Raw genomic sequence first — 238,868 nt, 5'->3', positions numbered from 1 at the left:
CGGTACTATAGTTCCGGCTTTTTTACCGTAAATTCCTACGCGTATGTATTCATGGGTAATAAAGGTAAAACTGTTTGAATTTTTCATTCTAGTAAAATTAATGAGTGAAAGACAGGTTGACAAGTCGACAGGTTGACAACTTTGAAAATGTTATCGTTGAAATAAGTGGTTGACAGGTTGACAAGTCGACAGGTTGACAATTTTAAAAATGTTATCGTTGAAATAAGTGGTTGACAGGTTGACAAGTCGACAGGTTGACAGATTGACAAGTAGACAAGTCGACAGGTTGATAAGTAGACAAGTCGACAGGTTGACAATGTTAAAAATGTTATCGTTCAAATAATTGGTTGACAGGTTGACAAGTCGACAGATTGACAATGTTAAAAATGTAAAAACAAATTATAGTTAACAGGTTGACAGGTCGACAAGTCGACAGGTTGACAGGTCGACAGGTTAATAAGACGTTGACCAATTGATAATAGCGTTATGTATAACTGGTAGGCAAATTGACAAGTTGACAATGTACCTATACACTTGTCGACCTGTTATCCGGTCGATCTTAACACTTATAAACTTGTCGTTTGTCAACCTTTTCATTGTCAAGCTGTAGACCTGTCGATTTTAACACTTGTCGACCTTTTCATTGTCAACCTGTCGACCTGTCGACCTGTTAATATGTCAAAATTAAATATATATATATACATGTAAACCGATTTACTTACTTCTAATTTAAACCAATTTACTCCTATTTTCTTCCGATGGAACTACAGTACCGTACATCCTACTTGACCCCAACGTACAACAAACGTATTATAAGTGAATAAGTAACAGGGTATTAACCGAGCACTGGAACGGTTGCAATGGCGCTTATAGGGTCATTTCATCTGTAAGAACACATTGTTACCACCAGAGACATGAACACAATTGAAAAACGATTTAATTCAAAGTGCAACATATACTCCGCGCATTAAAAACGAATAAGTAACAGATGTGCATATAGAGAAAAACTATGTGCATATAAAGTAAACTATGTGCATATAGAGAACAAGTATGTCCGTATAGAGAAAAAGTATGTGCATATATAGTAAAACTATGTGCATATATAGAAAAACTATGTGCATATATAGTAAAACTATGTGCATATAAAGTAAACTATGTGCATATAAAGTAAACTATGTGCATATAGAGAAAAAGTATGTGCATATATAGAAAAACTATGTGCATATATTGAAAAGTATAAGCGTATCTAAAAACAAGTACACATAAGGCAGCTACGGCGTTCCATATAGAAGCCTAAGAAACAAACTGAAATATATTACTGACATAATTGAAGATTTCGATATAGTATTTTTTACCGAATCACATTGAGATGTTAAAGTTACAGATTTCGAAATATCATTATTTGGTTTTGAGACACCAGTTCGAAAAGACCGGAATGCTAACGGCGGAGGCATAATTATGTATTATAAAAGTTCAATTAATATAGTTCGTCGTGTTGATTTAGAACATGATGAAGTTGAAAGTATGTAGTTCGAATTAAAGACAAAACTTCGATCAATACTGATCAATATCAATTATAGATCAGAGCGACAGTCTTCAGTTTGTTTCTGGCAATATGTTGATATGATGTTGAAAAGGGCCTTAGATGAAAATAATAGTATAATTTGTTTGGGTGATCTGAACAAAAACTTCATGTCAGATATATCGTCAAATATAAAAGATATTGTTTTCATTAACGGCCTCATTGACATTTTAGAAAAGCCAACGCACTTTGATACACGTACAGGTAACACTTCGTTGCTTGATCCTATTTAGTGACAGATTCGATACCTGTTGTCGATAAAGACACGGTACCTATTGATAGAGGGATCAGTGATCACGATGGAACATATGTCACAACTAACTTGCGTCGTGAAATGCGCAAGCGCGACAGATTTCGTAAATTATTTCTACGTTTGAAATCATCTTTCGCTGAACTTAAGTTAAAACAACAGCGAAACAAAGTAAATAACATGAAAAAACAGGCTAAAAAACACTTTTATGCCAGTTTAAATGAAAATTTAGATAAAATCAAACAAAGCGAATCCGAAACAGTATTGGAAGATTATTAATATGCACATTAAAAGTGACAGGCCTGTTCATGACGTACCACCTTTGAAGGACCCGAATCAAAATTATAATTTGGCATATGAGAGCTCTGAAAAGTCGGAAATTTTGAATAAATATTTCTGATCTATAGCTAATTTGGAAAATCCAGATAAGGATTTACCAGCCTTTAACGATCGTTGTGCTGATTTTCTGTCATCGATTGTAGTTAGTGAACAAGACGTGCACGATATGATTTCCACACTTGAAATTGATAAAGCGGTGGGGCCTGATATTATCAGCAACAGAATGTTACTTGCTGTCAGAAATCAAATTTCAAAACCATTATGTGTATTGTTCAATAGGTCATTACGGGATAAAATATTCCCAAACCAGTGGAAAATTGCACATGTTATTTCATTAATATTTAAAAGTGGTGATAAATCTTTGCCTTCAAACTATAGACCTGTCTCTTTATTATCTTGTGTGAGCAAATTTCTGGAAAAAATAGTTTTTAAAAATATTTTTAATCATTTGCATTCACATAATCTATAATACAAGTTTCAATCCGGATTCATTCCTGGTTAATCTACTGCCCATCAATTGATTGAGTTGTATAATCATATTATAAAGTCACTAAACAACTTACTAGTATATCTTTTGTGGACATAAGTATAAAGGCTTCTGATACAGTTTGGATCAAAGGTCTTTTATATAAGCTCGTAAAATATGGCATTAAAGGTGATTTATTATGTTGGTTGAAAAGTTATTTATCGGGACGGTCACAAAGAGTGGTTATGAAAGATTCACTATCCACATTGGGCTGTTTAAAAGCTGGTGTGCCCCAGGGGTCGGTACTTGGTCCATTATTATTTTTGATTTACATAAATTACATTGCAGATGATCTAAGTGGGTTCAGTAGACTTTTTGCTGATGACACATCTATTGGCCATACTGCACCCGATGTTACAAGTCTCAACACTTTAATAAATATTGATTTAGATAATTTGCAAAATTGGTCTGAAAAGTGGATGCTAAAATTTAATCCTATCCTAATAAAACAGAATGATATCATGATTTTTAATACTAGGAATATGCAGAACGCCCTTACTTTTGATTTTGGTGGAGTCTCAATAGCTTCTGTAGATACACATAAACATTTAGGTATTATTTTAGTAGTGATTGTAAATGGAATAAACATGTTGATAAACTGACAGAGAAGACGTCAAAACAAGTAAATGTACTGAGGAAACTAAAATTTAGACAAAAAACGAAATATCTTGAAAAGATTTATATGATTTTTATTCGTCCTATTTTGGAATATTCATCTGAAGTTTGGAACAACTGTGAGCAAATTAATTCCGAAAGGTTAGAAAAGATTCAGATTGAAGCTGCACGTATAGTTACCGGTTTATCATGTTATGCTAGTATCAACTCTATTTTACAGAGAGACGGGATGGGAGAAATTAAGTGTCAGAAGGGAAGTTAAAAAACTGACCATGTTTTATAAAATTGTAAATAACCAAACACCGGAGTATTGGTTCCTCCGTATGTATCAGATACTTACAATTATAACCTGCGAAATAGAAATAATATTAATATACCATTGAATCGTCTATCAGTTTATCAACCAGTCTTTTTTTCCCTCTTCTATTACATTGTGGAATTAATTAGATTTCCATATTCGTCAAATTCTTACTTTTTCGTCTTTCAAGCTACAATTGCAACTAATGTGTTTTCATAATGTAAAACCTCCTAGGTACTATTTTTATGGAGATAGACTGCTATCTATATTACATGCAAGGCTACGCAACAAGTGCAGTGCACTTAGCGCAGATTTAAACAAGGTCAATTTAGTGTATGATGCATATTGTGCATGTGGTTACACAAGTGAAAGTGTTTAACACTATTTATTATATTGTAATAACTTTGCATCGCAAAGAATTCGGTTTAGTTTTCTGTAATTAGTTAATACTTCAGTTTCATTATGTATATCTGTTTTATATTCATTTGATAAAATTTACTGTTTGCAATAGCTTTAATTGTTCTAAATAATAAGCATGTTCTTATCCCAAGCATAAAAACATAGCCGTATTCATTTAAGTGCGAGGTTTGGCATGCCACAAAACCAGGTTCAACCCACCACTTTTATTCCCCTTTAAAAGTGTCCTGTACCAAGTCAGGAAGATGGTCATTGTTATATTATTGTTTGTTTCTCTGTGTGTTGCATTTTAAAGTTGAGTCGTTTGTGTTTCCTCTTATTTTTGAGATATTGAGATAAGACGTGGCACGGTACTTGTCTATCCCAAATTCATGTATTTGGTTTTCATGTTATATTTGTTATTCTCGTGGTGTTTTGTCTGATGCTTGTTCCGTTTCTGTGTGTGTTGCGTTTCGGTGTTGTGTCGTTGTTCCCCTCTTCTATTTAATGCGTTTCGCTCGGTTTTGGTTTGTTACCCCGATTTTGTTTTTGTCCATGGATTTATGAGTGTGTACTGTTGCCTTTATTTGACACAACCTTTTTCAATTTTTGATCTTCAGTGCTGTACAACTTTAAACTTTTTTTAACTTTCGATCTTTTATATCTGGGCGTCTTGTGTCGTCTAGTCTTGTGTGGACGAGGCGCGTTTTCGTATTGAATTTTAAACCTGATGCTTTTTGTTATCTATTAATCATGTGTTTCTTTGTCTAATATGTTCTCCTATTTTTTTGTATTGTAGTCCTGTTATATCATGTTGTCATTTCAATGTTATATTTAACATTGCCATTAAAGTGCGAGGTTTGGCATGCCACAAAACCAGGTTCAACCACCATTTTTTCCTTTAAAAATGTCCTGTACCAAAGTCAGGAAGATGGCCATTGTTATATTATTGTTCGTTTCTGTGTGTGTTACATTTTAACGTTGCGTCGTTTGTTTTCTCTTATTTTTGAGTGTAAATTCACATTGCGATAAGACGTGTCACGGTACTTGTCTATTCCAAATTCATGTATTTGGCTTTGATGTTATATTTGTTATTCTCGTTGGATTTTGTCTGATGCTTGGTCCGTTTCTGTGTGTGTTACATTTCAGTGTTGTGTCGTTGTTCTCCTCTTATATTTAATGCGTTTTAGTTTGTTACCCAAATTTTGTTTTTTGTCCATGGATTTATGAGTTTTGAACAGCGGTATACTACTGTTGCCATTATTTATGCTTACTGAACTGACCGACCCACTTAGACATTCCTGTTACAATTGATTTGTTATTGTTTGGTAATGACAACTTGGATACAAAAGATAATTTTGTAATATTTTCCGCAGTACATAGATACTTATATAAAAGAAACTCAACGTTTCTCACTCTAATAACAACCTTGCTGGTTATTGTTTTATTTACTAGTCTACAGTACAGACGATGCATTGTTCGAATTATCGATTTTTTGTTCATAACGGTTAACATAATGTTTCGCCTAAATGGATTTCAATTATTGAAGTTAATACAAAAACGATACTTACATTAAATCTATGTTCTTGTCATCCCTTTATCAGTAATTTTAACGTCAGAATTTGATGTCCGTATCACAATTATATATCTTCACAATATTTCACGTACCTTTTACAACTTATACAGGTAAATATTATAGAAAGTCATTGAAAACAAACTGGCTGCTAGCGAGTGGCTGCTAGCTTGAGCCTGGTTTTACACACACTAGTAACAGTAGTCCGAGATTACTCTGACGTCCGACGGCTGTTTTGCCAGACAAGCTGGGGCCGTGGGACGTCAGAGCTCGTCCCATATCAAAAATTGGATATTTGAATATAGAAAAATAAAGGTTGGCAGGTAGGTGAAACTTACAAAAATAAATAGAGATAAATGAAATATGAAGAGATTGATGCCCGATTTATAAAATTCTAAAGCCCCCAGTCGGCTCCAGAAGCGACAAAGCAGATATCCATTGAGCCGTTTCTATTATTATTTTTGTGCATAAATATTATAATAGCAATAGTTGTGATTAATTTAAATATTTTTCCTGCCTTCATGCTTATTAGAAAATTATATATTTATGTAATGTGCTGTATAAATATAATGTATATTCATGAATATTATGGAGAAGACGTAACCAAGTTGAAAAACTTGTGTCTAATCCATTTGTTTTTGAACAATAAAATATCACTGTGTCTAAACCACACCGGCAAAATTTGTTCGGACTCGATGGTATCTAACCTCCGGCACAATGACGGAACATTAATAGACAGAAGAAAGCTAGGTTTCTCCTTATTTTCCTATTTTCTTTATGATATCGAAGAACATATATACATATACAACTATTTTCTATTATGACATGCAATATTTTCTACAACCGTTCTATATTAACGGAGAAATAAGTAAAAATGCACGCCAAAATGACGAATTGAGTGAACATTGCCTCGAAATTGTTTAATATATCGTTAAGTTGTTCACATTGTACGGAAAGAAAGCTACGGGAAGATAGATACTGACACTGAGATTGCAAAACTTGTTTTAATGAACATCTCAATACTTGTATTTTTTAGTATGGAACGAAAGAAATGGGTCATGTCAAAATGGAAGTGGCCGGTTTCGTCAATGGTTACCACCCGGTTTGGTCATAGATTTCACAATGCATAACCCGGTTTGGTCAAATAAAAAAAAACATAATCGCATTGCATTATTATATAATTGATCATTTAACTTCAGTGTTAAAAAAGGAGTTTTGTGACAGAATAGATGGAAATGAAGGTTATAACGCAAATTGAGGTTATGCGTTTTCTATATGAATTATGGAAAATATGTTTAAACTAGATATTAGAGTTAAACTTTACGGTCTTAAAAAATCGAAACACACAAATATGTGATATTCACGTACAATAGGATGGACACCTTTATAAGTAATCTAATCATTCTATGTATGTAATCTTTTCTATGATCGTTAAAAATAAATCTTGGTCACACCTTACCGGATAGCTCGAACGGACGCCTAACGGATTTTTTCAATCCGTTTATGTCCGTTAGACGTCCGTCCATATCCGTTATATGTCCGTTAAGCATCCGTTTTATCCGTTGACGTCCGTTCTGTCCGGTGGAAAATTTTGAGCATGTTCAAAACCAAACTCCGGACAGTGATCGTTTCCGTTCCGGAACTATTTTCCTTTACTCCATCATTAGTGTAGAGTAGTATTCGGGCCCGTATGCGGATCGGAACTGGAACTGCCGGGTAGTTTGGTGCTAAACTTTGAACGGACGTCCAACGGATAAAATGTCCGTTGAACGTCCGTTAGGCATCCGTTAGACGTCCGTTTTGTACGGTACTCGTCCGTTTTGTATCCGTTACGTGTCCGTTATGCATCCGTTGGAGATCCGGTAGACCAATTCACCAACGAACGTCTACCGGACGCCTAACGGATAAAACGGATGTGAAACGGACATTAACGGAAGGATAACGGATAATACGGATGCCTACCGGATGTAAAACGGACAAATGCCAATTGAAATTTCTCATGGTTTATTGCCTTTAATTTTCAGATTATTTTGTTCATCCGTTTTATCCGTTACGCTTCCGTTAGGTGTCTGTTTTATCCGGTACACGTCCGTTGGATGTACGTTCGACGTCCGTTTCTATCCGGTACGAATCCGTTTCACGTACGTTCAATGTCCGTTGTGTGTCCGTTAGGCATTCGTTACATGTCCGTTAGTACACCAACGGACTCCCAACGGATAAAGATTTTGTCAACGGATAACTTTTTTTTATCCGTTAGGCTTCCGTTAGAGCTATCCGGTAAGGTGTGACCGAGGCTTAAGGATAATCGTTGATGATAAGACAAATTTATATATGCATGCATAATCGACATCGAAAATGAATGTTTATAGGAAGAAAAGGATTACAACTAACATGCATCAAAGGTTTATGATAAACATTCTCATTGATATTTTTAAACAAGCGACACTACGTGATTCGAATTCATAGCGTTTTGAACTATTTGTATAAAGCTGCATATGTCAAAAGTTGGAATGTTTGACTGTAACATATACAAGTATGAAACACAGATCTAACGATTTTTTACCCTATTTCCCATATGTGCATTGCCCTTGCTCTTGACCTCATTCTATATTATTTTTCCATCGGCCACAGACCTTCATCATCAATTGAATTGCGTCCATTTAAGCATTTGTGACATGTCAGTGCGTACACTTGAATATGAATAATATGTCTTATTTTATTGAAAAAAAAACCGCCAGTGAAGTTGTTTGCTATGTCCGATCCGATTCGTGAAATTTGAAATTTTCAGTAGTTGCACATCTTTTTTTTAAAGTCAAGAACGGTTTAATTTTGTTTGGAATTCTTGATTGTTTTGAGCTCACTTGACCTAACAGGAATTTTTTTTTTTTCATCACTTGGCAGAGGTCGACCGTCGTTCATTATTTTTCAATACATTGTTTTACATTACTAGGCTACATTTAACAAACCTTATTTAAAATCATATGCCTTTTTTAATTATAATTAGGTTATCTAGTTTTTTAAAGTTCACTGTGACCCGCTTGTCAACCAAGATGGCCTTCATGGATAAGAAATAGACAAAGGGTGCATGCAAGTGCATGATGTCAATTATTTAAAAACATCCGTAGACATAGACAATTCGAAAGGTCCAGATAATTATCTTCAAAATGTTGAGCTCTACCATTTGTCCATTTTAATTTACTATAAAATTATCACATAACTTCTTAAAAGAGTTATTGCATTGCCCTTAAATGACGAATTTGAAGTTCTTTTTATCAATTTCTATCTATTATTTTCAAACATATATATAAAAGTCATATAGCAAAAATGACCTAGGAAGTCAAGAAGATATACATTTATTACAAATAAATCGACTTGGCCGATATCCTAATAAAACTAATTGACCTTTAATTGAGAGGGTTTTTTTCCATTTCATTGCGTTTTTGCACGCCCGTCACAATTTTGACAGGACGTATTATTGTATACATCCGTCCGTCCGTCTGTACTTCCTTCCTTCCATCCGTCCGTTCCTCCATCTATCAGTCATTCTGCCCGTCCCTCTATCTATCGTCTATCCTTCTGTCCAGCGTAAACCTGTCGCACCGTAACTTGAGAACAGCTTTTCTAGTTTTATGAAACTTAACAAAGTTATTTCTTGAAATGGTCAAACGATCTGTAAACCTCTTCGTGAAAATCAAATTAAATCTTTTTGAGTAACAGAACTTTGTAAGAAAAACAGGAGTGTGTTTTTTTAACATGTTGCGCCATATCTCAAAACGATTTATTATTATTGCATCAAACTTTACACACTTCTTAATAATATAAATCTTAACTTCTGCATACTTTTTGGTGATGTTTTATTTTTTTTTATTAATCGTTATTTAAGGGGTTTTTTGTTAAAAAAAAAAAAGGGGGGGTCACAATTTGCGATGCATCTCAAAACCTATATAAAAAATATCATAATGTTAGTGTTAAAAAAATAATTAGATATCAGTGTTTGCTATTGAGTATTTCTATTCAAATTAAAATTAGTTTGAAGATCAATGAAATAACGGGTACGCCTTTCTTGAGGAAAATGTCGAAAATCAACTTGTCCAAAATTTGATTTAAAGAGTTATTTTGAATGCCTCTATGATAGACCTGTTTGTAAACAAAAAGTGCAATCTTAAATACCCTTTAAAATGATATTATTTTCATGATTTGTGTACTGTTTCGTAGGGGACTTTTGTCCCCTACGAAACTTCTTCTATACACACAAAATTTTGCAAATTCAAATGTTTCCTATAGACATTCCAGTTTGTTTACTTTATATACTAGAAAAATCTATTTTGTTTCTGAATTAGAGAACCACTTTTTATCGATAAAGATTAGACAGTACTTCAAATATGAAGGTACAGCTCATGTTACGTAGTGGACATTTTGATGCGTTTCGTAGGTGACAAAACCGTTTCGTAGTGGACCAAAAGTTTCGTAGTTGACATCAACCCTATTATATGTTTATAAAAACATGATAAAAATTACACGAAACTAACCCCTGTTATTTGTTTTGCACGAATATAATTGAAAAAAGATTAAAAATAGACTGCATGGTAGTGGTAGTGTCCACTACGAAACGTTTTTCTCCCATACTTGTTTCGTAGGGGACCGTTTCGTAAGGGACGTATTCGTATGTTTTATTTTTTCCCCACAATCCCTATATTGCAATAGTAACCAGACTGATTGTATTCATCAAAGCATTTATCAAGCTGTACACTGATATTTTTTTCATAATTTTAAACTAGATACTGAAATAGATTCGAGCCGTTTCGTAGTGGACATTTACAAAAATACGGTATCACTCTGGTCCATTTAATGTGCTCAATTTTTCTTACCAACAATTTAATTGCCGTTCTAAAAGCATCACTTCCTTTGTAAGACCCTAATGTTTATATCTCCTGCAAACAAAAATTACACTGATTTTATAAAACTGTTTATTAGCAAATTTTAATGACTTCGTTTCGTAGTGGACATTTTGTTAGGGACAATTACAAATCTCATGTTAAAAGTTGTTTATTAAAATATGTTGGCTCTAAACATACTTTTGAAATGTTAAAGAACTTAAATTAAGTAAAAATAATATTTATTTCTATACTTTTTAACGATATTTTGGAGTGTGAATGTTGAACAGGCGGTCTAGGGACATGCCGTTTTGGTTGTTTTGGACCATTCAGGAATCAATATCTCATCAATCCCTCTCAAAATAAACTGTTTCTTTGCTTAAAAATGTTAAATCTAATTCAATGTACTGACTGCACAAAAAATTACTTGCAAAGATCAAACACATTTTTTTTAAAGTGGCTAGGACAAGAAAGTACGTTTTTATTGAAAATCGCCCTTATAATAAATATACATTTAAATTCTTTCGAAAGCCAATGTTCAGATCCTTGTTAAATTTGTTTTTCACAATTTGTTGGTTTAAAAAAAAATATAAAAAAACGGGTGATATATATAGACGAAACCGGGTTATTGTGTAGAAACAACAATGACGAAACCGTTGTATTTTAATTTGACATGACCCATTTCTTTCGTTCCATATACATGAATACAAGTATTGAGATGCTCATAATGACTAGTTTTGCAATCTCCGTGTCAATATCTATCTTCCCGTAGCTTTCTTTCCGTACAATTTGAACAATTTAACGATATATTAAACAATTTCGAGGCAAGGTTCACTCAATTCGTCATTTTTGACATGCATTTTTACTTATTTCTTCGTTAATATAGAACCGTTATAGAAAATATTGCATATCACAATAGAAAATAGTTGTATATGTATATATATTCTTCGATATCATAAAAAATGAAGAAATTAAGGAGAAACCTAGCTTTCTTCTGTCTATTAATGTTCCGTCATTGTGCCGGATGTTAGATACCATCGAGTCCGAACAAATTTTGCCGGTGTGGTTTAGACTAAGTGACTATGTTTAAACTAAACACACGGAAGAAAGGGAACATGACATATGATTTTTTTCTAGATCCATACGCTGAATCGAATATTTAAGGTGCTCTTTTACTTGTCAACAAGTCACAAAAAGACATGTCTACATCCAGTAATTTCCTAGGCTACGTCTTTTATGTTACATTTAAATGTCGCGTGCTGAACGGATTAGCAGTTAATGTAAATCGTTATGTTTAAATTGAAACGGGATCTTAGTCACGAGTCCGACACTTCAGGCAAACAATTCAGAATGACACCAATAGAAAATATAGTTAACCTCCATCATCTCCATATATAGTACTGCAACTGACATCGAAAAAGACGCTTAGTTAACGAGTTTAATGGTCCGATATAACAGTTACACAAGGCTGCAAATTGTTTTAAATGCTAGAATAATATCTATATTTTAATTTCCGTCTCATCGTAAAAAGTATCTATGGTCACATTTTTGTATTTTATCCCTCTAATGGGGGTAGTCCTCAGTTTACGGTTTTGGTAAGTTGCCTTAATATAATATTTTTTGGTTATATTTCCCGCTGTTTTCGTAAATATTTTCGATGCATATATCATCAACGATCATCGCTATGATGAAGACATAAATATAATACAATCCCAAGAAAAACTTTCTTACTTAAAGCAGGAACATATATATTAAATGAGGGTGGTAAAGGGTTATTTTCGTGCAACATTTTCGGCCTTTTTATTTCACGTGTTAACGTGTTTTGACATTTTATTTCTCGTTTTCTCGTGTTCGGTTCGACGTGCGTGCCTCGTGTTCTACTTTATTTATTTTCCGTGTTTCGTGTCGGTACTCTTAATTTCTCGTGCCTGTCCCGCATTTGATTAAAAAGTGAACCGGGACTAAATTCAAAGTCAGTCCGGAGATTGTTTTAAATTATGTGTCCCCAGAATAAATTGCTATCAAATTAACTATTATGAATAATATTTTTCTTTCAAATCAGACAGTTGCAACTAGCGGACGCTAAAATGTGACTGCTAGGTCATCATGTCCATTATATAATGACTAGATGGTCTCCAAGAACGGCTGATTAATAAACTATTTTACTGTTTCCATCAATATTTACTATTGTATTTCTCGTGCTTCGTTTTTTCCGATTTTTATTTTCTGTGCAACGTTTTTGCGATTTTAATTTCACGTGTTTTTTTTTTGTTTGTTAATAAAATTTTGATTTTTTATAAAAGTTAACCAAGTCCTTCGGATAAGAGGTTTTTCCGGATAATGACTATAGTTGATTTTGTGTGAAAATACATTATGTCAATGTTTGACCTCAGAATATGCATGCCAATAGTCGGGGAAAAGGAAATACTGAAGTTTCGCAGAGATTTTGTGCGTGACAAGGTGATGCTACAACCAACTTCTCTTGATATTCTGCTTTCCTTGGGCGAATCATGCATATGTTCAGAACCAAAAAAATGGACTGCCACTGGAAAATGATGGTATATTGGATTGGGACAGAAATTTTGCATTGCAACAGGCCACCTCAAAGAGTGGATACAAAAGTTCTTAACGTGCAAAGATCGTGGCACACTCTTTAATCGAGGCATCGGATTTAACGTCCTCATTCTGACCGAGGGTGACTGCGAACTTGATACATCCCGCTCAGCCAAACTGCGTTTTACTACTGGTCGGGAGAAGACCAAGCAACCATATTTCGTTTCCCCAGTCACTCTTTGGGAACTTTAAATTAGAAACCACATATGTGATTAAATTGATCCACATGTATTCTCACAACCTGACACTTTTATACGATCTCGCGCTCAGTTTATTCCTTGTAGTCCTCTAAACGTGTTGATAGTCTTTTAAGTTGTGCTAATTAATGTGAAGTTGACACCTGTGCAATTATGTAAAACAGTTACTGAAAAAGAAGAATTAGAAATTGCTGTCAGATTGTTAATGATGATCTGTTCTTACGCGCGTCTGGCGTACTAAATTATAATCCTGGTACTTTTTGATAACTATTTATACCACTGTGTCAATGCCACTGCTGGTGGACTTTTCGTCCCCGAGGGTATCATCAGCCTAGTTGTCAGCACTCCGGTGTTGACATGAATATCAATAATGTGGTCATTTTTATAAATTTCCTTTTGAATTTTTCGAAAAACTGAGGATTTTCTTATCCCAGGCATAAATTACATTAGCCGTATTTGGCACAACTTTTTGGTATTTTGGATCCTCAATGCTTTTCAACATCGTACTTGGTTGGCTTTATAAATATTTTGATATGAGCGTCACTGATGAGTCTTATGTAGACGAAACGCGCATCTGGCGTACTAAATTATTATCCTGGTGCTTTTGAATACTACTTCCACAAGAAAAGGTCTTTCTCATGTAGCACATCCTCGAAATATACCGATCACTTTTACCCAAGATTGTCACTGATGCTTACCAAACTGCCAAATTCCAGAACTAACTAGATATTGTGACACCTTACAATTCAGACACAGTGGGCCCAAGAGATATGAAATATAGAGTTTAGCTCTTAACTCAATATAGAAGATGCCATATCTGCTGCAGGAAAATTCAAGTATATGTTAAGACTTTCAGAATTACACCAAGGTGTATCTGAAAATATCAAGGATACATTAAAAGAAAAGAAGAACAATTACTTCACCCTGCCGCCAGTGCACTTATGAGCTATGTTATGGCAAGCCGTTCTCGTCAAAACTATGTTTAAACCATTTTTCGAGAAATTTACGGTGTGAGCCAAGGCTCCGTGTTGAAGGCCGTACTTTAACCTATAATGGTTTAATTTTTAAATTGTTATTTGGATGGAGAGTTGTCTCATTGGCACTCACACCACATCTTCCTATATCTATTGGGCTTATATCTCTGAATTTAGCTTTTTCAGTTACATTAGACAACGCGTTTTGGGGTTGCTTCCCCTGATATTTTAATTTAAAGGGAAATTAGGATTTTTAACTTTTAAATTGATTGAAGTTTTATTTTAAAGCCGTTAAAACGAGCAAGCTTATATCGACGTCACACATCAGCGTATAGTTCCGACGTAAACCGGGCGTGGTAAAAAATCATGTTCACTGGCAATACACTTAGTTTGGATGCTTTCAACTTGTCAATCATATCTGTAGCGTGTGCACAACGAGCTTTAAGCGTATATTGGGCATACGAGAAGCACAACGAGCTTTAAGCGTGTATTGGGCGTACGAGAAGTGTACCTAAGCGTTTTTCGGGCGTTAAAAAAATGTATGGTTGCGTATGCCTGGTGTTTGTCTAACGTAGATGGAATGCACGCTACGAAGGAAAAGAGTTCTTTAACGTATTTGAGACGCGTCCCGGTTGTATATTAAACGTTCTATTATGGGGTGTTTGTTACAAACACACCCGCATACGTTTTAGTTAAAGTCGAACGATCTCGAAGCGTATATATACAACGTGCCTTAAACGTGTCTCAAACATATCTGTAGCGTTTTCAGCGTGCTTGTGGCGTATGTATTACGTGCGTGTAGCGTACAGGTAAACGCTAGACAAACGCTTGAGCTAGATGAAAATTTTAAGCATTATATTAGATATACAAAATAGCTGTATTTTGTACTAAATATATGATAAAAACATATATAATACAAGTCTTTATTTGTTTACATAAGCACTACATTTATGCGAAAGACAAGTTTTTAATAAAAAAAAAACAGTGACTATTGGTATAAGGACATCATTCGTAAATATAGCTCAACATGCAGACTTCTTATACGTTTAGGTATTTCACATCTTTTTATAGCCCAAAATGCAGTATTTACCGCAGAAACTAACAAAACCTTTAAATAGACTGAAAAATTATTACACCAGGGTTTTCGATATCACAAACTAGTCAAAACTTTTACTAAATTTTATCATCGGTATAAAGACATCATTCGTAAATATAGCTCAACATGCAGACTTTTTATACGTTCAGGTATTTCACATCCAATTTTTTATGGAAATATTCTTTATAAAGCACAAAGGTGTCAGTATTCACCTCAGAAACTTACAAAACCTTTAAATAGACTGATTAAGAAGGGATATAGTTACGATACTGTTGTCAGGTCATTAAAGATTGCATATTTTGGCGTTAATATTGATTCACTAAATAGGGTCTTTGCATCGGAACTAAACACATTTATTCAAAAACCAGTTGTTGGCATGACACGGGTTATGTTCTTCTCATATATGTTATGATGGTATGATACGATATTCATATGATGAAATCATAATCTTTCAATCAGTTTAATTAAAGTTTGGAGCTGGCATGTCAGTTAACTACTAGTAGTCTGTTGTTATTTATGTATAATTGTCATTTTGTTTATTTTCTTTGGTCACATCTTCTGACATCAGACTCGGACTTCTCTTGAATTGAATTTTAAATGTACGTATTGTTATGCGTTTACTTTTCTACATTGGTTAGAGGTATAGGGGGAGGGCTGAGATCTCATAAACATGTTTAACCCCGCCGCATTTTTGCGCATGTCCCAAGTCAGGAGCCTCTGGTCTTTGTTAGTCTTGTATTATTTAAATTTAGTTTCTTGTGTACAATTTGGAAATTAGTATGGCGTTCATTATCACTGAACTAGTATATATTTGTTTAGGGGCCAGCTGAAGGACACCTCCGGGTGCGGGAATTTCTCGTTACATTGAAAACCTGTTGGTGACCTTCAGCTGTTGTTTTTTCTATGGTCGGGTTGTTGTCTCTTTGATACATTCCATTCTCAATTTTATTCAGTAAACATTTGACGGGAATTTTTTTTTATAGAAATGCAAAAATAAATATTTTAAATCATACATGAAAATAAAGATTGATTCTTAAATTTTCACATTATGATAGAAAAAGAATAAAAATATAATATCCATAGGCTTAGGAAGACAAAGATTATCCGAAAAAATGTTTACCTTGCGTTGTCCCAAGTAACAGACTCGAAACGTAAAACTCGAACAATCATCGCGAAATGTTCACCCAACTCTTCGAAATTTTGCACGAACATTCTATGACGTGATATATTTCATTCTAATGCAACAACGTATGTAACGTTCATTTTGATTGGAAAATGTCACTTATTTACATGGCATCAATTGACAATTGATGCTATGGGACTTACGCGCAAGCGCAGACGGCATATAAAAGATTTTAAATCCACATGTTTTAACGTTGTTTCCTGACAGTTTCATTAGAATGGAGATAACAATATTGAATTTAAGCTCCGACGGCATCAATTGGGGATTTGATGGTCGCAAATACACGTTTACTGTCTCCGCTAACGCGTCGCCAGTAAACTTAATTTGCGACCATCAAATCCCCAATTGATGCCGTCGGAGCTTAAAATACAATACAGTTATCTCCTAAGTATTGGTTAATATTGCTGTCTCCCTTTAAAATTTCCATACATATTTTGAAAAGAATATGATGTACGGAAATGTCCCATAGGAAATTTAATTTGGAAACTTAAAACATTTCAGTTCAAAAATAAAATTTTGACAGATAATTTATTGAATTGTAAGCGCGATCGTTTTGTACTAACTGTTAGCTCCCGAAATTCGAATTGAAAAATAAATTGAGCTACATAATAAATTCAAAACAATAGATGTGCAATGTCTTGCGGAAATGTCCGAGTTCAACTTTCCTGCTTTCACAAAACTTTTACGCTAAAAAAACGGAGATTTGATTTCGTGAAGATTATTTTTCGGCCTTGATAACTATACCAATACACAGTACTTTTAAAGTTGAAGTTGGTACACCAAATAACATTAAGATTACAGGGTTATCTATAAAAAATACGGATTAATGAAAATGTCTTGCAAGTTTATCCGTTATCATAATTCAATGACGTCGCTACAAGCGTAATATGCTAGGGACGGCATGCAATGCGTGTTCCTTCCTACACTAAATATTAATGTCCTGCTATCAACAAAACGAAATGATGCACACATTACAAAAATACATATCTATAAGACAATCAAAAAGAAAGAAAACTTCATTATCATAAGTATAAGCTATTGTATGTCACTGCTTGAATAAAATCATTCTCGGGTTGAATATATTTGCAGCAATACTCCTCCAAAAACACACAATTACTAGCAGTAAAATTGAATGTCCTATGTTAGTTATAAAATCATTTTGGATTGGATTCTCACGGCATTTACACTTGTGTGTTATAATTTGCATTTACCCAAAAGGGATAGCAGGAAGAATTAGATAAAGCGCGTTTCCAATTTAACATCTTGTTACACAAAATGGTAGCAATATCTGACGTTGCGTCTGTCACAGTTAAAACATATTATTCTATTTCATTTTTCACTTTTCAACTTTAATACTGAAATATATATAAAAAAAAAAAGAATATGTGGTATGATTGCCAATGAGACAACTGTCCACAATAGACCAAAATGACACAGCCATTAACAACTATAGGTCACCGTTCGGCCTTCAACAATGAGCAAAGCCCATACCGCATAGTTAGCTATAAAAGGCCGCGATAAGACAATGTAAAACAATTCAAACGAGAAAACAAACGGCCTTATTTATATATATATATTAAAAAAAAAATTAACGAAAAACAAATATGTAACACATAAACAAACGAAAACCACTGAATTACAGGCTCCTGGCTTGGGTCAGGCACATACCTAAATAATGTGGCGGGGTTAAACATGTCAGCGGGATCCCCCCTAACCTGGGACACTACTTTAACAGCACAACATAAGAACCAACTATAAAAATCAGTTGAAAAAGGCTTAACTCATCAGATGGACAAAAATACAATTTAACGAGGCCAGGTACTTCTACATCCCGACACAAAAAGACACATTGAACAGATCTGAGAGTACTCGCAGTTAAGTGGCAGCTAGTCCAAAGCCACTGACAACTAATAAAAATATCATAATAAACTATTTCATTATTCATTATTCATCACTTATCGCTGAATCGTGAATAATGACTTTTCATTATTCATTATTGAATTTGAATAATGAAAAATGAATAATGGACATACTTGAGCGCTGTAGTTGTTTGGATTATACGGGAGGAAACAGCATTATGTGATCAGAAGTTAATTATAAAATTGAAAAAAGGCTTTTAGAACATCAATAGATACAATAGGACCACCGTGCGTGTTTTCCTGCTAAAATTCAAGAAATTCAAGATCTAAATTTCTTGTAGATACTTTCAGAAAATCTCCCCTATAAAAAATGCCAATCTAAAAACATTAAAAATTAAACAAATAAAATCTACACTTGTAAAAAAATTATCAGTTCAATTCTTATAAAATTGTTCATACAAATGAAAATTCACATTAGTTATCTGCATTTCTGCATCAAATTTTGCGACAATGATTAATATTTGACCTCAGGGTTTCTTGTTATTCACAATCCAAGCCGAATGCGAAAGACACTACATTTATATATCGATGGAAAGAACAAAACGTGCACATGAAGAAAGATTTGGTCGTAAAAATCCAGAGTGGTCACATTTTTGTTAAATTGAGGTCAAATTTTAGACCTAAAAATCTCAAAATTATAACAACAATGACAAAAAAGGAGAAATTTTCTGATATTTATTCAATAGAGTGCTACAAAACGATTCAAGCATAAGCATATGCTATAAACGATGTTAAAACAGATTATTTAACTGTCACTGGAGTACAATTTATAACCCTGGGGCTAATTATAAATATTGTAGACAAGACAAGACAAGACAAATACTTTATTAAAGTCTCACCACTTGTTACATATAAAATATACAGCTTTTTAAAACACAAATTAACAACAAGAGCCACTCTATAAAGAGTTATGAGACACTATAAACCATTTTTTTTTTTAAATTATAATACAAATACAACTCAAGTCAACTATCACGAATATAAAATAAATTTTCGCTTTATTAAAATTTCATAGCAGATTTTGGCAGTATAAAATACCATATTTTCATTTGTAAAAAGAAATATAAATTTCTCATTATCAGACATATGTAAAAAATTCTCATCAACAATACTAGCGAGGTTAAAAATAACAGTACGAATCTCTGAATATACAGGACAGTTTAACAAAACATGTTTTTCATCTTCAACGTCATCAGTACAGTTAAAACATAATCTATTTTCAATATCAATATTCTCATAACGACCAGTTTCAATTCTGATGGGTGCTACACCGCATCTAAATTTTGCTAAAGCACTCCTGTATCTACCTGGTATATTAAAAATTAAATAATTTTCTACGCCATATACATTTTAAACATTCTATATGTACGTAATTTATTTTTATCATCTGACATAATCTTGTCATACCATTCTCCCTTAAATTTTTCAAAACATACATTTTCAATATTCTTAACTAAATCCTTGTTCAAAATAGCACCATTGCACAAATATTCCATATCAAGTTCTTTAAACTTATTTTTTACTCTAAAATGCCAATTTTTTACTTTTTTACATGTGTTACCCCATATAAACACTTTTTTATTTACTCTATCATAACACTAGTCCACTGTTTGATTTTACATGGCATCCAGCCCATGTCACCATACAAAGACATATTAGGCGTGTATTTTTCTACACCCATGAAAAAACGCATGGCTCTATTTTTAATACTATTTATACATGAAAAATCACGTGTTCCCCATATAGAGACACCATAATCTATTACAGACCATACAAGTGTATCAAATAATTTTGTAAATGTACAATATTGAAATCCACAATTAGCTTTACATTTGGATATTAATAGACCCAACGATCTCCTGGCGGCTTTAGCCACTGCTTTTGCCATATTATCATAGCTTAAATGCTCAGTAAACAATAAACCTAAATATGAGTATTGGGAAACAATATCTACATTGATACCATTAAACAAAAATGAAAAATTTGATCTAGATACAGACTGTGTTCTAAAATGTACTATTTTATATTTTTCTAAGTTAACAGTTAGGTCATTAGTACATACAACACCATATATTCAAAACATCTAATATTTTTTGTAAATCACTCTCATTCTCAGTGATAAAAACAAGATCATCTGCATATTACAACATGCTAACTTTATCATTTTCAATGTCTATACCTATGTTCAATTTCTTGACCTCATCAACAAGATCATTAATATACATATTAAATAATAAAGGCGAAAGGATACACCCTTGTTTTAGACCACAATTTACGTCAAACCAATCGGTTAAGTTACCATTTACTTTAACACAAGCCTGTACATTGTTATAAAGAGAATAAAGTGACATTTAACATTTTTGAACTAATACCAAGTTTTTTTAATTTACAAAATAATAAATTTCTATTTATCCAATCGTAAGCTTTTTTGAAGTCAATGAATGCCACATATGTTGATTGTTTACGAAGTTTTCTAGTTTCTATAATAGTAGCCAATGTACTTAAATGGTCAACAGTACTACGTCCTTTTCTAAAACCATTTTGCTCGTCACATAAGAAGTCAATATCATCAAGCTTATATATTAATCGAGAGTTCAATACTCCACAATACAATTTGTAGGAAACTGGTGCCAAAGTTATACCACGGTACGACAAGGGATCTCTCGGATCTGAAGTTGAGCTTTTTGGAATAGGCGTTATAATCCCTGTTGACCACATTGCTGGAACTTTACCAGAGTCAAAACAAATATTGAATACTCTAGTTAGTGCATTTAACATAGTTTGGTTCTTATACAATTCAACTGGTATTTCGTCATATCCTGGTGATTTACCATTTTTGGAACTTTTTAAAACATTAAATACTTCTTCAACAGATATTTCACAATCTAACATATCATCATATATAACATCTACATCATTTTCACATATATTTACATCACTATCATCATTTCTATTAAACATATTAGAGAAATCACACTTCCATTTATTTAAAACTTCATCTTTATCACTAGAAATTTGACCATTATCTAATTTTACTTCCATAGGAATATAATTTTGGCGCTCACTACCTACACCAATTTTTCCAATTTTTCGCCAAAACTCTTTTGGGTTTTCTCACGAATTACTCAATTCTTCCTGCATGGAGTACCAATATTGGCGTTTTGCCTTTTGAACCGCTTTATCAAATAGCTTCCTTTTATTCACAAATACTTGTCGAAAAAACTTTTTCTGATTTTGAATTTTACACTTAATCCATATTTTTTCCTATGCACAAACGTCGTTCCATATACAGTTAACTCCTCACTCCACCAAGGTTTCTTACATCTCCTTCTTTTGTTATTTACGCCGTCGGATAAGACAATCACTTTAGATGATAATTTTGTAGACATTTCCGTTTTTTAAATAACATTCACAAATGCATCATACATATTGTTAATCTTGTGTTGCGTTACATTTGAAAATTCCAAATTTTTAATAATAATATTAATATCATTCAGAGCAGATTCCGAACTGAGCCAGTCTTCTGGTATATTTTTGATGTCATATTTGGTTTTAGTTTTACGATTGTTTTTTGGTTGCGCAGCACTTTTATTACTTTGACTAAATTTCAACGTTATTTCCCTAGTCAGTAGAGAATGATCTGGAATAATTTTCTGAAGATCAAATTTACCATTAGCACATATTTGCTCTATAATTAACCTAGTTCTTGTAACTTAAAATTTGTTGAAAATATCCAGCATTTCGTACGGTACTACGCAGTAATCCACAACGCTCAGACCGCGGGTAGATACATAGTTGTAGTCATTTAATAGGGTATTTCTTCCATTTAACAGCTAATATCTGTAAGAAATTCACAAAAGACCTTCCCATAACTGTTACACTGAAAGTCCACAACATGTCTGTCAGGAAGATTATCAATACCAGTGATTGAATCAACAAAGTCCGAACATCGGCTATTCCAGTCACCACACATATAAAAGGGGTTTCCTTGAGGAACAGTGTATACTTTAGTCATTAAGTTGTCAAAGAATTCATGAACGTTAACTGCACGTGTGGAATTTTCGGGAGGAAGATAAACAACACAGACATAAAGAACGTTATTGGCATTGGTTTTGTTCTCAAGTTTAATCCATAAAATTCCCTCAGTGTCATTATCTGCAATTGTAACATCAAATTCATTGCATATGCTATTTCGTATTAAAATTCCAACACCACCCGATCCGGATTTTGCTCGGACATGCATATGTTTACGATTAAGACCAAACCACTGATAACCTTCAACGCTAATAACGTTATCCCCAGTAAGATGCGTCTCCGCTAGTCCAAGTATATCCAAATTATAATGTTTTACACATGAGATTAACAACATATATTTATCGCTATTTACATCAGACTTCCAACCATTAATATTCCAAAATCCGCAGTTTACCTATTTATGCCCATCACGGCTATTCTGATTATGACCTCCGTTCTGACCTCTGTAATTTCCTCGTCCCCGACCGTTCAAATTCCTTTCCTTCTTAATTAGACATAAGATAATTGAAATAAAAACAAAGTATGTTTGTTATTGATTAGAAGACTTTGATCATCTCATTAGTAATTGTAAGAATGTTGTTAAGATTTGTTAACTTCTTCAATCAAATTATATACAAAATATATTTATAGTGTCAAAGGGATGCATGTATCTATTTCTAAAAAGAATTGCTATGCATTGCCATTGGTTCATTGTTAAAAGGATTTTGTGTTCTTTTTTTTATTTAATTTATATACATGTATATCATAAAATTTAAGAAATCAACTGTTTATCTATTCTAAGTTTTAATTTCAACTCTGATTGAAAATGATGTTTTCAGGAAATTTAATACAAATATAAGCTTACTACTTTACTAAAAATAATATGTACTACAGAACTTAAAGAAAGACAGACACATTTCTTATTTAAGATCTATTTTATCATTTCAAATCTATTTTCTTATTTAAATATTAAAGCTCTTGAATTATTGACAAGCATATACAACCATTTGTTTCAAAAGCTAGATATAAAGTAAATTTAGGTAAGGGATCTGGTTACTCATAATGCAGCTTGAGACAATAGATAGAAATAAGGCAGTTGCTTAACTCTCGAGTATAGTTGATGCATAATATTTTATCTGTACTACAAAGTGATAACATACATATTTTCCCCTGAAATAGGTTTTCTTTCATCAAACTATTTTACTAAAGTAATCGAAATGTAATCGAAACTAATCGATGATTACATCACAATTACTGTCGATTACTTGAAAAAATGTAATCAATTACAATCGATTACGATTACAATTACCCCATTCCTGTTCCGGACCATTATAGTTTTAAAAAATGAATTCTGGTTGCAGTACTAATAATTTATTATCATACACCTGTTTAATCTAGTTTCGATCTCGATCTTAATATGAATGTTTTTTTCTTTTGATTTCAACAGGAAATTAAGCAAATAGAATGTTTATCAAGTATTAGTCGGGTTCGGCTGGCTAACAATTATTGTTACTTTGTGGTCCCGTTTCTCTTTTTGTTGTATTTTTTTGTGCAAAAAGATAGCCAACCTCGTTGATGTTTTTATTTTTTTTTTTACATGTTCCCTTGATATCCTCCAATAATTCCATTACATCCAATCTCATAAAGAACGATCGAAGTCAAAATCTAGATTTTGTCCATCGGTATTAGTTTGTTACCCGGATTTGTTTTTTCTCAATCGATCTATGAATTTCGAACAGCATTATACTACTGGTGCCTTTATTCTCACATACCAAGCCATGAAAAGATGAAAAGAGTCATACGATCATAAGGAATATATTAGTATGAAATCAGAAAAATAGAAAACTGTTACGTAGGAAAAAAAAATATAAGTCAGCACTTAACATCTATATCTAGATACAATTCTGTTTAATTTGTAAAATAGCCATTTTCTACTTTTGAAAATGCCTGTACCAAGTTAGGAATACGACAGCTAGTTTCCATTCGTTTGATGTGTTTTATCATTTAATAATGCCATTTGATTATGGACTTTCCGTTTTGAATTTTCCTTGGAATTCAGTATTGTTGAGATTTTACTTTTTTCACATTGTAAAATTAAGATGTTAGTTTTTCACATAATTCGCCTGATTTCCAATATATTAGTGTATATACAAATGAATCATATCATCAGTAACTGCATAAAGTAATTTTATTCTAAAAAAAAATCAAAAAATCGTAACTTCATAAATTATCAAATATACAGTGTGTTGAAATTCAAAACAGCACTACAAATACGGGGACATACTAGTTGTAAGATATAGCCACCTTGCAAAGACGTTTCAGGAACATCACCGTTGTGGTTCTTTCTGTTTGTATTGGAAGAGGTTTTTATGATTTTTTTCAAGATGATTGTGATTTGTGATTTCAGAACTCTTGATGCTTGAAAACAATCAAACTGTTGCGAGTTGATAAATATCGTACCAAACGTGATACATGGTATGCATCGTACCTGATTAGTTCTAAATCACCTTATGGAAAGACCATTGGAGTTATAACATTGCGTTGTCTAGTTTCTGTCTCCGAATACTGTGATTCGATCATTATTCGTTGGATACCAATTTTCATGGTTTCGTGGGTAAAGGTGAACACAAATTCAAATTTTCAACGAAAACCATATTTTCAATAGGCTTTATATGCAGACATTGGCAAGACCACAAAATCATACATCCTCGAATACGTTTTAGTTTTTAGAAATCCACGAAAATTGATACCCACGTAAATAAACGAATCAACAGTAAGTAATGGAATAAGGAGACGTCTTTAATAAAGTCAGTCTCTCCTTCGTATACATATGTATATAAATATGTCTAGCGTGTCAAGCATAGGGCAAGGCGAAATGGTGCCACGATACTCAGTAGTATGAGTTCGAATCCCGGCGAAGAAAGAACAAAAAAATTTGTGAAAGCAAATTTACAGATGTAACATTGTTGGGTTGATGTTTAAACGAATTACATATATTTGTCTCATCATTTGCAGAATTATGTGTACTATATCATGTGAAGACATGGCTTTCAATAGATTTTTTTTAAAGATAAAAGATTTTGTCGTCTAAATGTAACTTATAGCAAAACAGTCAACGGATGCATGAAACCAAATAAACATTTATAACAGGCTAATCTTTTTAATACCCTTATAAAAGAAAGTGTGACCATTCGGGTGCTAACAATTTCATTACATGGAAAATTATGCTGAGAGCACAAAAAGGTTATTGTTGTTAAACGACCAAAATTATGTCTCTGTATCCTTTTAGTTTAGGTTCGTAGCTATAATAAAATACACATCCCATTTGAAGTTTTTTTCCATTAATATAGCAACATATTTTCTGTCACTACTTTTTTCACACGATCAGGAATAGCAATTTTTAATCATTATGTCTAACCTAATAGAAAATTTTTGTTAAAATCTATGATTCATTTTGTTTAATAAAGATCACTTTTTTATTTCACTGTCAGGAAAATACATAAGGTGTCAATAAGCAAATGCTACGATATTTTGTATCATTTTAATTGTCATGTGTACTATTGTTTTTCTGTTTGTCTTTTTCATTTTTAGCCATGGCGTTATAATTTTGTTTTAGATTTATGAGTTTGACTGTCCCTTTGGTATCTTTCGTCCCTCTTTTAATGCACAGTAGGTACGTGCATATTTAACGTATATTTTCGATATTCTTCAAATTAATTGCCAAATATCTATCAACCCACTGTTCTTATTAAAGAACTAAAACGTTTGATATGATAATTTTGTGACACATTGTCTTCTTCGGATGTATGTTGAGATAAAGATCTTATCCACAGGGCTTGAAATACATATGTTATCGTGTGTGTCAAAACTCTTAAATAAATATGTCATTAAAAAGATTGACAGGAAAATCAGCTTTAATCTTTATGACAGTGAACTCATTGATTTTCATTATTCAGCAAATTTTAAATCAGTAAATTGATGAAAGACGATAACATGTGTGAATTCCAAAATTAAGAGGCCCTGTTGAACACATTTCGTAATTTCTTTATAAAAACATTTATACAAGTAACCTTGAACAGATTGGGTGATAACACAGTTAAATCTTATATCTGAACTGCTTAATCTACGTATAATGCACAATCTTCTACTTTTGGTTATACTGCTGTTGTTATATGATGTGTGGAAGGAGGTTTAGAATAATGGTAAAGAAGAGAACGACTGCTTGAAACAAACCATAAGAATGAAGTATTGTCAATAATGATAATAATAATAATAATAATAATAATAATAATAATAATAAAAAAAAAAATAATAATAATAATAATAATAATAATAATAATAATAATAATAATAATAATAATAATGATAATTAAAAACCAATTGTTCAGAGAACAATTGAAGGTCTTTCCACTAGTAAAGATCTATTTTGATATTGATATAGGAAAAATCAGTTAATAATGTTAGTTCTTATGGCTTTATGATGTATTTATATGAATTTAAAGCGAAGGTCAAAATCTAGAACGTCCTATTAACCTATGACCTTGACCTTAATTTCAAGGTCACAAACCAAGGAACTCAAATCAAAATACTATAGGTCTTATATATAGTTGGTTAATGAGTTATATCACCATACGGATATTTTTTAATACAAGAGGGGAGAAAACTCCTTTTACGTTCAACGTACCCTTGCAATCAAAATTTACGTGTAACGACATGTCGCAACAAACAATTTAGATAAAATAACTTGTCGTTATCTTAAACAGTTTCTGGAAATAAGAAATAATAAGCCAAATTCAAAAAAATTAGAATATATGACCTTGACCTTTGACCTTGACCTAATTTTCATTTTTTTGGACCAAGGACTTCAAATCAAAAGATCCTAGGTCTCTAGCACTTATGGTTTACAAGATAGAAATGCAAATCACTTATATCAAATGCATAAGGGGAAATAACTCTCATATGGAGCGTTCATATTGCTTCGGTCAAAATGGGACAAATCATGCGAAGGATATAACGAGCAATTTTGTAAAATAAATTTGTCATAATATTTAACGGTTGCGAAGGAGTTGCGCTAACAAGGAAAACAGTGTTTGGGGAGATAACTCCTACAAAAAAAAGTATTCGTTTACGCAGGGTAAATTTCAAAAGCGCATAAACTGTTCGATATCATATACCAAATATCTAATATCATATTGCGAAACAAATATTTATCGCAAGAACAAAATTAGGCAGAAGAAAAAAAAATAATCAGAAGAAAAACAATAGGTCTTTCCACAGAAAAGTGGAAAGACCTAATAATAATAATAATAATAATAATAATAATATAGGGTTATTGCATGAATATTGGGGAATATTGTCCCGAGTAGAATTTTATATTGCACAAGCTTGCGAGTATATTCCCCAATATTCATCAATAACCCTTTTATTGTATAGCAATATAATATTTGAAAGTAAAAATTGGTCTAACTAAGATTTTGTCGTTGATGACGTCTTGAATTTGGAAGATTTATTGCACTAGTGCAATATTATAATTTAATGCACACTAACTTTTGGTTACTTTCTGTTAGAAATATCATACTGCTATACAATAATAATAATAATAATAATAATAATAATAATAATAATAATAGTAATAATAATAATAATAATAATAATAATAAAAATAATAATAACAATAATAATAATAATAATCATAATAATAATAATAATAATAAGAATAATAATAAAAATTAAAAAATAAAAGTTTTATCAAAAATACCGAACTCAAAGAAAAATTCAAAAAGATAAATCAATTAAAAACTGGAAAAAAATCAAGCGTAATACTTTATCAACCTGCAAAACTAATTGAAAACAACTGACTTAGTGCAGAAATTTTCAAACAAAAATGGTAGTTTAAACAGAGGTGCATGCTAGAAAGTGTTTATGTATCAGATATATTGACAAAATTAAAGCATAAACATACATAAATCAACAGTAGTATACCGCTGTTCAATAGTAAAAAATCAATTTAACATATACCAATCGGGGCCACAAACCAAAACTAAGCGAAACACATCAACTATAAAAAAAACACAAAATGACAGATATACTTTACTACTACAAAAACAAAACCTCCAACATAAATAGAAACAAATTATGTGATAACAACTGCCTTGGTAAACTCTGGTCGAGAATGGGCAGTTTTTTTGTTTTTATAAAATATTTTTTGGGGCAATAATAGTCCAAACTAGGTAAACATTCATCACAGACATAAATCACAACTGTCTATAACATTCATAAAAACAAATATACCTAAGAAAAACTGTTTTTGTAGTTTATAGTACATACAGTATATAGTTTATAGATCAAGAACAACAACACTCTAAACCTGTAGCGTCCGGATTGCATCTCTGGACCAACCCGCACTAGAATTACTTGGTTCAAAAAGCTTGTTTGGTCGATGCAAAAATACTGAGTCAAGCTACAGCCATACCACAAACTTCAACAGAAAAGATTGATTAAATTCAAATAAAAGAGAAAACTGAAAACTTATAATTTATAAAGGAGACCATTAGGAATAGATAAAATTGGCTTTATTATTAGAGAATACTGAAATGAATCATTGCTGATTTAGATCTTCTCATTATTGAATTTCGAAATTGCAGACAGTATGAAAGTAGACATTGAAAACCAAGCAATACCACTGTACAGAAACAACAATTCACAATATTCAAACCATTCCACTTTCAAAATTTCGAGATATAGCAGGCACATTTATTCTAAAAACAGTTGTTGGCATGACACGGGTTATGTTCTTCTCATATATGTTATGATGGTATGATACTAAACCCCTTACGGGAAGGATTGTAACTGATGTTCATATGATGAAATCATAATCTTTCAGTCAGTTTAATTGAAGTCTGGAGCTGGCATGTCAGTTAACTGCTAGTAGTCTGTTGTTATTTATGTATTATTGTCATTTTGTTTATTTTCTTTGGTTACATCTTCTGACATCAGACTCGGACTTCTCTTGAACTGAATTTTAATGTGCGTATTGTTATGCTTTTACTTTTCTACACTGGTTAGAGGTATAGGGGGAGGGTTGAGATCTCACAAACATGTTTAACCCCGCCGCATTTTTGCGCCTGTCCCAAGTCAGGAGCCTCTGGCCTTTGTTAGTCTTGTATTATTTAAATTTTAGTTTCTTGTGTACAATTTGGAAATTAGTATGGCGTTCATTATCACTGAACTAGTATATATTTGTTTAGGGGCCAGCTGAAGGACGCCTCCGGGTGCGGGAATTTCTCGCTACATTGAAGACCTGTTGGTGACCTTCTGCTGTTGTGTTTTTTTATTTTGGTCGGGTTGTTGTCTCTTTGACACATTCCCCATTTCCATTCTCAATTTTATTTTTTACAGAGTTTGTCTTTAGTGCCGTGTGGAGGCAGTAGAGTGCCTCCCCGTGCTTCAGGTTTATGCTCTTATAATATACTAGATTATGGAGTGTGTGTCCGAGCGAGAACTTCTCTAGTTCATTACTTTAGGATTTCAATATTCAGCCCCATTCTACTTATTGGTCAGCCATCAGTCATACCCTGATATACACTATCTTTTTCGGGTAATTAATACTGATAGCGTTCGACATTTTCAGCCGAACAAATTTATCACTTTTACTTAACTTAATTATTGTATGCTGGTTCATATTCTGGACGCCAATCTTTGCTCCTTTATGATGTAATTCACTAACAAAACTATTATGAAACTAAGAAACGGAAAAATACTAAATACTAAACTTGTTCAAAGGGTATCTACACGTCTCAATTTTCAAAATCGGTTATCTAAAAATACTACCATCGCTAACATTTTTAACAATAAAAATCGTGGTTACCCTTCTATCGATAAGTGTCATGCCAAAAAATGACTTACATGTCCCCGTCTTTCCACCAACAATACGGTAAGGTCCACGTTTAATGGTCGCACATTTTCTTTAAATTTTGAAACTGATATTACTTGAAAAACAAACAGTATTTGTTTAATTTTTAAATTGTTATTTGGATGGAGAGTTGTCTCATTGGCACTCACACCACATCTTCCTATATCTAGTATTATTTATTTACTCACATGAAACAAACCGGGATGTGGTATTCAGTACGTAGGAGAAACTGGAAGATATTTAGCAAAACGCACTCAAGAACATCTGTATCGTTTTAAAAGACCTAATAAATTCAAAAGTATCATTTACCAACACCTTAAGAAGCACAACCATCCTTTTAAATATTTAGCAGTTCAACCTTTAGAAGTAGTAAATAAGCAGCCTGGTGAATCGCATTCAAAGTTTGTACGATCACGGAAAATAATTGAATTAAATTGGATTAAAAAATTACAGACAGTTTACCCTCTCGGTCTAAATGATAATATCATGGGAATTGGTAATATATCTAGAACCAATTCCGTTAACATTTTGGATATTGTTTCTAAAACTGTTCGTAAAAACCGTTCTCACGGTTGTAGAACAAATCGCAATCAAAGAAAATTTCGGGCCAATCATACCAATATTTCGGACCTTATTTCTATTTCAAAAAACAACGGCAGACATTATCTGTTAACAAAACTCTGTTCGTTACCGGTTAATAAGTTAAATAAAATTTTGGAGGATTGCAACACAATTTCATATAGCAGTCCTAAGTATGAAATTGTTCAAATTATTATGGCATATTGTTATTCTAAATTATTTCCCAAAATTGATCGCCCTGAAGATCATAAAAAACATTTTATTAAAATTAAGTATGTCAACAAAGGCTTTGATTTTGTAAATATTGCCGGTATATTTAACGACCATTCTGTTAAAGAACAAATTCCTGGATATTTTGACAATACTGAGCTACCTCTTATTTGTTATATTTACAAGAAATCTACCCGGAAATTTGTGTTTGATTATAGTCAATTGTGTAAAGATGTTAATATCAGTGAAAATACACCTACTTCATGTAATTGCAGTAATTCCGAATATATTTATGGACCCATTTCCCATGTTATAACAGGAGATCTTAACATCGTTCAAGACCGAGAGTTAAAATCATTTCTCAGTAAAGGACCTAAATATCGTCCCCCGTCAATTATTAATTGGAATGAGTGTCGTAATATCATCCACGACTCACTCCTTACTTACTGTATGAAATGGATAAAACGGGAAAAAGCTGACAAAAAATCTTTGGACTCTTTTTTTAATTCAGTAATGAAGATAGTTGATATACGTATTCAACATTTTAAAGAACATTTTACTATTAACAATAACCACAATAAACCTATTTCTCGTATCAAACATAAACTAAAAGAACTAGCCAAGGAATTTGTTTTTGTCCCGGCCGATAAAGCTGCTAATAATATTATTATTGTTTGACGTAAATTTTACATCGAGGTTCTGAAAAAGGAAATCACCAATTCACCAACATTCCAACTGACTCCATTTTCAGAAAACGAAATCTGTAACAAACATAAACTTTTAGCCACCGCTTTACAAGCAGAGCCAAATACAATGAAAGTTCCAACTATGTATTGGCTTCCGAAGCTACACAAAACCCCTTACAAATATAGATTTATTTCGTCTTCAAGCCATTGTTCAACTACTAAATTGTCTATTATTCTTACCAGCACACTTGGTACAATTAAAAACCTTATAATAAATTGTTCAAATAAGGCCTTCGAAAATAGTGGAATAAATTACTTTTGGAGTGTCAAGAACTCGTTGGAAGTACTTGATAAATTGCATGCTTATATTGGTGATTTTGAATCTGTTCAAAGTTTTGATTTTTCTACCCTGTATACCACATTGCCTCACATTCTCATTAAGAAAAAATTCACACATCTAATTAAATGGGCATTCAAAAAATCAGAATGTGAATATATATGTTCAAACTCTTTTAGGTCATTTTTTAGTAGCAATAAACAAAAAAACTATGTTAATTGGACATGCTTTGATACTATATATGCCCTTGAATTTTTACTAGATAACATTTTTGTTCGCTTTGGGGATTCCGTATATCGTCAGATTATCGGAATTCCAATGGGGACTAACTGTGCACCACTTATTGCGGACCTCTTTTTGTATTGTTACGAGTTACAATTTATGACAAAAATAAGCAAAGACCCATCAAAACAACATCTGATAAACAAATTTAATAATACTTTTAGATATTTGGATGATATTTTGGCTCTCAATAATGACGACTTCAGTATGTATATTAATGAAATTTATCCTGGTGAACTCACTTTAAATAAAGCTAATACTAACAATGACCACTGCCCTTTCCTCGATCTTGATATCTATATCACTAACGGAAAGCTGAATACTAAAATTTATGATAAAAGGGATGATTTTTCATTTCCTATCGTTAATTATCCGTTTTTAGATGGTGACGTTCCCTTGTCACCATCTTACGGTGTTTATATATCTCAACTTGTACGATTCGCTCGTTTATGTAACAATGTTTTAGATTTTAACGAGAGAAATTTATGTATTACTGAAAAATTATTACACCAGGGTTTTCGATATCACAAACTAGTCAAAACATTTACTAAATTTTATCATCGGTATAAAGACATCATTCGTAAATATAGCTCAACATGCAGACTTTTTATACGTTCAGGTATTTCACATCCAATTTTTTATGGAAATATTCTTTATAAAGCACAAAGGTGTCAGTATTCACCTCATAAACTTACAAAACCTTTGAATAGACTTATTAAGAAGGGATATAATTACGATACTGTTGTCAAGTCATTAAAGATTGCATATTTTGGCGTTAATATTGAGTCACTGATAAGGTCTTTGCGTCGGAACTAAACACATTTATTCTAAAAACAGTTGTTGGCATGACACGGGTTATGTTCTTCTCATATATGTTATGATGGTATGATACTAAACCCCTTACGGGAAGGATTGTGCCTGATGTTCATATGATGAAATCATAATCTTTCAGTCAGTTTAATTGAAGTCTGGAGCTGGCATGTCAGTTAACTGCTAGTAGTCTGTTGTTATTTATGTATTATTGTCATTTTGTTTATTTTCTTTGGTTACATCTTCTGACATCAGACTCGGACTTCTCTTGAACTGAATTTTAATGTGCGTATTGTTATGCTTTTACTTTTCTACACTGGTTAGAGGTATAGGGGGAGGGTTGAGATCTCACAAACATGTTTAACCCCGCCGCATTTTTGCGCCTGTCCCAAGTCAGGAGCCTCTGGCCTTTGTTAGTCTTGTATTATTTAAATTTTAGTTTCTTGTGTACAATTTGAAAATTAGTATGGCGTTCATTATCACTGAACTAGTATATATTTGTTTAGGGGCCAGCTGAAGGACGCCTCCGGGTGCGGGAATTTCTCGCTACATTGAAGACATGTTGGTGACCTTCTGCTGTTGTGTTTTTTTATTTTGGTCGGGTTGTTGTCTCTTTGACACATTCCCCATTTCCATTCTCAATTTTATAATGAGTTAATGAAATTACACTTAATGAATTAGGCTCGTTCGAATCGTTAAAATTGATAATTCTTCATCATGAGATTTTATCTCAGGTTGGTCTGTAAACTGTTGTTGACATTTATTTGTTATGATTTATTATTTAGTGTATGTATTCGTCTCTTTACTGTTGCATGATCTTAATGCTAAACTCTAAAACATCAAAACAATAGTTTTTCTATTGCACTTTTATGTAACCATAGAATAATTTGAAAACCGGCTTTTTTTCAAAAGTGAGAATTTTGATTAAATTTTTGGATATTTCACAGTAATATCTTACCATAGCTTTGTTTAAACTTGTTTATTTACTTTTGCCCTTATTTTTTTGTTATCCCTAATAACTTTATTAACTATGTATATGCATTCAGGTATCGCATCTAATATTTATTCGTTCATAGTGTATTTATCTACGTTTTCTGATTGGGTTAATCGTTTCTAATTGATAGTTTAACGTGTGTGTTTCTATGTTGTGATGTTATACTATTGGCTCAGTAAAAGGGAGAAGGTTTGGTACCACTAAAACTTTTAATCCCGCTGCAAATGTTTGCACCTGTCCTAAGTCAGGAATCTAATTTAAAGTTATTGTCGCTTGTTCATGTTATTTATACATGTTTCTCGGGTTTTTTTTATAAATAGATTACCGTTGGTTTTACCGTTTGAATGGTTTAACACTTGTAATTTGGGGCCCTTTATAGCTTGTCGTTCGGTGTGAGCCAAGTCTACGTGTTGAAGGCACTAAATTGTTACTTGGATGGAGAGTTGTCTCATTGGCACTCATACCACATCTTCCTATACCTATATAGTTTGAATACAAATCAAAATCATATGTCATTGTTTTGAGTACCATGTCATCTATTTATTAATCCAAATATGTTATATTGAGGTTGATAAGAAGCTATCACTTCCTATAAACAAAACAAAATATACAAACTATAAAATTTTCACTGTTCAATAAATCATTCAATCAACCAATTGTCGATAACAGTGTATGCTATTAAACTTAGCTAGCATATATTTCAAAAAGCTTCTTCTCTTCTTCTATTGTGATTCAGGTATATGTTTTACTCTCAATATTATCACGTAGATATCTGCATGTTGACAATTTTGAGCAAACAGATGCCGAACTTGTTTCTTTCATGCAGTCTTTTTCTTAGAGAGAATAATGTTACTTTTGATATTTTCTTTAAAAATACTATAACAATGTTTTTACTGTTTGACTCTGATTCATCACCCTCAGGCATTGATGACCAAAGTCATGTACCATTTCGGAGTTTTGATCTTACGTCGATTCTTTTGTTTCAACATAAGATCAAACTATGATAATTAGTTGGAAAAGTCTTAGCTCATAAAATGGATACAAATAGAAATACATATAACAAAATCAAAGTGGACGTGAACTGGTACTTATTCATTTTTAATACAAAAATACCTTTAGTACAGATCTAAGAGTACCCGCAATTACTGACAGCTAGTTGAAAACAAGAAAACTGATGAAAATTGTATTCCAGTCAAGAATACGACAGTTGCTTAACATTTATAAAATCTGTTAGAGCTTTCGAATTTGCCATTTTATAAAGGATTTTCGGTTTGAATTTCAGTAAGAATTGTCAGTAAAGTTCCTCTAACTTCTTCGTCTGCAGTGCCGTGTCCAGGAGAGGGAGTTTTGGAGGTTGGAACCGACCTTTTTTGGATGATCTATCATTGATGTATGTGAATGGCGACATATGGTTGAAATCTCCTCTTAATTCTAGGTTGTGAACCCCCTTTTAAAAAAGTCTGGATCCGGCTTATGTTTTTTAGATGTTATCGGCAGTGTTTCTCTCTTTTGCCACTTTGGAATTCAACTCTGACATTGCAAAACATATGAAATACATACGGAATATATGAAATGGGATACATCTAAAAAAAATCTATATTATATGAAACCCAGATGCTATCCCCCCACTCCGAAATGCTGTCAGAAAACTACTGTTGTGAATAAATAATTACAAACAGATTGGAACCATAAATTCTAATGCAATTTGGTTGTAACAATTTTTTTCATTGGCTAAAAGTTGCCGTCAAATCCACAGTTGACCTGGCGTAACTAAGGAGGGACCCGCCATTTTGAATTGATGAATCAACAAATGTTCGAGTACTACTATATACTCGAAAATAAAACAACTCCTACCTCGAATTCGCAGTTTTAATGTAATTTTATCTGAATTTGAAGCGTACAGGTAACGTAATAACGTCCAGTTTGTAAGTTTTCATTTGTATGACGTCACGTTTAGCCATGACGTCTTTGTGTCAAAATCTTTCATGAAGTTTCGCGGATTTTTTTTTATTTGATATATTTAGACATTTTTTCAAGTTTTATTGTATTTTTTCTTATTGTAATGCATTAGAATCGGAATAACAGTACTGTAGTTGAAGAGTTGCCACCGTCAATTTTGATTTGACGGTCGCAAATCTCCGTTTTACTGTCTCCGCTACGCGTCGCCAGTAAAACTGCATTTGCGACCGTCAAATCTACAATTGACGGTGGCAACTCTTCAACTACAGTACTGTTATTCCTTAAGTAAAATGATGTTAATGAATGGAAAATCAAGCATACGTTTTAAACAGAAATCAACATTTTTATATCTGCAACTACTTGGTTGCAGCAAAACTGTTGATATCAAAAATAATATGTAATGAAAACATTCGAATATTTTCCAAATATTAAACCGTTTTGATATTTTTTTTTTATTAATCATGTCTGAACTAGTGTGTTAAAATATTCATCTGTCTGTATTTGTTAAAAGATAACAACAACAAAGCATTTCATCTAAAAAAAATAGTTACTAGTACATTCGAGAAAAGTCATGATAAATTAAATGCAAAATACCAAATTAAGTTTCGTCCCAAAATTATCAACGACTTTTCATCACCACAAATACAATTACGGACATTTTTTTTGTTTTACTTTGAAAAGGCACATAAAATATGATTTTGAACCAACAATCATTTGCTCTATCTCCAAAAAAGTTAACTGATATTGTACCAAGTCAATATCATGACATTTTTTTATAAATAATCCGTTGATATTTTTGTTGACGTTTGTTTTTGTTTCAGTTCAGTGTGTTTGTAGTGCCGTTGATTTGCTCTGATAGTTGATGTGTTTCCCTCGCTTTAAGAAGGAACCAGGATTTGGTTTTTTTTAATCGATTTATGACTTTTGAAAAGCCGTATACTACTGTTGCCTTTATTAATCTTCATATTAAGATACAATCTTCCTACTTTGCTCCATGTTAAACAACATTTATTTTATAACAAAGAACATGGAAGTAAAAATGCATTATTAATTACATGTACTTATAATGAAAATAGTTAGTAAATTTATGTTTCGTATGCAAATAATAAAACAATAACGTGTTCCTTAATCTTTTATTTTTTATAGTTGATAAAGGTTGGATATTGAAAGGCTACCTGTCCAAAATATGACGAAGATGCAGTGACTTCAAACCTGAAAACAGAGTTTTTGAATTACTAGTATAGTATAAGAGAATACCGAACACCAAACATTTTCCGATTTTAAGCTGTGGCAGATATTTATCCAATAAAACAATCTTTTCGCATATCTTATTTCTATTTGTAAATTTATAGTATTATCGTGTTTAAACGTTGGTTCATTTTCATAAATGATTTTGTTATGAATAAGAACTTTTTACGGTGAGGGGGGTGTGTCTTTGATTTTGTTATGAACAAGATTTTTTTACGGTTAAGGGGATATGTCTTTGATAATGATGAGCTAAATCCCTGTAGAATTAATGAATTATGTCAATTTTTATCTGTCTCCGAACAACAGTTAAGCCTTTCTTTAAATATGAAACCAACACGTTGAATAATTTGATTCGTCTGATGCTCTTTTCTGGATTTATCTTCATTAAGAACGCTCAAAGCCGAATATTTGAAAGACAAGAATGTAAAGGTACCGAAACAATTAAAGTAATGATAATAAAGTTATGCTTCAATAGTTATCAAAGGTACCAGGATTATAATTTTAATACGCCAGACGCGCGTTTCGTCTACATAAAATTCATGAGTGACGTTCAGATCAAAATAGTTATAAAATCAAACTAGTACAAAGTTGAAGAGCATTCAGGACCAAAATTTCCAAACAGACTAAGGTAATCTATTCCTACACAGCTACTTTTGCAAAGGTACTATTTCTGTACTTAAAATCTGTAGTACTGGAAATTTACTTTCAATATTTAGTACAGTTTCTTTACTTTAGAATTATTGTACTTGTATTTTCCAGTACTTGATTTGTACTTAAAATATTGGTACAAAAATAATACCGACAATAATCACAGTATATAGATATAGGAAGATGTGGTGTGATATACCATGTTTGAACATCATAACTTTGTGAAACCTTCAAAATTTGAATTGAAAATGTAACCCTGCAATCATAAATCTGTAGTACTTAAATTTCAAGTACAAAGCAAGTACTGTAAAATTCAGGTACCTAAATATTACAAAAATTTTAAAGTAACAAAATAGTACTGAAGATTAAAAGAAGATTTCCAGTACTACAGATTTTTGTACAGAAATAGTACCTATGCAAAAGTAGCTGTGTATGTCATTGCTATATCATTGCAACATGTATTAGTATATTTAACGAATGCGTCAATCAATGACAGTCTCTATTCCTGAACTATAATACATACCTGCTACTGCACTTTGGAATCCAGCATTATAGTCACACGCCACTTCGTTATTTATGTAATTGTTTCTATCATCTCTGTATTGGTCATTTTGTCCAGGACCACCAACCAAGGCACCAAATAATGTGTGAGGATTCGGGGCATCTGCTTGCTTGTTTAGGTCAGAACATGGCCCGGGAATCATTGGACATGAGCTTCAGGATACATAAACAATCAATTGTTTTAATATATATCAATGTTCTTACATCTGGCATATTTGTATAGAAATATCCATTCTTCAAATTGTATAATTCAACAATACAAGTATTTCTAGAATGAATGTGTCCTTTCTTGCATCGACTAATTAAACGTATGTACAATGGCTTACTAAAACAAATTATGTGTGTTCTGTAAGGGAAAATTGACGAATGACGAGAAACTTTGTATTTCTTTCTATTAAAAAAAAAGCAAGTAAATATAATCTACATACATTGACTATTTCTTTTTCTTCAAAAGAGGGACGAAAGATTCCAGAGGAACAGGTTGATAAAAATCTTTTTTCTATAATCAAGAACGAACACAAAGTAAAAACAAAAACAAATCAACAGTATGTGTGCCTACCTTCCTCTGTGATGAGGCCTTGATGGAGGGTTAACACCAAAGCCAACTACAAAACTTCTTCCTGTGTCTCCGAGAGCGTATCCGATCTGACTTTTAGCCCATTTCCGGTATTCCGTAGGATGCATACCAACTTCAGCAGCAAGTAACGCCATAAATGCCATATTTGCTGTTAAAATCATGAGATTAACAGTAAAATATTTATACATCAATATGTTCCTTCGCAGAACTTTGTTATATGATATTTAGTCTATAGTAGTAAACTAATTAGATCTGTAGTCCTTTTAAAAGAGATGTTTCATTCTTTAAACATTGTACGAGTCGTTAGATAAGTTAGAAAACGAATGCGCATTTTGTCAAACATATATGCCAACTATTGCACTCTTTTGTACATCAAATGAAAAAAAAATACAACATATTTTAAGAGATGGTGAATTAAAAGATAACAAGGGGGTCTTTATTTATTTTCCTCGTAAATATGCAGAGCACATAACAAACCTACATGCATATCTAAGGGATCCCCACTGTAGTCTGAAAGCCAGTCCTTTTGGAGTGTAAGGTAATGCATCACCACCGGTACCACCCGGCATCCAGTTCTTGAATGTCTGCTCTAGGTCCTGTTTGTAGATGTCTTTCTTTGTTATGTTATACAGTAAAATCTGAAATATCAAGAAAAATTTTCGTTAAAAACTGCGTGAATCGAATTGTATTGATAAAAAGCTACAAAAGGACTTAAGGAACAGGTTTGTAAACCGACACCACAATAATGGTTACTTGTATAAAACTTTATCAGCTACTAGAAGTGCTGATTATTGCATATCTTTGTACGTGTAAGTGTTACTTTCCAAAATTAAGCAGATATAAAATCATAGAAATATAAACTTACAAATTTATACTCTGCAGATTTAACAACTCATACTCATGCTCAAAATATTAATCTATTTTTATATGTACTTAAAAAACGAATGTTCATTTACACCTTTTGAAATACATTCACGGATAGTAAAGTTTCCAATTCGGTGTATTCTAAATCGTATAAACAGTACTTATGTACTCTCCTAGCACATCAGAAGATTCAAAGCATAGCAAAGTAATTTCATAAATTATTAAGATTTAAATGAAAACGGGAAACGTGTCATAAAGACAACAACCCGCTCAAAGAGCAGAAAAACAACCCAATGCCACCAATGGGTCTTCAATACATCGAGTACACCCCGCATTCGCGTTAGCTGGCCCCTAAAAAATAATGTATACAGGTTCACCAAAAAAGGACGCCACAATTAACAACAACACATAGAAAATTAAAAAGAAAACACACAAGACAGGCCAGCAGTTCCTGTATGTTTCTGATTGAGTTACTTTGGACAAATAAGATATTCTCCACATCATACCATATTTCCAGTATTTTTATCATCCCACGATTGTCCCCAAGCCGCTCCTGTCTGGTAATTCTTCTCTGCATCGTCCAGGTATTGTGAATCATTGGTTGCCCTGTATAACCAGGCTCCTCCCCATGATAGTTCATCTTCATACATAACAGATCTAAAACGTATAATATTTCAATACAAATGTTAGTTTCTCTTATTAACTATATTCTGTAAGCATATAAAAAAGAAGATGTGGTATGATTGCCAATGAGACAACTATCCACAAAAGACCAAATTGACACAGACATTAACAACTATAGGTCACCGTACGGCCTTCAACAATGAGCAAAGCCCATACCGCATAGTCAGCTATAAAAGGCCCCGATAAGACAATGTAAAACAATTCAAACGAGAAAACAAACGGCCTTATTTATGTAAAAAAATGAACTTACTATGAACTCTATTGAATTAAGTTAGCTTGTTGTGTTTTTTTGTTAATCTACTATGCAAGGACAAAAGGCATGTACGAGGTACATGTTACTGCTGATTTTGGCTATACATTTTTAAAAGTAACGCATTACAAAGTTCGTGTGTCAGGCGTGTTTTTCTGGATTTTACTTCATTCAGAACTCTAGATCGTCGTAGGGTATGCATTATTGTATTAGCTATACAATAGTTTAAGCTTTACACTGGCTTTATCAAAAATTATATCCAATGGAAGAATACTAGTAAACAAAATTTTCCTTAAAGCAAAGAATGAATTACTTAAGTAGAAAAGATACAACAATGTACAGCAAACGTACATGTAATAAGCGGCTGTCTCGGGAACACTGGTACTGTAAACACGTTTTTGGTGGGGTTCGTGTTTCTTATTCTTTAGTTTTCTATGTTGTGTCATGTGTACTATTGTTTGTCTTTTGTCTTTTTCATTTTTAGCCATGGCGTTGTCAGTTTATTTTCGATTTATGTCCATTTGGTATCTTTTGTCCCTCTTTTATAGGTCTTTGCAAAATCGTATAACTGTGAGTGTAAACGTACCTGTAATAAGCGGCTGCCTCTGGAACACTGGTACTGTAAACACCTTTATAGGTCTTTGCAAACTCGTATAACTGTTTGGCATGAGTCAATAGCTTAGCTGAAAATGCTGGGTCTACAATGAAGTCAATGCAAAAAGTAAAATCACAAAAATTCTGAACTCAAAAGAAAATTCAAAACGGAAAGTCACTAATCAAAAACAAAATCAAATGATAGAACACATCAAACAAATGGACAACAACTGTCATATTCCTGACTTGATACAGGCATTTTTAAATGAGGTAAATAGTGGATTGCATCTGGTTTTATAGCGCTTAACTTCTCACATATATGACAGTATCAAATTCCATTATATTGACAACAATGCGTGAACATAAAGTCACAAATAGGTATAATTTTAATGAGTCTCATAAACAAGCATCTACCATATTACGTGAAATATTATCGAACTAATCATTTGAATTTATTAATTGTAAGCATGATCGATAGTATAGGATACTGAAAATGTAAGAATTAGGAGAAAAAAACATTTGTATTTAGATATAGTTCTACAATGGGGTACGGTTTAGGAAAACTAACATCTGCTTCACATATAATTGAGTCAAAATGAGGCAAATTTTGTGCAACTATAGGTCAGCGTACGGCGTAAAAAATGAACAATATATGTACCGAATAGTCAGCTATAATAGGAGCCAAACTGACAAACGAAGTGGGAATCAATTACAACGACAAACTGAACGTTCTGCCACTGACTACAGTGGTCGATTTTATATTCTTGATTTTCTGATTTTTCCCTAACACTTAGACTTTTTACCGGATTTGTAATCACATAAGCAACACGACGGGTGCCGCATGTGGAGCAGGATCTGTTTACCCTTCCGGAGCACCTGAGATCACCCCTAGTTTTTGGTGGGGTTCGTGTTGTTTATTCTTTAGTTTTCTATGTTGTGTCATGTGTACTATTGTTTTTTTTGTTTGTCTTTTTCATTTTTAGCCATGGCGTTGTCAGTTTGTTTTAGATTACGAGTTTGACTGTCCCTTTGGTATCTTTCGTCCCTCTTTTCAAACATTTTTTTTAAAATGAAGTATTTTTAAGTATCTTCTGTGTAACACATAGAACAAAGCTGTGCAAACAACTATTTGTGGAAGAAACATGTCTGAAAGAGGGACGAAAGATACCAAAGGGACAGTCAAACTCGTAAATCTAAAACAAACTGACAACGCCATGACTAAAAATGAAAAAGACAAACAAAAAAAACAATAGTACACATGACACAACATAGAAAACTAAAGAAACCGCAAAGTGGACAGGGATTAATATAAGTTGCAAAACTTGTTTCCCAATCCACTATAAATAAATATGTTTAAACTAAAACTAAAGAATAAACAACACGAACCCCACCAAAAACTAGGGGTGATCTCAGGAACATATACTAGTATGACATATATTGATATATATCTTATCTGATTTTATATACCCTTTTCTTTAAACACCATAGATCCCACAGCCATTGCAGCGGCATACTCAGCAGCTACGTCACTTCCGGGATTAGTGGCAGTTATTTTGAATGCTGGTCTATCCATTTTCATGTCTTCCGGTCTTCCCCAAAATGCATGATCTTTTCCACCATCACCTACCTAGGTATTTCATTAATAGCTGAATTCATGAGTTGATAATACCATAAATAACACGGAAAGAATATTTCAATTGAGAAAAAATATTAGAAGCAAAAATGTGTCCACAGTACACGGATGCCCTACTCGCACTTTCGTTTTTTATGTTCAATGGACCGTCAAATTGGGATCAAAACTCATTAATTTCAGAACGATCGTAGGGAACATGTGCTCTAAGTTTCAAATTGATTGGACTTCAACTTCATCAAAAACTACCTTAACCAAAAACTTTCACCTGAAGCGGCGGACGACCGGACGAACGGACGATCAAAAGAACTGAAAAAACAGACGCACAGACCAGAAAACATAATGCCTCCTATTATCGTAGGTATGATATAAAAATGGTAAAGAGCAGATATCTATAAAATGATACAAAATATCAGAAGTGGAATACAATATTACCTGTACATACAATTCGTCTTTCCCCGTGTGACATTTGAGCATCCATTCTAATGGCCACCTTATACAGTCGTACATCTCCCCTAACTCCTCACTAGCGAAATAGGCGTCCTTGAACTCCAGTAGTCCCCATGCAAGTATTGTGACAGTAGCAGACATTGGGAACCCAAATTTTACATTGTCTCCAGCTGTAATACAATGAATAAAACACATATATATCATATAGTCTGAGGGGTTCCTGAAAAGTTCAACCAAATACCTGGAATTAACGCAAAACAATTTTAAAGTACTGTTCAGTGGTGACATGTTGAGTTTATTGTTTAAGACGGATTCGAAGACAGCAAGAGACATTAATCAGAAATCTGAGATGAACATTGCCAATACCAAAAAGAAAAAAGTCTACAATATTGAAACAGTATTTACAAAATTTGTATAATTATGAACGTAAAATAACAAACAAGTACCCTTCTAAAATCAATAGAGATTCGTATTTATCAAACCATTAGTATACATACCATCGTACCAACCACCAGTTAAATCTTCGCCATTTTGTCCTTTATCAAGCACAGCAGAATCATTGCGCCATGGTATAGGATTATCTGCCGGAAGTTTACCAGATCTTTGTGCCGCGTAAAATAATATGGACTTTTCGAGGACTTCATCATAATTGTACTTTGTACCGTCACCTTGAGAGAAAAACAGTTGGTTCTTATATCTGAACAACATGTGACTTAAAATGATAAATACTCTGTTGTGTCTCTTGTTTTTAGTTTAAGCTAAACTCGTGTTTTGAAGAATGCTGTATCATTTAAAAAAACAATATCTTTAGATCAGTTTTGAAGCATTAAATTTCATTCTTGATGACAGTTATTTTTATTTCTAAATATGTCTCTTGAGGTCAATGCCAAGCGGTATTGGATTTGCAAAGAAGTATTATGATTTGAAAAGTACCGTACATACTATTCGGTAATGGCGGAACAGTGAATGTATCCACTCCTAGATTTTTCAGGACTGCTGTTCCGGTTGGTTTTGTTCCACTATATTCCAACTGGACGGTTATATCCAGCGTGTCTCCTATCTTCTTCACACCCGTATGTCTTCGATTAACCAGTATATGAACAGTGTTATCAGTCGAATGTTCAATCTCGTCACCCATCCATTGCTGCAATAGTATGATATATTTTTTTTTCAAAATGAAAATAAATGATATACTAGTAATGGAGATCTTTTGTTCTGTGTTTGCAAAGGAATATTTACTATAATATTAAAAACCTTGGTGTTTAAAATGAATGCAATTCAAACTTCATTAGTTGGGTTTGCATTAATAAATAGACAATAGACAGTTTTCCTGTACCATGTCAGGAAATTGTCAATTGTTATCTTAAAGCTCGTTTCTGTGTGTATTGCATTGTGGTTCGTTTATTCTGTTTTTGGATTCGAGCGTCACTGATGAGTCTTTTGTAGACGAAACGCAAGTCTTGCGTATATACGAAATTTAACCCTGGTATCTATGATGAGTTTATTAAGGGTTTCTGTTGTTTCCTTGTTTCCTCTTATATTTGATATGTTTCCCTCAGTTTTAAATTGTAACCCGGATTTGTTTTTCTCAGTCGATTTATGACTTCCGAACAGCGATATACTACTGTGTCCTTTCAGTTGCCTTTATTTTTCCTATTTTAATACACTTGTATGGGTTTTTTTTATGATGAATGAGACAAATAAACAAAATTAGAGGTATCATTATGTCATTGAGTAATTAAAATATTTACAGTTATCTTTATAATTGGACTGGAGAACGTTATGACGCATTCCCATCCATTTAGTTCCTCTGTTATTTGAAACCGGAAATGACCTTGCATCCTGCCACCCCAGTCATTTACACTAGTCATGGTTGTTGTCATGTCTGCATGTGTCAAAACCGGAAGTACCAGCAATAGTAGCAACATGGCGGTCATGTTCCTACAGACAGAAATATAGGCATTGAAATAGAAAATGATGTTTTTTGTTGTGTTGACAAATTTTCAAATTGTTAATATAGGCGAAACCTATGTTAGTTAATTTTTCTATATCTTATTGTTAAAAAAATGACGAATGCATTAGGGATAAGACACAATTTTTCAACTTGATTAGTAACGTCTTCACCAAAACCTATGTCGCGAGCTACCAAATAGTTTGTTTAAGTCTAATGATTGACTACCTAGCTATGATGAGACAATTGATATTTGATGAGCTTCACCAAATGGTTCAGTTTGCATGTGTGTATGTGCACAGTTACAACGTTACAGTTAAGACTGTAAGATAAATCACAAATCAATTTATACCTTGAAGTTCTTGGATTGAGACCTTGATATATTGCATACGAAATGTTGATTATAGGATGTCTTTGATTATTTGTTTCATAAGTTTTCTGTCTTAATCTCCTTTTATCCATATGATAACAAACGTCTTAAGTACTTTTGGTAAATAATTGTTAGTAAAAACAATAGTATATTTAATTCCCGATGGTTTTATTCTCTATTTAACAATATCACTGAGATTTGATTTTATGCAAATTCGATCAAAGAGTTGAAGACAAGCTAGAGTAAAATGGACCGACACATTTGAAAAACCGATATTGATTCGAACAGCGGAATACTACTGTTGTCTTTATTTATAGACTTGAATTGTTCTTAAAAGCACTGTCAGGACTAAAATGACATAATATAGGTTGATATAAATGTGTTTACAAAGATAAAGAAATGTTGTACGATTGCAAATGAGAGAACTATCAAACAAAGTTCAAATGAATTGGTTGCCAACCGTACAACTTTTAACAATGACAAAACCCCATATCGTATAGTAAGCTATAAAAGGTTGGCTTACCTGATGACAAACAGCCTACAAATGTCTTATCTATAGACCTCCATGTAGACAAATTCAGTGACTATATTTATATAATAATAACTTATAATAGCTTAGTTATTGACCTCTCATTGATAATTAAGTATGTCGGACACGTTGACTAAGAATAGGCGTTACCAATCAAACTTAGCACCGATTTTGTCATACTGTGGTAATAATGCTTAAACAATATAAAAATAAGGAGATGTAAGAAAAGTCCACCATTAGTTTGCCATTATGCATTTATGTATCGTAGGTGGTCGAGTGGTCTAGGGCGCTGGAAATGATGTTGACGAATTTGCCACGATGTTTCAGAAGCAAGGGTTCAATTCTCTCTGAAAGAGGAACACAAATTGTAATACTTTATTATTTAGAAACTGCTGTTTAATAATTTTTAAGATGTTTTTATATGAGCGTAAGTGATGAGTCTTATGTAGACGATACGCGCGTCTGGCGTACTAAATTATAATCCTAGTACTTTTGATAACTATTTCCACCACCCATTTGGATAATCTATAAAGCATTCCAAATCCCACAAGTGATTAAAAGCCTTGTAAGATCTACAAAAACAGACATGAAGTTTTAATTTATTCTTGCGAACAATTATTTTAAAATAGAATTAAATTAAAATTTTAAGGATAGACACACGATATGTCGTTCTACAATTACCTCTTTGCCATATTCCCCATTTCCATTCTAAATTTTATATGTTATAACTTTTACGCTTTACGTTGCAAATGAAGACTCGTTCGTGTTGTTATAGGTTTGAATCTAAAAGAATGTTTTGAAAATCTAAATCACTCAACACTTTTTATACATAGAAAGTCGATTGAAAAATAAAAGTCTCCTGTTAAGAACATAACTGAAAACCAAATACAAACTAGAATGGCCTGGTTGACAAACGATTTGAATTCACAATATTGCGTGATATGAGCACACGCACTATTATTGTTGTATCAAGCAGATGTTCAAATTATCTAAATAATCAGGTTAAATTCAGTGTATTTTCGTTATGAAAGTACATACACATAGGATTTATATTTTTACAATCTTTATGTTAAGATTTGTATTGTAATATATTCCATCTTATAGACTTATAAACTTTTATAAATCAAAGTTCTAATGTTACAGTACTGTTTTCTCGGTTGAACTCAAGATCTGATACACCGTCAGACAGACACACTTCTCTAAGACGAAATGAAGAAGTTTAAAAAGTAAAATAACAAAAATATTTACTGTAAGGAATATTCAAAACGGAACATCCGCAGTCAAATGTCAAAATCAAAAGCTCAATAACATGAAACGAATAGACATCAACTGTCATATTCCTGTCTTGGCACAGGCATTTTCCCATGACTAAACCGGGTCCCACAGCCAGCTAGACCTCTCATTTGTATGATCTTGTATGACAGTCGCTCAAAATTATATTATATTGACAACGATTTCTAAAAATATCAAACAGCAATTTCTATAGAAATATGCTATTTGGACTGCTTGAATTAAGCTAGTATAATCAGAGCAAGCAAAATAGCCCTTGTCTACATACAAAATGGGAGGATGAAGGACAAAATCATGTTAACTTGTTGAGCTTATCTTTACAATATAAATAAAAAATATTCGGTAAAAAGTAAAATAATAAAAATACCGAACTCTATGGAAAATTCTAAACAGAAAGTCCCTAAGCAAATGGAAAAATCAAATGTTAAACACACCAACTGAATTGATAACAAATGTTATATTCTTGAATTGGTACAGGCATTTTCTTAAGTATAGAATGGTGAATTAAACCTGGTTTTATAGCTGGCTCAACGCCTCACTTGTATGACAGTCGCATAAAATTTCAAGATATTGACCATAATGTGCGAACAAAACACACAGAAATAATAGGTAAAAATGTCGAAAAAGTGAATACAGCAGACTACACTGTTATAATCTTAATTATCAATAATATAAAGAAAAGAAATATTCGTTTGACCAAATAGGTCACATTTTCGAAATTTTCTGTCCAGGTAGAACATTTCATTGACCGTTACAGACGATTCAAATTTCCATTTTCAACCTCCAATTTAAGAATTGAATTAGCCTTCCTTCAGTGTATTTATATCAATAATGTGGTAATTTTCATAATTTCCTGTTTACAAAACTTCTAAATTTTCGAAAAAACTAAGGATTTTCTTATCCCAGGCATAGATTACCTTAGCACTTGTACTTGTTTGGCTTTATAAATATTTTGATATGAGCGTCACTGATGAGTCTTATGTAAACAAAACGCACCTCTGGCTTACTAAATTATAATCCTGGTACCTTTGATAACTATCATAAATCCTAAATAAATACGTCATTAGAAAGTATCGACAGAAGAAGAGAAAAAAACAGTTTAATCATTATGACACGAGAACAAATTCCTTTTCCTTAATCAAGAGATTATGTAGACAAAACGCAGGTCTGGCGTAATAAATTATAATCCTGGTACCTTTGGTAACTATTTACTGATTTAGACTTTTTACCTTTATTTCTGACATTTTTACCTATTGTGTCTGTTTGTTTTGTTCACGCATCATAATCAATATTATTAAATTTGATGCAACTGTTTTAAAAGTGAGAGCTTTAATATAAATATCCCTATTAAACCAGGTTCAATACACCATTTTCTACATCTGAAAATGCCTGTATAAAGTCAGGAATATGACAGTTGTTGTCTATTAGCGATTGATGTGTTCAGTCATTTGATTTTGCCATGTGATTAAGGACTATTACTAGTAGTCTGTTGTTATTTATGTATTATTGTCATATTATTGTCATTTTATTTATTTTCTTTGGTTACATCTTTTGACATCTGACTCGGACTACTCTTGAACTGAATTTTAATGTGCTTATTGTTATTCTTTTACTTTTCTACATTGGCTAGAGGTATAGGGGGAGGGTTGAGATCTCATGAACATGTTTAACCCCGCCGCAATTTTGCGCCTGTCCCAAGTCAGGAGCTTCTGGCCTTTGTTAGTCTTGTATGATTTTAAATTTTAGTTTCTTGTGTATAATTCGGAGTTTAGTATGACGTTCATTATCACTGTACTATTATGCATATTTTTAGGGGCCATCTGAAGGACACCTACGGGTGCGGGAATTCTCGCTACATTGAAGACCCATTGGTTGCCTTTGGCTGTTATCTACTCTATGGTCGGGTGGTTGTCGATTTGACAAATTCACCATTTCCTTTCACAATTTTATGAGAACCTTGCAAGGTACTCGCATACAAAATATTAAAAAAGTTAACTTTTTTTCATGTTGTCACTGAACCATAAACATAGGACAGTAGAAATAGAAACTTCTTAACATAAGGCATCTATATACAAAGTAAGAATCATCCAGGTCTTCCAACTTTTAAAATATAAAATTTCTATTGCACCCTGATTTGTAGGTTCAATTTTCGAAAACAAAACCGCTATATCTATTACAGTTACAAGATAAAAGGCAAAAAAGGATGAAAGTAGTAGGTCCAGTAAGGGCTGATTCTGGCCTCAAATTTCAGGTTCATCTGACGAAAGATTTTGGACACTTTTTAAACACTAAAGTGTCTATTTTAGTTGATCCAATTAGTTAATGTGAAAGATTCTAACTGATTTACTCATTAAAAACACTTCGATTCAAGTTTAAATATGAAAAATCTATCAAATATGCCAATAAATGTCACTTTTTAGATACTTTTTGTCAAATATGAAAGTGGCTGCATCCCTGTTTATCCTCAACATTTTTAAATGTTAGGTATTATCATTGAATACAACTTACATTTCAATAATAAGAATGAGCACCAATGCGGCCTTTTTCATTTAAAAGGAAACCGTCAAAAATTTAACTAAAATGCTACAATTGCGTGGATTTCAGTAGTTTTGCATGACTTCATGATGCAAGTACCTGATATATGTGCATTGTCAAAAACAGCCAATATTTATGTAGCAGAAGCATTCTTCTTTCCAATAAATAACTAAAAACTTACATTTTAACAATTTTGTAAAATTGCTATATTTTGGGCCAAAAAGGGGTCTTACTGGACCTACTCCTTTTTCATAAATGGTAATAACTCAATCAAAATCTGTCCGTTAATAGTGCACCTTTTTCTATAAAAAGGAGGAAAGATTTGGGTGTAAAAAAGAGACACATACAAAAAGTTACACTATTTTATTCGAAATTTAAAGAATTAAAATTTCTTCTTGAAATTAAGAAGGTTAGCAAAATTTTAAAGTTCAAATTCAAATTATTCAAAACCAATTTATGTTAATACAATATGCATGACATACAAAATACAAAATGTAATAATACAAATTTAATAGCTGAAATTTCAAATTTACCACAACAGAGAGCTCAAAAATACGATTTCAAAACAAGATAAACTTAACAATATTGTGAGTACAAGAATTACTCATATGAAATGCTTTGATTCTAACAAATATAAGTACAGTGCAACCTGACTTTTATAACTATGAACAAGTACAGTATAACCTCTCTGTTGTAACTATGAACAGGTACAGTACAACCTGACTTTTATAACCATAAACAGGTACAGTACAACCTGACTTTTATAATGATGAACAGGTACTGTACAACTGACTTTTATAACTATGAACAGGTACAGTACAACCTGACTTTTATAACTATGAACAGGTACAGTACAACCTGACTTTTATAACTATGAACAAGTACAGTACAACCTTACTTTTATAACTATGAACAAGTACAGTACAACCTTACTTTTATAACTATGAACAAGTACAGTACAACCTTACTTTTATAACTATGAACAAGTACAGTACAGCCTGACTTTTATAACTATGAACAGGTACAGTACAACCTGACTTTTATAACTATGAACAAGTACAGTACAACCTTACTTTTATAACTATGAACAAGTACAATACAACCTGACTTTTATAACTTTCAACAAGTACAGTACAAACTGACTTTTATAACTTTCAACAAGTACAGTACAAACTGACTTTTAAAACTATGAACAAATTTAAACAGATGAAACATATTTTAAGAAGAATAAATGCACATATTTCAAAATCACTGCAATAAAAATTCATTAAAACATTTATAAATAGCACTAAAATATAACTAAGGCATATAAAACTGGAATGTTCTATGAACTATCACAAGTCAGAGTAATCCCCCTTGTCTATGCATCCTGGTTATGTACACTTCCTGTTGAGAGCTTCCTTGATCCACCAGAAATAGATCCACCTAAAATATATAACAAGGTAGTATCAATAACAGTAATAAAAAGTACCAATAACAACAATAAAAGGTATCAATAACAACTATACAAAATATCTTTTACAACTATAATAAGTTTGATTTGACCTCAGTATAGAGAATCAAAGGAGCTATACACTTTATTCTTATCTGACCTCTCAACTCTAACATGACAAGGATAAATTATTTCCAGCAATGAGTTTGTATTCTGGCATTTATAGAATAGCTTATAGAAGAATTCAAATATAGAAAGATATTCAAGGAGCAACTAAACAACACATTATTCTTGTATTCTCAATTTGAATATCTTTCCTTATTTGAAACTTTTTATTAGTTAACCTTTTATTGCATTCATTTAAAGTTCATAGAAATTAGATACTGTTTTGCAAAGGAGAAAGCAAACTTGTTTTCCTTATGGTGTGATATCTACCATATCTCTTTAGGAGATCATCATTCTTTTTTTGGCGTATAATTCAAATCTTTTCATACTTTACAGCTTTTCTATAAAAGTATGCAAAGCAACTATTTGGTCAATTTGCTTGCTATGTTTATTTGGGTGTTTGTCTATTTCAGTCTGTCTACAATTTACTGGAATTCTATTGGACAATAAACATTAACTTGTAAATCAATTTGTATTGTCCAATCAAATACCAGTATATATTATACAGACTAAAACTACCCCTTCCTATTGTTTGCAAACATTCAAGCAAACATAGCAAGCAAGTAGATCAAAGTTTTGTTTTGCAAGCTTTTACAGAAAAGCTGTAATATATTCTCGTTGACTGTCTGTGTATGTTTATACGTCCTTGCTCAGAAATGTGCTAATGTTCTCTTATTTTGATATCATTATTTCCATTTAATGTAGTTGATCCCATGTATATTGTATATCCTTTTGATTTTGTATTTTCCTTAATCTTGTAGTTGCAATTGGTGAATGTGCATCTTCAATTAAAACACAGTCACTGCTACTCCCTGATAAGTAAACTTTAAGTTATGAACTTCTATACAAAGTATTCATAGAATACAAAGAAAAGTATCTTCTACAAATAGGAAGAATACCATCATCCCACATAAAAAATAACGAAATCCCTGCATACTGAATACATGTAGAAAAAACAGCTTTACTCAACAAGTAATGTAAATGCATTGCATATTAAAGAAATCTTTCTGTAATAAAGGGGCCTGCTTATAGATTACAATCAAGTTGATATTTTAATTTGATTTATGTGCTCTGATTAATTTGTTGCAAGTACATGTAGTAAATATTATTAGTTTTTTAACATATATTTATAGATAACATAATGTGAAGTTAAAACAAAGAAGGTTTGGAATGCCGTAATCACATATTTAATACCATACAGATATGAAAATGAAGAAATATATTGTTATGTTTAGTATAATGTGATGTTATTTCTGACAAAAATATCTTACAGGCTGCTATTTGCTTTAAATCAATTAATACTGTGTTTCTGATATACATTATAACATACATGTGTTATGTATTGCTCTGTAAAAGGTGAGACATTAATAAAATATTGTATTGTACAAGTGAACACAAAAATAGTAATCAGTCAGAAAAAATTAAAACGAACTTCAAAATTATAAACCCAAAACTAAAAGTGAACTTTAAACTGTTACACTGAGCACCATTCTATTCAGTTTTGCCTTAAAATAACTGAAAAAAGTTTAAGTTGTAATTTTTAATGCTGACAAATTTTAGTTCAATGCTGGTAAATGCAAAAGATGATAGTTTGCCAGAGGATGAGTTAAAAGGGGTTATGAAACCAAACAGGTTTCACAATAAAATCAGTAAATTTACCATTTTATTATCTAAAGTAACCCATGATGCAATGTTACCCATGATGCATTATCTTACTATTTTTTTATAGAATTTTGAAGAGGAAAAAAAGGTCTCTAAACAAAATGATGCTCAATATTAATAGATATTACCTAAGAAGTGATAGGATTAAATCACCAGATACATAAACCTACAACAATACACTTACCAACATTATGGTCCTGACAAATAAATACACTAGTTAGGCAATAACAAAAACTTATCAAAATTAGGGTCTGACAAATGAATACACCAGTTAGGCAAAAAACAAAAACTTATCAAAATCAGGGTCTGACAAATAAATACACCAGTTTGGCAAAAAACAAAAACTTATCAAAATTAGGTTCTGATAAATAAATACACCAGTTAGGCAAAAAACCAAAAACTTATTACAATAAGGGTCTGACAAATAAATACACTAGTTAGGCAAAAAACTTATTACAATAAGGACCTGACAAATAAATACACCAGGTAGGCAATAACAAAAACTTATTAAAATTACGATCCTGAAAAATAAATTCCATAGATAGGCAATTACAAAAACTTATTAAAGTTTGGGCCTCACAAAATGAATAGACCAGTACAACTGTCAATGTATATTTGTCTAACATAAGTTCCCCTGGAAAATTTGTTATAGATAGGAAATAACCTTTTATCTGTACTGTAATATTAATCAAGTTGCTCCTCCTGACCTTTTTTTAACTTAAAACTCCTGTCCTGCCTTTTTTTTTTACAAATTTCATCCTACCCCCAATTAAAAAAGAAATTAATAATAATTTTGTAAATTTTATGTAAAGTTGCATCCTTCTATGAGAAAAAAAGACGGCAGTTCGATTGTAAATTGACACTTGCTTGAATTTTAACTCAAACTAAAGTATAGTGAGAAATCAAAAATAAATTAAAGCAAGAAAAAAAATATTCATAGGATAAAAGTATATATACAGTAAAAGCTTTATAAAACAAACCCATATGGTATGACAATTTTCTATGTGCTAAACTAGAGTTCAGAAACTAACAAAGATTAGATTGCCCATTATATTGATCACTGAATGATCTATATTCATCAGTTTAACAAAGTTTACAAAGAAAAGGGTCTATTTCAGACAGGTTTCCAGATTTTAAAGGGGTCTGATTGTGACTTGTTCCCAGTTTTTCACAGGGTGTGATATAGATCTGTTTCCAATATACAAAGGGTAAGAATGAAGACTGGTTTGAAGGTTTCAAATGGCAGATTGTGACTGGTTTCCAGTTAACAAAGGATCTGATTCGAAAGGTTTCTCTGTAGTTAAGTAATTTCATGATCCTTACCTGACTTTCCAGCTGAACTTGGTCTTGGTCCAGATTCGGAGTATTGTGGCTGTGGGGGTAGACTACCAACTGACCCTCTACTGGTGGGCCTCCTTGAACTATCTGGTGTCCTGAGCTGTGGTGTTCCTGGATTAGATGGTGTGCCTTCCCTCCCATGTGGAGTTCTAAGAATCCTAGGCTTAGATCCAAAGGCTTGTTTGTATTCTGGGTGTCTAAAGGGAGATAAATCAATGTAAAAAACTGGAAAATTAATAAATAACATTTACTAAAGTGAAAGAACAGATTAAGAGGTAAAAAATTTAGGAGAACCTTTGTGATGTCCAGTAATGGCAGAGAAATAGTGATAATGTGTATTCATATATGAATCGAAAATTGACAGATGATTACAATTACAAAAAGTAAGAACGCACATCAACCCTTCATAGTACGGTTTTCATCCTTCATAGATTTTTTTTTGAATTACCAGAGGAATTAAAAGCGATATTCATAAACTCAAAGAAAAGGACAAAATAGATGACTTTCCAATTTTGATTTTATGAATTAACTGCCCCATTGACCATACAGGAAAAACATGTCATAGGATATTGTGACATGAAATATTAGCTTTTAGAAATAAAAGTTTTCAGCACCAGCTGAAAGATCTTGTACATAAGACTGATTTAAAAATTCAGTGTGGAGGATCTTTACACTCAAATTTTAACATTTGACAATGTGATGATTTCTCACAGATTATTCACTAAATATGCTGGCTGACACTAAGTTCCATTGATATAATAGAAATTGCCTTTTCAAAATCTAAAGGACTATGGGTAATCTCATTCAGTCATTGGTTGAATTTCTATTATTTATCACTTTTTTAACCAATCACAATGTTTGGTGTATGCTTTTGGAAATATTACTCAGAACGCATTAAATTCTAAAATGATAAATTGCAATGAACTTACTCTGCAATGCTTGGTGCTTTCAAAGAACTTTTACTTCCTGTTGACCTTTGACTGCTCTTACTAGAAGGTCTGCCATCTTCTGTTCCTACAAATGTTCGAACGTTTATCAGTTATATACATTAGGCGACTCTACTGCAATACTCAAGGCTAAAATATATGTAAATTCAAGAGCTATATAAGGGACCAAAAACTTGCAAAACTCTGACATTCATCAACATACTGTAGATTTTTTATTTTTTTGGGGGTATCAATTTTCGTGGCTTGCTGAAAACTTGCATATTGGTGGATATTTGATTTTGTAGTTTTGCAAATCTCTGTATACTAAGCCTTATAGTGTTGAAAATATGTTCTTTGGTTTTCTGTATGTTTTACACTAGCATTGCCATAGAATAAATAACTCTTGAATAGGAAAATAATGACAGATTAGCTGGTATTCTTTAATAAATAACAATCCTGAAAAGTGCTAAAAAACTAAATCAAGTATCAATGTGGCAATTATGAAGTAGAAAATGATTATAACAAGTCAAAACCTCTTTGTTTGGTAGTCGAAGGGACTGGACCAAAGTTATGCAATACAAAATAGCTGTGCTTTGATACCTAATATCATATCAAATTAAACCTAGTACCTAATTCAGTATTTACTATGAATATGCTTTAATTATACTTCTTGGTAGAAAATCAGAAATTTAAGTAAATCTTACTAGCTGTGTCTCTTTGACTATCTTGCGTATTGGGTCGACTCCCACTTCTTGTTGGTGGTCTCATAACACTGCTCTGAGATGGAGGTCGACTGGTCACCACAGGGGTCATTGGCCTAAATAGTATATATTAACAATAACAAATGGAACCCAATAAGAGATAAAATAGTTATTAAAAAGAACAAGAAACAGATGTCAAATTTGGTAAGTTGCATTCCGCTTTGAAACAAACCCACATTTAGAGAAAATAAAGCAGCAAACTGTTACCTGAATTTAATTATATTATCTGAAAAGCCATGACTGTAAAATTTAGCTAATAATGATGGCTACTAACAAAATGGCAAAAACAGAAGTCTTTGAACAAATGTATGAAAGTTGTTATTTGTAAGGATGAAAATCATTGTCTTTCAGCTATGATCTTATCAGCTTTAAATCTTGTAAATACACTGACTGAAAGGCAATAGTAAACATGATGTTTAAATAATGATTTTTTTCATGTATGCTTCATTTTCAAGTCATATAAATCATTTCTGTACACACCCAAAATAGTCATCGTAAAACATTTAATTGTTCCTCCTAAATTGCACTGATCTTTAGCTTTATTTTATTTTTTCAGTTGCTCTTACTCATTCCCAGAATATCCTACAGCAGAGTAGGTACCCTTGTCAAAAATCATATACTCTGGAGTCCAAATTTAGTTATAAGTCTATTAAAAACCGTTTCACAGATGATATTGGACATGTTCCTTACATCAATCCTTTCCCATACATGAATGTGACCTACGGAATTAGACTATTCACCGGATTTGTTATAACATGAGCAACATGATGGGTGACACATGTGAAGCAGGATCTGCTTACCCTTCCGGAGCACCTAAGATCACCCCTAGTTTTTGGTGGGGCTTGTGTTGCTTATTCTGTAGTTTTCTATGTTGTGTCATGTGTACTTTTGTCTGTCTGTTGTTTTATTTTTTTATTTTTAGCCATTACATTGTTAGTTTATTTTCAACTTATGAGTTTGACCGTCCCTCTGGTATCTTTCGTCCTTCCTCTACTGATAGACCTATTTATTGCAAAATATACAAAGTTTACAAAATTGCAGATTAAGTTAGATGTCAATATAATATACATACTGTGTTGCTGATGGCTGATTCTCCGCTCTTCTTTGACTAGGTGTGACAGGTCTTTGTAATAACTCATTAGCCATAACTAAATCTATATGCTACAATAAAATGCAAATAGTCAAATAAGTGAAACAAAAAGAATATTTTCACAATCTTTATACATAAAATAGATTTCTTAAGGATACTGTATTAGCTGTATAGAATTAATGGACTTCAAAAATATACTGACATACAGGAAGTCACAATTAAAAAAATATTGAATAATAATGCTAATTCTTTTGAAAGGATTCAAACTATCAAAATAAAAGCACATAATTTAAATTAACTTTTTGAATATGAATTCAATATCAAGTAAAAACAAAAATTAATTTCCAACAAACTAACCTTTCATTACCCTAAAACCGCAACACTAGAATAAAGCCTACTTGATGAAGGAAATTTTTACAACCATAAACTACTAGTCTTACCTTTTTCTTGTGTCTGATTGGTCCTGTTTTTGTTGCTAGATATTCTGTGGTCAGTAGTTTTTCTCCAGACATTTCATTATCTTCAGGTTTAAATGATTCATCTTTGTCTATGTCCAGTTCCATGGCATCTTGATCTTCCTGTAAATGAATATATTTATGCATTTAGATTCAAGCTATAAATATATTTGCAAGATATCTCTCCTTATTTTTGTTCTGTCATTTACTATATTTCATTTATAACACAGCATTTTAAGCAGAAATATGGAGAAAAAAAAATATATTCAAAACAGCTGTTAATATTTCTTTTACAGACAAACGTCTGCTTGTCCAGTTTGGTGGTGCCATCATTTCTGATTATTCTGTCACTTTTAATAAAACAACAGTAACATTCAGTGAGCTTAGTTTTTTTTTATGTGAACTAATAAACAGCCAGTTGACAACAACTTCAACATACATAAAATAAAACAAAAGTGTTTTTGGTTTTTTTTTTAAATCAAAACAATTTGACACTTTTGCCGCGATGTCACCATTGTAAATTGTCACTTATTTTAATGTTGCCATGTTTTATTTCAAATAACCTTTTATAAATCATAAACTCTTTCACTTCTTTTTTTTCTAAAGGCATTCAAATCTGTACTGCACATAATAATCACTAAAATAGATAAGCCGAGGTATATGATCTGAAAATAAAACTGCTGATGAACTTTGACCTTACCTCTTCTTCTTCCTCTTCCTCGTCATCAGAATCGTACTCATCTACAGTCTCTATTGAGTTCAGCTGCTTGATTATAAATTCTATCTGTCTATTCATATCAGGCTGGTCCTCTTTAATAAAACAGCGAAGAATTTCTTCCATACCCATGGCCTTAGCTTCATCTCTGATGGACGGGACAGCTAAAATGCTGTATAAGGCACCATTCACATAGGGACGGATTTCTTGATTTTCATGCCCTAGTAAATCACTTAGGACTTTCAAAGTCTGGTCAGCGTTTTGGACGCAGCGCTTTTTCCCTGATGTTCTGAGACAGAGATTCATTAACAAAGCAACAGAGTATTCCAGCGTGTAGTCGGATAAAGAATCGTTGTCTTCTAGAACCTTGACTAGCCATTCTATTAATCCAGCTTCTATCATGGCTGTCTGTAAGTTTCTCCTGTAATGTCAAAATAATTAAATCATGTTGAACAATGTATATTGTAAGATCCTTGATAACAAAACATTCAATGTAATTCTTTTTTTAATTCTAATAACTATACATTTAGAAATTTTTGTGTCGATTTGTGGCAAGATTTTCAATTTAAAAAAAACATTGCATACAAGGTATGTAAAAAGAGTTTAAAATCAGATACAAATTTTGAATTAAAAGATAGAATAGTATTGCTAGATAATATAATAAGACTTTCTCCTACCTTAAAGAGAGTTTCTGTAAAGCTCCAAGTACCATTTCTCTTGTTACTGATTCCTTTTCTTCACCTCGTAAATTATCTAACAAAGTTTTGAATAAATCTTGGTTCTGTGCAAGATAGGTTCTACCTAAATCATTGAAAACAAAAATACAAGTTAAAGCCATACAATTCCTCAAAACATACCAACAGGCGATTAATATTAATAAAATATACAAGTTTGAACCATAATCTTCTTTAAAATATAATGGCTGGTTAATAATATTCAAGACTTTTCAGTGCAAAGAATTGCACCATGGACAATTTAGGTCAAATGGAGATCAATGAGTTTACAGAATAGAAGTTCCCTCATATGTATATAAACACTTTGTGAATATATAATAGCTATGACAATAGACAACTTTCCAGTTAGATGTATTTCCATTAAAAACTTTGGTTCAAGTGACCTTCATCTGTGGATTTAGGGGCATCGTCACCTCCATTCCAAGTGGTTGGAAAACTATGATGCTCTATTGCACGAATTAATCAGCAAATTAAATTCTTATAATTGACAAACAAAAATTTTGTTATTATGTTATTGTGATTAAATACCAAAAGAACAAACATTATTTCTATTTTTTCCTAAACATAAGCGATCATTAAGACGCTTGATGAATGTTAATAGCAGGGATGCAGACGACACCCTTTATCTGGTAAATGATGTCATAAATGATGTCATAATTGATGACTTTTCCCCTTGAAGGACATAACTTAAAAATAGTCTATTGTTGTTTATGATTAATATTACACCACATTACCTGCACAAAGGGAAGCAAAAGCATTAAATAATCTGGCAGCTCCTTCTTTTACTAGTTCATCACTAGAGGTCAATAAGGCAAGCACTGCATCCTATAAACATAACATTCATTCAATTATTATTGAAGTTGTACAGAAAGCAAAAAAATATCAATAAGGTAACTTATTTTAAATTACATAGAAATTTTTCATCATTCAACCAAAATTAGTACCCACTAATAAATCAAAATCCCAGTATTATGGGAAGCTTCATGGGTGCAAAATGAATTGAACAAAGGTTCTTCACTTTTTTCATCTACAATTTCTTATGGGAATTTTAAAGAAATTATTTGAAGTGGTTTAAGATTAGATACCATTAATGACGTAAATTGGTAATCATTTATAAAGAATTGTAAATCTACAAAATGCCTCAAAGCCTAGCATATGTTGTGGATGAGATTGCATTATTCTTTGCTCATTACATCATGTACTCAAAAAAATCTAGACACATTACTAGTCTATACCTATGGTGTTTGATGTATGTTTTTTTTCATTAGTTGTTATGTTCTTTGAAATAGCTGTCAGTAACTGAAAGTTCTCTCAGATCTGTACTTACTTTTGTTTTTGATATGTAAGTACACGTTCATATCCTCGTCCACTTTGTGTTTTTGTTAAATGCATTTCTATTTGTATCCATCTGATGAGTTAAGTCTTTTTCAACTGATTTTTTTAGTTTGTTCTTATGATATACTGTTACACCACTGTCCAAGGTTAGGAACATGTTTAAACCGTATGGTCAGCTATAAAAGGCTCTGACATATGGCAGGGTTATACATGTCAGTGCCTTTTATAGCTGACCATAAGGTATTGGTTTTCTCATTGTTGAAGGCTATACTGTTGCTTATAATTGCTAATATCCACTTCATATGGACTTGAGTGGATAGTTGTCACTTGACAATCATACCACATCTATTCCCTATTATTAACCTGTATCTCCTTCCAGGTGTTTTGGGTTGAAGTGTTACAATTTCCCCCTACCCTGTGTATCAAAAAAACAGAACTGCCTAGCAGTTACAATACCCTCCCCCCTTAATACCTTCCCTGTCACACAACAGAATAGCAAATACCAACCCTGTGTGTCCCAGCCACAGAACAGCCAAGCAGATCATTATCTCTGTAAGTAGTCATAGAAGAGTCTCTCTGTTGTGGATTAGACTGAGTTAATCTCTACAAACAGGAATACAGATAATAAAAATGCATTCAGAAAAAATATCATTACTAAATTGCTGTTTCTGGTTACTCGAAAGTTTTAACTAAACATATCTAGCTGCGCTTATTTTCTATGCCACTTGACAGGCTATGCAGATAACCTGATTTTTTAACAGTAGATGAACAGAAAATTGTGTAGGAAAAATTTATACAATTAACTGAATTATGTTATTAAAACCAGTATGCGATTACATGAAGTTGTTTGTACTAGAATAATGAAAGAATGCAGCTTCAAGAATTGAGTCATTTGAATGGTTCTGTATATTTATATCTTCTTTTTTTTAATGTCACAATCATTTACAATTTTCTTTTAATCTAACAGACATTTTTACTTGTTAATGAACTAAGACATTTAGAATCAAGCTTCAGGAGGGATAGCAAAAGTGAAAACCACCCATTATATTTCCCAGAGTTTCTATAAATGTAATGTAAATGTAACCATACCCATCTGATAGCCTGTAGAAGTAAAACCTTCCTTCTCACTTCAGCATTGGCCATTTCATATTTAATTTTTTCATAATCTAAAGCAGTATATGTCTCAGGCTCTTGTAAATTACTCCTAAAACAAAATGTCTTGTTTTACATTACACATTTATCTCCCTTGCATAAGAGTAAATGAAAATTAATTCACCCTAAATATTTGGCATCTAAATGTTAACTGCTAAATTTGAATGTTTACTGCAAAATAAACTAAGTCCATGAAGAGGTTAAATGCAAAATGAACAATATTTTTTCTTAATTTTATTTTGAATACTGTCCTTTGGATCATATAAATGCTTCTTGCCAAGTTTCATGAAATTACATGAGGGTTTGTCTAAAAAAAAAAACACAGACTTAACCTAAATGTTGATGTTGCTGAAATAATATTGAATTGCTAGGTCTTGTCTTCACATCGTTTTAATAACTCTTAACAAAATGTTCCACATTCAACATAATGAAAAATCCCAAGAGACCTAACTGGTCTAATGGAGACTGAAGCCGTATATCTAATATCTATTTCAAATCAAAAAAGGCGTTAAAATAATGAAGAATATTGTGCAAAATCTCTTTCCGCAAAAGGAAGTGTCATGTGTATGGAGTAAAAGTACATCAGTTTTGTAGCAAGATTCTTATACCAAAGAGAGAATAATTCAAATATAGAAGACTAATTATATAATTTATTTTATTGTAAAAATATGTGCTTTTATTTACGTAAATGCAACCTTGAAAGGTCAATTTGGATTAATGAAATAAGTGTAAAAATTTGTGGAGGAAACAGAGACAATGGATTTCATCATTTGTCAATGGACATAAATCTTCATCTTACATAGGTCAATATAATATATTTTTTAGACAAATACTTGTGTCAATGTATTTCACAATGTATGTTTAACTTCAATATTTGAATTGCATCTAAACATTAGTCATTTTTTTTTTTTTAATTCAACGACCATTTCTTCAATAAAAATAACATCAATAATATATTTTTAAAGGTGTTTGTTTTTAATAACATAACAAAATTATTTTTTTTATTTGAGATAAATTTCAACCTAAAATAATTACTAAAATTAAAATTATTAATGAAAGAAAATTTATATTTATATAAGTTAAATTTCATCAAATAATCAGTTTTCTTCAAATCTAAAAATTTAATTGAATCTGATAAAATTATAACTGACTAAATAACATCCATTGCCTCTTAATGAAATCTTGGTTACTAAATATTACTCATGCAGAACTTACAAAGCGCCAATTGATATGCGCAAGATTTGACTAACTGACATAGAATTCCTGTAAAAATTAAGTCATTTGGATGTTTTTTAAGTTGTTTTTTACTAACATATATATGTGAACAAAAGTATTACTGTTAAAGCTTCTAAATTGTTATTGTGAGTTGCAGATAACAGGGTTCTCTATATACTGAAACGGGAAAATATTCATAGAAACATACTTTAACCCCGCCGCAATTTTGCGCCTGTCCCAAGTCAGGAGCCTCTGGCCTTTGTTAGTCTTGTATGATTTTAAATTTTAGTTTCTTGTGTATAATTCGGAGTTAAGTATGACGTCCATTATCACTGTACTATTATGCATATTTTTAGGTGCCAGCTGAAGGACACCTACGGGTGTGGGAATTCTGTCTACATTGAAGACCCATTGGTTGCCTTTGGCTGTTATCTGCTCTATGGTCGGGTGGTTGTCGCTTTGACATATTCACCATTTCCTTTCTCAATTTTATTTAATGTAAAAAAAATGTGCATGAAGTTTACAAGGGGAATGACCCATTATCCATTTTCTCCATGTAAAATTTGTATGCATGCTTTTGAAATCATTTTCTCTATCTTTATCTGTGTTACTGCTTTTCAACTTTTCATAAATATACATCAACATGTATTTTAAGCTGAACATACATTTTTATGAAGCTTTAGGACCCAGTTGATGATAGTCCAATCTAATTGATCCTTTGCAATAACTGAGACTATAACTGTGTAAGAGAAATGAAGGTGTTAATAATGTTATCACATTAAAACTTACATGGTTGGAGCCATTGACTGGCGAAGCATTTGACTAGCTGTACCAGGTCGTGTGAAATCCACAGAATTCTGCATATGTCCACTAAATAGTCGAGAACAAATCTCTTGGAGATAATCAGGAGATATCTGCAATGAAATTAGATGTATTTTTTGCATTTTAAAAATTAAGAATTGGAATTTACTATCTTTTTCTTTATATAATCTACAAAGAAATCTTTAAAAGTAATATTTTATTCATCTTTATATGACAAAAGGCACCAAAATTTAGTGTAATAAAATATCTCTCTATATTTAATGAAAAGATATACTGTGGATTCATTTATTTTCGTGGGTACCAATTTTCGTGGTTTGAGAAAAACTAGCATATTCATGGATATTTAATTTCATGGTTTGGCAAAGTCTACATTCATTCCTTTACAAAATTTGTATTTCGTTGAACATTTGAATTCATGGTTCTCTTGTACCCACGAAATCCATGAAAATTGGTATCCAACAAATATTAATGAATCCAAAGTATTAAGAACATATGTCCTAAGATCACATACCCCTTGAACTATCATTTGCCATTTTCTGTGTATATGATGATATTGAAGTGAAAACAGTTATTTGGTATATAATTTTAAAAGTTCACATCATAACGACATGAGTAATAAGTTTTAATTTGATGTGAACATAACTTCATGATGAACAACCCCTTAACAAATACTAGATACAGGATGGATGAACTGAATCTTAAAATATAAAAAAGAAGATGTGGTATGATTTCCAATGAGACAACTATCCACAAAAGACCAAAATTACACAAACATTTACAATTATAGATCACAGTACGGCCTTCAACAATGAGCAAAGCCCATACCGCATATAGTCAGCTATAAAAGGCCCTGATAAGACAATGCAAAGCAATTCAAACGAGAAAACTAACGGCCTTATTTATGTAAAAAAATGTTTTGCCTTACTGGTTTTCCTTGGACTGTTGATTCAAGAGCTTCCACCAGATCTGCTGTTATCCCTATCAAATTGTGGTAGTCAGCCTGTGAACATATAGAAATATCAGCAAATCTATTAAATTCATCTAATTGATAATTGCAACAGCTAGATAAGACAAATAAAAAAATATATTTTAAAAATAATTATATCAGTTCTAGTTCAAGAAATGCAATATTATCATTAAAGCATGCATATGACTGGATGAAAGTTACATTTGATCAATAAAACTGAAATTTTAAGTGTTATATCCTTCACTTGATTTCATTTGTCAATGCTTTTCACACACCCTAATCATATATTTAATCAAAATTATATACATATAAAAAAATATTCTAACTACAATAACTCCTTCATCTGGTCTATAGCATGCAGAAACATTGTTCACTTGAAATTCTAAGAATAATGCTTTCCATAAAACATAATTGAATTCTGCATTCCTATCATCAGATATAAGAAGATGTGGTGTGAGTGCCAATGAGACAACTCTCCATCCAAGTAACAATTTAAAAAGTAAACCATTATAGGTTAAAGTACGGCCTTCAACACGGAGCCTTGGCTCACACCGAACAACAAGCTATAAAGGGCCCCAAAATTACTAGTGTAAAACCATTCAAACGGGAAAACCAACGGTCTAATCTATATAAACAAAATGAGAAACGAGAAACATGTATATATAACATAAACAAACGACAGCTACTGTACATCAGATTCCTGACTTAGGACAGGTACAAACATTTGTAGCGGATTTAAACGTTATCAGCTCATTTCCAAATCCTGCTTATTTTGGTTATTTGTTTTACCTTCCCACTTTCCCCACTTTTTTGCCTCTATCCTATATGACAGCCACTTACCCACATTTATACCCCTACACCCCACACCTTAACTTTTTGATCTATAGTTTTCCAACCACTCGCTCAAAATTGGAATGGAAGTGACTAAGCACATAAATGCACGAATGATGTTCACTAAAACCAGACTTTTTGACGGAAATGCATCGAACTCAAAAGTTGTCTATTCATTCATAATTTGTATATACTTAAAACATTTAGAGACATGCATGTACATTAAAGATTGTCATTAAGTGTAGGAGCATGTCCACTCACTCTCACTGCCGGGGCAGATCCAGCCATATTCAAAAGGGGGAGGGTCAAACCATATGTCAAATGTATTGATCATCTGACCCCAAGAACATCCTCTGGATCTGACACTGCAGTGATGTCAAATAATTAGGTCTGATGCATGACAACTGTCTTATTTATGTGTATCTCCCTTTAATCAGATGTATATACACTTTGTGATAAAAATCTGGTTTAATTTAAATTCATATTAGATGGCAATAATTGAATTGAACATTTATCTCAAGAATGATTAAGCTTGGTTTCTGAAATGTGTAAAAATTATGTGAAATTCACATTGGCCATGTTATACAATTTCATTACATCATTTCCGAATTAAGGCATATATCATGCATATAGCAATGTAAGAAAATAAAAACTAAAGCTAATCTTAATAAGGCAATAGCAACATTTTGTTTTCTTGCAGTTTCAAAGAAATAATTAAAATGATCTAAATACTATATTAATAGAAATGCCCATCTAAAATTAACATAATAGGTTATTTCATCTAGAAACTTGAAAAGAAAATTTAAACTCTACGAAAGTATAATTGAAATATAATGCACAAATTAAATGAAATAGATAAACTGAATTAGGGAAAATTTAATGATTGTTTATTGTTGTCAAAGAAATAACCTGTTTTCACTTTCGTAAAAAAAACCAATAAATTATTTGGTATGTTTTTTCTTATTGTTGAAAAACCTTAAGTGGCCAAACCTTCTATATATATGAACCTCAGTTTATATAGGACGGACATGACTGACAACATAATCAACCAGTATTGTATCTATATTTAGTTACAATACACACAAATACAGACAGCTTTTTCCACACTTATCTGACATGCTGCTATACCATAATTTTCGGTCGTCTTATAGATGTTTACCTTCATCTCCTTTTCTTTACATTAATTTTTTGGAAAATAATACAAAAACTACAATAGGCCAAACAAAACATTAAACACAACAGATTGAAAAGACAACTTACCAGTGAGAACACTGAAAATATAGGCAAGAAAGACAAATTATCTTACACTTATTTCCAAGGAGATTTCTGACTTCTTTTTTTACTAAAAATATCCCAACCTGAGGTAAACACAAAAATTGTCAACATGTGTTTTCATTTCTTTAGATTTGTTTTAGAAGGGGTATAAAAAGGACTGTTTTCTGGGTGTAAGTATTGGCCCTATTATTTTTTTCTTCTAAAATGTGAAAGTTTTAACCTTGGTGTGACCTTAGTTACCATGATATTTTACATGCATTATTTCTCATGCACTGTCATATGTATGAACTAAATTTTTAGGTTAAGAAGGAATACCAGTTTGATGAGGATGTTCTAATATGGTGGGGGACCTTTATCAGGACTCCAGGATCCAGTGTTTTCAAACTCTTGATTTTGTGATTGATCTGTTCTTCAAATTGGGGACCTTAATATTTCATGTTTTTAAGTCAGAGATTTCAGGATTAGGACCCCTCCGACCCCCTCCAATATGAGATTGTTAAAGTCCAAAATCTGCATGCAAAATAAATACATGTACTGAACAATGTCCATGCATGTTAGACCAGTGAGGAGTGAGTGCTAGAGGTACCTGTACACGGTTGTGTCGTTTAATGTAGGACATTGTCTTCCTTTCTGAGTCGACTAACTGCTGCTGTAATCGGGATATCTGTTGAAATTGCTCTATTGAAAAATGTTAAAAACATAACATAACATAAAATCATAAGAAATTTTATAAAGATAAAAGCTTGAAAAGGAATTCTTCAAAAACTTAAAATATTACCACATTAAATTAACAGATCAGATTAATCCATCTTCTTCCTTCTACCTTGAAAACCAAAAGAATTGTTTCCCTTTCTTTTTTTGGGAGTAATACAATTTATTTCTTCACATTTGATCTGACATTGAACAGTTATTATACTGTTTAATCACAAACATAAGTCCATATTATTTCAAATATCAAGCAGAATTATTAGAAATCTCAAAATATTGCTAGAAAAATTCATAAACATTGAATTTGTTCAGAAATTAAAGGGTATCTAGTAAGGACTGTTCCAGGATAAAAAGGTTCTCCAAGGGGTATATGAGGTTTTTGCAAACAGATTTGATTGGTGGCTAAGACCAGAACATATTTACCCTACCTAACCCTACATTTTTTTGTATTCTGAAACAACACATTATTCTTTAATATCCCTTGTTAGATTTATCTGTTCATTCTAAAGATATCAATTTAGATAACACACAATTTCAGTAAAAAAAATTGACAACAAAGATATCTCACCATTTTCATCGCCAACTTTATTTCCTCTCTGATTGAATGTTAAGGAAATTTTTCTGCATTACTACAAAGTAGAATGTATAGTAGAAGCCCTTCTATGTCTAAAACATAATGCTATTATCTTTTCTAAGATAAACTGTAAAAGGATACATAAAGATCAAACAGTTTAGGTTGTGGTGTTGACTTCAGCGTTAATGTCAGGAACTTTTCGAGTCTCAACTCTAAATCCTTTACCCATGTGTCCTGCAAAAGATGTCAAAATATTAGCTTATAATACATGGAATGCTGCATAACCTCCAGTGGCTAATAAGTACCGATTATCAATTTATCAGGTTGTCTGCATGTTGATATTGTAAAAGATGAGCTGCAAGTCACAATATGATTTTTTTTGTCAAGTGAGTGCAGCGAACGAGATCAAAAAGGCCTTCATATTGTATCGAGCAGCTGATGTAAAATATCTATATGCAGATAACCTAATAATCAATTTATCAGGCTGTATTTGTGTTTTTTGGAAGTGTTTACTTACTTCCACCAGCAACCAGAAGATGATTTGATAACGAGCTGAGCAGAATGATATAGACAGTGGGACGCCTGATAAAGTGCATATTGAGACAGTTTATATGATAACATGATTGTATGATATGAATATAAACCCTTCTAGACCAACACACAGAGCTGAATTTTTAATGTGCTAGCTATAGTTTACAAGGTAACTCTTCACAGGTAGACATGTCAGTTTACATTGACAGATTAATATGAAGACAATCTGACGAGTCTTTGCTCTTACTCCTAAATGCATAGAAGCAGAAAATATAAATTTTTAAGTTTTTCATTTGAATATTGAACCCATGATAGAATATCAGAACCCATCTGCTTGTGGCTGTAATTACATGTACCACTAATAAATGATAACCACTTACAAACAGGGTCCTGTTTTTGTGTTTTCTGCTTGTGTATATCTGCTCATGAATTACGTTAAAGTTGTATGATTAATTGATTTACTTTGTTCATGATTTGACATCTGGATTTCATTTTTGTTCTTATGTTTTTCAAAGCTATTACTTTTACAAAGGAGTCCAATATACATGTACATCTATTTTTTAATCATCCTTTTTCATTTCCCTGAGGACTTAAAACTCAGCCTTGCCTTGGTGAAAAGAATGTTTATACGTACAGTGAACAATTCTTTGTAAGATGGATGACCTTTGGCATTGGGTACAAATGGTAAAGCATAGTATGGTAAGAATTCTGTGGTCTGACTCAGTGTAGCACCTCGAGTTTCTAAGTACTTCTTAAAATCTCCCATCGCTCTGTCAGCATCTCTCTACAAAGAAATATCAAAATGGTTATAAGCAGCAAATTGAAGATGAAATCCATTTCTTTTTATATTGTTATAGAAACCATAATAATAGAAAAGTTTATTTTGATTTTTTGATAAATTAGAGTACTTGTATATACATGTAATTACTATACACTTTATAAATTTAAATATGACATACATCAAATGAAGATAAAATTACATATATAGTCTGTTCAACTGGGGACAGGGGACTCTTGAAATATTTATTTCTATTATGTATGTTTTTTTTTTTTTTTCATTTTGTTATGTTGTGTCACATACTTTAAATATAAAGTTTTATGACAATAAACTTTTAAAAGATTTAATTTGAATTGAATTGGTATTACTAAGGATTCATTATTGTTCATGGGATACCATTTTTGGTGAATTTAGTTGGTAAAGGTTAACAATGAATTTAAATGTGTGATGAAAATACAAAATTGATATGAAGACTTTTTTTAATATCCTGGAAGCTTCTAATTTTCTTTGATCCATGAAAAGAAATGTATCCACAGTATCATAAAACTGCTGATATCAAAAATATTTGACCACCATTTTAATTCTGGTCCAGATAATATATATTCCTGTACAACAACAATGTAATAACATGGTTCCATACAATAAACATCTTTTGAGTTCAATGCATTTCCATAAAAAAAAAATGGTTTTAGTAAACATCATTCATGCGTTTAGGGGCATCGTCACTTCCATTAATGTTCCCATGTTAAGCGAGTTGTTGGAAAACTATAATGCTATATTGCATGAATTATTCAGCAAATTTAATTCTCTTAATTGATAATCAGCACTGCTGTCATTATGGAATTATGATAAATCACCTACAGAATAAACATTATTTTCAGTTTATCCTGCATAATGACGATCACTAAGACGCTTGATGAAAATTAATAGTGTAGGGATACAGGCGATCCCCTCTATCTGGTAATGACATCATAAAGCCATGCAGAATTGACAATTTTTTTCGGGTGACCGAAAACTCCAAAATGGTCTATTAATCTTACCTGACCTCTGGCAAACTTTATCGGATACACAGCAAAATATATATTGACATAAAATTCTAGTTTCTTGGCTACTGGGTCCTGGTCTTTGACAGACGCTGCCAAATTCTCACTCCATAACTTCAGAAATCTGTCTCTTTTTCCTTTATGGAAATTTTGCATCAATTCATTCTGAAAACAAAAATTCATACAAAACATGAAAATACAAATTCAAAGATGACAGTTGAAACACTTCTTAAATAATCTTTGAGTATGTTGGTTTTTTTTAGTTGTTATCATAGCAACTATTAACTATTCCTGAATAATGAAAAACTATATGCTTCAATTTGATAAAGGATCCAAAATTTGGAGTTGAGTTTCATTATGTTTCTCATTACATTTTGTTTACATTTAGCATTTTATGACAAAGTTGTAAGAGACCATAATACTTCCAGTTGCCTTGAATGACAAAGTTGTAAGAGACCATAATACTTCCAGTTACCTTGAATGACGAAGTTGTAAGAGACCATAATACTTCCAGTTGCCTTGAATGACAGTGTATCCATACACCACGACAATTATTTACTGCATCACCTACATGTAGTGAGTTCAGTACTTAGTTATTTCTATTAACATGATAACCAATTAAATAATTGCCAGTAATTTTTTATCTGAATCTGAATACAATCTCTTTTTTCTTACTATTACCATGACAACCTAATACCTGAATAGCCAGCAATTTCTGGTTTGATTTTGACTTTATACTTTGTGTAGTGATAGGTTTCTGCTTTGTTTCGCATTCTTTCTGGAAAGATACCAACGTCTTGTCAAATGTCACAAACTCCAGGTACTGAAAAATAACAAAATATTGTCAATCCATGGTCAACAAAGTGTATGATGAACAATAATGGAAAATAAGGTTTACACATCAAACATATAACATCTAGATAGAATAAACAAGAATGTGTCCATAGTACATGGATGCCCCACTCGCACTATCATTTTCTATGTTCAGTGGACTGTGAAATTGGGGTCAAAACTTTAATTTGGCATTAAAATTAGAATAATAATAATATAGGGAACATGTGTACTAAGTTTCAAGTTGATTGGACTTCAACTTCCTCAAAAATTACCTTGACCAAAAACTTTAACCTGAAGCGAATGGACGCACAGACGGACGAACAGGGGGACAGACCAGAAAACATAATGCCCCTCTACTATCGTAGGTGGGGCATAAAGACCAAATGATGATTCCGCCCCCCCTAATTATACTGATCAAACTTTTCTTTTTTGATAACTCTCTCTTTAAAATTCTGTGCCTGTCATGTCCAGATCTAATCTGACAGTTATTAAACTTTTGAGAATTTTTTTTTTTTTAATTCTGCCTTCATTTATCATGTTCATATATATAATATTAAAAAACATCAAATTTTTGTGTTTTGTGGTTATATGTTATGTGTATAAGTTTCATAACATTCAGTTGAGGCAAACCAATTTTGGGACCTACAGAGGTATGTATGTACAGAGGGACAAGGGTAAACTTAATGTCCCCTCCACTACAGCAAAGGCATAAAAATAAATGATTTTAAAAGATGTAACAAAAAATATTTGTCTATTTATAAATGACTAACCTCTTGTACAATGGCATTGAGTTCTCCCTCAAATGACACCACAGACAAAGATCCAGACATGTCTTCTTTCTACCTAATAATTATATACTACTAACCTCTTGTACAATAGCATTGAGTTCTCCCTCAAATGATACCACAGACAAAGATCCAGACATATCTTCTTTCTACCTAATAATTATATACTACTAACCTCTTGTACAATGGCATGGAGTTCTCCCTCAAATGACACCACAGACAAAGATCCGGACAAATCTTCTTTCTACCTAACAATTATATACTACTAACCTCTTGTACAATGGCATTGAGTTCTCCCTCAAATGACACCACAGACAAAGATCCAGACATGACATCTTTCTACCTAATAATTATATACTACTAACCTCTTGTACAATGGCATTGAGTTCTCCCTCAAATGACACCACAGACAAAGATCCAGACATGTCTTCTTTCTATCTAACAATTATATACTACTAACCTCTTGTACAATGGCATTGAGTTCTCCCTCAAATGATACCACAGACAAAGATCCAGACATGACTTCTTTCTACCTAATAATTATATACTACTAACCTCTTGTACAATGGCATTGAGTTCTCCCTCAAATTACACCACAGACAAAGTTCCAGACATGTCTTCTTTCTATCTAACAATTATATACTACTAACCTCTTGTACAATGGCATTGAGTTCTCCCTCAAATGATACCCCCGACAAAGATCCAGACATGTCTCCTTTCTACCTAATAATTATATACTACTAACCTCTTGTACAATGGCGTTGAGTTCTCCCTCAAATGACACAACAGACAAAGATCCAGACATGTCTTCTTTCGACCTAATAATTATATAATTTGCATTTGAATTTATCAGACAAGGAAGAGATGGAGGATTATTCCCTGCATGCATGTGTATACAGTTATTATTCTAAGTACACTGATCAATGTCATCATTGGTCTGTCTCTGATCTGTGGTTAGTTTAAATATTGGCCAATACATGTACATTGTATGTGGTTGTGCTAAAAAAAATCAAGCTGATACTGTATTACATATTATTTTACTTTCAAACTTAATGCTTCATTGTCATTTAAATAACTATATATATAGAAATATGAAGATGTGGTATGTGTTTGTATTGTGTTTAATCCTCAATGTTCAGAACTGTTATAATATGTTTGTGTAAATAAGTTTGTATATAAATTGCATGCATCCTACAAATATAATTATACATGTATAAAGTATATGAATATTTACTTCTTCAAGTAAATAAAAATTACTTGTACAAGTACAATATAGTACCCCTGATTGATTAAATGAATTTGTTTTTACTTTCTTTAACATCTTGTAATTGCAATTTATATTTCTTGCTTCTAAAATGATAAAATTAAATTACTTAAGTATTCTATATCATAATAAGTTTAAAACTAAGTAATACATGCAATTAATAACAAATAAAGAACAGTTCAAAAACACATCTTATAAACATTGTAATCTTCTATAGTCAGAGTTTGATATATATGTACACCAGGCTAACTCGCAGTTGCGTGCACATCGATTCTGCATGCAAAAAAAAAAATGGTAAAATAAAAATTTATAAATTGAATCTTAAAGGATACACCTACATGTGTATTGTCACTTTTTTAATAATAAAATATCATTAAATAACAGCATTTGGTTTCAAAATAAAAGTTTAATTGGAGATAATGACAAAATCGAACAGTAACTTGTATCTTTTACAAGATTTTTTTAATTTGTTATACTCAGTCTAAGACATGTAGTTTCCAGATGGACATTTTACAGTGCACGGTTCATCAGTTTGGAGTAAGATATACCAATCGGCATCAGAACCCTTCGATATCGTTGAAAATATGCCGATGCCATGTGGTCGACAGACTACCGAAACCAATTACCCTGCAAACATGGCAAAACAGTATTGGAAAGTCTCATTATTTTTTTACGTTCATACCATCAGTCAGGGGACTTACTGAAATAAGTGATTTTTAAATCACTTATTTGAGTAGCAAATTCGAGGTTTTATCACAAATTGGGATTTTGTAGTTTTTTTCTAAATTTTAAACACATAGGTTTAGATAATATCTTTTAATTAGTAAAATTTAAAAAATATGAACTTTTTGCTTCTTTTAAGTATCAAGGTTCATGCCTTTGATGCTATCATTTAGCTGAAAATTCCATTTTAGTTGAACAAATGCTATAATAATGGCTTGACATAATGAGCTGATACTTTCTTAAAAGATTTTTCACAGCAGTGGGAGTATTTTTCCTGTGAAGTTCAAGGTTTCATCTTTCAGATTATGTAATAAAATTCTACTGTTCGCGATAAAAATTTCACTGTTCGGGGGTGTTGAAATTAGTGTGGGTTGATACTTAAAGAAGTGATTTTTGGGAAGGAAATTGAGGTCTGATACGAAAACAAGTGATTTTTATGTCATTATCCTAGATTCAGTACAAGGTCATCACCTGAAATGACCTGGTCATCCTAGACAACACAGATGTTGGTTCTGATATATACCAACTGATAAGTTTAGAAACATAATTAGTCCCTGGATCATTAGTATTCTATATTTAAAGCTACATTAAAATTAAATCACGTCTTCTAGTGATTTATTTGTACTACTTAAACCGGTGATTTTAAAAGAAAGACAACTCTAACTTCCAACCTTTATTGAAATAATGTTACTTGAATCAGTGATTTAGAAAATCACTTGTTTAAGTAAGTCCCCTGACTGACCATACATGTATGATAAGGGAACTGGAGCGTGGAGTCACATCAAGTGTCTCTAGTATTATCAGAAAATCGCTTCTGTGCGCTGTATCTGCTTCATCATGTTGTAGGCAATATAACAAATAAACAAGTCTCAACATTGTCTGAGACATATACAAAATCCCTAACAACAGAACCAAAATCAGAAACGTTACGGTATTTCCGTTTCAAATGTTTTAACAAATATTTAAGTTACAAAAAAATAATTCATACAGACTTAGTCCCCATTTACAGGTAATGCCTGCGTCATCTTATTCTGAAGCATAAAATGCTTTTAAATTTTATACACGCATTTCATTATTTCAAATTATTTTGTCAAAAGGTTGTGGTGAATATTTTCACAGGAGTTTGAAATCCTATCAGTAAGGGGGTAAAAATATACCAAAGTCGACTATCACAGTAGAGCTTCTCTTGCATTCCTGTCGATTCTCTCTTCGAGAGAAGCTCTACTGTGATAGTCGACTTTGGTATATTTTTACCCCCTTACTGATAGGATTTCAAACTCCTGTGATATTTTAAAAGTCAAAAGATGTAGATGTAAACGAAGATGCATGAACATATTTCCATTTACCTTGATTATGTTTTTAAGTTATCTTTTATTCCATTTATGTCTATATTCTGGGAATCAGAATATGCTATTATTTGTTCATTGTCTTTATTTTTCTGTGATTTCTATGGTATGCGATGTAAACAGTCTATGTCAAACAAACGCTTGCTCTTGGTTCAATAAACGCTTAATTTCATTCGGAAGCATGAAACTCGCCCCACGATCCAATCGACCCACTATTTCACAAAGTCGTCCCATTTTTCAAAAACTCGCCAAACTGTTTCAAAACTTGTCCCAGGCCACTTTAAACATATCTTCAATGTTGTCTGCTCTATGGTCAGGTTGTTGTCTCTTTGACACATTTCCCATTTTCATTCTCAATTTTATATGTTGATTTATGATAGAATTTATTTTAAAATTGTATAATATAGTGTTTCAGAGACATTAAGATTACATTTCAGTTATCTTTTCATAAAGCTGATTGATTATCTGCACCAGAGATCGACATAAAAATTTTATTATTTGTCAATGTCTGCACTATTGTATTTCACCTGATTCAGCTTTATTTTTTCACAACTATAGGTCATATATGGGGGGTGGGGGTGGGGGCTAGGATGAAAAATTTTGTCCTGCATTTTTTTTAGCTGTAATCTCTGTCCTGCCTTTTTATTTTTCACTCTGTTCGGTCCTGCCCTCTTTTTTTCTTTAGTTTATCCTGACTTTTTTTACCTATCGCGTTAAATTGTCGTCCTGACTTCTTTGTTTGCAAGTGTCTCATCCTGCCTTTTTATTTTACTAAAAACTCCTGTCCTGCCTATTTTTTCAAATTTCATCCTAGCCCCCCCCTAAAAATCAAATGGTAGCTCCCTAAGGCAAATACTACTGCTTCTGTAAGTCTTGCCAGTTGGGTCTTGCAGTTGTCACGGTGAAAGATTGTTTTCTGCGCTATGGCACCTCAAAACATGGAATAGGTCAACAATGACGGAATACAGATTGTGTGGTCTTGCTATGTTACACATACACAGAAGTGACAATGTTGGCAATATTGAAGGTATAGAATTCCGAAGTGCTCAAGAGATGGGATTCATCCGGTCACAGAAAAATCGCCTTGGTATTTGATAAAACTTAACCAAATAAAACTTTCAGTATAAACAAACAGTATTACTTTATATTAATTTGAATTTTATGATCAAAATTATGAGTAATAAATTACATGTGAATTTTCAGTTTAAGGTTTGTAAATTGTGTCTGTAAGGTGAAGTTAAAATAGCTCGTTTGTTAAGTTCGTAAATGAATTGTTTCACTAAAACTTAGTAAAAATGGCTTGTGAAGTCATAAAGCAGTATAGAGCGTAAACAAATCTTACTTTACACATAATCTTACTCTGAATTATAAAATTGAGAATGAAAATACGGAATGTGTCAAAGAGACAACAACCCGACCATAGAGCAGACAACTGTACTCAATATTTTAAGGCGCTTAATTATTGAAATGTAACAAAATTCTAACAAGTGGTGGATTCTGGAGAGGTACATTGCATACAGGGAAAAAAACCGGGAAAACATTTTTTTTTGTTTAAAAAGGGTCAAAAAATTTATCTCCACTGAATCATCATGCATTTACTCAATCTCTTCTGAATCATCATGCGCTCACTCAATCATCACGAACTCGCTCAATCTCCTCTATATCATCAAAAACTCGCTCAATCTCACTTAAATCATCATGCACTCACTCGATCTCTTCTAAATCATCAAACAATCACTTAATTTCCTCTAAACAACAATTATTCGCTCAATCTCCTCTAAATCACCAAACACTCTCTCAATCTCCTTTGAATCGTCATGCACTCGCCCAGTCTCCTCTGAACTCACTAGATCTCCTCTAAATTATCATGAACTCGCTCAATCTCATTTAATTCATCCAGCACTCGCTCAATTTCCTCTATACAACAATTATTCGCTCAATCTACTCTAAATCACCAAAAAACTCTCTCAATCTCCTTTGAATCGTCATGCACTCGCCCAGTCTCCTCTGAATCATCATTCACTCACTCAATAATAATAATATCTTTATTTAAAGAAAGTAACTCTTTTGGATTAAACCAATTTTCAATAAGGCTCTCTAAATATAATGTTAACAGTATGCATAAAACATAATTTATCTACTATTACACACATGTAAACAATAGACGTATATAAAGTAATATAACAACAACAACAGCAACACCTATGGTATACATTGTGGCTTAACTAATAAATCTAACACTTTTAAAAATAAAATGACTTGTAAGAGTTTTTGAATTATTGAGTTATTGAGCAAACTGGATCTAGACAGTGGCATGTCCTCTGCCTGACTGATCATCAGACAGAGAACAGGTCAATGTCTGGTTCCAGTTTGCAATTAACCTACACTACCATGGTAAGTACCTCCGTGGGATAGTGCATATACACGATTCTCACAGGACCACTGGCTGGGGCAACTGATCAAAACTTAAGTCGTATATTTCAAAAGCAAATAAGTAACATCTGTTAAAAAACAACAAATGAGCGACACACTATAGGTTCTTGTAAAACTCACAACAAAAGGAAAAAAAAACCCCACAAACATAAAGTAGATTCTTTTTTTTTAACACAACATTAGGAACATATAGGGAGCAATTTCCAGTAGGAAAGCCGTCCTTAAAAACCCCACAGAAGAAGAGGTTTTGAATGCAGATCTCCCGTGAATCATCATGCACTCACTCAATCTCCTCTAAATCATCAAGCACTCGCTAAATCTCCTCTAAATCAACAATCACTCGCTCAATCTCCTCTAAATCATCATGCACTCACTCAATCTCCTTTGAACCATCATGCACTCACTCACTCAGTCTCCTCTGAATCATCATGCACTCACTCAGTCTCCTCTGAATCACCATGCAATCATTCAATATCCTCTGAATCCACATGTTCTCACTCAATCTCCTCTGAATCATCATGCACTCACTCAATCTTCTCTGAATCCACATGTTCTCACTCAATCTCCTCTGAATCATCATGCACTCACTCAATTTCCTTTAATTCATCATGAACTCACTCCATCTCCTTGATCATGCACTCAATCAATCTCATCTAAATCACCATGTACTTGCGCAATTTCCTTTGAATCAACATGAATTCACTCAATCTTCTCTGAATCATCATGCCTCACTAAATCGCCACTGAATCATCAAACAACCACTCAATATCCCTAGACTCATCATGTACTCACTCAATTTCTTTCATCATCGCTCACTCAATCACATCTGAATCACCATGCACTTACGCAATTTCCTTTGAATCATCATGCACTCGACCAATCTTCTCTTTAAATCATCAAGCACTCACTCAATCTCCACTGAATCATCATGCACTCACCCAATCTCCTTTGAATAATCAGGCACTCGATTAATCTCCACTAAATAGTTACAATCACTCAATCTTCACTGACTCATCATGCACTCGATCAATCTCTTCTGAATCATCATGCGCTCACTCAATACCTCTGAATCACCAAGCACTCACTCAATCTTCTCTGAATCATATCACTCAACTTCTTCTGAATCATCATGCACTCATTCAATCTCATCTGAATCAGCATGTACTCACTCAATCTCCTCTGAATCACCATGCACTCACTTAATCTCCTTTGAATCATCATGCACTTACTCAATATCCTCTAAATCATCATGCACTCACTCAATCTCCTCTGAACCATCATGCACTCACTCAATTACCTTTGAATCATCATGTACTCACTCAATCTCATTTGATCATCATGCACTCACTCAATCTCCTTGATCATGCACTCACTCAATCTCATCTGAATCACCATGTACTTGCGCAATTTCCTTTGAATCACCATGCACTCACTCAATCTCATCTGAATCAACATGCACTCACTCTATCTCCTTTGAATAATCAGGCACTCGATTAATCTCCACTAAATAGTTACAATCACTCGATCTCAACTGACTCATCATGCACTCGATCAATTTCTTCTGAATCACCAAGCTCTTGTTCAATCACCTCTGAATCATCCATGCGCTCACTCAATTTCCTCTGACTCATCATGCACTCACTCAATCTCCTCTGAACCATCATGCGCTTACTCAATCTCCTCTGAATCACCGCCAAGCATTCACTCAATCTCCTCTGAATCATCTCACTCAACTTCTTCTTAATCATTATGCGCTCATTCAATATCCTAGCTCTGAATCATCATGCACTCACTCAATATCCTCTGAATCATCATGCACTCATTCAATCTCATCTGAATCATCATGCACTCACTCAATCTCCTCTGAACCATCATGCACTCATTCAATATCCTCTGAAACATCATGCACGCACTCATTATATTCTGAACCATCATGCACTCACTCAATATCCTCTGAATCATCATGCACTCACTCAATATCCTCTGACTATTATGCACTCACCCAATATCCTCTGAATCATCAAGCACTCACTAAATATCCTCTGAATCATCATGCACTCACTCAATATCCTCTGACTATTATGCACTCACCCAATATCCTCTGAATCATCATGCACGCACTCAGTATACTCTGAACCATCATGTACTCACTAAATATCCTCTGAATCATCATGTACTCACTAAATATCCTCTGAATCATCATGCACTCACTTAATCTCCTCTGAACCATCATGCACTCATTCAATATCCTCTGAAACATCATGCACTCACTAAATATCCTCTGACCATCATGCACTCACTCAATATCTTCTGAATCATCATGCACACACTCAATATCCTCTGAACCATCATGTACTTACTCAATCTCCCCTGAATCATCATGCACTCACTCAATCTCCTCTGAATCATCATGCACTCACTCAATCTCCTCTGAATCATCATGCACTCACTCAATCTCCTCTGAACCATTATGCACTTATTCAATATCCTCTGAAACATCATGGACTCACTAAATATCCTCTGAATCATCATGCACTCACTCATTATCCTCTGACCATCATGCACTCACTCAATATCTTCTGAATCATCATGCACACACTCAATATCCTCTGAACCATCATGTACTTACTCAATCTCCCCTGAATCATCATGCACTCACTCAATCTCCTCTGAATCATCATGCACTCACTCAATCTCCTCTGAATCATCATGCACTCACTCAATCTCCTCTGAACCATTATGCACTTATTCAATATCCTCTGAAACATCATGGAGTCACTAAATATCCTCCGAATCATCATGCACTCACTCATTATCCTCTGAATCATCATGTACTTACTCAATATCCTCTGAATCATCATGTACTCACTCATTATCCTCTGAATCATTATGTACTCACTCAATATCCTCTGAATCATCATGCAATCACTCAATATCCTCTAAATCATCATGCCCTCACTTAATCTTCTCTGAACCACCATGCCCTCACTCAATCTTCTCTGAATCATCATGCAATCACTCAATATACTCTGAATCATCATGCACTCACTCAATCTCCTCTGAATCATCATGCACTCACTCAATCTTCTCTGAATCATCATGCACTCACCCAATCTCCTCTGAATCATTTTGAAAAAAATATGCCTACGAGAATTTATCTACATGTTGTGGTTTTTATAAGATGTATTATACCCCATGCTTTATTTGGTCCAGAATGAAGACACTTATGCATATGTCGAATACATGTATTTAACATACTATTGTGGTAAAGAGTTGTTTAACTGTGTTTTGAGTTTTTATTACAATGTCATGTTGATTAATATTAATATTAAGGTCAGGTTGCTGGATTATTTGAGCTGTTAATCATGTTAACTGACATAGAAAGAAGTTGTTTTATTCTAGTTGGATCAGCCCAGAACCTGTCTACCTTACTGGAACATCTGAGACCAGCCTGTTTTTGATGAGTTCATATTGTGTTTTCTTTTAATCTTTAGTTGTCTATGTAGTGTTTTTGTGACCATTGTTTGTCTTTTTATCTCTTTATTCCTTTACCATGGTACTGCTTCTCTTCAACTTCCTAATTTTGATATCCTTTATGTATCTGCCACCTCTTATTTTTTTACAAGATCAGAGCAGTCACTATTAAACTTAATTATATGATCAACTTCTTGTTTATTGTCGTCTCAGAGCAGTGTTACACTTTTAATAATAGGATCAAAAGTTTAATGACCGGTGGCTGATTAATGTCTAGTGTCAAATTAAGCACAAATTCAGGAAGAGAATACTGTATAGCGGGATATTTTCGTGGGGTGCAAATTTTCACTTATTTTCGCGGTTAGAACAAAATCGCCAAAATAAATTCCGCCAAATTAAAGGTGTACTAACAAAGGTATGAATTATCCGCCAAAATATTTCGTATACCTTGTTCAATGAAAATCGCGAAATTTTACACCCGCGAAAATAACCCGCTATACGGTATGTTGATGTTATATGATTATTAACCCTGCTTTGTACAACACTACCACACTAATCCAGATTTTTAACGTCCTAGTTCACTAGGCAAGAGTCCCCAGAAGACAAGTAACCTAAATGGACACATTTTTCTGTCTCCAAAGGGCCCAATCTTTGGTCTTACTCCTTAATGTCACATGCTTAGTGGAGATACATCAAATACCCTTTTAAAGTCTTTTGGCATGAAATAATGAAATGAAAGGATGGAGTTTCAAATTGTGTCTTATACGGCTACATCCTGGTGATTTGAAACTATATTTCAGTGTATGTAGAGGTGCTATATATGTCTTGTACGTACATCCTGGCTATTTGGAACTATATTTCAGTGTATGTAGAGGTGCTATATATGTCTTCTACGTACATCCTGGCTATTTGGAACTATATTTCAGTGTATGTAGAGGTGCTATATATGTCTTGTACGTACATCCTGGCTATTTGGAACTATATTTCAGTGTATGTAGAGGTGCTATATATGTCTTGTACGTACATCCTGGCTATTTGGAACTATATTTCAGTGTATGTAGAGGTGCTATATATGTCTTCTACGTACATCCTGGCTATTTGGAACTATATTTCAGTGTATGTAGAGGTGCTATATATGTCTTCTACGTACATCCTGGCTATTTGGAACTATATTTCAGTGTATGTAGAGGTGCTATATATGTCTTCTACGTACATCCTGGCTATTTGGAACTATATTTCAGTGTATGTAGAGGTGCTGTATATGTCTTCTACGTACATCCTGGCTATTTGGAACTATATTTCAGTGTATGTAGAGGTGCTATATATGTCTTCTACGTACATCCTGGCTATTTGGAACTATATTTCAGTGTATTTAGAGATTTTGTGTCCAATACTGCTACATCCTGGTGATTTGGAGTTATATTTCAGTGTATGTAGAGGTGCTATATATGTCTTGTACGTACATCCTGGCTATTTGGAACTATATTTCAGTGTATTTAGAGATTTTGTGTCTTATCTTGCTACATCCTGGTGATTTGGAGTTATATTTCAGTGTATGCAACAAATGGAAGTTTTTAACGAACTTGACTGGCTATACAGCCCTTGCACAGTTGGTCAGTGTATGTAGAGAAGTTTGTGTCTTATATTGCTAAAGCCTGGTGATTTAGAACTATATTTCAGTGTATGAAGGGACGTTTGTGTCTTACACGTCTACCTCCTGGTGATGCCATAGGAAAGAGTTGAAAATAAAACACCAATCTCTCCAAAAACTACAGACTGACAATTATTTTCTTTTATTCTTTTAATGTTTATCATTTAGAAATAAACTGTTTCTAGATTTCAAATGAACATTTTTTATAACAAAATGCACATGTAGCAGAGATGGAACTACTGAAATCAAGTTATTAAAGATCAATTTATTTATTTGTTTTCCAATCAAAGGATTAAGCTTAATCGGGCTCATTGCTCACTGTGGATAGGTAAAATTTTAAAATAAACACTATTTGTAACATTTACTACCATTTTTTTAAATCCACTATATGTGCTTTGATATTTCCCCCTTTTCTTTTTTAGAGAATTAAAATGCAAATAGATCTACTTGTAGATCTTAAAGTAAGAGAATCTTTTTAAGTAATTTGCATAAAAATAATTTTAAAGCGATACACATATTTCACCAAAAAAATGTGACTCAAAATTATTTTTTAATAGATTTTGTAATCATAATGAAGAATAAACACAATCTTGATCTTTTATTTGTTTCAGTGCAAACTAGAAATACACTGGTTCCATTCAAGATGGTGTTCTGTGGGAATGGGTCATCTTGTTTAAAGAATTTGTATGAATTACAATCAACAATTATATATATTACATAGAAAATAAGATTGCAATTGGATTTCATTCATCATTGAAATAAACTTACATCTAATGAAAATATACAACATATAAACACTTAGTCTATAAATAAACTAATACTGTCAATGCAAATGGAATTCTTCAATATGTACACATGTCATGTGACTTTGATAATGTTTTGCCGTTAAATGCATTTGAATCTAACAGTTAGTTCTGATCCTCAATGATATAGATGCCAGTGATCATGGAACACATCCTTGTGGAGGACTGACACCACTTTGTTTGCACATGCCATTTAATTGCACCTTGTCATATTTATATAATGCCTTGTTATGAAAATTACAACACTTAAGTATATCACTGCATTAATATATATTCCATTTAATAAACTTTCCAACCTTTTCCTTCCATTATCAAAGTGGATAAATATTAGCTATATCTTTCACTTTGTTCCAAAAGTTTGGAGTTGTCATTCTTCATAAACCAATCATTATTCTAACATTAACATATTTTGTGATTCATAAAGCTGCAAAGTTTCACCTTATATCAATGCAATAAAAACTATCATTTGAATTAATGTCTGTTTTGCCTAATAAAGATGAAACTTGCCTCCTTCATTTTGAGAGAGAAACATATTTTTTTTATTAAACATCCATTTTGTTTTGTTATTCTCTCTAATCCACTTAATCACACATGGAACAAACTTTAATTTTTTGAGGCAAACTGGTTCCTCTCCACAGTTTTAAAGTCACTATCTTTTATCTCAATGTGGTGGCAGGGGACCATATCTCTCTCTTTCTAATTGAATCTGTCTTTGAATGGCCTCATGCTGAGCAGCTTGTGCTGATAACTGAAAGGAAATAAGTATCCTTTATTAGACAATCATACATGAGTCATGCATATCAATTCATTATTTTCAAAAAGTTAAGGTGTTTCGAGTTTTAATATTCAGTAGTATTTACTATTAATTTTTGCTGCTACCACTCTCCCTTTTTTCAATTGCCCTTTAGTATTCCTTCTTCTATTTCTTTTTTGTATCCCCTTTTCTATTTCCTTTTGGTATCCCATTTTCTATTGCTTTTAGGTATCCCCTTTTCTATTTCTTTTTGGTATCCCCTTTTTTTATTTTCTTTTATTGTATACCCTTCTCTATTTCTTTTAGGTATCCCCTTTTCTATTTCCTTTTGGTATCCCCTTTTCTATTTCTTTTTGGTACCCCCTTTTCTATTTCTTTTTGGTATCCCCTTTTCTATTTTCTTTTGGTATCCCCTTTTCTATTTACTTTTGGTATCCCCTTTTCTATTTTCTTATAGTATCTCCTTTTCTATTTTATTTTAGTATCCCTTTTTCTATTTTTTTTTGGTAACGTTTCTCAGCTGCAATATTTTTTATTATGTGTCCCTTTAAAATGTTTTGTGTGATCTTTGGGGTATTATGACCTTTAGTTGCATCCTTCATAATCATGCAGCCTCTATTGTCATAGCTTGGTGCCATAAAGGGTAATGACTGAATGTAAGTGTTATTGGAGACAGAAAACTTATTTATTTAAAAATAATAAAACAACAATGTTCCAATGTTCCCACATTTCACATATTTTATTTATCGAAGATATATTGGCAATAACTGATAAAAGCAGCACCCTTTTTTTGTTTTATAAAACTTTTTATAAATATATTAAGAGATATGAAGGCTTTAGAGTAAATGCAAAGAGATTTCGGTTATAACATTTTCAAGGGGAATATCTTGCTTAAAATATTTGATCAGCACTGATTTTCAATCTTGTGCAAGATATTGCTGATATAAATCTATGAAATATGTTTTATTAAAATCAGGGAAGAATTGTACATATCAAGAGCGCTAACAAGACTGGAGACTGACATTATTTTTATCCCCCCATAAAGCATTGCACAGAGGACAAATAATGTGAAGATGTGGTATGATTGCCAATGAGACAAATCTCCACCAGAGACCAAATGATAAAGAAGTTAGCAACTAAAGGTCACTGTACGGCCTTAACCCATACCGCATAGCTGTTTGATGCTGACTTTAAATACCAGTCGGACAAGGATGACTAATAAAAATGAAAAGAATAATGTTTAGAAAGTCAATTATAATGTATGAAAAAATAAAACAAAAGTTTGGCTTTGTTGCTAATAATTGACTTTCAATTTAGCGTGCATTTATCCTAAATATAAAAAAAAAATAAGAGTATTAGTACACATGTACAATATAGATAAAGTATCAAGAAAATTAAGAAAAGATATTTTTTTTCCCCTTGTGCAGTTTGTTTTCTTCAAAACCATGTTCATGTAATATCAAAGGGAAATAATCAAATATTTAAAATCCAAAAAAACATATGATTTCAAGATAAAGATAGATAAATGATTAAAATTCTGTGTCCTTTAATTTATAAATATTATTATTAAGGCAGCCACCATATGGACAACAGTAGCATAAATTAATTGTTAATTCAACTTGAACAAAGTAAACTCAGTGGTAGAAGTGCAATTGTCAGGAAAGTATCCAGAACTAAGTCGAACAGGGGGGAATCCAGTCATTTGAAGAAAAAAAAAAAGGGGGGGGGTTGGTGTTCCAACTGTATGTCTGCATTCAAATGTTTTGATCGTCCAAAAAAAAGGGCGTTCCAACCCCCAGAACCCTCCCCCTGGATCAGCCACAGTCAAATCAATTGTGAGAATAGAGCTTGTCCAGAAGGTATCCAGAACGTAGTCAAATTCTGATTGAGAATGGAGCTTGTCAGGAAGGTATCCATTACTAAGTCAAATCCTGATTGAGATTGGACCTTGTCAGGAGGTATATTGTCCCAAGTCAGTGTGAGAATTGAACCAAAAGACAGACAGGCTAATAGATAGACAGATAACAATTCAATCACTTTTTATGGAATAGAGACATAAAATATAAGATAAAACAAGATTTAAAATTCTCATTTCATTTACAAAACTCAAAAGGAAAAATAACTCCTTTGAAATAAAACTATAAAATGTGAGAATACTAAAGGGAAATAACTCCATTGAAATAAAACTATAAAATATGAGAATACTAACCTGATGAGCAAATGCCGGGTCATATGCCCTTCTGTAGAGATCACTTTGTAACATTTCTTGTTCCCTGTTTGAAAGGAGTCCAGCATGTGGAGGAAGACCGTGTACCAGTGGGGAGGGCAGTGACACAGGTGTATTGGATCCTGGTAAACCACCTCCTAGTGGGTCAGCTCCTAATAAATATAACAATAAGATATCAGTATATACAACAGTAGGTAAACTAATAATAAATATAACAGTAAGGTATCAGTATATATTACAGACATGGGGCAATATACTAGAACAACAATAAAATGTATGTGTAATAATGTAAATTCAGGAATCATTGCATGCATTTATAATGGAAAAATAAGTAATCTCCAAAATGCAAGTTATTGTTGTGATACTCAAGAAGTCCCATTTTTCGTATAGATAAAAAACCCAATAATTTCTGAATTTACTGTAACTATACCAAGGGGAGACACAATAAAAGTCATTTGTTTAGAATTTGAAAGTGTCTTACTGATAAATACATTTTTTTTAATTTTGAAGACATTATGCAATGTTTTGAATTCTATGTTGTTTCTTGATTTTGATCAGTCTACTTGTCTCATGCCATCTCCTGTTTTAATGTCTGTTGTATAGAAATATCATTCATATCATGCTTTCTTTCAAATTAACATTTTTTAAAACTTCATTTACCAAATAAACAGTACCAATTTTACTGTACCAGATGCACATTTCAACAATTAATGTCTCTTCAATGAAGGTTTAGTCAAGATATTTGAAAATCCAAAATCTAATACAAACATGTAATAATATGATCAGATTTTAATCTCTCCTCAACTGTTCTAAGGAGAAATGTTCACAATAAATGAATAATGTTATATGAAAACAATTTAAGAGAACTACATACTGTGGATTCATATCTATTTGTGGGGGATTAGTTTTTTATGGATTTCGAAGGCATAGGTAAAAGTGAATCAAAATTTTACGTCTTCATCAAAATAGCAATTTTATAAGCTGTTGATCTTTTGAAAGCTGTTAATGCTGGTGTTAATTTATACAGGCTGGTAAGCATAAACTTTCAAAATCATAAAATCCAAGTATAAACAATCATAATTTTTCCTTAATCCATGAAAATAAATAAATTAATCCACAGTATATATCATATCATCTCTATGACAATTTGTATGGAACAGTTGAGATGCATATAAGTAAAATAAATGTATAGTTTAAATTGATGATGACAGTATACTGTAACCTCAATATTTTATCTAAACAAAAGAAACAATTAATTTAATGGCATAAAACTGTTTTACACAAAATGTCTAAAAATAGTTCAGGATTTTTTTTTCTAAAAATAGTTACAGTATACTGTCATGTGATCTGCCTCACTAATGTGGGTCACAAATCAATGTACAGTTTTAATGCCAACAAGCAAATAATGTACAACAATTATATAGTACAGCCAAACTACAACAAAATTAAGACTTGTCTCAGTTAATACAATCAATATTTTTAGTTTTGTCACTAATATTTAGCTGTTTGAAATTTCAAAGCAGAACAAAAAAAAAAAAAAAAAAAAAAAAAAATGATTTCCTGATAAACTTTGTAAGCACAAGCAAAATGAACAGAAAATCAAGCTGTTTATTATAAAGAGTCAAAATCTAAACTGAAAAATTTAATGATTCAATATTCATTTTATATATACAGAAAATTTTCTAAAAAAAAATTCAGTATTTCTAAATATGTATGTCACTTTTCATGAAAACAAAAATCTGAGACAGCCATTAAAAAAAGAAGAAAAAAAGAAAAAAGAAGCAAACATTGAGAAAATTTTTACTCCCAGAGGACTTACGGGAAAATTGATAGACCAAATGCGAGGCTGGATCTAGCAAGCTTCGTTCATGCTTTGTTTGAAGTATACATTCATTTGTAACCCTTTGTAGGTAGATTTGTTCATTAGTGAGGCGTTGTGAGTATATTTGGTATATCATTCGCCCGGTCATTTGGTCATTTTGTAGAATATCTGGAAGAACACAAATTGGTAGTAATTAGAGAAAACAACGATAAAACATTTGATTCCTTACCTGGGGGGAGGGGCATCATATGATGGGGAAACAGTGGGTGGTGGAGTGGCGGTGGCGGCTGTTGATCTTGCCCATGTAGATGTAGGTGGGTGTGGTTGTGTGCATGATTGTGGGTGTGTCCTGCAGCAGCCAGTCTTTGCGCCATCCCGTATTGGTGAGCTGCCATGGGATCGACCATGGCAAGCCTCTCTGCTTGCATTCTCTCTATGGACAATCTTTCTAAGGTATTTGCGTATGCCATCTCTGCTGTTTGGAGTGGGGGTAACCCTATAGGGACAAGACAATGTTTAACAATTTCAAATCCCAACACTTTTACTTTTAGCCATTTTATTTGAAATGCATGCTGGCAAAAAACAAAACAAAATCTGTAAGTTTCTGGTACTTTCAGATTGATCTTGAATTTAAACGTCTGCGAAACACTGGTATAAGCATATTATTGAACATGTTATGTTATTGTATTATATCAGTGCATCAAATAAATAAATGATTTCTCAGCTTCTCCCTGTACCTATGTGCTTCTTAATATCCCCCTGCCCCTCCAACTTTCTGTAAGGCATATCAGCATAAAAATCATAAATATATTTATACACAAAAGGCAAAATCTGGCATATCACAAGATTTACATAGTATGAGGTGTTTTTCTTCTTCATATAGTATGAGGTTTCAATTGACACATAGTATGAGCTTTTGTCAAGACCTGCATAGAGATATTTGTTATTCAATGTAAAGTTTTTTTTGTGCTCTGAATTCAATTAAGTAAAGGCAAACCGTAATAAGAATTAATACTTAAGCCACGCTCCAACAGTCAAACTTTATTTTTTACTACAAAGTAAGCAATTATACTTATATCAATTTTACGGTCTGTAATATATTTTATAAATTTCTTTATTTTGATAACTTTAGCTTTTATACATAATTTTGGTAAAATTCTACCGACTCTAATCTTAATACACTTTGGTGATTGAGATACTACTCAACAAGTGAAATCAAAATTGTTGTTTCTTCAATTTTTAGATTTATAATTTTTTTTTTTCAACCATGTACTCTGTCTTACCTAATCTCTCCAGCCTTTCTCTTTCTCTCTGCATCAGATCACTAGCTAGACTGGTGGGAGGGTACACTCCAGGGAGGTGATGGCCACCAGGCTGGCCCGGTGGCATCAACTGTCCTGATGGAGGGTAACCACCGTATCGTCTCTGAATTTCTAGCCAGTGTGGATCCATTGGGTTAGCACCAGGTGGAAGCAACCTTTCTAAACCTATAAATATAAAAACACTTGTCTAAAACTGAAATCTTTTCATCCCTACATACTGTATAGTGACTAAAAGTCACATGTATGACTCTTCAGTGACAATTACTGAACTCATCAATGACATGATAGAGTGGGCCTTCATTCCTGTATTCCTTTCATTTTAAAACCAGATGCTCCGCAGGGCGTAGCTTTATACGACCGCAGAGGTTGAACCCTGAACGGTTGGGGCAAGTATGGACACAACATTCAAGCTGGATTCCGCTCTAAATTTGGATTGTGATTAAATAGTTGACACAGCATAGGTTTCTGACACAGAATGAATGTGTTCAAATGAACTTAAAATTTTTGTTTTCTCTTAGAGCAATTCACTATGCTGTTGAATATTAATCCTCTCAAAAAAATGTTTGAAGAAATTTTCTTTTTATTTATGAAATTTCAAATGAGAAAAAAACCCAATTTTTTAATCACATCCCCCTTTCCCTTATTCCAAAACTAATTTCAATTAAAATATTCTAATGGAGTTTGCAACAATTACTACTCATTTAAATACATCATAAAATATTAAGATGTAAAAAAACTGCATGTTATCACTGAATGGTAAAGATTATTTAAATTTATCAGTTGGTAGTAAAAAGTGAATATACATTGTATATTGTATATAACAAAGATTTAAGTTGATTCTGGACAAAGAAAGATAACTCCAATTAAAAAAAAATTCTTGCAGATATTTCTTGCTTACTATACTGGACAAAGAAAGATAACTCTTAATTTAAAAAAATTTGTAATTTCACAATATTGTGAAATTAGATATTTCTTGCCATTGCACAATACTGTGCAATTGAAAAGACTTGCTATTGCACAATACTTAATATAATAATTTTAGATCCTGTTTGGACCAACTTGAAAACTGGGCCCATAATCAAAAATCTAAGTACATGTTTGGATTCAGCATATCAAAGAGGCCCAAGAATTTAATTTTTGTTAAAATCACTTAGTTTAATTTTGGACCCTTTGAACTTTAATTTAGACCAATTTTAAAACTGGACCAAAAATTAAGAATCTACATACACAGTTAGATTTGGCATATCAAAGAACCCCAATTATTCAATTTTTGATGAAATCAAACAATGTTTAATTTTGGACCTCGATTTGGGCCAACTTGAAAACTGGGCCAATAATCAAAAATCTAAATACATTTTTAGATTCAGCATATCAAAGAACTCCAAGGTTTCAATTTTTGTTAAAATCAAACTAAGTTTAATTTTGGACCCTTTGGACCTTAATGTAGACCAATTTGAAAACGGGACCAAAAATTAAGAATCTACATACACAGTTAGATTCGGCATATTAAAGAACCCCAATTATTCAATTTTGATGAAATCAAACAAAGTTTAATTTTGGACCCTTTGGGCCCCTTTTTCCTTAACTGTTGGGACCAAAACTCCCAAAATCAATACCAACCTTCCTTTTATAGTCATAAACCTTGTGTTTAAATTTCATAGATTTCTATTTACTTATACTAACGCTATGGTTCAAAAACCAAGAAAAATGCTTATTTGGGTCCCTTTTTGGCCCCTAATTCCTAACTGACCGAAACTCCCAAAATCAATACCAACCTTCCTTTTGTGGTCATAAACATTGTGTTTAAATTTCATTGATTTCTATTTACTTTAACTAAAGTTATTGTGCGAAAACCAAGAATAATGCTTATTTGGGCCCTTTTTTGGCCCCTAATTCCTAAACTGTTAAAACCAAAACTCCCAAAATCAATCCAAACCTTTCTTTTGTGGTCATAAACCTTGTGTCAAAATTTCATAGATTTCTATTAACTTAAACTAAAGTTATAGTGCGAAAACCAAGAAAATGCTTATTTGGGCCCTTTTTGGCCCCTAATTCCTAAAATGTTGGGACCAAAACTCCCAAAATCAATACCAGCCTTCCTTTTATGGTCATAAACCTTGTGGTAAAATTTCATAGATTTCTATTCACTTTTACTAAAGTTAGAGTGCGAAAACTAAAAGTATTCGGACGACGACGACGACGACGACGCCAACGTGATAGCAATATACGACGAAATTTTTTTTAAAATTTGCGGTCATATTAAAAATAATTTAATTCTATTCTTTACATTTATTGTCCATTTTTTTATGATTTCTCCATTCTTTAGCACCCTATATTTTCTATTCTGTATTCTTTTTTTGCCTGGTTTTCTCTATTCTTTATTTTTTTTACCTTTTTTATGTAGTATTGTTGCAATCAGACCCTCATAATTGTGAGCCACAACTGATTGACATTAGTATGAATATGGTAAATTGTCAATGTATTGTAAAATTGTTATTAGCCTAACATAACATAAACAAACACTTGGCAAAAAAAAGAAGATATGGCTTAAATGAAGATGATACCTAATGGGATGATAACATATATTTTCAAAAATCATGATTGTAATAAAGCAAAAAAGTGTCTATCTGGTATTACTGTTCCTATTGAATTGTTTACCTGGAGGTTTCATTTCTATTTCTTTTAACTTCTCCCTCATCTCCATTTCTCTGATTTCTCTTTCTCTTATCTCACGCTCTCTGGCGTCTCGTTCACGCTTGTCTCTTTCAAGCTCTAATTCTAGCCTGCAATACAAAAAATATTAAATCATTTCTATAATACTTCTTGTGTAATTATACATTTTTGCATGTGTAAAGATTTTGTGTATGTTCACACTTTTTGTGTAGTTTGTATGTGTAGATGTTTTCCAATCAGATGAATAAATATTGAATTTTAATATTTTTCTGATGTCACAATTTCATATCAGTCAGCAATATCGGAAACATTAGGCTTCCAGCATCATGGAATTACCAAAATCATAAATTTCTTTTTTTACCATACTTGGTGGCAAATTTATCTAATATTACTGAGCTAAGACTTACCTTTCCCTGGAGCCTGGAGGATACATCCTGTAAGCTAACAATGGGTCCATACTTGGTGGCATATGTCCATAGGGATGTGATCTAGAGGGATCTCCCATTGTGTGAGGCTTGGCATATTCCCCAAGTTGTCGTAATGCTGGTGTGTCATGGTATGATCTTGGCCGTTCATAATGAGATGAAGGAACGTTACTGACAATTTGTGCGTCTGCTGTAGGGTTAGGAGGTGGGGTGTCAGGCTTCTTCTACAAATAAAACATTTCAAACCTTTAATTTTTAATTTGAGTTTATTGTGTATATTTTGTAGTTTCCTATACCATGTATAACATCTATTATCACTAAAACTGAAGGTTTCTCAAATAATATGTTATTTAACCTATTGTTTTGTTAATAAATAAATTCTTAAGTTTTCCTGTTAAATTTGTTGCACATTATTCACGTTGGGGCCTTATATAGCCAACTATATGGATTGGTATTTTCATTGTTGAAGACTGTACCATGGCCTATTACTGCCATAACTGACTTCATTTGAACTCTGGTGTTTTTTTTGTTCCAAGATCAATCATACTTCATAACATCCTTATTTTTATACTAAAATCAGTATCTTGAATTTTTTTTACTGGTCTTCCTTTTTTAGACAATTAACCCTTATTTCATTGTTATTGTCAAAAAGCACAAATACATATATAAAACATTACCAAAGCGTGTTTGAGTACTGTCTGAGAAAAACAGATACAAATCACACGTACAGCTAAAAATACCTTTTCCTCGACCTTAATTGGTGTTTGGACAGGTGGAGCTGGTGTTGACGGAGCCTGGCGTTTCTGTGCTAACTTAGAATCCGCTGGTGCTTTAAATATGAAATCACAGCGGGAACAGGAATTGTTATCTCCCCTGGCAAGTATTCGTAACAATCTGTAAATAGTTAAAAAGATGAAACGTAAATAAATAAAAACTCAGGAACCTGTAATTCATTGGTTGTTGTTTGTTTATGTGTTAAATATTTGTTTTTCGTTAATTTTTTTTACATAAATAAGGCAGTTAGTTTTCTCGTTTGAATTGCTTTACATTGTCATTTCAGGGCCTTTCATAGGGAACTATGCAGTATTGTTTTTGCTCATTGTTCAAGGCCATACAGTGACCTATAGTTATTAATTTCTGTGTCATTTTGGTCTCTTGTTGAGAGTTGTCACATTGGCAATCATACAACATCTTCTTTTTTATATTTAGGAACGATACAAATTGCCGTTGCAAAGGCAAAATTCAAAACTTAAATAAAGTTCATTTGATTTACATTGTTGTGTACTAATATAGAGAGTTGATTCTTAACAGAGACAATACAGTATTTATATTTTTTAGGATGATGTATGTTAATGTCCAGTGGCAAATATAATTAACAAAATATGAAGATTTTCTGCTCCTTACAAAACTGACATGAGTAAAATTGTCTTTGATTTTGCATCTGAACATTAAGCCTATGCGCAGTTATATCTAGATCACTGAGGCAATTATATTTTCTTATCCTAGAGTTTTAATGCAGAAGACATTTGCATACACACATTCATGTTACAAGTAGTAATATTTATGAAGTATCTTTTTTCAGAATTAGAATGAAATATAAGACTTTCAGGACTTCTCCTGACTCTTTATTTACTATCAATATGAGGAAAAATAAATTCAAACAGCCTAGAATCAGTCTTACCAAGTCCTACTTGGCTATTTCTAATTTACTATATTTGTGCTGCAACTTTACTTTTATGGATCTTTTTTAATTGGTAAAGTCCCCTTTTTCACATCTCTTTACAACTTACCATCTATTCAGTACTTACATTGCACCTTTAATTAAGTGGATCTCAGTATTACATTTTATTACTAGAACCATATATAATTTCCCATTTTTTTCAGGGTGCCACATGTGGGGCAGGATCTGCTTACTTTTCCAGAGCACGGGAGATGACCCAGTTTTTGGTGGGGTTTGTGTTACTAAGTCTTTAGTTTTCTATGTTGTGTCATGTGTACTGTTATCTGTCTGTTTGACTTTTCATTTTTAGCCATGACGTGGTCAGTTTATTTTCTATTTTCAATCTATGAGATTGACTGTCTCTCTGGTATCTTTTGCCCCTCTTTTACCCCATATCTATATAAGAAGTACTTACATTGCAGCTTTACTTCTGTGGACCTCCACATTACATTTTGTTGGTTCCGGTCCAGGAGTTAATGTTCCTTCCCTGTCTGAATCTGTTTCTTCTTCCATCACTTCAACTACTGGTTCCGATTGTTCTATTTTCCCTTGCTCACCACTATCAACCCTTTCTGTTTTAACTATGATTGGTGGATCACATGGTTTGATTACATCACACACATTTGTAGGAGTTTCTACAGGTTTGACCAAATCTGGTTCAGTTTTTATAAAGTCTTTAGCACTATCCATCAGCACTGGATGGGGCGCACAATGCCCAGAATCTTTGAATTCCTTTTTCACGTCCTGTTTCGGTGAAACAGGAGGGGAATGTGGTTCTTGTTTAATGTTTTGAATGAGATCTACAGATAACGACATCTGATGTTGTGGCACTAAAGGCAGTGACAATGGCCTGCTTGTTCTTGGAACTTCTGACGATTGGTCAGTACTAGAGTTCACAGGTCGTAATGGTGGTGGAACTTGATCAAGCTTTGACGACGGCAACACTTGATCTGTCAACGGTTTAGATGACGAAGGTGACACAGTTGATGATATTTTATCATGAAATGGAGAAAATGGTCCTTCTGAATGTTTTGATAACAGTTTCTGTTGATTTGGTGAATATGGCCTTTCGGAAGTCCTTTGCACAATAGGTTTAGGAAGTGATGGATGTGATTGCTCTGTATTCCTAATAGGAAAGTTTTTGTAAAAATTTGGTGAATACGGTCTTGATGATGACTTTTGTTGATATGGTGACACAGATCGTTCTTGTAGTTTTTGGATTTTTAACTGATCACTTGTTGACGCTAGTGGCACAGAATTATGGCCACTGCTCAGTGACTGTAATGATGACAATGGTGGAATTTCTGGTAATCTTGACGTAGCCTTAGAAATGGGCAAGTTTTTGTCTGTAAAAGCTGATTGTTCTTGAGGTAATGATGTAATCGGTCGTCTTGCAAATGGATCTGGTGCCCTCTGGTCTGTTTGTTTGTTGATTGAAGCTGCCAATGAGGTGGGAACCAGTGGCGGGGGTACCTGCGATATTGGAGGTGGTATTGGAGAATTATTGGTTATATTTTCCACATTTTTGATAGTCTGTGATGTTGAGGATGGAATTAAAGATGGTGGAGGACAGTGAGGAGGAAGGTGCTGGATTACAGGAGGTGTGCTGGAATGAAGAGGTTCAAGAGGGGAAGTAACTCTCAAAGGTGGTGATAAGAAATGAGATTTAGGAGGTGTAGGTGATTTAGCTGGGGTTTCCGGCTTCACATCTACATCAGAAACAGGTGGTAACGGTTTACTGACGTCAGTGTCTACAGAATGAGGAGTGCTGGGAGGAGACGAAGAACTGAGATCATCCTGCAAAGAACAAAGAGATCATGCAGACACAGTCATAGTTATGTACATATACTAATACAGTATAGTGGGTTATTTTCACGGCGTGTAAATTTTTGTTTATTTTCATGGATAGAACAAAATTGCCAAAAATTCCACAATTTTAAAGTGCACGTGTAAAGAGATTGCTAAAAGTTTTGTATTCGCCAAAGTAATAACTGCCAAAATATTTCTTAAACCTTATTCAATGAAAATCGTGAAATTTTACACCCACGAAAATAACCCTGCTATAAGGTACTGTGAAGAACTTTTATAAATGGATATAAACTCTCATGGTTTATTGTAAGTTATAGTAATTTTACTTACAAACAATAATATAATAAGTTCTTCCCATTGTGGCTATTTTTTCGTAAAGAGTGAATGTTCAATCACAGCGCCATGCTTGTTTAAAACAAATAAATTCAAAAAATGTACAAAATTTCAATTGCTTGCATTTGTAACTTTATTTCCTGAATGATTGTGCTGCAGTTTGTTTTTTGAAAAAGTTGATACATATTTCTGTTTTGATGAAGAGAAGTGTATTGTGTTTAAAGATACAAAAATTGCCTACAAAAGAAGAAGATTGTGGAACTCACAACAAGTACTTAAATTTATAGGTTTTGTTTTACACTGAAATCCATGAAAATTAGTCTGAACAAGTTAAATAAAAGTTCTTTCACAGCAGATAACAAGAGTAAGTACTGTATAGCATTATTTAAAATCATTCTTGGTGGAGACCTTTTGTAGCCAATGCTGATGACTTTTGATGATTCACTCTGGGTTATCTCAAAAGTTTTAAATTTTTTAATGTGCACTTTAGGTCAAATAGGATGTGTAGACAAAATATCTAGAAAATCTACATACAAGTGTGCTGGGCAAGTGTTTTGATTTTTTGGTCCTTACAGAGAATTAGTGTTAAATATCTTGGTCATAAATAGTGGTATTACTTTACACCAATAACAATCACTCAGTTGATCTGTGATTCACACCAGCAGGAATGTTTCTATAAATTCACATTGTGTAAACAGTAGATTCATAAATATTTGTGGATTCAGAATTTCAGTTCCAGATAGCTGAAGTTATGCAAGGTCAAGTCAAAGGCATTTTAATCCAACTCTTAACCTTATTTTGAACATGTTAAATTATATTTTTATCATTGAATAAAAAAAATTAATAAAGTAAATAGATTTCACATTTAAGGAAGTATTAGAAAATAAACCTTTTCTCTATGAAAAGAAAGTTCAGAGCCAGGTGAGCTAAAAATGTGTGTACCTTATAACCCAACAAAATTTTCAGTTTTCCATAAAAGTTTCAACAGTGAATAGAAATTTTATCTTTACCAACTATGCTGAATTTGCCACAGATATGATATCTTTGTTGATGTGTCTTGGGCATTCCAAATCACTTCTTATTTCAAACTTTCAATTTTTGTACATAAATTAGGTGATTAGTTTTCTTGTTTGAATTGTTTTTCATTGTCATTTTGAGGCCTTTATAGCTGATTATGTGGTATGGGCTTTGTTGAAGGCTGTACAGTGACCTATAGTTGTTAATTTCTGTGTCATTTTGGTCCCTTGTGGAGAGTTGTCTCATTGGCAATCATACCACATCTTCTTTTTTTTATATTTACCTGATTATTTTCTATATCTCCGTCATTCCCATTCTCCTCTTCATCGTTCCCTGATAAACTACTGCTATCTGATTCAGAGTCGGATTGTTCCTGTTTAAAAATGTATAAAAAAATAGATTAAACTTAAAAGCATTGGCAAATGTATTGTTTTAAAATTATCAAATTTAAAAAAAAAAAAGGACTTTCAACTTATCAAATTCTATATTTATATCAAAAAATATTTTCTTCATAAATTCTGGCATGGTGCTTGTATAACATGTATATGAATTTGGAAAATTCTGCTATTAGAAGTTAGTCTTACTGCTTGTTTTTTCTTCTTTTTGGATATTTTATCCTCTGTATCAGAGTTTAGCTGCCTCTTCTTCCCTTTAATGGGACTATCTGTATCTTTCTATATAAAATAAAATAAACAATTGATGGTCTAAGTTAACACTGTTTTAATAACTTTTCAAACAAGGTGCTTCTCGGCTACAACCTCATAATATGCTCAACCAAGAACTGCACAATAATTTACGTATAAGCATAGTGCATGAGTTCATTTTCAGTTTTGTTTGTGCAATAGTTGAATATTTTTTAATATTTTAATTCTTGAATTATTTATTTTTATTACATTAACCATGGACAATTAAATCGAAATAACAAAGAGAATGAAAGAAATTATTGATTGTTGATGCGACACAGAAATTATCAGATTTAATTCTTATGTGAAATTATTGTTTTTTATTTCACTGGGAAAACACAATGATTTCTTACAACCAATGCAATATAAAGTGGGATTTGTTTGTTTTTTTAAACTAAAGAGTTGTCTATCTTGTTCATTGATTAACATACCTTATTTAATTTAGAGTCGGTACTACTATTGCTAGTTGTACTATTTTCACTCGGTGATTTAGGTTCAGAATTTTTGTGAAACAGAGAATTATCTACAATATCTGGACTACTGTTACTATTGTTTCTATCTTTCTTTTTCTTCTTTGCCTGAAATCAGATAATGAAAATAAATAACAGAACTGACTTTAGTTTAACCTCTCAATATTACAGCTACAATGTCAAACAAAATTTAATATTTGCTGCTTCTAAACCAAACATGCAGACCTTTAGGCTGTTATATTAGTCAGGTTGTTGTCTCCTTGACACACTCCCCAATTCCATTCTCATTTTTTTCTCTGACCAGAAAACATAATGCCCATAAATGGGGCATAAAAATCAACAGTTGTATGTACTGTAGCTAGTATGGGTAATCTATTTTTCATTTCAGTTTCATTTCCTTTACTTCAATTCCTGTTTAATATATGAAAAGAATCTTAAAATTTCGTTACACTTACAGAATCACGTGTTTGTCGTGTTCGCATGTCTTGCTTGCCACTCAAAGAATCTTCTTCTTTGACTGGCTTGAACAAAAAGGAAGGATTTTCTTTTGGACTGTCTAGGGGGCGCTCCTCCCCATATCGTTTGAAGTGCAGACGACACTCTGTGCATCGTAAACCTTTATCTTTTCCGGCATGGTGCCAGTCTTTGGAAACTGAAAGAAAGAGATGAAATTATGTTCTCACATAATTATGTTTGATTATTTCAGGTTTGCTGTTAACAATTAAAATGTTGATGATTTTTTTAGTCGGAATGAAGAATGGTAACTACAGAGTCCAATTCTGGTTTTATTCATGTCATTTCTTTAAGTTTTTAATGTGTTAAAGAACATTATAAAACAGATATACTGGTGATGTTTGTGGTTAATAAATTCTTTAAAGAGCCATTTGGTCAGACCTTAAACACACATTCATTATTTATCTTGGTCTTATAACCATGTCAGTTGGGTGCACCTTAAACACACATTCATTATATATCTTGGCCTTATAACCATGTCAGTTGGGTGCACCTTAAACACACATTCATTATATATCTTGGACTGATAACCAGGTCAGTTCATTTTAAATTTCATCAACATTTATTGTATACAAAATCTAATGCAGATCCCTGTTAAGAAGTAGGTTGATTCGGGTGAATTTACATTACCAGCATTATACTTGAGTTTATAATTATAATAAGTTTGTTTATACATCTTCAAAACTAAACCAATCAGTTACAAGAAAATTCCCGCAATGCAATTTTGTTTTAGAGGTGTACCAGTAAATATACACATCAAACACATATGTTCCAATTTTTTGCAGGCCTTTATTTTGACAAGAGCTTGTAAGATTGTACATTTTGTCAATTGTTAAACAAACTTTATGTATCTTTTTCTAATGTTAATGTTTTTTTTGATATAATCGTACAACTTTTCCTCTATTTCAACAAGATTAGCAACAAGGGAAATAACCTTTCCTACACTTGAAAAATTTGACATGTGATAATTAAACTTATTCTCATATCAGTTTATTTTACATACATAAAAGGGGGAGATAACTTAATCTAATAACAGCTTATTAACATACATAAAATGGGAGATAACTATACCTGTTGTTAAACAATGACGACATGAGTATCCAGATTCTCTGCTGCCTCCACTGTCGTCAGAGTCCTGGTCAGAACATTCACTGGCAGAACTAGCATCCACTACAATAGAAAATGTGGTCAGTGTCAACACATGTATTTCAAATTATCAAAATATCTGACAAAAAATAATGTGCTGCTAACATGTTGTAAAGTGTTTTAGCTTTCAAGCCTTGGTCAATTTAACTAAAACCTAAAAATTTCAGTCCAAATGAACAAAGATATATTTGACCTGAACTATATATCAGGCAAAAAGTCCTATTCACTAGACAATGTGATTGTTTTTACCTCGACTGTAAAAGAAACTTGGCTGTACTTTGACCTGTAATGGGTTACTTTTTACACATTGTCACAATTTTTGACTTAAGATATAGAGTTGTCTCATTGGCACTCAAACTACATCTTCTTATTTCTATTCATAGTTCTTTTTTTTTTACAAAAACAAGGAATTGAGCTGAAAGGGTGAATGATTGAGACCCTTATCTTTCTACAATATAAATTTATTAAATAAAAAAATATGAGTTCCCTAGATGGTCATTAAAGTTGTTGGATTGCTGTCTCACTTAATTTTTCAATATATCTCTTCTTATTTTAATATACTATTTAAATAATCTAAGGCAAGTACATTTTAAGTACCACTCATGATTTCTATCCTTGGCTTTTCTTTTTAGGATACTGTGGATTCATTTATTTTCCTGGATTAATGACAAGTTGTATTTTATGGATATATGATTTCGTGGTTTTGCTAAAGGATGCATATATATACATTCCTGTAGACAATTCTTAATTCATTGAATAGTTCTCAAAGGAACCAGGTTTATAAATTAATACGACATACACACGTTTCATCTACAGAAGACTCATCAGTGACTCTCAGATCAAAATAGTTATACAGCCAAACAAGTACAAAGTTGAAGAGCATTGAGGACCTAAAATTCCTATAAGTTGTGCTAGATACAGCTAAGGTAATATATTCCTGGGATAAGAAAACTGTACCCATGAAAACCATGAAAATTAGTATCCAACAAATACTACAAATACTAATGACTGCACAGTAAGTTTGCTCTCAAGTCTGTAGACTAACACAAGTTCACATGTATTGACACACATGACAAGAGAATCAATACATATCTCACGTCTTATCTAAACGTACTTAACAAGTTTATATGTTATTTTTTAACCTGATTAAACATATGACAACATATTCTTTTAGATCCCACACAATATTGAATATACAGTTTGTCGAAAGTTTATAATGTACAAAGACTTATAATTGGTCCATATGTTTGTTCAGGCCAAACACTCGTTCTTCATTTGGTTTCGATTTAAAGCCGATTAAATTGATATGGCAGGTTCATTCAAACATCAACAAATACATAAAGTCGATTTAAAATCTGTCTTTTAATAAGTATGAATTATGTAAAAGTTTAATTAAAACTTCAGCAAGCTATTGCAAGTAAGATCTTATCTCTCTGATGAACTACTTGACAATTCACAATCAAAATGGTGGAGGCTTATAAATCCCTTTTGTACGAGAAATGTAAATATAGGAAAATTTTAAAGAACTCAAAACAAGTTTTGCCATATCAGTTTATTTTGTTCCCAGGAAAGGCAAAATATTTCAGGCTAAAATTTTCAACAAAAGAGTACCTATTGTACTTACATTGTAGCTCTTACATTTTTTCTTTTGGTCACAAAGTTTGCAAATATCATGTTTTGACATGGGTGGAAAATGTACTCAAGTAACATTTTGAATACCACATTTACATCAATTGTACTAAGAAAACATTATTCACTACATTTTCTAATGTCTCCTTCTGATATTATGATGGTATCTTCTTTAAGAAAGTATGTTCGAGCTGAGTTTTCAATTGCTGTTACACAAATTATTTTACAGAGCTTTTGTTAAAGTAACAGTTTTTATCGACATAAATCAAATCTATCTATATATATCTTATTTGTATTTCCAATCAGAAGGAACATCATCAGGAAAGGGGATTTGCCAAGTGACTTACAGAATTCACTAGATGCTGGTCTTTGAGATCATGGGAGGGGGAGGGGGGTTTGGCAAGAGGCTTACAGAATTCACTAGATGCTGGTCTTTGAGATCGTGGGAGGGGGATTTGGCAAATGACTTACAGAATTCACTAGATGCTGGTCTTTGAGATCATGGGAGGGGGAGGGGGGTTTGGCAAGAGGCTTACAGAATTCACTAGATGCTGGTCTTTGAGATCGTGGGAGGGGGATTTGGCAATTGACTTACAGAATTCACTAGATGCTGGTCTTTGAGATCGTGGGAGGGGCAAGTGACTTACAGAATTCACTAGATGCTGGTCTTTGAGATCGTGGGAGGGGGATTTGGCGAATGACTTACAGAATTCACTAGATGCTGGTCTTTGAGATCGTGGGAAGGGTTTGGTGAATGACTTACAGAATTCACTAGATGCTGGTCTTTGTGATCGTGGGAGGGGGATTTGGCGAATGACTTACAGAATTCACTAGATGCTGGTCTTTGTGATCGTGGGAGGGGGATTTGGCGAATGACTTACAGAATTCACTAGATGCTGGTCTTTGAGATCGTGGGAGGGGCAAGTGACTTACAGAATTCACTAGATGCTGGTCTTTGAGATCGTGGGAGGGGCAAGTGACTTACAGAATTCACTAGATGCTGGTCTTTGAGATCGTGGGAGGGGGATTTGGTAAATGACTTACAGAATTCACTAGATGCTGGTCTTTGAGATCGTGGGAGGGGGATTTGGTAAATGACTTACAGAATTCACTAGATGCTGGTCTTTGAGATCGTGGGAGGGGCAAGTGACTTACAGAATTCACTAGATGCTGGTCTTTGAGATCGTGGGAGGGGGATTTGGTAAATGACTTACAGAATTCACTAGATGCTGGTCTTTGAGATCGTGGGAGGGGGATTTGGTAAATGACTTACAGAATTCACTAGATGCTGGTCTTTGAGATCGTGTGTTTCTTTTAAAAGCTGGTCTCTTGTGTCGTCTGACAGGCCTGTTTGTTGCAGCACTTGGCGTCTTTTTCCAGAAATAATAATACTCTACTAATTCACCCTAAAATTAAAAAATATACAATATATACAACACCTGATAATTTAATATTGGATGTAACGCGTCTTCTGATTGGCTGACGTAATTTTGTTATGAGACCATAGACATAATTAAGTCAACTGACCGTGACGTCATCAACGTTTTTTCATGGTTTTCTACAGTTCAAAATGGAATTTAGAATTAAATTATAAGAAATAACTGTAATATTTTTTCTGTCTATTTTTCTGAAATAACATAAAAAATGTGGTCAACACTGTTAAAAAACCCGCTATGTGCGTTATCCAGTGTGAACCAAATTTTTTATGTTATTTCTTCATAGACAGAAAAAATATTACAGTCATTCTTTAAATAATACAAGGATATATTCCAAAACCATTTGATACCTACTTTTCCTGATAAATAATCTGAGACCCTCTTGGATTTCTGAATTCACCATATTTTAAAATACGTAATTACTTAACCGTAAACGTTATAAAAAATATCTATTGGGAACAAAAACCTTGCTAAAAAACAGTTTTTTCAATGACAGACTCAAAGGAATCGGATAAAATTCCTTTCACCTTTATCTCTTCTAGAAAATGGTACCATGGGACCATTACTTGGTTCATATTCTTATCAACACATAATTTCATGTCTTTTCCATGACTGATCAAACTTGACAGCAATGTCATTCATAGTTTTGTGCATAACATATAATAGTTCTTGGTTAGTGAGTATGTAAATATTACAATCCAAGAGATAAATAATGCAGCAACATATTTTATTAATAGATAGAGTTATTGAATTTCAATGATTTGTCAATGGTTTTCCTTTTTTTTCAATCAGAATTTGAAAATGCATTTAAGACGACTTTATGTCCTAATTGATTGAAAAATATATAACCTTTTGGCATAAAATTGTTCAAAAATATTTTGCCTCCTTTCGCCAGCATTTTATGCGGTGTTTTTTTTGGAGGGGGCAATATTCATATGTCCCTCCCTATGAAAATCCTGGATTTATCCCAGTCTTTGTAAAAATCAGAAATTCACAGAGACGGCAAAACAACACCTAGCTGGGAGGATTTTGAGACAATGATATATAAACCCCAAAAATTAATCTGCTTTGAAACATTGTTTCTGAAATTTTCAATAAACTATCATCAACAAAACCTTTTAAGGACAAGGAATACTTTTATAAATACCACACACAGATTATATTATATACAGGCAATGTTTCATTAATACAAGTTGCTTTGAAACATTGTTTCTGAAATTTTCAATAAACTATCATCAACAAAACCTTTTAAGGACAAGGAATACTTTTATAAATACCACACACAGATTATATTATATACAGGCAATGTTTCATTAATACAAGGTCAAAAGTCAAACCACAAATATTTAAAAAATCAACTGTTATTGTTTTATGTAGCATGACATTTCCACCACATAAACACTGTAATATGACCTTTATAATGTGATTGTCAAAGGTCAATTAAGTACCACTGAATTAATATCATGGCTAATGGACTGTTATACTTAGTACACTTGGCAATTATACAGTGATAAAACTGTAACCCTCAGAGACAGAATGGTTGACCTTAGAAAGTCTTGTCTATTATATAAGGCACCATTTGGTAATTATTGAATGTCCAATGAATTCAATCAGGTTTAGCAAAGAGGATACTTTATGTAGAGTTTTAAAGAAAACTTGTTTACATGTTGTAGTAGTGCTGACTTATTTAAGAGGTGATGTTTCAGTGAAAAAGTAAACCAAACCAACAACTGAAGTTCTGCACACTGGAAATTCACAATTTAATGCCATGTTTTTATTATTGCGAAAAATTTGACAGGGTTATAATCGCAATAATTAAACTCGCATTATGAAATTTTTTATATGAATCAAACAGTTTTTTTTTCTGAATATCGCAAAAATCAAAATCTGAATTTACACAGTATCAGAAAGAGCATTTTATATATAGAATGGTGCCTGATGTCCAATCTATATGAATGAAGTGTACAAATCTCGGTGAAGACATAAAAAAAACTTTATCATCATAATAAAGATATAATAAACTATATATAGAAACTTTATTATAGTCACAATTTATATAATGCATCAGATATATTTCAAGTAAAATATTCAAATATTTAAATGATGAAAACTGGTATTCATCTTCAAGCCTTATTTTGTGATTTCCTGAAATAAAAAAATTTCTATTCATGTCTTCAGAATTCCCCCTTCTTTGTAATAAATACCAACATGCCAAGACTCTCACCTTCAGCAGTCAGCAGACATTGAGAAAGGTGCAGAGCTTATCAACAATAATTACCAATAATGTTAATCAGCCAGTGTAATGACCCCAAGCTGTCAAGCTCTATTAGATATCAGTCAACCATACATTGTTACTTATAGCATGGCAAGCCCTTTAACTATTTGTGTTTATATCACTGGCATCCATATTGTTTGTGTACATCAATACACATTGTTTACCAATTCAATTACAAAGCATTTATGTTGTTTACAACTAGATCTCATTAAAGTCATGCTATCTTAGTCACGGCTTTTCATGTTTTTAAAAACAATCCCACAAAGATAAGTTTTCTTCTTTCCTTTCTTCCTGCACATTGATTTAACATAATAACATTTAATAGGTATTCATCGACAAGGGGAATAACACCAAATAAACGTCCAGCCGACCGATTACTAGAGGTGAAAATGTCAATACAAATATTAAATGAGTCAACTTACACTATATTATGACAGTTCTCTACAAAAAATCTCAAATTAGCATACAACACTAAAGAATACATTCCATGTGAAGTGACTTCTGCTAAAACCAATATGGCCGCTTGTTCTTAGCCTCACAATCATACTAGCATAACATCCATACAGGCAGTTAAAGGGAAGGCTGAACAATTCATCAGATATTTCCCAGTATAAGAAGTGAAATATAAATGTACGCAGGGCAGGTAGCTTGTTTTCTCGCTGTTGGCAAGATAAAATACAATTAAAGAAGGTAAATGACAACCGCTGAGTTCATTTGATTAAAAACCCTGTAAAACTTTTAACTTTTTGAGTATATAATCGTATCTATGTTGATGTTAATAATACAGGTTAATATGCTTGGATATTATCCACTGAAAAATAAGTCATGCATTGTTACCCTGAACTATACAAGGAAATATTTGGAGGATAAAACGGATGTTGACTCTTACAACTTACTTTATTAAAGTGACAAGTTTTATATAAATCCGATTAGGATTATAAGCTGCTACTTACATTTGTAGGCATGAAAATTTATAATTTGTTTTCTCAAATATGAAAATAAGAAATTTAAAATTTATCACATTTAGTGTTTATATATACTGATGTAAATCAAAATGTAAATAGAAAATTGGAAATCTATCTTTTTAAAGTAATACTTAAATTTTTCATTTCTACGCTTCTTGTAAAGAGTCCAGTGATAATCAAATATTCTAATATACGAGAAAGAGAGTGAAGAGGAGTAATGTTGTAGTTTCAGTTAAAGCTAAAAATAACATACCGGCAATTCATTATAATTGATACTCATGGATTCAGGGGTGGATCCAGCCATTTGAAAAAGGGGGGGTTCCCAACCCAGAGTAAAGGGGGGTTTCAACTATATGCTCCCATTCAAATGCATTGATTGGACAAAAAAAGGGGGTTTCATCCCCCGAACCCCATCTCTGGATCTGCCAATGTGGATTTCATGAAAAGTCTTAAAAATTTATTCCACTATTGACAAAAACTTTTTTGATACTTTAAAAGAGTCAAATGATAAGACCGTAAAAATTTACATACCCTCAAATAGCAGATTTGGTCATTATTTAAAAGAATGAGTGCGAAAAATAAGCAATGCTAAATTTTATTACATTTGATGACCATGAGGGCATTCAGGAGTATTATTGCCACACAGATTTCTACTCATGAAAAATATAACAAGCTATAAGAAGGACCTGAAGTCAGAGCACTATGATTTTCTATGTTCAGTGCCAGCTAGTGGACTGTGGAATTATGAAATTGAATGCCTACTCAAATCATCAGGCCAAATTCTGTAGTACAATTTTTCATGTTAAGTGGACCATGAAATTTGGGTCAAAAATCCCATTTGGCATTAAAATTAGAGAGATCATATCATAGGGAAGATGTGTACTAAGTTTCAAGTTGATTGGACTTCCATCTTCATCAAAAACTACATTGTGCAAAAACTGTTATTACCTGAAGCAGGACAAAAGAAAGAACAGTTAGGCAGACAAATGAATGAAAACATTTGGATACGACTATTGACAAACTTCATAACTTCCTATCTTGGAAGAAACAACAAAAAAGTGGCAGGGAGAAATGTTTTTTTTTTTTTTTTTTTTAAGTCTATGAAAGATCTGCATAGATGTAAATAGCATATAACAGGCTTTTATTTGAACTTGGAATTATTTTTAATTATGGAATTTGCTTGATTTCTTATTATTGATTTTTTTAATAAATTCCATGTTTATTCTGTACTGAAATGTTCTGTGCTGCGCACAACACTTTCTATTACAAAGAAAATAGTATATTTTCAATAGAATGCACTGTGCCGCGCACAACACTATCTTACCAAAATACATTGTATGGAAAGTGTTATTAACCACTCAAAAGATTATAATACCAAATAAACATGAAATTTATCAAAAATTTTAAACACAAGAAATCAAGCAAATTCCATAATTAAAAATAATTCCAAGTTCAAATAATAGCCTGTTATATATACTTATACAACTTTACATTCATTCCATGTGTTGATCAACTAAATAATTTTTTAATGCTTAGTATATTATATTCCTTTGACTTAATGATTTCAATTTTCCCAACTGATTAAGTCTGTGCTGATGGTTTGTTTATCTCAGTTCTTCCTTGGTCAAAAATTCAAATATGATGAAACATATTCTTGCTTTTAATGCTCTATTGTAAGGTCACAAAAAACGTGACTATGCCTGCAATGACATCACATATAAAGAAGACATCTTTTTGCACATCATTGAAAAGGAAAGGAAAGATCAAGTAAGCCTTCATTCCGTCTTGAAATCAGAGATTCATCACCACCAAATCATGTTATTTCTGCACTATTATAATAAAGTTAAAATTTCAATATTCAACGACGATTTTTTTTTTGCGGTCTTATAAAAATCTAAGAAAGCCTCATGTTTGATATCACACTGGATGCAGGGTATAATCTATATTTAATCTTTGTTTGTCATTAATCTTTTGGTATCTACACCCTTTTACAAGTGAGGCAAGCAAACTGGAGGTTACAAGAGAAAACACAATTGTTTATCTTTTAAAGTAAAAATAATATCAATCCTGTATCATCCAACCATAGTCTCACATAATTCTATTCAGAGTACCCTCTAATAAATGTAAACAAATAATAACACATACTACTGAAACCTGTATATTTCTATAACTTTTTTCCATCAATTCTAAATGGAGTTCTTTCCCTTAGAACACATTATATTGGCCTTATTTAAAAATGTTTACACTTTCCAGAAATAAAGCAATGTGGAATCTATACTTTTTAATCAGGAGATGAATCAAGAGTAAATCAAGAGTCCCACACTATTTAACTCAGATTATCTTCGAGTAACAAAATGTATACATATAATGCAAAAGTAGGAGATTTTGTTTAAGTTATAAATAACTCTTCTAAGTATTTAAAAAAATTAAATGATAGAAATTACAGAAAAATGTTCCTCATTGGTAGTCAATGTATTTAGACTTAACCCCTAGTTAATATATCCCAAACTCTGTCTGACGGACAAAATGTCAGACATAAAATCATACAGAACTATAAAGATTTTTTGGTTGAATGTATAGCAGGAAAGTTCAAATTTCTCTTTCGGTCAGGCACAGGCTGCAGCAGTACTAGTAATAAAAATGTTAAAATTCTATAAAATTCTGAAGGAATAACATTTTCACACACAAATTCTAAAGGTGGTAAATTAAAACATTAAAAAGCTTGAATCTCTTTTAAACTGGATACATTTAACTTTTAGAATGGGTGCAAACCGTTCTCCACTCTCAGACAGCAAATGATATTTACTAATGTATGTATACAGTGCACATCAAAGCATGTATTTTCAATTTGCATGTTCTGTACTTGGTGAATGTCTTCATCTTTGTACCTCATAAAAATCGTAACCGATTATGTAACGAACAGAATCACTGGTATGTTTTGTTTAATTATATACCTCTGATTATTGGTTGTAAATGTTTATCGATGTACCAAAACTATAAGACACTGCATTACTCGGTAATGGCAACTAATTATAATTACATCTTTACTAATTGCATTGAAAAAAGTTCATCTGAAAAACGGTTTTGCTAGAAAAATTAGTATTATCTCTTTTACTGTTAAATAGTAACAATAACATATTCTTATGCAAAGGAATTTGATGTTTAGTAGTTTGTTTATGTTGTTCATAAGTGCTTCTTGTTTCTCGTGTTTTAAAGATTGAAGACTGTTGGTTTTCCCTTTTGAATGGTTTTACACTAGTTTTTTTGGGGAGTTCTTAATATCTCTTACTGTTTGGTGTGAGCCCGCTTACTGTTTGGTGTGAGCCAAGGCTCTGTGTTGAAGACCAGACCTTGACCTATATTGGTCTACTTTTATAAATTGTTACTTGAATGGAGAGTTGTCTCATTGGCACTCATACCACATCTTCCTATATCTATTGTCATAGTGTCTGATAATTTCCTGAAACTCAAGCAGAACCATCAGGTAGCAGAAATTATGACTAAATATATAGTATTTTGTAAATTCCTTCATCCCTTCAAGAAATTTACATAATAAGAGACCTCAAAATGGTCAAATCCAAATTTAAATTGAGACATAAACTTTTAGAAGTGTTCCTCTAGAAAAAAGTCTACAGAAAAATGAACAATACTTATTTTCAATTATAGAATAAATCTTTTAATAATGTAAATATCTGTCAATATAGAAATGTGTATATATTGTTTTTATCATTGTAAAAAAATTGACTAGAATAAGTATGACATTTATAAGAATTAACAATTTCACATTTCAAATCCCAGACACATGTCCTGATACTGTCGTAATTATTATCTCACATTTATCTGTTTGTTATTCAAAAATTGCATTTATAAAGACACAATTATTTGTGATTTAACAGTAGCATGCACCGTTAAACACAACTTTGACTTATTTTGACATGAGCAGACCAGATAATATGCATTTATCTTTTCAGCGAAAATCAATATGACAAAATTTCCATTTGGATCAAGACGTAAAAGATTTATCACAGATCTAAACAAACATTCTCAAGACCCTAACAAAACTAACATGACACGTAGGAAAATCAATTTTCTCCATTGTTCAACAACTTTGATCCTCATGTTTGTACAATATTGGCTAACTTATTACAAGTGGTAAACTCATTTATTTGCAGATGAACATCATTTCACTTTATGAGCCTCTTTTTGGTCATAAGTGTTAGTAACTCTTTCACCGTGTTGTTAATGCTGTGATCGTAATTGCTCCAGCAAATTGTTAGAATACAGGAATCAATTCCATTAAACACAATAATCATGAATATGTCTTAAGGGTATTTAATGCTGTACAGGAACCCAGTTAATCATGAATTTGTCTTAAGGTTATGTAAAGCTGTACAGGGACCCAGTTATTTAACGCTAGTTTTCAATATTAATCTTTATCAGTGGATTTTTTTCCCCAATAAGGCAATTTGGTAGCAGACAGAACTATTTATCTTGTACTTCAAACTAAATAAAATAGTTAAACCTGTATCCAGAATCAAAAGTTTCAAGGGTCACCTAATTATCAAACCTCTTTTCTATCAATAAGTAAGTGGTATTTGGCAAAATATTTCAGAATTTTGGGTCCCCAATCTCTGTAACTTTGTTCTTTATTCAGTCCTTTTGAAGTTTATATCAAAACCTCACAGATGAGTCTTTTGTAGACGAAACACACATCTGGCTTAAAAAAAATACTCTGGTATCATAAATTCGTTGTAAAAAAGAAGTAAAATTTAAGTCAAGGCTAAATTGAAAGTTAAATTGTCATAGCAGAGACCAAAGAGTGTATTTTTGTGGAAAAAACAGACTGGCTAAATGTTATTACTAAAGGCTCTGATTACAAACCAAAATAAAGTTATTATAAAGATTGCATTTCTGATAAGTTTTCCTATTTTGTCATCAAAGCTTAGATCAATGGAGGGTAATTCCTGCCATAATTTCATGCTTCATTGTTGCCAAAGCCTATTTCATCTGTAGTAATATACAACTAATGCCAAAGTCTATTTCATTACTATGTAATAAACAAATAACTGCATGTGATGTAAGCCATCTATAAAATAAAATTGATCTTTCATTCAGCTGCAGATGTGGTGATAGAAAACAGTGAAACCTTCTGACATCAACGATTTCAGACAAAAGATTATGTTAAAACTTGGAGTATATAGTTTCAAGATTATAAGCACCATAAGTTAAATGGGAGTGAAAATCATTGTATAAGTGCTACCTAGAACTTAGAAGAAAAGTGAAATTAGGGGATTTTGATTTCCCAAATCTCTATTTTTTCAACTTCTGTTTCCTAAATCAATTTTATCCATTCCCCTCCCCCTCTATATCCCACATCCAACAATTTTATTACTCTTATATTCAACATCCCAAAAAGCATGTCCCTCCCTCTCCTCTTTCCCAAAACATGATTAATTTTAGACAGTATACATGTACTGGTTAAAGTACAGTTTCCTCTAGACAGATTTCACTGTAATATAAAACAAATGTTCTGAAGATATAACGGAAGAAATAACCACTTGATCTTGCTTGATACTCTGTGTAATTTCTGAATGATTTAACATATTAGAAAGACCTAAAGGATAAATTTATTTCTCCAATGAACAAACAACCTATTGTTATTAGTTTTTCATTAAATATCTTGTAAGATAAGTTTCTTTAACAACGCATTTCACACATGAGTAAATCCAATATACACGTTTATACCGCAACAACCTGTGCCACACATTAAAATGTATTAAATATATTTAGTTGTATTAAATCACTTTTTTACAGTTACTGACCGGACACCTACATTTCTTTTGTTCATAAAATAATTACATGGATCTTAAAAGTGAGTCAAATCCAGTCACCATCAATAAGATCACTGTTTACTGTATGAAATCAAAAATTTTTTACTCTTCAGATTGTTTAACAAAATTGCAAGATTAATTTTTGCAAGATCAAGAAATGTTGCATTTAAAATGATGCTTTCAAACCTTTTTTCAATTACTTGTTTTGGCAAATACCTGTGAGCATTAATGTACCCAAAAAATACAGTATTTTATTTCAATCACAATAAGCAATCCCTTCAGATTTCAATATTATTTTGAAATAAATTTTGGACAAATTTCCTAAACGTTTGATTATTTTAAAAGCGGTAGCTAGTAAGGGCTGTATTGTCAAAAAGGAAAACATCAGGAGACTTTCTACTGTGGATTAATTATTATTCATTGGATACCAATTTTCGTGGTTTTTGTGGGTACAGGTGAACCACAATTTCAAATGTTCAACGAACTACACTTGTTATAGGCTTTATATGCAGAGATTGGCAAAACCACGAAATCAATTACCAGTTTTTCACAATCCACGAAAATTGATACCCACGAAAATAAATGAATCCACATGTAGTATATACGAAATATCCTATTATCTAAAACTTTACAGCAAGAAAATGACCAGGACTTTTAAACAGGGTAACACTTTTGGTATCAAAGAAAAAACTGTATGATACCTCAATTACCTTTGAAACTCTTGTCAAGCACAGTTAATGTTTTCTTTCTGCATGAGTAAATTACATGATAGTTGACTGCACATCAAATGATGCAAAAAGGAAGTTAGCACCATGTGGACAGAATAAACCTTTATAGCATGTATATAATATGCATTTAATGTGCATTATATGTATTTGTGCACCCAACAAAAAAGGACATTAAGATTTCTATCAAAAAATACTCCAGACTCATGTTCATTATGATCGTGATGGATTCAAAGGTCAGACAGTGAACATATAGAGGAGCAGAGAGGGGGTTTTCTTTTTCAGTCTTAACCAAAGAGGTAATAGTGCATATATAGAGAAGAAGAGAGAGGGGGGCCTTTTCCCGTCTTAACCACAGAAGTTACAGTAAACATATAGAGGGACAGAGAGGGGGTGCTTCTTCAGATGTTACACAAATTAGGACTTTTAAAGATGATGAAATTTTTTGTTCATTTACACTTTTAAAGTCACATTTCCTTTCAAATAATTGAATAGTATCAGTTTAAATTAATGGAAGAATTTTGTGAAAATATTCTGATTATGTTAATGACAGAGAGATAGTCGACTACAAAACATGGATCCTTCACTTCCAAAACATTTCACCTTTATCTCTTCTTATTCTTACACCTGTCAGTGGCAGATCCTGGATTGGAGCCCCCCCCCCTTTTTTTTAGGACGATCAATGCATTTGAATTGAGACATGTTGTTGGACCCCCCTTTTATCCTAGGTTGGTAACCCCCCTTTTTTAAATGGCTGGATCAGCTCCTTCTAGTGCTGTTTGTCTGTCTTCCCTTCTCGTCTTTTTCAAGCATATTTAACATGATTATCACATAGAAAGTCCAGTAGTTCAGTCTGGCTAGAAGGTCCTTCATTTCTTTCATATAACTTTAAATGAACAGACTAACTGGGCAAACAAAATTACTGGCCAGCATTGAATGTACATTAATGCTGGCCTTTAATAAAAATTCACTAAAAATATTTATATACAAAATAATTATTGGTTTCACAGGTCCATTCAATAAGATATTATCAGTCCCTTTTAGCTTCCCCACGACTTTTTGAAAGTTTTAAAGGGTATAATTGATGACTTTATAAAAAGCAAATCAATATTTCACTTTACAATAAACATTTTAAGTCCCATATATATTTATAATGTATGTCTTTTTAAAAGCCTTTAAAACCCAAAGTCATTGTATTGAAATATTTGCTTTTATGAACAGGGAACAAACAGCTCACAGTTAAGTGAGAACGTACCTTTAATTCCTAAATAAAACTTAAACTGTATAACAAGCCGATACAAATATTTGTAAGCGTTTCAGTTAAATAGTCAACAAAATATTGTTTAGAAAATGATTGAGTTGAAAAATATGGTTATAATAAATTAATTTCTGTAAAAACATTTATATCTGTTGACCAGAGATGAAAGAGTTCATTTTTCATTTTCAGGCCAAACATAATAAATATTTTGGTTATTTTGATAAAGTGGGTTTTTTTTAAGGGTAAATTTGATTACTCAGTTTCACCAAGAATCTTATTTCAGAAGTAAATATCATGCAGAAATTCATACCATTTGAAACAATTTTCAATTTTGACTTTAAAAAACTTCTTAAACTCTGACATAATAGGGACATCTACCTAGTTTTTAATGTTCCTGTTTATATAATATAAAGGGGGTCTCATTGGGGGGTTCTGATCTGGGATCCCGCTTACTGTTTTGACAGATTCCCGAATACCACTTACACTATGTACGTAAGCAATTTTTGAAATTTCCAGTATCCCGCTAGACTCCATTTCCTGTTTTCACGCAACAATAATTTGACTTTCACATGTCACATTTCACTTACATAAAATCTGCAATCCCACGTCACGCTTAAACCCCAATGAGTCCCACTATAAAGAGATCACCTTTCCAAAATTGTGGAAAGGTACAAATATTCAGGAATAACAGCAAGAGATCAAATTAAAGAACATCTGTAAGAGGTCTGATAAACGAACAACAGAGAGAGGTCAAATTCAGGAAAATCTGTTGCAATAAAAAAAAATCTTTAAACCTGATCTGTACAAAAAAATGATGCAGGAAAATTCATAGAAGAAAACTGAATTATTCATGGCCTTTCACAGTGAATTTTTGTCAATATAATTCCGTGTTATTCATGCTGTTACCACACAAAACATGTCGTGAATCAATGTAACCACTACACTTCTATTAGCTACAATATCATCTCTATAACAACAATGTGGATAGGCAGAAACATCCATTGGGAGGATATTTAATCTTCATAGGTTTTTCTCCCATCCATTGGGATGATATTTAATCTTGATAGGTTATTTCCAATGTTTCCATATGATTGCACGAAAAAATTATACAAATTTTTTAAAGGTTATATCTTGTTTCTGAAAAAGGTAATCTGAAATAATCAGTAAATCTTGTTTCTGCATAATTTCTGGGAATTAGTCAGCAAATCTTGTTTCTGAAAAGGGACTTTGACATGATCATCAAATGCTTGTCTCTGAAAAAGGGCCGACTCTGAAATGAAATATTCATGATTTATAAAATCGTTACTTTCAGCATCCACTTACCGTTTCTTTATGTGGAAGTAACTCTTTTCTAATCTTGAAGAAGTTTTTACCATACTGTCGAAGACCTTTCACAAATCGTTTCTGAAGGAGAAAAAATGTAATATTTGAGCTGCATGTGACAATGGCCGATGAAAAATCATTCAATTTAGCAGTAGTTTTCATTACAATTAAGAACTTTATTAACAAATATATTTCTTAAATTTGGATTATCTCCCTTGTCATCGAAGTAATTTATGCAAAATAAGACAGGTTTCCATTATGATACTTGCACATTTTTTTAAGTTCTGTCAAACATCAAACTGCCATTCACAGATAAAATTAATGAAATTGCTGACTCCTCTTAATTGCATACTGTATAATTACATAACTCAGTTAATAACATAATTTTCTTATACACAAAAAATTTCCTTTTCATGTCGTTAATTCTGGTACCTTAAAATACATACAGTGCACTTTAGTGTTTTTTAGCATTCTTTTTATTTCAGATACATTTACCTTGGATATTTAGTCCCTAAGCTGACAATGCTAATCAATTGATATCAACCCTTGGACTCTAGGCTTAGACTAATATTAGTTAGATATAGGAAGATGTGGTATGAGTGCCAATGAGTTGTTTATTACAGAAAGCATTATGGATTTTACCATGTACTGCTTTAACAGTCTCTGTAAGACACCTATCTACCGTAATCCAATCAAGAAACCAATTTGAGAAATTTGTAAATTTTCCCAGCGCTTTCAACATTTACACATTGCAATCAAAAGCCTTTATGCTACAATTCATTACTCATTAATTTCATAGCATTGCTTACACAGAAGTAAAGGAAAATGGCTGCCTACTAAACCAGTTGTTTCTCCTGGTAAATTAATAATATATCATTTCAAATGCTTATTAGTTTAAAATGTTACAAACAAGCTGACAAATCTATCAACATCTGTCATGATAATTCAGTAGCAATATTTTGTATTTAATTGCATTTCTATGTAGCCATTGGCAAAGTCTGAATGCATCCAGGCAAATAAGATGAACAAAGAGATACAGGGTAGAATGTCAATTAGACAGCAGCAAACCAACAACTTGAGCAAACACACAAACAAATGTTCAGTATAATATTGAAAAAATCTTTTTTTTTGCCACCTCATGTTTGAAGTAAAACTTGGCCTTCCCCTTTTTAATTCACAAATGTCTTTTCAGGCATTTACTCAAAGAAATATTTTTTTCATTCAACAGTACTGTGGATTCATTGGAATTATTTTCGTTGATACCAATTTTTGTGGATTGATGAAAACTAGCATTTTCGCTGGTATCTAATTTCGTGGTTTTTGGCAAAGTTTGCATACACTAATTACTTTTAGAAAAATTGTAATTCTTTGAACATTTCTCCTGTACCCACAAAATCAAAGAAAATTGGCATCCCGGAACGAATAATAATGAACCCACAGTTATTATCATGTAAAGTACACATATTTTGTCTCTTGGCCCACTTTGCTATGCATAGCTATGCCTACAGCAAATCAAATTACCCATCATTCTTTAGATTCTGAAACGGCCAATTATACACTAACGTTTGATCAAATAACTCAAGTATATAATTTTCTTCATTTGGCCTAATCTTAACACTGACACATCTGCAGCCTTTGAGTCTAATTAAATATTCATAACAAATATAGTGACATGCTTAGCATGTTATATACTACATCAAAGATATTAATGGTTTTACAATTCATTTGGCAAATAACAAACCATGTATTATTCAACAGTCATCTACAATAACTTCTAATATTAAGTTTATATTTATCCTGAATCATTACCCAATATATTTAATATTGAAATGGTTATGAGTGGAGTCGATTATCTAATGTGAGATTTGGGAATCCAGCATGGTGACAATTGTAAAACACATTTATAATCATAAATGCCATATTTGAGCTGTTTTCCTTTTGTATTGTATATATTGTAAACACAAATCACTGTAATGTTTCATCTTTCCTTTTTTGTTTCAGGGGTGGGGGGTGGGGTGGGGGTTGTAAGAGGGTTTTTACACAATACAGTCTTTTTTTTCTTCGAATTCTTTGCCTTTAAAATACTGTGGATTCATTATTTATATTCCTTGGATACCAATATTCATGGGTTTCGTGGTTACAGGTGAAAGATTCATACTAAAGCTTTATTTTTTGGGTAAAAAACATGAGATTTAAAGGGGGAGTAAAGATCCTTTAACCACCCCTGGATGCACCATTGATCTTGAATTTTTCGTAAGCTTCAGAGTGTTTTTATGATGATAAATAGCACAAAAGATTGCTTTTGATGTGAAGTGATTTTGTGTCATGATTGGATACTCCATCTCATAAATTTTACATTAAGAAAACTGTTGACTCATTTCAATCCAGTTAAACTATTGTGAATAACGAAACCATGAAAGTGAATAAGTTTAACATTTGTACTTTAATATTGGAAATTGTTCTTGAAATTGTATAATTGAGTTGAAAAAATACAAAAAAAATCTTTTTCAAAAAAGTTAAAGAGAAAAAATAAAATTACATGTTCTGTATCCAGCTTAGCATGTAACATGTAGAGCTTCAGTGTATTCAATTATTTTAGAATTATGCAACAGGATGGCAAATCATACTGCGCTTTTTAACCTCCAGAAATCATTTAACGATTCAGTGCAATGAATGCATATCAAAAATGTGTTTTTAACAATAAATTCAATGGTTGAATATGAGAAATTGAACAGCAAATTTATTTATTTCCTTATAAGATTACTGCATAATAACAAAGTCAACGCTTGTAAAAATCAATTTATAAAAATGTTAGAAAAAAGTTATATGTAATCCAAATTTGATTGCAACTTTAAACACAAAGGATTCTCATGCCTCATTTCATTTGTGATTCCACCTATTATAAAATTGTGTGATGAAAACAAACAAATAGGTTTAAATAAATTTACTCTGCATTTTCAAGATTATGTTCTGTAGAACATAAAATTAACGGCAATTGAAATTACAAAATATTTGCATAATTTTAAGTTAGTTAGGAAGACAAATATGAAAAGAACAAACTATAAATTCATCATTCTTAAATTTGAAACAAATCTCTTTTTTTTTTAATAAATTTCAATGCATATGTGTTTCAATTACCAATATCCCTTAATTTGTTATACCAAACATTAAAAGTCTAAAATGAAGACAAAAAGGATATATCTTCACCCGTTCATTTTCAAGTATGTGTGACTTAAATTTCAAAAGTTAAATTTAATTCTAAACACAAAGCCTTAACTATGTATATGTTTGAATAATAACAGCATTTGTTTGACCAAATATTGTACGTCTGAGAAAAAGACTTCACAAAGTCTGCCTAACAACACAAGCAAAGGGGTAAATATTTTTACAATTAAGTTACATTATCAAATTGAAAACTGGCAAACTGAGAAGAAAAATATGTAAATTTGTGTCTACTGCCCTGCTGGAAGATATATTAGTAGCAATAAGTAGATTTTAAGAAGTTAACAGGGTGTCAATGTAGCAATAAATTAATCATTTGTCTGTGTTGTTTGACTAAACCACATATACATTGAAAAGTATTGATATCATTTAAAGGACAATATTAATGAATAGATTTCTTGACCTGATAAATACCTATTGTCTGAGCACAAAAAATGAAGGCAATATGTGTACATTTTATTTCTCAATTAGCCTTTAGGGGAGGAGGGTTAGGATCCCACTAACATGTTTAACCCCGCCACATTCTCTATGTGTGCAGAGCTCCAGATAAGAATTCACAAATTTGGGTTTTTACCCACCATTTTCTTATATAATAGGGTGATAAAGTTTTTTAATTGCATTATCAATTCCAATTCACCCCTCAGGTTAATATCAAATTGGGTTTTTCACCACCAAGCTCCTTAATGAATTGGGTTTTTCATCGACACATATTGAATATTTAGGCAATATCTGACCCCAATTTTTTTTTTATTCAATTTACAGAAATTCGGGTTTAGTTGTCTTTAATTAGAACTTTTGGTTTCTGATGCTTTATCATTTCATAATTGATTTGGCCTTTAACTTTTCCCAACTGATTTCGTTTTTGATGAAAACCCGTGTTTATTAGCAATGTTCTCGATATGGAACGCACACACGCACGTGCGTTCGATGGACACTTCCTTAAAGCACTGGCTGAGTCTTGTTATCATCATTACTTTCCGTCAGCTTTTCAATAGAAGCCAATAACATGCTTCTATTCAATATTTTTACTGGACATTCACTTTCGTTTTAATTCAATGTATGTTATGGTAAATCCTGAGCAATGCGAAAAAAAAATATGACGACATGACGCACGCTAATTGGATAAACGCCGAGAAGATCGAAATGTTCACAAAAACACGTGCACCTATTGAGCAACGGAAAACTCAAACAGGGACCCATTTCAGCTACTTGATGCAGGGATCTATTTTTAGAACGACAGGAAATTTCCAGTTATGAAAATTAAAAAAAAGGTTTACGCGACGACTGTAAACCAGATAAGGGTTAATAATGCAAACGGTAGCCGAATAAAGGGTTAAGAACTCATGTTTTTGGCAGATAATTGGGTTTTCCATTGAATTTATTGGGTAATTGAACCCTGCAATGGGCAATTGCATTGGGTTTTTTATTATTTGTATTGCGTGATCACGCAAATACGCAGCTTATCTGGAGCTCTGTGTGTGTGTCTGTCTCAAGTCAGGAGACAGGGTTCTCACATATCATTAGTTGCATTATTCTCAATAATAATAACCTTGCAATAATTTACAGTAATTAGTAGAATATGTTGGTGTTCATAGTTCCCTCCCCTTCCTCCACCTCAGCTAAAGTGTTTTATTTTATTTATCATCTGTTTCCACATTTATTTATTTTTGTAAGTGCCAAAACACAATAGTGACTGGTATTTATTTTGAACCTGATCATTATCGGAACAGAAATCACAACGTAATCAGTATATAAGTATGATGGATGAGTGACTAAATAGCTTTTCCAGAAACCCCGTTAACAGCTTTTTCAATAACACCAATCTATTACATCAAATAAACTGCCAATCGTTACACCGGATGATGAGTGATTGGACGGTAATTGCTTATAACCAGTAAAAAGAAACAGATATGGTTCTGTCGATATGCTACTGTGAAGGTGCTTCTAACAACCAATATCCTACCAGGATAAGACACTGGAGATATGTCCACACAACTCAATGTCTCTGTAATAATTGTATCAGAGCAAAATACCAAGTATTGATTTTTTTTCACTAAATCGGAAAATAACAATTGCGTTATTACCACTGAATTTTGCCGAGAGATGATCCAAAGAGCTGCAATTTCAGTCAATGTTTGGAATCACTATATCAAAGCTGTAGTGATGTATGAAAATGAATGTGATTTTCATCAAGGAAGACAATGACTATATATTTGATAGTTTTGCCGAGCTATCTATAATCAATATGCTATTTGAGGCTTGAACGAGGATAACAGTCAAGATGGAGGCTTGAACGAGGATAACAGTCAAGATGGAGAGATATTAGATGTAAATAAACACAGCCAATCAATAGCTCAGAACTTAGGCAGATATTTTATACAATTACATCCTTTCACAGATATTTGGACTTGATATATCAAGATCTATATCTACTGAGGATGAAGTATGAGGTCATTATTAAGCAATGCATGCATTTTTGAAAATGATCAATATGGATTAAAAATTAAAAAAGTATTAATCCATTTGGGCCAATAAAACATTTCCGGATGTGATTAATGGGTATTGAAAGCTAACAAAGTTTGGAGCCATGAAATAATAGAAAACAATAAAATAATCAGTTTTCAATGCAGTCAATAATCAACTTAAATTTTTGTAATATTACAATGTATATATTTATATATCTATTTCAGCCAATTCAAAAATTGTGTTTTTGTCATAAGACCTGTTATAATTATTATGTATCTATTTCAGCCAATATGAAAAATGTGTTTGACAAAGGACATGCTATACTAGTATCTGTGGAACCCAATACAATAATTGTGTATTTGACTGAAGATTCCAAATGTAATATATCTTTTTGAGCCAATATGAAAAATGTGTATGGCAAAGGCTATGTACACGATATATTGAGTATCTTATTCAGCCAATATGATAATCAAGTATACATTGTGAGAGGACCTGATATATCTAATATCAATTTCATTCGACATGATAAATCATAGGCAGATCCAGGTGGAGGGGGGGCCCTGGCCCTCCCTTTCGTGGGAAAAATTTGATTTATTATATAGGGAATCACTGAAGCATGACTGGAGCGGCCCCCCTTAGGTCAGTCAGCACCCCTCCCTTATGAAAAGTTCTGGATCTGCCACTGTAAATGTGTAGAAAAAGATATCATGTATAATAATCTTTTAAAAATCCTTATAAATAGATGTTACAACCTTATAATACAAATTACTTTTGTATGCCTGGACATGATATATATGTGTACTGACAGAAGAAGTTAATGAATGCCAATAAATAGAGAATTATACATGGTGAAATCTGTACGGAAAGATGTTCATCAACCAGGGTAACCAATACAAAGACAATTATACATGGTGCCATCTGTATCAAGAGCTGTTCATCAACCAGGGTAACCAATACAAAGACAATTATACATGGTGCCATCTGTATCAAGAGCTGTTCATCAACCAGGGTAACCAATACAAAGACAATTATACATGGTGCCATCTGTATCAAGAGCTGTTCATCAACCAGGGTAACCAATACAAAGACAATTATACATGGTGCCATCTGTATCAAGAGCTGTTCATCAACCAGGGTAACCAATACAAAGACAATTATACATGGTGCCATCTGTATCAAGAGCTGTTCATCAACCAGGGTAACCAATACAAAGACAATTATACATGGTGCCATCTGTATCAAGAGCTGTTCATCAACCAGGGTAACCAATACAAAGACAATTATACATGGTGCCATCTGTATCAAGAGCTGTTCATCAACCAGGGTAACCAATACAAAGACAATTATACATGGTGCCATCTGTATCAAGAGCTGTTCATCAACCAGGGTAACCAATACAAAGACAATTATACATGGTGCCATCTGTATCAAGAGCTGTTCATCAACCAGGGTAACCAATACAAAGACAATTATACATGGTGCCATCTGTATCAAGAGCTGTTCATCAACCAGGGTAACCAATACAAAGACAATTATACATGGTGCCATCTGTATCAAGAGCTGTTCATCAACCAGGGTAACCAATACAAAGACAATTATACATGGTGCCATCTGTATCAAGAGCTGTTCATCAACCAGGGTAACCAATACAAAGACAATTATACATGGTGCCATCTGTATCAAGAGCTGTTCATCAACCAGGGTAACCAATACAAAGACAATTATACATGGTGCCATCTGTATCAAGAGCTGTTCATCAACCAGGGTAACCAATACAAAGACAATTATACATGGTGCCATCTGTATCAAGAGCTGTTCATCAACCAGGGTAACCAATACAAAGACAATTATACATGGTGCCATCTGTATCAAGAGCTGTTCATCAACCAGGGTAACCAATACAAAGACAATTATACATGGTGCCATCTGTATCAAGAGCTGTTCATCAACCAGGGTAACCAATACAAAGACAATTATACATGGTGCCATCTGTATCAAGAGCTGTTCATCAACCAGGGTAACCAATACAAAGACAATTATACATGGTGCCATCTGTATCAAGAGCTGTTCATCAACCAGGGTAACCAATACAAAGACAATTATACATGGTGCCATCTGTATCAAGAGCTGTTCATCAACCAGGGTAACCAATACAAAGACAATTATACATGGTGCCATCTGTATCAAGAGCTGTTCATCAACCAGGGTAACCAATACAAGCCAAATGCTCCTTTCAATGTTTTCACAAAAAAAATCTTACCGAGTCTTCATCCGTCCACTTCTTTTCAATGCTACGAAGGGCTGGAGATTTGACCAAGGCTTGTAGAGCTTTCCCAGTGTCATAGCTGTGATTATGTAGCTGTAAATATCAATTAATTGGTAAATAACATTGCAGCTTTAAATATAGCTCCATAAAAATGTTGTATTGCAAATATCAATGAAAAGGCAACCCAATAATACGAGCAAACAAAAGATATAAAATTGACAATGGAAATGGGGAACACTTCAGCAATCTCAACTTGCTGTCATTACTTCCTTTATTAGAGGTTCCTACCAGGAAATACTCTTCTGGGAATTACTCTTCTGGGAATTACTTTTCCGGGAATTTACTATGCACAATGCTGTACCAAGTCAAGGATATGACAGTTGTTTTCCATTCTTTTTATTGGTTGATTTTGTCACTTCTTAACCCCCTTTATGAATTTACCTTGGAATTCAGTGTTTTTGTGATACTTTTTTACCCTTTTAATTGTTTAAAACAAAGTTAGCTTTGTTAAGGACTGTTTTCATTGCTTTCTTTTTGTTTCATTCATTTTAAATTAAAGAATTCTTAAAATCACAGGAATACAAATATGAATGTTGTCCTAGTAAACACACATATATTTCTACAACTTACTGTAGATTCATCTATTTTTCATGGGTATTAATTTTCGTGGTTTGAGGAAAACTTGCATTTTCGTGGATATTTGATTTTGTGGTTTTAGCAAAATCTACATACGTTCATTTAAAACCAGATGCTCCGCAGGGCGTAGCTTTATACGACCGCAGAGGTTGAACCCTGAACGGTTGGGGCAAGTATGGACACAACATTCAAGCTGGATTCAGCTCTAAATTTGGATTGTGATTAAATAGTTGACACAGCATAGGTTTCTGACACAGAATGAATGTATTCAAATGAACTTAAAATTTTTGTTTTCTCTTAGAGCAATTCACTATGCTGTTGAATATTAATCCTCTCAAAAAAATGTTTGAAGAAATTTTCTTTTTATTTATGAAATTTCAAATGAGAAAAATTGAACCCAATTTTTTAATCACATCCCCCTTTCCCTTATTCCAAAACTAATTTCAATTAAAATATTCTAATGGAGTTTGCAACAATTACTACTCATTTAAATACATCATAAAATATTAAGATGTAAAAAAACTGCTTGTTATCACTGAATGGTAAAGATTATTTAAATTTATCAGTTGGTAGTAAAAAGTGAATATACATTGTATATTGTATATAACAAAGATTTAAGTTTATTCTGGACAAAGAAAGATAACTCCAATTAAAAAAAATTCTTGCTGATATTTCTTGCTTACTATACTGGACAAAGAAAGATAACTCTTAATTGAAAAAAAAATTGCTATTTCACAATATTGTGAAATTAGATATTTCTTGCCATTGCACAATACTGTGCAATTGAAAAGACTTGCTATTGCACAATACTTAATATAATAATTTTAGATCCTGATTTAGACCAACTTGAAAACTGGGCCCATAATCAAAAATCTAAGTACATGTTTAGATTCAGCATATCAAAGAGGCCCAAGAATTTAATTTTTGTTAAAATCAAACTTAGTTTAATTTTGGACCCTTTGCACTTTAATTTAGACCAATTTTAAAACTGGACCAAAAATTAAGAATCTACATACACAGTTAGATTTGGCATATCAAAGAACCCCAATTATTCAATTTTTGGTGAAATCAAACAATGTTTAATTTTGGACCTCGATTTGGGCCAACTTGAAAACTGGGCCAATAATCAAAAATCTAAGTACATTTTTGGATTCAGCATATCAAAGAACCCAACCGATTAATTTTTGTTAAAATCAAACTAAGTTTAATTTTGGACCCTTTGGACCTTAATGTAGACCAATTTGAAAACGGGACCAAAAACTAAGAATCTACATACACAGTTAGATTCGTCATATTAAAGAACCCCAATTATTCAATTTTGATGAAATCAAACAAAGTTTAATTTTGGACCCTTTGGGCCCCTTTTTCCTTAACTGTTGGGACTAAAACTCCCAAAATCAATACCAACCTTCTTTTTATAGTCATAAACCTTGTGTTTAAATTTCATAGATTTCTATTTACTTATACTAACGCTATGGTGCGAAAACCAAGAAAAATGCTTATTTGGGTCCCTTTTTGGCCCCTATTTCCTAAACTGTTGGGACCAAAACTCCCAAAATCAATACCAACCTTCCTTTTTCAAAATTTGCGGTCATATAAAAATTGTGAACATTTAAATTTGTGGTTTCCATGTATCCACGAAAATTGGTATCCAACAAATATTTATGAATTCACAGTATTATGGATAATATCCTTGAAGCTGGATAGATTAACACTTACTGTATCCATGGCATTAATGGTGGTCTCGTCCATAGAGGCTGCCTGGCAACCATCATCTGTAGATCCCCCGTCACACATCCCTGTGAACGCTGCCACACTTCTGTAATTATAATTAACAACTGTTAACATGGATAAAGGGAGATGTGGTATGGGCAGCAATGGTTATAAATAACAACTGTTAATAAGGTAACAAAATTAACAACAGTTTAAAAGGTAACAACATTAACAACTATTAATAAGGTAAATTGACAACTATTAACATGGATTTAAGAAAAAGAGGTATGAGTGGTAATGATTATAACTAACAACTGTTATCTCAATCATTATCTAACTATTACATACTACAGTTAACTCACTGCATTTGGGAATTACAATATTTCTATAAGCTTACCTTGCAGCTCTTAGATACATCATTAAGTCCCCATCCACAACAAGCATAGGCCTCCATTTGGGGACCTCCCAAGTCTCCATTTTTTCCGGCATCTGTGATGGTGGCACATTCTGCTGACAGACGGGTAAACGAGCCTGAAATAAAATATGATAGTTTACTTTTTTGTTCAAATATCAAGCAGCAACAACAAGCACAATATGTATATTTAATATTGCTTATGTTTTTGACTCCCCCATCCCCTCCAAACCTTGTTAAGAAAAATATCACCTGAAGTGGCAGTAACAGTTTTAGAATTTATGCACATGCAGATAAATCAATTAAAATTTGTGCCATTTATGTCATATAAAATGCTGTGACTTTTTAATTTTACACAATAAAATCTGAAAAATATATATGATAAGTAGTTTCCAAAGGTAATTGGGACCTCAATGATATTTGGGCCAAGTATATGTTCAAGCATTTCTAGTCCAGTATATGTTGAGTACGTTCTGAGGGTATTTGGGACCTCAATGATCTTTGGGTAAATTATATGTTCAAGCATTACTAGTCCAGTCAGTGTTGTAGCAGTCTTTTACATTATGAGTCCTACATCTACACTGGTCATTTGGTCCAGTATTTGATAAACTTTCACTGGACCAAACCATTTATTACAGGACATTGTCACATGTCTAACAGACCTTGGGAATGACTTATCACGATGCAATCTCTGGCTGAAATAAAACCTTCTAATAACTCCCTCCTCAATCATATAAGTGTTAAAAGATTGTGACACTTTTAATATCTTCGCAGACATTAGCCAAAGATTTTCTTGTTGTATAACTATACAACTCTTTTTTCCCTTTGCCTAGGGATTAACATCTGATATTAAATTCACTTCTGTTTGTGCCAGGGGATATAAAACATCTGATTTACAGTTGTATTTCATTTACTATCGTGTTACCATATAAAGACAAACACATATCAAGTATGTATAAAAAGAAATAGGCTTGTGAGACAGAAACCCAACAGATTTTGTTAATGAAACTTTTTTTTTCAAATGTAACTTTATTTTAAAAACTGATCATAAAATTTGAAGATGTAAAGTTTTCTTCTAACAAAACAACTTGCCTAATTATTCATTGAATAAATCACTCTAGATGACATCTATGTATTTGTTTATATATATGGAAGCAAAAATCTCTCAAAAAATATATAAAAAATTATAGTATAGTCATAGGGATCTTTTCAATGTTCATTCCAGAAGACATTCAGTACAAGGCCTAAGGGCCACAGGATTTCCCTTGTTTACAACCCTTTTAACTTTCTTTTCTTTCTGGCCTTTAAACTTAAATGCACATAAAGTCTAGAGATAGGGAGATTTTAACCCAAAACATCTGTTGACCTTTTATACACAGTTTCTGTGTTGATAGCCTTCACTAAAATGCATAAAATGTGAACAATTTATTTCACTAACTACATCAAAAATGTCATGAGGTAGCAAAATTTGATTTTAATAGAAATTGTGGTATTTAACACAGTTTAACAACAATCATAATTTTAAATAAAAATATTTCAGCCTATACCAGACAGTTTTGCAGTAAATACCGATAATTCCACAGGTAAGACTATTTTACCTGTACGAGGGCTGACTTCAAAGTAAACCAGGGTGTACAATAACTCAATCGTGAAGTTAAGGTGATCATGGGTCACCACAACAAGACAATATCCCTAAACGCAGACAATGATAGTGTCAAACTATATGCTGATCAGATAACCCAGGGGTGTCAGCAAGTTTGATACACAGTCAATCGTAATACCTTTATTTAATTTACTTAGTATAGTGTAATTAAATAGGTATATTTAATCACTTAGTTATTGATTAGTTTTAAATACATATTAGTTAATACTGTATATCAAACCATTTTAATTGACTACAATGGTGTAACAAAAGTATTAAGTTCAAGATTAGTTAGACAATGTTACTGCATTTCAAACCATTTTAATTGACAGCGTTGGTGTAACTAAAGTATTAAGTTCAAGATTAGTTATAGACAATGTTAAAATAAAAGTATCAAGTTCAAACTTAGTTAGAAAATGTTATCTACAAAATGTGCAAAATAGATATGGCCATGCATCGTTGTAATCTCTTGTTCTCGTTTTGTAGGGGGGAAGTAACTTTTAATATGAAACTCTTTTTTTTTGTAATTTCTGAGAGTTATTCTTTATAAAGATCAAAATATACAGTATTGAATATTCATAAATGGAAATAGATAATTCTCATTTGAAGGTCAATTATCGAAATACTCCATTTCTGAATAATTGACGGAACATAGATAGAAAGTAAATATATCTCAGTTAATATTGATAAAGCCCTGAACAATGAAAGTTTAATAAATAAACAAAGGCCGTTGGTTTTCCCGTTTGAATGATTTTATACTAGTAATTTTTGCCCCTTAATAGCTTGAAGTTTGGTGTGAGCCAAGGCTCCCTGTTGAAGGCCGTACCTTGACCTATAATGGTCTTTTATAAATTGTTAATTGGATGGAGAGTTGTCTCATTGGCACTCATACCACATATTCCTATAACTAAATAATATTTAACAGTTACTAAAACATCACCAACAAGGACAAATTTATGTAAATTTTAACAGATTTCTCTTATCGGCTTAAATATACATTGTGTCTTTAAAACCTGTTAAATTGAAATTTGTTTTCTGCAGTGAAATCATTGTTGATATTGCACTGGATAATATATTTGTATAATTTAATACGGAATAGCTAGACAACTATGTTATGTTGACAGTTCATATCTCGGAAGGTCTATGGACTCGATCAATAAGCCGGTAGCCAAAGAAATGTAGAAATCTATAAAACCTAATACAAAGATCCTACTATAACATGTCGTCTCTCTTAACGTCAATTTCACTGTAAAAATTTCCCAATTCATCGCAGACAAAGACAATCTGTTTATTAAAAGTCTATAAATTGATCAATATAAACCTTTAAATGGATTACAGCGATCATACCATAAAGATTTAAAGCCACCACAAAAAGACGGCATTTTATTTCCATTGTAGCGATTTAAACAGCTCATGACTTCTGATTCAAGTTTTTACACTTGAGAGGGTTAGGTATTATAAATATTTTATATTCGTTTTATACAATGTCAATAGAATGAACACAGAGCGATAAATTGTTTATTTATGACAAAATCAACATAAGCCCAGAAGTAAATTTTGTAAAGTGTGAATAAAACCTTAACAACACTTGCCAAAATATTTTACCCTTTTTACATTCAATTTAAAGATCTGAAATTCCGATTGATATTTTAACTTATTACAAATAAGGTGGTTTTAATTGATTACATACGCAAATAACAAATTCATGGACTGTGAAAATGAAATATAATCTCATTTTCTAATTCAACGTAGGCAATATTTCATCACTAGAATATCACATAAAATTATTTTTCTCACAAAATACATTTAAAGTTTATCTAAACTGAGCTTATAATTCAAGGCACTTAAATTTCCTTTTAATTTGAAAATAATTTTAATCTTAACTGAATCTGGTGTTAACTTCATGTGAATTTCAATCTCAACTTATAATACACAATTTAAGTACATATTTATTTAAATTATGTATCAATAATTTTCACATGAAATTCACATGAAGTTTTGATTTAGGACCCTCCCTTTTATATCTGTAGAGGATCTGCACTGTTCATTAAATTCAGAAGAGCACCACTTACAATGAGAAATTAAGACAGATGTCTAAGGTTTGCATTTATCAGAAAGAAAGCCACCAACATGAAAAAGACACATACAGGACAAGGTGAAGAACGTTTAAAATCCAGTAAGCTAAAACAACTTTTTTCTAACCTGGTGGCTCGACCAGACATTGATTTCCCGGCTTGTTATTGGTCAGTCTTTAACATACCTTGTGGCTCGACCCCACTCTAAATTCCCTCCTGTGTTGTGGGCAGACTTTTACATACCTGGTGGCTCGACCCGACTCTGATTTCCCCCTGCGTGGTGGCCAGTCTTTTCGTCTTAGGATTATATTCTAACACATAGAAGTAATTGTCCCTCTCTACTCTAAAGTCCTTCACTGAGTATATATCTGGGAAGTGCTGTACTTTACACTTTCCTCTACAATACAAAATTAAAACAAAATACAACATTAAATTAAATTAAATTACTGTGGATTCATTTATTTTCATGGGTATCAATTTTTTGTGGATAAATGAAAACTACTATTTTCATGAATATAATTTCGTGGTTTTGCCAAAGTCTGCATTTAAGCCTTTAAAAAGTCTGCCATTTATTGAGCATTCACTTCGGGGTTCACCTGGTTCCATGAATCCACGAAAATCAGTATCCAACGAATAATGATGATTCAACAGTATGAAAAATTCAATCTAAGATTTTACGCCTACTGTAGTGAAATAATCTAACAATTTTTTTAAGTAAGCTTAGCATTTTTCAAACTTTTTATCGTTTTTTTTTAATTAAAATTTCAAAGCTTGTAGGTGTATCTAATTCTGTGTGCATGCATGTACAACACTGATCACAGTCAACTGTGATTAGTTAATAGAAATTAACGATATATGGTAATTTACACTGTGTCATACCAAAATATTAAAGTGCATATATTTCAACGTTTTTTTTAGCAATGAGTTTTACTAACTTACAATCATGAAAACAATACAAAAATATATTGCGAACTTTGATTCATTCTAAAAGTCTTTATTTCTCCTAAAAAATGTAACATGCTTTGAAGGCAAAAAAGCATGCATAAAATATTTTTATTAGGAAATGCATTGATGCAGAAAAAAACTTGTTCATATATATAAATGGTAATATTCTGCAAGGAGACATACTTTAATATTAATTTTAAAATACATTAGGAGGTAAATAACTTTAACAACTTTAGTACGACCCTGTATGACATTTAAGTTTGTTGCACTATTCAATAAACCATACTTAAATATGCATTATATCCTACTCCCAGGTGTGAAATTACAGGCTCCTGTGAGGCTCCTTTAAAAATCAATATACAGTACCAAGACCTAGGTTTCTGTACAATCAATTCACAAGTGACATTCTGTCAGATAATTCTCAATGAGTATACCATATTATTATATCAATACGATATCAAATAAAAACATATTCTTGAGTAATTAGACTTCTACCGGCTTTTTAACACATTTAGATATCATACAAAAGTAGATGTTATCAGACTGCTAAATTAAATACCAATTTAAAACGGGCTGATGTATAAATCGATACTCAGTTGAAAGCAGTTATTAAAGGAATGTTTAAACCTAGAATTTGATTGAAATCTAAGGGAAAATCCTTAATTATTCACCACGGAGATTTAATACACTAGAAATAAAATCTACTCAAATCTCCACCACTCTTGAGGGGAAATTATTCTGTTTATGAGATTTAAGCGAGCGTCTGCCAATAAATGGTAGGGCAGATGTGTTTTGTATAATATGCAGTGATCAGAGATACTATACAGCTATAAGATGATGACCTAACATAACAGAGGGAGGATAGCAGGATGTTATGATTGAGAAATTCTTTACAGCTAAATCAAAAGATGTTTATTTACTTACAACACTTGTAACTTTTAGGTATAAAATACAAGCCTGGATCCTGATATTTATGGTTGATCTTAAGTTAACACCACTGTCCTAGGTTAGGGGGAGAAGTTGAAAGCCAACAAACACCTTAAACCCCACCACAGTTGCATCATCTATGTATCAAATACAAGTCTGATTACTGATTTTAGTTATATTAATGTTGATAAAGTTTATATGGCAATAAAAATTTGATATATTTTTTTACTGATTTTTATGGTTGTTCTTATAATGTGTTTAACACCACTGTCCCAGGTTAGGGGGACAGCTTGAGAGCCCACAAACACCATAAACCCCACCCCATCCTTAAAGTGCCTGTCTCAAGTCAGAAGCCAATTAATCAGTGGTTATCATTGGTTGTCTGCCTTATTTGGATTTCATTTATTATATTCATAGTTTATTAGTTTAGTATGGCGTTAATTATCACTGAACTAGTATATATTTGTTAAGGGGCATCCTGAAGGACACTTCTGGGTGCGAGAATTTCTTGCTGCATTGAAGACCTGTTGGTGACCTTCTGCTCTTGTCTTTTCTATGGTCGGGTTGTTGTCTCTTTGACACATTCCCCATTTCCATTCTCAATTTTATAAATAAGGCTGTTGGTTTTCTTTTTTCAGATTTTACACATTTTGTCATGTGGAGGGCTATTATAGTTACCTAAGCAGTATTGTAGGTTTTATTCATTATTGAAGGTCTTACAGTGCCCTAAAGATGTTGTATGACTGAATGGCATAATAATTTGTTATTCCATTCATTTAAATAACTGTTGTGATTTAAGCTTGGTTAATTAGCTATGTAAATGTAAATTATGTAATATGATTGATAGCTTTTGTTTGACTTTTAATACCTAGTAGATAATATTTCTTCCATAATCATGGTGGAGATGAAATTGTATTATTAAATAATTATGTGGGACAAAATCTACAGGTATCGGCAGAAAAAGGGAAATTATGCAGACCAGAAATCATAAAACTTGACTCAGTGCTCAAAGCTCACAAGTCTTGATTGTCACATGAAATCAAGCTCTTTTATATGTTGATTTTGGAGAATGAGTACAAAAAACTGACCTAAAAGTTTTACGGTTGAGGGTAAAGGCAATTACAATACCATTAAAAAATAAGAAACTGCATTGTGTGAACTATTCATAATAATTGTTGTAATGTGAAGTCACTTCAACAAAAGATTGGACAGATATTTAACTGTTTACACCTTGTATAGATACAAGTGTCTTAATTGTTTTTGTTGCACTTAAGTTTTTGATGTATATTATCTTAAGTCAGGAAATAAATGCTAACAATGTAAAGAGGTTTCCTGCATACATGCTGGCTTATAATGTTATCTATGAACTTTAACATCTACTAACTACAGAAGGTTAATTCAATTTAAGGTATATTCTGGATTTGTCAATATTAGTTTATGACCAAGTATGTCTGTTTTAAGACCAGAGGTGGATTTAGAGGGTTTTTCCCCCACCCCCTTTTTGTGGGAAAAATTTGGTTGATTAAATGTAGGGAACCTCCTCTTATGCAGTCAGTGTACCTCCTCTTCAGAAAATTTCTGGATCTGCCACTGAACTTAAACTCAGAAAACAACAGACTTAATATTTGGGTTTGCTGAGGACGTTTCCTCGACATTCAATTGCAGATGTTTTCTACATATTCAACATTGAAAAGGAAAGATATGTTGACAGAGGGACAGGTGGGAAATTTGACTGTCTGGAAAATATATTGGCATTTACGGTAGGATTGGGATATAAATTATTGCCTTGCATGAACAGGCCACCGCTAGGCATGGTCTCTACGGAAGAGATTTTTAAAAATATTTTTTAAATCTTTATAAAATCAATCTTAAATTCTCAAAACAGTCTAGGCGCTACTTTAACATCATCTCTCTTCCTAGACGCTGACCTATTTTGATAATTACCAAGAATCACTTTACAATTGAGCTTTCCTGGTACAATATAAACCTCCTTTGAATGAAGGAGCACCTCTTAAGTTCTACTTACTTTAATGCTTTAACTGGATAAGTATCTGTGGAATTGGAGATGAAGAGCTCTCGAGATCTAATCACAGGATCTTGTATAACAAGGCTGCGACCACTATCTGCAAATATAAATGTCATCAAGTTACGAAAAAGTAAAATCACAAAAGCACTGAACGCAGGGGAAAATTCAAAATGGAAAATCCCTAATCAAATTGCAAAATCAAAAGCTCAAACTAATGTATACCAACTGTCATATTCCTGGCTTGGTAAAGGCATTTTTTTCTTGTGTAGAAAATTGTAGATTGAATCTGGTTTTATAGCTAGCTAAAGAATAAGGCTGGTTACCAAAGAGTAAAATCAACATTACTTGGTCAAACTTTTCCCACTGCAAACAATTCTTTCTGAAATATTTTGTGTAAAGGAAATGAACATGATGAAAGTACATTTATCATGTTTATCAAACACATTGTTTTGTGTAAAATAACTTTAAGCATGTTTATAAAAAAAACATGCAATTACGTGTGAATAGACTTAAATGTTGTTTTAAATAAACTTCACAGCAAGTTTTTGTCAAATAAATAAAGATTTGTAGAAAAGCTTAAGGCATTAGTTCATCAAATATGATAATGTATAAAACTAGCTAGTTAATCGCAAACATGATTATGTATAATGATCTGTCAATCACAGGTCTTAACTCAGTATTTCTACATAGATGTCATCAGAGTAATGATATTTTATTGGTTTAAAATTCATTATTAAAGGTTTGTTACCAAACCAGTCCACGCCAAAAACTTTTTTCCTCTACTTAGTATAGTCTGGAAACTAAATATCAAAACTTGTCCCTATATGACTATATAAAGTTTAGAAGTCCAAACCAATATTTACTAGTCTGGGGCTGTCTGATCGGACTTAAGTGGCTTAATGGTGCAAACTGCCAAACTGACATATAAAACAGTGACTGTCTAGCTATCTATATACATGTATATGTGAGTATAATTACCAAAGAGACAACCAAGTATAATCCCCCATAAAGACCACAGGACTGATTTAATTCCCCCAACTAGATCCATGTACCTGTTAAGCTGATTTCAATGCAAAACTATTTATTTCTCTACAGACATGATCAAGCATAGAACCCCTTCCAACCCATTAAATACCAAAGGACATATTTTCATGTTTAAAATTATTTGAAAGACACCCCTGTTGAACTGTAAATAATTTTATAGTATATTCTTAACTACATTTCAAACCTAGTGGAATTTTCATCTACAATGGAAATGAGCACAGAGTTGGCGAAACTTGAAGATCATTTATCTGCTTTTCCTGCACATACAAAAATAGGAAAAACACATTTTAAGGTATGATATTTAGGCTACACTTCAAACCAAGGCAAGTGGAATTTTCATTAGAATGGAAATGGGTGCAGATTTGACAACATTTGACAAAATTTGTACACGGTCCTCTTTTATAGTAGACAAAATACATAGGATACATTTGTAAACCTTTTGACATTTTCAATATTTTTACAAAATTTTAGGTTAAATTTCAGTGAAAAAACAAAATCTATTTAAGTTTAAAGAAAATACTTAAGATAATTTTGTAAACACTATAACACTTTTATTCCTTTAATTATAAATTTGTTTTAGTCTGTTGTTTTTTGTTTTTTGTTTTACTTTATTCATTTTACTTACCTAGCTTATAATGTACACTACAATCGAGATAATAAATATGTTGATTTTTATTTCACAAAGTAAACAAAAACAATCCACAAGAATATTTGTATATCTTCAATTAATCCCAGACACTTACATTACAATTAATACATGTATCTTTATTCTCCACAAGTGTAATTATCTCATACAACACATTTAAGAACTTCATAAAGATTCATTAGCATCAATTCCGGATAAAATCACATTTTCCTGCCAATAACTAATGGTATCCTTAATCAAACCACAATGGACCAGCTCGGACATGACATGTTATTTAATCCACCATGGAGGTTACAATGTAAACAATAATGGCCGTACTAACAGGTTCCTCACAAAGAAATTCAAATAATGTACGATCACTTTACAAAAATGGCTGGCATTCACAATTTTACACGCAAAATAATATTAACTGCACCTTGCAATCTTAAATAGTTGGCAATACTGAAAATGTTACAAAATTATCATAAAATAACTATCCTGACTGAATATTGTCACACACACTACCATTCTGGCCTTTAATCCTAAAGACTTGTTTAATATCACGCTTCATAAAGCAACTCCTAAGATCTTAATCATAACATTATCACCCCTCGCCTTTAACCAGAAAAATCAACAATTTCTAAATACCTTTACAAAGTGGTTTTTAAATCAAGTTTTTAGTCTGTCTATAAAAACCTTTAAACATAAAGTTAACGAAAATGGGCTTGTCAATTTGGTTTCCATTCAATTGTAAAGATTTGTTTAATTAAATCACTTTATACATGAAATATTAACAGCTTAAGTTTGCTTCAAAATATTGTGGTTAATTTCCTGTGTTCTTCACTGCGAGACACACACGACTGTTGTGTAGTTTGTAATGACCCATAGCACACCAGTAATTGTTGGGTAATTAATCTTTCTCCCAGATCAGTGTCCAATAATCAATATAGAACTTAGATATTGTCAGGCATACATTGTCCTAATTAAGTCAGATGATAATGACCAGTCCATTGTCAGGCATACATTGTCCTAATTAAGTCAGATTATAATGACCAGTCCAAGATAGTCCAGGCCAAATCAATAAGACTAGAGTACATTCAAAAATAATCTGAAAATTGCATTAAAAAAAATATTGCTAGTTTGTGTTCCATATAGTAACCTTTACAAACAAAACTTATTAGCAAGGCAAATATAATACCATTCTAAGCTAATTGCACGTAATCAGAATAAAAAAAAATTGAAAACCATATTTCTTCAAGCAAATTTCAGAGTTGCATTGCTCAATAGGATAAATATTTAATGTTTAGGATTAAGGCAAATCACTCCTCCAATACCTCATAATTCATTTGTTATTTTTCTGATAATTTAATCTCATTCAAGGTTTTGATACCAGTTATTTAACCTTCAACATAATATCAAGGTCGTCTTAACAAAAGCACACGAGACACATGCTGTAAACAGCCAACAGTCTTCCTTTAAAACTAACATTATATCCCTCATTTGAATTCATTTTTTACTATTTCAGCTTTGTGATTTCAACCATTAGTGCGTAAATTAATTGGACTTTTCCTGCCTTTCTGTTTTAGACATTTTGTTTTCAATAAATGTGACATACATCAAAGTAATTCTCTAATAACTTAATGGGATTGTAGAAGCAGATGAGTAGACATGAATATTCTTCTATAATATTCATAGAGTCAGTCACAATAGCTATAATTATAATTTCCATTTATTTTTCTAGTCTTCCATTAAATTACAATTGTATCAAATGAATAATGCAAGTCAGGAGTAGTGATTCAAGGCTTACAAATACAATATGGATTTCAATACACTGTGACTTGGTGAAAACAGAGGCATCATCAATGGGGAGCAAGAAAGTAATTTCTAAAGGCTTGATCTGACAGGAAACATTATAATCTGTTCTGGTCTGCTGCTAACAAAAGGAATTATGGGAAAAAGATACAGAAATGTTTTATTACTACAATATAAAAATATTTTCAGATAAATAGTCAAGTGAGGTGGGAAGTTTAGAAATCTACATACACATACTCTGAGTCATTTAGACTATGTTGGATATCATACCACATCTTCTGATTTGATATATAACAAAATTTAAAGGAAAACTATAAATTAGAAAATTTGTTAATGTGTGCATTTCTTACTTCTTATTGTGATTTTGTCATTTTAGACTAAAAGACGATTTTGATTTTTGAGATAAACTGATATTGATTATAACCATCACATTTTTCACAAATACAAAAGTTCCTGAATTTACAGTTTTCATGTTTGAACTTTCTCATCCTATTGTTCTTCGTTGCAGACTCAAAACCAGTACATGTAATGTACTTTAATCGAAGAACAAGAATTAACCCATTTAAGATATTAATATTAGAGTCAAATTCAGGTTTCAATTAAATAATTCCAGTTGCTCAAAAAACATTCATCATTACAAAAACGTTTTATGAGCTACTTTAAACTGTATAAAATAATTGATTTAACACCTTTGTAAAAGACATAGAAGCATTTAGAATCCAGTTAATTGAAAATTAATTAACCCTTTAATACATTATTTATAGCTTATATGTGAAATACTTCCAACAGAAAATTAATATGTGTTCTGATATATTGATTTATTGCCTTATTATATTACTGGTAATTAAATAAATTATATACATCTGAACTGACCCCAATTGGTTCTTTTGTTTATACTTTGTAACAAATGGTGGGTCTCTCAGCTTTGTGGCCTAGTGGAAAATTCAGATTTTAAAAGTATTTGGTTGGATTCACCTACATGTACATCATCTCACTCTCAAAGCATAAAATTGAGAAAGGAAATGGGGAATGTGTCAAAGCAACAACAACCCGACCATAGAACAAACAACAGCCAAAGGCCACCATGCTATTGTGCATAAGACCACTAAGGCAATTAGTTCAAAACTTTTGTTCAATCTTGCATATGTATTGTATTGCATAAATATTGCATAAACTTTGCATAAAAATTACATGAGAACTTGTCCTTTTGTTTAAACACAATTGTCTCTTTGGAAGCTGTTTTATCTTTAAACATTTTTGAAGTATTTTTCCTATTTTCTTTTGAAGTGAATGCAACAACAACCTAATGGATTTTTGTGTTAAATAAAGATTTCTATATTTGAATATTTTATTAAAATTACAAAGAAATTAATTTACATTTTATTAATGATATTTTCCCCTTTTATTCATTTGTATGTATTGACAAATGTAAATGTCTCTCTTTGTAACATACTGAAGTCATGCTTGTAGGCCTAATTTAAGGAGTGAAAATACTTCAACCTGATTTTTTATTGTGTCCACTGGAGATCTGATTTCAAAGAGAAGATAAAAATGTCTTTATTCTAGAGTTTGCATATTAATAAGACAGCTACACTGGGTCCAATGAAAACCATAAGGACAAATGTTGCATTGGTTAACAATTCAAGCCAGAACTGACCATTGACTATCATTGACAGGGCTGTGAAAACAACAAGGGAATACATTTGTATTTCCTCGATGCACAGATTTATGTATCATGATTGATACATGTATCTATCAGAGAATCATCCTAAAACTGGTGTTCTAATATGACTTCCTTATTACCCTTTGTTAACAAAGCCGTGTTCTAATAAGCACAAAAAATATGCTTGACACATGTGCAAGGACTTACTGTTTATATTAACGTTATTTCCATGGTTATCCTTTAAAATATATACATTTAGGCAGCTAACATAAACTTTTATTATATATTTTTATGAAACAATATTTATTTATCCTGCTAGTAGTTTTTATACTTATCAAATATGAAATGCAATGCACAGATTCCTCAAGGAGGAAACGGGAACAGCCAAACATTTTTACGGTAATTTCGTACGCTTCAACCTATTAAAATACTATATTTGTCCTATTAGAATCGAAATAATTCCTTCATGTCATGCTCTATATAGATATAGGAAGATGTGGTGTGAGTGCCAATGAGACAACTCTCCATCCAAATAACAATTTAAAAATTAAACCATTATAGGTTAAAGTACGGCCTTCTCATTTTAACATGGGTAGGCATAATATTTGACCACATTTAACACCTCGCTAACATTCAGTGTAAAATATCGACAAATATAATGCCTACCCATGTTAAAATGAGCATAGAGCATGACATGAAGGAATTACTTCTTAACTAGGAGCTGCCTAAGAGATAAAACTTGCATTGAGGTAGGAGCTTTTGCCCTGGATTGAAGGACAAAGATTGAACTTTTGAGACAATAAAGGTGCTGTTGCTATGAGTCAGATAAAGTAACAGAAGTTACATGTAGTCAATGTTCATTTCTAGGTAAATAACCCTTACACCAGGTGATGACCTCTTCACTAGATCAATTATATGATGGATAGGAAGAATGGTTTAAGTCTGGATGTCAGTGCTGTATTAATCCTGGGACTTTATATAAGTACTGTATATTGAGTTCAGAAACTATTGTGATGTTTTAATTGTTGCGAAAAATGCGACAGGGTTATAATAATTAATTGCAATAACTTAAAACTAATTTTTCATATGTATATAGGATTTTTCTCGATATTGCAAAAATCAAAATCGCTTTTTAGCAAATGTTTAGTCTGAAATGACAAATTGCCATAACATATGCACACAATAATTTCTGAATTTACAGTATGTATATCATTTCACTTCTGATGATACATACTGTGATAAAGACAAGAGTCAGGATGCTGACACTTGAATAACTGATTTTAATTTTATTCATATCAGTTTAAAAGGGGAAACATTGTTTGTTCAATTCAATCTTTAGAATACTCCCTGGAGTTTTTATACTGTGTTAAGAATATTGTACTCAATCCGAAAAATAATATGACCTTGAGTGTTTTTGACAGTTCTGAGTTGTCCTTGATACAAATATGATCTTGGATAATTTGACTTTTCAAAATACTCCCTCAAACTTAATATGACCATAAATGATTTTGAGTGTTCAAAATTCTCCATCATACAAATGACCTTCATAGCTGTTCCTCAGACACACTTATGACCTTGGATTATTTGTAATGGTTGGTACTGTATATTTTTCTTTTCATTCTCTGACTGCACAAGGATTAAATAAAACAATTTCCTTTTTTTTACACCCATCTTTTTAAAATATCAATACCCTTAATTTTGAAATAAAATTTCATTTTTGATGATGTTGTTCATATAATTACACCTTATATAAGAATCTGGGGTTTTGATTGGTTGATAGCCAGTGTATTTTTGACCTTACACTAAATTTACTTATGGCCTCGTGAAATTTAACATTCTCTCGTCTGGTATTTTTCGCAAATACCCCTCCTTAACATGATGTATCTGTTCAATATTCATTATATAATACACAGCTCTTTTATCAATGATAATTCCCCCTCAACTCCCTCATGTAGGATAACTGTACTTTATCCTAAGTAGTATTATATATCATACACAAAACCAATCAATTTAATAAGCTAACAAAGAGTTTGATAAACTGTCAGTAATCATGTTATGCCCTGAAGGTAACAGTTATATCTCAAGCAATCAATATTACAGGTTCAATACACACCAAATAACATTGTCAAACAGTGGGACTTCACATTACAATTTTTATAACAAATATTCAGGCCTCTAGCAAACTTAAACTTGGCCAGGTTTTTTGCTATTTCTTTTTAGGCCCCCCTTTAACATATTTACTCTATATTTACACAACTTGCCAGTTTCTGAGCTTTATAAATAAAGTAGGCTTAGGTTAGGAAATGTCTATAACAGGGGCAGATCCAGCCATTTAAAAAAGGGGGTTCCCAACCCAGGATAAAGGGGTCCAACTATATGTCCCCATTCAAATGCAAATTGATCGTCCAAAAAAAGGGGGGTTCCAACCCCCAGAACCCCCCCTCTGGATCCACCACTGTATAAAACCAGAAGCAGATCCAGAAATTCTTATAAGTGGGGGCCCACTGACAGCGTAAGAGGGGGCAGCTCCAGGCATTGCTTCAGTGATTCCTTATAAAATCAACAAAATTTTCCCCTTTCTCCTTAAATCCACCATTAAAACTGCAGAACATTCACACCACTGACTTTATAAATTATAGAGCACTGTATCTGTACTAAATGTAGCCTCAGTTTAAAAATGTGTGTACTAAACACATGAACTTCAAATCTGGTTAACTATAATGCATTTCAATTAACCTGTTAAGGCAATTTATCATTGACATGCAAATGAAGGATAAAAAGATTATTTCTGTGGTTAAGAGATCTACAAAAACAAGCAAACGAAGCAAATATAACTTTAGCCACTGTTCTGTGTGATAATCAGTCCAATGCTTCAATTATATATACCAATTTGAAGCATATTTCATTTCAATTTTATACCCCTTGAGCTGAGTGAGTGTTATCCCCTTAATTGGAACAATTCACTAACTAAATTTGAATTTTGTTCTGGCCCCCCTTTCTGATCCCCAAAGTTTTTCCATTGACAATATTAGTCCTAAGCTAGCCATTTGATTCCAATACTTGAGAGTGAATTTTTCACTGATTTCTGATCGATTCTTGTTTAAACAAAGCATATAAGCTTGGATCTAATCCTCTTAAAAGATTACAATTTCTGACAACGAGCTTTTAATAATTCCATTAAAAGATGAAATTAATTTCCCATCTCATAAATAAATCATACAATCATGTAAAACCTTTATAATTTTCCATGACAGATTCGATGTCACTATTACAGGAAAATTCAGAACTTCTCACCAATCTATAATTGCAGCTATATGAAGCAGTGGTGTGAATTGATATGGGATAACACTTAAAATTGAACTAAATTTTTAATTAAGATAAATGACTGTAAGAAATTCCTTATAATTAGGTCTCATGTAAAAATTAAACTGCCATGAGAAATAAACAATTGAGGCGTTTACCATATTTAATTTAATGTTGATATATTGCGAAATAACAAATCAAATTTCAATTAGTTAAAAAAATACAAGTTTATCATCAACCACACACTTGGGCTTAATTATGCTTAATAAAATGAAACTTAGCAGTGCGAGGCAACAAAATTGTCAAAGGGGGTGGTGTGGTGAACACCCTCTAAACTGTGTCCACCACTATTTTCAACTTTTTTCCAAATGTAAGATTGTTCTAATAGCAAATTAAAACCCCAAAATTATAGAAAACAGGCATCATCAAAGGATAAGTATACACCAACAAAAGTCAACACTTAACAATTAATACAAGCAACACATGTCTGACAAAACCTTACAAAACCTCAAAGTTGAACTCGAGTGCACAGGAAAGGGTTAACCAAAGAAGGAGTCAATTGTCAGACTTGTGATTTGTTTTTAATCCTACATTTCAAATAATCCAAGAAAAATTTGGGTTGATAAACAATTTAAGCTTCTGTTTTACAGCTTATCTTTTCATTTTTTTCCTATTATTAATCATATGTCTACAATCTCTTATGGGAGGGGATCACCATTTTATTTTAATTTCAGTCTCAGTAAATGTACATGAGCTTCTCCATGAAAAAATTTACAAAATAAACAAGATCAAAGGCTCACCTCAAATTACTCAATTTACTTCAATCTATATATACTTTAACATTTGAGGTTAAAGCCATTGATTTGAATCATTTCCGATATTAAATTTGTGGTTTTAAAGACAGAAGTGTAATTTGAAGGCTATGAATCAATTGATTTTCTACTAGTTATGGTATATCTTTAATAGATCAATAGGCCTGACTGAATAATGTAATAAATCAGATTCTCTCATCCTTATACTATTTCACAGGTAATACTTCTTTAACATCCATTAGGCCACTCAAAAAATAATTTGAGTTACCCTGTAAAACAGACACTTTATAATGCTACAGAGTTGTCTTTTTTTTTTTTGCAGTACTGTAAATTTAAAAATTATTGCAATGTTTTTATTATGGCGAAAAATCCGACAGGGTTATCGTCGCAATAATTAAAACTCACATTTTGTGAAGTTTTTTTTATGAATCAAATAAGATATTTCTGAATATCACAAAAATTAAAATCGCAATAATAAATGCACACATAATTTCTGAATTTATAGTATTTCATAAACTTTAGTCTACTTAAGTGATTTTAGCCTATGAATTAGAGGCATCATAAAAAATTGAGTTTAACATTTTTAATCATTTCCTATTTTTCACAAACTAAGATCCAATTTACGGGTTCATGTATAATTATAAATCCTGTGTTTAAATTCATCAAAGGTCTTAATACAGATTTATTTACAATACAATACAATATAAAAACATTACATGTCAGTGGCATATCTAGGGGGCCTCAAGGGTATACATGTGTCTTTAATTGCAACAATATATTAAAAATTCAATGTTTTTCATGACATACATTTATCAATCTGTTTATTTTGAAAATGTCAAAAAAAAATGCTTGCTCAGCTCAGTGGTATATTTTCAATCACCAGGAATTACTCCCCCTTTTAAAATATTCTGAATATAAAAAAATGTAAAAACACACTAAAAAAAAGCTAAAAAAATTATGTGAGTAGTAAATATACATTTAATATATAATGTAATATATCTCAACTATTTTTGATGGACAAATATACATAAGTGTATCATAACAAAAGAAAAATACACCAAAACACAGAATTTATTACGTTATCTTTTGGCCTATAAACTGTCAGTAACAAGTCAAAACAAACAAACAGTTTTAACACATGTCCTAGTTATACCCAAGTATTTTAAGTATCTGACATTGAACAGACATGATAGGTGAAACTGTTTGCAGTAAATTTGTAAAAACTGTGCACCCCATTTTTTTGCTAAGATACTATGAAACAGAGATCCATTACAACACTACCATTCTTTACTTCTTTTGATAAACACATTATCAATTAAACCAGGGCAATAAATCTTTCACATCATTTACATGTAAAGAGATCTCTAACATACCTCATAAATATGTAAACCGTGACTCATCGAATCAGTAAAAATCTCCTGCATTGTAAAAATTAATAAAATAGGACAAAAAGCGTCTTACCTTAGAGCTCTAATAAACTATTAAATACAAATAATCCATGTTCTCTCACACAGATAAAATATCAACTGTAATCCAATATTTCTCCAATATACTGAAGGAAAATCGTGCTTAATCCAATACTATGAATACACAAATAAACCAAGATTTTAATTCCACTCAAACAAAAACAGTTTAAAAACAAATATGTCTGAAATGTATTTGTGACTTTTAACAAACATGTAACAACCTTCCCCCACTTGGTTTAGAAATACTAAACCATATTACACCTATTAATGTGTACTAAGCTTGTCTGACCTTTAACCTCCTACTCCTGCTATCAATCAATGTCAACCGGTTGAGCAATTTAGCCTATGATCTGTTAGATAGTAGAGAATTGACAAACAGCTTGTAAACACTGTATGGTATGTGGCGGCTATCAACACACAGGGAGGGAGGAGGAAAAGAGAGAAAATTACACAGCTTTTTAAGTTATCATTTTATTGTTGAATTTTCTACACCTTTGATGCACTCCTGCATATGCTGCATATTAAATGCATTGGGAATTTAAACCAATTAAATGATTTGATTTGATTTATAATTCGGCAGGTGACTTTCAGTTTAGAAAAAGGAAAATAAAAATTAAATTTCTTTCTTTTTTTTTCATTTTAATATTTGAATTTTATAGGTCTTGGATGCAATAATCCTGCGTTTGAATTTTTAGCCCATTTGATGTAAATTATTTCTTTGCAAGTGACTCAAATTGTTAAGAGCTTTTTAGAAATAGGCAAATATTTTTTTTGGGGGTTATCATTTCATTATAATAGAATTTTGCAAAAAGTGTATCCTACAATCGGATATTAAACCAATATATCATTAGATTTAATTAATTTTTTCGGCATGTGAATATAACTAAAAAAAAATATTTCTTTTTTGGCTAAGGTTTTCTTTGAACTGAGAGGGCTATAAATCTTTAAAATTCTTGTTTAAGTTTGTAAAAAAAACCAACATGGATGGACTTTGTATGGTATGTAACCATTGATAAATACAAAGAATCTTTGGTTAATGGTGCAGTAAGCATTGAAGGCCAACAAATATTACATTCATTTTCTTTGGTTATCAGAGTTCAATGTAACACCCAGAAATACCACATGCATAAAACAAAAACAAAATTATATGATTCCATTTAAAAAAAGCTTCAAAACTATGGAAATAAAATATTTACCATAATTTTATTTCAGGTAAATAGACATATATTTATAAATGCTGTTTTATTAACAGATCTATTTAGAAGTTAATGACAATGAAGTTAATATTTAATGGTTATGCCTAATGGCGAAAATTGACACTATAAACGAGTCATAAACTGCTAGTAAAAATATTTATCAGAAATGGAACCATGATTTTCATTTGATTATCATTTTATCATTAATGTATTAACACTTATATAAGGTAGGGTATCAGAATGAGAGGTAATATCTATCATCATGGTACATCAGTCCTAAATAATCTTGTGTTAGGAAAGGCTGTCAAATGTTTGGTTTAACATTACACCAAGAAGTAGGCAAAGGTTATTAAAATAATTTTAAAGAAGTTAAGAAAAAAACATTTTTTTTTGCAACCATGATATATATGATGTCCCATCAAAACACCTAAAACTTTGGAAAAGGTCACTCAAATAATTTTAAGACTTGCATCTTTAATTGAATATTAATTAAAAAAATATTTTCCTTTTAATGAAAGTTTCAAATACATACATAGATGTGGTGGTTCAGGGGGAAAAGGGTGGGTAGAGGTTGTACCAGTTCCACCCCCTCCTTAAAAAATATCACCAACAATTTGTTTGCCTCATTTCTTAAGTTTAATGGAACTAAATCCAACCTTTGAAAAAAATCCTAGATCCACCCTGTTGTTACCAACCTTCCTATTAACCTCTAAGTATAAAATTGATGTAAATATATGATTTTCAAAAACTCACTTTTTTTTCCGAAAAACCCTAGAATCCCCCTCAACTTTGCCAAGATTTTTATGTATCAGAAATAATGTAGTAACTTTCAATCATCTAACCCATTACTTCTAACAAGGTGGATAGATGTATTTCTAACTTGAGTACGCGTCTAAACTTGTTATCAGTTAACTTTGTGTGATCTCTTTAATAATAAGTTTGAAGATTACTAATAAAACACTATAAACAACTAGCATACCTCTGATAATACAATTTGAAGTAGGAGATAATAAAGTAATAAAATTTTATAAAAAGTAAACATTTCTTACTAAGATAAGTGATTTTGTGTATTAGGTAGTTGATAAAAATGTATGCACAATATATTAAGTAAACAGACGACCCACGACCTGTTGCCATCTTAATTGTCATAAAATAGAAAAATTAAACATTAACCCTGAAACTCACAACTTATAAAAATTCACAACCATGAGAAGGTTGTTATTAAACAGAAGTGCTTATTGCATTTGTGGAATTTGCTCAAACTATGAACCTAGCCCAAACCCTATTCATAATCAAAGTCCCATAACTCAAATATTCAAACAAACAAAAATGACAAAATTATCCCAAAAAATTTAATGTCTCACCAAAATACCAAAGAAAAAAGTCCAGAAAGGCAGAGAAAGTGTTACGCCTAAAAAATATAGTGGAGTTTTGAAAAAATAAAAAGTAAAATTTTAGCAATATTATGGTTCAATAACATTCAGAGCTGTGTCAAAGAGGGTGGTCATAGAAAAGATGTATTAAGAAACTAACCGTAACCATTAACCCCTGTAACTATATTTGACACAAATTTGTTGTCTGATGATATATATATTATGACTGATCCTGTATAGATTTGTAAATAAATGACAGACATATTATATGGCCTGAGGGCTGTAAGTCTGGACATAGTTATAGCCTAAAGGTCATCTGACTTTCTACAGTACTGGTTGTTAAGTTTTATCCGAGGTCAACTTCTATGACTTTTTATACCATTGAGATGATAAATTGATGATCAAACAGTAAACAATCTTGCTAGTGATAAAATATTCACTGTGAGACAGGGTGATTGCTGGTGATTCAGAGTGATTCTCTGTGAGATAGGGTATTTGCTAATCAGCTGGAGTGATTCACTGTGAGACAGGGTGATTACTGGTGATTTGTAATGAACACTGTGAGATCAGATGATTACTGGTGATCTGGAGTGATTCACTGTGAGACAGGGTGATAACTGGTGATTTGCAATGAACACTGTGAGATCAGGTGATTACTGGTGATCTGGAGTGATTCGCTGGGAGACAGGTTGATTACTGGTGATTTGCAATGAACACTGTGAGATCAGGTGATTACTGGTGGTTTGCAATGAACACTGTGAGATCAGGTAATTACTGGTGATCTGGAGTGATTCACTGTGAGACTGGGTGATTACTGATGATCAGGAGAGATTCACTGTCAGACAGTGATTACTGGTGATCTGGAGTATTTCACTTTGAGACAGGGTGAATATGGTGATCTAGAGTGATTCACTGTGAGTTCAGGTGATTACTGGTGATCTGGAGTGATTCACTGTGAGACAGGGTCATTACTGGTGATTTTGAGTGATTCACTGCAAAACATGGTGATATTATGTGATTTCAAGTGATTCACTGTGGGACACTATGATTCTGGTGATTCACTGTGAAACACTGCGTAATTGTTGGTGATTTGAAATAATTTACTGTGAGTCAGAGTGATTGCTGGTGATATAGTGATTTACTGTCAGACAAGATGATTGCTGGAGATTTTGATTGATTCACTATGAGATGCAGTGATTGCTGATGCTTCTAAGCGATTCTTTGAGAGACATTAGTTATTAATGGTGAATTTGAGTGATACACTGCAGGATTTAAATCAATATCATATAAAATCTTTTTGTCCTAAATATGCTTGAAATATTTGCCACTGAACCCTGGACTTATAAAGTCACTTATTTTGTGTACTTTACTATGGAAGATCTTTGAATAATTACATTATACCTGATCTAGTGAACTCAGTAGTCCCCCCAACTTTCTATTTGATTTGAGGGGGGTTTAATTATCTTTGTGTTACTGTACAATATTAAGTCTTTCACCCTAAGTTTGTTGTTTCAAAGACCAGATTTTTATATTGGTCTTACGGATCATGAATTATATATCTTACTCAATGTTCCCTCTGATAAAATTATTTAACTATGACTTCAACAATCTGACCCTTGTTCCCAACGTTAACTCAAACCATACAAAAACCATTACCATAATTAATTGAAAACATTTTGTTTTCTTACCAGTGATTCAGCATGTACAAGCATTTAATTTACAATAAAAATGAATGATCTAGCTCATGATTTATATTATTATTAAATGTATGATACCGATATTACAATGCACGTTTCTTTAATAACCTTTGTGAGGTACATATAATGCCATCATAAAATTCTTAACAAAAAATCTACCAAGAAAAAAAAAAACCTATCAAAGAGAGTAGTAAATTTCTCACGTAGACCTACAGGTGACCTGAAATTTGAACATACACTTTCTTATTATAATGAATTTCCGTGTGACTAAAGAAAGCTTTCACGTTAAGTGAAATATCAAAGAGATTTTGGTCCTTTTGTCACTTATCCAGGTAAATATATGACAATATAATAAATCTGATATATAATACCTGTCTGAATGAGTACACATAACATTTTATTATTAACTTGATACTGTATACAGGTGATCCTATCATAGTTTTACTTGTTAGAGCCCATGGTATGAGGTGTTGTAAACAAGCCATTTACTTCTGAATGTTATGACAAATTTATATCCCAAACAAAACAGACATACTGGTACTAATGCCAAGTAGTATCGTAATTACTTATGTAGCCTACTGGTTAACTTGGTGAAGTCTTAGAGGAAGCTGATGATGGAAAAATGATAAGGGGTGTGAACAATTTTTACTGCATTTGAATCAGTCCCCAGAGGTAGCAGAAGCAGACAGTAAAATTAAAAGGGGTGGACCAATTTTCACCATTTTTGAAACCTTCCAAGACTGAATGTCAAAACGGAAAATGTTGATAAAAACTTGTGAAATCTGAATATTAAATACATGTGATGATATACTTTGAATCTTTTAAACCAATTAGCATATATAATTTATCCATAACATTATAATGTTATCCAAACCTATTCATGGCTGTTGAAGATAATTATGAAGCATTATTGAAAAATTTACATGTGATTGTTAACTTTTACATTGAAGGATATAATATACTTAAATTTAATGTTCATTTTAGTTTGTATTGGAAAAGTTATACAGGTAGCTTTTCTTCTAATAAAATGTGGGTTCAAGTTTGGAATGTCTTTCTTGTTAATAATTTTAAAACCACTCAAAAAATCTACAAAATATGTTTAGAGATATCTCTGCAATTATAGGATCATGTGTTAATCTATTAGTTTTGAAAGATAGGGCGTAATTGGATAATAATTCTTTGGTAGATTTTATGCTGAAAAATCATGAGATACACAGGATTTTTTTTTTTTGTGATCAAAATGGGAGTAACGTCCCCTACCCCCTTTCATAGATCCCCATAGTTGACAGTGGTCAAAATTCTTTCTACTTAAATGTATGATATCAGAACAGCTCCAGACCAAAATTTGCAAATCCTTCGTGACAAGTCAGAAGTCAGTCATATTGAATGTTCAAATTCAATAAACATGTACTTTTAAACAGAAAATTTAAACCATGTTTTATTACAAATGTTTTACAGAAAATAAGACTGATTAAGTATTACATATGTTAAAAGTCATATTCAAATTTATGTCTGCATGTCTTGTTTGCAGAATTCCTATTGTACATATACTATCAAACTAATGTATTAATTTGTCTTGCACACAATGAATCAACAATTTCTGAAACTTAAGAAGTTAAATGAACAAAATATGAGAAAAAGAGTAAAATCAAGCAAAATCAACTGTTTTAAGTCTCCAATTAACTACTATAGGTTTAAATGTTAGGTTTAAGTTTTAAAGCCCTTTTTTCTAAAGGACTTCCAAAAAATCTTTCATCATGAACCATAATGGGTTTTCTACAAGAAGATATTTTAAAAAAACAAAAATATTTTTTTACCATTTCAAAATTTAACATTTTCCATGCTTTTCAACATGTATTTTACTGAATGCTTTTCAACATGTATTTTACTGAATGCTTTTCAATGTGTTTTTTACAGCATGCTTTACCAGACATACACAATAATAAAATTTGACAAGTGAACTGTATTATCTTCTACTAATTCCGTGTTTCTGGTCTCCAATAACCAATAAAGATTTTAGAACCAGTCAATTACAAGCAACAATTATTGACTTCCTCCAATTCTATCTTACAGATTACTAGGAATTCTATAATAGCCATTTATAATTTATAAACCTCTGTCAAACAATATTCCTGGCAGAGTTTATAGCTTACTTCCTACAATGTAATTAACACACTTCAGGCCTGCAGTAAAATCGGGATGGTTACCACAGAATGGAATGGGAAACTGACAAAAGAAAGCTCTGTCAAACAATAGTCCTGGCAGAGTTTATAGCTGACTTCCTACAATGTAATTAACACACTCCAGGTCTGTAGTAAAATGCTGGATAGTTATGACAGAATGGACTAGTAAACTGACAAAAGAAACCTCTGTCAAACAATATTCCTGGCAGAGTTTATAGCTTACTTCCTACAATGTAATAAACACACTTCAGGCCTGCAGTAAAATGCTGGATGGTTACCACAGAATGGAAAAGCAACTGACAAAAGAAACTTGTGTCAAACAATATTCCTGGCAGAGTTTATAGCTTACTTCCTACAAACTCCAGGTCTGTAGTAAAATGCTGGATGGTAACCACAATAATGGAATTGTAATTTCAATCAACAGATGAAAGAAGCCTTTATCAAGCATTAAGCAATGATTGAGATTAGTAGTTCTTAAAGAAGAATAGTACCATGAAATCTGAGACTGCAAATGACTAAAAATTCAACCAAAAAACGAAAGAACATTTGAAAAAACAAGGCATATATTGTACCATTAGAGAAGTAATTCTTTCCAAATTTATGATTATGAATTCTGCTTTTTATATATAACAAATCAAAACAAAAAATGCAAAAGGATCTTTATTGCATTAATATTTTTATTTAATTTATTTTGTAGTAATCAAAAAGTATGAAAAGATGACATCCAAAGTTTAATTCTTCTTTCTTTCAAAATAGGACTGAATATTATTTGATAAATATTGAATTAAGTAGGCACTCCATAAAATGTTTATAATTTAACTGGCCATAAAAACACTTGACATTCATCCTGTAACACTTTAAATTTGTCACTGAGTGTTTTACCAGAACAAGTTAAACTCTTTGTTTAGAAAAGTTTGTGTTTATGTTTCCCACAGAAGAATCAAGGCCATGAATTTACAAGCTGTTTCCGATAATTTGCACATTTTTAAGGGAAAAACAAAACTTGTACATTTGTAAGGGAGGTAAGTTAAAACTTGAACTTTTGTAAGGGAGATAAGTCTAAACTTGAACTTCTGTAAGGGAGATAAGTCTAAACTTGAACTATTGTAAGGGACATAAGTCAATACTTGAACTTATGTAAGGGAGATAAGTCTAAACTTGACCTTCTGTAAGGGAGATAAGTCTAAACTTGAACTTATGTAGGGGAGATAAGTCTAAACTTGAACTTCTATAAGGGAGATAAGTCTAAACTTGAACTTCTGTAAGGGAGATAAGCCTAAACTTGAACTTCTGTAAGGGAGATAAGTCTAAACTTGAACTTCTGTAAGGGAGATAAGTCTAAACTTGTACTTCTGTAAGGGAGATAAGTCTAAACTTGAACTTCTGTAAGGGAGATAAGTCTGAACTTGAACTTCTGTAAGGGAGATAAGTCTAAACTTGAACTTCTGTAAGGGAGATAAGTCTAAACTTGAACTTTTGTAAGGGAGATAAGTCTAAACTTGAACTTCTGTAAGGGAGATAAGTCTAAACTTGAACTTCTGTAAGGGAGATGTCTAAACTTGTACTTCTGTAAGGAAGATAAGTCTAAACTTGAACTTCTGTAGGGCAGATAAGTCTAAACTTGAACTTCTGTAAGGGAGATAAGTCTAAACTTGAACTTCTGTAAGGGAGAAAGTCTAAACCTAAGCTACTGTAAGGGAGATAATTCCAAACGTGTACATTTATCAGGGAGATAAGTCAAAACTTGTACATTTGTAAAGGAGACAAATCCAACTTGAACATTTATAAAGAAGTAGCTAGCTGAGATAAGTCAAAACTTGTACATTCAAAAGAGAGATAAGTAAAAATTTGTACATTATAATTAACTCAAATGTTTATTGCCATTTATAAAGTAACATGTATCCACATCCTAAACATAGATTATTTTAAGTTACACTTAAACATTGTCCTAAAGCTTATATAAACTATAATAGCTGTCAACATTCTAGTCTGGTGGATAGTCGTCTCATTTGCTTATTTTTATATATGAACTTTGTGAAATTGACAAAATGAAACCTCTGGCTCCAATTATCATTCAAGTTGTCATGTCAGACGTTGCTTGCTAATTAATTCATACATCTTTTATACATGTACCATAATATTGATCATAGTAGTTTGTTCAACAGTTTTATATATATATATATGTATATATCTATCCATCAAAATTAATCATTCAGTACTAAAGTGCTATTGAAGATATATTTGTATACACCTGATATCACTTATTGTCATGCTTCATTAAAAATGTTCTTCAAAGGACAATTATAAGCCACATTCTGATTTGCTATAAGACGCAAGACCAATATAATGATAGGAAGGACAAACAAAAAGAGAACAATGTAATTTCTTTACTGTAAGGAGTAGAGCTGCTAGAAAATATACTATCCTGTTATCCTTATCCCTAATTGTTAACCAGAGTGAACAGATATCATACTTCTCTTCAGTGCAGGCCAAAATGAAAAAAAATGTAACTGCTTTTTTGCATAATTCTATACCCCCAATTACACCCCCCCCCCCCTTTCCATAAAAAAACAGATATCATACTTTTCAATCAAGTGCAGGACAAAACAAGAATGTTTCCATAGTACATAGATGCCCAACTCCCATTATCATTTTCTATGTTCAGTGAACCGTGAAATTGGGATAAAAAAATGTAATTTGGCATTTAAATTAGAAAGATCATAACCTAAGGAACATGTGTACAAAGTTTCGAGTTGATTGGACTTTAAATAAATCAAAAACTACCTTGACCAAAAACTTTAACCTGAAACTTGCACTAACATTTTCTATGTTCAGTGGACCGTGAAATTGGGGTCAAAAGTCTAATTTGGCAATTAAATTAGAAAGATCATATCATAGGGAATCATATTATAGGGAACATGTGTACTAATTTTGAAGTTGATTGGACTTCAACTTCATAAAAAACTACCTTGACCAAAAACTTCAACCTGAACAAATGAATGAATGAATGGAAGGAGGGACAGACGGACAGACCAGAAAACATAATGCCCCTCTACTATTGTAGGTGGGGCATAAAAAATTGCATACCCTTTTTTGCATAATTGTATACCCCCAATTAACCCCCCAACAAACAGATATCTCACTTCTGAATCAATGTGTACTAAACTACTACTAATAACATTACTGCTCCATATCATAAAGAAAATTCATTTCATTTCCTTGTGGAATCTAACAATATCTAAGCCACAAATCGATTGTCATTCCAGTATCATTCCAGTAACATGTCTTGTTTAAATTAACTCGTTCTGATGTGTGCATTGTCAAGGAGAAATCTTTCCACTTCTTATTTAGGCTTAGGGACAATTTCCCAACACTGATTATTAAGTTATAAATTACAAATATTCCAATGCATTTAATACTAATAAGTTATTACAGGGGTAAAATAAAGGGACACATTTACTCCTATTAACCTTTTACTGACTGAAATTTTTATTTTATTTTTACTTTTATCATATTTAAATGTCTTTTATGTGTGAGTGTCTAACAACTTGACATGTGTTCTCATTCTAGTGTTTTATTTTTAGCTTTATTTAAAAAAAGAAGATGTGGTATGATTGCCAATGAGACAACTGTCCACAAGAGACCAAAATGACACAGAAATTAACAAAATTCTATAAGTCACTGTACGGCCTTCATCAATAAGCAAATCCCATACTGCATAGTCAGCTATAAAAGGCCCCGAAATGACAATGTAAACGATTAAAAGGAGAAAACAAACGGCGTTTTTTATGTACAAAATATGTAATACATAAACAAACGACAACCACTGAATTACAGGCTCCTAACTTGGGACAGACACATACAAACATTAGGTCGTTCCACATATGATACATGTGCGGGTGTCTAACAACTTGACATGTGAAATATCATTAATACTTTATATCATTACACATATCAGTTTTAACATATAATGTTGCTGTCTGCTTGGTTATTTAGGTGTAACTTAAAACAGCTGTATTGTTTATTATTATTAATGATGACTTGATGAGGCTCTATAGGGAACCATCAGATACTTACAAGTGTAAAGTTTGGCAGTAGAAACAAAAACTATCTTGTTTACACTTTGCCAAATTCTGGTTTACTGTACATTCAGAAATTAAAGTCAGGTTTCTATTAATGAAAATTATTGTAAAGGTGAGTATCGCAAAATCAACAACTTTGAAATCTGATGCTTATACATTGTATCCTTATATTGTATCAAAACCTATCCATTGAGCTATAATATTGACAAAACTATAAATTATGTATATAGTCAAAGACTTCGTATTGTATCAATAAATGTTAAGTTTATACAAAGCAAAAGTACAGTGTTATGTGACTAGAAGAAAACGGTAAAATCAATGCTGTATTATAAATAATTCTCATATAAAACTTAATTTTCTAAGTGACATCCCTCTTATAATCAAAGTGTCATCTCTCTTATAATCAAAGTTTACAAAACTTGAAATCAATCAAATGTTTTGTTCAGTTCTTATGTAAATTAAACCAGTAAATATTGTGTGCAATACATTATAAAGTGTCTATACTTATATGTCAAGTTTGTAGATAAATTGATCAGAGACATAAAATATCTGTGTTTAACATCAAATTCACAAGATGACAAAAAAACTTAACAATTTGACAAAAAACAACCACTAGTGATGAAGTTCCTGACTAGGGACAGACACATGTACTTGTGGTGGGGTTAATTAAGTTTGCTTTTTATTATCATCAGACAGATCAAGGGGGAGGGGGAGGGGAGTCCTAGGATAAACGTATTTACACTTTTGGTATTTAGCTGTATTTTGCCTCCGAATGACCCTATATCACCTCCGAATAACCTTTTGACGTCAAGCAACAATCACTTTTTAGTTGTGACGTCAAATGTTTTGAATTATGAAGTCAAAGTTTACGGGAACCTGTGTGATGTTATGTAATGGCGGACAAATTTGCATACAAGTGTAAATACGTCTATTGGAAACCCCCTTTTTTGGGGAAGATCAATGCATTTAAATGGGGACATAAAGTTGGAAGCCCCTTTTATCCTGGGTTTGGACCCCCCTTTTTAAATGGCTGGATCCGCCCCTGAATATCTCAATTGTCTCCTTTTCAATCATGACCAGTGCATTCTAAATTAAAATGAAATAATGTGTATTCGTTTAATTGAGTGGGTACCAATTTTTTTGATGATGGAGAAAAATATTGGTGGCTATTTGATTTTGCAGTTTTTCAAACGATTATGTAGCAGCCAATAGAATATTTTTTACTTCATTTAACATTCAAATTCCTGGTTACCCAATACCCACAAAATCAACAAAATTCATACATCACAAAATATAATGAATTCTGCACAGTAGTTGGCAATCATACCACATCTCCTCCTTCTAATAAGTGATTAAGTCAGTACATAAAAAACACTCATAGATAATGATATATATTTTATAACAACAAACACAATTACCCACAAAACATGAGAGGGGTAGTTGGGGTCTCATCATGAATTTTCCAGAAAAAACAGTGCCAAAACCTGAATTCCTGTTGAAATAATATGTCCCTTCCTACATTAGCATTCATAATCCTGAAATCCTGTTGAAATAATATGTCCCTTCCTACATTAGCATTCATAATCCTGAAATCCTGATGATTCCGCTTGTTATTCCTGAATTTTTGTGAATTAATCGACTCAATCCTGCAATCCTTAATAGGTTTAACCGTTATGAGCCTCAAACAATAATAAACAATATGACTTCAAAGAATGTTCACTCAACTTACTGATATAAAACAGTGGTACACTACAATACCTGTTTTAGTTAGTTAGCTATCATGTTTTTATATCTTACATTTTGTGGTTATCATTAAATGTAAATAATTTCAGCATTCAACGAAATCTTAAAACAGATAGAAAAATATTTTGACAATGGTTTAATTAATTTGAGAAATTTGAAGATTTTGTTTACCTTAAAGAGACCTCTGATTTCATTGTGTTGTAAGTTTGCTGTCACTTCAGTTTAAAATTCTTTCAATCTAATTCTTTACTTTATCTTCTTATCAAGGTTTTTAACAAAAGTATAACACTGATTCAAAATATGTATAAATATTGAATCTAATTTAAGTTGTTCTTTGTTAATCTAGAGTGAAAACACTGTAATTAAAGACCCTTTCATATAATATCACTCACATAACTAACATTACTAACAAATACCAAAGATTACAAGTATTCACTGCGAAAAATCAAAACCAAAACATTATTTGTCTACTCAATTCTTTTTTCAGAGTTTTCGAAAAGTAGTGGTCTGAGGGATTTGACCACAAAAAGTTGGAAAGGACCAAAACTATTTGGAAATTTTGTAATAGAAATAGTAGTGAGGACTGGCAGTTTCTCTTTAGGGACCACCAGATATAAAAAGATTTGAGAACTCTGATAAAATAATATAAAATTGAATAAAATTTTAGGTAATGGTGTTAAGTTGACTAATTCCCAATACATGTACTACAATATTGGTCCCAGCACAACACTAAATCTATATTATTTATTGCCTAAAAAGGCAGATAATCAAATTTTCTTGAGCTCATTTTTAAACAAATATTTGAAGAATCAAATACAGAAGGGCAAGAATTCAAACGACTTCTTCAACTAATAGTCCGTAAACTAATAATCAAAACTTGTCCATATATGCCTCTATAAATTTGTGAAAATGTTCACTAGGTGTAATCAATGTTTACTGGTCTGTGGCATCGGACTAGCGGATAATAGTGCAGACTGTTAGCATTGAATCAAATTAACAATTTCCTTTGTAAACAAAATCTTAACATTACTAACCTTAATATTCTCAATTATCAAACAGAATCAGTGTCTATTTCACCAATTATTAAATCAATTGCTGCGTCTATTTTACTAATATTTACATCCATCCATGAAATAGCATGTTATATACTGTTGTCTATTTCAATCATACACTTCACTTCGTCCTTATAATGTTTCCTTCCGTTTACAAGTCAGACTCCCAAACAAATATCAACAAATACACAAGGTGTATAAAATATTGGTAAAATTATAAGGATCTTAACAACAATAAATGTTAATTTTATGTAATTCTTTGTAAATGTTTCACTGGTATACTGATATCAAAGTTTTCACCTGGACGCCTTACAACAGATGTAATCTTAAACATATTATTTATCAATTTATTTCATGCTCAGAAGGTAAGGGGGTCCAAAGGGGGGATCAACATGATATATATTGCAAGACACAATTAATAATTATAAAATCAACCTTCGATCAAAACAGAAATTTTTGCCATATTTTTAATAATGCCAAAAATAAGTGACAAAATAGGTATCACAAAATTAAAAGCCCCTGCTTTAAATATTCAATTTATTATTTGCAGCGTTTACTTCAATTAGGATTATAAATCTCACATTGTTGTTCTTTCTCCAAAATATTATGATTACAAATTACAAATATCCATGCAAACATTCTAAATTTACATTATCTGCAAGAAATTCTTCAGAATTTAAACCAGGGAAGTTCATCATTGTCTATGAAGTAATACAACAAAGATCTGCTTTCAACTGGCATAATGATGATTAAAATGAATTTATTGATCCTTTCCAAATAGATCTGATTAATTCAATAATTTAGAGAGTACCCATACATATGCCACTATAATAAGCAGATACATGTAAATTTTCAGAAAGACTATGGAGCACTTCATGTATGTCTAAATATAGAGTTGAGAAAGTCAATAATGAAATAAATGGGGAATGTGTCCATAGGGACACATATGATGCCCTTTCTAGCATATAACATTATAAAGGTACATAACTCTAGAACTGTTAAAGTAAGGCTACCAAAATTGACCTGAGTTTTATGGTAATTACCATTATGTATAAGTATCATAATATTTGGGTTAGGCAAACTAAAGTTAGAGAACGAAAACCAATTTCGTGATGTACGGACAGCTTACCGATGTTAATACATTCTATAGGACTACATTTTTACTTACTTTCACTGTGTCTGTCATGGACCAGATGTTGGTACACATTATGTGGAACCTCTGAAGATCTAAAGTACCATTTGACTGTAGCTACTAATGTGTCTTTCTTTGTCTAAAACAATAAGATTTTGAATGACTTCACACAAATAATATAAACAAGGTGTTATTTTCTTTAAACCATATATTATAACATACCATTATAACTTTAAAAACAACCTCAGCTATCATAAATATGTCCAGTATTTTTTAACTGTGGGTTGTTTTCATACTTCAGTGTTTTCCATTCGGCATTTAAGCCGGGTGTGCCGACCACCTTCTTTTCAAAGCCGACCACCTTTCCATTTTAGGAGGTGGTCAGCTTTTTTTCAAATTCCGGATTTTTTTCGGTTCCGCACCGTAAAATTTTAAATACTTATCGCGCCTCGCAGATTTGTTTTCATTGACAAAAATGAAAAATGAGACTACTTGGTCTGGATACTAAACATCCTAAAAAGAGGAGGAAAGTTTAAGACTATTATATATATATATATTTAATGTGTTATGTAGGTGACTCAGCATAAGACATTCGAAATTATCACTTCTTATTTAGATAATTTTAGATTTTAAACTAGCCTTTTGCGTATAGTATAAATTGACATTTTGTGTATATAATATTCTGGTGGATGGAACTATTATTTGTGTGATAATTCAATATATATTCGTGGTGGTGGATGTTACTCCAGCTATAATTGGAGGTGTGCCTTGACCGGCAGAATTTATTATACAGATTACAGATTACAGAATGGTGGATCGTTAAATTTCACAATCTCGACAACTCTGCATGGGAGATTGTAAATTTCAATGTTTTCTTTTATTAATCGGGGGAATGGAAAGGCAGATGACGATGGTGATAAGGAAAATTCTAAGCTATATAAGTCAACTAAAACGGATAGTTGAATTGAAGTGGTTGAAATTGAAAAAAAGTATTAAAACAACAGAAAAGGCACACAGGCGATCGCGAAGATAAACATGTTGGGAATAATCCCAAAATGAGGGATATCCCTTAAATGAGGGACTGTCCCTCAGGCAAGGGTAATATTATTGTTGAGGAAAAGAAAAAGAAAACTTAGATTTTTTACCTTAAAAGGAGGGAAATCGTTTTATTTGGTACACCTTTTCTAAAAGAGTGTCCATAGTGATAAAAAGGCCAGAAACAAATATGTGCTCATTTGTTTCTCTTGAAATGTACCCCTCATAAAAGGGATAGTCATTACATTGAGAGGTTACCTGTCATTTGAGGGGTGGTGATAAATATGAACAGGACTTTATATGGATAATCGTCATTGAAGGATATTACTGTTCTGTGTGCCAAAAATACATCACTAAAGCGAGGAACAGGACAGAAACTTGGTTCGATAGGCCATGCATTCACAGACTTCATAGGAAGTCCTGCAAAAGCCATTATGGTCTACTATCCCAGATGCACAAAACTAATTTGCTAAATCATTTAATGAGAGGCTAGCAGTGATAGCAGAAGAATGGTTCAATTCCATTAAATGTGAATACAATACTTATCCTTCTATTTGTGACCCCAACCCATAGTAAAACTGAAAAAAATAAACCCGGTTGAAACTATCAAATCACCCGGTTGCAAACGTTTTTTTCAAAACACCTACCTAAGTGAAAAAAGGAGAACACTGACTTAATTCTGAAATTCAGTCTGAAATTGTACCATTAATTAATTTAGAAAAAAGATATTTGAATTTCTAAGTGAGTGCAAATTTATATTAAAAATGGTGTAAAATTTTAAACCATCTTTCAGAAAAGGATTGCTCTAATAATAAATTTTTAAATTCACATATAAAACACATTTAATATTTCTGTGTTCAAAGGGACATAACTCAGGGTTATGTCAACATCATATTTAGATCTGCCTGTCTAATTAAAAGGGACATAACTCCGGGTTATATCAACTTCATATTTAGATCTTCCTGTCTAATTAACAGGGACATAAAACTGGGCAATGGATATGAGTCTCTTCTTCTATAACACATGTCACTCAAAAGCAAAGTTCGCAAAAAGGGGTGGTTCTAAGGATTTGACCTCAAAATTTTACAAAGAACCGACACAATTTAAGTAATTTGCATTAGAAATAATAGTGAGGACCAGCAGATTTTCTTCAAGGACCACAAGGGAAAAAAGGTTTTGAAAACTCTGCTAAAGAGCTAGTTCACTCAGATAGACAGACAGTAATAATTCCAATATATATATACCCCAGAATAATCTATTAAATCAATAATTAAAAATAATATATTTATTTTAAATTTTTGGTGAGAATCACCATTTGTTTTATTCATATTTATTTAATTAAGTTTGTTCATTTTATAAAGAATTAGATTTGTTTAAGAGTATATATTGACTTTCAGAATCATTATATTTTTGGTAATATTGTCATAATTGTGTTGTTGAGATGCTGCATAAACAATTTTTCACCCAATATCTCCTTTTTTTATGTTTTCTAAGGACATTTTTTAGAATCTTTGAACAAATAATAACATCATCAAGACATCAGCTTTATATTGATTGGGTCTTTATTTGCCTATGTAAATCACACTCAGACTATGAGTCCTAACTAATGGATGATTTCACAGTGAATTACTATACAGAAGAAAGCTCTCAAACAGCAGAATTGACTTTTTATTGGAGGCTTATGTTTGGAAATGACTGGGAATTGTAACACAACTTATCAACCATTATCTGATGAAGATTCCTCGTTCTGGTCAAATGATGAGGGAGACATTGTACTAGGAAAATAAATGTTTGAGACTGCTATTAATCAAATGAAGACAAGCATAGAATTTTCAGCTGATTTTTTTTTCAAGAAAAGGAGAAATTATTTATAGATGGCCAGAAGTGTACTAGTTATTCCTTAGACTGAGGCTCCCAGTAAGTACTCAGCAAAGTCCTTGGCTGAAAATATCTTAAACAGGTTTTTTAATAGACTCCTGCTCTTAGAGTTTTAATAAAAGAACACTGTAAACCATCTTTTTTTCGTGGATACTTTATTTCGTGTTTAGTACTTACTTTCCCATTCTGAGCCCGAGAAGATTTAATTTCGCAATTTTTAAGATTTGCTTGCTGTTGTTGAATATGGGAAGATCCAAGTTTTACATATTCAGGTTGATTTATATTCTAGTTACTTTTCTGCTCGCGGAAGTCACGAAAATAGCTTGCATGCAAAAATTAGTTGATTTACAGTACCCATGCTAAGCAAGCCTTGTAAATATGGGGGAGTCAATGTATTAATTCAAACCTATTGACATTTAGTGTTCCAAGAACAGTGAATGTGACACATTCCAAATTTGAACTTGATCAGGGATTTATAGCAATTAGTATCTTGTATAAGTATAATAGCATTTGGTTTAGGAAAACAAAAGTTATAAATCTGAAACCAATTGGAAGTATGGACAGATATACAGACAGACAAGGGTAAACATTGAATTTAATCCTTCCTCCTAAGTAATCATGCTGGACTGTAGACAATTAGCACAACTGCAGTATATACATTATATTATTACACACAGATCATGCAAAACAAACCAGCTAGATTTACAGTTTGTCTATTTATACTCACCAATCGAAATTCTTTAATACCACAAACATAAAATGGTTGGTCAACATTTGAATTCTCAAGATAAACACAATCTGCAAATAAAAGTATAAAATCAGCCTGATTGCCATGTAAGACACAAGCACTTATTGGTGATAATTGACGCAAAACTCTTTAAAACTGCATTATATCTACAATCTACAATATATCTACAAAGCTAACAGATACATATTTACTTATTGTTTCTGATAGTTTTGTACTTTTTCTGGACATATATTTTTGTAAAAAATAAATGGGGAATTTGTCCATTGGACACAGATGATGCCCCCCCCCCCCCCTTTTTGCATATAATGTTTTAAAGGGAAATAACTCACGAACTGTTTAAGTAACGCTAGTCCAGGGTTCTCGCTAAGGATTTTTGAAGGTAGGTCCAGGGACTCACCATTTTTGTTCATATTGAGTCCAACACCAAGAAAAAAGTATTTTATTGAAATACAATGAAATATTTTAGTCTCCATAGCGTAACAGAGCGATGAAATGACATTAAATTCTTATCACTTTTACACTTTTGCTATAAAATGATATATGTGTTTACCTGTGTTCAGTTTATAAAATATTTCAATCTTGATGCATCTGTGGACTCACTAGTTTTGAAAATGGTGAGTCCAGACAGATTTTGATGAGTCCAGGACTTGTGGACTTGCCTTAGTGAGAACCCTGCGCTACCTAATTTGCTGCACTTTATCTGAGATTTTTGGTAACAAGCATTGTGTATCATTTCATAGCATTCAGTTGTGGCAAACTTCATATAAATTAAAGAACAGGAACAAAAAATTCACCAATTTTTCCATTTGTAAAGAGATATTACTTTAAAATGGTAAAAGTGACCCCACCAAAATTTCATCTTGATCTGTGTTTTGTGGTTATTAGCATTGTGCATACGGTTCATAATATTTGGTTAGAGAACATAAACGTGGTCATGCATTTTTATAAAAAGAAATTGAAAGACACAAATTATAAGTCTTCCATAAATTTGCTTCAAAACATAGAAAGAAAAGATATTCCGTAGATGTTTCTTCAATCATAAAAAATCATAAAAAAAATAAGATGAACATGTAAACATTGTTCTGCTAAGACCTATGCTTCCCTAATGGCCACCTCATGATTAAAACTGTAATCACTAGCCAGTCAACCCTGAGGTTGTGAGATCAGACCCAGCTCGTGCCGGTGCAATTAACTCCAATCTTAATTAACCAGGGTTGTCAGTTTTTTTATCAAAGTTCTGTGGTTTTTTTCTGGGCACTCCAGCTTCCTCCACCAATAAGGACCCCTTCTTAGTATAGGCATTCAGTTGCCCCCCACATATGAATATTTCTGGATCCGCAACTGATGTACATGTATACAAATCCTGTAGGAAGTGGAAAGTTTTGAAATAAGCATAAGATATCAAACTAAATATCTATAATGTAATTACCTCCCTTTCGATATTTGATGTCATCTTCTGTAGTGTACGAGACAATCTTTTCTCCTACTTTAGTAATGACACCTGAACAGCGCCATCGTGACCCTTTCTTCTGCTTCTTTACTGGGATTGTTATAGCGCCATCTGGTGTCTTGATGTCTTCTGATGTCTGTGAGCTCTCAGGTGATCGATAACCTACACCATTATTTATCAGCTTGTCTGTTTCATTTCTGTCCATCTATTCAAATTAAAAAAAAAATAATATAAAATATTTACAGAGTAAACCTTACTCCTATAAATCAGTCTATTTTAAGGTGTTTTGGTTTCAGCATATTTATTAATAGTGGATTGGGGAAACAATTTATAGCAACCTATATGAATTTCTTTCCACTTTGCTGGTGCGAGAACTGCCTTGTAGTTGTAGTGGCATTAACCTGCATTTTTCCAAAATCTGCAAGGGTGTCTTTCATGTGTCAGAGATATGGCTCTTTCTTAACACGGGTCAGTCATTTATCATCCCCTTCTGACAGACTATCATCATATTCTCAAGACCATTCTTGCAAATGCTGTCAAGGGTGAGCTGAAAAAATCCAGTCCCAGAAATTTTCTTCCCATCAGAGGGATCAAACCAGAAACTTTTGTGTTAGTACAATTTAGTAATCTGATGTAATAAACACGAGTAGAAGTACGGTAGAGTCCAGTGTTTCTGCGCACCTAAGACTTATGACTTCACTTCTTTCAACTGATAAAACCAATAATTGGATAATGAACAAATTCATAGCATACTTTTATTTCATAAAATCTTGTTTGTATGGTTTTACCCTCAAGATTTTGTGTAATTTGTGTCCAATATTAGGGGAACCCCTGTTTGAGACTTCCTCCAATGTCCAGTGATTTCGTGCACGACTGCCAAAAATAGCTTCTTTGAATAAGGGAAAGAATTTCTACTCTGAAATATGGCTGAATTTGAACCAAACACGCTGCTAAGGATGCAGAGCAAATATTATTTCAATCTGATATAAATTTGACATATAAATAAAACAAATTTTATCTGATGATGTAATTTTTTAATACTGTGGATTCATTATTATTCCTTGAATACCAATTTTCATGGATTTCATGCATACAGCAGAAACACGAAATTAAATGTTCAACGAATAACATATTTTTATTCAGGTTTATATATACAGACTGGACAAAACCACGAAATTAAATATCCTCGAATATGCAAGATTTTCTTAATCCACGAAAATTGGTACCCACGAAAATAAATGAATCCACAGTAGAAGTGAGAAATGGGCCATCATTGGCCATATACATTGTATTGTAAATTACGGGGTTGCAGTTATTATCTAACTGTAGAACTTGTCAATTTTATTGTTTTTTATCCCTTCGAATGGCTAAAACAATAACAAGAACTATTTTATTTGTGTCACTTTGTTTATATGACAAAATCAGGTAATGTGCTGTATCACTGGCAGCACGGACACTAGCTGCGGAATCGTAGCTCTTTAGGTCCTGATGCTATTTTTTTACTATTTGTGGACCGTAACCGTAGCTCTTTAGGTCCTTATGCTATTTTTTGACTATTTGCTGACCGTAAATAGTAAAAAAATAGCATAAGGACCTAAAGAGCTATGGTTCCGCAGCTACACGGACACCAGTGACTCCACTGTAGTCAAACTAATTATGACATCTAGGAGGGCTATTTCTTTTTTTAGCTTTGATGCCTCCTGATTTAAGGCATCAAAGAAAAAAAATATAATAGCCTTACAAGAGGTCATAATTATTTGGACTAGAGGAGGGGGAGAAACTTAAACAAGTGTCGGAATTTTGAATTTTAACTTTCCATTTTGAAACATTTGTTGTCATTTACAGAGATTTATATGAGAGTATTTTAAAATGGACATTCAATCTTCATTTGCAACTTTTATACTTCATAGAGCTTTCATTGTGTATATTTTATAATTTTGTGTTTATCTTTAGAAGACTTCACCGGCGTTTGTTTATCATCATGTTTATATCGCATAATCTTTGTTGTATGACATTTCTTGATATAAATTTTGTGATTACCTTAAAGAAATAGGTATGTCTGCATATTTTCAAATGAATCGTTCAACAATCATGGACATAAACGTGTGTATAAATGCTTTCTTTCAACCTAAACAAAGAAGTATTTTGTTCTTTCCGCCATGAGTTTCAGCTTCCTGTGGGGGCCACAATTTTTCTGTTGAAAGGGAGGCAATCAGCATAAGTTTGTAACAGAGTTATCTCCCATTCTACAATTTCTTTGTGTCAAGACTTTTGTTTCAGTGATATTGTTTCCTTTTTTTCAAAACTACCTCTACCCTTTTTTATTGGGAAAATATGCATCATTTTCTTCAAATTGGGAAATTTAAAATAAACCATGAATTTGACGGAAACTTCAATTTACAGTCCCATGTTCAAGAGTCAAACCCTGACCACGGGGGGTAACTTCGATATTTTTTTGGTAGGGATGTGCCAATTTTGCCTTAAAAAAGTACCCATTTTAATATAAAATTCACTGAAATTCAGTACCTATAGTTATATAAATATTTAAGAAAGAATGACCTATACTTATATACAATATTTTAAATTTGACCCATGCTTATATAAGCACTAACTCATCATCACTCATAATTCATAAATATACCAGCTACCCATAACTTTTTATATGAATTGACATTGTTTGGTGCACATTACAGTCATTCCCAAAAAATGGGTACAATTCGAATGTAGACACTGTTAAAAAATAAATTTCAACTGAGTAGAGAGAGAGTGCTGTTTTCTTCTGTGTCTATATCTAGTCTTTCATTTTTTTAATTTTTACTTACACCATTTTAGTTGTTTTCAAGTTTTAGCATTTTTTGTAAGACAAGGTAAGTATGAACGTATCGGAGGTTAGTTTTGTATAAAGTCATCTTAAAAATTGCATTAGAGAAAAACACAAGATTTAAATCCAGGCTCATGTGAAATGGGTTACATTTACCACCATAGCAAACTGATTTATACGTATTATTCTGTATATATTGAAAGCAAATACCAATTTTAAGGTCTGATTTAATATAGCGTTTAAAAAATAATTCAAATTAGAAGTTTTCACAACTTATTTAGTAATGAATTTAAACTAATAAAATGTTCTGCTGTATAATATTTTAGTTTCATAATACAGCTTCCCAGGAAAAACTCTATTATATATGTTTTGAATCACATGTATATATTTTTTATGCTTGTATTAATCCACAACCCCATCTTTGTTACGGAGGTTAATATCAAACCAGTATCTAAATGCTGATACATAGTAACACTTAACTCTTTAATGCTAGCTTTTCTTAATAATTTATTGACATTACAAACTAAAAAACTGTTTTCCATCAAGTTAAATGTTTCTTTTAGTCAAATGGACTTGTTCTTGTCAAAATCTCCGTAACGATTCATGAACTTTCACTCAAAAATATGTTTTACCTAAACCGAATACTGTTCAACTTAATTGTATTAGCTCCATACAGATAATGTCATCTTCCTTCACACTATAATGTATATATTATACTCAACTATGAAGTTTTGGGGTCAAAATAGTTTCATTTCGGAAATTTCTATCCTCCGTAACGACATTTAAAACCTCCATTACGGACAATTCCAGTTCTTACCAACAGCAAACATATAAATGAATGTAAATATTGGAATTAAATGACAAACAAGACAACAGAAGTAAACATTTTTCTTAGTAAATCCTTATCGAAAAAGAGTAAAGTCCTGTTAGAGAAAAAAACTTTTTTTCCTTAAATTTCTACCCTCCGTAACGTAAATCAATGATCTCGTCTATGATTGACATCACCTTTTGATATTTATTAGTGATAAATGATGGACTGATTTGGTATCTATAACAATGTTCAAGAATTTCAATTGGTATGATCGTGTTTACATGCATGTTTAGGTTTTTTTTTATTTACATAACCTCCGTTACACTGATTAGTCCTAAATGGTCTTGAAAATGTTTGCCATTAACCGCTGTTAAAGTTATGATTGTCGTCGTAATTACACAAGTTGTGTTGTAGACTATTTTACATCTAAGAAAATGGCTGATATAACGTTAATTAAACGTCATAATGTTGCTCACATAAAAGGAACAAACAAGTTAACCAACCTTTCTCAAAACAACATTTTTTTTCTCAAAATCTGTATTTTGTTTGTCTGTTTCCTTTATAATAAATGCTGTCTGCTACAAAAATGACTTTCGGCAGTGTCAGCAGCCGCTGATACTGATAAAAAAGTCTGACAAATTAACTGTAAATAACTGCGTCACGGAGGTTATTTAAACGGAGGTTAGTTTTATTTACATTTTACATGGAAATATGTAACAATATTGTTGAGTTGCTTTCTCAAAACTGATTATTGAGAAGCTTTATGGGTGTTTTCAATGAAATAATCATCATTTGATTTGTTCTTGGTTAGTGCGTTCCAAAATACGCGTTACGTAGGTTGGGTTCATATATGCGACAATCGAAAAAAAGAGAAAAAGAAGATTTTTTTTAATTTTTCGTTTCATTGCAATAAAAGATAAAGGCAGGATTTTAAAATTTTATGTATCAACTTTGCTTAAAGTCACTTTGGGCATGATTTCCAATCATATAAATATGTTTTGACTGTACCTAAAGATACGTTACGGTAGGTTATACGTTTATCGGCGACATTGGTTTGATTGGTAAATCAAAGTGTATATTATAACTTTTGATTCTAAAATATTTTTGTAGATAAAAATCAATATAGTGTCAAATAAAAAAGCAAATATAATCATGATTTAGATGAAATAAAGTATTTTAATTTACACCGATATTTGCCGTATATTGAATAGAAAATCACACAAATATATTTACGATATACATCACAAAAGAATATAATTTTATTTTAGTATACATATTTATCAGTTAGAACACGAAAAAGATTATCTGTGACATATGTTAAGCTTGTATTTTGTGCTTATCAGCCGGCGACACTGTAATTTTGTAATTGTACCCATTTTTTGGGAATGACTGATATGTATATTTTATCGTTATAAATCCGCATGGATTGTTGGATTGGTGTGTAGATCATACACCAAATCACTATTTACAGTTATCGAGCGTAAATGCATTTTAATATAGGATGACACTAAAAAGAGGGTCATTTTCATATAAAATCACGCAAAATTATGACCCATATTTTTGGCACATCCCTGTATACCCAATAATAGGAAGTTGAACCCCCGTGACCCTGACCCCATTTTGTCAGTGATCAAGATACATAAATAGACCCTCAAATGTGCACATAAAGTAATTTTTATAGACAAGAACATTTTATAATTGAGTGTTTTTCAAGGTTTTTTCATGCACAATTACTACTGAGAGTGCACTGTTTGGGAACAAAGTTTTCTTTTTGGGAATAATTTTAAGCCATTTTTTTTCAAATTTCCAGGGGAAAAAGCCTATATTCTCCACTAATTCAAGACAAACAATATCATTGCATTTGTGTGCAAGGCTCATACATTACTCTAAAAGATGATCTACAAAATGTAAAATCATACATGTATATCACCTGTATTATTTTGAAAAAATTGGTTCACTTTTTTAAAATAAATCATTGGCCTCTTTTTGTATTTTCATGATTTCGGCAGAGATGTCGTTTATAAGTAAGTAAGTAAGTAAGTAAGTAAGTAAGTAAGTAAGTAAGTAAGTAAGTAAGTAAGTAAGTAAGTAAGTAAGTAAGTAAGTAAGAAAGTAAGTAAGTAAGTAAGTAAGTAAGTAAGTAAGTAAGTAGTAAGTAAGTAAGTAAGTAAGTAAAACTTTATTTGAATTCGGCATATTGAAAAAAGTAACAATTATAAGCTCTAATAAGCTTTTCACCGAATATAAAAACATATGCAATAACAAATAAAACTAGTCATGCAGCATGCAATAATAATGATAAAAAGCAGCATCAAAAGGTAACTCTCAGCAATAGCACATGTATGTATCAGGCTTGCGAAATATCAAAACATATAAATAGTACGAAGCACTAAATGAAATTACAGAAACATCATTAATACACTCTGTAGTATATATGTCTTTGGAAATAATAAGACTACAACTCAGTTGCAATGATAGCATCGGAACTAAACACATTTATTAAAGAGCAGTTGTTGGCATGCCATGGGGTATGTTCTTCTCATATATGTTATGATGGTATGATACTAAACCCCTAACGGGAAGGATTGTGCCTGATATTCATATGATGAAATCATAATCTTTCAATCAGTTTGATTGAAGTTTGGAGCTGGCATGTCAGTTAACTGCTAGTAGTCTGTTGTTGTTTATGTATTATTGCCATTTTCTTTATTTTCTTTGGTTACATCTTCTGACACCAGACTCGGACTTCTCTTGAACTGAATTTTAAATGTGCGTATTCATGCGTTTACTTTTCTACATTGACTAGAGGTTTAGAGGGAGGGGTGAGATATCATAATAGATATATGAAGATGTGATGTGAGTGCCAATGAGACAACTCTCCATCCAAAAAAAACAATTTAAAAATAAGTTAACATGTTTTACACCGCCGCATTTTAATTGCGCCTGTCCCAAGCCAGGAGCCTCTGGCCTTTGTTAGTCTTGTACTATTTTAATTTTACGCACTCCTATTTCCATTTTCAATTTTATGTTAATGAAGCATAAAATGCATGAATATTGTACTGACACAAATTATCTACAAGCAGAGCAAAAACATTCTGTTCCACTCCAAGACTGAACAAGACTTTTAAAATGCAAGAAGCTGTTACGAGACAGTCCTGAAATGGTCTGGTAAGTTATTCCATAAAGAAGCATCAGCAAAACTAAAAGATTTTTTTCCATATGAGGTATTTCTTACCTGTGGTATTTCCAAAATATAACTGTATCTAAAAGAATATTTAGTGTGTTTAATTTGGAGTTAATTTTGTAAATATACAGGAACAGTTTCAAGTGCCATCGTCCTGATGCGTCTTTCTGATTTCGCTGAAGTGCTCGGTAAGTTATGCTTTTTACATTTAACTTTTTCATAGCTTTGTTTTAAACTTTTATCATGTTTCCAAGAATTATGCCCCCAAAAAAGCGCGAACTTTATCGTCCGGCAAAGTTAACTTTCCACAGTGAATCATAGTTCAAAACTTGTTTCACTTGAAATCTGAGGGTTAACGGTGTATTCAATATGACAAGACCGAGTGGTCTATATACTTAGAAGTTCGTCTTCTGTACCGCAGCGCTAGCCTATCGGTACCTAGGATGGGTTCATTAACTAGAAATTTCATCATTCCTGTCGAAGTTAGTGGGTCTCCCCGTTCTGTCTGGCTCCATTATCTGAAGAAGAAAAACATCACAGACCGCCACAAGTCTCAATAGACAATTGACAATGCAGTTAAACATAATCATTTGTCAATCAATTTACCGTTAATATGAGCGTGACGAACGGTCCGAAATAACAGAGACATAGAATCATAAATGAATTCTTCAGTATGTATGTTTCTGGAAATAATAAGACTAAAACAAGCATATTAAAGAAGCCAGGTTATTTAATTTTGTATTTCGGAAATATTGATGATGTTCTTTCCATTAATAATTCGAACTTTTCTATAAAGGAGTAGGTGAAGGAAGACCCCTTTTGGCCCCAAAATATAGCAGTTTAAAAAATTGTTAAAATGTAAACTTTAGTTATTTATTGGAAAGTAGAATGCTCAGTTCTGCTACATAAATATGCGCTGTTTTTATTACTACCAGTATACAATGCACAGTATATATCGGGTACTAGCTAACACCATTAAGTCATGCTAAATACTGGAATCTTCACAATTTTAGAAATTTAGTTAAATTTTAGACGGTTTCCACGGTCTTAAATGAAAGTGGCCGTATTTGTGGTCATTGTTATTATTGAAATGTTAGTTGTATTTGATCATAATACATAACATAGAAAGGTTGCGGATGAACACGGATGCGCTCACCTTCAGTTTTGACCATAAACATCTGAAAAGTGACATTTTGTTGACATATTTGAGAGATTTTTCATATTTAAGCTTACATTGGAGCGTTTTTAGTGAGTAAATCAGTTACAATCTTTCACACAAACTAATTCAATCAACTGAAATAGACAATAAAGTTTTTAAAAAGTGTCCAAAATCTTTCGTCTGATGAACCTAAAATTTGAGACCAAAATCGGCCCTTATCGGACCTACTCATTTAAGAAAACAACAAACACAGGTTATTCTGCCTCATTTTCAGACTTATACCTCGAAGATGACAAACACATCATTCTCAGTACCACAATCTATGTTAAACAAGACGGCTTTAATGTTTAAATTATCCATTTTCCACACCTTATATTTAATAAGCAACTGAATATAACAACAGTCTGCATATGGGATAAACATTTCCCTATTAACCTATTCGGTATTCAAGAGCTTGCAGCAGCTGCTCCTACTATGAAACTTTGAAAAACGTAAACAGTGTCTAATGAACCAGGTCTGAGGGGTATATATATGTCTAAAAACGTCTCGTCCTTTTTCTAACTAGAAGTTCCCCTTGAAGTTATCAAGACCTTGTTAATAAACATTCCGTATCAAACTCACAAATAATACACGATGGTCTCAATACTTAATAGTATTCATTGAATTCACGACTTGTTGGTGACCTTCTGCTGTTGTCTGCTCTATGGTCGGGTTGTTGTCTCTTTGACACATTCCCCATTTCCATTCTCAATTAATTTTATTTATTTGTCTTTATTAACATGCATGTTATACTTCTTTTACGCGACGGTTCTGTCTGTTTTTGGTGACGGATATTCATTTGACCAGACATAATTCAATCTAATTCTGCCGAGGATATGCATAAAAGGGACTGAAAGAACTATAGAATATAGTCTGTTCATACTTTGAACGACAAAATAATTCATATATTCTTGTGTGACGTTTATAAGGTGAACAACTGATGTACGCCAAACGCGCGATTCTACGTCATAGTTAATGTTAACATACCCATGTGCCGCTCAGAGCAAGGATTCGGTCCCAGTACTTAAAATCGTAAAACAAAAAAAGCAATGAATAAGGTCGACCGTTAAATTTGATGTACGCCTTTTTTCTATCTCTTGTTTTTTAGTAATAATAACACATTGTTGACTGCTGTACCCCTATTTTTGACATTTTTACCTATTGTGCCTGTTAGTTTTGTTCACGCATCGTTTAAATTATAATGGAATGTGATGCGACTGTCATACAAGTGAGAGGTTATAAGCTATATATATATAGCTAGCTATAAAACCAGGTTCATACAAAAGGGAAACAAAAAAAAACAAAAAATATTGAACTCCAAGGAAAATTCAAAAAGGAAAGCCCCTAATCAAATGGCAAAATAACAAGAGGCTCCCAAGAGCCTGAATCGCTCACGTAATTATTTTGGTTAGATCTCTCATCGATGATTATTTTGGCTTTTCAATTTATTTAAATGTTCTTTGAATCGTCCTATTTTCTTCAAAAGCAAAAAAAAATAAATCATTTTCTCCTATGTTCTATTTTAGCCATAGGAGCTGTTTCTTGACATACAAGGAAATAAAATATAAAATTTATACTAGATACTCTGAAACTTATTTAGCCTAAGTTTGGCTGAAATTGATACAGCAGTTTCAAAGGAGAAGATTTTTTAAAGTAAGTCAACATGATGAACAAATTGTGAAAAAAGTCTTTAAGGGCAATTACTCCTTAAGGGGTCAATTGACAATTTTGGTCAAATAAACTTATTTGTAGATCTTACTTTGCTTAACATTTTTGCTATAAACAGTTTATCTGTATCTATAATAATATTCAAGATAATAACCAAAAACTGCAAAATTTCTTTAAAATCATCAATTCAGGGGCATTATACCTGAAAAACCAGTTACCCAAATCGGCTGAAAATTTCAGGACAGGTAGACCTTGACCTAATAAATACTTTAACTTCTTGTCTTATTTGCTCTAAATGCTGGAGTTTTTGAGATATAAGCCAAAAACTGCATTTTACCCTGTGTTCTATTTTTAGCCATGACGGCCATGTTTTTTGACGAAATAGAAAATAAAACGAATAAAACTGATCGTTCAGTTGAAGTTGAATTTGGTTGAGTAGTTTTAGAGTATAAGATTTTTAAAGTTAGCAAATATGATGAACAAATTGTGAAACAGTTATCAAAAGTACCAGGATTATAATTTTAAACGCCAGACGCGCGTTTCGTCTACATAAGACTCATCAGTGACGCTCAGATCAAAATAGTTAAAAAGCCAAATAAAAACAAAGTTGAAGAGCATTGAGGATCCAAAATTCCAAAAAGTTGTGCCAAATACGGCTAAGGTAATCTACTCCTGGGGTAAGAAAATCCTTAGTTTTTCGAAAAATTCAAAGTTTTGTAAACAGAAAATTTATAAAAATGACCATATAATTGATATTCATGTCAACACCGAAGTGCTGACTACTGGGCTGGTGATACCCTCGGGGACGAAACGTCCACCAGCAGTGGCATCGACCCAGTGGTGTAAACAGTTATCAAAAGTACCAGGATTGTAATTTTAAACGCCAGACGCGCGTTTCGTCTACATAAGACTCATCAGTGACGCTCAGATCAAAATAGTTAAAAAGCCAAATAAAAACAAAGTTGAAGAGCATTGAGGATCCAAAATTCCAAAAAGTTGTGCCAAATACGGCTAAGGTAATCTACTCCTGGGGTAAGAAAATCCTTAGTTTTTCGAAAAATTCATAGTTTTGTAAACAGAAAATTTATAAAAATGACCATATAATTGATATTCATGTCAACACCGAAGTGCTGACTACTGGGCTGGTGATACCCTCGGGGACGAAACGTCCACCACCAGTGGCATCGACCCAGTGGTGTAAACAGTTATCAAAAGTACCAGGATTATAATTTTAAACGCCAGACGCGCGTTTCGTCTACATAAGACTCATCAGTGACGCTCAGATCAAAATAGTTAAAAAGCCAAATAAAAACAAAGTTGAAGAGCATTGAGGATCCAAAATTCCAAAAAGTTGTGCCAAATACGGCTAAGGTAATCTACTCCTGGGGTAAGAAAATCCTTAGTTTTTCGAAAAATTCAAAGTTTTGTAAACAGAAAATTTATAAAAATGACCATATAATTGATATTCATGTCAACACCGAAGTGCTGACTACTGGGCTGGTGATACCCTCGGGGACGAAACGTCCACCAGCAGTGGCATCGACCCAGTGGTGTAAACAGTTATCAAAAGTACCAGGATTATAATTTTAAACGCCAGACGCGCGTTTCGTCTACATAAGACTCATCAGTGACGCTCAGATCAAAATAGTTAAAAAGCCAAATAAAAACAAAGTTGAAGAGCATTGAGGATCCAAAATTCCAAAAAGTTGTGCCAAATACGGCTAAGGTAATCTACTCCTGGGGTAAGAAAATCCTTAGTTTTTCGAAAAATTCAAAGTTTTGTAAACAGAAAATTTATAAAAATGACCATATAATTGATATTCATGTCAACACCGAAGTGCTGACTACTGGGCTGGTGATACCCTCGGGGACGAAACGTCCACCAGCAGTGGCATCGACCCAGTGGTGTAAACAGTTATCAAAAGTACCAGGATTATAATTTTAAACGCCAGACGCGCGTTTCGTCTACATAAGACTCATCAGTGACGCTCAGATCAAAATAGTTGAAAAGCCAAATAAAAACTGAAAATTGTCCTTTTAGGGGTCAATTGACAATTTTGGTCATATTAACTTATTTGTAGATCTTTCTTTGCTGATCATTTTTGCTGTTTATCTTTATCTATAAGAATATTCAAGATAATGACCAAAAACTGCAAAATTTCCTTAAAATTACCAATTAAGTGGCAGCAACCCAACAATGGGTTGTTTGATTCATCTGAAAATTTCAGGGCTGATAGATCTTGACCTAATGAACATTTTTACCCTATCAGATTTGCTCTAAATTCGTTTTTGAGATATAAGCCAAAAACTGTATTTGACCCCTATGTTCTTTTTTTAGCAATGGCGACCATGTTTGTTGATAGATCAAAACTTCGGATACATTTTATAAACTAGATACCCTAAGGAACATTCAGTAAAAGTTTTGGAAGTATTTGGCCTAGTAGTTTCAGAGGAGAATATTCTTGAAATAGTGTACGACGACAGACGACGACAGACGACGACAGACGACGGACGACGACGGACGACGACGGACGACAAGTGATGGCATAAGCTCATTTGGCCCTTCGGGCCAGGTGAGCTAAAAAGATCAAACACATCAAACGAATGGATAACAACTGTCATATTCCTGACTTGGAAATGTTGGATTGAACCTGGTTTTATAGCTAGCTAAACCTCGTACTACGCGCATTCGTGAGTTAATGTATTGTTAGGTCACTCGTTGAATATTTTTCTCTTTGTTGCCAGCATTAATTTAAAATGATTTCCCACTATGAAATCATTCACCAAAGTATCAATTCGATCATCTGATATCTATGATGTTGTCTCTGTGATGGAAAGAAGAATTAAATGTATCCCGCCTGGTTCTCACTTATCCCTTAACCAATACGTTTCTTATTTCTTATCTATGAAAACTCAGAGAATGCCTTATTTGTTCTTTGCTCTTTGTCTTTGTCTTTCTAAATATGCATATGTGAGCTGTCAATATGATGCAGATGAATGAAAGTGAGACAGAATGACCTCACAAGTACCTCGTCGCTTTACAATTTGAATTATTTTGAAAAAAATCTACCCAATGAATGGTGATGGTATTCTTTGTCAAATGAGAGATGGTTTGTTTACGTGTAAATGAAATAAAGATTATGGTTACAGCATCATAATCATTTGATCACCTCCACAGTGAATTGTTGCACGACACAAAGCATACAGATAACATATTTCGTCAAAATTAACATATGAATCGCGGTACGATCTTGTCTTTTTCTGTTTTAGTTTCAAAATCGCTACTTTTTACTGATAAATGATAAACAATACGATGTTAATCTTTTATGCAAATATCATGATTGGTCCTTAGGAATGGTTCACATTCAAGGTTAAATCACCTCTTATCACCACTGATGATGACCTTTCAGTAAAATAGTCCCAAGTGTAAGCAAGTAAAAATGGTGAGTGTTAAACTATGAAGATTATCATTACAGTCTAATCAATTTCCTACGATGACATAATTTACCCCTGGTTGGTTTTTTTTTTGGGGGGGGGGGGAGTTGATCAGCTTCCTTTAGTTTTATGTTTTTTTATGTTACTGTTGTTGGTCTTTTCTTGTTTCGCCATGGAATTGTCATTTTTTTTCGACTTAGTAGTTTGAATGGTCTTTTAGTATCTTTTCCCTCTCTTACGTTAAAAAAGACATTGGCATGAAAAATGGAAAGAAAATGAAGCAATTAACGTAAAGATTTTAAATGAAGTAGAGTAATTCTGGTACTTGTTTTATGCATATTTATCAATTTACACTTACCTTTATTGTTACCATTGACATCTTCATACGGTGTTAAAGAGTTTGTATTGTAGAAATTCTAGAAAGATTCATCATAATGCGTTTCCCTCAGTTTTAGTTTTTAAGTACCCCAATTTTGTTTTTTGTCCATAGATTTACGAGTTTTGAACAGCGGTATACTACTGTTCCCTTTATTAATATGCTAACATTTGGATATTCACGAGCCTCTGGGAGGTATTGAGCTGCATTGGAATATTAACGAAGATTTAAGCATAGAAATATTAACGAGCATTTAGATATGCTGAAATTAAACATGGTTCTCTAAACTGCAGAGATCCAATATATTTTGCACATATCATCATAAACGTATACATACACTGGACTCTAACCAACCAATAATTTTTCAGTATGTTAACTTCTTATCCGTTTCATTTGTTTCAATACTGAAATGGACTGAAATAAATCAGGTATGAAAGACATGATCTTAAATAATGCTCTCCACATTACATATAATGTTATTTTTTTAAATTATTTTGATTTATTGGAAGAAACTAATAAAAATCAATTCTACTAAATACAACCCAAAAGATCAAAAAAGATGATCAACTGCACAAGCTATGTTTAAAAGGTCGGCTAGAATGTTCCAGGGTTGTAAAAGTAAAACCACAAAAATACTGAACTCCGAGGGAAATTCAAAACGGAAAGTCCCCAAACAATACATAATAAATTGCTGATAGGTTTCTTTCTTTTCGCTTTCTTAGTAACCTGTTTTATTACAAGGGTTGCATAAGAAGTAAAATCACAAAAATACTATACTTAGAGGAAAATCAATTCGGAAAGTCTATAATCACATGGCAAAATCAAATAACAAAACTCATCAAAAACGAATCTGGATTATTTTGACACCAGATATCATAAAATCAAAATCTCACATTTGAAACTCGAATCTATATCTATTACTATGTATAGATTGTTATCAATGGACAGTAGTCATATCTCTTATATAGTCTGTTTTAAACAAGCACTATAATTGAGGACAGGGGACTCTTGGTTTATTTATATTGATATACATTATATATATATATATTTATATTGTAATGATATTAAATGACTGAATAAATAGTCAACGATCAATCTTACAGGGCGATGGATCATGTAATATGATTCTGTACACTACAAAATATAATATATAACAAGTCAAAAAGGTTACAACATCACCATTAAATAACTATAAAATATACAAATATTAGATATTTCGGATAACAGATATCCTTCTTCGGTAATTGCAAAATGACAAATGAATCATGTCAATTCAAATTGAGACTCTATCAAAATCTTGATTTATATATATTGTAATGATATACAGATTTATATCTCTACTTAACCATTTTATAATTGAGAGAAGATATGAAATTTTCACTCTGAAGGGCTTAGTTTCAAGACTGTATATAGACATATAAAAAAATCACAAACAATCTCAAGCAAACAATACAACACATCTATCAAACAAAAATTGAAAAATTTAAAACAATATTTTGTAATATATTGTTTTCAATTTTTCAATTTTTGTTTGATAGATGTGTTGTATTGTTTGCTTGAGATTGTTTGTGATTTTTTTATATGTCTATATACAGTCTTGAAACTAAGCCCTTCAGAGTGAAAATTTCATATCTTCTCTCAATTATAAAATGGTTAAGTAGAGATATAAATCTGTCATTCACTACTGATTAGGGGACAGATAATAATACATTAAACCAATGTTTCAAACAAAAAGTGTGTAAATTTTGATAAACCATCAAGTAAAGAAATTACGAAGTAAATTGTAATTATTTTGATTTAGTTTTACATCTACACATTACCTCATCAGATATTAAAAAAAAAGCACAGGTTTTGAATAATGTATTATTTTTCATGGTTTTAAATGTTATATTTTTAAGCATTGAATCTGTAATATATGGTAAATTTCAACTTCTTAATTAAGTTCATTACTACAGATACATCAAGGTGTTCTTACTAAATACTATGAGGGCTCTGAAGCACACCCTATTATTACATGTATCAATTGTATTGATTGTCATAAGATAGTTAGATGAACAAAAAAAAGGATGTAAAAACAATTAGGTTTAATCCTCATGTAGGGAATAAAACCCATTGATACTAAATGATACCTCAATACTTTTATGGTAGGGGTGTGGCATTCTTGCCTAAAATATGCCCCCTCCCATTTTAATATAACATTCACTGAGGTTCAGTACCTATATAGTCAATGACCGATCCAGAACTTTTTATATGGGGGATGACAACTTATAGAAGGCCTTCTCCGGTCCAGCTTCAGTGATTCCCTATGTAATCAACCAAGTTTTTCTCTCGAAAAAGGGGGAGAGAGGGCGGCCCCCAGGGCCCCCTGGATCCACCTTTGATAGTTTTATTAATATGTAAGAAAAAATTACCGATAAACTTATACACAAATCAGGATACAAATGTCCGGGGTCTTTGGGGAACTTCTTTGGAAGGTGAACTTTCAAATTAATTAGTTTAATAATATTGACCATTAATAATTTGAGATTCCGAATAACATATTTATATATGATATGAAGATCCTACATACCCCAAATCAATATATAGATATCAAACGTTTATGCATTTTTTCATAGTATGTAATAGAAAAGGGGTCATTTTTACATAAAACCTTGCAAAAAAGGGGAGACTTACTATTAACCCATTTATGCAACAGTTACCACTTGTGGATCAGAATAATATAACATGTGGTTCTTGTCAACTAACAAAACTTAATTGGTGTGACAGATTAATTTGAAATTATAGTGTTTTTGTAAGTGGTGCAGATGATAAGCTCAACATCATTTTGATGTGATTTCTCGGGCTTAGATGCTGGACTGTATTCTTTTTCACACACTTATTGTTAAGAGTTTATATGACAATACATATTTTGAATTTAATTGATATAAGTGTCATTGAATCTGTGGTAAGGGTTATTATACTAGGTTAAATCACACCTTATCAGTCAAAGTGTCATTAAGATAAAAGTGAGTGAAAAACTAGGCATAAACATTATTTATGCATGTGCCTGTCCCAAGTCAGGAGCCTTTATATTCAGTGGTTGTCGTTTGTTTATGTTTTACATATTTGATTTCGTTCATTTTTTTACACAAATAAGGCCGTTAGTTTTCTCGTTTGAATTGTTTTACATCTTATCGGGGTCTTTTTTAGCTGACTATGCGGTATGGTGATCTATAGTTGTTAAAGTCTATGTAATTTTGGTCTTTTGTGGATAGTTGTCTCGTTGGCAATCATACCACATCTTCTTTTTTATATATATGTACTTTCCGAATTGATTTTCCTCTAAGTGCAGTATTTTTGTGATTTTACTTTTTAAGTTCTTCGATATTCTTGTGATAACCTTTACAATGAGGTAACACGACATGTGAAATGGAAATAAAAATGGAATGGAATCAAACATCAAACTTACAGGAGAAATTATAACGTGTAAGTTACAAAATGGTTTATATGGTACCAGTGACGTTCGTGTTGTTTATTCTTTCGTGTTCTATGTTGTGCCATGTGTACTGTCGTTTGTCTATTTGTCTTTTTCGTTTTTGGCCATGGCGTTGTCAGTTTGTTTAAGATTTATGAGTTTGACTGTCGCTTTGGTATCTTTCGTCCCTCTTTTGTTAATCAATTTGTGTTTGCACTTTTGATACCTATGGAGCTTTCGACAACACAAAAACTGAATAAACACAAAATATCAGAGTTGAATAAAAAATGGGAGAAGTTCCTAAAATATGACACTACCAAAAGCTCGCCTAAATCAATCAGCTAATTGAACGACTGGGAATCAACTGTCATATTCCAGGCTTCCTATTGGCGTTTTCTGAAGAACAAAAAAAACGGGTTAAGAAAAGTTGTACCAAAGTGAGACTGGAGGATGTGAAACATAATTGTTTTGAATAATTAGAAATTATATAAACAGTAATTTTGCAGATGATAATCATATTAATGATTGTGCGTGTCACCGAATAAGTTCTGTTTTCATGGCAGGTGATACACTAAACGTTAATCAGCATTTGCACCAACCCTTTGATTGTACACAGTCATTAACGTTTATATTGTTTCAAATTATTAACATAGGAAAATAATGAGTAGAAACAAATAAAAAAAAAAATTTTGCGCCTGTCCTAAGTCTCACCTGTGGCCTTTATAAGTCTTGTATAATTTTTTGTTAAAGTTTCTTTTATATATTTCGGAGTTAAGTACATTAACATTAAACTAATACACATTTTTGTTTAGGAGCCAGCTGAAGCACGCATCCGGGTGTGTGATTTTCTTGTTGTATTGAACTCTAAATACAAAATAGAAAATGATGGGCAAAAAGTGAGGAATAGTGGCTAAAAGAACAGAGAATACAATTAATTGGAAAAATAATTGAAAGGATAATAATATGTATATATATATATATTGGTGGTCCTTCATTTATGTCACGTGTCACGGTACTTGGCTATCCAAAATTCATGTATTTGGTTTTGATGTTATATTTGTTATTCTCGTGGGATTTTTTCTGATGCTTGGTCCGTTTCTGTGTGTGTTACATTTTAGTGTTGTGTCGTTGTTCTCTTATATTTAATGCTTTTTCCACGGTTTAAGTTTGCTCCCCGATTTTGTTTTTTTGTCCATAGATTTATGAGTTTGAACAGCGGTATACTACTGTAACCTTTATTTATGTAATCTTTAAAATACATTATGTATATATAATTCGTCTAAATATCAACCCACCGATCTGAGATCTTTGAATTTGCGGACGCTATTTTTTTGTTCTTCACTGATCGGTATTAGAACTCATGCTGCTAATATGAACACCTACGTAACACATGAATAAAACAGAATAAGGGAATACAGAGCAAAAAATATAATGAAGAGAAATAAATATAGATACAAGGTTTGAAACTTTTGAATTGCACCAGATGTGCGATTCTTCTACAAAAGTCTCATCAGTGACGATCGAATAAAAAAAGCTACAAATTTTCCAAAATGTACGGAGTTAAAGAGCATTTTGGACCACAATTTCTGACTACTGGGCTGGTGATACCCTCGGGGAATAAAAACTCCACCCAACAGCGGTGGCATTTATTAGATAAATGACCATAAGCATTGAAGATTACATAAATGAAGGACCATCATTCAGACTCATGCACAAACTCTAGACTTAAAATAAATGTTTCTATTTAGGTTTACCTGGCATATCTTATGCTGTTTGTCTCCTCTGTTTGGATGGTGGATTCGTGTTTCTTTTATCCGATTAATGGAATAATAACCAATTGGTTCAGAACTTTCCGAGGACATGGAATTCTGGAATCTTTGTATGCCAAGCGGTGTCTGTTCGTCAAACACGGAAGCTTGAGATGGAAGGATTTTGTCTTGATTCGACATCCTGTAAGTCAAACATTACACGTAACAAATCAGTTTGATATTTGGTCAGTTAGTGAAAGTAGATGTAAAAAAAGAATTTCGTTTTTCAGTCTAAGTTTTTTTTAATATGAAACCATGCTGATTAACAAATATGGGAGAACACTTTATAAGTTTGATTAACTTGTGTCTCATCCCTTTTGCACATTAACGCAAATAAAATATGTTTAAACTATTAACAAATATTATGCATTTAGGCTTGTCCCTCTACATATTTCAACAAAGTTCAGATTTATCCATACTTCAATCTCACAAAAATCTTTAGATTTAATTAAAATTGTTAATTGATTGTCACTGATAAGTTCAATATGAAAATTAATATGACTTTTTTAATTTGACAGAATGGCTTATATACAACATGATACGTTTGAGCTTTTTTCCAACATGTATATGATCAGGTCGTATCGCATATTTACGAGGTTTTCTTTATTCCAATATTTATGTTGAGTAGACCATGTACGTATTCGCACAAGTCCCACCTTAGTAGAAATATACCAACTTCATCTGCATATGGGATAACCATTTCCCAACTCATTTGTTTTTCAAAAGCTTGCAGTGCTTTCAGTCTTTGAAAGACGTCACCAGTGTCTGAGAATCAAGTTGATGAACCCGGGTCAAGTCAAAGAATGTTTCCGCCCTTTTTCTAAATGGAAATTTCCAAGACCTTTTTGGAAAACATTCCGTATCAACTTCACAAATAAGATTCGAGGCACTGACGTTGTTTGTCATCTTAATTACTTGTTAGAATATCCTTTTATTTGTCTGTTTTAATTATCACTTTTACTGTTAAGTCTCTTTTTTGTGATGTTCATTTGACGTGTCTTGCAATTGGTACTTTAAATCGGTATTCGGTATTGGTTCGAGTGTCACTGATGAGTCTTTTGTAGACGAAACGCACGTTTGGTGCAAGTATAGAATATCAATCCTAGTATCTATGATGAGGTTATTTTATATTATAGTTCGGTTCTGTGTGTGTTTCATTTTAACGTTGTGTCTTTTGTGTCGTGTGTTTCATCTTATATTTGAGTGTGAATCCACATTATTATAAGACGTGTCACGGTACATTTCTATCTTAAATTCATGGATTTAGTTTTGATGTTATATTTGTTATTCTCATCGGATTTTGTCTTATGCTTAGTTCGTTTCTGTGTGTGTTACATTTCAATGTTGTGTCGCCATTCTCCTCTTATATTTTATGCGTTTCCCTCGGTTTTGGTTTGTGACTCGGATTTGTTGTTTTCTATCGATTTATGAGTTTTGAACATAGGTATACTACTGTTGCCTTTATTTGATGTACATTTTTTTGTGTTCTTGTTTTTTCATTTTGACTGTTGTGAGTTGTCTGATGCCTTTTTGTTTTTCTTTTGTTTATAAATTTGTTTATTTTTATAGTGATTAAGGTTATAATTGAATTTTGACTGATGAACTCCTATTTATGACATTTTACGTATTTTGTTTCACAAGGGAGAGGTTTCGATAGCTATAAAACCAAATTTTTCGCCAAAAGAAAATGCCTTACCAATGCAGGAATAATCCAGTTGTTATCCATTCGTTTTGTGTGTTTGAGCTTTTCAATTTAGCTTTTTGCTTATAAAATTATAGGGACTTTCCATTTTGAATTTTCCGCGAAATTCCGAAGTTTGGAAAATTTACCTTTTTTTTCTATTTAACAAAAGGCACAATTTTGAAAGTGGTATATAATATACGATTATATTAAACCTTTAATTGGCTCCTTATTTTTTCTTTCCGCAATATTCTGTCCCTTGTATGTTACTTGTAAAACATCGTGAGTAGAAAAAGAGGGACGAAAGATTTCAGAGGGAGTGTCAAACTCATAAATGGAAAATAAACTGACAACGCCATGGCTAAAAAAATATAAAAAAAAGCCAGACAGACAAATAATAGTATAAAAATCATAACAGAGTAAACTGAAGAGTAAGCAACATGAACCCCTTTAGAAAATGTATTGAGTTTGTAATACATTTAATTCATTTTCTAGGCTGCTGGTCAAATATGGGTAAAAAAGGACCGCGGTCACTGTGGAATCTTTGATTGTTGTGGTAAGATATATTATCTGCATATTTACCTTCTCCTGATTGATTCACGAAAATCATTCTACCATTTATAGAGAGAGAAAGATACCACGATGGACTTCAAATTAATCGTTAGAAAATAAACTTATATTGCCATAATATAAAAATGGAAAAGAAAACCACAGTGCACAAAATACAACATAAAAAACTAAGGACTGAGCCACACGAACCCAACCAAAGCTATTGTTAATTCAGATGTCCAAGATTTAGTACCTGCAAGAATTCTACTCACTCGTTTGATTTTTAATCGGTAACTTGGATTGGTTTCCATATACATGGTTTACTACGTTACATGTGAAAAATCCTCAGGTTAAAGTTTTTGTCTACACCAAACTCATCAATGACGCTCGAAAATCTAAAACAATGAAGGAAAAATTTCCAAAAGTAATTTCAATTTTCAGATATTTTAACCTTTACCGATTGAATACGTCTTAAGATTTTCATACAAATGTCCAAATACTTATAATTGTAGTGATTAATGTAATATTTGTTTTCAAATTTTTATATTCAATAAATAGGAATTCATCAGCCCGTTTACAACTATTGCATGGTGAATCAGTGTCAAAATGGAGGCAAATGTATAAACAATAATGATGGATACACATGCATGTGTCATAATGGTTATACTGGCAATAAATGTAAACATGGACCAAGTATGTACAAAATGTATGAAGTCGAAGAACAAAAGCTTTTTATTTGCTTAAATATCTTATAAATGATAATAACAGAAAACAATGATGAATAATACATAAATGATATTTAAGGATGAAATTATCAAATATGAAAAAAAAATAAACAAAGATTAAGTGGAGGCTACTGTTAATATCAGAATAAATCGGAAAATTACATGTCTCAGAGAACAAAATCTATCATGGACAAGTAATAAACGTCACAACCAAACGCTTATTTTACCGACAACTAAGAAACGGATGCTTCTTTTTATTTTGTTGGGGTGAAAAGCACACGTAAAGCACAATTTGTGTACCTGATAAAATAGTTATCAAAGGTACCAGGCTTATGATAATGTACACCAAAGTCTACCTATAATAGTTATCAAAAGTACCAGGATTACAATTTTATACGCCTGACGCGCGTTTCGTCTACATAAGACTCATCAGTGACGCATATATCAAAATAGTTAAAAAGCCAAATAAATACAAAGTTGAAGAGCATTGAGGACTAAAAATTCCAAAAAGTTGTGCCAAATACGGCTAAGGTAATCTACTCCTGGGGTAAGAAAATCCTTAGTTTTTCGAAAAATTCAAAGTTTTGTAAACAGAAAATTTATAAAAATGACCATATAATTGATATTCATGCCAACACCGAAGTGCTGACTACTGGGCTGGTGATACCCTCGGGGACGAAACGTCCACCAGCAGTGGCATCGACCCAGTGGTGTAAATAGTTATCAAAAGTACCAGGATTACAATTTTATACGCCAGACGCGCGTTTCGTCTACATAAGACTCATCAGTGACGCTCATATCAAAATAGTTAAAAAGCCAAATAAATACAAAGTTGAAGAGCATTGAGGACCAAAAATTCCAAAAAGTTGTGCCAAATACGGCTAAGGTAATCTACTCCTGGGGTAAGAAAATCCTTAGTTTTTCGAAAAATTCAAAGTTTTGTAAACAGAAAATTTATAAAAATGACCATATAATTGATATTCATGCCAACACCGAAGTGCTGACTACTGGGCTGGTGATACCCTCGGGGACGAAACGTCCACCAGCAGTGGCATCGACCCAGTGGTGTAAATTGTTATCAAAAGTACCAGGATTACAATTTTATACGCCAGACGCGCGTTTCGTCTACATAAGACTCATCAGTGACGCTCATATCAAAATAGTTAAAAAGCCAAATAAATACAAAGTTGAAGAGCATTGAGGACCAAAAATTCCAAAAAGTTGTGCCAAATACGGCTAAGGTAATCTACTCCTGGGGTAAGAAAATCCTTAGTTTTTCGAAAAATTCAAAGTTTTGTAAACAGAAAATTTATAAAAATGACCATATAATTGATATTCATGCCAACACCGAAGTCCTGACTACTGGGCTGGCGATACCCTCGGGGACGAAACGTATAAGACTCATCAGTGACACTCAGATCTAAAAAAAAAGTTGAAGAGCATTAATGACCGAAACATATTACTTTTCTTTCATAATAGTCTCTCAAACAGAGGCTAAAGATACCAAACTGAAAGAGATATTTTAACTCATAAGTCGAAAACAAGCTGACAGCGCCAGAGCAAAAACACGTAAAACAATCAAACGACAAAGAGCATACAACTTGGAATGCCAATTAAGGCAACAATAGTATACCACTGTGCAATAGTTATAAATCGGTTGAGCAAAAACAAATCCGGTTGACAAAATTATAAAACTGAGGGAAACGCATAATCTATTAGAGGAAATAACTTAATAACGGAAACACTGAACAAAAACAAAAGTAAAATCCAAGATAGCAACTGTCTTATTCCTAACTTGGTATAATATATTTTAAAACATATTGGTGGGTTGAACCTGGTTTTATGAATAGCCAAACTTCATGCTTATATAGCAATTTTACGATTTACACTACATACAATGACAAAACTGCTCGCAAGGATTACATTAGAAACAAATACAGCAGTCAGCGCATAAAAATGTTTAAATAACATACTAGTAATCGTACAATAATAGATGTCTATAGTTATCAAAGGTACCAGGATTATAATTTAGTCTAAGAAGGAATAAGCAACAAAACAAGAACTCAACAAATCTGGAGTAATTTTAAAGCTTCGAAAGAGCAAGCAGATCCTGCTCAACATGTTGCATCATTCGTGTTGCTCATGAAAGTACACACAAGGTGAAAAATCTACTTCAGTAGGTCACATTACGAAAAAGAGGAGAAATTTGTGTTCCAAATATGTCGTCATTTGTGAAACAGATTTCCCCAAGGTCTGCAAATATTTTGAATGAATGAGTTTAACTTCACCACTTTTAACTCTTAGTTTGATAGCTCCTTGTTAGAATGACCCCTCTTTCAAAGAAATCAAGCTATGAAATGCAAGCTCTTGAATGTCGTTTCAATATATATATATATATATTATATACGAGTCTAAATTATATAGATATAGGAAGATGTTTACATACTGTTTACGCAGGTCTATATATATGTTGGTATATATAAATGGAAGGTTAACAATTTAGCAACTGGAAACATCATAGTTTTGTTCTCAACTGACACTCCTTGTCAGTCTTTAGATGAAAGTCAAGATATGAGACGTACTTAAAAATAGTCACCATATAAATGAATTATTTAATAAGAGTTAATCATCTATATAGCGGATTATGATATTAAATGAAGTTCTAGCTTCTATTCATTCGTTGTCAGAATTTACTATATGAAATAGACGTTGACAAAGATTACACATGAGAATACCTATTATTTCCTGGGGGTAAAAACACGTCCGCCAAACACAACAAACATGTTGTTAATTTGGAAATCAAGGCATCTTGATATTGTCAGTTTCAGAGACTTTAAATTCTATTTATTATGATCGATTTTGACATTTGAATTATTATACTTCAATTAATCAGATGTGCGTTTCGTCTACACAAGACTAGTCAGTGGTGCCCGAATGAGCAAATTTGAAGTAATTAAAGTTCAAGATAGAAAATTGTAAACAAAAACAATCAAACGTTTGACCAAATCTGGCTTAGTCTATGATTTCCCACAGACAGAATATTCTGAGTGTTCCATATCATTTTTAAAGTTTAGAGAACAGTAAATTTACAGAAAACCACGTCATCAAAGGAGTATTGGGTTATTCATATCATTGGTAACGAAACGTACCAAATCAGGAAAAATGGCCTTTGTTATATACATTATAATTCGTTTCTGTGTGCGTTGCATTTTAGTGTTTCTGTTGTGTCGCTGTGGCCGTTGTTATATATATTATAATTCGTTTCTGTGAGTGTTGCATTTTAGTGTTTCTGTTGTGTCGCTGTGGCCGTTGTTATATATATTATAATTCGTTTCTGTGTGTGTTGCATTTTAGTGTTTCTGTTGTGTCGCTGTGGCCGTTGTTATATATATTATAATTCGTTTCTGTGTGTGTTGCATTTTAGTGTTTCTGTTGTGTCGCTGTGGCCGTTGTTATATATATTATAATTCGTTTCTGTGTGTGTTGCATTTTAGTGTTTCTGTTGTGTCGCTGTTCTCCTCTTACATTTGATTTGATATATTTCACTCGTTTTAGTTTGTAACCTGGATTTGTTTTTGCTAAATCGATATACTACTGTTTCCTTTATTTATGAGATCTGTGGTTGCAAAGAAAACTTATAAAAAGTAACCAATCGTATAATTATATACGTTAGATGTCTGTTTCATCTACACAATACTCGTCAGTAGCGCTCGTATCAATCCAGAATACAAATTCTAGGACAAATAAGTTTTACCAAAAAGTATTGTGTCAGTGTCTTTAGCTCTAAACAAAACCACTTAACTTTTTGATTTGCACAAACTTGAAAATGTAGTGCAAATCATGAAATGTTCAATATAAAGTATGAAATGTATAAGATAAACAACAGACTGACTGCATTTCATATAAGATAACATCTCTGTATTTCAGTGACCAAAGCTGCAATCGCTACAACATCAAAGCCAACAAGTGCATGTGTTGATTCATCATTCTGCTATACTTCTGCTGCTTGTTACCTAGTACCAGATAGTTGTCCTAAATTGTGTGGGAAATGTGGCAAGTATTGATAAGAATTAGTCACTATGATAAAAGGGAGGATCATTTTAAAAAGGCTTTCTTGTTATCATATACATAACTATAATCCAGTATAGAGTTTAACACCGATGCAAATACTGTTAATATAAAAAAGAAGATGTGGTATGGTTGCCAATGAGACAACTATCCACAAAAGACCAAAATGACACAAACATTAACAACTATAGTTCGCCGTACGGCCTTCAACAATGAGCAAAGTCCATACCGCATAGTCAGCTATAAAAGGCCCCGATAAGACAATGTAAAAAAATTCAAACGAGAAAACTAACGGCCTTATTGATGTAAAAGAAAAATGAACGAAAACCAAATATATAACACATAAACAAACGACAACCACTGAATTACAGGCTTGTTTGCTTCATATCTTGATATCTAAAAATTGACAATAAGGGTCGGTTGAAAAAAGATATTATAGTGCTTGATTTATCTATTATGCTTTCCTTGATAGGGGATTGTTGCTCACAAGGAAGCTATTACACCAAGAGTTCCGTATGGTGAATTTGAAATCATCCCGTCGTAAATTATACGGACGCCATCATGAGTTGGTTACCCGAAATCGAATTACCGTTTCACAGATGATATCGGATATGCCAATCGTAACAAAATCCCCTACCCTTTTCATGAATGTGACCTACCGAATTAGACTATTTACCGGGTTTGTAATAACATGAGCAATACGACGGGTGCCATATTGGGAGCAGAATCTGCTTATCCTTCCGGAGCACCTGAGATCACGTCTAGTTCAAGGTGGGGTTCGTGTTGCTTAGTCTTTAGTTTCTTATGATGTGTCTTGTGTACTATCGTTTGCCTACTTTATCTTTTTAATTTTTAATCATTGCGTCGTCAGTTTATTTTCGATCAGTGAAATTGACTGTCCCTTTAGTATCTTGTATATTTTAGTATAAATGATAAAAAAAAAAAAAATAGAAATCAGAAAGTGGGGACACTGCCATAATAGGGGCACTCTATAGTTATTGATTCCCTATATAATTAACCAAATGTTTCCAACGAAAGGGGTATTCCCTCTTAATCTGCACATGAACAAAAATGTATGTTTTTTTTTATACAGGAACGGGCTTGTTAAATTCGACATTAAAAACTAACTCAGGTAATTTGGTTTCTAAAAGGAATTTGAATCATGAACTTGAAAGTATTCATGGTTCAGATCATCCGAGGATGACGAAGTGGGGAAAAAGAAGCAGGTGCAACAAATCTGTGTTTTTTTTTATTGAGTTAAGCTTTCCAATTGATATTTTATAATGTGTCTTTCTATATATGTTGTGATGTACTACTATTGTTTCAGAAAAGAGAGAATGTTTGGTACCATTAAAACGTTTAATCCCGCTGCAAATGTTTGCACCTGTCCTAAGTCAGGAATCTGATGTATAGTGGTTGTCTTCTGTTCATGTAGTTCATATGTGTTTCTCGTTTTTATATAGATTAGACCGTTGGTTTTCCCATTTTTAATAGTTTTACTGTAGTAATTTTTTGGGCCCTTTAAAGCTTGCTGTTTGGTGTGAGCCAATGCTACCCATAATGGTTTATTTTTTTTATAAATTGTTACTTGGATGGATAGTTGTCTCATTGACACTCATACCACATCCCCCTATATCCATTAGGCTATTTAAGTTTTATTTTCAACAAAACAAAATCAATATGATGATACATAGATATAGGAAGATGTGGTGTGAGTGCCAATGAGACAACTCTCCATCCAAATAACAATTTAAAAAGTAAACCATTATAGGTTAAAGTACGGCCTTCAACACGGAGCCTTGGCTCACACCGAACAACAAGCTATAAAGGGCCCCAAAATTACTAGTGTAAACCATTCAAACGGGAAAACCAACGGTCTAATCTATATAAACAAAACGAGAAACGAGAATATATGTAGCTATGAATTATCATTATTTGAATATAGACTGCAAAATTTCAAAAGACAACGTTCAATCGGAATGTAAACACTTGAAGGGCACTGTTATGACTTCATTCATGAGCAACACACATGTCCTATAGTTAGATTTAAAGAGGAGGTCGTGATGAGATGATTCGATCTATTAACTTGTAAATAAGGTAGAAATGGAAACATGGTATGTTCATGATTCGAATTACTGCATATAGCAGTCTAAATTGGAAATGCACTAGACTAAAAAAAAAGGATATCATTTGAACTGAATGCATAATTAAAGTGAGCATTGTACTTGCAATTTAAACTTGTTTATTTATTCTTTATATCAGCAACAAAAACCGTCAACAAGATAAAAGTGACAACAAAATCAGGTAAGAAAAATGTCTGTATTTGTTTGTTTATGATGAATAGATCAATGAATTTTGAACGTAAAGTGGAGTGTTTATACACATTAATTCAGGAAAAGAACATGATAATATGATATGAATATAAACTATCATCATGAATCATTGCCTTTAATAGCTGACTATACGGTATGGGCTTTGCTAATTGTTGAAGGCCGTACGATGACCTATAGTTGTTAATTTCTGTGTTATTTTGGTCTCTAATTGTGGAGAGTTGGCTCATTGGAATTGATATTTAGACGTTATCAATGTTAAATTTTATATATCACATTTTCTTTTTTTTTTAACATACGTGACCTATAAAAAAAAAAGTAAAATCACAATAAATACTGAACTTCGAGGAAATTTTCAAACGGAAAGTCCCTAATCAAATGGCAATATCAATTTAAAAGATAAAACACATAAAACGGAAGGACAACAACTGTCATATTCCTGACTTGGTATAAGCATTTTCTTAAGTAGAAAATGGTAGATTGAACCTGGTGTTATATATAGCGCTTAACCTTTCACTTGTATGACAGTCGCATCAAATTCCATTATATTGACAACAATTTTTGCACAAAACAGACATAATAGGTAAAATTGTCAAAATAGGTGTACAACAGTCATTACCGTTTCTCAGTCAGAAATACGCTGATGTCTCTTTTCTTTCAAGACATCTGAGTCGCACTATTTTGGTTTTAAAGTGTGATACGGTCTGTTTTTGATGTTTCAGTTTGTCTCTTCTTCTAGACTGTTATTATTCTTGCCTTATCATCGTTTTTTCCAATTGTGATACATAAGGAGATTAACTAGAAAGTTCAATCCAGCAAGTCTGAGTAAATGAGTAAGAGTTTAATGTAATGATTTGTATGTAAAAAAGTGGAAATAAATACATTAATGACTAACATGATTTTTTTCTGTTCACAGGAAAAAGTTCAACAACAAGAAATTCACATTCAACAACAACTGGCTGGTTGGCAATCAAAGGCAAATACACAACAACTGGTTGGCTGGCAATTAAAGGCAAATAAAAATTTATAAAATTTTATGGCTTTTATAATAGAGACAAACATATATTCATATTAAAAAAAAAACAAGAGTGCACACACTGAAATGTTTCGCCTTCTTTACTAATCATTGATATTATGTTGATAGTCCTAAATATAAAGCTTTATTACAACTTTCACATAAACTAATGAACATTAACCAAGATAGCTAAACAAAGGCCAATGAACCATGAAAATGAGGTCAAGGTCAAATGAACCATGCCAGACAGACATGAACAGGTAACAATGCTTCCATACAACAAATATAGTTATCCTATTACTTATAGTTTAAGAAAAATAGATCAAAACACAAAAACTTTACACTGTGCAATAAACCGTGAAATTGAGGTCATGGTAAAATAAAACCTGCGGGACTGACATATAGATCATAATTTATTTCCATACACCAAATATAGTTGACCTTTGGCATATAATATAAGATAAAAAGACCAAAACTCAAAAACTTGACTTTGACCACTGAACCATGAAAATGAGGTCAAGGTCAGATGACATCTGCCCGCTAGACATGTACACCTTACAATCATTCCATACACCAAATATAGTAGACCTGTTGCATACAGTATAAGAAAAACAGACCAAAACACAAAAACTTAACTGTAACCACTGAACCATGAAAATAAGGTCAAGGTCAGATGACACCTGCCAGTTGGACATGTACACCTTACAATCCTTCCATACACCAAATATACTAGCCCTATTGCTTACAGTATCTGAGATATTGACTTGACCACCAAAGCTTAACCTTGTTCACTGATCCATGAAATGAGGTAGAGGTCAGGTGAAAACTGTCTGACGGGCATGAAGACCTTGCAAGGAACGCATATACCAAATATAGTTATCCTATTACTTATAATAAGATAGAATTCAACATTACAAAAATTCTGAACTTTTTTTGCAAGTGGTTACTGAACAATGAAAATGAGGTCAATGACATTGGACATGTGACTGACGGAGACTTCGTAACATGAGGCATCTATAAACAAAGTATGAAGCATCCAGGTCTTTCATCTTCTAAAATATGAAGCTTATAAGAAGTTAGCTAACGCCGCCGCTGCCGCCGAATCACTATCCCTATGTCGAGCTTTCTGCAACAAAAGTTGCAGGCTCGACAAAAACTAAACATTGACCTTTGAACCATGAAAATGAGGTCAAGGTCAAATGAACCATGCCAGGCAGCCATGTAAAGCTAACAATTTTTTCATACAACAAATAAAGGTGACCTATTGCTTATAGTTTAAGAAAAACAGACTAAAACACAAAAACTTAACACAAAGCAATGAACCGTGAAAATGAGGTCAAAGTCAAATAAAACCTGCGCAACTGACATATAGATCATAAAATATTTCCATAAACCTAATAAAGTTGACATACTGCATATTGTAATAGAAAAAAAGACCAAAACTCAAAAACTTAACCTTTGATCACTGAACCATGAAATTGAGGTCAAGGTCAGATGACACCTGTCAGCTAGACATGTTCACCTCACAATCATTCCATACACCAAATAAAGTAGACCTGTTGCATACAGTATAAGAAAAACAGACCAAAACACAAAAACTTAACTATAACCACTGAACCATGAAAATGAGGTCAAGGTCAGATGACACCTGCCAGTTGGACATGTACACCTTACAGTCCTTCCATAAACCGAATATACTACTATTGCTTATAGTATCTGACTCCTGAGATATGGACTTGACCACCAAAACTTAACCTTGTTCACTGATCATGAAATGAGGTTGAGGTCAAGTGAAAACTGTCTGACAGGCATGAGGACATTGTAAAGTAAGCACATACCAAATATAGTTATCCTATTACTTATAATAAGAGATAAAATTACATTACAAAAATTCTTAATTTTCAAGTAGTCACTGAACCATGAAAATGAGGTCAAGGACATTGGACATGTGACTAACAGAAACTTTGTAACATGAGGCATCCACATCTTCCACCTTCTTAAATATAAAGCTTCTAAGAAGTGAGCTAACACCGCCGCCGCCGGATCACTATCCCTATGTCGAGCTTTCTGCGACAAAAGTCGCAGGCTCGACAAAAAACCACACTTTATAAATACCATGTGGTCATAGCGCTTTTCTAGATTTACCTTCATCAGGAATACTCTAAGTCGAATAGTTGAAAGCCAAGGATGTATAAGGACCAAACACGTTGAACTGCATCCGTCTTTTGCCAACTATGTATGAGGGATAAAAATATATGGCTTTTATATTAAAGGCGACTAATATGTATAAAGGTTGAAGTCTGCTATATTAAAGACAAATGAATATTTATAAACAATGATGGCTTTTATCATGTTTACATTAAAGTAACCTGAACAGAAGTTAAACCACCCAACAATCATGTGATATACTCAGAACGACCTGAACAATACTTTTACAAACACATGCGATTTGATGATCTTTGATGTTCTTGTTTAAATAAATCACATATTTACGGGATTATTGAGTCAGTAGCAAAACGTAAAATAACCAACAAACAAAACTCCGAGGAAAATGTCTTAAAACCAAATGTCAAAACTAAAATAAAGAAATCTCAATGGATAACAACTGTCATATTCCTGACTTGGTACAGGCATTGTCTTAATTATGTAGAAAATAGTGGATTAAACCTTGTTTGATAGATAGCTAATTTAATAAAACCTCGCTCTTTTTATGACAGCCGATGAAGGGATATTATAACTAGAGGCTAATAAGCCTATAAAGAGCCTGTGTCGCTCACCTTGGTCTATGTGAATATTAAAGAAAAGACGCAGATGGATTCATGACAAAGTTGTGTTTTGGTGATGGTGATGTGTTTGTACATCTTAATTTACTGAACATTCTAGCTGCTTACAATTATCTCTATCTATGATTAACTTGGCCGAGTAGTTTCAGAGGAGAAGATTTTTGTAAAAGATTACTAAGATTTACGAAAAAATTGTTAAAACATGACTATAAAGGGCAATAACTCCTAAAGGGGTCAACTAACAATTTCGGTCATGTTGACTTATTTTTAGATCTTACTTTGCCAACATTTATTGTTTTTTACAGTTTATCTCTATCTATAATAATATTCAAGATAATAACCAAACACAGTAAAATTTCCTTAAAATTATCAGTTCAGGGGCAGCAAACCAACAACGGGTTGTCCAATCCATCTGAAAATCAGGGCAGATAGATTTTGACCTGATAAAAATTTTACTTCCGTCAGATTTGCTCTAAATGCTTCGGTTTTTGAATTATAGGCCCAAAACTGCATTTTACTCCTATGTTATATTTTTAGCTGTGGCGGCCATCTTGTTTGGTTGAATGGGTCACGCCACACATTTTTTAAACTAGATACCCCAATGATAGTTGTGGCCAAGTTTAGTTTAATTTTGCCCAGTAGTTTCAAAGGAGAAGATTTTTGTAAAAGATTACTAAGATTTACGAACTAGAGGCTCTAAATCTTACTTTGCTGAACATTATTGCTGTTTACAGTTTATCTCTATCTATAATAATATTCGAGATAATAACCAAAAACAGCAAAATTTCCTTAAAAATACTAATTCATGGGCAGCAACCCAACAATGGGTTGTCCGATTCATCTGAAAATTTCAGGGCAGGTAGATAATGATCTGATAAACAATTTTATCCCTATGTCAGATTTGCTCTAAATGCTTTGATTTTTGAGTTATAAGCCAAAAACTGCATTTCACCCCTATATTCTATTTTTAGCCATGGCGGCCATCTTGGTTAGTTGACCGGGTCATAGGACACATTTTTTAAACTAGATACCCCAATGATGATTGTGGCCACGTTTGGTTAAATTTGGCCCAGTAGTTTCAGAGGAGAAGATTTTTGTAAAAGTTAACGACGACGGACGCAAAGTGATGGGAGAGACAACAACCCGACCAAATAAAAAAAACAATAGCAGAAGGTCACCAACAGGTCTTCAATGTAGCGAGAAATTCCTGCACCCACAAGCGTCCTTCAGCTGGCCCCTAAACAAATATATACTAGTTCAGTGATAATGAACGCCATACTAATTTCCAAATTGTACACAAAAAACTAAAATTAAAATAATAAAAACTAACATAGATATCACATACATCACATAGAAGTCCTGTAAGTTATGTTATACACCCCTTTTCACATAAATGACATTTATATTAGTAATCATCTGTGCAAGAGCTTAAGTCAGTTTCGTTTCAAACTAAATCCTCTATTACATTTATCATATATACATGATGTATATCAGGTTTTAGAAAATATCCTTTATCATTGATGTGCCTTCTGTGTACTTAAGATGGTACAGTAGTATTTCCGGGTCCATAAGGGAAACTGATAGCCTTTTTAGAATTTTCACCACTTTCAAGCACTGCCCAAAATTTTTTCATACACAGGTTACTGAAGTACTTTCATTTTAATATTCAGAAACTAATTTAAATATGTATCATGACTGTTAACTTTTTTTTGCAACCTTCAAAAACCTAAGGCCACTTACCAGTAGGTCTTTTATCATGCAGTGAATGCAAATTTCTCAAAAATTCATTTTTATCTGTATGTAAAAATCATTTTTATTTTTCTATACCTGATTCATCCGGAAGTGTGTTCAGTTGAAAATATTTTTTGTCCAATCACTGCACTGTTCAGATGCATTGACTTAGGTAGGGTATATAAAAGAGCAACCTAAATTCCAAATGCATATAGTACTGTGCTACAACTACATACAGTACAGTAACATGTATATATGTTCACCAATGCCTGTCCTCAAATGAATTTCTGGACCCAAAGTCATAAGGAAATGGCAGGAAACAAATAATATCTATTTACATGTAACAAACTGAATCATTTATTATCATGACCATGATGACATGTGTTTTGACAAATACTCTACAATACAATGTAAATATTAACAAAAATGAAAATACACTAATCTACAAGTCACTCTAAACATTAATAATTTAAATTAGAAAAATAAAGACAATAAATTAATATAACAAGGTGCTCTGCAGGGTGCAGCTTTATACTACTGCAGAGGTCAAACCCTGAACAGTTGGGGCAAGTATGTTGAAATTCTTATCTGAAATCTTAAAGAATAACATTTGTCAACGCCATTTGTTTTCACCACCCTCCCTTTTTTAAACGAATAAAATTTCTTTCCCTTTATCACATACTACTGCTTCTTCACTTTTGTAAGCTTCAACATGTTCAAGTTTTTCACCATTATCAAGATTATGTGTTCTCCTGTGTCTTAGATATTGACTATAGTCACCAAACTGTTTACTACACACATCACATGTGTAAGGCTTCTCACCAGTATGTGTTCTCATGTGTCTATTGTAGCCACTAGTGTAATCAAACCCTTTACCACAGACAGAGCATGTGTGAGGCTTTTCGCCAGTATGTGTTCTCATGTGTCGTTCATACTTACTAGTGTTATTAAACCCTTTACCACATAGATCACATGTGTAGGGTTTTATAGCATGAATTCCCATATGTCTTTGATAATGACTGTTTTCACTAAATCCTTTACCACAGACATCACATGTGTAGGGTTTTATAGCATTATGAATTCGCATGTGTCTATGATAATGTCTGTTTTCACTAAACCCTTTCCCACATACATCACATGTGTAAGGCTTTTCTCCAGTGTGAGTTCTCTTGTGTCTATTAAAAGAACTGTGGTCCTTAAACCCTTTACCACATACATCACATGTATAAGGTCTTTCACCGGTATGAATTCTCATGTGTGTATTATAATGACTGCTGTTTTTAAAGCCTTTACTACATACATGACATATGTAAGGTTTCTCACCTGTATGAATTCTCTTGTGTCTAACGTAGGAACTGTTGTCACGAAACCCTGTGCCACATACATCACATGTGTAAGGTTTCTCGCCAGTATGAGTTCTCATGTGCCTAACACAAGAACTGTTATGGCGAAACATTTGTCCACAAAGATCACATTTGTAAGGTTTATCACCAGAATGTATTCTCATGTGTCTAATAAAGCTGCTTGGATCACGGAACTCTATTTTACAAATATCACATTTATAAGGTCTTTCACCCGTATGAGTTCTTCTGTGTATGTCACAAGCCTGGCGTGCAATAAACCCTTTACCACATACATCACATTTGTAAGGTCTTTCACCCGTATGAATTCTCATGTGTCTAAGACAAGCACTGTTGTTGTCAAACTCTTTACCACATGCATCACATTTGTAAAGTTTATCACCCGTATGTATTGTCATATGTTTATAGTAGTGACTTTCGTCACTGTATCCCTGACCACATACATCACATTTGTAAGGTCTATCATCTGTATGCATTCTCATGTGTCTATAGTAGTTACTTTGGTCACTAAACTCTTGACTGCATACATCACATGTGTAAGGTTTCTCGCCAGTATTAATTCTTGTATGTATGTTGAGTGATCTGCAGTCTTTACCTTTACCACATACCATACATGGGGAATAGGTATCATCAGTATCCATTCTAAATTATGTGTATAAAGCCCAACTTCAGCTGTACCTTCTACCACATTCTTTAAGTTTGACAGGTTTATTGCCGATGGTATGTGTTCTCCGTTGCCTTTGTTTCTCCTATAATTCTGTATGTGTATCAAACCAAACTTGAACTTTACCTTCTATGACATTCTTTGACAGGTTTATTGCCAAAGGTATGTTCTCTCCTGCCTTTAAAAATGTATTTCTACTGTGATTCTGTATGTGTATCAAGTCCAACTTGAACTGTACCTTCTATCACATTCTTTAAATTTAACAGGTTTATCGCCAATGGTATGTATTCTCTGTTGCCTTTATTTCTCCTCTGATTCTTTGAGATAAAGCTTTGAATAAACTGATGCACACATACAACTTTTTAAATAGTGTATTATCTGGACATCTTACTCATGTTTAATGTTTCTATGTGAGTTCTACCTCGTTGTCACGAACATTGTCACATTTATTGGTTCTCTATGAGTTCTATCTCATGTTTAATGCATATGTTTCTCTGTGAGTTCTATCTCGTGTTTAATTTTTCTCTGTGAGTTCTACCTCATGTTTAATGTTATCTGTGAGTTCTACCTCATTTTTAATGTTTCTCTGTGAGTTCTACCTCATGTTTAATGTGTCTCTGCATCAAATGGTCTGCTATTTCACAGTTTTGTTTTCTTTATTTAACATCTTTTACACTCTCGTCATGGATTACATGTACATGATGTACCAGTAATTATCTGAAAACATGAAAAAAATGTATCATTTAATTTTAAAGCAAAATAAATGTGTTTAAAAATTTATCAAACATAACAACCAAAATTCTGTTTAAGGTTCATGTGGACCCTATGGCTAAAATGGCCGTATTTTCACCTCAAAATTTTCTCTGAGTACAGGCAAGCATGTGCATCTGGAAAAGTTTTAAGACATAGCATGCCTTAGATAAATAGAATTCAAATGCATTGTATGATTTAAAAAAATCTTAACTTAACTGGATTTTGCTGTACACTTTTTTTGTCTCTGCAGAAGATGATAAAATTAACAAACATTTGAGTTTACCTTGATATGGTCCACTCAGGTACACAGTTTAAATAACCAATTATTGTCAGGTATCTATTATCCATCTAATGTCCATGTCAATTAAAAATGCTCACTTTAGTTTTTACCTGTGGGGAAGTTATCAAACCTGTTTCCCAACTTAGTTTATTTCGGCACCTTCTGGAGGAATGAAAAAAAGTGCACGGCAAAATCCTGGTGAGTTTTTATTTTTCTTAAACATAAAACATACTAACAATTCATTTATCTAGAGCATGCTATACCTGAATTGTTTTACAGATGCGCAGGTTTGTCTGTACTCAGAGTAAATTTTGAGGTGAAAATACGGCCATTTTAGTCATAGGGTCCACATTAGCTGCGGTATCGTAGCTCTTTAGGTCCTTTTGAAATTTTTTGACTAGATCTATGGTCCGCAAAATCAAAAAAAAAAAAAAGGACCATAAGAGTTACGGTTCCGCAGCTAGGTCCACATGAACCTTAATGTGATTTTTTCAACAATACCTCAAAAATGGTGAAAATTGGTGAAAAATGGAAAAATCATCATGATCATCAAAAATTGAGTACTTTCAAAGGGTGTAGCAAAAAAAGAAGTGCACCACCATATAATTTTTCTTTGCCATTTTTAATCACGGGCGACAAACCCCTGTGTAAGAACAAAGAAATAGACTGGAATCGAGCCGGGCAAATCTCTGTTTGGCTCAAATGATCATTTCTAGTGTTTTTTCTACAAACTTGTATTAATCGTAATATGCAAAATATGTTTTCTTTCATTGTCTAATAATATCAACTCACATCATCCTTGCTTTTTGTGGACGGTCGAAAATAAATAAACAAGACCAAGGGGCGATAATCAATGAATATCATTATGGAAGCAGGACAACTCGCCCCACTTGAAAATCGTCACTCACAAACTCGTCCCACTTATTAAAAATCGCCCCACTTGTGAATTGGTTTAAATTTCTTTAATGTCACTCCTGCAAACTAGCCAATCTCAGTGACGGATCCATAAATTTCCATAAAGGGGGATACTGACTGCCTAAGAGGAGGCCCGCTCCAGTCACACTTCAGTGATTCCCTATATAGAGCAACCAAATTTTTCCCCAAAACGCCCCCCCCCCCCCCCCCCCCCCCCCTAAATCCATCTCTGCATCTTCATAATGAAAAAAAGGTAGTTCTTGATCACCATGCACTGCCCTTCAAGGGGTGGATCAAACCATTTTTAAAAAGGGGGGTTGTCCAACTATATGTTCCCATTCAAAGGCATTGATTGGCCCAAAAAAAGGGGGGGGGGGTTCTAACCCCTGGATCTGCCAATGCCTTCCATCAGATATTATGTAGTGTTTGTTTAACCAATCCACTAGGAATAACAACAACACAGAAGACTGGAACGGAAACCTTAACACGCTTAACAAGAAGAACAATAATGAAAAGCCAGCCTTCTATGACCTCATAAAAAAAATTTGTAAGGGTTCTGCGGAACCCAGTGTCTCGCCTATTTTTGCTGTAAATCACAGGCTCAACAACAATGAGGAAAAAAATCAATAAAAATATTCCTCTTGTTACTATTTTATGATTGCAAGAAAATCTAAGTCCATTTAAAAGTAAATTACAGAAAAAACAGAGTAAACTTTTTACAAACTTTACTTCTGGATACAATCTTATGATCATAAATAAGCTTCTGTCCATGTTTGGTACAAACCCAGGATAGTTTAAGAAAGTTATTAAAATTTTAAAAACTTTAACCACAGAGTGAATGTAATGGTTCCCCGCAGAAAAACTAAGTCCATTTAAAAGTAAAATATGGAAAAAATGGATTTATTTATATACAAAATTTACTTCTGGATACTATCTTATGATCACAAACAAGCTTCTGTCCAAGTTTGGTACAAACCCAGGATAGTTTAAGAAAGTTATTAAAATTTTAAAAACTTTAACCACAGAGTGAATGTAATGGTTCCCCGCAGAAAAACTAAGTCCATTTAAAAGTAAAATATGGAAAAAATGGATTTATTTATATACAAAATTTACTTCTGGATACTATCTTATGATCGCAAACAAGCTTCTGTCCAAGTTTGGTACAAACCCAGGATAGTTTAAGAAAGTTACTAAAATTTAAAAAACTTTAACCACAGAGTGAATGTAATGGTTCCCCGCAGAAAAACTAAGTCCATTTAAAAGTAAAATATGGAAAAAATGGATTTATTTATTTACAAAATTTACTTCTGGATACTATCTTATGATCACAAACAAGCTTCTGTCCAAGTTTGGTACAATCTAGGATAGTTTAAGAAAGTTATTAAAATTCTAAAAACTTTAACCACAGAGTGAATGTAATGTTTCCCCGCAGAAAAAAATAAGTCCATTATATATATAAGTAAAATACGGAAAAAATGGAATTTTATTTTTACAAATTTACTTCTGGATATTATCTTAAGATCATAAACAAGCTTCTGTCCAAGTTTGGTACAAACCCAGGATAGTTTGAGAAAGTAATTAAAATTCTAAAAACTTTAACCACAGAGTGAATGTTTTGTTTCCCCGCAGAAAAAACTAAGTCCATTTATAGTAAAATACGGAAAAAATGGAATTTTATTTTAACAAAATTTACTTCTGGATACTATCTTATGATCATAAACAAGCTTCTTTCCAAGTTTGGTACCAACCCAGGATAGTTGGAGAAAGTTATTAAAATTCTAAAAACTTTAACCACAGAGTGAATGTTTTGTTTCCCCGCAGAAAAAACTAAGTCCATTTATAGTAAAATACGGAAAAAATGGAATTTTATTTTTACAAAATTTACTTCTGGATACTATCTTATGATCATAAACAAGCTTCTGTCAAAGTTTGGTAGAAATCCAGTATAGTTTAAGAAAGTTATTAAAATTTCAAAAACTTTAACCACAGAGTGAATATTTGTTGACGCCGCCGACGACGACGGAATGTAGGATCGCTTAGTCTCGCTTTTTCGACTAAAGTCGAAGGCTCGACAAAAATCATGCATGAAGAATCACAACTCCTTCCAATTCAGATCAAGCTTATTTGCTACCAGCCTGCACTAACCAATCCATCCTATTTAACATGCGGGACAGTACATTGACGGCAGCATATCTGCAACCAGAATATTAGTGTGTTCGTGTCAATAGTCCAGTCATGGAAGCAGACATGCAGCTACTGATTGATGTCCACTTTATATTTTTGTCCAGCTGATGAGTTAAGCCTATTTCAACTGATTTTTATTGTTCGTTCTTATGTTGTACTGTTTTACCACTGTCACAGGTTAAGGGCACTGTTAGGATTCCCATAACATATTTAACCACATCACATTCTGTATGTTTGTGCCTGTGTCATTCAATTTTTGTACATAAATTAGGCTGTTAGTTATCTAGTTTGAATTGTTATTCATTGTCATTTCAGGGCCTTTTAAAGCTAACTATGTGGTATGGGCTTTGCTCATTGTTGAAGGCCGTACAATTACCTATAGTTGTTAATTGCTGTGTTAAGTTCGGTCTCTTGTGTAGAGTTGTCTCATTGGCAATGAATCATACCACATCTTCTTTCTTTATACTATATGTAAATTAAATTCTATTGTATGCCATATATGTGTATTCATGTATCAAGTGCTGACATTAAATATAGTACTTCATTTTATGCCAGTGCTTGTCATAATTGATTTACTGTATATTTTGTCATGAGTGGGATAAGTTGGCAGACTTATTTCAGGGGGATTCATTGGTGAGGCAAGCTTTCCTACCTTTTTTCAATGGGGTTTTACTCGGTTTCGAGTGGGGTGATTTTTTGGAAAGTAGGGCGAGTTGGTGAAAAAGTAGGGCAATTTGCCAAAAAAGTAGGCCGATTTGCCAGATAACAATTTTTCATAGATTTGTTTTATGGAAAGCCTGTATGTATGTATGGGTAAACAGACAGAAATTCACAGGACAAAAATACATCATAAAAGTCTTAATATAGAAAATTGATATTGCTTAGTCAGCATAAACTTAAAGAGTAATTTCTTAATGTAAATTGACAGCTTATCACCTCAAAACAATACAAAATCTCTGTAAACATAGTTTTAAAGCAGTGTAAGAGAGGTTATATGTACGACGACAACATAATACCAATATACTAACTACCCCAAAGTTCAATCATAATTTCCTGTTGATTTGCACACATACATAGTATGTCCTTATAATCTACACAGTTTCATAAAATTCTGCTGAGTGGTTTTAAAGGAGTTGCATGACAAGAACAGGACTGACGGACGAATGGACAGATGGATGGACAGGTTAAAAACATTATACCCTGCGCAACTCTGTTGCATGGGGTATAATAAGATAGAATTATATATTATTGTGAGAAAGACAACAAAAAATCAGAAATACAAAATTGTGATGTTTATTTAGAAAGAGATTCTTATAATACACTATTTGTACATAGACTAGATTATGTTGCGTTGTCTTCTATAACTTTTTCATGATTATTTAATTTATATCATACTAGATATATAGTTTTTATCATATCAAACTGTTAGTGAACCTGTCTTATTTGAAAATAAAAATCTAATAGTTCTTACATTAAAATATTTTAAGTAAGTTAATCCCAACTCTGTATTTGCCTGACCTAGATTAATTGATATACTTTTATTTTCTGTTATCATATAAATAAATAGTATATGTTAATATAAATATTTTGGCTATAAAAAATGTTTTTCCAAATACTATAAAAAAAAAACAACATTATTCACCGTTGGATTCATACCCACCTCTTGCACAAATTCATTTTACAATTGAATAAAAAAATCTATAACTCTATTCTTGTACATCTCTTTTGAAAAGCCCCACCAAATATTTTTGTAAAATAGCACAGTGGTCATAAGAACTTACATTAATTCCTACTGAGATTCTTAAACAGATTTTATTGTTTGTACAGCAAAATGGAAATACTGTGAAAATATATTGGTGTACACTACTAACAATATTATCCAATAGGAATTAAGAGTTCTATATGATGGGGTATTTTATATAAAAAAAATATGAAAATACTTCAACAACAAAAATATATTTAGAACATCTGGACATAACTGAATCATTTTCTTGTAACTTAAATAATTATAGTTTAAGTTTCCTTTAAAAACTTCAGTTTAAGATATTTTTGCTATAAGACAGAATCAGGTTGTAAAAATAAGCACATGTTGTAACTACTTCAATATGAAGTTAAAAGGTATCGATTTTCAATTTCCTGAAAGAAAGATTGTCTCAGAATAAATACATATTCTTTATATTATTTCACATTTGTTTCAGAAAATCAATTCCAGTTCTTATACTGTAAACTGGGAATTGTTTATGCAGTCTACTTTCAAATTTTCAATTTAATTATATGTGCCCTATGAAATACTGTTAAAATATAGTACTTATACATATAAATAAATCTTTCCTATTAATTTAGTTTCCATAAAATATACACAGTAGTTCAACTGGAGTGCAAAAGTATTGAAAACAAAACTGCAGAAAAATGTCCTTGTTTACAATAATCTATTAATGTGGATTCATTATTATTCGTTGAATACCAGTTTTTATGGGTTTCGTTGGTACAGGTGAACCACAAATTTTAAATGTTGAACAAAATACAAATTTCTATAAAGTTGTATCCATACTTTGGCAGAACCATGAATTCATATATATCCACGAAAATGCTAAATTTCTGCAAACCACGAAAAATTGGTTCAAACAAAAATAAATTAATCCACAGTATTATTATTACAATGTTAGTTATACTAATAATTAAGTTCCACATAATTAAAATACATGTATAAAAATATGATACGTATGAATACAGAATACTGAAATAGAAAAAGTAAAAAGATCTGTACAATTTATGGTGAATTCTCGTATCACTTTATCAAATAGCTGCAAATGATATTTAATATACTGCTTCAAAGACATCTTAATCTATTTTGACCTTAAAAGGTCATTAAATCTAAAAATAAAGCAACTAAAAATCTTCATTAGGCTAAATAATAAATAAATCTTTTTACATTTTATACAAAGATATCATTATCATCAATTTTTATTTTTGTAGACTTTGAAACTTTTTCATTTCTACGTCACATTATAGAGCCTATTTAAACCATTATCATTACTGCAAATATTGAGCATTGTTTTGCTTTAGAAATGTAATTGAAATTACTTTTCTACAAACTTTGGGGTCAATTAAAGCTTTTGGAATTCTTGATGCCAAAAAATTATGAATGTTCTATTTGCACTAATAAAGTTTGCAGTGATAAACAGGCACTTAAAAAAACCATGACCAAAGAACTTTAATCAAAAGAGTACAAATACAGTACTATATCTAAACAGATGATGTTATTTGTAATATTCCATTTTTCTGACTTTTAAGTATTTGTTTTCACAGTTTAAAACAATAAAACAATGAAAAGCCAACAATGTTGCACCAAAAATAAACTGATGGTCCCATGCTATAAACTTACAATACATCTGTGCAGTCGTATGAAATCATATAACTGATGTTGATTTACTGATAATAAATTTACATGATAGACAATGTCTCTAATACTGTGTGCTGAACACTTCAAATCAACATAGATGTTCAAAAATATTGAGTAAACCTGGAGTTAATTTCAGAAAAAAACTCACAACTAAGAGTGATAGTAAGTATACTGAATTGTACATGACATATGATCAATCTTAGTCTTTTTATTTTTGTGAAAACAACGACAAACTATGACACAAATTGTTTTGTTTACATAAAAGTGTCAAGAATACAGTTTGTTAGCGCTTGCAATAGTTCAGATATCGCAAAATATACTTTAAATATTTTTTAAATTTAATTTTATTTGTCTATAATTCTATATTATCCTTTCCAAGTAAAAAAAATGTTTCCTTTTACAGTAGAAATTGTTCTAGAAGCTAAATTTTAAAAAAGCACTTTTGGTAGTTAATTTTCACAAAGAAAATCTTATGTTCTGTTTCCGTAGGCTTCACATGACAGATTTGGAAATCTGAGTGTTGTCACCTAAATCACCAGCATTCACCTGGTTTCACTGGGATTCACTAACCCACATTTTTGTACTACCATCTCAGATAAATATTACATAAATTACTTCTAAAAATGTTCATTGAATTACAGAACTGATCACTCTAGTGTTTACAAAAGTTTTAAATAATAGGAAGCACAACCAGAGATTTAATATCACAATCATCAGAAGTATACTGTTCCCCTGTCTTTAAACTGGTTCCCTGTTGTTATACTGTTTCCTCTAGTGACATCAGTAGTGGATTGACATATTCAAATCCATCGAATTCTGTCTGGTCTATCTCAGATATCAACTTCCTGTAAACAGACAAAAGAGAATATAATTAAAAGTTCAATGGAAATTCAATTCTGGGATATAAATTTCTGTGGATCATATGGTGGTTTGTACTAAGAAATAGCATTCTTCTCTGGAGCACCTGAGTTTTGTACATATTGTAAATATTTATTGTTGTATTTGTTATCTCTGTACTGATGTAACGCATTGGCTTTATGAGAATAAAGATATATTGTAGTTCACCTGTGTTTTTAGTGGAGTTTGTGCTGCGCAATGGATTTTACGATTAAATTCCTTTACATGGATAATTTAATATATGTATAAAGAAAGAAGTACACTAATGAAACAAAATTTAATTTGTCATATTCATGAACATATCCCACACAAACAACTAGTGTCTTGATATAGAGTACTATAAATTTACAAATTATTGCATGCATTGATTATTGCAATATTTCATGAATGGACTGACATGCGAGATGAATTCTTGCGATATCAGGATGCCAGTAATCTGTATACTGTTACATATTATCTCAGTACATATCTGTCAGCACTGTTAGAAATATGCTGTAAATTCACAAATTATTGCAATTTTTAAAGAATAGACTAAAATGCGAGGTTTATTATTGCGATATCTGGAAAATCTGCATACAGATATATGTTAAAGATGTCTGCATGTGAGTTCTTATTATTGTGAAAGTGTCTTCTAAAGTCGAATAATTCACAATAATAAAACCTCGCCATAATTTATGAATTTACAGTACTATACATACGGATCATCAGGGGTAAGCTGTACTGGTTCGTCCGTAAAAGCTTTATCAAAGTGTTCTAGGTCCCTGTCTGACTTCAGCTCTGGTTTATAGGGGGGTTTGATTTGTTTCTGCTCTAACTGGTCCCAGCTTATAGAACGGTAGAATGGATGTGACATGATGTCACTAAATCCTGTTTGTGGATGACAACCAAGTCTTTCTACAGGATTCTATAAATAGACATTTAAAACAGTTTAACATTGGTTCGAAAGGAATACAGAGGTTTCCAAGTCAAATCAAAACATATATAGATATAGGAAGATAAGGTACAAGTGCCAATGAGACAACTCTCCATCTAAGTAACAATTTATAAAATTAAACCATTATAGGTCAAGTATGGCCTTCTACACAGAGTCTTGGCTCACACTGAACAGCAAGTTATAGTGTTTTAAAACAAGTGATTTAAATGTCATTCTGACATTCTATTTAAAACATTGGTTTGAATGGAATACAGAGATTTTAAAGTCAAATCAAAACAGATATGTTCATGCACATCTGACATAAATCTTATTATCCCTATTTCAAGAAATTTTCCTTTTATCTTGCTTACTGATATTTTCTTTTTTTAAAAGCAGAGTCAAGGGATATTAAAAATCATCACTAAACAGTAAAGTTTAACTAAGGCTAAAGAAAAAAAATAATTAAAAAGGTTGGTATTGTCAATAGAGAGGGGCGAAAAATTCAAACTCATATGTCAAGACAAGAATTATCCTCAAAGTAATACTGCCTCTCACCTTGTTAAGGAATCCTTTGAGTATTGAAGCTGCCTTTACTGACAACGACCTTGGAATTCTTATAGTCTTTTCCAATATAACTGTAAAATTATAATAAGTGATTATTCATTACCAAGAACTAAAATTCAGATGTATATTGCAAGTTTGGAAACGCTATACATTCACAAAAGAATAAACATAATTAATATAATTAGAAATGGTGAACAAACTGATATGTGCAAACAGTATTGCAACTTTATATGAAATTTCATTAATCTGTTAAAAAGTAGAATCTATCAAACTAACTCAAGCAGAAAACTTGACAAATAATTGGCTGTTCCATCTTCTCTATCAATGTTTATCCAACAACATATATATGTTATTGCTATTTTATGAAATTTTCCTTTGATCTTGCTGACTGATAATTTTCTTTCTCAGCGGAGTAGAATGATATGAAAATTATCTCTAGAAACTAATGAGGGCGCACATGCCAACTTGTCAACGAAATTAACAACATTGTCATAAGTGAAATAGCAATAAACAGATTAATGAATTGAATAATTATTTATTATTATTATTTTATTTTTTTTATTTAGTTTCTTGTGTACAATTTGGAGTTTAGTATGGCGTTCATTATCACTGAACTAGTATATATTTGTTTAGGGGCCAGCTGAAGGACGCCTCTGGGTGTGGGAATTTATCGCTGCTTTGAAGACCCGTTGGTAGATTTCGGTTATTGTTTTTTTCTGGTCGGATTGTTGTCTTTTGACACATTCCCCATTTCCATTCTCAATTTTATCATCATGATCATTGGTCATCTCAACTTGATTGCTTTTCTTGCTTTCTCTGTACCAGCTCAAGAGAGAAAATCAATCTTGTTGAGATGATCAATGATAATCTATAAATATACCTATCTATTTTCCTGGTTGACAACAATATGAATATTATATCTATTCTACTAGTTGACAGCTTTGAATGCCAACATACCCTCTTGCATTACAATTTGAATGCCCACATACCCTCTGCATTACAATTTGAATTCCCACATACCCTCTGCATTACAATTTGAATGCCCACATACCCACTGCATTACAATACTTTACCTTGGAAGAGGTAATCTTCTGTGTTTTGGTCAGGGTTCTCAGCTCCACCAACAACATCAAAGGGGGATCTGCCAGCCAACATTTCAAACATAAGTACCCCTAAGGCCCACCAGTCTACACTAAAGTCTGTGAATAGTGTATCAAATCATAAATTAAAGTAATATTTGTAAGTCAATCCAATAAAATCATTAAAATTGTCAACCAATACAAAACAAAAGCAATGTAGTAGACTCAGAAATACAAGACTCGCTGTGTTATGATTAATCAGCTGGCCATGTACAAAACAGAACAGGCAGATTAAGTTTATTCAACCTGTCCAACAAAGTTAGCCTGCTCATACATATTGGAAAATAATAAGTATGATTTTTAATATAATAAAGTTCATTTTTTTGTATTTAAGGTAAATATCCAAATTGGTTATTTGAATAAAGCATAAGGCTTTCAAATGAGTTGTAGTCTATGCTAGAGATAAAGTGTGCTCATTTCAGTTAGTTACAAAACGAGTTCATGACCAAAAAAACATAAATAAATTGCTTCACGAAGATTTTTAAAACAGCATCAATGAATAATTATGTTTTAAATGTGAAATAAAAATCTGTAAAAACTGGTACCTGTGAAAAAATTACACTTTCCTGGTTGTCAGGCAGTATATGGTTCCAGTGGTGACAAAATACTTGTTTTATTTTGAATGTGTTGATAACAGAAAAAATATTTCTTCAGTAATGAAAGTTATTATAGAAACATATTGCAAGTGATGAAATCTGTGACTATCCTGTACCAGTTTAAAGGGGTACATGAGATGACTGACCTTCTTCATATATTTTACTCAATAAATGTATTGATAATAAAACACAATTTTCCAATGAAACCTACATAATTGGATACATAGCAACATAAAGGGAAGCTCTAACATAGAACATGCAAAGCAGACAAATTTTGAAATTGTAAGAGGCAATCACTGAAAAGTGTGTTACAACAATAATCATTCATGTATTTAGCAAGTCAAATTTGAAATTACCTCTTCAAAAGAAGCGACCTCTATTTTTTAAAATCGACATCGCAACAGCCTTGACTTGGGACAAGCGTCTTCAAAGTAAAAGATGTTGGATATCATATACTGTAAACCAACTTATTTTCGCGGATACTTTATTTCACGTTTAACTCTTTCTAGAACACTTCACGGCTATTTAATTTTGTGATTTTCTAATTAACTTGATGCATTTAAATAAGTAAAGATCAAATTTTTACAAATTTGTGACAATTTATATTCGCATTATTTTTCTTCTCACGAAAGTCGCGAAAATAAGTTGGTTTACAGTATCAATGTAAGTGTTCAAACAGAATTGATCATAGAAATTTGTTAATAGATGAAAAGCTTTTGTTGCAAATGCTTGCTCATACACAACAGTGAGAATATAGAAAAATGTTTATACCATATTCTTCTCCCCGTAACACCTCCGGTGCGATGTAATTTGGTGTTCCACAGAAAGTGTTAGTTCTATCACCAGGAACTAGACCTTCCTTTTAAAGCAAAATTATATTGTTAAATAAAGCTGACAAGTTAAGAACACTACAAGAAGGTTATATATTATTTACCAATGTTTCAGGGCTTGTCAGCAAAATAATTACAAAGGGGTAAGAAAAGACACTTTAGTTGAAGTTTGATTACAGCTATTTCCCTAATGTATGTAGTTTTAAGGTTTGGTTGGCTTGCTTTGTGTATATAAATGTTTTCTCAAGCATTTTAATTAAGTTTTACAATTGTGATGAATAGATAGATGGTGCTTCAGATTTTATTATGCTATTGGATGCTTGTGCAAACATGTATAAAAACAAAGCAAGCAAGCCAACCAAACCTTTAAACTACATGCATTAGGAACATAGCTGTAATGGCTGTAATTAATGAGAATCGGCCTAGATAGATAAAAAATTTGTAAGGGTTCCGCGGAACCCAGTGTCTCGCCTACTTTTGCTGTAAATCGCAGGCTCAACAAAAATGAGGCAAAAAATCAATAAAAATATTCCTCTTGATGCTATCCTATGATTGAAAGAAGGTTTTGTCCAAGTTTGGTAAAAATCTAGGACAGTTAATGAATCTAATAAATGTGTTGAAAACTATAACTGCAGACTGTATGTAATGTTAACTGGAAGAAAATCTAAGTCAATTTAAAAGTAAAATACAGAAAAAATGAAGTTATCTTTATACAAAATTTACTAACTTATGATCATAAATAAGCTTCTGTCCAAGTTTGGAACAAATTAACCCAGGATAGTTTAAGAAAGTTATTCAAATTTTAAAAACTTTTACCACAGAGTGAATGTAATGTTTCCCTGCAGAAAAACTAAGTCCATTTAAAGGTAAAATACAGAATAAATGGATTTATTATTTTTATAAATTTTGCCTCTGGATACTATCTTATAATCATAAACAAGCAACTGTCCAAGTTTGGTAGAAATCCAGTATAGTTTAAGAAAGTTATTAAAATTCTAAAAACTTTAACCACAGAGTGAATGTAATGTTTCCCTGCAGAAAAAACTAAGTCCATTTAAAAGTAAAATACGGAAAAAATGGATTTATTTTTTCATAAAATTTGCTTCTGGATACTATCTTATGATCATAAACAAGCGTCTGTCCAAGTTTGGTACAAACCAAGGATAGTTTAAGAAAGTTATTAAAATTCTAAAAACTTTAACCACAGAGTGAATGTAATGTTTCCCCGCAGAAAAAACTAAGTCCATTTACAAGTAAAATACGGAAAAAATGGAATTTTATTTTTACAAAATTTACTTCTGAATACTATATTATGATCATAAACAAGCTTCTGTCCAAGTTTGGTAGAAATCCAGTACAGTTTAAGAAAGTTATTAAAATTTCAAAAACTTTAACCACAGAGTGAATATTTGTGGACGCCGCCGACGACGACGGAATGTAGGATCGCTTAGTCTCGCTTTTTCGACTAAAGTCGAAGGCTCGACAAAAATCATGAATGAGAGGGTAAAATGATTCATTTCTTTTAAAACCTTTGTCTGAAATATTGGTAAATATTATTCTTGGGTAAGGTCAATAAAAAGCTATTGAGAAAACAAACAAATTATATTTCAATTCAAAACTAAAATCTAATCTATAAATTTCATATTGACCTCTCAACAGTCATCAATTCAAAAGCTTATCCCCTCCTTCTTAAAATGTTGATATTTGAAATATGAATTTGTTTGAACTAAAAAGAATTTATCAGAATCTAGCAGTAAATTGAAACATGTATATAACATATCCCTAAATGTATATGTATACTAAATTAAAAGAATTCTTCAAGTCAGTAAAAATTAAAGACTTTAAAAAAAATTACAAATTAGTATTAAATATCCAAATATTGTTGAAATACACAAGTTATAAACAATGTTTCACTTTTTACTGAATTCTAATAGACAGGAGCTAGACTCAAAATTCAAGGATCAAAGTACCTTCACACTTTTATAACAGTGATCCTGATTTAAGAGTGAAGAAAATGTTAAAATATCACAAGTACGCAAAAAAAAGTATCCTTAACATTCCACTAAAGAATAAATTGATTTGAGAGGCATAACTATCTCCCAAACCTGGTGGGTCCGCCATTTCATTCTAAGTTTGCTGCATTGCTTGAATTTAACTACATGTACTTATGTAAATCTGGTATTCCGTCAAGTAAGAGTAAGGAAAATAGGTAACATGATTATGCAATCAGGAGAGAAAATTAAACATATTCAGATGAAAATGTCATAGAATTTTCCTATAAAGCACATCTTGAGCACTATCAATGGTATTTTTACCCTCTGCTACTATGACAGAGAATTCTTTCATGACCTTGACTATCTATGACCTTTGGAATTTGAATGCTGTCTACCTGTGATATTTTATCATTCTTTTTCTAAGTATATTAGGAAGTGCTACTGTAAAATAAATTAAACTAATTAAAAAAAGTAAAATCAAAGAAATGTTACCAAAGATACCAAGTGGGAAAATTTAGTTCAATCAAGCATAGCCTCCCTTGTTAACAGCAGTATGCAAATTAAAAAGACAAAATGAAGATGCTCCTCTGTTGAAGAACATACCTTCAAAAATATATCCTTCCCTAATGGTCTTTTTGAAACTTTTTGTCTATGATTTTCACCTTTTTTTCATTCCAATATCAAAATAACAGGTTAATGGACATATTATTCCACTTTTTCAGAATTTAAAGAACTATGGGAAATCTTATTGTTCGTACACCAAAATGAAAATGACTTTCCGTCATTGGTTAAATTTTCTATTGTTTATCACGCTTTAAACCAATCGCATTGTTTTGGTGTTCCCTTTTGGAAATATTATCCAGAATGCATTAGATTCTGAAAGGGTAGGTTGAAGTACCACACACTCAGATATACTATTTAAAGAAAGCTATACTTGATTGACAGGTTAAGACCACACCCACTATAGAAGACCTACCATACTCTTCACCCCTTAGGATTTCTGGAGCGATATAATTTGGGGTACCACAGAAAGTACATGTTGTGTCTCCGGGTCGTAGACCTTCCTGGATAATACACAACCATTTTACTATTAACCATCAACAATCATTTCAACATTATCTTATAAAACCATAATTTAATTTTTTCCATGACTGTAGACTTTCGAGATCATCAAAGTGTGAAATAAAATAAGACAAATAACAGAAAACAGTTTCATAACACTGAACAGTTTCGTAACACTGAACAGTTTCATAACACTGAACAATTTAAACTGTCAGTGCCCCATTTACATTAATGTGGTTTATTTTTATAAGGGACAAGTTTTTTAAAAGACCTTGAATGCTTATGATATCATATATTTTTCCTGCAAGGGGATCATTTTGAACATTTTAAGTGAAAGCCAATTTAGTGGACATCACCCAAGCCTTTCATTTATCAGTTTTAGTAATGAATTTTCAAAAGATATATTACACATCATACATCCAATGGCATTTTAATTGTTTACAGCCAGTTTCATGGAGTGTGTATGTAAAGCTTATATCTTTGGTTAGCTTGCTTGCTAGCTGAACCATAACATTATTAGGTTAGGTAAACACCCCTCCTTTAAGAGTAGACTAGTCTGACAGATAAACAAAGGAGGATAGTTTACCTGACCTAATAATGACTTCACAGTTCAGCTAGCAAACAAGCTAACCAAAGATATTACCTATACCTTCATACTCAATGCAATCAGCTGTATTACTCAGGACATAATTCACCAACATTTTTTATCTGACAATGAATTATTTTTTTTTAAATTCATTACATCTTGTTGACCTTTGACCTTACCTTACACATTCCATAATCTGTTAACTTGACATGACCATCATGGTCCAGTAGCACATTGTCTAACTTCAAGTCTCTGTACACTATACCTGGAGAAAACATCTTACATCATCATTCATGTTGACTGGTACATTTTTATTTGTAGGTGAAACTATTCAATATATTCAATGAACATCTTATAATATAAACAAGAGTGCACACACTGAAATGTCTCGCCTTCTTTATTAATCCTTGATACTATCTTGATAGACCTAAATATTAAGATTTATTACAACTGTCACATGAACTCAACATTAACCAAGAAAATGAAACATTGATCAATCAACCATGAAAATGAGGTCAAGGTCAGATGAACCATGCAAGGCAGACATGTACAGCTATCAATTCTTCAATACAACAAATATAGTTGACTTATTGCTTATTAATAAAAAAAACCAGACCAAAACACACAAACACTTAAAACTTAGCAATGGACCGTGAAAATGAGTTCAAAGTCAAATAAAACCAGTGTAACCAACATAAAGATCATAACATATGTCCATACACCAAATATAGTTGACCTAATGCATAAAGTATTAGAAAAATAGACCAAAACTGAAAAACTTAACTTTGACCACTGAACCATTAAAAATGAGGTCAAGGTCAGATGACACCTGTCAGCTAGACATGTACACCTTACAATCATTCCATACACCAATTATAGTAGACCTATTGCATATAGTATAAGAAAAACAGACCAAAACGCAAAAACTTAACTATAACCACTAAACCATGAAAATGAGGTCAAGGTCAGATGACACCTGTCAGCTAGACATGTACACCTTACAATCATTCCATACACCAATTATAGTAGACCTATTGCATATAGTATAAGAAAAACAGACCAAAACACAAAAACTTAACTATAACCACTGAACCATGAAAATGAGGTCAAGGTCAGATGACACCTGCCAGTTGGACATGTACACCTTACAGTCCTTCCATACACCGAATATACAAGACCTATTGCTTATAGTATCTGAGATATGGACTTGACCACGAAAACTTAACCTTGTTCACTGATCCATGAAATGAGGTCGAGGTCAATTGAAAACTGTCTGACAGGCATGAGGACCTTGCAAGGTACGCACATACTAAATATAGTTATCCAATTACTTATAATAAGAGAAAATTTAACATTACAAAAAAACTTAACTTTTTTTCAAGTAGTCACTGAACCATGAAAATGAGGTCAAGGACATTGGACATGTGACTGATGGAAAGTTCGTAACATGAGGCATCTATATACATAGTATGAAGCATCCAGGTCTTCTACCTTCTAAAATATAAAGCTTTTAAGAAGTGAGCTAACACCGGCGCCGCCGTAGCCACAGCCGCCAGATCACTATCCCTATGTCGAGCTTTCTGCAACAAAAGTTGCAGGCTCGGCAAAAATAGGAGAAAAGGAGAGTAAAAGAACTATGTACCTTCTCCTAAATTATCACATTTATGATGTGTTTGAGCTTTTGGTTTTGCCATTTGATAAGACTTTCAATTTTGAATTATGCTTGAAGTTCAGTATATTTGTTATTTTACTTTTCCCTACAGTTGGAAGTAAAATACAAATAATTAAATATGTTGAACAATTGAATATTTATTACTATTGACTGTGTTACAGTGTAAAGATCTTGAAAAAAAGGAAAGATCATTCCAATGGGTCAATTGAAGAATCCAAAGATGAATATAAAAAAAGAAGATGCTGTATGATTGCCTATGAGACAACTGTCCACAAGAGACCAAATGACACAGAAATTAACAACTTCAGGTCAGCCTTCAACAATGATCAAAGCCAATACCGCATATAACACCATTATACAATCCACTAATTAGCTTTTCACTGACTATGCTTACCCCTTTCATGAAGGAAATTTAAGGCAAGACATATTTCAGCAGCATAAAATCTAGCATGCTCCTCATGTAATTTTCGTTGTCTTTGCATATGAAACATTAAGTCTCCACCACTGACAAACTCTATCACAAAAAATAACCTACAAAAGAAAATAATAGTAGGTAAATGAATAAATTGAATTTTCAAAAACATACAAAATTTGAAATTGCCTTTGTGGCTGCATGGTAATTGTTCAATTAAATCAACATATGGTGTAAACAACATAGTTTTCCTTTGGTAAACTAAAGTCAGGTGAAATACAAAAGTAGAAGTTGTGTTTTCTATTCAATTTGACTGGGTAAAGATCAACATTGACAGTTTTCATGTTGTTGGGTTTCTATCTCCGTCATACACATTTTCCTTTTTAGATTTGTTTATAATAGAGCAAATGTTGATGTTTCAAACATATTTGATTTTGGTGGACATCTAAACTTCTATGTTATTATTTTCTAACAGACTATATGCAATTGCTTACTCACCGGCTGTCTGTTTGGAAGCAGGAATGTAAACCAACAAGAAATGGATAATTTGTTGCTGTTTCAAACACATGTTTTTCTGTTTGGACCCAATCAATATCCTAAAATAATACACTGGATGATTATCATTCCTTATGGAACTATAAACACAAAATATTATATAAACACTGTTTCTTATTTTACTTACCAAGATATCTGCAAAAGTGTTTTTAGAAATTTAAACTAAATAACTAAATAAGTCCGTATTTTACTCTATGATACTTCAATGCCACTTTTATTTAATCATTAATAATCTTGAAATCACATGACTACCAGGACTAGAACAAATATCTAGGACTTTAGTGAAGCTATTTGTAATGTTTAGCTGTAATATCTTTCTTTATATGTTTCAGGAAGTCAATATAGCAAATAAATCAGATATAGCTTTACAAGACGTTTAAGTTGCTTGGGCATGACACTGCTGTAAACACACATTCTAATGCAACAAGTTTGTAACGCTCATTTTGATTGGATAATGTCACTTGTTTACATGGTATCAATTGACAATTGATGCTAGGAGGCATACGCGCAGGTGTAGTAGACAGCATATGACAGATTTTAATAACATGTTTTAACGTTGTTTTCTGTCAGTTTCATTAGAATGGAGATAACAATATTGTATTTTAAGCCCTGACGGCATCAATTGGGGATTTCATGGTCGCAAATACCTGTTTACTGTGTCTCCAGTTAACTTAATTTGCGACCATCAAATCCCCAATTAATGCCGTCAGAGCTTAAAACACAATACAGTTATCTCCTGATTGATCACATTTATATTACAGGTTTTTACTCCTCTTGCACTCAATCAATGACCTAAATATAACAATCATATATAATTCACTTTAAGGTTTGACAGTAAAGTTAACCTAATAGCTATCTTTTGCTATTATACTAGGTTTAAATTTGTCTGTAAATTAAAACATGATTTTTTTATCAAAGTTTCAGCAATGAAACCAAATATTTCGGTAAACAGGAAGTTGTTGAGTGATGCATCTGAAAACACATCACACAATTGAGCTGACTCATAAAAACCCTGAAACCATATTACAGAAATCCTTTTAATGTAGTTCCTGACAAAAAATGTGAATTGTTTATCAAAGGTAAATAAACCATACACCAGGTATCAGGCTGATACACCTTATCGCCATTTGTCCGCCATCACACAGGTTCCCGTAAAATTTTGACGTCATGATACAAATATTCTGAATCCACAATGGAACAGATTCTCGAGTCAGCCAGAAATAGCTTTAAATCTTACCTCATCATCATTAAACCTTACCTTAGTAACAGTGAGCTTTAAATCTTACCTCATCATCATTAACTAATTCTTTCTTTATGACTTTCATTGCGTAGACACGTTGGGTTGTTCTTTGTTCCACCATTAGCACTTTAGCATAACTTCCCCGACCAATCACACGTAGGAGATTAAACTGTTCTAACGATATTCTACCAGATTCATTTCCATTGGTTGACTGAAATATTAGTAAACATTTAAAAAATAATTAAAAACATTAAGTTATAAAAATTTGGAAAAACAAGGAATAAATGGGTTGATTATTGTTTAAAATGTAAAGCTGTGTTTCACAGTGAAAGAAGTCCATAAAAACTTTTCTACTAAATAAAATATATATATATATATATACATGTACAAATATAATTGTCAAGCAGAACTGCAAGAAGTTTATTTTTGTTTTACTTTGTATATTATATATATATATAAAGAAAAATACTTGAAGGTTTTGATCATTTTGTTCATTATACCACCTAATCACTTCACCATGCATTGTAAGCTTCCTGATTAAACTTAAAACTTAACCAGACTTATAGACAAAATTGTTAGAATTAGTTTCTCTTCTCTCTCTATTTTCATGCTGACATGAATGTAATCAAAGAGCTGAAAAGCTCTGAGGGGAAAGACGGCCCTTGTTTCTATTTAATTATTTTTTTGAAAAGGGGGGGGGCGGTATCTTTTGATAGTTTTCATATGAAGAATGAAAAAGAGAACATCTAGAACATGTAGAAAGGTTGAAGAAAGGTTGACAATATTGAAATCAATTGTTGTTTATGTAATTTCATTTCCTTAGTTTAGGATTTAATTAAAACTCAACTGAATTATGTCATTTCACAACAACTAAAATATTTCTTGAAATCTTGATTGTGTACCACTGAACTGCAGGCTAGGGCCATTTTCCATTTTTTGTAACAGTACTCTTGGATTTTTAAGTTTAACTCCTACAGGGGTCAATTGACCATTTCGTTCATGTTGACTTATTTGTAGATCTTACTTTGCAGAACATTATTGCTGTTCACAGTTTACCTATATCTATAATAATATTCAATATAATAACCAAAAAACAGCAAAATTTCCTTAAAATTACCAATTCAGGGGCCGCAACCCAAAAACAGGTTGTCCAATTCATCTGAAAATTTCAGGGCAGATAGATCTTGACCTGATTAACAATTTTACTTCATGTCAGATTTTCTATAAATTATTTGGTTTTTGAGTTATAAGACAAAAACTGCATTTTACCCCTATTTTCTATTTTTAGCCGTGGCAGCCATCTTGGTTTGATGGCCAGGTCACCGGACACAATTTTTAAACTAGATACCCCAATGATGATTGTGGCCAAGTTTCAAATAATTTGGCCCAGCAATTTCAGGGGAGTAGATTTTTCTAAAAGATTACTAAGATTTACGAAAAATGGTTAAAAATTGACTATAAAGGGCAATAACTCCTAAAGTGGTCAACTGATCATTTTGGTCATGTTGACTTTTTTGTAGATCTTACTTTGCTGAACATTATTGCTGTTTACAGTTTATCTCTATCTAAAATAATATTCAAGATAATAACCAAAAACAACAAAATTTCCTTAAAATTACCAATTCAGGGGCAGCAACCTAACAACGGAATGTCAGATTCATCTGAAAATTTCAGGGCAGATACATCTTAACCTGATTAACAATTAAACCCATGTCAGATTTGCCCTAAATGCTTTGGTTTTTGAGTTATAAGCCAAAAACTGCATTTTACCCCTATGTTCTATTTATAGCCATGGCGGCCATCTTGGTTAGTTGGCGGGGTCACCGGACACAATTTTTAAACTAGATACCCCAATGATGATTGTGGCCAAGTTTGGTTAAATTTGGCCTAGTAGTTTCAGAGGAGAAGATTTTTGTAAAAGTTAACGCCGGATGCAGGACGACGACGACGGAAGACGACGACGACGGACGCCAAGTGATGAGAAAAGCTCACTTGGCCCTTTGGGCCAGGTGAGCTAAAAACAATATGATTAATGTAAACTGTGTGAAGCTTGTTTCCAAATCTTAATTTTGAAATATTTGTAAATAATAAATATGTTTAAACTACAAAATGCAAATTTTTATTATTATTTTTTTTACCATTACAATGATTATGTGGGTACACAAAAATTTAGTTTTAATAGAAGACTACTAATCCAATGAAATGTCACATTTTAAGTGTTTAAATACATTAACTTTTATTTTAGTGGATTATTACTCATCAATTGAGGTGCTCCTGAATTGGAGGAAGATTCTCATAATTCTAACAGAAAAAAAGTGGTCTCATTAACTCATTAATTAGCGACAAGAAGAATTTTTTTCTTTCTTGTCGCTAAATAGCCTTTTGACGCTTCTTGTCGCTTTTTGACGCTTCTTGTCGCTAATTAGTGAGACCCGAAAAAAGTAATAAAATTGTTTCTTTCCCCTGTCTCATGTAACCCCACGATCTTTGTTTATTTTGAAAGTTGTTGATCTACAAATTAAAGTATTGCATGTTGATGTTTAAATCATCTACAGTAAACAATATTATGTTTAGATTTAACAAATACAAATTTGTAATAAGTGCACGATCTCTAAGAATGATTTTAATAACCAGTGAACTGGTGAAGGATATCCCTGCTTCTTCCAAGAATGACGTCAATATAAAACTAGAGGCTCTAAAGAGCCTGTGTCGCTCACCTTGGTCTATGTGCATATTAAACAAAGGACACAAATGGATTCATGACAAAATTGTATTTTGGTGATGGTGATGTGTTTGAAGTTCTTACTTTACTGAACGATTTTGCTTCTTACAATTATATCTATCATGAACTTTGCCCATTAGTAACAGAGAACTATATTTGGTAAAAATTTACATAAATTTACCAAATTAATGAAAATTGTTAAAAATTGACTATAAAGGGCAATAACTCCTTAAGGGGTCAATTGACCATTTAGGTCATGTTGACTTATTTGTAGATCTTACTTTGCTGAACATTATTGCTGTTTACAGTTTATCGCTATCTATAATAGTATTCAAGATAACCAAAAACGGCAAAATTTCTTTAAAAATTACCAATTGGAGGGCAGCAACCTAACAACCAGTTGTCCAATTCATCTGAAAAATTCAGGGCAGATAGATATTGACTTGATTAACAATTTAACTTCTTGTCAGATTTGCTCTAGATGCTTTGGTTTCATAGTTATAAGCAAAAAACTGCATTTTACCCCTATGTTCTATTTTTAGCCGTGGCGGCCATCTTGGTTGAATGGCCAGGTCATCGGACACATTTTTCAAACTAGATACCCCAAAGATGATTGTGGCCTAGTAGTTTCAGTGGAGATTTTGTAAAAGATTACTTAGATTTATGAAAAATGGTTAAAGATTGACTATAAAGGGCAATAACTCCTAAAGGGGTCAACTGACCATTTTGGTCATGTTGACTTATTTGTAGATCTTACTTTGCTGAACATTATTGCTGTTTACAATTTATCTCTATCTATAATAATATTCAAGATAATAACCAAAAACAGCAAAATTTCCTCAAAATTACCAATTGGAGGGCAGCAACCCAACAACCGATTGACCGATTCATCTGAAAATTTCAGGGCAGATAGTTCTTGACCTGATAAACATTTTTATCCCATGTCAGATTTCCTCAAAATGCTTTGGTTTTTGAGTTATAAGCCAAAAACTGCATTTTACCCCTATGTTCTATTTTTAGCGGTGGCGGCCATCTTGTTTGGTTGACCAGGTCACGCCACACATTTTTTAAACTAAATACCCCAAAGATGATTGTGGCCAAGTTTGGATTAATTTGGCCAAGTAGTTTCAGAGGAGAAGATTTTTGTAAAAGATTACTTTAAATTACGAAAAATGGTTAAAAATTGACTATAAAGGGCAATAACTCCTAAACGGGTCAACTGACCATTTTGGTCATGTTGACTTATTTGTAGATCTTACTTTGCTGAACATTATTGCTGTTTACAATTTATCTCTATCTATAATAATATTCAAGATAATAACCAAAAACAGCAAAATTTCCTCAAAATTACCAATTGGAGGGCAGCAACCCAACAACCGATTGACCGATTCATCTGAAAATTTCAGGGCAGATAGTTCTTGACCTGATAAACATTTTTATCCCATGTCAGATTTCCTCAAAATGCTTTGGTTTTTGAGTTATTAGCCAAAAACTGCATTTTACCCCTATGTTCTATTTTAAGCGGTGGCGGCCATCTTGTTTGGTTGACCAGGTCACGCCACACATTTTTTAAACTAAATACCCCAAAGATGATTGTGGCCAAGTTTGGATTAATTTGGCCAAGTAGTTTCAGAGGAGAAGATTTTTGTAAAAGATTACTTTAAATTACGAAAAATGGTTAAAAATTGACTATAAAGGGCAATAACTCCTAAACGGGTCAACTGACCATTTTGGTCATGTTGACTTATTTGTAGATCTTAATTTGCTGAACATTATTGCTGTTTACAGTTTATCTCTATCTATAATAATATTCAAGATAATAACCAAAAACAGCAAAATTTCCTCAAAATTACCAATTCAGGGGCAGCAACCCAACAACCGATTGACCGATTCATCTGAAAATTTTAGGGCAGATAGATCTTGACCTGATATACATTTTTATCCCATGTCAGATTTCCTCAAAATGCTTTGGTTTTTGAGTTATAAGCCAAAAACTGCATTTTACCCCTTTGTTCTATTTTTAGCCGTGGCGGCCATCTTGGTTGGTTGACCAGGTCACGCCACACATTTTTTAAACTAGATACCCCAAAGATAATTGTGGCCAAGTTTGGATTAATTTGGCCAAGTAGTTTCAGAGGAGAAGATTTTTGTAAAAGATTACTTTAATTAACGAAAAATGGTTAAAAATTGACTATAAAGGGCAATCACTCCTAAACGGGTCAACTGACCATTTTGGTCATGTTGACTTATTTGTAGATCTTACTTTGCTGAACATTATTGCTGTTTACAGTTTATCTCTAACTATAATAATATTCAAGATAATAACCAAAAACAGCAAAATTTCTTCAAAATTACCAATTCAGGGGCAGCAACCCAACAACCGATTGACCGATACATCTGAAAATTTCAGGGCAGATAGATCTTGACCTGATAAACATTTTTACCCCATGTCAGATTTGTTCTAAATGCTTTGGTTTTTGAGTTATAAGCCAAAAACTGCATTTTACCCCTATGTTCTATTTTTAGCCATGGCGGCCATCTTGGTTGGTTGACCGGGTCACGCCACACATTTTTTAAACTAGATACCCCAATGATGATTGTGGCCAAGTTTGGTTTGATTTGGCCCAGTAGTTTCAGAGGAGAAGATTTTTGTAAAAGTTAACGACGACGGACGACGACGGACGACGACGGACGACGGACGACGACGACGACGACGGACGCCGGACGCCAAGTGATGAGAAAAGCTCACTTGGCCCTTCGGGCCAGGTGAGCTAATAAAATGTAGGTTGGATATATTTAAAATATCTCGTCATACTTTTTTTCCGGTTTGTAAAAGAAACGTAAATAGTGTAAAGGAGAGCTCAAGATACGATAATTTCGTGAGAAACAGAAGGGAGATGTGTAAAAAAGTGTTTAAAGTCAAACTATTCATTTTGGGGTTTCCTTCTCTTCAATCAAAGTAAGATTTGTTGGGGGGTTTCCACACTATAAAAACAAAATGAATGATGTGAGGGAGTGTCACTCTGGTCAACCCCATAGGGGATTGACGGCTTGAAGCCGTCTTTCCCCAAAAACTACTACAGGATGTGCAAAAAAATGAATTTATAAGACCTTTCTGATGTTTCTACATCAGATCTGGAAGAGGTACAATGTTAATTAAAGGGAGATAAATCTTTTCAAAGCCACAAAACGCTTAAATAACATGTCAAAAATAATGCATTTTTGTATAAACACTATTCTCTTATCATGCAGACAACATTGCTGTTATTGGAATATTTGAGTGCAATTTGTTGGTTTTATTTTCATAATAAAAAAAATCTGTTAGGTTGAATAAATATGTCTCAAACAAACACATTAAAATCAGGAAGGTTAAATGATATCCATACATGATTATGTCACCAAATTGTTGAATATCTCCTTAAAATTGTGAGTTACCTAGTATTATGCATTAGTGCCACCAAATGATTAAATAAAAAAGACATTTAATATAAATGAATACAAAGAAAAAATATTGAATTAAAGAAAAAATCAAAAAATCTAATATTCATTTAATAAATAAACATTTATTTTAATGTAAATAGTTAATAATTAAACAGCAGACAAAACAAAACTGAATACAATTTTGCAGCCTGGCAAATAAAATGGTGCTGTATACTTGCAAACCTTCCTTTTAAATGGCTTCCATGTTGGACAATATAACAAGTGTATGAAAATAAATGGAGAATGTGTCCATGGGACACAGATGATGCCCTTGCTAACATATATAGTTATAAAAGGGCATAACTCTTGAACGTGCCACCACAATTCTTAGCAGGGTAATATATCCATTAAATATGTTTTAATATTCAAGCAGGCATTATTCATTTGAAAGCTTCAACTTAACAGAACAATACTAACATGAATCTGTTAATCAGTGAATTTGAATCCTTAATGTTTAACCCTAAAACTCATTAAGAACATGAGCAAATTTTGAAAAAAAGGTACAGGTCCAAGTAAATTGACTAAACAGAGGTTTCTCATTTAAGAAGCTTCAAATTTGTCATGGCAGGGCATTTTATATTAATGTTGTGTCTTCTGTGCTGTTGTTTATCTGTTTGTCTTTTTCATTTTTAGCTATGCAGTATGGGCTTTGCTCATTGTTGAAGGTCGTACGGTGACCTATTGTTGTTAATGTCTGTGTCATTTTGTTCTTTTGTGGATAGTTGTCTCATTTGCAATCATACCATATCTTCTTTTTTATATGGCATTATTAGTTTATTTTCAATCTATGATTTTGACTATCCCTCTGGTATCTTTCGTCCCTCTATTATAGCTATGTGGAATATATTTTGATCATTGTTGAAGACTGTACAGTAACCTCTTACTGCTAACACATATATCATTTGTTCTCTAGTGGATAGTTTTCTTATCTGCATACAACATCTCCTTATTTCATATGTGAACTTAGACCTATTACAGAAAAGATAAACGAAAACAGAATAATGGACAGATGCACAGACCAGAAACATATTGCCCTCTATTATCGTAGGCTGGACATACACATATTTTTTTAATCAACTTGCTGACAATGAACATGGAAGCCATATCTTTTAACATGCAATACAAAACATAAAACGATCATACAAAATAAAATTATACCTCACTCCTAACTTCACTCTCCTCTGTCTGAATAACAATAGAAAAACTTACAACAAAAATACGGTATCATCCAAAAATAGTTTGTGTTTGAATGTCTAATTATGTATATATTTGAAACACGCGTCAGGTGTATATACAAAATTCAGTCCTGCTATCTATGATGGGTTTCTTGTGGATAGTTGTCTCATTCGCAATCATACCACATCTTCTTTTTTATATTATTTGTATATAAATTTCAATAATGCAATCACTAGGGGTAATTTACATATGATTGGCAAATAATCTGGTAGAATAAAGCTTAAATTAGATGCTATAGAAGATAAATTAAATTATATTAATCCAGGGTTGAAATTTCATCTGACTAAAAATTAACATTTAGGTTTTGACTTATAATAAGAAAATTTGGGAGTCCAAATAAGATTCTGAAGAGTTTGCAATATCAATTAGAGATTTGACAGTCAAAACTGTAATTTTCACAGTGATTAAACAATAGACATACCCCAGTGACGACTTCCATAGAAGCTACATGATCTGAAAATAAACAAAACATGTTATTACTGAAGATGTACAGTGTAACCTGCCTTATCTGACACCTGAGTATTCTGACACCCTGCTTAATCTGACATTTTTTTTTGGTTCACTTTTTATACATCTCATGTTTTCAAATATTTGGCTATAAGCATCCCGATTGAAGATAAATCTATGATAGTGCTCTAGACTCCTTGAAATTTACAAATTGTAGTTTTTACATTTTATTCAGGAATTTCACAAGGTAATATATCCCCTGAGCTTTAAAACATAGGGGGTGTTGTTTATGTTAAAAACATGCATACAACACTGTGGATTCATTATTATTCGTTGGATACCAATTTTCATGGGTACACAGATGAACCACAAATTCCAATGTTTTAGGAATATCATGTTTTCAATAGGCTTTGTATACAGAGATTGAAAAAACCACAAAATCAAATATCCACAGATATGTAACTTTTTAGCAATCCACGAAAATAACCGAATCCACAGTAGATAGACAATTGTTTGTACCTGATGATTCCCCATTAGTTGAGTCTTTGAGGCCTATATAGTCCTGGCCATCTTGTAACTTTGGTGGTGGACGTTGGTACTTTACATCAGGTCGCGGACCTTCATTTTGATTCTGAAAAACAACACATAATATTTCATTCTATTTGTATCATTTTACATGTCATCTTCTAAAATATTTATCTGTATTGAGCATATATTCATCTTTGAGTAGTTTAAACATATTTATTTAATATAGTGGATTTGGAAAACAAGTTTTATAAATCCCTCTCCACTTTGCTGTGCTAGTGCTGCCTTGTAGCAGCATAAGCCTGATCTTTTTCGAATTCTACAAGGGTGTCTTTTACCTGCAAGAGATATTGCTCTCTCTTAACACAGGTCATCCATTTATCACTTCCTTCCGACGGACTATCATCGTTCCTAAAGACCATACTAGCAAATTGGCCACTATGTCTTAACAAAAATAAAACTTTTTCTTTATGATAGAGATTCTTTAAAATCTAAATGAATGAGATCTTTTTTACTTTCACATATAGAATTACTTTCCAAAACATAATTAATTAAGTCTACCACATTACTCATGTTACTGTAAACCAACTTTTTTTCACGGATACTATATTTCGTGTTAATTCTTTTCATGCCAATTTCCCTGCGATTTAATTTCAGGATTTTTAAATCTACTTGATGTAGTTCAAAAGGAAATATCTAATTTTAATAAGTTCCTAACAATTTATATTCCCATAATTTTTCTACTGGCAAAAGTCTTGAAAATAAATCCCTTGCAAAATTTGTACAGTAGTTGCCTATAACAACCAACAATTGTACTTACCACTTGTGGAGCACCACAGACTAGTACTTACCACTTGTGGAGCACCACAGACAACTTTTAATAATTTATGACATCGTTTGTGTACTGTTAGTTTACACTGTATACACTTGTATCCTTGACGACCAAGACCCCATATTCTGTCTGCACAAAATGAGCAAAAAGCTTTCTGAAAAAGGAAAAAAAAATCAACATAAATGAATGTAATATCAGATCAGATACTACTAACTCATATATAAATTTAAAACACTTAACTTTATACTTTATAAACAAAAAATATGTGTTAAAATGTAACAATTTTTTTTTTGAATATAGCTTATCACATATTCTTTCTATATATATGTTTACCCCCACCTCAATAAAATATGAAGACTGAAATTGAGCTTGAGAAACTTTTATTACAATTCACCTTTCAATCTGAGGATTCAAATTCAAGGGAAGTAACTATGATTAATATCTTAGAAAATATTTTAGCCTGAAACAAGTGACTTACAATTTTGAAGGGAAGAAACTTTGTATAATACCTTAGAATTTGTTTTAGCCTGAAATATGTGACTTACAAATTTAAAGGGGAAATAACTAAGTTAAATACCTTAGAAAATCTTTTAGCCTGAAATAAGTGACTTACAAATTTAAAGGGGAAATAACTAAGTTAAATACCTTAGAAAATCTTTTAGCCTGAAATAGGTGACTTACAAATTTAAAGGGGAAATAACTAAGTTAAATACCTTAGAAAATCTTTTAGCCTGAAATAAGTGACTTACAAATTTAAGGGGAAGAAACTAAGTTAAATACCTTAGAAAATCTTTTAGCCTGAAATAAGTGACTTACAAGTTTAAAGGGGAAATAACTAAGTTAAATACCTTAGAAAATCTTTTAGCCTGAAATAAGTGACTTACAAATTTAAAGGGGAAATAACTAAGTTAAATACCTTAGAATTTGTTTTAGCCTGAAATAAGTGACTTACAAATTTAAAGGGGAAATAACTAATTTAATTACCTTAGAAAATCTTTTAGCCTGAAATAGGTGACTTACAAATTTAAGGGGAAGAAACTAAGTTAAATACCTTAGAAAATCTTTTAGCCTGAAATATGTGACTTACAAATTTTACGGGGAAATAACTAAGTTTAACACCTTAGAAAATCTTTTAGCCTGAAATAAGTGACTTACAAGTTTAAGGGGAAATAACTATGATTAATATCTTAGAAAATCTTTTAGCCTGAAATAAGTGACTTACAAATTTAAGGGGGAATAACTAAGTTAAATACCTTAGAAAATCTTTTAGCCTGAAATAAGTGACCATTCATTCTGTATAGTTTTCTCCATCTTCTGGCTCCTTTTCTGTACATGTTCTCTAAATAACAGATCAACAAAAATATGGGTTAAATCTATCTTAAACATTTTTGGTTACTGTAGGTATACAAATATTGATAATGTTCATTTATTTTAAATGCAGTATATTTATTTTCGGGATTTCTTCATTTGAATGATAATATAAATTTTAGTTGGAAAAAGTCAGATATTTGATTAGCAAACTGACAAATTGTTACAAGTCACAGAAACTCTATAAAATCATCTTATAAAAAATTTAAACTTAATCTACATACATGTATGTTTGTTACGAGTACAGTTCAGCTCCATAATGCGACAAAAAAGAAATTAAAAACATTTCTTTTTGTTACCTTTATAAAAAATAATGAAATGGGGTCCTTTGATCTTCCAATATTAAATAACTACATTTGAGTTCAAAAATCATCAAACCAATAAAAAATTTACTACTATTGAAAACAATTATAATAAATGAGGTAGGTAATTATAGTTTGACTTGATGTAAATGAATATCGATACATCTATAAATCTTTTTCCTGTCTACAGTTAGTTTTAACTGTCTGAAAATTGAGCTGTGATAAGAAATCTACATAACATGAATGTGTCCATAGTACACTGATGCCCCACTCGCACTATCAATTTCTATGTTCAGAAGACCGTGAAATTTGGGCCAAAACTTTAATTTTGAATTAAAATTAGAAAGATCATATCATAGGAAACATGTGTACTAAGTTTCAAGTTCATTGGACTTTAACTTCATCAAAAACTACCTTGACCAAAAACTTTAACCTGAACTTCACACTTTCATTTTCTATGTTCAGTGGACCATAAAATTGGGGTCAAAACTATAATTTGGCATTAAAATTAGAAAGATCATATCATGGGGAACATGTGTACTAAGTTTCAAGTTGATTGGACTTCAACTTCTTTAAAAACTACCTTGACCAAAAACTTCAACCTGAAGCGAACAGACGCACGGACGCACAGACAGACGAAAGGAGGCACAGACCAGAAAACATAATGCCTCTCTACTATCGTAGGTGGGTCATAAAAACCAAAATTAATATTTTATTTCATATTTAAATGTTCTTAAATCAAGTCCTATACAGGGGTCTCATTGGGGGTTCCAATCCCGGATCCTGCTTACTGTTTAGTAAGATTCCTGTATACCTCTTACTCTATGTACGTTAGCAATTTAATTTTTTTTTGTCCTTTCCTGGGTCCCGCTAGACCTCATTTCCCATTTTCACAACACAATAATTTGACTTTCACATGTCACCCTTACAAAAAATCGACAATCCCGCATCACGCTTGGACCCCAATATGACCCACTTATACATGTACTTATATACATCCACTTGCAAAAGGTTGATTTCTATCAGGCATAGCTCAAATCTTAACTTCCTATATGAAAACATAGCTATCCGGCACAGCTCAAATCTTAACTTCCTATATGAAATCATAGCTATCCGGCACAGCTCAAATCTTAACTTCCTATATGAAAACATAGCTATCCGGCACAGCTCAAATCTTAACTTCCTATATGAAATCATAGCTATCCGGCACAGCTCAAATCTTAACTTCCTATATGAAATCATAGCTATCCGGCACAGCTCAAATCTTAACTTCCTATATGAAATCATAGCTATCCGGCACAGCTCAAATCTTAACTTCCTATATGAAATCATAGCTATCCGGCACAGCTCAAATCTTAACTTCCTATATGAAAACATAGCAATAAGTTTTTAGAATGAACTTACTATCCTCTCCAACACATGGCATTCCTGGTCTTTGGGGTACATTTGGGAAAACTGAAACAAAATAGTAATTTAAAATAAGAATATCTTGAAAGATAAGTAAATATAGTTTAGAAATGTGTGCACACATTCTTTATCAAGATGGTTAAACAGTTGATAAAAATGTAAGATTAATTATTTGGATTTGCTGCAAACAAAACACATTATCAAAATTTTCAAAATTTGAAAATGTGAGTTTATTTTTGCACACTTAGAAATTCAGTAAAGGAAAATGTAATGCATAACTATATAAAGCTTATGAAAGCATAAAACTTTTGCTTTTATTTCCAATACATTTGTACTATAGTATAAAAGTTCATTTTTAAAAGTGTGTTGATCAGGGTTGTTAGTTAAACAGGTTTAATATTATCAATTTCTATACGCAGTTTTATTATGAAATTTATCACAGATTTAAATTCTTTATTTCAAAAAGCACTTTGTATAATAATTATAATATTTTCACTATTCATATGATTACCATGGAGAGTAAGCTCTGAATCTTTGTTCAGTTCATAAAGTCTGATTGCCTCATCAAGTTCCATCTGTGATGATATAGTACAGGGATCTCCTACAAAATAAAATAGTGAAAGTATGTTATATTGTTTGTTATCAAATCTCTATATATATACAATGAACATGTTTACAGTCCCAATTCTCTCTATCTACCCTAAAAGACCATCAAGTTTTTCTTACCTTCTTCATCTAACCACTTCATGGTGAAAGGTTGTTGGTCATCAAAAGTATGTTCACCCTCCCAATTACCTCCATATATAATACCCTACCGATCCAACCATTTCTTACCTACTTCATTGTGAAAGGTTGCTGGTCATCTAATTTACATACTGTTGATACAAGCTTTTTTCATCTTCTTCATCTAACCACTTCTCTCTATTTCCTCTATAAAAGACCATCAAGTTTTCTTACCTTCTTCGTCTAACCACTTCGTGCTGAAAGGTTGTTGCCTTGTTGGTCATCAAATTTACATACTGTGGATATATGCTTTTTTCATCTTCTTCATCTAACCACTTCTCTCTATTTCCTCTATAAAAGACCATCAAGTTTTTCTTACCTTCTTCGTCTAACCACTTCGTGGTGAAAGGTTGTTGCCTTGTTGGTCATCAAATTTACATACTGTGGATATATGCTTTTTTCACCTTCTTTATCTAACCACTTCTCTCTATTTCCTCTATAAATGACCATCAAGTTTTTCTTACCTTTTTCGTCTAACCACTTCATGGAAAAAGGTTGTTGGTCATTAAATTTACATACTGTGAATATATGCTTTTTTCACCTTCTTTATCTAACCACTTCTCTCTATTTCCTCTATAAATGACCATCAAGTTTGTCGTGACCTTCTTCATCTTACCACTTCATGGAAAAAGGTTGTTGGTCATCTAATTTACATACTATGGATATATGCTTTTTTAACCTTCATCTTAACACTTCTCTCTATCCTCTATAAAAGACCATCAACTACAAGTTTTTCTTACCTTCTTCGTCTAACCACTTCATGGTAAAAGGTTGTTGGTCATCAAATTTACAGATGTCTTTAATCTCAGCACAGAAATCCTCATACAGCACATCAGGCTGAAGGTTTGATATAAATATGTTACTGAAAGTAAAACAAGATTCAATTGTAAAGAAATAGCTAGTCACAAAAACAGTCAAATTTTAAACTCAAGAATAATTGCATACAAACTTTTTTCAATATTATTTTTTTCACTTTTAGCATGTTTAGCTCTATCTATTCAACTTCTTGGCAATATATGTGGTGATTTTCTACCGTCGTTGTATTCATATATAATTGAAACTTATAGATTTTTACATTTTTCATCATTCAGCATTTGTATTTTCTACTCTCAAAAGTGAATTGATTAACAATATCCAATTTTTATCTTTTTAAAGTGTTTATAGGGATGTCCTACATGTACCTTTTTTAAGAGATTTCCAAGTAAAGATTTGAGGTCAGAGAGGTTACAAATTGTGTTGAATTAGTCATGAGCCTATAATGCAGTGGTCATCGTTTGTTTTTGTGTTACATATTGGTTTTTCGTTTACTTTTACATAAATAAGACTGTTAGTTTTTTTCTTGTTAGAATTGTTTTATTTTGTCATTTCTGGCATGTCTGGGCCTTTTAAAGATGACTATGCGGTATGGGCTTTGCTCATTGTTGAAGGCTGTATGGTGACCTATAAATTTTAATTGCAGATTCATTTTGGTTTTTTGTGGAGAGTTGTCTCATTGGCAGTCATACCACATCTTCTTTTTTTATATTCAAAAATGCAATGATGGTAGTAGGCTCTATTTTCATAAAATATCAACCATAGTTCTAATGATTGCAAATGTGTGTTCCTAAAAATAAAATATCGGAGTTCTTTTTGGTATCACAGTAGAGAATTTTCATCCCCCTGATCATAGGGGATTTGATAGCTAACATAAAATGTATGACTCTGTTTTTTTTTGTAATAGATTTGAGGACTGTCACCATCTGAAGTTGTCTTACATTTTTTGAACTTAGGTTTTATAGTGTTGTTGGAATGCTGTCTTATAATAGTTTTAGGAATATTCCCTTAGGCCAAAAAATTAATAAAATGTGTTTCCTGTTATATTTTTGTAAAAAATAGGGTAGGGATTTGTTTTATTTTACCGTCCATCCCCCACCCCCTTGATTGTATGAAAGGGACATTCTGACTTTAACAGTGCTTATTGAAAAATTACATTAAAACTTTAGGGTAGGCTATTTTTTACCTTAAAAAAATAGGGAGGGTACCATAATAGGAAACAAACATCTTTTTTATTTGGCCTTATCTAATATGATTACTTACCCACTATATCCAACCTTCATACGTATTCCATTATCATCATCCATTCTTTCTTGTGTTGGCATGATTCTTCTAAAAAAATTAAAATTAAAATATACTGTGGATTCATTATTATTCTATTATTCCTTGGATACCAATATTCATAAGTTTCCTGGTTTCACATGTAATTTGCATTTGATATTCAGAGATTGACAAAACCACGAAAAGAAATGTAAGTTTTCAGCAATCCACGAAAATTGATACCCAAGAAAATAAATGAATTCACAGTCTGTGTACAGTAATAGAGTATGCACAAAGATCATTGGTATGTCATGTATGTATTATCTTTTATTAACTAAATGTCCTTGTTACAACATGTCAATCATTTTTATCCTACATGTACATCCTGTGCTGAAGAGCTTACCTACATGTACATGTATCTGATTGATAAGAATACAAGTTTTTTTATCATTGCATGAGGAGTCAAAATTAAACAACATATGATAAACTTTTATCTTATTCCAGATAATAAGTGGGATCTTTCTGAACTTTTATCTTATTTCAGATAATAAGTGGGATCTTTCTGAAATTATACATATATAGTATTACATTTAAAACTTAAGGAAATATCTTATATTTTGTTGTTTCATTTTTTGAATGAATACCAATACTACACTATCATTAAAAATAAATTATACAAATAAATGCATAATTAAGCGATATATTTTTAGAATACATTGTAGTTTCTTTTTTTAACATTTTCAGACCATTTTTCAATTAAGAGCTTATATAAAAGTGTATTATTGTTGAAAATAGTGTGTTTATATCAAATGTATTACCTCAACATTTAATCATTAAATCTAATTTTGGTTAATAAAAAATTCAAACATTGGTTTTACATGTTATAAAAAGCTTTTTGTTTTAATCAAGAATGTTAAATATTTACAAGCATTCAATCTCCCTAACTGGTCAAGTGTCAACAAGGTATTGAAGAAGTGGAAATCACAATTATTATTTTCTTACAAATACTGGCAAAAGAACTCTATAACAACAGGACTAACAAACCAAATTTGAGCTCTGTCTTTATGTTGTGGTTCTTAACTATCTATGAGTTTCATAAAATTTGAATGAGGCAAAATTGATCATGTTGACCTGCATGGAAAGAAAAAACAGGCCGTTTTTTTTTTGTATGGCCAAAGAAATAATTCCTCACATTCTCTTGCTTGAAAACCAACTTATGATAAGATACATAAAATTATATGGCCCTTTTCATTATAGTGCCTTGTGAAAAACTTTTCATGAAACTTATCATATAAATTTTTTGTTCAGTGAGTATACACATTAACTTTATTTTCAAAAGAGCATTATTAATCAAATATGATTCCAGTGAGTGGTTGAATCAACTGAATGTTACATTCTATAGAGTTTATTTCTAATTATATATTACATTTTGAAAGATCATATTATTTAAATGAGGTGGTGCCATTTTTGATGACCAACCTTAAACAATCATCAAATAACATGAATAATGAGCAAGATGAATGACAAAAGCATTCTTTTTTCTGTAATTTCTTTTGTACTCAAATATTCAAATATTTATTTTACAATTTAAAAAAAACCAACAATTGTAATTGCATTTTTCTAAATTTAAGAGCATATTTGAAAATATCATGTCATCTTATTCATCATTCATTTACAAACATTTCTAGTAATAATCTTAATGAATGAAATTGGCTCAGCACACTACAATATAGCTAGAAATAAGCTGAGACTACTATTGTGTTAAAGTAGTCTCAGATATAAGGGTAAATACAAAATGTAGCAAAAAGGAGGGATAATTTATCATTTTGAAACATATTTCCAAAACACCTTATCACTGTTCACCATTTGAAATCATACAAGGATCATTTTAGCTAAGTGGTATCAACCAATGTGCTATAGAAAACCAACATCTGTGATATCCTTGATAAGGTGTCAAATTTTGACAGGTGCCCAACCTGTTTTAGTGTTTTAAGTGTACCTCCATAAACAACTGGAATATTTTTGTGGTCTCTTAACACAAAACATCCACCCACTTTCAACAAGGAAACAAGAACCAACTTTAACACCATTTCATTCTTTGGAAAACTTATAAAGAACGATAGACATCAAAATATGAGAACTTTTGTCGGTCGACCAGTGCCGGAACATCAGGTGTGTCAGGTTGGTCCCCGGAAAGAAAGTGGCCGACCTACTTCATCTCGATCGAATTCTGTTCACGGTATCAACACTTTTAAATAAATAACATCTGTGAGAATAACAAGAAATACTTGTATGCATATATTTACCTTTAACTTACTTCTAAATGAAAACAGAGTTTCAGTTTTTAAAGTCCGTCCATGTTTACAAAGAAACCGGAAATCACGTGACCTGCCGTTTTTTAAAGGTATTTCCCAAATGTTAAATTAATTTTGAATACTAGATTCTTTCTTTCTCATGCGTATGGAAATATTTTATTTTAGATATATTTTGTTGAGTTGAGAGAAAGGTGCTATTATAAGTATTTATTTGAACTGGCAAAATATTGAAACATTTATGACCAAAAATGGACAACACATTTTTATTGGTTGACTCAGTCGTAGGATTCCCTAATATAGGTATAGTAAGATGCTACCACAGATCATACATGGTCCGGAGAAGGAAAATGAATTTCGATTGACCGTCATAAAAGGCAGCAACCATTTGATTTTTTTTTTGGGGAGGTGGGGGGAGGGGGGCGCCTATGGATTTCGTTTCCGGACAAACTTTTTATTAGCGACAAGTTGAAAAAAAAACATCTTTTCAATTTTAACATTTAATACATATAGTGGCAGCTGA

General features: G+C 32.3%; 6 protein-coding genes across 21 annotated transcripts; 1 reads left to right on the top strand and 5 right to left on the bottom strand.

Moving 5' to 3' along the window:
• Positions 1 to 37,334: 37,334 nt before the first annotated feature.
• On the bottom strand, positions 37,335 to 46,774 carry LOC134692809 (endoglucanase E-4-like). The gene is made up of 12 exons (XM_063553382.1): positions 46,569 to 46,774; positions 45,476 to 45,665; positions 44,667 to 44,868; positions 44,222 to 44,392; positions 43,710 to 43,894; positions 43,112 to 43,271; positions 41,637 to 41,748; positions 40,623 to 40,773; positions 39,734 to 39,890; positions 39,235 to 39,400; positions 38,638 to 38,828; positions 37,335 to 37,430 (listed from the first exon to the last, which is right to left on the bottom strand). Exons 2-12 carry the CDS (start codon positions 45,659 to 45,661, stop codon positions 37,390 to 37,392), a joined length of 1,722 nt encoding a protein of 573 aa, XP_063409452.1. The 5' UTR covers positions 45,662 to 45,665; positions 46,569 to 46,774; the 3' UTR covers positions 37,335 to 37,389.
• A 3,973-nt stretch (positions 46,775 to 50,747) lies between these two features.
• On the bottom strand, positions 50,748 to 76,004 carry LOC134692808 (lisH domain-containing protein ARMC9-like). 6 transcript variants are annotated; one of them, XM_063553381.1, is made up of 23 exons: positions 75,861 to 76,004; positions 72,513 to 72,585; positions 71,606 to 71,731; positions 70,906 to 71,073; positions 69,722 to 69,871; positions 68,698 to 68,790; positions 68,551 to 68,578; positions 67,861 to 67,952; positions 65,127 to 65,201; positions 64,169 to 64,293; positions 63,380 to 63,427; positions 62,102 to 62,216; positions 61,520 to 61,615; positions 60,412 to 60,502; positions 59,621 to 59,744; positions 58,929 to 59,364; positions 58,214 to 58,351; positions 57,756 to 57,844; positions 56,627 to 56,739; positions 55,926 to 56,010; positions 54,982 to 55,193; positions 53,843 to 53,855; positions 50,748 to 51,824 (listed from the first exon to the last, which is right to left on the bottom strand). In XM_063553381.1, exons 2-22 carry the CDS (start codon positions 72,570 to 72,572, stop codon positions 53,848 to 53,850), a joined length of 2,472 nt encoding a protein of 823 aa, XP_063409451.1. In that variant the 5' UTR covers positions 72,573 to 72,585; positions 75,861 to 76,004; the 3' UTR covers positions 50,748 to 51,824; positions 53,843 to 53,847. The 6 variants fall into 6 exon arrangements, with proteins under 6 accessions (XP_063409451.1, XP_063409450.1, XP_063409448.1 ...); XM_063553380.1 differs by lacking the exon at positions 53,843 to 53,855 and adding an exon at positions 53,787 to 53,824; XM_063553378.1 differs by lacking the exons at positions 53,843 to 53,855; positions 72,513 to 72,585 and adding an exon at positions 72,988 to 73,060.
• A 7,997-nt stretch (positions 76,005 to 84,001) lies between these two features.
• On the bottom strand, positions 84,002 to 167,405 carry LOC134692807 (arginine-glutamic acid dipeptide repeats protein-like). 6 transcript variants are annotated; one of them, XM_063553369.1, is made up of 24 exons: positions 167,242 to 167,405; positions 165,181 to 165,406; positions 163,731 to 163,801; positions 160,127 to 160,229; positions 134,908 to 135,004; positions 131,253 to 131,406; positions 127,278 to 127,411; positions 126,887 to 126,986; positions 124,526 to 124,624; positions 116,578 to 116,658; positions 104,038 to 104,170; positions 101,061 to 101,159; positions 99,932 to 100,128; positions 99,438 to 99,584; positions 98,908 to 98,997; positions 98,607 to 98,696; positions 95,580 to 96,961; positions 94,173 to 94,338; positions 93,427 to 93,668; positions 93,005 to 93,129; positions 90,308 to 90,511; positions 89,254 to 89,520; positions 87,185 to 87,354; positions 84,002 to 84,969 (listed from the first exon to the last, which is right to left on the bottom strand). In XM_063553369.1, exons 2-24 carry the CDS (start codon positions 165,404 to 165,406, stop codon positions 84,883 to 84,885), a joined length of 4,464 nt encoding a protein of 1,487 aa, XP_063409439.1. In that variant the 5' UTR covers positions 167,242 to 167,405; the 3' UTR covers positions 84,002 to 84,882. The 6 variants fall into 6 exon arrangements, with proteins under 6 accessions (XP_063409439.1, XP_063409441.1, XP_063409440.1 ...); XM_063553371.1 differs by lacking the exon at positions 89,254 to 89,520 and adding an exon at positions 89,022 to 89,192; XM_063553370.1 differs by having other exon boundaries at positions 94,185 to 94,338.
• Positions 167,406 to 183,579: 16,174 nt separating this feature from the next.
• On the top strand, positions 183,580 to 194,329 carry LOC134692566 (uncharacterized). Its single transcript, XM_063553024.1, has 7 exons — positions 183,580 to 183,606; positions 183,897 to 184,100; positions 186,133 to 186,193; positions 186,745 to 186,879; positions 190,839 to 190,964; positions 193,242 to 193,283; positions 194,226 to 194,329. The coding sequence occupies exons 1-7, from the start codon at positions 183,580 to 183,582 to the stop codon at positions 194,327 to 194,329; spliced, it is 699 nt and encodes a 232-aa protein (XP_063409094.1).
• A 4,887-nt stretch (positions 194,330 to 199,216) lies between these two features.
• Positions 199,217 to 202,752, bottom strand: LOC134692805 (zinc finger protein OZF-like). Its single transcript, XM_063553365.1, has 2 exons — positions 202,689 to 202,752; positions 199,217 to 201,580 (listed from the first exon to the last, which is right to left on the bottom strand). Exon 2 carries the CDS (start codon positions 200,838 to 200,840, stop codon positions 199,485 to 199,487), a length of 1,356 nt encoding a protein of 451 aa, XP_063409435.1. The 5' UTR covers positions 200,841 to 201,580; positions 202,689 to 202,752; the 3' UTR covers positions 199,217 to 199,484.
• A 3,520-nt stretch (positions 202,753 to 206,272) lies between these two features.
• Positions 206,273 to 238,470, bottom strand: LOC134692804 (protein kinase C iota type-like). 6 transcript variants are annotated; one of them, XM_063553362.1, is made up of 19 exons: positions 238,340 to 238,470; positions 236,037 to 236,105; positions 234,701 to 234,822; positions 233,689 to 233,778; positions 233,175 to 233,225; positions 231,354 to 231,439; positions 230,120 to 230,254; positions 229,263 to 229,374; positions 228,718 to 228,749; positions 228,219 to 228,245; positions 220,905 to 221,069; positions 219,562 to 219,659; positions 219,046 to 219,182; positions 217,159 to 217,244; positions 216,308 to 216,395; positions 211,846 to 211,971; positions 210,764 to 210,843; positions 209,994 to 210,199; positions 206,273 to 209,243 (listed from the first exon to the last, which is right to left on the bottom strand). In XM_063553362.1, exons 2-19 carry the CDS (start codon positions 236,096 to 236,098, stop codon positions 209,156 to 209,158), a joined length of 1,791 nt encoding a protein of 596 aa, XP_063409432.1. In that variant the 5' UTR covers positions 236,099 to 236,105; positions 238,340 to 238,470; the 3' UTR covers positions 206,273 to 209,155. The 6 variants fall into 6 exon arrangements, with proteins under 6 accessions (XP_063409432.1, XP_063409433.1, XP_063409430.1 ...); XM_063553363.1 differs by having other exon boundaries at positions 238,351 to 238,457; XM_063553360.1 differs by lacking the exons at positions 216,308 to 216,395; positions 238,340 to 238,470 and adding exons at positions 213,279 to 213,366; positions 238,033 to 238,245.
• Positions 238,471 to 238,868: the final 398 nt, after the last annotated feature.

The sequence above is a fragment of the Mytilus trossulus genome, chromosome 12 (genome assembly GCF_036588685.1).
Source record: "Mytilus trossulus isolate FHL-02 chromosome 12, PNRI_Mtr1.1.1.hap1, whole genome shotgun sequence".
In the NCBI taxonomy this organism is placed as follows: domain Eukaryota; kingdom Metazoa; phylum Mollusca; class Bivalvia; order Mytilida; family Mytilidae; genus Mytilus; species Mytilus trossulus.
The sequence above is the reverse complement of the archived record's forward strand: the minus strand, read 5'-3'. Positions and strand labels throughout refer to the sequence as shown.

What these genes read in the sequence shown, in the direction of transcription:
- LOC134692809 (XM_063553382.1), bottom strand. Translation starts at nt 45,661, where the DNA reads ATGACCGCCATGTTGCTACTATTGCTGGTACTTCCGGTTTTGACACAT. An exon ending in AGGCCTCATCACAGAGGAAG is followed by an intron (nt 38,829 to 39,234) that starts GTAGGCACACAT and finishes TGTATCCTGAAG; the next exon opens with CTCATGTCCAATGATTCCCG. An exon ending in ATTCCAAAGTGCAGTAGCAG is followed by an intron (nt 37,431 to 38,637) that starts GTATGTATTATA and finishes CTCTGTTTTCAG; the next exon opens with GTTTGAAGTCACTGCATCTT.
- LOC134692808 (XM_063553378.1), bottom strand. Translation starts at nt 73,047, where the DNA reads ATGTCTGGATCTTTGTCTGTGGTATCATTTGAGGGAGAACTCAATGCC. An exon ending in AACGACACAACCGTGTACAG is followed by an intron (nt 65,202 to 67,860) that starts GTACCTCTAGCA and finishes ATATGTTCACAG; the next exon opens with GCTGACTACCACAATTTGAT. An exon ending in CTGTGGCTGGGACACACAGG is followed by an intron (nt 60,503 to 61,519) that starts GTTGGTATTTGC and finishes TTATGTTTATAG; the next exon opens with GATGCAGTGCTTGCCTTATT.
- LOC134692807 (XM_063553369.1), bottom strand. Translation starts at nt 165,406, where the DNA reads ATGGACAGAAATGAAACAGACAAGCTGATAAATAATGGTGTAGGTTAT. An exon ending in CCATGACAGACACAGTGAAA is followed by an intron (nt 135,005 to 160,126) that starts GTAAGTAAAAAT and finishes TTATATTTGCAG; the next exon opens with ATAGTGGTCGCAGCCTTGTT. An exon ending in TATCCAGTTAAAGCATTAAA is followed by an intron (nt 131,407 to 134,907) that starts GTAAGTAGAACT and finishes TTTGTATTGTAG; the next exon opens with AGGAAAGTGTAAAGTACAGC.
- LOC134692566 (XM_063553024.1), top strand. Translation starts at nt 183,580, where the DNA reads ATGAAGAGAAATAAATATAGATACAAG. An exon ending in GAAATAAATATAGATACAAG is followed by an intron (nt 183,607 to 183,896) that starts GTTTGAAACTTT and finishes GTTTCTATTTAG; the next exon opens with GTTTACCTGGCATATCTTAT. An exon ending in TGGAATCTTTGATTGTTGTG is followed by an intron (nt 186,194 to 186,744) that starts GTAAGATATATT and finishes TTCAATAAATAG; the next exon opens with GAATTCATCAGCCCGTTTAC.
- LOC134692805 (XM_063553365.1), bottom strand. Translation starts at nt 200,840, where the DNA reads ATGGATACTGATGATACCTATTCCCCATGTATGGTATGTGGTAAAGGT.
- LOC134692804 (XM_063553360.1), bottom strand. Translation starts at nt 238,079, where the DNA reads ATGTTTTGTGTTAAGAGACCACAAAAATATTCCAGTTGTTTATGGAG. An exon ending in AGAGTGAAGTTAGGAGTGAG is followed by an intron (nt 221,070 to 228,218) that starts GTATAATTTTAT and finishes CTAATATTTCAG; the next exon opens with TCAACCAATGGAAATGAATC. An exon ending in AAATTTCCTTCATGAAAGGG is followed by an intron (nt 217,245 to 219,045) that starts GTAAGCATAGTC and finishes TGTTTTCTCCAG; the next exon opens with GTATAGTGTACAGAGACTTG.